This window comes from Pezoporus flaviventris, unplaced genomic scaffold (genome assembly GCF_033815535.1).
Source record: "Pezoporus flaviventris isolate CSIRO_AGI_PZ_B2104156 unplaced genomic scaffold, CSIRO_AGI_Pfla_v1 ptg000071l, whole genome shotgun sequence".
In the NCBI taxonomy this organism is placed as follows: domain Eukaryota; kingdom Metazoa; phylum Chordata; class Aves; order Psittaciformes; family Psittacidae; genus Pezoporus; species Pezoporus flaviventris.
In genome coordinates this window covers 531695-746721 of record NW_026892619.1, presented here as the reverse complement: position 1 = coordinate 746721, position 215027 = coordinate 531695, and the positions used below count along the sequence as shown (strand labels likewise).

At 63.3% G+C, this 215027-nt stretch overlaps 22 protein-coding genes and 2 long non-coding RNA genes across 56 annotated transcripts; 9 read left to right on the top strand and 15 right to left on the bottom strand.

The window, feature by feature from the left end:
* The first annotated feature begins 7533 nt into the window (after nt 1-7533).
* EGR3 (early growth response 3) lies at nt 7534-12135 on the top strand. 5 transcript variants are annotated; one of them, XR_009746762.1, is made up of 3 exons: nt 8369-8509; nt 9127-10484; nt 10579-12135. XR_009746762.1 is itself a non-coding variant. In XM_061472391.1 (2 exons), the coding sequence occupies exons 1-2, from the start codon at nt 8109-8111 to the stop codon at nt 10167-10169; spliced, it is 1197 nt and encodes a 398-aa protein (XP_061328375.1). In that variant the 5' UTR covers nt 7534-8108; the 3' UTR covers nt 10170-12135. The 5 variants fall into 5 exon arrangements, 3 of the variants coding, with proteins under 3 accessions (XP_061328375.1, XP_061328374.1, XP_061328376.1); XR_009746761.1 differs by having other exon boundaries at nt 9127-10531; XM_061472391.1 differs by lacking the exon at nt 8369-8509 and adding an exon at nt 7534-8262 and having other exon boundaries at nt 9127-12135.
* Nucleotides 12136-15681: 3546 nt separating this feature from the next.
* BIN3 (bridging integrator 3) lies at nt 15682-49507 on the top strand. Of its 4 annotated transcripts, none has more exons than XM_061472386.1 (9): nt 15682-15724; nt 24738-24786; nt 30966-31006; nt 31610-31671; nt 34914-35050; nt 35366-35406; nt 43518-43659; nt 45405-45539; nt 49327-49507. In XM_061472386.1, exons 1-9 carry the CDS (start codon nt 15717-15719, stop codon nt 49471-49473), a joined length of 762 nt encoding a protein of 253 aa, XP_061328370.1. In that variant the 5' UTR covers nt 15682-15716; the 3' UTR covers nt 49474-49507. The 4 variants fall into 4 exon arrangements, with proteins under 4 accessions (XP_061328370.1, XP_061328371.1, XP_061328369.1 ...); XM_061472385.1 differs by lacking the exon at nt 15682-15724 and adding an exon at nt 21272-21453; XM_061472387.1 differs by lacking the exon at nt 24738-24786 and having other exon boundaries at nt 15706-15724.
* A 1155-nt stretch (nt 49508-50662) lies between these two features.
* LOC133279140 (uncharacterized) lies at nt 50663-53264 on the bottom strand. 2 transcript variants are annotated; one of them, XR_009746786.1, is made up of 3 exons: nt 53221-53264; nt 52225-52344; nt 50663-51042 (listed from the first exon to the last, which is right to left on the bottom strand). It is a non-coding gene; the product is annotated as an uncharacterized LOC133279140 (long non-coding RNA). The 2 variants fall into 2 exon arrangements; XR_009746787.1 differs by having other exon boundaries at nt 52225-52326.
* A 590-nt stretch (nt 53265-53854) lies between these two features.
* CUNH8orf58 (chromosome unknown C8orf58 homolog) lies at nt 53855-56555 on the bottom strand. 2 transcript variants are annotated; one of them, XM_061472565.1, is made up of 5 exons: nt 56505-56555; nt 54462-54985; nt 54290-54362; nt 54102-54205; nt 53855-54029 (listed from the first exon to the last, which is right to left on the bottom strand). In XM_061472565.1, exons 1-5 carry the CDS (start codon nt 56545-56547, stop codon nt 53946-53948), a joined length of 828 nt encoding a protein of 275 aa, XP_061328549.1. In that variant the 5' UTR covers nt 56548-56555; the 3' UTR covers nt 53855-53945. The 2 variants fall into 2 exon arrangements, with proteins under 2 accessions (XP_061328549.1, XP_061328548.1); XM_061472564.1 differs by lacking the exon at nt 56505-56555 and adding an exon at nt 55491-55653.
* Nucleotides 56556-57308: 753 nt separating this feature from the next.
* PDLIM2 (PDZ and LIM domain 2) lies at nt 57309-63171 on the bottom strand. 2 transcript variants are annotated; one of them, XM_061472384.1, is made up of 9 exons: nt 63072-63171; nt 61763-62197; nt 61241-61392; nt 60863-60932; nt 60697-60782; nt 60581-60623; nt 58540-58685; nt 57955-58266; nt 57309-57857 (listed from the first exon to the last, which is right to left on the bottom strand). In XM_061472384.1, exons 2-9 carry the CDS (start codon nt 61853-61855, stop codon nt 57662-57664), a joined length of 1098 nt encoding a protein of 365 aa, XP_061328368.1. In that variant the 5' UTR covers nt 61856-62197; nt 63072-63171; the 3' UTR covers nt 57309-57661. The 2 variants fall into 2 exon arrangements, with proteins under 2 accessions (XP_061328368.1, XP_061328367.1); XM_061472383.1 differs by lacking the exon at nt 60863-60932 and having other exon boundaries at nt 60581-60782.
* Nucleotides 63172-63774: 603 nt separating this feature from the next.
* Nucleotides 63775-68087, bottom strand: SORBS3 (sorbin and SH3 domain containing 3). Its single transcript, XM_061472558.1, is given in 18 exon segments — nt 63775-63971; nt 64052-64158; nt 64241-64308; nt 64394-64795; nt 64988-65113; nt 65195-65309; nt 65415-65454; nt 65456-65629; nt 65705-65784; nt 66129-66184; nt 66597-66683; nt 66792-66833; nt 66911-66995; nt 67070-67175; nt 67370-67432; nt 67488-67718; nt 67796-67953; nt 68011-68087. Coding segments are annotated over 18 exon segments (2079 nt in total). The 3' UTR covers nt 63775-63909.
* Nucleotides 68088-74092: 6005 nt separating this feature from the next.
* Nucleotides 74093-97149, bottom strand: PPP3CC (protein phosphatase 3 catalytic subunit gamma). Of its 4 annotated transcripts, XM_061472403.1 has the most exons (15): nt 97061-97149; nt 88285-88482; nt 87918-88042; nt 84001-84112; nt 83256-83401; nt 82971-83110; nt 82272-82349; nt 82082-82176; nt 81353-81478; nt 80383-80460; nt 79662-79688; nt 78724-78805; nt 78197-78294; nt 75695-75724; nt 74093-74361 (listed from the first exon to the last, which is right to left on the bottom strand). In XM_061472403.1, exons 1-15 carry the CDS (start codon nt 97116-97118, stop codon nt 74210-74212), a joined length of 1545 nt encoding a protein of 514 aa, XP_061328387.1. In that variant the 5' UTR covers nt 97119-97149; the 3' UTR covers nt 74093-74209. The 4 variants fall into 4 exon arrangements, with proteins under 4 accessions (XP_061328387.1, XP_061328389.1, XP_061328388.1 ...); XM_061472405.1 differs by lacking the exon at nt 75695-75724; XM_061472404.1 differs by lacking the exon at nt 79662-79688.
* Nucleotides 97150-99429: 2280 nt separating this feature from the next.
* SLC39A14 (solute carrier family 39 member 14) lies at nt 99430-104303 on the bottom strand. 3 transcript variants are annotated; one of them, XM_061472615.1, is made up of 8 exons: nt 103974-104303; nt 103702-103894; nt 103114-103283; nt 101161-101283; nt 100895-101080; nt 100481-100532; nt 100006-100190; nt 99430-99743 (listed from the first exon to the last, which is right to left on the bottom strand). In XM_061472615.1, exons 1-8 carry the CDS (start codon nt 104217-104219, stop codon nt 99597-99599), a joined length of 1302 nt encoding a protein of 433 aa, XP_061328599.1. In that variant the 5' UTR covers nt 104220-104303; the 3' UTR covers nt 99430-99596. The 3 variants fall into 3 exon arrangements, with proteins under 3 accessions (XP_061328599.1, XP_061328598.1, XP_061328600.1); XM_061472614.1 differs by having other exon boundaries at nt 100481-100688; nt 103974-104296; XM_061472616.1 differs by lacking the exon at nt 103114-103283 and adding an exon at nt 101718-101887 and having other exon boundaries at nt 100481-100688; nt 103974-104296.
* Nucleotides 104304-108430: 4127 nt separating this feature from the next.
* On the bottom strand, nt 108431-115135 carry PIWIL2 (piwi like RNA-mediated gene silencing 2). Its single transcript, XM_061472557.1, has 20 exons — nt 114846-115135; nt 113952-114107; nt 113757-113867; nt 113473-113590; nt 113246-113370; nt 113093-113173; nt 112852-112965; nt 112454-112642; nt 112261-112345; nt 112040-112126; nt 111744-111884; nt 111556-111669; nt 111057-111245; nt 110860-110961; nt 110657-110776; nt 110371-110459; nt 110054-110159; nt 109102-109355; nt 108734-108841; nt 108431-108615 (listed from the first exon to the last, which is right to left on the bottom strand). Exons 1-20 carry the CDS (start codon nt 115133-115135, stop codon nt 108459-108461), a joined length of 2736 nt encoding a protein of 911 aa, XP_061328541.1. The 3' UTR covers nt 108431-108458.
* Nucleotides 115136-116100: 965 nt separating this feature from the next.
* POLR3D (RNA polymerase III subunit D) lies at nt 116101-119374 on the bottom strand. Of its 2 annotated transcripts, none has more exons than XM_061472612.1 (9): nt 119258-119374; nt 118357-118528; nt 118099-118142; nt 117859-118004; nt 117653-117780; nt 117406-117577; nt 116863-117113; nt 116453-116605; nt 116101-116240 (listed from the first exon to the last, which is right to left on the bottom strand). In XM_061472612.1, exons 1-9 carry the CDS (start codon nt 119341-119343, stop codon nt 116118-116120), a joined length of 1275 nt encoding a protein of 424 aa, XP_061328596.1. In that variant the 5' UTR covers nt 119344-119374; the 3' UTR covers nt 116101-116117. The 2 variants fall into 2 exon arrangements, with proteins under 2 accessions (XP_061328596.1, XP_061328597.1); XM_061472613.1 differs by having other exon boundaries at nt 117653-117777.
* Nucleotides 119375-119991: 617 nt separating this feature from the next.
* PHYHIP (phytanoyl-CoA 2-hydroxylase interacting protein) lies at nt 119992-123182 on the top strand. Its single transcript, XM_061472610.1, has 5 exons — nt 119992-120182; nt 121246-121432; nt 122016-122190; nt 122408-122525; nt 122644-123182. Exons 2-5 carry the CDS (start codon nt 121268-121270, stop codon nt 123176-123178), a joined length of 993 nt encoding a protein of 330 aa, XP_061328594.1. The 5' UTR covers nt 119992-120182; nt 121246-121267; the 3' UTR covers nt 123179-123182.
* Nucleotides 123183-123217: 35 nt separating this feature from the next.
* Nucleotides 123218-123958, top strand: LOC133279130 (uncharacterized). Its single transcript, XM_061472556.1, has one exon. It carries the CDS (start codon nt 123218-123220, stop codon nt 123956-123958), a length of 741 nt encoding a protein of 246 aa, XP_061328540.1.
* A 552-nt stretch (nt 123959-124510) lies between these two features.
* BMP1 (bone morphogenetic protein 1) lies at nt 124511-142845 on the bottom strand. 3 transcript variants are annotated; one of them, XM_061472606.1, is made up of 20 exons: nt 142617-142845; nt 135221-135328; nt 135013-135144; nt 134819-134936; nt 133691-133869; nt 133446-133551; nt 132988-133112; nt 131625-131740; nt 131332-131434; nt 130834-130950; nt 130607-130752; nt 130188-130383; nt 129990-130115; nt 129754-129914; nt 129468-129648; nt 126305-126430; nt 126108-126235; nt 125802-126015; nt 125468-125718; nt 124511-125015 (listed from the first exon to the last, which is right to left on the bottom strand). In XM_061472606.1, exons 1-20 carry the CDS (start codon nt 142756-142758, stop codon nt 124881-124883), a joined length of 2910 nt encoding a protein of 969 aa, XP_061328590.1. In that variant the 5' UTR covers nt 142759-142845; the 3' UTR covers nt 124511-124880. The 3 variants fall into 3 exon arrangements, with proteins under 3 accessions (XP_061328590.1, XP_061328592.1, XP_061328591.1); XM_061472607.1 differs by lacking the exons at nt 124511-125015; nt 125468-125718; nt 125802-126015; nt 126108-126235; nt 126305-126430 and adding an exon at nt 126729-127096; XM_061472608.1 differs by lacking the exons at nt 133691-133869; nt 134819-134936; nt 135013-135144; nt 135221-135328; nt 142617-142845 and having other exon boundaries at nt 132988-133114; nt 133435-133491.
* Nucleotides 142846-147294: 4449 nt separating this feature from the next.
* LOC133279163 (pulmonary surfactant-associated protein C-like) lies at nt 147295-148977 on the bottom strand. Its single transcript, XM_061472604.1, has 5 exons — nt 148791-148977; nt 148232-148567; nt 148050-148160; nt 147866-147976; nt 147295-147734 (listed from the first exon to the last, which is right to left on the bottom strand). Exons 1-5 carry the CDS (start codon nt 148830-148832, stop codon nt 147639-147641), a joined length of 696 nt encoding a protein of 231 aa, XP_061328588.1. The 5' UTR covers nt 148833-148977; the 3' UTR covers nt 147295-147638.
* A 1314-nt stretch (nt 148978-150291) lies between these two features.
* Nucleotides 150292-151633, bottom strand: SFTPC (surfactant protein C). Its single transcript, XM_061472603.1, is given in 6 exon segments — nt 150292-150618; nt 150701-150811; nt 150889-151029; nt 151164-151310; nt 151408-151564; nt 151566-151633. Coding segments are annotated over 6 exon segments (717 nt in total). The 5' UTR covers nt 151619-151633; the 3' UTR covers nt 150292-150510.
* A 258-nt stretch (nt 151634-151891) lies between these two features.
* Nucleotides 151892-155058, top strand: LGI3 (leucine rich repeat LGI family member 3). Its single transcript, XM_061472602.1, has 8 exons — nt 151892-152451; nt 152919-152990; nt 153076-153147; nt 153326-153397; nt 153499-153570; nt 153694-153863; nt 153937-154101; nt 154202-155058. Exons 1-8 carry the CDS (start codon nt 151916-151918, stop codon nt 155017-155019), a joined length of 1977 nt encoding a protein of 658 aa, XP_061328586.1. The 5' UTR covers nt 151892-151915; the 3' UTR covers nt 155020-155058.
* A 62-nt stretch (nt 155059-155120) lies between these two features.
* LOC133279138 (uncharacterized) lies at nt 155121-155801 on the top strand. Its single transcript, XR_009746785.1, has 2 exons — nt 155121-155526; nt 155599-155801. It is a non-coding gene; the product is annotated as an uncharacterized LOC133279138 (long non-coding RNA).
* A 5989-nt stretch (nt 155802-161790) lies between these two features.
* REEP4 (receptor accessory protein 4) lies at nt 161791-164619 on the top strand. Its single transcript, XM_061472605.1, has 8 exons — nt 161791-161860; nt 162093-162165; nt 162239-162315; nt 162502-162622; nt 162700-162813; nt 163477-163609; nt 163717-163874; nt 164026-164619. Exons 1-8 carry the CDS (start codon nt 161829-161831, stop codon nt 164089-164091), a joined length of 774 nt encoding a protein of 257 aa, XP_061328589.1. The 5' UTR covers nt 161791-161828; the 3' UTR covers nt 164092-164619.
* Nucleotides 164620-167178: 2559 nt separating this feature from the next.
* HR (HR lysine demethylase and nuclear receptor corepressor) lies at nt 167179-178713 on the top strand. 6 transcript variants are annotated; one of them, XM_061472596.1, is made up of 19 exons: nt 167179-167394; nt 167501-167725; nt 171944-172732; nt 173514-174324; nt 174764-174929; nt 175125-175555; nt 175629-175715; nt 175791-175915; nt 176048-176123; nt 176270-176433; nt 176542-176775; nt 176869-177040; nt 177179-177254; nt 177439-177569; nt 177642-177752; nt 177822-177955; nt 178023-178190; nt 178311-178430; nt 178515-178713. In XM_061472596.1, exons 3-19 carry the CDS (start codon nt 171986-171988, stop codon nt 178575-178577), a joined length of 3816 nt encoding a protein of 1271 aa, XP_061328580.1. In that variant the 5' UTR covers nt 167179-167394; nt 167501-167725; nt 171944-171985; the 3' UTR covers nt 178578-178713. The 6 variants fall into 6 exon arrangements, with proteins under 6 accessions (XP_061328580.1, XP_061328584.1, XP_061328585.1 ...); XM_061472601.1 differs by lacking the exon at nt 167179-167394 and having other exon boundaries at nt 167413-167725; nt 175125-175339; nt 175406-175555; XM_061472600.1 differs by lacking the exon at nt 167501-167725.
* A 1772-nt stretch (nt 178714-180485) lies between these two features.
* On the top strand, nt 180486-182925 carry NUDT18 (nudix hydrolase 18). The gene is made up of 3 exons (XM_061472594.1): nt 180486-181446; nt 181525-181738; nt 182208-182925. The coding sequence occupies exons 1-3, from the start codon at nt 181036-181038 to the stop codon at nt 182795-182797; spliced, it is 1215 nt and encodes a 404-aa protein (XP_061328578.1). The 5' UTR covers nt 180486-181035; the 3' UTR covers nt 182798-182925.
* A 393-nt stretch (nt 182926-183318) lies between these two features.
* On the bottom strand, nt 183319-189179 carry FHIP2B (FHF complex subunit HOOK interacting protein 2B). Of its 4 annotated transcripts, none has more exons than XM_061472590.1 (17): nt 189010-189179; nt 188851-188929; nt 187906-188075; nt 186987-187091; nt 186727-186849; nt 186412-186576; nt 186135-186331; nt 185949-186051; nt 185793-185869; nt 185445-185634; nt 185200-185369; nt 184996-185118; nt 184831-184921; nt 184610-184753; nt 183844-183984; nt 183668-183768; nt 183319-183565 (listed from the first exon to the last, which is right to left on the bottom strand). In XM_061472590.1, the coding sequence occupies exons 1-17, from the start codon at nt 189052-189054 to the stop codon at nt 183460-183462; spliced, it is 2130 nt and encodes a 709-aa protein (XP_061328574.1). In that variant the 5' UTR covers nt 189055-189179; the 3' UTR covers nt 183319-183459. The 4 variants fall into 4 exon arrangements, with proteins under 4 accessions (XP_061328574.1, XP_061328577.1, XP_061328576.1 ...); XM_061472593.1 differs by having other exon boundaries at nt 187906-188025; nt 189010-189084; XM_061472592.1 differs by having other exon boundaries at nt 187906-188052; nt 189010-189076.
* Nucleotides 189180-189443: 264 nt separating this feature from the next.
* Nucleotides 189444-195762, bottom strand: LOC133279155 (actin filament-associated protein 1-like 2). Of its 6 annotated transcripts, none has more exons than XM_061472584.1 (15): nt 195652-195762; nt 193320-193520; nt 193146-193222; nt 192879-192963; nt 192589-192806; nt 192333-192512; nt 192055-192138; nt 191792-191870; nt 191505-191722; nt 191301-191431; nt 191096-191216; nt 190927-191017; nt 190324-190743; nt 190122-190238; nt 189445-190027 (listed from the first exon to the last, which is right to left on the bottom strand). In XM_061472584.1, exons 1-15 carry the CDS (start codon nt 195665-195667, stop codon nt 189699-189701), a joined length of 2367 nt encoding a protein of 788 aa, XP_061328568.1. In that variant the 5' UTR covers nt 195668-195762; the 3' UTR covers nt 189445-189698. The 6 variants fall into 6 exon arrangements, with proteins under 6 accessions (XP_061328565.1, XP_061328566.1, XP_061328567.1 ...); XM_061472587.1 differs by having other exon boundaries at nt 189867-190027; nt 190122-190235; nt 190324-190484; nt 190594-190743; nt 192589-192963; XM_061472581.1 differs by having other exon boundaries at nt 189444-190027; nt 192589-192963.
* Nucleotides 195763-195867: 105 nt separating this feature from the next.
* Nucleotides 195868-206314, bottom strand: DMTN (dematin actin binding protein). Of its 2 annotated transcripts, XM_061472589.1 has the most exons (17): nt 206110-206314; nt 200735-200781; nt 200529-200585; nt 199928-200002; nt 199644-199799; nt 199492-199536; nt 199295-199403; nt 198735-198791; nt 198509-198661; nt 198287-198396; nt 198092-198197; nt 197923-197987; nt 197791-197839; nt 197630-197637; nt 197349-197408; nt 197163-197243; nt 195868-197075 (listed from the first exon to the last, which is right to left on the bottom strand). In XM_061472589.1, exons 3-17 carry the CDS (start codon nt 200544-200546, stop codon nt 196962-196964), a joined length of 1206 nt encoding a protein of 401 aa, XP_061328573.1. In that variant the 5' UTR covers nt 200547-200585; nt 200735-200781; nt 206110-206314; the 3' UTR covers nt 195868-196961. The 2 variants fall into 2 exon arrangements, with proteins under 2 accessions (XP_061328573.1, XP_061328572.1); XM_061472588.1 differs by lacking the exons at nt 195868-197075; nt 197163-197243; nt 197349-197408; nt 206110-206314 and adding an exon at nt 204388-204897 and having other exon boundaries at nt 197565-197637.
* A 2634-nt stretch (nt 206315-208948) lies between these two features.
* Nucleotides 208949-213683, bottom strand: FGF17 (fibroblast growth factor 17). Its single transcript, XM_061472563.1, has 5 exons — nt 212984-213683; nt 212793-212829; nt 210708-210852; nt 209623-209729; nt 208949-209279 (listed from the first exon to the last, which is right to left on the bottom strand). The coding sequence occupies exons 1-5, from the start codon at nt 213013-213015 to the stop codon at nt 208995-208997; spliced, it is 606 nt and encodes a 201-aa protein (XP_061328547.1). The 5' UTR covers nt 213016-213683; the 3' UTR covers nt 208949-208994.
* Between the last annotated feature and the right edge of the window lie 1344 nt (nt 213684-215027).

Sequence of the window (215027 nt, the reverse complement as noted above, 5' to 3'; positions counted from 1 at the left end):
GTGAGCTCAGGTGTGATGGGTGCAACGTGGTACCCACAGCACCACTGGTACCCACAGCATCACTGGTACCCACAACACCACTGGTACCCACAGCATCACTGGCACACGCAAACCAACCTTCTGGATCCCGGGGGAACTGAGATGCCACAGGCCCAGCATGGGGTTTGGATGCTTCCAGCCCATTCCCAGAACAAAGCCACCCACTGGATGGGATGGCTGAGGAGGAGGAAGGCTTGGGGTTTAAAATACTAACAGTGAGAATCCAATGTTCCTGGTGAGCAGCGGCAGCTCCCAGCAGCACATGGGGGGTGTTTCTTTCCCAAACTGGGCTGGAGGCCAAGAGAAGCCCGCACTAAGCACGATCACTGAATAAAAAGGGTAATAATTATCTATTTTTAATAATTATTGAAGTAATTACTCGAATGAGATTGAGCCTCAGCCCCTGGCTCAAGGAGAGGCAGCCCCGGATCCCATGCATTGATGGAGAGCAGGAGTTGTCTCCCCTCCTGTGGGACCACCATGGGCAAACACAGAGTTGGGAGCAGGGGACATGAAGGAACAGGGACTGGGGGCCACCGCTTGCACCCCCCGGCCATGGTGGCACGTGGGGACAATGTGGGGACAGCCCAGCTCACCGGGAGCCAAGTGATGCCAAGCAGCAGCTCCCCCTCGCCCAGGGACTTGCACAAGAAGGGATTAGCAGGATCAGCTGATGATGATCTAAGCGCATAACTATATCAACCTGTGCATTAATTAATGATATCTCACACTCCATAATGGCTCTATCTGCAGATCTATGTGCTCCTCAAGCAGGCACTGAATTAAGCCTTGCTGCACCCCCCGGGAAATAGGTCAAGATTGTTAATCCCCATGTGCCGGTGGGGACGCGGTGGCTCCACGCTGGGATAAACAACGCTGCCCATTTTGGGTGCCAACGAAGGAGGTTTTCCAGGTGAGCTGAGGAGCATCCGCATCCCCACGGCACTGGGAAGGGGCCAGGCTCTCGAGGTCGGGCACGATCCAGGTGATGGACACCACTGGTGGGATGCTCCAACGCTCCCAGCCCTCTACCTTGCTCCATGGGCACACGAAGCCTCCAGCCCAGGGGTACCCCATGTGCCATGGGGCCGGGGTTGGTGGTGGGGGCCCATGGGTGCTGGTGCAGTGACCCAGCAGCCGGGCGGGCCCTGGGAGAGGCAGCCAGGGCTGTGGCAGGAATTTAGGGCTCCTGAAGTAATAGGGAGGGCGGGCGAGGCGAGGACAGGGCCATGTCCCCACCTCTGAGCACTGTGCCAGCACCCAAGGGGCCCGGCGAGCAGCAAGGGGCAGGTTGGGCTCAGCACGATGGCTTCATTAAGCAGCAATAGTAATTAATTCTTATGAGGCCTCCGAAGTGCTGCACAACTCAGAGGAGCTTTGTGGGGCTGCCTGAGGAGCCCAGCCCCACTCCCTCCCCCATCAGAGTGTGCTGGTTCGGGGGTCCCGGTCCCTCATCCTGCTCCTGGGACCGGCTCTTCCTGCAGCACCCGGGATGCAAATCCCAGCTGCCGGATCCTGGGACACGGCGCTCAAGGGATGCTCCACGGGGAGAAACTGCTGGGGTTTGGTTTCCTCTCTCGGGCTCGGTTTGGGCTGGGTTTGTCCCGGCCTCGCCCGCTCTGCCGGGAGCAGGAGCACGCTCAGATGTGGTTTGCCTGTAGAACACAAAGGAGGCTTTGGTGCTACGGTCCTGAGCCACCGGCTTCGCTCCTGCCCGGCACCAGCCGCCGGGCCCGGGCCGTGCCGCGGTGCCCGGTTTATCCCGGTTTATCCCCTTCTATCCCGGTGGAAGGGGGATGCCGCTTGGGGGTTGTATCCAGAGGTGCGGTGGAAGGGGCTGGGTGCCTCTTCCAGCCTCCCCTGCCCGCACCACGGGCTGAGGACGGTCTCAGCCACAGCCCCCAGCTTGTCCTCACTTGTCAGCGCTTCCCATCCCCTCCCCGCATCCCCGCAGGTCCTGGGCTAACCTCCCATTTCCTCATTGCAAGGAAATGGCTAATTCCCCCCGGGCTGGTTTCAATGGCTCTGCAGATCCTTCTCCCTTGGCCTCTCACCAGTTTCTCCTTCGGTGGTTACAGCGAAGCCCTGCAGCTCTGGGGAGCAGCGCTTTCCCAGGCTGCGCAGCCGTCGGGAGCACATCCCTCCATGGATGCCCTTTCTCCAGCACCACCCTTGGACGCAATGGGTTTGGTTGTGCCATGGGGCAGCCGCTCACGTCGCCGGTGGTGTCATGGCACAGTTCTCAGCATCCATTTCCTCTTCTGTTTCTTGGTTTCAGGTTAAAAAAAGCCTTTGTGGTATCGCCCTGCAAGCCCCTCGCTGGGGTCACAGCGATGCCCAGTCACTGCAGGCTGACACAAGGACACAGCACTGAGGTTTGTGCTGGTCCCATAGCATCAGCTCTGTCCCTGGTCTCTGCTACTGGGAGCCCCATCGTTCCCAGTGGTGCTGCTCCCTGGGGATCACTTTTAGCTCTGGACCTACTCGTTGGTTTTCCTGCTAATCACACTGTCTCCTTATCTCTGGGTCACACTGCACCCGCCGCCACCGCTATTGTTCCCCTCCTGCAGGCTGCATAATAACAGGAAAGACCTTTGGGTTTGCAGACCAAGACCTGTCTCGGACTCAGATGACCCAGAGGTTCCCCGGTGTACGCAGCATCGCGCCCCTTGCTGGAGTCACCCATGGAGCCCAGGCCTCGGAGCACTGGAAAACCGTGGGATGCTCCTTGGGATGGCTGAGCACAGCCAGTGCATCCTCCCTGCAGCATCACGGGTGGTGACGCAGGGAAGGCGATGGCAGCAGGAGGTGATTCAGGGAATGGGGTGCAGCAGAGCCCCCCCACAGGACCCTCTGCACCCAGTGCTGCTGTGGGTGCTTCGCAGGCAGGATGAGGCAGGGCTCATCTCTCTCTCATGCCACAGAGGAAACTGAGGCAGGAAAGGGCTTCCCACAACCACCTATGGCTCCTGCAGCACCCCCTGCCCAGCTCCCCCCTTCCAGCCACCGCAGGCCTTGGTTTATGGGCATCTACCCTTTGAGACTGACCCAGCAAAGCCAATAGCGACCACCAAGTTCAGCCCCCGACACTGGAGGGAGGAGGGATGCGTCCATCTCCTTGTCCATGCATGTTTCAGCGAGGGGGTAGTTTTCACAGGGAAACCAGGAAGGCCGCAGAGCCGGGCGGGCGCTGGGCCGGGATCAGGAAGGCTGCCCAGCAGTTTCTCCTTGGCCGGAGCTCTCCCAGCCAAAGCATGGCCTGAAATGAGGAATTCCCACACCCAACAGCAGTGGAGAAAGTCTCTCCTCCTCCTCCAGGAATTGCCCTGAATCCAACCCTGCGGTGCTGAGCATCTCCCACATCCACGGGATGCTCAGCGGATGAATCGCTGCTGATGCAGCACCGGCCACATCAGGGCAGCTGCTGTTTGCCACCGCAAATGTCTGCATCCCGCCCGTGCAGCCTCACCACCTGCAAACACGACACTGAGGGACGCCGGTGGCTCCATCGGGTACCACTGAGGCACCCACCTCGTGCTCTGGGGGGCTGAAAGACTCCGGGTTTATTGTTCCCCTTCCCCAGGCTGCTCTAGAAGCAGTTTTGTTGTCGACCATCCAAGCAGCCGCCTCCAGGCGCAGCCCGGGTGCAGTCATGCCTGGGGTGGGAGGTGGGTGACCTTTCAGGTCCCCACAGCCACGCTCTGTTTACAGCTCTGTGACCTTCCCAGCCCCAGATCTACATCTAAAGCACATCAAAGGGGCGGGGGGGACGGGACGACACCTCCGTGTTCTGGTAGTGCAAAGAAGCGCCTCAAGCTTTGTATCTGAGCATCCTTTGGAATCCAGGACCAGAGGCAGCACCACGGTGGGTTCCAAATGCCTGAAACCCACAGCCATGCACAGCGCAGAGCCTCCCGGAGCCCCTGAAACATGGAATCACATGGCAGGATGGTGATGCCATCCCGTTTGCCTCAGCACAAGGCACCAGGACCCAGCTCATGATCTCCTCCCCATAAGTGCATTTCTGCTGCCAGTAATTAGGTACAAAATCCTGACCCGTTCCCCTTCTAAAAGCCCCACTGGTCCCTGGAGAGCCACGGCACAGCCTGGTGCACCTGCGGGGCTCACAGCACATGAATCACTCAGTGATGAGCAGCAGGACCCGGTCACAAGACGAGAGGAGCAAGGGAACATCACCCATCAGCTGACAGCACCCAGAGGGACTCGCAGCACACGGGGATCGCATGGCCCCATAGGGAGGAGCGGGGTCGGGGGCAGTGGGAGCTGGGGGTGCTCAGGGATGTATGGGTGGCTGTGGGCGCTCCCTGGATGAGGGGATGCTGCCAGCACTTTATCAGCGGGGATTATGGGGACTTGTTTCAGCTGGGGTACTATTAAACAATATAGAATCACAGATTCATGGGATGGCTTGCATTGGAGGGAGCTTAAAGCTCATCCAGTTCCAATGGCAGGGACCCCTTCCACTGGAGCAGCTTGCTCCAAGCCCCTGTGTCCAACCTGGCCTTGAGCACTGCCAGGGATGGGGCAGCCACAGCTTCTCTGGGCACCCTGTGCCAGCGCCTCAGCACCCTCACAGGGAAGAGCTTCTGCCTCAGAGCTCATCTCAATCTCCCCTCTGGCAGGTTAAAGCCATTCCCCTTGGCCTGTCCCTACAGGCCCTTGTCCCAAGCCCCTCTCCGGGTTTCCTGCAGCCCCTTCAGGCACTGGAGCTGCTCTGAGGGCTCCCCATTATCCCCCCCATTATCCCTGGGGTGAAGGAGGCAGCTGAATCGGGGGCTGAGCTGGAGGCTGGGCCAGCTGTGCCTTATTAACACGATGAGGTTTTGCACTGCAGGGGCAATGGGGGTTTGTGATGCTCTGCCTTGAGGAGGGCACCGCGGCATTCCATGGATGAGGCTCCAGGCTGTGAAACCACTGATGCCAGCAATGATCATTCACCTTCCTGAACCCCGGTCAGGATGGGGTTTGAGACAAGCTTGTGGCGTGGTCAGCACAAGTGAAAGCTCTCAGCTGCAGACTCCATCCACACCGAGCTGTAATTCAAACCCATTCAGAGCATCCCAGGTGATGTTTTGGGGGTGGTGGTTTTTTTTCTTGCTCCCTTTGGGTAAACTACTCTGCTCTTAACACTCCAACCCAGTAACTAAGCCAGTCCAACCCCCACGCGGCCGTTTTCATGCCAGTCTAAGGCTGCCTTCAGTTTATTTTGGCTTAAGGCCGTTCCCCATCAATTGGCATCACACCACTGTTAGTAACCGAGACGGTGGCCGTGCGGGATTGGGTTCTCACAGGCTGGGTTTAAGCTCCCTCCTAACCCAGCTCCTTGTGTAAACCAGATCTTTATGATTAAGGATCTTTGAACCAGGTTGGGGTTGGGGTATTATCCCTGCACCCGCAGCCCGAGGTGGCAGGGCGTGATGCCACGTGGGGATGGGGTAAGGGTCCCCCTCTGCCCATGGCATGGGGGGCAGGTACCCACCGGGCTGGGAATGAGCCGGACGGGGGGCTAGCACGCATGGGGATGCTGGGGTGCCAGCAAGGCCAAGCAAACCCTCACCCCCCCCATAGCGACAGGAGGGACCGGAGGGGAGCCCCGGTGGCGGTGCCGGCCGCGGCCTGCGGGGTGGCTCGGGCTGGTTTGGGGCCGGGGGACCCGCAGCTTCCCCGGCACCGCGGATGCGACCGTGGGAATGCGCTGACGGGGAAAGCGGCGGGGGACGGCGGAAGGGGGGGCCTCGGCGGGGACACCCCCCCCCCCAATGCCGGGGCGGTGCTGCCGGGGGGGGGGGGGGGGTACGGGCTGCGGGTCCCCCCGCTCCGCGCCCCGTTGAGCGCCCGCCCCGCACCTCCCCAGCGCCGGGGGCGCCGGAACCGGGCGCCAAAGAAGGCAACGGGGGCGGGACCGGATCCAGGCCTTGTTTGGTGCTTCCCCTCGGCCGCCCGCCCGCCGCCGCCCCGCTTTCCCCCACCTCGGTCTCCGCCGCCGCCGTTGCGCTCCCCCCGGGCCTCGCCGGGGCACGGGCGGGGCGGGCGGGGGGTGTGGGCTGCGTTTGAGGTGGGGGTAAATGCGTCTGGAGGGATGCAACGGGTGCGAGTAGAGAGGGGGGAAATGAGGGGGTGCCCTGCAAAGGGTGGGGGTGATGAAGGTGCAAAGGATGGAGGGGGGGATGCGAAGGGTGGGGGGCTCTGAGAAAGATGAGGGGGGGGGTTGTGAAAGATGGGGGTGCTCTGAGAAGGATGGGGGTGCACAGGATGGGGGGGTCTGCACAGAATGGGAGTGCTTCTAATGAAAGCGGTGTCCTGCGATGGATGAGCACCTCTGCAGTGGATGGGGGGGCTGCGGTTGATGGGGGCCTTTGGAGAGAATGGGGGGGTTGAAGTAGAGCACACGCACCCCCTCCCCAAGCTCAAAACAGGCCACAATGGGAACTGCAGCCCCCCACTCCCCGTACACCTCCCCACACACACCCCTCCGAGCCCCACATCACCCCCCAGCCACTCCCCAACCCCAAACCCGGAGGCTGCTGGCACCGGTGGCCTCCTCCTCCCCGTGCCCCCCACACACACCCCGCAGCCGGTGCCCGGTGCCTCCAGCCGCAGCTCTCCCGTAGCGCGGATCCCGCTCCCATTGCAAAGCCGGCCCTGCAGGAATTGGGTAAGTGGAGCTATTGCAACACAGCATTTTTCCATACATTTGCTATATAACTCGGAGGGTTTTAAAGATAGCATCAGTTGGCACAGTTAGCACGAAACCACCTAATTACTGACGCCTTGGAAGTGCCAAACTTTTAAAGGGGGGAGGTGAGGTTAAAATCACAGGCGACCAACAAGTGTTACCTGTTCTAAAGTATTCAAAGCACTGATCCCCGCGGGACCCGGGGCACGGGGAGGGGGCAAAGCCGCCTCCTCTGTCACCCAAAGCCACCTCCTCTGTCACCACTGCCTGTTTCCAGGCTGCTGCGGCTCCGACCCCACCGCGTTTCCCCCCTCACACCCGCGGGGCTGCGGGACGCGGTTTGTGGCCGGTTCATCCCCTCGCTGCTGCTCCCCATGGAGCGGAGGAGGACGAGGCGGGGGCTATGAAGTCTCCAGGTCAGAGCCTCGCCCTGAGCATCCCCGGGGCTCACAGCACCCCGCGCCCTCCCGGGACACGGCACCGCACGCCCGGTGGGATGTGAGGGTGCAGGGGGAGACCCGCGGCCGGTGCCTGGTGCCCTGTGCAGGTTGCCCGGTGCAGATTGCCCGGTACCCAGTGCAAGTTGCCCGTTGTCCAGTACCCGGTGCCCGGTGCAGGTTGCCCGGTGCCCACTGCCCCGGTACGAGCTGCCCGGTGTGTCCGGTGCAGTTGCCCGGTACAAGTTGCCCGGTACAAGTTGCCCGGTGTGTCCGGTATCCGGTTCCCGGTGCGGGTTGCCCAGTACTCGGTGCCCGGTGCAGGTTGCCCGGTGTGTCCGGTACCCGCTGCCCGGTGCCCGGTGTGTCCGGTACCCGGTGTGTCCGGTACCGCTCTCCCCGTTGCCCGTCCCCGCGCGCGCCGGCCCCGCTTCCTGCTTTCTAATGTTCCATTGTGCGGAGCTTCCATTGTGACGTCTCGGCCTCGGCTCGGCTTTGTCTGTCCATATATGGGCAGCTACGTCACGGAGCGCTCCCGCCGCCCGGATAAATGGGCTGCGGAGTCCCCGGCGGAGCATTCGGGCGGCAGCGGAGGGAACCTGCGAACGGAGCCGAGGGAGGGAGGGAGGGAGGGAACGGGGGGGGGAGAGGAGAGGAGAGGAGGGGTTAAATCCTCCCACCCGCTTCTACAACCAACATCTGCCAGCCAGACCCCCCCCGTCGAGGAAACACCACCAGGGACCCACGGAGCACCGCACACCACCCCCCCCCCCGCACCCCCTCCTCCTCCGCCCCCCCACCCCCTCCACTCCCCCCCCCCCCCCCCCCAACTTTTTCTCTCGCATGATTCCCCTCGCACGGATTTGCCACTCGGATGTTGTTTCCTCGGGAGCTGAGCTCGGAGCCACGTTGATCCAGCCTTTTCCTCCAGTGCTATGACAGGCAAACTACTGGAGAAGCTGCCGGGGACCATGAACACTTTGATGAACCAATTGCCTGACAATCTGTACCCAGAGGAGATCCCCAACTCTTTGAATATCTTCTCCAGCAGCAGCGACTCGGTGGCTCACTACAACCAGATGGCTGCAGGTAAAAGAAAAAGGGGGGGGGGGGGGGGAAATGGGGAGAAGAAGAAGAAGAAGAAGGGGGGGGAGCGGTGGGGCGAGGAGGAGGACGCTATGGGAAGGGTGTCATGGAGCCTCGGAGGAAAGGGAAGAAGGGAAGAGCTGGGGCTGGGGAGCGTCCCCCCCCCCGCACCCACCCACCCCTTTCCTCGCCGTGGCTCGGCGCGATCGCTGCAGGGCTCCGCCGAGCTGCTGCCGAGCCGCCGCCGCAGGTACGGGGCCGGGTTCCGTGGGGAGGAGGAGGACACGGGGAGCGGGGAGGGGGGTGGAAGGGGGAAAGCCGGAGCCCCGCAGCGCGGAGGGGCTCAGCCGCCCGCACCGGGATCCTCCGGGATGCGGAGGCACCGCGGACACGCGTGGCCGTGCCCGTTCCCCCTCCCCGAGCCCGCAGCAGCGTGGGCTTCGCGGGACGCGGCATCGGCTTTCCCGGGGTGCGGGGTTGGGGCGGGGGGGTCCCTGCTCCCACGCGGAGCCCCACGGGGCTAAACATCCCCCCCCCCAGCTCGTGTTTCTCCGGGGATGGGCGCAGGGAAGGCTGCGAGTCGGTAACGGCGCTGGCGGCCGCAACCGGCTCCGCGGAGCGCCCGGCGCTGCCGGGGCTGGACGGGGAGGAAGCCTACCTGTAGCCGCAGGTACCTCGGGGTCCCACCGGTGGGGACCCCCCCCCCCCCCCTCCCGCCTCGGCAGCCCGGCTCCGGCAGCCAGCGCCGGGGGATGCGGGGAGCGGCGAAGGGAAGGAAGGAGCGGGCCCCGTGCATCCCCGGTGCATCCCCCCGCGGCGTCTCGGCCCTCCCGGCTCACCCTGCCCCGTTTCTCTCGCACTTTGCAGATAATGTTATGGACATTGGTTTAGCGAACGAAAAAGCCGGCCAGGAATTGTCCTCTTATTCGGGCACTTTTCAACCGGCCCCGGGCAACAAGACTGTCACCTACCTGGGGAAATTCGCTTTCGACTCGCCCTCCAACTGGTGCCAGGACAACATCATCAGCCTGATGAGCGCCGGCATCCTGGGGGTGCCGCCGTCCTCGGGCGCGCTCACCAGCACGCAGAGCTCGGCGGGCAGCATGGGGCCTCCGCAGGGCGAGGTGGACCAGATGTACCCCGCGCTGCCGCCCTACTCCTCCTGCAGTGACCTCTACCCGGAGCCCGTCTCCTTCCACGACCCTCAAAGCAACCCCGGCCTCACCTACTCCCCCCAGGATTACCAGGCGGCCAAACCCGCCTTGGACAGCAACCTCTTCCCCATGATCCCAGACTATAACCTCTACCACCACCCCAACGACATGGGCACCATCACGGAGCACAAACCCTTCCAGAGCTTGGACCCCATCCGCGTCAACCCGCCCCCCATCACCCCGCTGGAGACCATCAAGGCCTTCAAGGACAAGCAGATCCACCCGGGTTTCGGGGGGCTACCGCAGCCACCCCTCACCCTCAAGCCCATCCGACCCCGCAAGTATCCCAACCGGCCCAGCAAGACGCCGCTCCACGAGCGGCCCCACGCCTGCCCCGCCGAGGGTTGCGACCGCCGCTTCTCCCGCTCCGACGAGCTCACCCGGCACCTCCGCATCCACACGGGCCACAAACCCTTCCAGTGCCGCATCTGCATGCGGAGCTTCAGCCGCAGCGACCACCTCACCACCCACATCCGCACCCACACCGGCGAGAAGCCCTTCGCCTGCGAGTTCTGCGGGCGCAAGTTCGCCCGCTCCGACGAGCGCAAGCGGCACGCCAAGATCCACCTCAAGCAGAAGGAGAAGAAGACCGACAAGGGCTCGGGCGGGCAGCCCCCCGCCGTGCCCCCCGCCACCGCTGCCGCCACCTCCTCGCCCCCCGTCGCCCTCGCTCCCGCTGTCACCACGTGCGCTTGAAGGGACCGTGGGGAGCAGTTTGGTGGCACCCCCTCTTCTCTCCGCAGCGGCCTCGTCGCCCAGGTTTAGGGTGCCGGGGGGTTGTGCTGTGCGGCTCCACGCCACCCGCACCCGGATTGACCGGGTCCAGGCTGCCCGCACCCGGATCCTGCCTGCACTTGGATCGACAGGACCCTGCACTGCCTAGATCCCGGAATGTCCGCACCCGGATCCCTGCTGCCCGCACCCCGGTGCTCAGATCCCGCACTGCCCGCACCCGGATTACCCACACCCGGATTGCCCAGACCCAGCTCTCCCAGATCCCGCATCTCCCGGGTCCAGTCCATCTGGATCCTGCACCTCCTGGATCCTGCATCTCCTGTGTCCAGTCCATCTGGATCCCGCACCTCCCGGATCCCACACCTCCCAGGTCCAGTCCATCTGGATCCCTCACCTCCCGGATCCCACACCTCCCGGGTCCAGCCTGCCTGGATCCCGCACATCCCGGGTCCAGCCTGCCTGGATCCTGCACCTCCCGGGTCCAGCCTGCCTGGATCCCGCACCTCCCTGGTCCAGTCCATCTGGATCCCGCACCTCCCGGATCCCGCATGTCCCGGGTCCAGCCCACCCACCCTTCGCTCGGCCCTGGTCCGGGCTGCCCGGCTTCCATATCCCGAGGGATCCCGGCTGACCTGGATCCCCGGTTGCCGCATCCCCGGGGCCGGGCTGGGCAGGATCGGGCCCTCCTTGGACCCGAGCCGCAGCTCCCGCGGCCGGGCGGGGATGGATGGACGGAGCCCCCCCGGCTCCCCTCTGCCCCCCGGCCCTCTCCCCGGTCCCCCTCTCCCTGTTCCCAAGCACCGGCTCCCATCGGAGGTAAGCGGGGCTGGCGGGGCGGGGGGGGGCTGCGGGTCCCCCGGCGGGGAGCAACGTCCCGGCAGCAGCTTTTGGGTTTGTTGGTTTATTATTTCCCCTCCCCCTTTTCATTTTGTATTATTATTATTATTATTATTATTTCTTTTTCATCAGAAGGGAAATTCTGTCCAGAAACGCCTCAAAATAACCCCAAAACCCACCCCAGGATTTTACCGCCTACTTTTGATAATGTGAGCTCTGGAAACGTTGCTTTTATTTGGTCACTTTAAAGCCAACCGAGTCCGGAGGAGGCAAAATAATCAATTAGTCCTCTTATTTCCCATTTTTCTTTTCCTTTCTCCTTCTGGTATGTGCATGTCATTGCATGACTGCTCTGATTTTTTTCTTCTTTTGTTTTAATCAATCTGTGCTCAGACATTTAAGCTAAAAGAAGCAAAAATAAGGATTCATTAAGAATTAAGAATAATGACTTTGAAAAAAAGCTATAAAAAATACTACTCTTTGTTGCCAAAAGGTCGTGCTATCCAGGTTTGATGTCTGCATGTGAAAAATAAACCACACACACACACACACACACACACACGCCACATTCTAGAGGTATAGGAAATAAAGCGAAGGGAGAGAACGCAGCCGTGAACGGAGAGGAACTACATTATAAAACCACACCGACCACAATCAGGTTTCGCCACACAAACCTAAAGGGAATGATATTTTTTGAGAGACTTTTGTATAAAGTTGAGTACTCAGAGAAAAAAAAAAAAAACCACAAAAAAACCCACATAAAAAAAAAAAGGAGGAAAAAAAGACAAAAAAAAATCACACCAGATGTAATATATTTTGTGGATGTTTTTATTTCTTGGATTTATAGTACCTTATACTAAGGTTCAAAGGCAAAAAAATGATGCTTGATATCGTGAAAAGGTGATAATTTTCACACACATTTCATTTGCTCCTTTGTCATGTCGTCACGCGAAGATGCTCGTCGATGCACACAGCGTTTTTAAGGGAAACAAAATCCGACTCCGACCCTGGAACTGATGTATTGTTGTACCATTTGCACTGTGAGCAAATGCTAATGCAGTAAATATATTGTGTTTGCTGACAATCAAAAGCCGGAGTCAAGATCTTTATTTTACTTTGCTCAGAAAGGATGGAGATTGGTTTGGAAAGAGCAGGAAGAAGTTTCTCCTCTGGCAGGGGGTCTTAAAGTGACTTGGGACGGGCAGACTGGGGCTGCTGTGCTGCTTTATGGGTGACTTTGGAGCCTGTTTGTGCTTCCCCCCCCCCCTTCAGTGTTGTATTTTCTGGGTTCTTTTTGATATGATTGATTCTGCACCAACCCAACCTTCTCTCAGTCCCCCCTTCTCCTTCAGTTCTATCCGCAGGACGCCGCCGTGACTCCGCCATTCCAGGACACTGGGTGACCCCGAAGGCGACCGGCTCCATCCTCACATCCCCCCCTTGTCCCACGGGACCCCCAAATCCTCCGTGTCCTTGAGTTGCCCTTGACCTTGCGTCTTATTCCTGCCCCTTGTCGCGCCGCCAACGCCACCGCCGCCGCCTCGATCCCGGCACCGTTTTGCCGGCGCGCCGCATCCGTCGGATAACGGTGGGCGAAAGAGGATCGCTCCCGGTACCGCCGCCCCAGCGCCCCGCTGCAGAGCCGCCACGGGAATGGGGCCGGGCCAGGCCGCTCCGGTTATAAATAACCACCGGATAACTCCAGCGCCAGTGCGTGTACGGGCACGAGGGACGGGTGGGAGAAGGAGCAAGGATGAGGCGATGGATATGTGGAGCGGGCGCACGGGTGGTTGAATCCTTCCCCAGGAAGCCCTGGTTCTCCTGGAGTTGGGAATGTGCTGGAGGACGCGGAGGGTCCTTCGGGCCGCACAGGCTCTGTTGTATTGGAAGCACCCCATTCCCTAGGGACTGCTGGCATCCAGCGTCGGCACCGCGGGCTTTCCCGGCATTCCCGGGCTGTGGAGGCACTGGCACCACTGTCCAGCTTCCTGCCTTTGATTCACACCGGCGGGCAGGCCCCAGAGGAGCCGCTGCTCCCGGGGTTTCACTGGGCTTGGAGAAGCTTTAATGTCATGGAGAACCTGGGAGCACGCCTGGCTCATCCAGCAATGGCACCTTGTGGTGCTGGGGCTCATGGGTGCTGCCCTGGGTGGGCTCCTGTGTCCCAGAGTGGGTTCCCGGGTGGTTGAGCCTTTTGTTGACCATTGAGACGAGGCTGGATCAGCCCCGGGACCAGGCGCGGGCTCAGCGTGAGCCAGGGCTGCCCTTCCCTTGGTGCTCTGAGCATCCCTCAGCACCCAGGGGTTGTGTTGGTTTTGGAGCCACCAGTCCCTGCTCTGTCCCCTTGCATGGCTCGGACAAGCCAAGTGGATGTGCAGGAGCTGGAGCCAGGGCGCATGCAGGCGATGGTGTGGGGAGAGCCACCACGGCCTCTAGCATCACCCATGGGTGCTGTGACGGTGGTGGTGGTTGTGCCCATCTCCACTGGTGCCTTGTGCTGGAGGACATTGGAGATGCTGGGCACGGGGCAGGCGGTGGCACAGCAAAGACCACATCACCCCCATCGCTGTGCCACGGCGATGCTTGTTCCAACACTTTGGGCTCCTTCACTGTGATAAGGAGCAGGGAAGGAGCCCACTGGGTGTGAATGGGGTGTCCCGGCCCCGGTGCTACACTGCGGACCAGCTCTGCCACTCGGGTGTCCCTTGCACGGAGCAGGAAGGTGAGGAGCACCCTTGGGTGGCGAAACGCGTGGCGAGAGCGTGCGGCACCTCGCACGAAACCCGCTGGTTGCTACGGAAACACGGCACTCTGCATCCCGGCTGCGGGCTCCCTGCGCTCTGGGGAGGAGGGAAGGGGCTGCAGTGGCACAGCTCCGGACCCCCGCTGCTTCTGCCCCCTCGATGGCAGCACCTCGCTCCTCCCCGCGGATGTGGACACCCAGGAGCGCTCCACGGGATGGGATCTGCTGCAAGGAGGAGCACCGAGAGCTGAGAGCCCGTCCCCAGCGCTGGGAGCAACGAGGACCTGAATCCGGGCGCTCCCGGCACGCACTCGGGAGATGCCGGTGCCACAGACGTTGGTGGGATCCCTCCCTGATCTCCTCAGCTCCTCCCTGGCAGGAGATGGCTTCTGTGGAAGGCCTGGATGGTTTCTGGATTTCCTGCCCCATCCCCCTGCCGTACGGATCCGTCCCCACGTTCCCGGCCAAGGCGGCAGCTCTGACCTCTGCTCGCGGCTGAGTTTTGGAGGAGAATCCCTGGCATCTATGGGATGTGCTCCCTGAGCCCCACAGCCATCGGGACACCCAGGACCCGCCTGTCCCAGCTCTTCCTCACTGCATCCCCTGCACCAACGTGGGCCATCACGGTGGGAACGGCAGCCAGGACCAGCACCGTGTCCACCAGCAAACCCACCCTGGCACCAGCCTCGCTCCATGCCTCCTCTTCCTCCCCACACCTCGGCCGGGATGCGGTGGGGTCCTCCCGGCTGCCTCCCCTCGGGGTTTGCTCCAACCCCCATCCATCAGCACCCCCAAACTGATTCCTTTGTGCCACCTTCAACCTCCTCTCTCCACCACCCTGGCTCCTTCTCCTGTGTGCTGGGGGTCCATGGACACCATCCCCTGGGTGCCCACCCAGCCCTGTCCCCCCTCTCCTGCTCCTTTCCGGCTTATCCCTGTCCTCACCGGTGTCGGTGCCACCTTCCCAGTTTAGCATCATCCTCCCTGGCTGTAATCACTGCTGTTTACCTCCACCTGCTCATGGATAAACCACCCCTGGCACCCATCCCGGGCCTCCTCCCTGGGTCCCGTGCAGCTGCACGTGCTGGCACCGCGCTGTGGGTGGCAATGGGGGGCTCCGAGGGCACCCAGAGCTCTGGGGGTGCTTTCCTTCACCCCAGGGTGGTGGCTGATGGGGCCGGTGCTGAGGACATGGGGGGGGTTTGGTCACAGGTGCCCGGCCTCCTGAGGATGGGGATGGGGGGTTCTCCCCAAACCTGGGTGCTGCTGCCCCTCTGAAAGCACTGCACGTCCCTGCTCCACTGCCTTGGGTCTGCTCAGCTGGGGCACCCCTGTCCCCCCCATCCCGCACCCACCTTGGGGTCCTCCTGAGCACCCCCTTCCCTGCGCCCCTGCCCATCGCAGGGTGCTCCTGGGCACCTCCTGCCCTTTCCCCACCCCGGGGTGCTCCTGAGCACCCCCTTCCCGTGCCCCTGCCTGCATTAGGATGCTCTGGTCCCCTCTTCCCACCCCGGGGTGCTCCTGCCCACCCCGCGCTTCAGGGCGCTCCTCGTCCCGCTGCTTTGATGCCACCCCCGTTCCCAGGGGCTTTGCACCGTTTTCCACCGTTTTTCACCATTTTCCACCGTTTTTCAACGTTTTCCACCGTTTTCACCGTTTTCCACCGTTTTTCAACGTTTTCCACCGTTTTCACCCATTTTCTTTCCGTTTCCCACCGTTTTCCACCGTTTTCACTCATTTTCTCCCTGTTTCCCACCTTTTTTCACCGTTTTCCACCGTTTTCACCCATTTCCTCCCCGTTTCCCCGCTCCCCTCTGCCCCGTGACGTCACGCTCCGTCCCGACATCACCCTCCCGCCCAGTGGCGGCGCTGCCGGAAGGGGCGGGGCGGAGGCGAGCGGCACTTCCGGTCGCTCGGCGAGGGGAGCCATGAGCTGGTGAGTGCGGGCCCCAAGCCCCGGCCCGGCCCGGCCGCCCCCCGCCCCTCCCCGTCCCGCTCCGCTCCGCACCGCACCGGGCCCCCCCCACCTTGCTCCCGGCACCGCTGGGGGGGCCCGGCCCGGCCCTCGCCGTCGCCGCTGCGGTGCTGGGCCCGCTAGGCCGGGGCCTGGCGCCGGCGGGCCCGGTGTTGTCGGGCCGGGCCGCGGTGTGCGGGTGTCCGGTGGGCGCTGAGCCCCGAGCCCCGCTCCGTACCGGCGGGCAGGGAGGCTCGGGCCGGGGCCGTGCTCCGGGGTCTGCAGCGTCGCTTTGAGGAGAGGCTGCGGGAGCTGGGCCCGCACGGGGCAGCCTGAGCGGGGACCCTGCCCGGGCGGAGCAGAGCCGAGCCCCGTGGAGGCGCCGGGAGCACGGGGCAGGCCGAGGAGCCGCGGCCGTGACCCGGACAGAACAAGTGTGCCCTCGCATGAGGGCGGCGGAGCCCTGGCACAGGCTGCCCGGGGTGTGTGTGTGTGTGCATGGGGGGGTGATGGGGTCTCCCCCTCTGGAGCCGTCCCAGACCCACCACGGACGCGTTCCTGTGCGCACTGCCCTGGCGGGGCTGGCGCTGGGGGATCTCCAGAGGGCCCCGCGGCTCCGGAGCGATGTGAACCTGCCCGGGTCCGAGGAAGTAAAGCTTGGTTGTTGTCAATGCAATGGGTCCTGCGTGTGTTTGAAGCAGGCGCGGGCCTTTGGTTGCTGCTCTTGGGCCTCTTCCCCGCTGCTTTCTTAAACGAGTGTTAGAAATGAATCCCAGGAGCCTGATTCCTCATCCCTGGAGAGCCCCATAGAACCAGCACCGGGACGGGACGGGAGGGATGTTGTGGGGTAAGGAGAAAGGGGGCTTCTGCTTCCCTGAAGGTCTCCAGTTGAGTCCACCGGGGCGGGAGTTAAAGGCGATTTGAGGGTTGGGAGCAAGGGGAGCTGTGGTTGGGAATATTTCAGCAAGAGGAACCGGGCTCAAGCTGCACCAGGGCAGGTTCAGATGGAGCTGAGGAACAATTCCTGCCCCATTGGAACAGGCTGCCCAGGGCAGGGCTGCAGTCACCGTCCCTGCAGGTGTTCACACCCCGTGGAGACGAGGCCTCAGTGCCATGGGTTAGGAGTGGCATTGGCAGTGCTGGGGTAAGGGTTGGACTGGATGAGGCCTTTTCCAGCCTGGTTGGTTCTGTGTTTCTGTGACCCCCACACATGGGACTGATAAAATGGGGCCTTTTGGTTAAAAAGAAACCGTTCTCCACCAGGTTCCTGTGGTTCTGCTTTACCCACCCCGGAGCAGCCGTGGCTGGAGGCAGTGTTGGTCAATGAGGGGCTTGGAGCTGCCTTTTGCCCTGGCTCTCCAGTGAGATCCAGGGTGGATGGGATGAGACCGGCTCTGCTCTCCTGGCCCAGGAGCAGCTGCAGGGTCCATACGTGAGAGGGTGACATTGCCTTCCCAGGAGGAATGGGGGTGAGAATTATTCCCCATTCATCAGGTGTTACCCAGAGCATCAACACTTCCCGGTGTCCCTCGGCCACACCAGGCCTGGGGACCGTTGCCTGTGGCTTTTGCTGAGCGTTTGGGTGGCTCTGCCACAGCTGGCGGGGAGGAAGGAAAGGTCAGGGCTGGAGGAGGGGAATTCACTGGGATCTGAGCCCCTTTCTTCTCGGGCAGCGTCAGTCCCTGGGGGTGCCGTGGCTGCGCTGACGCGCGGGGCTGGGACCCCGCAGTGTGGCCCGGACGCAATCCCCCTGCCAGCAGCGCTCTTGGCTGCAGCTCCCGCCCTGCATCAATGGCCCCATTCACCGGGAGAAGCCAGAGTTCAGCGGGAGCAGGCCCGGGGTGACGTGTGCTGGGAGCCTGCACCCATTGTGCCAGGGTGCAAGGGTCAGAGCAGGACGCGGCCACGGGTGAGGAAGGAGCCAGCGTTGCGCAGCACAACGGGAGCGGTCAGGGCACGCGCCTGTGTCTCGTGCGTCCCTCTGCGCCCACGGGCACCCTCGGACCCGGCTCAGCACCCACTGAACCCCCTTTAGGCTCCTGCAGCCCATCAAGAGGCCGGAGGCTCCTCCTCAGCCCTGGCCTGCAGCTCCTGCAGTCCCTGTTTGGCCTCTGAGTGGTTTGCAAAGGCTGGTTTGAGGGGTCCCCGAAGGGCAAGGAGGCTGCTTTGTGCTTGGGATTGTGGGTGCCTTGTGCAATTGTGTGTGGATAATCCTTTGCTTTCCCTTGCCCTTGGTGGGCTGGGGCTCTCTGCGTCAGGACACAGCAACACCCCTTGTACCAGCACAGGAAAGCTTTGCTCCAGAGAGTAAAGCTGGTGGCAGAGACTGGATTAAACCCCCAAATTCCCGACTCCCGCACCTAGGCAACTAGGCAGTGCTGTCTTTCTAGGCTAAGCTTTATTTAGAGCAGGAGGAGGCTTGTTTTGGAAACAGCCTCGCATGGACAGATGAGATGTTTTCTGCATCTCAGCTGAGCTTGGTGCCTTCCCTTCGGCTTCTGCGCTGTGAATTGGGATCTCTTGAACGCATCCTCATCCCCGCTGCCCTCCCCACTGCCCTGTGGCCGTGTGTTTTGGAGGAGAGAGGAAAATATTCCAGTGATTACCTTGGCCATCCCTCCCTTTTAAACAACAAAGAGAAATGAAGTGATGGCTTTACTGCATCCACACCCTCTGTTGCCACAAGTGTCTCATTTGTGACCACCAAAGGGTATTTTAAGCCTCATGGAACCACGTAAACCCAAGTGTTGCAGCAGTTCATCCCCAGGCTCCCAAAGAGCTCCTGTTCTCCCTTCCCCAGCTCCCCCAGGTGATTTCACAAGCAGGAAGGGTTTTTTCCTGGCATGGTCTGGGCACCGCTGCTGTTTACTGCAGGAGGAAGGATGTCAGGCAAATGTTGGTGGTGAGGCAGCGTGAAGCATGGGGGGGTTTGTTGCACCGCAGCATCCTTGCTCTGCATGGGGGGTTGCTGTCTCTGGCCTGCTAAACCATATGCCTCTTGGCAGGGTGCTCTTGCTGAGTGGCCTGAGGAGCTGGCAAGGGTTTAAAGTCAGGGTTTGAACTGGTTGTGCGCTGTTTAACTCCCCGGGTTGGTACCAGACACAACGCAGAGTCAATGGGAGCGTGTTTGCTTGAGATGTTTGGGGGTGGAGGTGAAGAAGAGGAGCTGCCCCTCTCAGGAAGGATGGATTGACACCTTCCCTAGCAAGGGAAGAGTGTGGGGAGGAGCAGGCGTAGCTGCCTGGCAGCGGGAGAGTGGGGTTATTGCTTGTTCATGGTGGTTTCCGTGTTTTGGAGCTGTGCTGTGGCCACGTTGGGCAGGTGGGATGCAAAACACAGCCCAAGGCACTGTTTTCTTTCCAGTGAATCAATATTGATGGGGTTTTTCTTATGGAGCCCAAATCCCAGCCAATCCCAACGTGGTAAATGGCAGCGTCCCCAGTTCCTCCAAGTATCAACGATACCGGGAGCTGGAGATGAGCACCGGGTAAAATGAGGTTGGATGAAGCAAGTGGATACCAGGGCAGTGAGCAAGGTGCACGCCGCTCCCAAACACCTCCCTGCACGCTGCAGCCACGTGCAGCGCCCATGCGATGTGATTGCACATCCCGGGATGAAAGCAGAGGGATGGGAGCTGGGTCCTGGGGCTGCGATCAACACGTTAGCTTGGTTCTCCTGATCCGTTTCCCACCTTCTCTTCTTTGCCCCAGCAGCTAAACCCCGGTGTTCTGGTTGAGCCCCAACTGTGTTTCACAACCAGGCTTCACTTAAAATGGGTATTTTTGTAGCAGAGTCAGGGCCTAAAACAGCCCTGCAGAATTGTGCTCGCCTACGCGCCTGGCGTGAGTAATTTTCTTTTGATGGGTGAGTAAAATATCATTATATTTTTTTTCTCGTGCTCATCTTGGAATGGGTGGGAGAGCGGCTTCTGACTTGATTCCTGGAGTCGCTTTAACGCTGACACCATGCTCGGCTCCCTGTGAGAGGCACGGAGACCGGCGGCCCCTGCGCCAAAGAGCCGGGTACCCCTGCGCTGCCGGCGGCGAGGAGGGTGCCTCCCGTCCCTGCGCTCACCCAGGGCACCACGGCGTGGCTGTTCCCATCCCTTTGCTCCTTCTGCCCCGCTGCAGGGGCTCACCCTGAGATCCCCGCCTGGCCTCACGCCTCAAGTCCCAGGACGGGGTTGAAATGCAGGTGGGAGCGCGCGCTGGGGTTGTTTCTGAGGGACTCCTTGCTCCTCTCGGCACCCTGTGACCTCCCCTCTCGCCTCCCCCAAACACAGAACCCAGAGCAGGCTTTGGCACCGCATCTCCCTCGACAGAAGCTGTTTGTGATCCGTTTGAATAATTTTTTCCCTTCTTTCCCCCCCACCCCTTTGCCTTCGTGCTGTGTTTGGAGCCGTTGCTATGAGGCAGGGTGGGGGGGACGGGGTGGGATGGTGCCTGCAGTTGCCATGGACACCGTGTAGTACAGGGAGGAATTCGGAGCGATGCTCGGGATTCACGGCTAACCCGGGGCTGCCTTCCTGCCTTCCTCACCTGGGCAGGGCTGGGATCCCGCTGCTCCAAGGGCTGGATCCAGGGCAGCCCCTGTGGCCATGGCTTTGCAGCTTTTGATGGCCTTTAGGACATCCGAACTCGTGAGACGCGTGGTGCTGGTGCCCAGGTTTGGGTTTTGTGGCGTGGATGTGCGCAGCACTGCATAGAATCACAGAATCTGCAATGGTCTGGGTTGGAAGGGACCGTAAAGCCCATCCTGCTCCAACCCCTGCCACGGACAGGGACACCTTCCCCTAGAGCAGGGTGCTCCAAGCCCCTTCCAGCCTGGCCTTGAGCACTGCCAGGGATGGGGCAGCCACAGCTGCACAGGGAATGATGGAGAGGAGATGCTCCAGCCATGGAGATGCTCACTCCCATTCACTTGCTAAGGGCAGTGAGAAAGGGAACGTTGAGAGTTCAGGTGGCAATGCAGTGTGTAGAGCTCCGGTGCCTGCTCTGCCTGGGCTTGCTTAAAAAGAGCCCAAAAGTTTCCATGGGAAGTGGGCACTTCTGGCTAACCGTGGACTGAGTTGCTGGTGTGACAGTGGTGGTACCGGTGCCACCAGTTCGTACCACACTGGGGCTTGTGGGTCCCTGTGTGCAGCGGATTGTGATGGTGTCTCGGCATTGTTTTTCCTCTCTAACCAACCTCCAAACCACAGTGTGAGCAAGCACATTCAGTTCTCCCTTCCCCTTCCCTTGCGTGCTCCTTGTCCATCCTTCCTTCCCTCCCTCCCTCCCCAGCCCCTGGATCCGCAGCATCCCCAGGGAATGTGAGGGATCTTCTGGGACTTGATTAGGGGTTGCAAGGTGATGTTCAGATGGAAGGGCCTTCCGGGTAATGGGTGGCATCCACCAAGAGTTTATCCCCAGTGCACATTCCGAGCGCTGTCTGGGGCTGATGCCAGGGTTTGATGTCCTGCATGGTCCAAAGGGACCATCACCTCCCTAAATTAGCAGTGATTTGGTCTGATTCATGCTGGCAATTCCTCTGAGCCTTCCTTTCAGGGGACTGGTGGAGAGTAGGAGTGGGAGCTCAATGTTTGAAACTCCGGCTCCCTGCGGACCTCATTGAGCTGTATTCCCTCCCCTGCCTGCAACTCTCCTGTGCATCCAGAGGAGAATGAGCTGCTTTGGTGTGTGTGGCCCTGGGTTTGCACATGGAAAAGCCAAGTAAATATATGGCATTGCTGGGGAAACTTCAGAGAGAATTGGCCACAGCTTCTCCCACCTTCCCCTCCCTGGGGTTCCTGAACATCCCTCAGTAGAAGCTAGCAGGATTCTCTCCACCCACACTTTTTTCCCTACTTTAAGCTCTTCCCACCCCTTCCCTGCAGTCATTCTCCCTCCTCCTTCCCAGCTGAACCCCACTACCTTCCCAAACTCCCGGTGACCTCGCTGGGATGGGGCTCGGGGCCGGGATGCTCCTGCAGCCCTGCGGTGTGGCGGGGAGGACGGGGTGGGAAGGCTCCGGCTGTGACTCAGCTTGCGCTCTTCAGGAACAGGATTTCAAGGGATTTCACACCCCAAACACAGCCCCAGCTTTCTCTCGCTCAGCAGAAACGAGAGAGCAGGAAAGGAACGCACCAGTTCTGGATCGCTTCGGTGCAGCAGGAGCGGGCGTAACCGGGAGCCCATGGAGAAGGACACCAACCCATCGCTCCCCAGCGTGTTTGCTTTATCCCCATCACATCTCCTAAGCAGAATAAACCCCCCCAGCAGCTGTGTTCAAAGCATGCAGTTGCTGTGTCCCCCCTGTTCTGCAGGCTGGGCCTCATGGAGAGGCAAGAATTCATGGTGGCAACAGTTTGTTGTGGTGTTGTAACGCATGGGCTGCATCCGTTTGTCTTAAAAGCTCGGAGATGATCCATACCTCTCATCTTTTGTTCCTGCTTATGCGTTTAATCCCCCCCCAGCACCATATTAAAAGGCAAAGATTCAGAAATGAGGAAAGATTATCTCAAATTGTGAACTAGAACAGCAAAATATATAATTGCTGAATAGACATCACTTGCACAGGGTTGTTTTGTGGAGGTTTTACCCAGACAGCCATAATTAGCCAACTGGCATCACGATGCTAATAGAGATATTTACTGCTTCAGAGTGGAGTTGCAGCCTTGTGAAGCACTCCGGTGACTCTCTTTTGTTCTGGAAGACAGGAGCTGGGATTGGTTTATTCCTTCCCCTTTGTGGTGCAGTGGAGATTGGGGATGGGATGGGATGGGATAGGATGTGCTCCCCACTGCCTGCCCATTAGCTGCTGCCTGTTCTGCCTATGCAATTCATGGCTTTGCCTTGCCTGTTCCCCGTATCCCTGGTTTAGTGCTGGTATTGCCTTGATTTAATGCATCTAGCCAGTGGATGCTGGCCACCCAAGAGCAAGGGGAAGGTTATGCAGAGGCAATGCTTTAATCACCCTTTTAACTGTGCTTTCTGACTAGGAACCAGCCTAGATCCAACCTGCATCCTGCGCTTGCTGGAGATGCTCAGCAGCTGCTGTGGCTTATCATAGAATCATGGAGTGGTTTGGGTTGGAAGGAACATTAAAGCTCCTTCAGCTCCAATGGCAGGGACCCCTTCCACTGGAGCAGCTTGCTCCAAGCCCCTGTGTCCAACCTGGCCTTGAGCACTGCCAGGGATGGGGCAGCCACAGCTTCTCTGGGCACCCTGGGCCAGCGCCTCAGCACCCTCGCAGTGAACCCCGGGTCATTACTGCCTTGGGTAAAGACCCCATCTGCTCATCCTGCCACCGAGGCAGATCTGTGCCATCACCTCCAAAACGGCGGCGTGCGCCGGGACGGGCTGTGCCGGAGCCGGGCACCGAAGTGCCTCATTGCAGTTTATATTTGAGCCATGCAGGAAAACACAGGGAAAAAACCTTTGTGTTTTCACTTTCTTCCTGTTCGGGGCCGCACCCCCGGCTATTGACAGGGTAATTACACAGCAGCCAAGGGTTTGGCTAGGAGAGGAGTGTGAGTCATGGAGCTGGAAAGGGTTAAAGAGCCCCAAATGACATCGCTCCCACCGGAGCACCATAAACAGGAAGTTCTCCGGAAAAAAACCCTTGCGTTTATTGCTGGTGACTCAGGTTGGCTCCTGCTCCCCGGGCTGCTCTGAGCCCTGCACCGGTCACGGGCCCAGGGCATTACCGGGGCCTAATTACACCCTTGGTTTGGAAGCAGTGGCCAGGTCGGGTGATGCGGGGCTTGTTTTGTCCATGGGGATGTTGTGTCGCTGCTCGCTTTCTCCCATAGAGCCCCAGCCTGGTTTGGGCTGGAAGGGACCTTAAAGTTCCTCCAGCTCCAGCCCCTGCCATGGGCAGGGACCCTTTCGACTGGAGCAGCTTGCTCCAAGCCCCTGTGTCCAACCTGCCCTTGAACATGGCTTTGGGTAGGAGAGTGAGAGTTTGGACTGGTCCAAGCAGGGGCTCGGCACCATCCCAGGAGGGGGCTGGTGTGGATTTGGGGTGCAATGCTGATGCCACTGAGCTGTAGGTGTGCTCTGGGTGAGGCATCTCTGGGAAAAGATGCTTGCGCTCCATTGCGAGCCCCATTTTCTCTTTAGTTAAAGCACTGCGATGCAGAGACCATCAGGAGGTTTTGAGGAGATGCTTTCCCAGAGCAGCACCTCTTTAACTTAAACACGTTGGAAACAGCCACTGAATTCCTGGATCTTGATTATCCTGAGAGCTGAAAGGGATGCGGTTATTTTCCGGAGGGCAGCATGGCCCCAGCCACCCCTGCGTGTGGAGGGGGTTTGTGCTGAGCACGCTTCACCTTAGAGCTCGCTCACGTGGGGAAGCTCGTTCAGGTAACCCAGATTTCCTGGGAAGCATCCTGAAGGGTTTAAGAATGAAGGAGCTGTGCTGCAGGTGAGCTGCTCCTCCGGCTGCTCCGGCACGGCACAGGGGTGCTTGGGCGCAGCTCCCTCTCGGCTCCAGACACTTTATTTGCTTTTGCTTTATTTAATATCCTCTTTCTAGATATTCACAGGGCTTATTTATCTGTTTCCCTTTTGGGTTTGGTTTGAAACGTGTTCAAATAGATGCTGGAGCATCCATTGCATTCCCACCCATTGCATTCCCACCCATTGCATTTCTAACCATTGCATTTCCATCCTTTCAAGGCCAGGTTGGACGGGGCTTGGAGCAGCCTGGTCCCTGCCTGTAGCAAGGGGCTGGAAATGGATGAGCTTTAAGGCCCCTTCATCCCAAGCCATTCCGGGGTTCTGTGGTTTATTTGCCTCATGGGTGGGGAAGGGGGTTTCAGATGCAGGCGTGACCTTAGTGGGGACATTGGCTCCTGGGAGCAGGAGCACACTGCATGGAATGTGGTGTTGCTGCCCCAGGACAAGCCCTGCTCACCCCAAACCCCACCTCAGGGGCTGAGACCCACAGGGCTGGGCTGTTTGCAACCAGCAGCACTTGCTTCATCCCTTCCCTCTCCTCTCTTTTCCAGGATACCGTTCAAGATCGGGCAGCCCAAGAAACAGATTGTACCCAAGACAGTGAGTAAACCAGATCCCCCTTTTTAGCTCCAGCCTTTGATCATGTGGCTGATGAGTCAAGGCAGCACTTTGACTCGTCCCATTTCGCAGCGTGTCGTGGGAGGGAGCTGGGAGCAGCAGAACCTGTTGCTGCGTGTGACCAGCGCTCGGCTCCTCGTGCGGGGAGTGAGGGGGAGCCCGACCAGGGGTGAACGTTTGCCTGGGGGAGCTGTTTCTTGCTGATGTCGTTACTGGGTTTTGGGGAGGGGGGGATGAAGGGGAAGAGCTCCTCTGGTCTGGCACCGTTTTCCTTGGAGATGGCTGAACGGGCTTCCTTCCTTCCTTCCTTCTTGCAGCAATGGCTTGTTTGTTCATCCTTTCTGAGCAGATGGAGGAGGAGGAGTGGTTCAGATCGCTGAATATAACTGTTTCCAAAGAAAGGCTCATAAGCTGAGATGCTCAGTGCTCGGGCGTGAATTAATTTGTGCTGCACAGCATTTGCTTTAAAAGCGACTGAAAACCGCATTTTGTGTTCGGGTGGGTTTGAGGCTCCCAGCCCAGCGCTGTTGCTCGCAGCTGGCTGGGGGTATTTTCCCTTCTGAAGCACATTGCCTTTGCACTTGTCCCATGTGAAATAAAAGCTGTGGGACCTCACGGGAGCTCTCCCTGAAACCGAAGCTGCGTTCGTGCTACGAAAGGAGCGCCCTGACAGGGAGCATCTTGTCTTCGTACCAGGGCTGGTGACCTCATCCCTGAGCAGGCTGATCAGAGCATCCCTGATCCCTCCTGTCCGGGCCACTCATCGCAGCTCACTCATTCCCTGGGGATGCGTGGGCACTCGTGTTTATGGGGCAGTTTCTCCTCAGGACATGACATTTTCCCCTGGAGGCACAGGCCTGATCCTGCTCTCCCTGGACACCTCATTTGTCACGGTGCGTTTCATGGGATGCTGTAGAGCAGCGGCTGTCAGTGCCAGGCAGGCGACGGGGACAGGCACTGGTGACATTCCTCAGTGGTTTTTGCATCCCTTCAGCTGCCCTTTCCCAGGAGCTGCCGATGGTGCTGCTCTGTGTTGTCTCCTGGGCTCACACCCATTCCAGTTCCTCTCAGGAGCCTCCTCAGTGCCTTCCTCCGTGGGATTTTGCCTCTCGCCTTCATTCCAACACCAGTGTCCTTCCAGGCTGTTGCATGAACCAGCGGCTCTGGGTGTCTTGGACATCTCCATCCCACCCATTCTCACATCCAAGCTGACTTTTTCTCTCCCTTGCCAGTGCTGATTTCCCTCTGCCCCTGCTGCATTTGCTGTTGCAAAAGGTTCGTGTGAGGGACTCGGTCTCCCCTGTGCTCTGTTGCTGCTGCAATCAGCGGTCCCTGAGCTGCAGCAGGAGCTTGGGCTCTCTGTAGATGGATGGTGGCACCTTCGAGAGCTGTTGGGATGTGCTGTTCTGAGGCTGTTGGCAGGCACTGCTTACAGATATAGATACATGGGGGGGGGGGGTTAAATAGAACAGCTTGGAATACCCAGGAGGCAGAGGTTCATTCAGCAGCGCGAGTGCTTCCAGGCCTTTTCTCCTTCCTTCTTCCCTGCTTCCCTCCCTCCTTTCTTCCTTCCCTCCCTCTATCCTTCCTTCCTTCCCCCTCTCCCTCTGCTCCCCAGGAGCAAGTGTTTCCCAGCTCCTCGGTAGCTCAGGTTTGATGCTCACTTTCAAGGGGCCCTGCTTGCCGTGTGCTGATGCTCTCCAGGCAGCAGATAATGTGGAAAGCAGAAGGCAGGAAGCCCGGAGCTCCGCAGCCTCGCAGCGAGCGTCAAGTGCAGCTCTTCAAAGAGCAAACATCAGGAAACCACCACTGTCCCCTGGGCGCGAGGCTCAGCCGTGGGGTGGGAGCCGTGGTGGCTGGGGCGAGCTCGAGTTCCCCAGCTTTACCTCCCGGTTGCAGGCTGAGCCGCTCCATCTGTGCGGGCTTTAGGGAGCGGCGGCAGCAGCCAAGGCCTCTGATATTGCAGATGTTGGGCTCGGGAGCCTGCTGCAGGAAGTGGGAAGGTGCAGCATCTCCAGGGCTGCGTCCCAAGCCCATCCGAAGGGAAGTGGTTGCGGGCAGAGGATCTCCCACTCGCCGAGATTGGACCACAAAAGAGAAGGGGGAAGGGGAAAGAAAAGAAGGCGTTTGTTAGGATCGGGCTGATATGGCTCTCCATGGGGCACGGAACTGGAGTGCAGGAGTGGGGCTGTGCTCACCAAGGAGCCTTTTGTCTCTTGTTGATGAAACGATGCTGGGGCTGGTGTCAGCTCCAGACCAGCGCTGGTCCTGAGCAGCAATTTGCCTGGGCTGCAGAGGCGATTAGTCATGACTCCCTGTGCCCACTCGCTTCTGATCCTTTGGAGCAGGGCATGGTGTCAGCCACCGTTCAGCTCTGCAGCCACAAGTGAACCCCCATAGGAAACAGTGGCTGATGAGCTGAAGTGATCCCCCCCCACCCCGCCCCAGCCATGGCTCTGCTTTGTGTCCACCTTAACCTGGGCAAATCCAATTCCAGACAACATAATCTCTCCCCTCCTCATCCCTGAAAAGAGCAGCTGTCATCGGGGCTGGCGGAGAGGCCGGGTGGGAGGATCCAGTGCTCAGAGAGGAGCTGCTGTCAGCACGGCCACGGAGCACCCAGCAGCGCAGCCCAATTAAACTAATGCCCAGTGATAGGAGCTAAACCTGGTGGGGTTCATCTCCCCACATGGTTATTGCTCAGACCCGGCGCAGCGATGGAGCCTCTCACAGCAGAGATGTTCTTCCCCCCGGGATGAGTGCAGTGTGAGCACCGGTTACGTTGGAGCCGGAGCTGTGGTTGTCTTCCCTGCGCTCCCGTAGCTCCGGCTCGCTGAAGTTCATCCGTGTCCCTCGAGGTTGTCCCCTGCTCCTCACCGGCGCTCGGGTTTATCCAGACAGGCAGGGAGAGCAGCCTTGTATCCCTATGGGGCACGGAGCCGTGGTCGGGAGAGACAGCGGCTCCCGGGATGGGGCAGCCCCTTCCCATCAGCCGGGTTCTGCTCCTTCCTCCCTGCCTCTGGCCCGGCTGACTCAGATGGCTCGCCCTCCTCCTCCTCGCTGCCTGACCTGGGCTGAGTCAGCTTGGCAGGGAGCAGGGACCTGAGCTGGGAGCCTGCGCCTGCCAAGCCTCCCTTCCTTGACTCATCCCAGCAGCTCTGCTTTCCCCAGGGATGTCGGATGGAGGAGCTCCGTGAGCAGCAGGATTCCGGCCGTCAGCGCCTTTCCATTGGGCTCCACCAGCGAGCTGGAAGGCTCAGAATAACAGAGGAAATGTGGCAGGAATGGTGGGGTGAGGCCGCTTACAACCAGGTCTGCTCACTTCCACTCTTCCCTCCATCTTCACTGGGACATACCCGGGCTCTGTGGTTCGGAGGTGCATCCTTCTTCCCTTTTATTGCACCTTGCTGGCAAGCCTTGGTGAGGATTTGGATTGCTGGCTGGGCGTTGAAGCCTACGAAGCCCGAGCTTCACCCTCGCTTTGCAGCATTCCTTTGGCTCAGGTCGCTGCTGCTGGATGCAGAGCAAACATTCCCCCCTGTTGCTTGCCTTCAGTCTCCTCTTGCTTGATGGGGTGGCAAAGGTCAGCAGGAGTTCCAGGTTAGAGCAGGATTTCTGGCCTGATTATATGGGTTTCTCTGTTCTGGAGTGGAGGGAGGAGGAATAATGTGCTTCCCTCTTCTTCCCAAGAGCCACAAATAGGCTGGGACCACTGGAACATGTAGAAATCAGCTAGTTCTCCTCCTCCAGGAACAGAAATGAACCTCAGGGGAGTAAGAAGGTTCATCACAGTCCCTTATTTCCATCCCTTTGTAGTATTGGCTTCGGTCTCGCTTCGCTGCCTTGTAACCATGGTGTCGATTATGCTATTGCCCTTAAAGCAGGAGGGATGCTACTGGAGGTGGAAGGCCCGGTGTTTGCAAACAGAAATAACTGGGTGCAAAGGAGGAACGTGGCTTGGTTTCAGTGCTCGAAGAGCTCCTCGTTCTTTATGTCGATGTAAATAAAAACCCGGGGAGCTCCTGCATCACCCAGCCCCAGTGCCTCGGGGCAGAATCCTTCCATCCAGCACCACGGTTTGCTTTGGAGCTTTCAGAAGGAGGCTGCAGAAAGTGGGATTATTTTAATATTACGGGAGCTTCCCTCCAGGATATTGTAATTTTCGTGCCTGTACTTCTTGTTCTCGTTACTTTTAACGTGATAATCTCCTCCATAGCCTTTCGCTGTCAGTGTCGGGGACGTGTGGCTATTGCTGATAGCTGCTGGGAGCGGAATTACTGTGTGCTCTGCAGAATGTACTTGCCTTGCTCTCAGCTTGTCCTCCTTGCACGCCTCGGATGCGCTGGGTGCAGCGTGGTGGGAGCATGGGGTGAGCTGCCTGGTGCATGGGGCCCTGCTCCTCGCTGCCTGGGTGCTGCAGATGGGAGCGGTGATGCATGGGGAGGGCTGCCCCAGCCCGCAGACCGTGGGGACTGGTAACCAGTTGCTGCTGTGGGCGTGAAAGAGGAGAGCAATCCTGGGGCAGCTGTCTCTGCATTGATGGCACTGGAGACGTGAGGCAGCTGAAGCCTCTTCACCTCCGTCGTATGGAGAACGCATGTGGGCAAATGGGGTTGGGTGTTTTGGGGGATGCTTGGAATGGTTTGGGTTAAAGGGACCTTAAAGCTTCTCCAGCTCCCACCCCTGCCATGGGCAGGGACCCCTTCCACTGGAGCAGCTTGCTCCAAGCCCCTATGTCCAACCTGGCCTTGAACACTGCCAGGGATGGGGCATCACTGGGGATCGGAAGCTTTGCCTCCCTTCCATTAGGCAGCTATGCTTTTTGCTCATCCCCACTCATCCCACAGCCATGGGGGAATCTAGCAGCACAGAGGAAGGGGCAGAGGCTCTGAACCTTCACAGGCAGTTTAATTTCGTGGGCAAACCCTTCAGGTCTTGCAGGGACCAATGGCTGGGCCGGCACCAGGAGAGGGCTGGAGCTCCACGGCACCAGGAGAGGGCTGGAGCTCCGCACCACCAGGCTCCAAAGCACGGATCCTTGCTCTGTGGTTTGCAACCAAACCAATTCACACCTCAGGCCTATGAACAGAGCACGATGCTCAAGGAGCCAGGACAGCTGTGGCCGTGCGTGTGGGTTTGCTCCGGGCTGGGTACCGGACCCCCAGGCACCAGCTGCCACGGATGCTGCAGCGGGCACGGGGCTGTGCTCCACCAGCACCGTCTTTAGCAGCACAACGGGGAGCTGAGCCCTGTGGAGGCTTTGCAGCCCCAGGGAAGAGCCAGCGTGCAGCCCACGGATGGTGGGAGCGATGGGGAGAGCTGGCCCTGGGGATGCGGCTGGAGCACCCGCAGCTTCCCATTGCGCTGTCGTGGCCCTGCGGAGCTCAGGGGTGCCGGAGAGCACCAAGGGGTGCTCAGAAAAGGAGGGTGTGAGGGACCTGGGGTTGCTGGGCTCCATCTTAAAGCACTGAGTCTTTTAATAGCAGTTGTGATTGAAAGCAAAGTCCCTTTGCAGCGCTCTGCTTTCACGTGGCTGGGTTTGAAATCCCGAGGACAGCCTGAAGCTCTGGAACAAACCTTTGGATCCTTCCCGTCCTGGCTGCTCGCAGCACGTAGCGTTTCCTTAACAGCACGGGAGCTTGACAACACGAACGATCCCGGGTTTGATCCCATGACAACAAAGGCGCACGTATTTACTCTTGGCTGGTCAATTGAGATCCATTTGCTTATTTGGTTGACGAGGTGTGGAATGAACGTTCAGGCGTGTGTTAAAACAGGCAGCATGGAAGGAAAGCTCCTTAAAATATCTTGTATCACTGGAGATGTGCTGCCAGATAGCAAGTAGGAGGAAGCAGTCATTGATGGAGCATCGGGAGGAGGCTGTTCTTTAGCTCTTTGCCAGCACAGGTTTCTCCTCCCTTTGCAAGGTGTTGCAGACACTTGGGCTGCTCCACCTGAAGTGCTTCATCAGAGGGAGCTATTGCAGGAATGAGGGGCGTGGGGAGAGGGCAAATAATGCAGAGATTCCTGAAGCATAACTCCCATTCTTGCTGCAGCTTCCCGGGGTTCACAGGGGCATTTCCTCCTCCCGGGTTGCCCCGCACAGGTTGTTCCCACTCCCGTGCAGCGTTTGAGCCGGTTTCCATCTCTTCTTTCCACAGGTGGAGAGAGACTTTGAAAGGGAATATGGCAAGCTCCAGCAGTGAGTATCAACAGCACTGGTGGAACAGGACCAGTCGCACACTTCCCTTGTGCCCCCTTATTGCACCTTCCCAGGGGATCTTGGCCTCTTACGCTCTTCCCCACAAATCACTGCCTGTCATTTCGGAGGCTTCAGAGATTCCCCTATGGCTCCCGTGTTCAGTGTCCTAAGCAGCACTTGCATGGGGTTGAGGTTTGCTCATCGTGGCACCTCTAAAGAATTGCCAGAAAACTGGGGGGGGGAGAACCAAACAGCTCCGCACCCCCGAGGACCAGACCCGGTGTCCCCATCCTGGCTGTGTCCCGTAAGCTCGCCCGTATCATCTGGAAGCATTAGCATTTGGCTTCTCCACTTGGGGTAGGTGCGAGGGCTTCACAAAGCAGTGACTTTGAGTAAGAGATCCCCAACTTGGAAAGGTTGCGGAGCATCTGCAAACAAGCGGAAAAGGTTGAGCAGCACTGAAGTGCACAGAGCCTCGCCGGGGTATTTTTAACTCCCAACAGAAGCCAGCATATCCAACCCGTAAATGATTTGTTGCACGTATGATGCACTTGGGTTTCTTTCTTTCCAAGATTCACTTTGCCTTCTTCTCCCATCTTTCAGATTGGAAGATCAGACCAAAAAGCTTCAGAAGGATATGAAGAAAAGCACAGATGCAGACTTGGGTATGTGACTGCAGGATACATAGACTGTGAACTTGGCCACAAGGAGATGAAGTGACTTTCTCAAGATCACATGAGTAATCTGTGACAAGTCTGGAAAACAAATCTAGCTCTCAGTCCCACTCAGTTTGCTTAGTTACAAGGCCATCTGCATGAGCAGCATCTCAACCAAGGGAACAGAAAGTCTGTTACGGGCTTGGTCCCTGTCTCCTGAGCTGCAGCATGCTGGGTGGCCTTGGACCAGCCGCTTTGCTTCTCTTTGCCTCCGTGTCTGCAGCTGCAGGACTCGGAGTTATTGTTCCAGTTCTCAGGTTAGCCCGGCAGGAGCAGCCTCCAGCTGAGCCCCTTGTGTCTGTGCATCACCTGCTTCACTGAGGGCATTTTCTGCTGTCTGAAGCCAAAGAAAGGTGGGCTGAGGTGCTGGGGGTGTGCAGAGCATCCCGTGGGCATCGCTGTGCGTGTTTCACGTGTGAGCTGCTGCCCCAGCCGCTCTGAGTCAGGACTGACCCTGCTCTCCCCTTGCTGGCTGCCTGCTCTGGCTTGAGCCGGTGGCAGTGGGCGATGCAGGAAGCAACAAAGCAGTTATCTGTGCATGTACCACGCCGCAGCAGCCTGCCTAGGAGACTGGTGGGACCGCGCCACGTGGCACTGGCTTTAAAGGGTGATGGCAGAGAGGAGATGGAGCGATGTGGTGCGGGGAGCAGGGGATCTGCTGGGTGCTGGTTGTTGCACCAGGCAGGGCAGCGTGCAGAAACACGCTGCAAAGAGCTGCTTTAAACACAGATGGCTCTTCTCAGCGTGTGCTTTGGAGTAGTCCCTCCTTGCACCAAGCCCCCACAGCTCCAGAGCCAAGGCAGATGCACCAGCGCGAGCAGGGGTGGGCAGCACTGGCCCGGCACTCATCCTGTGGGTTAATGTGGGTAACAGGAATGGGAAGGAGCCCCAGTGAGAGGGATGGCAAATGTGGGGCTTCCCGTGATCCAGGCTCTCACCTGCGTGTGTGTGTGCTCGGGTGTTGCCAGACATCAGCACGGATCCAGGCTCTTGCCCACACTCTTCCCCCCATCCCATCCCAACATCTGTGCTCCCATGGGGAGAGCGGTGGGAAAGGCACTGGGAACGACGCTGCCAGGACTCTTTTCCAGGGTGAAAAGTGCCCTTTCTGGTCATTGTCAGGGCTCCGTGGTAAGTTTTTCCTTGTGCAGGATTCCCCTCCCCTCCCTTGCAGTGGGCGTTGTTTATATGGAGCATTTCAAGTCCCAGAGGAGCTGTGGGAGGACTTTCTTTTTCCGTTCTGCTCCGTGGCAGAGTCACAAACTGAGCCGTGGCCAGATCCTGGGATCTGATTTCTCATTTAAAGGCATGGAATCAGGAGCGTAAAGGGAGGATTTGGAACGGGGGCTGGGGAGGGCTGGGTGAAGGCGAAGGAGGTGGGGGTCTGATGGAGCACTGAGGGCTGCTCTGCTCCCCTGGCAGTGCCCATTCCCAGGAGGTGGCTGTGTCAGCCCAGGCAGCATCCAGCCCCCAGGTCCGACAAGGACAGCAGTGCACCAGTGTCGTGTCCTCAGGAGGGTCTTACTCCTTCCACTGCACCCCTGTGCCGAGGGGCTGATTGGTCACTGCCTGCACCCCCTCCCTCACCTTCCCACCCTCTTTCCAAGCACAGTGGGATCGTGAGGAGCAGGAGGATGTTCTGTACTCGGAGACAAAAGCTCTTCTCTTGGAATGAGAAGCAGGGAGCCCTCCCGAGGGGCAGGCGATGCGATCCGACCCTCCCCTGCCTCCTGTCTCCTCTGGTGGCTGAGGCTCCACTTGGGTTTGAAGAGGGGGTCACCGCTTTACACTTCCAGTCCTCTCCTTGCGAAGGAAACTCATTTTCCTTGCAGCTGAAGCAGTTCTGCCGCTCTTAACCCCATCCCGTTTTGGCACAAATCCTTCCTCAGATGTGGTCACACATATGGATTATATCCCATCTGTTTAAAGGTTTTAATGCCTAAACCCTTAATGTTTGGATAATAGACGGATACGGTAGCTTTGTTATCCCATAGTTAGCATCTCGTTCTGCACTGAGTTTCCCAGCTCTGCAGCTTCTGAGCTCTCTGTATAATTGTGTGTAACCTTTCAGTCGGAATGGTTAACCCCTTGATTTATGATCTTAAGCCCCATTATTGAGAGGACTTTAACTTCCAGTATCTGAGCGAGTGCAGCCGGAGCTTTCCAAAGCTCCTCTGTGGCACGCCTCAAGCATCTGGCTTCCGAGCTGAAGCTGGAATAACTTCCAGCAAAGTGCTGATGGAAAAGAAGGTGGATTTTTAGTGCTCGTGGCTTTTTCTTCATTATTCCCATTCCTATAAATGCCTTGTGGTGAATCTTGTCTTTCCCTCCTGTACCTTCGCTGCTCTATAGCTCTTTTGGAGTGGTCCTGTCAGCGGGATTGAGTTTTCCCGTTGGAGTTGGGATAGGGAGAGATGTGTCTGATGGAAAACAAGCACAAGTGCTCGACAAGGCAGGAGCTGGGGCCTGGTAGAGTGTGACCGGGGTCTTTTGGGTTTCTTGGAGGCCACATCAGGCTCTGCAGAGACTTTGCGTTTCCTCTTGGTCCATGGGGGTGGTCTCAGGGGCACAGGATGCAGTTCAGTGATCAAGATGCTCAGGCAGCTGTGTCAGTGCTGCTCATGTCCAGGCTGTTTCAAGAGTAAAAAGAGAAACCTTGTCTTCCAGTCCTGTCATCCTGGTCCTTTCCCAGCACTACCTCCACTTTAAATACATATATTTCTCTAAAGGCATTTGAAAGACTTAATGGACTGATTTTCCTCGCTGCGGAAGAGCTGTAGTGAGCCTGAGAGTGACAATAGTCTGTTGAGAAAAGATGTATTAAAAAAGCCATCTACGTGTTGCTGAGAGGAGAGGGCTTTCAGGAGCCTGCTGTCATTTTCTGGCCCCATCACAAGCCGTCCCCTGGAGCGGCTCAGGCTTGGTTCTGTACAGGCAGCTCGGGGGTTTATGTGGATGAAGTGGTGGCTCTTCCTTTCCCTTCTCTTCTCTCAACCAGCAGGGAAATCGTGCTGAATCCCGGCTCGGTGGCCCAGGTCCCCAGGTTTGGTCACCCTTTGCAGAGGCAGTGCTGACACACGGCATCCCAGGCGGGTTTGGGTTGGGAAGGACCTTAAAGCTCATCGGGTTCCAACCCCCCTTACAAAGCAGTGACCCTCTCCTCTCTTCTTGGCCTCTCCTGTTGCCCGCAGCCATGTCCAAGTCAGCTGTGAAGATCTCCTCAGACCTGCTCTCCAACCCCCTGTGTGAGCAGGAGCCCAGCTTCCTGGAGATGGTCACCGCCTTCGACACAGCGATGAAGAGGATGGACTCCTTCAACCAGGAGAAGGTGAATGTGGGTTTGGCTGCAGGAGGGGAGAGCAGGGGTGCTGCGGTGCTGTGGGTATGTCCCCCTTCTTTTTGTCATCGTCTCCGAGACGCTTCCCACGGGAGTTCCTCTTTAATCTTACTCCTCCTGGCTCTTTTTGAACTGGGAATTGCAGCTCCTCCCGAGCACATGGGAGAAGTCCTCTGGTTTTTGGTTCAAGGGCACTGTGGTTGCACTCAGAAGCCCACATCATCCTAGGGCAGGCACTGTGCGAACATGCATTGCTGTGCAGACAGGCTGCTTCAACAAGCCTGACATGTAATTTGCTTTCAACAGGTGAATCAGATCCAAAAGACAGTCATAGAGCCTTTGAAAAAGTAAGTACCAACGTTGTCCTATGAGCCACTTCGTGTGTTTGTCATCCCCGTGTTCTGCAGGGATGTGATCATCGAAGGAGGTGTTGGCAGGTTAGAAATGAGCCCTTCCTAAAGATGGAATAGTTCACGGGGCAAAGCGGCATCTCCTTGTCTTGCAGCTGGGGCATGGAGGGCTGTGGTGGGTTGGCTGAGTCCATGCTCCTGCTCTGTAGCAAGGGGAAAGACCTCTTGCATCTGAGCCTTCCAGGTGCCTTCACCTGGACTTGAGAGGACACCTGAACGAGTAATACTGAATGCATTCAAGCGTTCAAGATCTCTCCATTCCTGTGCTGGTTGCTACCAGCACTGCTGCTGCTGAAGGAGAGCCATCAACTGGGGAGCTCCGCTGGGGCCCAAAGCTTCCTTCCTATGGGGGGTTCTTAACTAAAGAAGCAGAAGCTTGTCTTGGTGAGAGCTCTTCCACGTCCATGAACAGTATCTCCGTGCAGGGGAGGGAGGGATGCTAGAGCTGGTGCAGCTGGGCAGGAGAGGTCTGGAGGGGAGCCCCATGAGCCCATCTCAGCCATCACAGGAGTGTGCCAGGGCCAGCCTGGCTCCAAGCTTGGCCATAAACCTCCCCCGGGAGCAGAGCTGGAGCGCTGACAGCATTGCCCTGGTGGCAGGTTCCGTCTGCCCCGCTGTGGTGCTGGAGCAGCGCTCAGCACCGTGCTCTGACCTGGGGCAGTTCCCTTCTGCCTGCACCATTCCCAGTGGCAGGGGCTGCACCCTGGAGCATTTAAGGAGCGCTGCAGTTGCGGTGCCAAACATCTGCTGAAATCCTCAGATTCGCTGTTGTGGTACGAGAAGAGCGAGCGAAAATAAACTCAAATGACTTTAATATGACAGTAAGTGGTGCAAATTGCTGAGTACCAATTTGAGCTCGGCTTTGACACAGCCGGGGTGGCTGGGTTGCTTGTTTGCTTGTTGTTTCTGCCCAAACCTGAAAGGAAGAGCTCATCTAGCGCTCAGTGCAAGAGGTTACGGTGTGCTGCTAGCCGGAGGATGCTTGGGTGACTCAAGCCTTGCCTCGGTCGTCTCTCCACGACCAGAAATGCTTCATTTGGGGGGGGGGGGGGGGGGAAAGAAAGAAAGAAACCAAGAAAAGAAAGAAAAGAAAAAAGGCAGGCTTGTGCTGTGGAATTGTGTTGCTTATTATCGAGATTGTCCTCATGAAAGATACATTAACTGTTTCTTCCAGCATTCTGTTCAAATTGGAAGAAGGGCTTGTGTCTCTGAAATGTTCCTGTTGTTTTTTTCCTCCCCAACTTGTGTTAGTTGATGCAATGAAGGATAATACCTCTCCCTGCAAAGCCTGCCTTCTGCTTTAAACTCAATTCAAGGCAATAAAGCCATTTCCACGTTGCTGATGTCTTACCCTGCCTTTGTGCAGCTTTTGGCTCGTGATGCTCTAGATGGAGATGGTGGAGAAGGGGTTTGAGGCAGCAATGCAAGATCGATGCCAGCCTGGTTTGGGTTGGAAGGGACCTTAAAGCTCACCCAGTTCCAACCCCTGCCACAGTCAGGGACACCTTCCACTAGAGCAGGGCTGGGAGGTTTCACCTCATGAGGTGATGCTCATCTGCCCGCTGCTGTGTTGGTGCTTGATGAAGCATCAGGATGTGCCCCTCAGCACCCGGCCACCTCCCAGTGTCCGCAGTTCTGTCCAGCCTCCTAAACTGGGACTCACTCAGGGTATTTTCTCCCTTCCTGCCCTTTGGCAGTTGCTGTGTGCTCTTAAACAGCTTTGGTTTCATGCTTAGAGGGGCTGCACCTCCACGCCGAGGAAAACTCCCTTCCCTTCCCTTCCCTCTTTCCGCCTCCTTGCGAGTGTGCGTGGAGGAGTTGTGGAGCCAGGACCGTTTCGGAGGAGCCCAAGGGCCCTTTTGAGGCTAATGAGATGCAGGAGAGAAGCGCAGAGCTTGCCCCTCCCCTGTCCTGCTGCAGATAAACCCCAGCAACACTGCTGGGATGGAAGTTCCACATTAGTGAAAGCTGCCTTGAGGAGCTGCTCTTATTCCCACTGAGGTATCGCTTCCCCTCGCCCAGGCTGGCCTCTCCCAAACTGGCTTTGACCTAGAAAAGAGGCTTTTGCTCCAGCAGCTGCACTTTATTACATCTTCACTGGTGGTCTCTTGTAGTTTTATGAGTCAAAGAAACAGATAAGTTTAATGCAGGCAATTATCATCAGTGTAATCAGAGGCACATGTGCCTTTGGATCTCCATTCAGCTGTCCAGGGCTGGTAGGATGCAGACAAACCCAGGCTTGTTTGCTGGGGCATGTAAAGGAAAGCAGCAGTGGAGGGTGGAGGCGTGCATTGTTCCAGGCCTTTTCCTTGTGGGCACCCCGGATTCTTCGGCTCTGAGCCCCAGGAAGCCTTTGTCTGGGAATCACTTGTGTCAGTGCAGGGCAGGAGCAGGGCCCGGGTGAGCCCTTGCCCATAGCAGTGAGGGTTGGGCAAGGAGCTGGGGGGGCCAGGAGGGGTCGATGCTTGCTTGATGGGGAGATGCTTGCTTGAATTCACTCCAGATCAGGGCATTTGGGGCAAAAGAGGGAGAAAAGCAGCTGGGTTTTATGTGACTCTTCCCATTCTTTACTGGGGCTTGGGTGAGCAATGAGGTGTTTTGGATGGGTCAGGGACTAGGGGTAGGCTGCATACTGTCATGGAATCATGGAATGATGAAATGGTTTGGGTCAGAAGGGACCCTAAAGCTCATTCAGTACCAACCCCCTGCCACAGCCAGGGACACCTTGCACTAGAGCAGCTTGCTCCAAGCCTCCTCCATCCTAGCCTTGAACAGGTTAAAGCCATTCCCTTGTCCTGTCCCCATACCCCTTATATCCCAAAGCCCCTCTCCAGGTTTCCTGCAGCCCCTTCAGGCACTGGAGCTGCTCTCAGGCCTCCCCTTCAGGAGCCTTCTCTTCTCCAGGCTGACCCAGCCCAGCTCTCTGAGCCTGGCTGCAGAGCAGAGCTGCTCCAGCCCTCGCAGCAGCTCCATGGCCTCCTCTGGCCTCGCTCCATCAGCTCCAGGTCCCTCTGGTGCTGTTGCCCCAGAGCTGAAGGCAGGGCTACAGCCTTGGTGCTACCCGTGCTGTGTCAGTGCCTAAGGAAGGAAGCAGTTTAACAAACTGGAGCTGTCTGAACCTTCCCGAGTGTTGGGATGTCATGGTGGGGATGTCGTGATTGGGATGTCGTGGTCGGGATGTCTTGGTCGGGATGTCTTGGTCGGGATGTCGTGGTCGGGATGTCGTGATTGGGATGTCGTGGTCGGGATGTCGTGATTGGGATGTCGTGGTCGGGATGTCGTGATTGGGATGTCGTGGTCGGGATGTTGTGGTCGGGATGTCGTGATTGGGATGTCATGGTCGGGATGTCTTGGTCGGGATGTCGTGATTGGGATGTCATGGTCGGGATGTTGTGATTGGGATGTCATGGTCGGGATGCTGTGATCAGGGTGGTGTGGTCGGGATGTTGTGGTTGCCCATCGCCTCGGCTCGGAGCATGGTCCTGCTCCTGCAGCTGAAGCTCCAGGGCTGCTGCAGGACAAGGAGAGGCTTTGGCCAGGGTGGCAGTGGGTGCTGCTGCCTGGGTGCCGTGCCTTGGGGCTGGTGTTAATCCCAGAGGTCCAATCCTGGAGCTGTTCCCATAGACCAGTGTCTACATTCCACTGGAGCCATGTGTCAGGGACAGCAGCCGGTGCTTGGCGTGGGGTGGGATGAGCTTCGAGGTCCCTCCCAACCCATTCCGTGATGCTACGATCCATGGGGCGGGGAAGGGGGGGCAGCATCTTCCTCCCATACCCCTGCTGTTACCGTGCTCCCTCCCTGGCATCCCATTGCCGGCCCGGAGCAGCCGCAGGGGAGCCGGGGCCCGGAAGCAGGAAAAGCTGCTTTCATGTCCTTAAGAAGCCCCTAATGAGGATTTGGTGCTCAAAGCTCCCCACATGGCCGCTGCCCCCTCCCGCCACCGCCTAATCCCAGCTCGCTGCTGTGTCCCGGCCCCTTCGCTCCTGTTCCTCTCCTCCCCAGGAAGGGCTGGTTTCAATTTCCCCCTTCCTGGTGGGTGGACGGGCCCGGGACGGACGTGTGGGCACGGCTGAGGAATGGCAGGAATCCCCCAGCATAGCCCAGATGCTCCGGCCTCGGCCGAGCCGCCCTTGTGCCTCTCCAGGCTTCCTCCTCGTCCCGTTCGCCGTCGCTTTCGTTTGCACCTCATGCTCCCCGGCTCTGTGATTCCTTTTTATCCTTGTCCAAGGCCAGCCATAGATCCTGTCCGCTTCCTTTTGCTTTCATTATCCCAGCCATTATCTGTAAGGAGGAGCGCACTCGTAGACCAGCTTAGTCCAGCTCATGGGGCTGCCAATGGGAGTGCTTGAGACAGTGGGAATGGGGAAATAAAGGGTTTACCCTTACTTTTAGGGCTGGAGCAGCTCTGCTCTGGAGCCAGGCTGAGGGAGCTGGGCTGGTTCTGGTGCCCAGAGGAGCAGTGGCTGCCCCATCCCTGGCAGTGTTCAAGGCCACGTCTGCTCCAGTGGAAGGTGCCCCTGCCCGTGGCAGAGCTGGATGAGCTTTAAGCTCCCTCCCAGCACAACCCATCCCATGACTCCATGCTTTTCCCTTGTGCCAAAGCCCTCGCAGCTCCCTTGCGTTGCCGACACCACAGTGGGGCCTGGAGGCAGCCGTGGGGCGAGCATCAGGGATGGAGAGGAGGCAGTGGGTGCTGGGGGGTGACCGGATGACTCCGGGTGAGTTTTCCAAGGCTGAGCTCCCATCCCGGGACACCCCCCGGCAGCAGGGAGGCTGTGCTCTGTGCTCCGTGCTCTGTGCTCCGTGCTCTGTGCTCCATGCTCTGTGCTCTGTGCTCCATGCTCTGTGCTCCATGCTCTGTGCTCCATGCTCTGTGCTCTGTGCTCCATGCTCTGTGCTCCATGCTCTGTGCTCCATGCTCCGTGCTCCATGCTCTGTGCTCCGTGCTCCATGCTCTGTGCTCCATGCTCTGTGCTCTGTGCTCCATGCTCTGTGCTCCATGCTCCATGCTCCATGCTCTGTGCTCCATGCTCCGTGCTCCATGCTCTGTGCTCCGTGCTCCATGCTCTGTGCTCCATGCTCTGTGCTCTGTGCTCCATGCTCTGTGCTCCATGCTCCGTGCTCCATGCTCCGTGCTCCATGCTCTGTGCTCCGTGCTCCATGCTCTGTGCTCCATGCTCTGTGCTCCGTGCTCTGTGCTCCATGCTCTGTGCTCTGTGCTCCATGCTCCATGCTCTGTGCTCCGTGCTCTGTGCTCCATGCTCCCCTGATCCCCATATCCCTCCCCTCACCTGCTCCTCTTAAGCCGCCTGTGCTGTAATCCCCTTCCCTAAAAAGTGACAGGGAACGATGGCAGCTTATTGAGCAAGCAGCTTTCCTGGCGGGGCAGGGGGCTCTAACGCCCTGCGCTGCTGCCTTGCCTTCCCTGCTCTCTGCTCTCAGCACTGAGCCCACCACGGTGCCTTTAGGTCAGCTTCAGTTTGCTTTGCTTTGCAGTGACGAAGCCTGGAGGAGCGGAGCGGGGGTGCTGGGGTTTTGGGTGCTTCCAGCCTCGCATTCCCTATAAAAGCAGGGGCTGGGGGGGGGGGGTGTATGGAGAGGATGGAGCTGGGTTCATCACTGAATGCAGGGGGGTTCTTGGAGTGATTTGCAACGGGAGGCGTTGTCCCTGCTCCATGTGCAGAGGGAATGGATGGGTGAAACGAGGAGGGGTTTGCTCATGAGGCTTCCCCTGCTCCTTCCCCAGTGCTACAGCCTGGGTTTTGCTGCTCAGACATCGCTTCCAGCGGGGCTGATGCTGTCTGATGATGCTCATGGCGCACTGATGGTCCTTGTCCCTTCTCCGCTGGCACCAAGGCTTCCAGGAGGGTTTGCTGCGCTCAGCCAAGGGCTCTGGAAGACCTTTGGGATCCTCACAAGCGGGGTTTGGAGGGCGAGGGATGTGCCCGTGGATGCAGCAGCTCCTGGAGGCTCTGTGGAGCCTTTGGGGCAGGCGTTGCACGAGGAGCATTCGTAAATAACATGCATGAGATGCTTGTGGAGACACTGGGGCTGCCGTGTGAAATGCAGCTCTTTATTAAGCCATCAGAATAGCTTGGCAGTGGCGGGAGCCAGGCCCTCGCTGTCGCCCTCCACGCGTGTTTGCCACCCCTGGCATTGCCTCGAGCTCCTATTTCTGGACACACAGGGCAAAAAACAAGGGCAGGATTCAGCAGGGGCCGGGAACGCTGCTCCCTGAGCTCCAGGGCAGTTTCAGAGGTGCTGGGGAACTCACAGGGAGGGATTCCGGCCTCAGTCCGGACCAGCGCAGGAAGGAGCATCCTTCCCTGCGTGAGCTGAGCTCATCCGGGGTGCAGATCAAACCGGGGGGCTCGGGGGAGAGCGCGGGCACCATCGGTGGTGCTGAGGAGCTGGGCTGGTCCCGCTGCTGCTGAAGGACCGGGACACCCGCAGCTGCCGTGTGGGGTTGTAATGGAGTCACGGAATGGTTTGGGATGAAGGGAGCTTAAAGCTCACCCAGTTCCAATGGCAGGGACCCCTTCCACTGGAGCAGGGTGCTCCAAGCTCCTGTGTCCAACGTGGCCTTGAACACTGCCAGGGATGGGGCAGCCACAGCTCCTCTGGGCACCCTGTGCCAGCGCCTCAGCACCTACAGAGGAGACCCCTTCCCTTCCCCACAGAGCCCTCGCTGCCCATCCCAGCGTATTTTTGGCCCTTACGTAGAGGCAGGAGGTATTTGACAGCAGCCCCAGGAGCTGGTGAGTCCATGGGAGCCCAGCACAGCCCAGACGTGCATTGGGACATAATGGGAGCTCTGTGTGGATACCATAAAAAGCAATGTCAGGGCAGCAGCGTCTGCTCGCGGGCAGCTGGGCGCGGGGTGACGCTGGGCCAGCACCCTGATGACTTTTCCAGGTTGCTCCTCATGCAACAGCCTCTTGTTGAGAGGGGGAATAGCATCCGGAGAGCGTTGCTTGCCTGGGCAGGGAGCAGCCTGGGTGGCTTTGGGCAGCAGGGTTGCAGGGATGCGTCCCTGCTTCTCTCAGGGAGGGATGCTCGGATGCCGGTGCTTGCACCTGGGCACAAATGCATGGACACAACCATCCCCCCTTCTCCTTCACTCCTCCCATTTGTCCTTTGCATTCCCCACAGCCAGTTCCTGGCCTTGACCCCCCCAAATGACCCCATGATGAGTGGAGGTTAAATGAATGCATCCAGAGGTTGTGCGATCCATTCCGTGCGAACCCAGAGCCCAGCACCACTAGGATCTCATTTACTGAGGTCTGGGAGTCGGGAACGGCGCTCCAGGTCGTGGCTTTCCCTCTTGTGCCCCATTCAGGAGCACCAACATCATCCCCCGACCCAAGGTGCTCTTTATTCTGCGCTTCACATTGACTTCTCCTGCAGTTTGGGTTCAACAACTCTGCCCCTTCATTCCTTTTCTGGACATGGGATCGGGGGAATTCCTCATGGACTCGGCTCGGTCCCTATGGAGGGAACGGTGTTTGTTTCCTCTCTGCGGAGTTAAGTCAGTGCCCCCCTCCCAGCTAGGGCAGCTCCCCATGCTCTTCAATACAGGAGCTGCAGGAGAGGGGGGGGAACTGTGGAAAAGAGGGAATTGATGGTAAATGTGTAAGGTAGAGGCACGAGGAGTGAGCTGCAGGTTGGGACCGTCAGAGTGCTTTTGTCAGGCTTTGCACACTTGGCTTCATTGCTACTACTGTTAATATTACTTTGTTATTAATATTATTAATAATTAATGATAATAATATTATTAAGCACACCCTTGGCCAGGGATTGCCCTTTGGAAAAGCAATCCCAAGCTCCCCTCTCAACCCCTGGCCCCTGGCAAGGTTTCACAGCCGAGTTACCCTTTCTCCCAGCCTCTTGGGAGCGCGCAGTGAAAGCCTCTGTGCTCGGCACAAGCTCTCTTTAAACCTGTTGCTGGTTTGGGTCTCAATCCTGCGTTCTTTGGGGCTTCCCCCCGGGCCCTTGCTGCATCCAACCGGGATATCCCTCCTCAGAGCCCTTCCCGTGCCTTTTCCAGGTTCAGCAGCGTGTTCCCCAGCCTGAACATGGCTGTGAAGCGCCGGGAGCAGACGCTGCAGGACTACAAGCGCCTCCAGTCCAAGGTGGAGAAGTACGAGGAGAAGGAGAGGACCGGCCCCGTCCTGGCCAAGCTGCACCAGGTACCGGGACGCTCCCGGAACCACAACACAGGCAGGGATACTGGGAAAGCCAGGGAATAGCTCTCGGTGCTTGACATCCATGCCATGCCTGCAGGAAGCAAAACGGTCTGGAAGGATGTCTTTTATGGGTGCAAAAATCCCTCTAATAGGGAGCTTGATAAGAGAAACGTGGATTCCAGCACTTCAGGAAGGGAAAAAGCCCGTTTTCCAGACTAAAATGGAATCATGGGAGGCGGGAGGGATGCTTGAAGGAGGTCAATGCACGGGGCGGGGGGGGGTCCCCCTGACCTCCATGTGTGAACGAGCAGCTGGGTGGGAAAAGGGGGAAGATCAGAGAGTTTCCAGCTTTCTGCTTGCCACCTGCTCCAGGGAATTCGCCTTGGCAAACCGCAGGGATTGGTTCCGGGGAGGCTCGGCCGCCTTCCTTTCTCTCCCACATCCTACTGAAATCCTGATGTATTTCTCCTCTCCGTCAAAGCTTCGCCCCATTCAATCTTGTTCCCCAAATCCGCCGCTCCCACAGGATGTTCCCTGACTCCTCGGCAGCAAAGAACGTGGCTTTTCTGATGGATTTCCCCCCAGAAACGGAGTTTTGTGTTAAAGAATAGCCCCTAACAAAAGAAACCTCTGCTTTCACAGTAAGCAGCTTACTCCCCTTAGCCTGGCTCGCTAAAGCTGGCGCTGGAAACCAGGGATGCTTTTGTCCTGCTGATGAAGCAGCTTTGGGTTATTCCCTTCACAAACTTGTGGGAGTTGTAATTCCCCTCCCCCCAAAACCAGATCTTGTCCAACCACTGCATGGGCTTCGATGCCTGCAGGAGCCTTCAGCAATCCTGACCCTGGGGTCAGATCTGATGGGAAATGGGATCATCTCATCCAGGTATCTGCATTGCGCTGCACATCTGCATCTCCGCTTTGCTGCCAGTCTCCGGCCCAGCTGGGCTTCGTGGTGCATTTCCCTCCCAGACCTGCTCACACCTGATGTGCTTGCAGGCTTGGCCAAGCCTGGAGCTCTGTCCCTGCCACCTCCATTGGGCTGTCCCACGGAGCAGGCGCGGTTCCATGGCTCTCCCGCGTCCCCCTCCCGCTGGAATGGCACCGGGATTAAGTGGCAGGCTTGAAACCGCTCTGATATTTCACAGCCCACCCCCTCCTGCCCTTTTCCACACCAGCTCCCAGACATTTCCCTTTCTCCCCACGCTTCTGTTTAAAGAAGGCAGCGCGGAGCTGAAGGTCACGGGCAGGGAAAATGAGGGAGGGGGCAGGATGCTCTGGTGATGCTCCTGGGAATGGCAGGGTGAGGGCACACGGACGTGGCTGGGAATGTTCTGCAGCCTGGTGGAGCTTGGGGCTGGGTTTTGTCCATGACCGGGCTGGCTCCTGATCCCTGCAGAAGCCTCTTTAGGTGTGCCCTGGTTTCCAGGCCTAGAGCTTGGTCCCACCAGGCTCCGTAAGCCTCCATTTGGGTCCCATTGATCTCTGTTGCTGGTCCTTTGGTCCCACCGAGGTGGTGGTTGCGTGGATCCCACCAGTCTGGTGCTGGTTATTTGGTCCCACCAAGGTCGTGGTTGCGTGGATCCCATCAATCTCTGTTGCTGGTCAGTTGGTCCCACCAGGCTCCCTTAGCTGGTTGCTGGTTGTCCCAGGGTCAGAGCAGAGTGCTCTGCTGACGTGGGGTGGCCTTGCTGCAGGTCCCCCCAAAGGAGAGCTGCTTTCCCTGACTCCCCATCCCCTCTCCTGTGCAGGCCCGTGAGGAGCTGAGGCCGGTCAGGGAGGATTTTGAAGCCAAGAACAAGCAGCTCCTGGAGGAGATGCCCAAGTTCTACAGCAGCCGCATCGACTACTTCAAACCCAGCTTCGAGGCGCTGGTCCGGGCGCAGGTGAGACCCTGTCCTGCCCTGGGTGGCCCTGGTGGCACCCGTCCCCCCTGGGGTACCCGCAGTGCCGGCTGCCATTGCAGCAGCCCCGGGGGAGTTTGGGCTGGTTTAGATGGACCTGCCTCTTGCCAGGGACACGACATCCCTGCCCCATGGGATTGCCTCTCAGGACGTTATCTTCTGGCATCCGATGGCTTTATTCAGCTGGGTTTGTCGTCTCGTTGAGATCCTGAGCTCAGGGTTGGAACTTGCTTGAGATGCTGAGGGCCCATCTTCGCGGTCTCTTTTGTCTCTGCCCATGGGTTGGACCTGGATGATCTTCAGGCCCTTTCCAACCTGACTTCTGTGATTCTGGGTAACCAGAGCTGCTGTGTGCTGGCGAATGGAGGAGGCTGCTGTGTAAGCTCTGTGCCGTGGCTTTGCAGGAAGGGGTGGCCTAAATTAACCACAGCTGGCTTTCATTTCCACCCTCCAGCTTTCTGCCCTGCCCTGTTGCTGCCCCTCCACCTTCCTCTTCCTCCTCCTCTCACCCTTTTCCTTAGGCTGGAGAAGAGCGTGGCTGGGATTTAATCCCGCTTCGAAGGTCTGGCACCATGGAATCAGGGTTATCACGGGATGGTTTGTGCTGGAAGGGACCCGAAAGCTCCTCCAGCCCCAGCCCCAGCCCCGGGCAGGGGAACCTTCCACTGGAGCAGGTGCAGGGAGCACGAGTTCCTCCTCAGCCCGCACTGGGGGCCCTCTGAGCCTGATTCACCTTCCAGATGGTGCCTGGGGATGCTGCTCCCACTGCTCCCGGCCCCTGCTCCAGCAGCCCAGGGAACCAGACTCCCTGGAGCCACCACAAAGTCCCTCTGGCTCTTGCCCCCAGCCCTGCAAGCCCTCGCAGCCGCTTGCTGTGGGTGGCTTGTTTGGATGAGCCTTTGAATCCCGACTGCCGCCCGCCCCGTCCGGGTGCTGTGATCCCCTGGCAGCTCCCTTTGCCCCTGTCCTTGGCCGGGATGTCCCCTGTGCTCTGCTTGTGCTGGCTCCTGCCGGGGGGGGGCTCGGGGGAGCAGGGAGCTGTCTGAAAGGCTCCCTGTTCGTACCCTCCTCCTTATTCAGGTGAGGGGATCGGTCAGGAAATCCCATTAGCACCCGACAGGCAGCGCTGTGACAAGGCTGCTGCCTCTCCTGTGGGCCAGACTAAAGCTGGTCCCAGATGGATGCTGCAGCGTCACATCCCGCCCTCCCCGCCACATCCCTCTTCCCCAGCACTGGCTGCACCCTTCCACCCCCGGGCAGGGATGCACCAGCACAGCGGCATTCCCAGTGCTGGGAGGAGAGCTCAGCACTTCCCTAAGGAGCTCTTTGTGCCTAGGCTGGGGTCTGGCCGTGTCCTGCTCCAGCTGAGGAGCCTGGGCACTGCACGGTGTTCCCTTATTGCAGGCGGCTGCAGTAAATAGGAAAAGGGAAGCGACTTGCCCAAGGTACCGGGAGCAGCACCGGGAGCATCCGCAGGGGTGAGGAGGTGATGGGAGGTGACTGGTCCAGCCCAAGGCCAGGCTGGACACAGGGGATGGAGCACCCTGCTCCAGTGGAAGGTGCCCCTGCAATGGGGGCAGCTTTGAGCTGCCTTCATCCCAGCCCGTTCCATGGCTCCGCACTCCGGAGCAGCAGTTTGATGGCTGTGACCCAAGGAGCCCCCGGGCCCGGCGCCGCGGGCGGCCGGGTTCCCATGGCGCAGCGTGGCCGGTGCCGGCTGCCTCCGGGCTCGCAGGGGCTGTAGCATCCATCCAACACCGAATGCTTGTGTCCACCCACGGGCCCGGGCCAGCGGAGGCAAAGAATTCCCTGGCTGAGGGCTTTGAAGTGGCCACATAAAGATGAAAGGGGGAGAGCTGGAGCCTGGTGTGGTGTGAGCGCTGGAACGCTGCTTCCAGCTGGCAAACGATACCCGCCTGGATGCAGTGGAATGGGGGGAGAAGCTGGGGTTTGGGGCAGGCTGGGGTGAGCCTCAGCGGGTGCTGGCAGCAGCCCCGGGCTTTGTTTGGTGCAGGGCTGCTATAAACACAAGCGCTGCCCGGCTGCGGCCGGCGTGGTCCATAGAGAATCAGGAGAACACCGTGTCCTGCAGCGGGATTAGTTCAGGACAGGTGGATCGGGGCTGCTGGCTCCATCTCAAAGGCGAGTTGGAGATGGGATTTGATGGGACGGGGACGGAGCATATGGTATCCACGGCTGGAAAAGTACTGAGCGGCGCGCAGCAGGACCCCGCTGCTGCGGCACCAGTGCCCATCAGTTTGGGGTGCGTCCCCCCAGCCATAGAGGCAGCGATGGGAGAAAGCCTCAGGGGATCAATCCCTGTGGAATGTCGCTGGTGAAGCACAGGAGACCCAATGGCGATGCACCATGAGTGCTGCTGTTAGGCACTGGGGTCTGCTGGGGGAGAAGAGCATCCCCAAGGAGCCTGCAGCACCCTGGGGACCCTGTGTCTCCCACTGGCATGTGGGTGGTGGGGAGGGCAGCACCCAAAACGTGTGCTCAGCTTTGGATACGGGGCGGGCTTGGGGGCAATCCCTGGGGAAGGGGCTCCCGCTGCCACCCCGGGAGCTTCATCTCAGTGCACCTGGAATTCGGTGCCAGAATTGGCAGCACCGGGTGGCCATGTATGACTGAAGGGAGCCCAGCTGAGACCAGGATGGGGCTGAGGGACAGGAGGGCTGCTCCAGAGCTCCGGCACCCAGCTCGGCAGCCCTCCCGCCGGGATCTGTGCCCCCCATGGCGTTGGGAAGGGGTTTTATGGTGGTGATGGGAGTTACCAGGACACTCAGCATCTCCTGCTCGCGTGGGGCTGAGGGTGCTTTGGGGTGACCTGGCTGCAGGGGGGCGGCTGCAGTGGGGCGGGGGGGGCTCTTTCCCACGCCTGCCTGCTCAGGGCTCGTTAGTCACTGTGTAAATGAGCACTGAATCACCCAGCACCCACGGCGTGGGGAGACCCGGCCCTGCAGCAGCCCCTGCTGCGCTGCGGTGCGGATGGACCCAGGGGAAAGGGGGGGGGGTGCAGGAGCTTGGGGTCCCCAGCATCGCCCCTCAGCCCTGCCCAAAACAAGCATCGTTTTGAGCAAGATGAGGGGAGTTGGTCTCCATGGAGACCGCATCTCCAAACTGGGGATGCTGGGGCTGATCCCGGGTGCCCCCCGAGCCTTGGTTGTGAGATGGGGGCCACGCTGGCTCATGCTGGGGAGCACTCCCCTATCCCTCCCTGCCAGTGCTGGGCCAGGCCTCCCCATCACCCTCCTCCTGTGGGGCACAGCACCACGGCTCTGCATTGGCACCCGCCAGCAGCCCGGTGCCATCTGCCTGCGCTGACCCCCTGGCTCCGGCTCCAGCGTTAATTGGTGCTGTTAATTAGCACATGATTAAACCCCCTCCCCCTGCCGCGTGCAGGGGACGGCGCTGCCAGGCCTGATGCTCCGGTGCCCCTGTGCCAGGAGCGGGGACCTGTTGCGGGGCTGCTCCCATCCCGAGGCACCGGTGATGGGCGATGGGGACCCCGGCTTTGGCAGGGGCTGGGGGCAGCCCGGTGCACGCAGCTCCAGATGGGAACGGGCAGGGAAGGGCAGCGCGTTCCTAAACCACACTGAGCTGTGATAACGGGAGGGGGAAGTTTCACACATGGCAGGGAGCTATTTTAGCACCAGCAGCGCCCGAGCGAGGGGCTGGCTCCGTCCACGCTGCACCTCTCGGAGGAGGAGCCCCCCCCAGCCCCGGCCCTGCTCCCCCCCACACCTCTCCCCTTTCCCCCCTCCAGGTTGTCTATTACACCGAGATGCACAAGATCTTTGGGGAGCTGACGGCGCAGATCGACCGGGGCGGCCTCAGCGACGAGCAGCGCGAGCGCGACAACGATGCCAAGCTCAGCGAGCTCAGGGCTCTCTCCATCGTGGCCGACGACTGAGCGGGGGCGAGGCCTCCCCCCTGCTCCCCACAGGGATGGACTCGGGGGGGGTTAACCCCTTTATCCCCCCCCATGGCACCTGGGGAAGGGGGGGGGCACAGCGGGGCTGCCCCTGCCCTCCCCACCCCGCTGGTAGCATCCAGCCCTGCGGGGATTTGTGCCTCCTGTGGGGGTTCAGCGGGGAGCTGGGGGCTGCCGGCCTTGCCCAGGCACCCACCCGCTGCTGCCCCAGCACTGGGCCCTGTTGGCCTGGGCAGGAGCCGGCCCAGCCCCTTCCCGGTCAGGCAGGAGGATGGGGGCTCTCCTGCCCCCAGTTTGTGCCTTAGGGGAGGGGAAAGCTTTTAACCCCCACACTTTGAGGCACGGGGAGGGAGGGACGAAACCTCCACGGCTCCCTGCCAACCACCAGGTGATGCCGCACTCCAGAGGCTCTGGTTTAAGCAGGAATGGGACAAAGCGGCCCTGCCCCATAGCTATGGGGTGCAGGGGGTGCCCGCTGAGGGGTACCCCAGGAGCCAGGGGTGCAGAAGGGAAACGCAGCCCGGGCAGGCGCAGACCCAGGGAGGAGCACGGGGAGGGGGTCCCGGAGCCGCCCCTCGTTGCCGGGGGGCACAGGGGGTCTCCAATAAAGGTCTTGGCAGCGCAGCGGAGCGTGGTTGGGAGCCGGAGCCAGCGCCGCGCCGCTGCTGCCCTCTGCAGCCCCCCAACAGCCACTGCCGGGGGTCCCATGGGCTCCAGCGCTGGGGGTGCGGGGGGAGACGGGGAGGGAGGAGGCAGCGAGCAGCCCCTGGGGAGCAGGGAAGAACCCGAGGAACAGAGACTTACATCAAATACAGGGGAGTGGAGCCCCAGCCGGCACAGGGAGGACTGTTACGGAGATGATGATGCTCTATGGGCACAGCCACATCCAGAGCCTCCCCTTGAGCACCTGCGTGTACCCCTCCATCCTAACCCGGCCAGGCTGCCCCCAAGTGGAGCATCCCACTGGGAGGACTGGGTGCCCAGTGCCTGCCTCCAATACACACCAAATTCCCTGCTTCAGAGGTTTCTATTCAATGCAAACCAGCCAGAGCAAACCCTGCACATCCCTAGGGATGCCCGGCCTGGGATCCCATCTCCCCAGGAAGGTTGGGATGAAACAGGCTTGTGGGGATCGTGCTGCCATCCGCGTCCCTGCTGTGCGACATCTCCTGGTGGAGACCTTGTGGGTGCTGCTCCATTGGTCTAGAAGAGAGGAGAGGGGGTGACGGCAGCTCGTGGTACCCCACGTCCCGGCACATCTCATCCCGCCTTACCCCGTGCCTTGGTCTCCCTGATGAGTTGGGTGCTCCTTGGTGTCTTGCCCAGGCTCAGCACCGCGGTGCTGGGGGAGATGCAGAGCAGGACAGGAGGCAGCAGCATCCCTGGAAGCAGGACTCCTCACCCGCTGCACCATCTGACGGCACCGGCTGCACCGTGCCCATCATCCCTGCACCTACCCGGGAGCTCCTCTTTCCTTCGGTCCCCATGGACACAGGGCTCAGAGAGCATCCAGAGCATCCCAGGGCTTGGGTCCGGAGCCTCGGGCTGCTGCAACACAGACGTGGGTGAGGGACGGAGGAGTCCAAGTGCCCCAAAGCAGCGGCACCGAATGCTCCCAGGACAAGTGCGATTGCGCCAGGGACGCCAGGCTCCCCCTTGGCTCTGTCACCATCACCACCACCAGTACCTGAGACTGGCAAAGCAGACCCTGGGGCATGGCAGGAACAGTGCTCAGGGTGCCCCAGGAATCCCGGCAGGAAGCAGGGAGCTGAACCCCCATAAAGCCTCCCTGCTGCCAGGATTGGATGGGGGGGAATCAGAGCCCATCGGGGCACGGAAAGCCTGGTGAGTGCCCAGGCCACTTGCAGGGACACAGCGAGAGCATCCCGGGGCCGCATTCTGCATCCCATGCGGTCGCTGCTGGGATGGAGCCAAGAGCTCCCTTCCCCTCGGCTGTTCCTTCCCAACCACATCACATGCTGGGCCAGGTCTAAGCCAAATAAACCCGGTTGCCACGGTTACCCGGAGCAGGGATGCTTTATTTAACTGCCACGCAGGAGCCGAGCCCGTGCGAGGACCACGCTGTGCCACGGGGTGCTCTGCAGACCCCTGCGGAGCATCTGCTGGGTTAAACCCACCTGAGCCCTCTGGCGTCCCCCCTGCGTCCTCCCCAGCACCCTGCCTCCTCCATCTCCTGCAGCACCCATCTGTCCCCTGCAGCCACGGAGCCCCGCTCCTCTGTGCCATCAGCTCCTCCTGCTGTCCTTCCAGCTCCAGAGAGGGATTGCGCCGATGGAAGCTCGACCCCAGCGCTGCGAACTCTGCTCCCATCTGGATACCACGGGAATGGCCACTGCAGCAGGACCAGGTCAGCACCGGGATGAGGCCGATGAGCACAGCATCCCCTTTCCGCCCCGGCAGGGACTGAGCAGACACAGGCAGCGAACTCAGTCACATTGCAGCATCCTGACCATGCCTTCCTTCCCAAAGCCCACATTCCCTCCGGGAACGAGGCCCCCGGCCAGGTTTTGCAGATGCCATCCCACAGCCAGTCCAGCACTGAATACAACTGACAGCTTGCACCAAAACCTATGCTCTTTCCCCCAAAACGGGGTGAATGAACTCTTGCCAGGAGCAGCACACGCCTGGATCCACACCTCAGTTGTCCTTGTTGGGTGCTTGGGAGCTTTCCCCTGCTCCCCCATGCCAAGACCCCATCTTCCTCCTCACCTTGATCCCAAAAGCAGAATCGGCATCATCCAGACCATCCTCAGCATCCTCCTATGGGGTCAGGCATCCCATGGGGCAGGCGGGTGCTGCTGGAGCATCTCCCTGGCATCGCAGAGGGGGCTGGAGGCAGAGAGCAGCGCTGAGGGCATCTGAGCTGGTTCTGAGCCGCTCACCCCAAAGCGGTGCCCATGGCCGTGGTGCTGGGGCCTCCCTGACCACAAACACCCACCCCCAGCAATCACTGCATGGCCAGAGCACCACTAGGAAAGGGCCTCGTGTCCCGAGGTCTGGCCCAGGTGAGTTTCAGTGCTCCAAAAGCACAGGGGACAGGGCAGGGGCACCCATCCCCGTCCTGAGCATCTCCCCGAATCCCTCCTGCTCCTCACCCCGGGCTGTTCAGCCTGGAGAGGAGAAGGCTGTGTGGAGACCTCAGAGCAGCCTTCCAGGCTCTGAAGGGGGGCTATAGGGATGCTGGGGAGGGACTCTTCATTAGGGACTGTAGTGACAGGACAAGGGGTAACGGGTTCAAACTTAAACAGGGGAAGTTTAGATTGGATATAAGGAGGAAATTCTTTCCTGTTAGGGTGGTGAGGCACTGGAATGGGTTGCCCAGGGAGGTTGTGAATGCTCCATCCCTGGCGGTGTTCAAGGCCAGGTTGGACGAAGCCTTGGGTGCCATGGTTTAGTGTGAGGCGTCCCTGCCCATGGCAGGGGGTTGGAACTGGATGATCTTAAGGTCCTTTCCAACCCAAACTATTCCATGATTCTATGGTCTCCCCAGGGGAGGATGAGGGAAGGGTCATGGAATCAACATGGAGCTGCTTCTGCCCAAGATCCTGTCCCAGTCTCCCCTCTGGCAGGTTAAATATGCATCCTCTTTTCACCGCTGGGAAGGGGGAAACAGGGATCCAGGAACCCAAACCCCTCCAGCATCCCCCCGTCCTGCTCCCAGAGAACCCCCTCACCCTGCAGTGCTGGGGAAGGATGAGCACTCACCGTTCCCGGGAAGAGCGGTGGGATGCAGGATGCTCCGAGGATGCTCCGAGGATGCCCTGGGGGCTGAGCGCAGCTTCCAGCGGCATCTTGCGGTAACCGGCCCCGCACGGCGCAGCCCCGACGGCACGAAGAGGGGCTCCACCAGCACCAAACCTCAGCGGCGGAGCAGCGTCCCCCGCACCTCAAGTGCGAGAAGCCCTCCCCGTCCCGTCCCCCCCAGCAGCGCCGGTAACAGCGGAGCCCCTCGGGACCCCGTTCTCCACCCTCCGGCGGCGCTCGGTGGGGAGGGACAAGCTTCAGCCCCCCCCCAAGGCAGCGGGACCCCCCCGGAGCCGTCCTGCCCCATGGAGCGGGTCCGGAAGGGGAGGACCCGCGGAGGGGGGGGTTCGGCGCCGCTGGCACCGGGTGATGGGAGTGGGGCCGGGAGGACAAAAGGAGCGGAAAAAAGCGGTCGGAAATGATGCGGTGGTGACGCGTCCTGGAGTGACGTCACGCCGGCGTTGGGAGTGACGTCACCTCCCAACACACATGACGTCACCCGGCCAAAAGCCGTCTCTTTAGCAGTGAAAAGTTTTATTGGGGGGTAAAAGTGAGGGGGGGGGGGGGGAACCGGGCCGGGGGCCGGCCCCGGGCTGGTGTGACGTCATACGGGGGGTGTGACGCAATGGGCGCGGCGCGGCTCCTCCATCCATTGGCAGCAGCAGGACCGGGCCCCCCCCCCGGCCCTACCTGCAGCGGCCCCCTCGCAGCGAGCGCCGGGTCAGGCGGGTGAGCAGCGCCTTCACCCGGCCCCAGTGCGAGCGCCCGTCCTGCGGGAGGACACCGGGGTCAGCGGGGGGGGCACCCATGGGACCCCCGCCCCGTCACCCCACAGCCGTTACCTTGTCCGGTGCTGGTGCAGCCGCCGCGCTGTCGGTGGGGTCCAGCAGGCTGGGGGAGCTGGCCGAGTACCCCCACGTCCTGCGGCACGGGGCAGCATCAGGGGCTGCGAGGGGATGGGGGGCATAAAGCTGGTTGGGGGGGTCCCACGGGGCATGGACCCACAGCCCCCGCATCCCACCCTGCTCACCTGCAGCCTGGCTGTCCGAGCAGGAGCGCGGCCGGAACCTCTCACCCTTCCACACGGCTGCATCCCGGCTGTGCTGGAGGTGAGGATCCGCATGGAAGTGAGCTGCGATACCCCCCTCCCACCGCAGAGCATCACCCGCTCCCTGCGCACCCCGCCTGCTGCCGGCCCTCACCGTGGCGTCCGGGCGGGTGCTCTGGGTGCCCTCGGCCTGCTGCCGCAGGAGCCGGTTGTCCTGCTGCAGCTTGGCCAAGCGTTCCAGCATCTGGCAGACGTGCTCCAGGTACCGCAGCCCCTGCCCCGGCTCAGCCCCGCTGGGTGCAGCATCCCCGGTGTGCTCTGCTGCGGCCTCCTCCGGCTCCCGAGGGGGCTTCGCGGCCCCGCGGTGCCCTCGCCCCAGCACCCGCTGCCTCCGGCTGCGCTGCGCCAGCCTCCTGTGGGGCAGGCGGGGGGGCTCCGTGCCCGGGGTCCGCTCCGGTGCGAGCCCATCGAGGGGGAAGCGGCTCTCGGAGCCCGCGGGGGGGGACGGCGAATGCTCGGTGCTGCCCATCTCCAGCCCGGAGTCCTCCGACTCGCACTTGAGGAGCTGCCCCCCGGGCCGGGGGGTGCTCAGCCCCCCCCGCGGGCTCTCCTGCAGCCGCCGGTACACGCTGGCCGAGGTGTGAACCACGCAGCTCTCTGCCGCCTCCCAGGGACCATCTGCGGGCGAGGGAACGCGGTGGGACTGGGGGGGCCCCGGGCACGGCCCCACCACCGCTCACAGCCCCACAGCGGCTCCAGCCGCGCTCCCCAAGCGAATCAACCCCCACCACCACCCATGGACTCCTGTCCAGAGGGTCCCCACGGACAGGGGTGCTCACAGGAGGGCAGCACGATGCTGCTCCCCAAAACATGGCCCCGTGCCCGTCCTCTGCACCCTGATCCCCCAAACCCTGCTCGTACTCGGCGCCAGACACAGCAGGGCCACGGGCTCCATCCTTCCCCCACCGTGGGATGGCTCCAGGAACCCCCAGCTCCTCACATTCACCCCCACAGCACGGGGGGCACCACCAGGATGCGGCCCCCATCGCATCAACAGGGACCTCGGCTCCAGCCCGGCCCAACCACAGCAGAAAGGGGCTCATGGAGGTGGGGAGCGAAGCTTTGGCACCCCCGGGGCACCCAAACTGAGCTGCCCCCCCCCAGACCCCCCCCGTGCACTCACAGCAGCTGAACCTCCTCTTCCAGACGGCGCGGGAGCCACCCCACATCCCGAGCGCCGGAGCCGAGTGCCGGGCGCGCTTCCCGGCGCTCCCTTTTATAACCACCCCAGCCGGAGACAGGCCCTGGATCCAGAGGCACCTCATTACAGGACTGGTTCCCAACTGGTTCCTTGCAGGCTTTGGGATCGGTGATACTGGCTGAGCCGGTGGTTAAGGGCTCCCTTCCCACCCCACTGGGTTGTTTGGGCACCGGGAAGCCGACAGCCCCGTGCCGGATGCATCGGGGAACCCCGCTCTGGGCTTGGGGGGGATTCGATCCCAAATTCCTACCAAACCGCTTGACCCCGGGGCTGGAGCCTCTCACATGGGGTCGGATCCGGGATGCTGCGAGGGACAATCCCGGCGTTGAGCAGCAACGAATTCCAGCAATGCCGTGGGCCAGCGGCTCCCACACACCCAGCTCCCATGGGCAGTCCCGGGTGGCACCATGTGCTATGGGGCTGCTTCCCACCCCATTGCCACCGGGATGGGGGGCACAGAGGGAGGGAAGGGGCACAAGGGGTTCATATCACTGGCAGGACTGAAAACCACTCAGGGGGTCCCCACACACATCCTCAGACCCAGAGTTAGGTGCTGCGGGGGGCTGTCCCACCATAGCCCAAGCTGAGAGCACACAGGGGTGGGTGGGCCATGGGTTTGTGGGCGCCCCGAAGGGACCCCAGTGCAGGCACAGACCCCTCAGCACAACAGTGGAAGGCAAAACCTGGTTTGAATTCCCAGCACCCTGGGCCCTTCCTAGCAAGGGGACAGGAATCCGGGTCTGGAGACCCCTAAAGACCCCTTTCAGCACAAACACCATCAATCGGGGGTGCCGGGGACACCCAGGCCCCCCTTCCAGCACAGACACCGCAGAGCAGGGACCCCTGAGCATCCCTCCTGCACGAGCATCCCAGGTTGGGGACCCCCCCCCAATAAGCTGCGTGGGGGTCCCCAATGCCCGGGGGCCTCCGACTCACCCCGGAGCGGCTCCACGCTGAAGGCTCCGCGGCGGCGGAGCATCCCGGAGCGGGGGGGTTAAGCCGGGACCGGGCAGGGGGAGCTGGAACCGAGCAGGACGCACCGGGAGGACCGGGCAGGGCGGACGGGGCGGCCCCGCTGCTCCTGCGCCGTTTGTATGGGGCAGGGCTCGGGGCGGGGCGGGGCAGGGGGGTGCGGCCGCCCCCTGCCCGAGCAGCCCCTTTGCCCCCAGCCCCATGCTACCGCATCCGGATAGCGCTGAGCACCCCAGGAGCCTGCTCGGGGCTGGCAGGGGAGGGACCCCCGGGGCAGCCCCCCCATATCTGCCAGCAAAGGGCTGTGGGCATCCCGCGTCTCAATGGTGCGAGCTGGGGGTGCACGGGGGCTGCAGCACACCCCAGGCACAGGTCGGGCAGCAAGGCTGGGCTGTCCCCACCGGGATGTGGGACGTGGGACGTGGGATGTGGACGTGGGAAGGGGTCGGTGCTCTCCTAATCTCGGCCGGGAGCTGCTGATAGCGGCAGAGCCCATCCCCGTGCAAACAGGCACGAAGGGAGGAGAGCAGCGATAAGAGCCCACCTGAGCCCTGCAGGACAAAGGGCCCGGCCAACAGCCCGCAATAAACCCCGACACCTCCCAGGGGCCCCCCAGCCCTGGGGCAGGGGGTTTGCATCAGCTCCCCACTGCTGCTATGGGTGCAGGCAGGAAGGGTTTGGGGTCCTTGCCTGCATTCCCCCCACCCAGCCCTGGGAGGGTGAAGGGTGCTTCTGCCCCCCCCGCCCTGCACAGACCAGACACGGGAGTGGAGCAAATATATATTATCTTTATATAGAGATCTGGTTTAATAGCTCGGAGAAGCCCTTTGCAGTCAGTGCACAAAGCAGTGCCAGCCCCGTCTCCGGTACCTAAGTGCTCAAGCATCCCTCTGCCCCCCCGTTATGTCCCTGCTGCGCCCCGGGGTGCATACAGCTGCTGCAACCCAGGCTGAGAACTAACCCAAGCTCATCACACGCACCCTGACACAGCAAGGGCAAAGGGGGCAGCTGCAGCTCACACCCCCCTACCACCACCAGCCCCAACCCTACCAAAGCAATGGGGCTGTTGGGGTGCCCGAGGGGATGCAGCGGGGAGGTCCCCATCGCCCCCTGCGTGGGGCTCAGGAGTGGGGGGGCACCGTGGGGGCTCTGGTGCCGCCGGGGGGGCCCTGGTAGCGCAGCTTCGCGTGTTTCTCACAGTAGAGCTCGTCCCCGGCCCAGAAGTGCCCCCGCATCTTCAGGTTGAGGCCGCAGTCGGCGCAGGCGTAGCAGGATGGGTGCCGGTACCGCCCGTCCCGGATGCGCACCGCCTGCGTCCTGCGGGGAGACGGGGCCGTCACAGCCCGCCCCAGCCGGGACCCGGCTCCCCGGGGACCCCCTCCCGGTCCCGGTCCCGGTCCCGGTCCCCACTCACGCGATGCCGCTGCCGCACTTCTCACACGGGGGCAGCCTCGGGAGCCCCGGCGCGGGTTTGCGGGCGCTGGGCGAGAGGCGGCTGGGGAAGGGCGCTGCGGGGACACGAGGCCGTGAGGGCCGCACCCGCACCCCGCAGAGCCTCCCGCACCCCGAGCCCCCCTCACCTCCAGCCTCGTCCTCCAGCGCCTCCTGCAGCAGGCGGAAGGTGCTGGACTGCCGCGGCGCCGCCCGCAGCTCCCGGTTCTCCTGCAGCATCTTCAGCACCTCCGAGTCCTCCTCCAAGCGCCTCATGGCCGGCTCCGAGCCCGGGCTGCGGGAGCGGCACCCGGGGGGTGGCTCCCAGCACCCCAACGCTTGGGTCCGTGGGGCTGCGCCCAAACCACCCTCCACCGGCTCCTCCACCCTGGGGAGCTGCCCCAGCCTGCCCCGTCCCTCCCACAGCCCGACCTGCGCCGCAGGTGCCTTAACTCTTTGCATGGGCTCCCTCAGCACCGCAGCACCCATGGGTGCTGAGCCATCGCGTTGTGATGGGTGCGTGGGGCTGGGAGCTTCGCTGTGTCTGCGTCCCGAGCCCGCTCCGTACCTGCTGCAGGGGTTGGGGGAGCATGAAGAGCTGCGCCGCTCCCCGGGGGTGTCCCAGGGGTTTGGGGGGGCCTCGAGCCCCGGTGAGGGTGGGCGGGGGGGTGGAGGCAGCGCAGACCCCGGGGAGCTGTGGAGGCTTCCTCGCTCCTGGCAGGGGGTGAAGAGGAGCTGGGTGAGGTGCTGGGTGCCAGGGGTTGTGCAGGTGCTGCAGCAGCCCCCCAGCATGGGGACACCCAGATGGGGCCCAAGGGCTTCTTCCAAGCCCTGGTCCCCAGAGGGATGGGTGGTCCCAAGGAGGGATGCAGGGATGCTCCATGGCTCGGCATGGGACAGGCCAAGGGGAATGGCTTTAACCTGCCCGAGGGGAGACTGAGATGAGCTCTGAGGCAGAAGCTCTTCCCTGTGAGGGTGCTGAGGCGCTGGCACAGGGTGCCCAGAGAAGCTGTGGCTGCCCCATCCCTGGCAGTGCTCAAGGCCAGGTTGGACACAGGGGCTCGGAGCAAGCTGCTCCAGTGGAAGGGGTCCCTGGCCGTGGCAGGGGTTGGAGCTGGAGGAGCTTTAAGGTCCCTTCAATCCAAACCAGGCTGTGACTCAAAATCCCTCTGCTCCCACCCTGGTAACCCCGCGCCTGCCTCCGTCCCCTCCCTGCATCTGCTCCTGCTCAGGGCAGGAAAGGCGAAACCCGGATAAGTGGAAGCCGATGTTCCCGGGAGCAGCCGCCATCAGATGCAAACCCGGGGTGGGGATGAGGAACGCTGTGCCCGGACCCTGCAGAGGCGGAGAGGGGCAGCCCCAGGGCTCTGTGTGCCACAGGCAAGCGAAGGATGAGCTAAACTTAGGCACGGGTGGAGCTGGGCGCTTTGGCTTCCTCCCCACCAGTACCCGGTGCCAGCCCGCACTGGGATGTGGCACAAAGCATGGTCCAAGGGCAGCCCTTCCCCTCTGTGCCCCTTTGGGCACGGGTCCGGCCACAGCCCCCACCTCAGCCCCATGGAGGGGGGCTCTGGGGCAGGGAGGGACCCTTTTAGGGCCGGCACCAAAGCGAACACTGATGTGGGGAGGAAGGAGGGAGCGTGCGCCCGGAGGAGCCAAGGGGCAGCAGGGCCGTGGCCAAAGGCAGCCGGGATGGGCCGCGGCGCTTCCCAATTTGGGCTTGGAAAACAAGGAGAGGGAAAGCGAGGAAGGAGCGAGAGCAGGGAGAGGCCGAGCCCGGAGCCAGCGGCTGCCCCCGGGGCACCGCAGCCGCCCGAAACCGCGGCAGGGAGGGACGGGGCGACCGCGGGCATCCCGGGACCGGTCCAGGCGGCGAGGGAAGCATCCCGGCCCCCGGGCACCGCGGCCCGGCCCTGCCCTGCGCTCCCCAGACTGGTTCGGGCTCCCCAGGCCGGCGCCGCTGCCGAGAGGGGCCGGGGAGGAGCGAGGAGAGCGCAGGGAGGGAGCCGGTGCCCGTGGGGCGCTGCCAGCGCGGCGGGGAGGCACCGGCGGCACCGCGGCAGGACGCCGGCCCCGGGGCAGAGCGGGCCGGGAGCTGGCGCTGCGGCGGGGATGAGCAGGGCTGCGACCAGCGGTGGTTTCGGGGTGCCAAGGGGATGGGTTTGGGGTGCAAAGGGGATGGGTTTGGGGTGAACAGCGGTGGTTTTGGGGTGCCAAGGGGATGGGTTTGGGGTGAACAGCGGTGGTTTCAGGGTGCCAAGGGGATGGGTTTGGGGTGAACAGCGGTGGCTTCAGGGTGCCAAGGGGATGGGTTTGGGGTGCAAAGGGGATGGGTTTGGGGTGAGAACAGTGGTGGTTTTGGGGTGCCAAGGGGATGGGTTTGGGGTGAACAGCAGTGGTTTTGGGGTGCCAAGGGGATGGGTTTGGGGTGCCAAGGGGATGGGTTTGGGGTGAACAGTGGTGGTTTCGGGGTGCCAAGGGGATGTTTTCGGGGTGCCAAGGGGATGTTTTCGGGGTGCCAAGGGGATGGTTCAGCATCACAAAGTTCACACTGCACAGATCCCCCAGCAGCTCTGCCTGGCCCCACACAGCCCGCAGCTCCTGCTCACCTGGCAGAGGCCGGGACTGGCGATCTCCTCCATGAGCTGTGAGCTGTGGGGAGAGGATGGAGCCATCAGGAGATACCGGAGCCTGCCCGGGCCCTGCCCATCCCGTCCAGCCTTACCCTTCGCTGCCGGGCAGGGGGCTGCAGGACGCGGGGCTGGAGCCTCTCCTGGCGCCCCGGCTCTCCTCCTGCATCCACAGCGCATCCTGGGGACGGGAGGGAGACGCCAGCAGCTGAAACCGGCCCTGGATGAGGGTCCAGGGCACGGGGGCTGCCCGCGGCTCACCTGGAAGCGGGTTCCCAGCCTCTCCGGTGAGGTGTCCCCATTGGTGTGGCTGGGAGGTGGCACCGGGGACCTGGGGACCAAGGGAGAGTGGTGGCTCCGGCATGCAGGAGCCTGCGGCTTGGCCGCTCTGTCCCTGCCCGCTGGCAGGGGTTGGATGAGCTTTAAGGTCTCCCCCAGCATGAACCAGTCTGTGATTCCCCTGCAGCACCCCCAGGCCCCCAACTGGGACCAGTTGGCCGGGTAACGGCTGCCAGCGCTGCCTGATCCTTAATTACAGACCCGGGACGGGCTCCCATGGGAATGGCGGAGCCCCAGGAGCCGCTGGAAGGGAAAACAACCGGCTCGGCCGTGGCTGGGTCCCCGCAGCGCAGCACCCACCTCTCCACCTGCAGCCGGAGCTGCCCAGGGCTCTGCTTGATCTTATTCTGCGCCTCCACGTTGAGCATCTCGGCTGCACTCTCCCCGTTGATGGTGACAATGAGGTCCCCCGGGCGCAGGTCACCCACGGCCGCCTTCCCGTGCTCTGCCACCTCCATGGGACATGGGGATGGGCCCGGTGTTATCCTGGTGGTGCTGGGGGCAGCGAGTCCCGTGTCCCCCCCCCTTCCCCCGCCACCCCTTAGCCCCACACATGTCATGCAATCCTCGTGCATCACCGTGCCCAAGCACATGGATGGGCACAGCCAGCTCCGTGGTGGTCCCCAAATCCAGGATGCTCCCATTGCGGTCCCCAATGGAAACACGGCACAGCCCTGCTGAGCTCAATGAACCCATTCCCACCATCACCCATCCCCATGGAGCAGGATCCCTCAAGGACACCAAACAGGATCCGCTCCTGGACCACCCCCGGAACGGAGCCCACCCCTGCATCCCTCCCCAGGGCCCGTGGGGGGCTCCTACCTTGGAGACGGTGATGGGCTTCCCAAAGTCTCTTCCCCCCGCGATGCGGAAGCCCCATGGGGCAGGACCGGGCAGGGTGACGGTCACGGGCATGGCAGCGGGTCCTGCGCAGGGTGAGGACAGGCCGGGTGCCGAGAGGATGGGGCAGAGCAGGGACCCTGCACCCTGCACGGGGATGATGGAGCCCAAGAGCTCCTTCCTTCCGGGGAGGGGACCCGCGCCCTCGCGCTGTCACAGGGTGCCGGCAGCTTCCTCTTGCTGCCCCGCTGTCCCCAGCCAAGGCTCTTGGTGGCTTCCTCCCCTTCCAGCCCTCCCCTGGGACCGAGGGGTGCGAGGCTGCAGCTGCAGGGGATGGAGCGGCCGCGGTCACCGGGGTCTTGGGCAAGGCAGGAAATCGGTGCTGGTTTGGCCACGGCAAGGCCAAACCAGAGGGATCTGAGGGGAGGATGTAGCTGGCGAGGGGAGGATCCTGCTGCGCATCAGGGCTGCAAGAACCAGCCCCCCCCCCCCCCCCCCAGCCCTTCGTCCTGCAGCAAACCCACACGGGTAAAGGATGCTGAACATCCCCTGGAATAGCACGGGGCCCGCAGCAGCCCTTGGCTTCGATGGGATCGATGGGAAGGGGCAGCACCATCCACTGAATATCAGCTCTGGCACCGCTGGTCCCCTCAGGACCCAGCCCAGCCCAGCCCCACCAACACAGCCCCAGGGTGGCAGCAGGAGTAGGGTACTCATCTGCATCCCAGCACCCCATCCTCATCCCGGCACCCCATCCTCATCCCGGCACCCCATCCTCATCCCAGCACCCCATCCTCATCCCGGCACCCCATCCACATCCACAACCGCCGGGGAAGGCATTTTTAACATCCCAAGTGCACAAAGAGGGGTTTCAGAGGCTGCCACGAAGAATTTCCTGGGCTGGGCTTTGCAGCGCCGGGAGAAAACCCCAAACCCGCTCCCCGTGCCCAGCCCCGCTCAGCATCCCTGGGAACCGAGGTCTGGCTCCCCGGGGACCCCAACAGCCGGGGGCACCCCCGAGAGTTGCGGCACCCTGCTCCCGCACCGCTGCTCCCGCACCCCTGCTCCCGCACCCCCTCATCCCCTGCCCCGTCCATCCCGCATCCGGGGCACGGCGCTGCCTTTGTGGCCGCGGTGCCTGTCACGCTCCGGGGCTGCCGGCGGCTCCAGCCGCTGCCGGGGCCGTGGGGACAGCGCTGCCCGCACCCCCGTCCCTGCCCGTCGGATCAGGGCCCCCGAGCCCCGCATCCCCGCGGGACCGGCCCCGGCCCCCCCCCCGCCCAGCACTCACCGAGCCGGCGGCCCCGTGGGGCGGCGGAACCGAGCCCGGCCCCACGGCAGCGGCGCCTCCCCCTCGGAAGGGGCCGGCGGAGCCCGACGGGGCCGGGCCGCAGCTCGGCAGCGCCGTCTACGGGCACGGCCGCCCCGACGGGGCGCACGGTGTGGGGCGCGGGCCGGCCCAGGGGTCCCACGTGTCCGGATGCAGCCCCACAGGCATCACCGCAGACCCCTACACGAACCGCTGCAGCCCCGCGTGCTCCCCACGCCTCACTGCAGCCCCACACATGCACCCCTGCAGCCCCACGTAGCCCTGCCCACCCCTGTGCGCCCACAGCATCGCTTCCACGCAGCATCACAACCCCACGGGGGACCGCCACACCCCCAACGTGCAGCCCCACCGCCCCATGCAGCGCCCTGTGGGCTCCTGCCCCACATCTCCCATGGGCACTGCCCCATCCTGTCCCCACCAGGCTGAGCCTTGGGTTGAGCTGAGCTTTAATGATGGACAAGAAGCAACCGCGACTCCCAGGTGCGCGGCACGGCCCTGGACCAACACCTCGGGTCAGAGCCGTCATGGTCAGGCCCCGGCACCGGCAAGGATGCCCCCGGCACTGCCCGGAGAGGAGCGGGAGGTACGGTCACCGCCGGCATGGAGGGACACGAGGCGCCGAGGAGGGGTCTGGTTAAGGCACTGGATTGCGAGGACCCCCCTGTGCAGGGATAGGTCCCTGTTAGAGCAGCCCCATAGGGGCAGGCGGAAGCTGGAGGCGCTTTGTCCCCATGGGGGGGACGCGGAGGGGACGCGGCAGGGAGCGGCGTGGCCGGAATCCTCCTCCGCAGGGCCCGGATCACACCGGGGCCACGTAGTTCCCGGGAAAGGTGCCGAACTTCTGCGTCCTCCGGGACACGCCTGGGGGGGGACAGAGGCAAAGGGAGGGGGTGAGGGACCCCGGGGCAACGCGTCCCCGTAGCCACAGCAGTGCCACGCACCCACGAACCAGCCGTCGTCGCACTGCTGCATCACGTCCACGCGGTCCCCCTCCAGCAGCTCCAGCTCGTCCGCGTTCTGCGGCCGGTACTGGTAGAGCGCGCGGTACCTGGGACACAGAGCGAGGCCACCGAGTGCCACCCCCCCACCGGGAACACGGGGACGCGGTGCCCGCTCCCGGCCCCACTCACGGTGTCCATTGGATGTCGGAGCCGTTGTAGGACGGGGCGGGCTCGGGGCGGGCGGCGGGGGCTGCGCGCTGCAGCGGGGACAGGATGGGTGCAGGTCACAACGTGGCACCGCAGCCCCAGCGGTGCTGGGCGCGGTGCTGGGGCATCACTCACCTGCTCGGGGGCACCGGCTGGGCGCCACGGCTGCTGATGGGGGGCTGCGGGGTGCGGGGGGCTGCGGGGGGCCAGGGAGGGGTTTGGGGCGCTGCTATGGGGCAGTTTTGGGGAGGGGGGGAAGGCGGAGCCGAGGTGCCGGGGGGAGGACGATGGGGAGGATGCTCGTGGGGAGCCGGTGGGCAGGGGGGGGCCGGGGGAGCGCTGTGGGGCTGGGGAGGCAGCGGGGGGCCGGGGGCTGGCGCTGGCGCAGGGTGCGACGTCCTCGGAGCTGGATTTGACCCGCGGCTCCTTCAGCACCTGCACGTAGGTGGCGGGGAAGATGCCCTGGCGGCTGGTGCCGGAGATGCGCCCCTCGTACCAGTTGTGGTCCACGCGCCGCGCCAGGCACACGCGCTCGCCCTGGCAACGGGACAGAGCCATGGGATGGGCTGGAAGGAGCTCCTCCAGCTCCAACCCCAACCCCTTCCACTGGAGCAGGGTGCTCCAAGCCCCTGTGTCCAGCCTGGCCTTGAGCACTGCCAGGGATGGGGCAGCCACAGCTGCTCTGGGCGCAGTGCGGCGGGGATGGGTGATGCGGTGATGTTCTGGTACCTTGCGGAACGAAAGCTCCACCGGCAGCTCCCCTCGGAAGTTGTAGAGCGCCAGGGCCTCGCCGTACTCCAGCACTTGGATGGTCGGCGCCTTGATGGGCTTGGGAACCTCCGTGGAAGGCAGGATCTGGGGGGAACAGTGGGGTGAGGGTCAGCGCTGGGTGCCCCGGCACAGCTGACCCCCCCATCTCCATCCTCATGGGCTCACCTCTACGTAGTTGGAGGGGAAGATGCCCACGCGGCCATGGTGCTCGCCCTCCAGCCAGTTCCTGTCCACCTCCTTATGGATGTAGACGATGTCCCCCTTCTGCAGCGTCAGCTCCCTGCGAGCAGCAGCGCTCAGGGACGCCGGCCCGTCCCAGCATCCCCGGTGCCACCCCTGGACCCCACCGCCACCACCCGGGGACTGCAGCAGCACCATCACTTACTTGGGTGACTCAGCTTGGAAGTCGAACTTGAGGCGAGCGGCTTTCATCTGGGGACGGAGAAGTGGGGTCAGAGGAGGGCTCCCCCCTCCCCGCCATTCCCAATCCCATGCGGGATGGGACCAGCCCGGCCTCACCTTCTTCTCCCTCCCTCCTGACGGCCTCTGCGGGGTCCCCCATGTCGGGCAGGCTGGGGAGGGTCGCTGGCCGCAAGGTGTCTGTAAAGGGGGGGTGTCAGCAGCCTGGTCCATGGGGCGCCCCACGGCCCGGATGGGGGGGGGGGGGGGGCTCACCTCTTCCGGGGGCTGCGCGGCTCCGGTCGCTGCCGAGCCCGGGGATGCTCCGCTCCATGGCCGGGGTCTGCAGCCGGGTCCTGCGGGGGGCAGCGGCTCAGGCCCGGGAGCAGCGGGGACCGCGGTGCTCCGCTCCCGGCCCCGCTCCCGCACCGACCCCCGCGGTGTTCGCTTCCCTTCCGCTTCCCCCGCCCTGCTCCGCGGGGCGCAGCGCTGGGGCCCCGCCAAGCCCCGGGACGCTGCGTCCCGGCCCCGGGAAGCGGCTGAGCCCCGCCCGCCCCGTCCCACCCGAGGGCAGCCGGGACGGCGCCGGGACCCCCCCGTGCGGGCCGCGGGCACCCAAGCCCGGCCCCACAGCCCCAGAGCGGAGCCGCGGTCTCTGCCCCCCCCCCCCCTTCCCGTTGCGGTCCCGGGGAGCACTCACGGCGGGGCCGCAGGGGCCGGAGCGGGGCCGCGGGCGGCGGGGGCCGGCGCTGGGCGCTGCGGGAGGGGCGGGAGCGGGAATTGATGATCCGGGAGGCCGGGGCCGGGCGGGAAGCGCAGGAATCCAGCGCCGAGGAGGGACGGGAGGCGCCGGGACAGGGTCCTAGCGCCCCGCGGCCACGGCTCGGACACGGCACGGCCGTGAGGTACCGGCCAGATGTGCCCCATCCGGATGTGCCCGCACCCACCCCTGCCCGCATCCAGCTGTGCACAGACCCAGCCCTGCCCGCACCCACCCTGCCCGTATCCAGCTGTGCACAGACCCAGCCCTGCCCGCATCCATCCCCGCCTGCATCCATCCCTGCCTGCATTCCCGTGCAATGGCTGCGTGCACAGATGGACAGAGACCCCATCCCCATTCCACGTCCCGTCAGGGCCATGGGGCGTGGGAGGGGTGCAGCCGGGATACCTGACAGGGTTCCCATCGTGTCTCCATGGCCCTCATGTCCTTGTCCAGCTCCACGCTGAGCTGCTCCAGCTCCTGCTCCAGCAGCACCTAGGGCAGGATGGGGCTGCACCAGGCGAGGGTGGCTCTGCCCGCACCCCACATCCCCTGGCACAGGCACCAAGACCCCGCTGCCAACCCCCTTGGCCCCCAGCTTACCTCAATGGGACGAGCCCGTGCTGGTGGCACCGCTGCCGGGGGCTGGAAAGGGCGAGGGGCTGGTGAGGTTTGTGCACACCGAGGCCCCCAGCAGCATCCCCGGGGCAGGATGTTCCTACCTGCTTTGGCAGCGAGGGGCTCCCCGGTTCGTAGTCAAAGATGCTGCCGGGCTCCACGGTGGCACCAGTGACAACCCAGGGGAGCCTGTGGGAAGCAGGAGGGGCTCAGCCCCAGAGCCCTGCACCCATGGGCAGCACCAGGCACCTCACTGCACTCACCAGTCCCCGTTGGGCATGGCCGGCTTCATCTGAGGTGCTGGGGGGGACGGAGGCAGCGAGGAGCTGAGCTTATCCGTGGGGCAGGGATGGGGGTCCCAGTCGGGCTCTGTGGGGATGGAGGAGGAGGCAAACGCTGGCACAGGGTGCCCAGAGAAGCTGTGGCTGCCCCATCCCTGGCAGTGCTCAAGGCCAGGTTGGACACAGGGGTCAGAGCACCCTGCTCTATGGAAGGTGTCCCTGTCACTGGAGCTGGATGAGCTTTAAGCTCCCTTCATCCCAGCCCCTTCCGTGGCTCCTCACCTGGCAGCCTGCGGTGCATCTGCCGGAACATGCTGCGGTACCAGTCCCGGGCTGGTCCACGCTCTGTGGGGACACAGCGGGGGGTCAGGGGGTGCCGGGGGGGGATGACCCGCAGCACTGTGCCCCCCGCTCACCGAGCGCGAGGCAATGGGCATCCCGGTCTCATCCACCGGCCCGATGCCGTCGTACTTGACCCAGCGCCGCTCCCGCCTCCTGCTGTCCTTGGTCCACGTTGCCGACCAGCCCGGGGGGGGCCGGGGCCCGGGGGGGGCAGCGCTGGGGCCGGCGGGTGCTGTGGGGCTGCGCGTCCTCCCCTCCTTGGCCGGCCAGGTCTGGTACCAGTCGCTCGCTGGGGGTGAGGGGGATGAGGGGAGCCCTTGCCCTGTGCCGAGCACTGGGGACGCGTGGGGATGCTCGTGGTGGTACCTGAGCTCCTGGGGGGGGCCCGGCCACGTTCAGCAGCACCAGGGGCCTGCGGGGCCTGGAAGTCGAAGTTCAGGGTGTTGGAGCCGTGGTGGTGGATGACGGGGACCTGCAGCACAAGGAAGGGGCTGGAGCAGGGGGAGCGCCCCGGGGGCAAAGGGCTGGGGGTGAAGCAGGTCCCCACTCACCCGCACCGCAGAGCGCAGGGGGGCACGCACGGAGCCGGCCGCGAGCCGGGGGCGTCCTCAACGCCCTGATCCCGGCTGGCAGCGGGGGCCGGGAGCCGGCCTGCCATGGCCCGTGTCCTGTGGGAACGCGGCTGCGCTCACTGTGGGTCCCAGCCCTGCGTCATGGGTGCTCCCAGCCAGCACCCACGGCCACAGCCAGAGCACCGGCTCCGCAGCAGGGACGGACCCAGCCCCACCGAGGAGACAGCCCCTCAGTGTGGGACACAGCGATGGGCAAGCCCCTCATCCCTTCACCCCCTTACCCCATCCCCTTACCTTACCCCATCACCCCCTCATCCCATCACCACTTTATCCCATCACCCCCTTACCCCATCACCCCCTCATCCCTTCACCCCCTTACCCCATCACCCCCTCATCCCATCACCACTTTATCCCATCACCCCCTTACCCCATCACCCCCTCATCCCATCACCACTTTATCCCATCACCCCCTTACCCCATCACCCCGTCATCCCATCACCCCCTTACCCCATCACCCCCTCATCCATCACCCCCTTACCCCATCACCCCCATATCCCATCACCCCCTGACCCCATCACCCCCATATCCCATCACCCCCTTACCCCATCACCCCCTTACCCCATCACCCCCTCATCCCATCACCCCCTGACCCATCACCCCCTTACCCCATCACCCCCTCATCCCTTTACCCCCTTACCCCAACCCCCTGACCCCATCACCCCCATATCCCATCACCCCCTTACCCCATCACCCCCTTACCCCATCACCCCCTCATCCCATCACCCCCTGACCCCATCACCCCCTTACCCCATCACCCCCTCATCCCTTTACCCCCTTACCCCATCACCCCCTCATCCCATCACCACTTTATCCCATCACCCCCTCATCCCTTCACCCCCTTACCCCATCACCCCCATATCCCATCACCCCCTTACGCCATCACCCCCTCATCCCATCACCCCCTTACCCCATCACCCCCATATCCCATCACCCCCTTACCCCATCACCCCGTCATCCCATCACCCCCTTACCCCATCACCCCCCCTCATCCCTTCACCCCCTTACCCCATCACCCCCATATCCCATCACCCCCTTACCCCATCACCCCGTCATCCCATCACCCCCTCATCCCTTCACCCCTTACCCCATCACCCCCATATCCCATCACCCCCTTACCCCATCACCCCCATATCCCATCACCCCCTTACCCCATCACCCCGTCATCCCATCACCCCCTTACGCCATCACCCCCTCATCCCATCACCCCTTACCCCATCACCCCCATATCCCATCACCCCCTTACCCATCACCCCCTCATCCCTTCACCCCCTTACCCCATCACCCCCATATCCCATCACCCCCTTACCCCATCACCCCCTCATCCCTTCACCCCCTTACCCCATCACCCCCATATCCCATCACCCCCTTACCCCATCACCCCCTCATCCCATCACCCCCTTACCCCATCACCCCCATATCCCATCACCCCCTTACCCCATCACCCCCTCATCCCTTCACCCCCTTACCCCATCACCCCCATATCCCATCACCCTCCCCCCTCCCCCCCCCATGCCCTCCCCCCCATCCCCTCCGCACCCCTTGATCCCGGTGCCCCCCCGCCCAGGCACGTGTCGCAGCGCCGGGGCCGGGCTCGCCGCCAGGGCCGCGGCCCGTGGGACCGGTGCCACCTCCCCGCCCTGCAGCGCAAACAGGGCCGGGGGAGCGCGATGGGAACGGCGGCTCCGGGCGGGCCGGGACCCGCGAGCAACGGCCCCGGCACCGCCGCGGGGTGAGCGGCCCCCAGGGACCGCCCGCCCGGGGTCACCCCTGCCCTGCTCCTCCCGCCGCCCCCTCTCGCTGATGCTCTGGGGCCCCGCTGAGGACCCCCACTCGGACAGCGCCCCACTGAGGACCCCTCAGCTCCTCGCTCCTGCCCCGCACCCCCGGGGCTGTAATTAGCGATCATCGGCTCACAATTAACAGCAACGAGCGCCCCGGGCGCAGGCAGCAGGCGCAGAGTCCAACCCCCCCCCCCCCCGCTAAGGGCACCCCAGGCTCTGCCGCCCCATCCCCTGCGCCCTCCCGCAGCCCCGTGGGGCTCAGCCCCATCCTGCGTCCCCCAGAGCCTGGGCCATGGGGGCCCCTCCGGGCCCTGCGCCAGCGCTTACCTGACGGGGGGGGCCCCACCGGGAGCGGGACGGAGCCGAGGGCGCTGCGGAGCGAAACGCAGGGAGCGGAGAAGGGGAAGGAGGAGAAGGGGAAGGGGGGGGGGCTCTCAGCGCATCACGGGCGCGCCCCCCCGCGGCACCCCCGGCGCTGTCCCCGCAGGGGGTCCCGGCCGCGGCGCTCCCCGCTCCGGAGCGGGCCGGGCCCATTCAGAGTTTCCAGGGACATTTCCAGGGCCGGGATCCAGGGCGCGGGGCCAAGAGGCTGAACCCGTCCCACGCCCCGCGCGCGTTCCCGGGCGCGCTCACGGGGCTGGCGGGGGGGACGCGGAGCCACCGGCACCAAACCCCCTCCCGCTCTCCCATGGGGGCTGCATCCCCTCTGCCCCGGAGGATGCGGGCACCGGGACCCCCGTGACCCCCCTCCCGGCACCCACCCGCTTCCTCCTGCGCCCCACAAGTGCTGGCAGCGCCCAGCAGGCCCTCCCCTGCCGCTGTCCCCATCGATGGCGGCCGCCCCTCGGTCCCCTCCGGGCCATGGGGACGGGCAGGACGCAGACCCCCAACGGCCACGGGATGGGGCAGCGGGGCCGGACAGGGACAACCCCGGGGGGGGGGGGGGGGGGTTAAGGGGGCACTCGGGGGGCGAAGCACGAGGGGAGGGGCTCAACCCCGCAGCGCTGCCCCGAGGGGTGCCGGAGCCCCCCGGACCGCTCCAACGGGTCCCCTCCGCCCCACAGCACCGGGGCCACCGCGGGGGGGGCCCGACCCCGCCTCACCTCGCCCGGTCCCGCGGCTGCGGCTCCCTCCCTCCGCCCGCCCCCAGGTCAATGTTTAACGCCGGGGCCAACAAAGGGCGTTTGTGAGCGTTTGCGAGCGTTTCCTGTCGGCGGTGGCAGCGCGGAGCCGGGCCCGGTGGAGCCCCCGCGCTCGGAGGGAACCCGGAGGGGAAGGGAACGGGGGGCTGGAGCATCCCTGCCCCCGGTGCCGAGCTCGGGGACGCGCAGCGCGCACGGAGGAGAGCCAGATGTGGCGGCACAGCTGGGAGCCGGCTCCAGCGGCGGCGGGGCCATGGGCAGGAGCCGGAGCCGCAAGCCGGGAACAGGCCCCAGGTGGGACCTGCGGGGACCGGACACGGGGGGAGATGGAGCTGAGCTCTCAGGCAGAAGCTCAGGGGGGTGCTGGGGCACTGGGACGGGTTGAACAGAGGAGCTGGGGCTGCCCCATCCCTGGCAGTGCTCAAGGCCAGGTCGGACACAGGGCTTGGAGCACCCAGCGCATCCCCGGCGCTCTCCAAGTGCAGCACCGGGAGCGGCTCCGCAAGCGCGGACACGCAGCGGGGCAGGAGCGGCCTCAGCCCCCGTGCCCTCCCCTTCCATCCCATAATAACCACACGGAGCCAAGGCAAGGTTGAACTTTTTTTTTCTCCTTTTCGCCCCGTTTTCCCCTCGGGGACGCCGCGGCCCCTCCCCCCGCGGGCACAGAGCGGGGAATGGGGCGAAACCGCGGCCCATGAGGACAATTCCGCATTTTTGGGTTTTTTTTTTTCCTCTTTTAAACAGAACTAAAAAAAAACCAACCCAAAATCCAAGGAATTTTATAAAACAACCGCAGGAAAAGGAGGCAGCGCCGGGCCCCGACCCCAGCATCGCCATCCGCGTCCAATGGGGGTCCGGGCATCCCCTGCCCCCGAGGGGCTCCAAACGCACCCCAAAACAGGAGACCCCCCCCCCAGTCCGTCCCCCCCCCCCGCCCCATCGCTGCCTCCCTCCCTTACATGCACCTCGCTAGAACATGCAGAAACAACGCCCCAAACCCACCCCAGGCTGCGGGGCCGGGGGTGAGCCGTGCTGCCCCCCATGGGCCCTGCTCCTGGTCCCTGCTGCCGAGCTCCGGGGGGCACTGGGGAGGGATAAAGGGAGGGGAGCCCCGAGGTGAGGGGTTGGGGCGTGCACAGCCCCGAGGGCTGGCACTGGGGGGGGGCAGGAGGGGGAAAGGGGGGGTTTGGGGATTGCTGGGGGGGGGGGGGATGAGGGAAGCAGGGTCTCCATCGCCAGAACCGGCGAGGAGGGGATGGGGGTTCTCAGGTCCTGCTGCCAGCATGGCGGGGGGGGGGGGTTAAAGGGATGCGTTAATCAGTCCTGGGGTGAATTACTGCCTGTGAGCCCCCACTGCTGCTCCGCACCCCCTCAGGAGCTCCAACCAAGGGAAGGCGGGGTCAGGACTGGGAGCCTGTATGGCATCCATGCATCCCGGCTGCTCCATGGCTCCCAGGCCGTTATCCAGCCAGAGCCGCCTGCCCTGACAGCACCTGGAATGGGGCGAAGCCCCAGCCCCATCTCCCTCTCTGGAAGGGGAAAGCGGAGGAGCAGTGGAGGCCTTGGGAGAGCCCAGTGCCTGCTCAGGCACGGCTCCCACCCGCCTGGCACCAGGGCCCAGGTCCAAGGGGTCCGAAAGCTTCCTGCGAAGCCGCTGCTCTCTGGGGCTGGAGCACAAAGGGAAGCAGCGAGGTCCAGGAAGGGGCTGGCAGGGATCCTGAGCCAGGGGCAAGCACAGGGGACAGGGGAGGCGGAGGAGCTGGAAGGGGTTTGCTCTGCAAGCGGCTGCCTGGGCCCTGGCACAGGACGAGGCTCGAGTGTCCCCCGGGAAGGGAAGCGACCGGACAGGAATCCACAGAATCCCTTTTGAACGCTCACCTCAGCTCAGTTTAATGTGAAAGAACGAGGCTTTGCTCAACAGATCCAAGCTTCAAACCCTGAACACTGCACAGAAACCTCCCTTCTCCTGCTCTGCTCCAACGCCCTTCCAGATCCGCTCCGTTCCCTACCTGCAGCCTGCCCTATCCCACCCTCCCTGGATGCACTTCCAACGCCGGGGGCTCTGCAGCAGAGCCCCCTCGAGGCCACATCCCTGCCGGAACCGGCAGCACCATCGCTCATCCTTCCCTCAAAGCTTCATCACAAGCTGGAAAACCCCCTCCATCGCCAGGAAAAGCCCACGTGCCCGTGGCTCCTTTGGATTGCACACGGTAGCCAGCAGCCGGATAAGCCCAAGTTGCCAACAGGAGGTGAAAGATGTCCCCAAAACGCATGTGGGATGCCAAGGGGGGGGGATGCTGGCTTATCCCAGAGCACCCTGGACAGCCAGCACTCAGCTCCTGAGCAACAAGGGCTGATTCCAGAGCTGGGCACAAGGGAACGCACCACGGGCTCTGCAGGACGCGATGCTGGTACGAGGGGGGGCTTGCTACCCACAGGCTCTCAATCGTGCCCTTTTCCTACAGGAAACACCCAGGCCCCGCAGGTTCCCCCAGGATGGGAGGCAATTCCTGTGCTCTGAGTCAGAGCGATTCCCGAGGGCTTCCTGCAGCTGACGGCTGCCTGCCCCCAGCCTCAACCCGGGGAGAGGCTGCACCGAGGGGCAGCGCCTCTCCCACCTCGCTCCCTGCTCTCACTCAGGGGTTACGCATCCTGCCTGGGGCTGTGCCAGGCCAGGCCTGAAGGAAAAGGGGCTGTGAGTGGTGCAAGCCCCGGTGCCCTCCGAGCTGATCCTGGCTATGTGTGTGTCACCTTGGGAGAGGGATGGATCCCAGCCAGCCGCGGGCCTGCGCCCAGGCCGTTGCTAAAGCAGCAGACGCAGGGAGGCGAAGGAGCTGCGGCAAACGGGGAAGAGCGAGCTGGGGAGGGAGGGGAACACCGAAACCAACCCTGTCCTCGGGGGAAGGAGCCGGCTCCCGGCGCTACCCGGGCTGCCTGGGGCCAGGTCCTGTCTGACCCCGCTGCCCCCGGGAGCCCAGCTGCAGAGCACAAGGCCCCCCGGTGCGCAGCAGCAGCGGGCTCGGCTCCGGCCCTGGCCCTGGCCCTCCGCCCGCGATGGATGGGGTTTAACACGGAACATAAATAAAAAAGAAAGGACTTACAAAATGGTCACCTTCGGACAGCACGGATGCGGCCGGGGCGGGGGCGCGCCCCCGGTGAGCGCCTTCCTCCCCCCCAATGACAATAAATAAATAGAATCCATGGAGGCCGGCCGGGGCCCGGCCCTCACTGCCCCTTCCTGCCCTTGTCGGCGGCGTTGGTGCAGGCGGCGGGGCCGTCGTGCTCGCGGCGCGGGGGCATGCGCTCGTTGATGCGGTCCAGCCCGCGCGCCTCCTCGAAGCTGCGGATCTTGTGCTGCGGCGAGAAGCCCCGGATGGCTGCGGGGAGAGGGAGACCCGGCCTCAGCCCCGCCGAGCCCAGCACCGGCGGGACACGGAGCACGGGGCTGGGGACGGGCACCGGCACCGGGGCTGCGATGCCCAGGAGGCAGAGCTCAGCAATGCGCGCTCATGGAATGCTTGGGCTGGGAAGGGCTTTGCCCATGGGCGCCAGCGCTGGCTGCTGAGACAGAGCCCCAGCCTGGTTTGGGTTGGAAGGGAGCTTAAAGCTCCTCCAGCCCCGACCCCTGCCACGGGCAGGGACCCCTTCCACTGGAGCAGCTTGCCCCAAGCCTCTGTGTCCAACCTGGCCTTGAGCACTGCCAGGGATGGGGCAGCCACAGCTGCTCTGGGCACCCTGCTCTGCTCTCTGATGGTTTAACACAGCTCAGCAGGACCTGAGGACCAGACACGTGCTCCATGTCCCCAGACAGTGACACCTCAGGGAACTTTCAAAGCTGAAAAACACGGCACTAGAAAGGCAAAACCAAACGAAGACAAGAGAGACAGCACCACAAGGCTCCAACTCCAACACACACCACACGCTGCAACACCAGGAGAGGGGAACAGCTAGTCCTGGGATCAAACACGGTTCTTGCATGACCAGGAGGCACACAGGCAGGCTCCCGATGGAGGGATAGAACCCAGCACGGGCAGGCAGGTCCCTGCTCATCACTGCACGGCTGAGGACATCACCCCTGCAGTGATGATATGGACCAAATGCTGACCTTTGCATTACAGAAGGAAGGCCTTTGGGCCAAGCCCTTTTACAATGATTTGGCTGCTTTACAAACACACTTCCCCTGGTAATCAAAGCTCTCTACGCCGATGTACGGCCCCATTCATCAGTAGCTGAATGGAGGCATCAAGGAGAAAACCTCCCCAAACCTCATTTCTACATCTACTACAGGGAGGAAACTGCTTCTCCACACCGGGGACCACCTCGTCCCACCCGTGGCAAAGGCAAGGACCACAGCAGAGCCCTGCAATCCCCTATCTCCCAGCTGGTTTTGACCACCTCGAGTCGCCAGGGGATGAACTCAGCCATGAGGCACCTGGGACCAGATCTGCAGGACCCCAGCTCCGAAGCCGAGACCTCAGAGCTCCAAGTGCTCTCCGAATGCAGGGACTGCACTAAGCAACAGCCTCAGGAAGGCTCAAACAGGCTGGAACCAGCCCAGGGTGCACTTTCTGCTGCCCAGCCGGGGCCCGTCCTCCCCCCCTTCTGGTGATGCAAGAGTGAAAAAGCTTCCCTGAGGCTGGGGAACCTCTTTCGGGTGAGCACAGGCACACACAGAGATGATCTGAGCCTCTCGGCGGGTTCTAGCCATACCTTCCCGTGCCTCTACCGCTTCTACTGTGGCTGCAAGACAGAAGAACAGTGGCATGCAAAAATGAAGACCGAAACCCCCAGTGAGAGTGAGTGATCCCCATCGCCACACAGAGCCCGCAGCCCCCCAGCCCCGGGGGCACGACCACGACCAAAACCAACCGGCAAGAGGGGGGAAAGGGGACAGGAGCTGGAGAGGAAGGGGAAAGGGGACTCCCTGGGGTGAGCAGTGGCACAGGGGAGTCTCCTTCCCTCGCTGCACTGGGCACACACAGAACTCCAATGGAGAGGAACAGAAGCAGCAGAGAGAGGGATTGTGGCTGCATGCACTGGAGGGCTCGGGGGAGCAGGGATCCCATGGGAAGGACAGCGGGGCTCCATCTGCATTTACACATCTGCCACAGCTTCTCTGGGCACCCTGTGCCAGCGCCTCAGCACCCTCACAGGGAAGAGCTTCTGCCTAAGAGCTCAGCTCAGTCTCCCCTCGGGCAGGTTAAAGCCATTCCCCTTGGCCTGTCCCTACACCCGTTGCCCAAAGCCCTTCCTTTAGGCACTCTGAGGGATTCTCCTCTTTCATGTGGCAACGAGCCCAGAGCAAAGCCCCAGCCACCAGAGCAACAGAAGGGAAGTGACCCTGAGGGACACGGGGACATCTGGAGCAGTGGGGAAGAGCGGGCAGCCTGCTCTCTGGCAGGGCAGGGAGCAGCATGGACCCTGCTCCCAACGCTGGGGTTAGAGCAGAGAAAGTCGGGCTCCTGCTTCCAATCCAGTCTGGCTTCAGCTCCACCTCCCCAAAGTGTTACCAAGCAACGAGGCACCTAAAGCTGAGCAACATCGCCCTTCCTAAGCCTGCTGCAGCTTAGCCAAGCTCTGCTGGTCCCTGCTCCAGCATCTGGGAGGGGAGAGGCCCTTCCTGCGAGCAGATCCCCCACTTTCAGCCTCCAAACGCCACAGAGCTTGACTCTGGGCACAGCACAAAGAGCACAGTGTCCTCGAGAGGCAGCGGAGGAAGAACGGGGCTGGGGCTGAACGCCTTGGCTCTGCTCAGCCCCTCCTGCCAAGCTGTGCTGTGAAAGGCTGGCAGGAGGTGCAGGGAGGGAAGGGCCCTGCCTCTGCTACCTGCGGGGGCCTCTCCTCTCTACGGGTGCCCTAAGACGGGGCAGCCCCTTCCTCAGGTTCCCAGCACAGGCGCTGATGGAGCACCCATACGGGTGCAGGGGCGCAGGAAGGAGCCACGGCAGGGGCAGAAGCAGGAGGAGGGAGGGCAGGAGCAGCGCGGTGCTACCGGGGCAGGGCGGGGGAAGGCAGCTCAGGGAAGGCAGCAGCACAACTCCAGCTTCTCTGTCCTGTCCTGGAACACGCACGGGGAGGGGGATGCTTAAATGTGGTTCTTTACTGCAGTGAGCCCGAGAGGAGCCCCCCGGAGTGGGAAGGGGCAGGGGAGCATCACGGCAGGACCTGCTCCGGGGCTGACAGGGCAGGGCTGCAGCAGTCAGGCTGCTCCCATCCCTGCAGGGGGGCCACGAAGCCCTGCGGTGGCTGTAACGAAGGAGGAGCCTCACGGTGATTGCAGCAGAGCGAGCCGCGGGCTCGGGAGCGACGCAGCCGCTTGCCCAGGCCGGGAGCAGGCACCACCGGGGCCACTTCCTCACTTGGGAACTATTCACCCCAGGCAAAGGCAGCCCCAGAACAAGCCCTCTCCTGAGCCTGCAGGAACTCCCCGGTGCTGACAGCGGGGAACAGGCTGGGGAGGAGCCAGCACCCAAAGGCTGGGCAGGAAGGGATCAAAGCGCTGGGTTCCAGGATTCCCTCTGGGGACACGTGGTGGGAGAACTCACTTCTGAGCAGCAGCCAATCTCCTGCCCTGGGAGCTGCAAGCACGCAGCTCAGCGCTGCTCTCAGCACCCCAACAGGACAGAGCAGTGGCTGCTGAGGGAAGGGAGCAAGGGTTTGCCAGCAAGCACAGCAAGGGAACCGCCAAACCCAGGGGGCTAAGAGACATCTGAGACATAAAGGCCTGGAAGAAGCTCCCTCCCTCCTTCCTTCCTTCCCTTCACTCGATCTAAGCTTCCCCATTCATGGCTTCATAGGGTCAAAGCAGGAGGGGTTTTGCTGGACGAAGAACAAGCAAGCAGGTGTGGTTACGATGATGTTCGCAGGCGAGCCATCACAGAGCAGCAGAGGGGTGAAGCACAGGATGCTCACCATGCAGCACAGAAGGGAAATAAGGCAGAAAGCTTCTTGCAGACATACGCCAAAGCAGTCCACATGCTTTAGGCAGGGTGCTGTTTGTTGTCTTTCCTTCCCTCGAGGGTACACGGGGACACCTTGGAAGGCTCTCACATCCCCACCTACATCCTGCTATTTCCTGCTTCTGAATCCTTCCTCCCGTGGGCCTGAACCAGCTCGCTTGTCCCCAAAGGATGGCTGGGACCTGACTGAACGGTTCTGGGGGCAGCTGAGGGCCAGCACTGGAGTGCAGAGGGGAGGGGGGCTCATACTCACCGGTCTGTAGGGTCTGCCTGCCCCCCGAGAGCACCCCCAGGGGCAGTGTCCCTGTGGGAGTCAGGCCCTTGAGGGTCAGCACGCTCTCGCTCTCCTCTCTGCAAGGAAGAGGCAATACAAGCAGTTAGAGAGGTCAACACAGGGCTCACCCGGGTCCATGCAGGGCTGCTGATGCTGAGCAGCACAGAAAGTGGAGTCTGCCCTGTGCTGACCATGGGCAGCACGCGTCTGACCCGCTGGGCACCAAGAACAACCCTGGCCTCATAAATATGGGGCCTCTGCTTACTCAGCTGTGAGGCATCAGAGCTACAGCACAGCAAATGCATCCTGAAAGGGTTAAATACACCCAGTTATCACAGAACGGGTTGGGCTGGAAGGGACCTGAAAGCTCACCCAGTGCCAGCCCCCTGCCTCTGAAGCAAAAGGCTCATGAGGCTTGTCCCCGGCAGGACTCTGCCTGCCTGGTGCACCCGGACCAACAGCCCGTTACCCAGAGCCCAGCTGAACCTCAGAAGCTGCCTCCTTACCGAAGAACCGAGAAGACACGTGCCATCTTCCCAATGGCTCTAATCTTGTTCCTGATGATCTCTTTACGGACCGTTGTCCCACCTTAGGGAGAGAAGAGAAACAGACACCAGCACGTGTAAGGGCCTCCTGCTTTCCAGGCACAGCCCACGTCACTATGAAGCACCTGCCTGCCTCCAGGGAAAGAACTCATGGGTTACAGATTCCCAGCTACCCTCTGGAGAGAAGAGTGCTGAGAGGATGGCGGTGAGGAGGGCAACACCAAGAAGATGACACAGGGACCGAGAGGCCTTGAGAGAGAGTAGAACCAGCACAGGGAGAGCATCGGGGAGGCCTGGCCCGAAGCTCCCCAGGCTGCTCCCACTGCACAGGATGGAACACGAATGACTCAGGCACGTGGACACAGCTCTGCCAGGCAGCACACGGAGGAGTCTGGGCGCTGATGGGCACGGGGCTGCGCTCGCCGCGGGCAGCAGCGTCACGCAAGCATCAGCGCGGGCATCCGAGGCGCTCACACAGACACAGGGAGGGTGCGAGCTCCCATGCCCGCCCTGCGCACCAGAGAGGGGAAGCAGCATGGAGGGGAGCTGAAAACACAGGAGCCTGAGTGAAAAAGGGGCAAACGGACACATCTCCTCTCAGCTGAGCTTCCTCACGCGGCCCGAGGACACAGGAGGACAGGACAAGCCGCACTGGAGGCCTCACATGCACCGATGGCTCAGCCATGCACTAAGTGGCTGCATTCAGAAGTCAGGTAGAAAGGTGAGCCCGTTTCTGGAGCTCCTGGAGGAACGCAGAAGGGTTAGAACCACGCGGCACTCATGTTAAAACTGAAAGGGATGAAGAGGCTGCCCAACTAGTCAGCTATTCCAATCCACTCCGAGGAATCTGGTGGCACAGGCAGTGAAAATTAAGCTGGTAGCAAATTCTAGCTGGGTACCTTTCTGATAGCTTGAAATGTAGTGATCTTCAGGGAGAGGAGACACCAAGAAACAAGGAGATGAAGACAGAGATAGAAGAAACAAATTTAATTTGCATGGGAGGGAGAAAGGAAACCAAAACCAAACCAAAACTAAACATGAAATGTGATGGGAGAAGCGGGTTAAAGGCTCGACTGCAGAGCGGGCGCATGCTCCCGGCCCCACTCCTCGCTGCAGGCCCCACGGCTGTGCCAGAGCTGCCTCTAGGCCAGCACCTCCTCTCCTCGAGTCACCCCCCCAACAGAGAAGCTTCTGCTCCACAACTGCTTTTTCCCTTTTCATGCAGAGCTTAAAACCAGCCCCAAACCCACGTTCTGCTTTCTACAGGGGGTGACAGGAGAAGCCACCCTGCAGAGGAGCTCACTGCAACAGAGGAGAGGATCGGGGAGATATTTTGGTGCAGAGAATTTTGGGTCGGGAGGAAAAAGCAAGCGCTTGGGAAGCAGGAAGCACTCTCAGAGGAGCTGCGAGAAGCGTCTGTCGCAGTGAATGTGATTTCATTTCTGGGACTGAACAGCAAAGGAGGGAAAAAATAGAAACGTTCCCTACCCAAAACCACACCAGGGCTGGCCAAGAAGGAACGGGAGAGCCTGGCTGGGCAGCCAGCTCTAAACCGAGTGAGCAGCACCACACACCTTCACCCCCAGCCCGCTACCAGCTCGGGTTAAGAGTGGCTTTTACCTTCCAACGTCTCATCACCATCCGAAATCAACTCGTCGTCGGAGCAGATGTTGAGGATGTTCACCAGCATCTCCGTGACTGCAAGAACACACACGGGGGGGTTAGAGGGGCCTGGCGCACGCCTGGGCAGCAGAGGTGCTCTAGAGCATGAGCTGGACAAGAAATGGTTCCAAGGTCATTTATGCCCTGCAAGTGGAAGCCCAAAGCCCCTTTTCGCTGTGCACTGCTGGTACCCACAGCGGCACCCGGAGCAGACGACAACCTCCACACCTTGTGCCAAGGAGGGGGATGCAGTCCCAGCACATCCCAGCTGACACAGACGTGGGGAGGGAGCGGGGTGCCAAGTGCTGCAGAGCAGGCGGGGCTGGCGCAGGCTCCCTCCTCCCCACCCGGACCCCACAGCCGGGCTCCAGGACATCAGCTCTGAAAGGGGGGATTTCAACCTTCGGTTCCTCAGAGTCAAACCACATCAGAGCTCGGAGGCACCCTCCAAGCACACAGCAATGGGGTGGGATTGAAACCCACTGCCCAAAGCTGAGGCAACGGCTTGGCCTGATTCTGAGCTGCCTCGCCTCCCTCAGGATGAACTAAGCCTTTAAACTGGACGAAGGCTTCCTTTTTGGTGGGCCCCCAGCCAAGAGGAGATTTTCATTCCTCTGGTGCAAACCCAGAGCAAGAGAAGTGCCTTCAAATTCCGAGCTGGGGCCACGCCACCCCCATGCAGCTCCATCACCAATGCAGAAACAGCAAGAAACGGTCATTTTCCTGCTAAAACCTTCCTAAAACATGTCTCAACAATGACTGTCACAAGGGCTTTACCCAGTAACGTGCAGATCTCTTTGAACCCAAAGTGCTTTCCAGTGCTGTCTGGTAATGAAGGAGTTACAACACTCTCCCAGCACAGTTAATAGCCTGTGGGACAGGTTTCTACTGCTATGACCAGCCACTGGGAAATCCAAATCTCTCTTACCCTTTTCCCCTACAAAAGGCAAAGACCATGTGAAGACATCCATGAAGTTTGGAAGCCAGTAGGGGTGAGGGGAGCAGTTGAACTGCCTGATGTTCATGACGTTGTTTTCATACTTCAGTACAGCAGCTAGGAGAGAAGAGAACAACAGCGTCTGTGGGCAGCGCCAGCGCTAAGGAAACTCCATCAGCAACAAGACCCATGCAGAACCAAAGAGCTCTCCAGAATGAGAGGGTTTAAGTTCACCCGTTCTGTTCTTTCACTGAGGCTTGTGATACTGAAGGTCACAATAACAAAGCTGTTAACATGCAGGCAAAGCAGAAGCAATGAACACAAAGCCAAGATCCAAAGTGAGGGGTAAAAATACCCCACAGTTGAGGAAAGCTCCCCATCACGCTCGTCTGGTTTGAAGGGCACGGTTTACAAGTTAAAAGCTTGCCCATAGCAGCAGCTCCTCTTTTCTGGCAGCATCCACCAACAGCACTCCGCTGGCATGGGCTGGGAATGGAAGCATTATTCCAGGCTTGGTAACTCCACAGCAACACACTGAGCCTGGGAGCCGGGGCACCCGGCCACTTCCAGCTCCCCTGCTGCCATCAGGGGAGCACAGAAAGCTCCTTTCCACTTCATGTCATGCATAAGAACGCAGCTAGAGGAGAGGGCAGAGCGGGCAAGGGGAGGGAGCACGGAGTGGGGGCCCTAAGCAGGTCAGGCCAGCCCTGGCAGCCTTACCCTTGTTGTTATAGACATCTAGGTAATTTGGTGCAGAGAAGATTGTGATTAACGACGGAAAGCCCGTTGTCTGGCTCTTCCTGTACATTCGGTACCTGGAAAACAGGTCAGCTGTTAAACACGCAGCTCGGGCTCGGTGTGCAAGCAGGCGCAGCGGGAGCAGGCTCAGGTCCCGGGCCGCAGCACTCACCCCGCATCCTGCGCCTCGTGAGCTCGGATAACGGATAACAAACTATTGTTCTGCAGGAACTCACAGACGGCAGGGTAACTGCAACACAGAAACCAGGCACGCGTGAGCACAGAGCATGGTAATAAACACGCACACTGCATGGCAATGGTCCTGCTTGCGCAGCATCCCCAGGCTGGGGCAGTGGGTGTTACCTCACTGAAAACTGAATTGCAAAGCATTCTGTTAACCAGGCCCCTGGTGCCAAATCCTCCCTTCTCAGCCAGGCTACAAGTGGTCTGTCAGCAGAAACGCTTCTCTTTTAGGCAGGAAAAGATTATTTCCTAGAGCTCCTGGTACCATCCAATGCCTGAAAACCACTCCACAGGCTCCCTGCCAGCTCGAGCAGCGTCTCTGCTGTCCGATAGCACAATTTCATAAAGCAACATTACCCAAAGAGCTCAATATTCCAGGAGGAGAACAAACAAACAGGATTCTGTGCGTGAGAGCCAAGTGAAGGCTGCGTCAGAGCCAAGCACGCTGCAGCGTGCTCCGAGTGGCAATTCATCTCCTCATACACCTCAGTGTAAGGGCAGAAGAAAAGCTCTAGTCCCTCAGAGCACCCTAAAGAGCCCACGGCAGGGGAGTTAGAGCTAAATGACCTCTGAAGTCCCTTCCAACCCAAAGCACCCCCCGATGCTGTGGTTCCAACCCAGCGCTCACCTGTAGAAATAGGAGCAGCCTCGGACAGTGTTGTGGGCAAAGTGCTCCAGCGTCTTCTCGTTGCCGTAATCCTCGGATGGGTCGGACCACAGCAGGTCACACATGGGACCAAAGGCTGGAGGCTCCTTAAACCTGTCTAACTGGAGAACGCACGCAGCGTCAGGACAGCGCTGCCGGCAGCTGCGGCACCGCACACCCCGCTGCGGGCCCGGGGCTCCGGGCAGGCACCAAGGAAGCTGTGAACCACAGTGCTCACCACGGGAAAGGCCCACGGGGATTACTTACTTTCCTAATGTCATCTAGACATGTGATTTCTGGAGACAGACCTCCGTGGACACATAGAAATTGCTGGTTTAAGAGGGCAGCAAGAGGAAGACAGTCAAATGTATCCATACACGCATCATACACTCGCTCCGAGTACTTGATTCGACCTGGAAAGACGGGGAGGAAAAGAGGGAAGGACTGAATTCATTTGCTCATTTACACCTGCACTGGGGTTACTGTAAGAGGCTGGGCAGAGGGCTCATTCCCAGCCTGTCACTATCACTGCTTTCAAGAGCACGTAAATGCTGCAGGAAAATGATCCTTAACCAAAACCATCTCCAAGGAAATGACTCTCCCTCGTGCAGACACTGAGGAAGGAATCCTTCATTCGGATTATTACAATTACATTTGGATTATGATTATTACAATCCCAGTTGTAATCACTGGTCCCAGCTGCACAAGTCACTTGGCAGTAACTGTATGCTGCTGGGGCTGGAAGTCAGGGAGGGGTGCGACCGTCTCAGCACGAGATGTGCTCACACTTCCTCCATCCACACTGGCTCTTGGTAACCAAAAGGCCACCTCAGTACGTGTTTGTCCTTTACAGGACATGCATTAGGGGGGTTTCTTTAGCTGAAACAGGCCTGTATGTGCAGGGGAAAAAGGCATGACAGGTTTCTACAGGTCCAGAGCTCACCAACAGCACTCAGAGCAGGCACAAAAACTAAGCCACAGCTTAGTCCTTCCTCCGTTGCTTCATACTCACATTCCTGCTTAAAGGTGAAGTATTCTGTGAGGTGCCTGCACTCATGGTTCCCTCGGAGGAGGAACAACGTTTTGGGGTGGTTTATCTTTAAACTCCATAAATAGAGCACGCACTGCAAGGGAGACAAGAAGGAGATGGCATGTCACAGCCCCTTCCCAGGGCGCCGCTGGCTGCGCTGAGTGGCTCTGGGAAGACACCCAACAAGCTGAATTCAGAGTAGAGCCCGGAGAGAAACCCAGCTCCATAATCGGCAGCAGATCTTCTCTTGGCCACCCTGGTGCTGGGGGAAAGCCACACCGAGCACTTCTCTATATTAGGCCTGGGCTGGAGAAGTGACAAATGAGATCGAGTTCAATTGAAACCAGCCCTGGGCTGGGGGGGGGCAGCTTCTGCTCCCAGCAGAAACCAAAGCAGGAAGCAGGCGTGTGCAGAGCAGAGCCAGCTGTGCAGCGGGACCTGCGATCCAGATGTTGCACTGCAATGCAGGGCAGGGAAACAGCTCCTCAGTCATCTCAGCAAGGGCGAGAAACACCAGGAAAGCTGAACCTGATCCTCCCCCCTGACCCCCCCTCGTCTCTCTGCTCACGCTACAGTCATGTGAAGCTCAAGTGCAAAACAGGAAGAGCCCAGCCAAGAAACAAGCTCAGTGAAGCCTTGCAGAGGGCTCCCACATCCCCTGTGTGAGCAGGGCACCTGGGAGAAGACCAGATCTGATGAGGCAGAGCCCAAAGTCAACCCAAAACACCCATTTTTATCAGAGCCCCAGGAGCACGCTGCGCTGGCTTCCCAGGATAGGAGGGAAAGGCTGGGAAACGTGTGTGCTCCCCGCTCTGTGCTAAACTTTGTCAAGCTGACAGCTACGTCAGCTGGTACCTAGCATCAGGAAACGTTATCCCACCTCCTGTGTTGATTGTGAGCGCTGGAAGGACAACCCATAATGACAGCAAGCTCGAAGATCTGGATTAAAGTCTCTAAGAAGAGCTTACCCTGTAGGCTGACAGGCTACAGAAAGAGCACATTGCAGAACGGGAGCCATGAAGTCTGTCAACAGCCTCACCCTGAAACCATCGCTGATGGGATGCACGCATCCGGAACCAGCTGCTGGGGCATGAAAAAAGCCCCCATAACCAAAGCAAAGCACTTTCAAGGTATGTTTCTAGTACAGAGACCTTAAATGGGATGTTTAAGCACTGAACCTGCAAGGTAAGCTCTGCATGAGTCATTCCAGCTACGTGCAGGGATCCCTAAATCCCCAAGGAGCTCTAAAGCACCGGTCTGTGCCTAACTCAGAGCCCAACCACACTGACAAAACCTTGACTGCAAACCCTGAATTTCAAAGCAGAGCAACTCAGGGCCAGGGCCAGGTAATTTAAGCTGTGGTTAAAGTCATGTTCTAGTGCATCTGCTCCCAGGAGAAACGTTCCCAACAAACCCATTTGTCATCACTCTGGGATTTAAAAGCTTCAGCCTCCTGTTTGCCACCCGAATGTCGTGTTTCTGGGCCAGCTGAGCACTGCAAGGGGGAAGTCACTGTAAGTGAACTGAACAACTGGGTAAGGCCTGGAGGAAGCAGCCAGCCCCAGTTCAAAGCAAGGCAAGAGAGGAGAGACAAGCACAGAGGAGGGTTTGGGATGTGCGGAGTCACAGAAGGGCAGCAGCTTCCAAAGAGAGATCCAAAACCACACTGCAAGTGTGTGAGAGTGAAATCACAGAATGGGTTGGAAAGGACCTTAAAGATCACCCAGTTCCAACTTCCAAATGGGAGTGAATGGAATCTCTGGGCTACAAGTGACACTGTTTGCCTCAGCACCTCCTTGGTCCCCAGTTCTGCATCTTGTTCCCTGATTGCCTGCATCAGGATGCAATTATACAATTACCTCCTATTTCATTTAGTTAAAAGGTCATGATTAGCAGCAGCTCTGGGCAGGCAGTCCCTAATACCCCCCCAGCACACCAATGCACGAGTGCGTGCAGTGATTTAACCTGCCAGAGCAGAGATGAGACCTTAGGCAGAAGTTCTTCCCTAGGATGGTTCACAAAGGCCTGACCAGGCCGGTGCTCTTCACCTTCCCAGGGAAGCACAGGGAAACCTGGATGCCTTTCCATCAGCTGAGCCTCTGGGATAAAGCAGGCAAAATCCCAACCCCCAAATTCCCATCCGTGAGCCATCTCCGCAGCGCAGCGGCTGCTGCAGCTCTGCATTTTACACAAGTCTTGAAATACCTTCACATCTAAAGCAAATTCACCCATATACACCATTAACTCCCTCCTTGCAGCGACCCAATGCCAGCAGCAAAGCTGTTGTCTCACTCTAGAAACCAGCTTCTGCACATGCAGGTGGGAACCGCTCCCAGCACACGGCTGCACGTTGCAGTAGGTGGGAAGAGGCACACGTCAATAGGAAGAGGAGAATCAAGCCTTGGAGGTTCTGCTTCACCATTGACAGGTGGGGCAGCCCCCACACACGGCTCCTGAGGGATCAATGGCTTTTCCCTCCGCACGTGGATGGTTTATGAGGAAGAGAACAGAGAAATGGAACCTTGGAATGGTTTGGGTCAAAGGGAGCTTAAAGCTCCTCCAGTTCCCACCCCTGCCACGGAGCAGCTTGCTCCAATGGCTCCATGTCCCTCTTGTGTTGCTGCCCCAGAGCTGGACACAGCACTGACTGCAGGGTAAGGGCAGGGAGTGGGAGCAGCACTTCAGCACCCACTGCAGCACAGACACAGGCTCCAGCAACTCCTGTCTGAAGGACTCTCTGTTAACACCAAAGCACATCAGAGCTGCTGGGCTCCGAGCTAACCTCTTTTCCAGGTATGTACACTTGAACTGCACAAGCCAATCCCCTCAAGCAGCAGGCAGATGTCTGTTCTGCCCCTTCCTCCCCAGGGGTTATCTTCAGCACCACCAGAGATCCCCAGAGCACAACCCCACCTCCCGCATCCGGCCCCGCTCCCGGCACTCCATGGCTCACCCTCGGTGTGCGGGAGCACAGGGCTGGGAGCGAGGCAGGAGGCTGCTAAGGCACAAGCTGCCAGCAGCACCTTCCCCTGGAGCCCCTGCAGAACCCTTCAGAGCAGCACTCTGAGACCCAGCAGCTCAGCTGTTCCTGCACTGGAGCGTGCAGCCTCCCTCTTCCAAGAGCAAGCACTTCCTCTGTTATTCCAGGCCACTCTTCCCACCTTAAATGCCCCCGTGACGCCAATCCCACAGGGATCAGACCTCCTCTTGCACCAGGCTCTGGTGAAGCAGAGCCCCTGGGCTGTGCAGCAGCTGCTCGCCCACCCCCTGCTCTGTCCCTCACAGACCTCCAGAGCCAGCAGCAGCTGGGGGAACCCAGCAACTCCTCTGCCCTTTGAGACCACCACCTCCCCAGTGCTTCCCAGTACATGCTTGCTGCATCCCACACTGCTGAGACACCACCAGCTGCTGAGTGCTCCTGGCACACGGGCACAGTGGGGCCAGGCTCACAGCCAAATGCCTCAGCACCACACTGGGGGGTCCAACAGCCCAGGGCATCTCCTGCTCCTGACCCAGCTCTGGCTGCACAAGGCTGCTGCTCTCAGGGGTCGGGGGGAGCAGTGACTCTGAGCTCTGGTGCTTTCTCCTCCCTGCTAAGCTGAATCCTGCAAGGTTTCTGCATTTGCTTCCCATTGCCTAGAGGATCCCCTTGCCTGAACCATACGAACACCTCTGCCTCGCTCCCCTGACTGACAGCTACAAGGGATACTAAAACCAGAGTTTAGAAGGCAGAGGTTAGTCATTAACCCCACCACTGCCATTTGACTCTGTCACTGGGTGAGGATCCAATCTCAGCCATGACAGAATCATATGGAATGGGTTGGAAGGGACCTTGAAGCTCATCAGTTCCCCCCTTCCCTTTAGTTTAGTGCAAGCATCCCCAGGCTCAACTCTGTCACCTCTATACTGAAGTAGCCTCTGTCCACGTAGTCCCCCAGGAAGAGGTAGCGGGTGTTATTGGGTGATCCTCCAACTTCAAACAGCTTCATCAGGTCAAAGAACTGCCCGTGAATGTCGCCGCACACTGGGGAGGAAGAAAGGCACAGCAGGGACACAATTACACACCAAGAGAAGAAAGGGTGCGACAGCAGCGAGGAGCTGCACCCTGCCCCAAGCCAGCCCTGCTCCTGCACACATGGGCTCCATCTACACCAGCGCAACCCTCCCCGGAGAGCCCAGCTTCAAAGCCTTGCTGGTGGAGGGAGCGGAGAGGAGAACCTGCCCCAGTGAGCAGCTCCTGGAGGCCTTTACCCAGCCAGCCCTGACCTGTGATGGGAGCCTCCACCTCGATCATGGTCTTCTCGTGCCTGAGGATGGCGGCGCCGTCGTTGATGATCTTGAGCGCGGCGTCTTCCTCCAGGCGCCCTTCCTTCACCAGGTGGCTCCTGAGGACGTCGAGCCGGGGCTTCCCATCCTCAAACACCTCCTTGAGGGTGAGCCGCTGCGTGGGGGGGAACGGCACCGCTGCGGACGGAAGGGCAGGCGTCAGCGGCACGGCCCCATCTCCTCGCACCAAGCTCCCCGGTTTCTCCTCATCTCCTTGCACCAAACGCACTGGTCCCTCTCGGCCAAAGCACCCCAACCACGGCCGCCCTGATGGGCACTTCCATGCTAGGCAGTGACAATGATAACCCTAACTCTAACCTCTACAAGAGAGGAACCACCTCAACCACAAACCCAAGGGAGAACCATCCAGCTTCCTCCTCCACCTTCTCCTGGCCTGCCTGATGTAAAGAAGAGAAAGGTGTCCCTTAAAGAAGAGGTGTCAGGGGTGGAAGTGGAGGAGCTCCAGGTGCCTCCCCACACAAACCAGGCTGGGATTCCACGCTTGTGAAGCCTGCAGCAGGCACAGTGCCTGCCGTGTGCTGGGCATCCCCAAGGTCTGATCCTCTCACAGCCACCTCAGTGAGTGCCCACCCGCTGCAGAGCACGTGGAACCTCCAGCACACCCCACATGTAACAAACCCACTCACTGGATAATGCACCCGCTCTTCCCCATCCCCTGATGGGATCGTGTCATGCACTGAAAGACAGCTTTGCACTTAGCTCTAAGCCAGCTAGAGCAGAAAAATACGACATGCAAATGAAGCCCGTGTCCTCCCCATCACCCGTTCAGCACAGCAGTGTGTTGAATTGAACAGGAGGCAGTGCTGGTCCAATAACAGTGACTAACAGCAATGCAGCTGATCTCTTTCAGATGCAAATAGAGCAGCTCCTCAGCTTGGGAACCAGGGGCAGAGGCACAAAGCAGAGGCAGCACGAGGCTGGGGCTGAACAGCGACTGTCAATGCCCCAAGTGCACGGGAGGATGGAGGAGGCCACGAGTGGCTGGGATGAAAGGGGGGCTGGTGCCTGCAGTAGGCAGCTTCTCCTCATCCATCCCTCTGGAGCTCTGCTCCGCTGGCTGGGTGCTCACCAAGCACCCTGCGTGCCCTGAACGAGCCAGAGCACACACAGCACCTTCCCCACGGAGCTGCCAACTCAAGAGCTTTCAGCAAGAGCCTGCTTCCATCGGCACAGGAGCACTGCAGCACTGCTTCCATCGGCACAGGAGCACTGCAGCACTGCTTCCATCGGCACAGGAGCACTGCAGCACTGCTTCCATCGGCACAGGAGCACTGCAGCACTGCTTCCATCAGCAGAGGAGCACTGCAGCACTGCTTCCATCAGCAGAGGAGCACTGCAGCACTGCTTCCATCGGCACAGGAGCACTGCAGCACTGTTTCCATTGGCACAGGAGCACTGCAGCACTGCTTCCATCAGCAGAGGAGCACTGCAGCACTGCTTCCATCAGCAGAGGAGCACTGCAGCACTGCTTCCATTGGCACAGGAGCACTGCAGCACTGCTTCCATCGGCACAGGAGCACTGCAGCACTGCTTCCATCAGCAGAGGAGCACTGCAGCACTGCTTCCATCAGCAGAGGAGCACTGCAGCACTGCTTCCATCGGCACAGGAGCACTGCAGCACTGCTTCCATCGGCACAGGAGCACTGCAGCACTGCTTCCATCAGCACAGGAGCACTGCAGCACTGCTTCACTGCATTTACAGCCCCTCTCCAGGTTTCCCGCAGCCCCTTTAGGCCCTGGAAGACTCCTACACGGTCTGTTACAGGACCCATTCAGCTCCATATCCGCCATCATTCCAGGCCCTCAAACACAGCCCCTGGCGCTGGAGCCCCCCTGACAAGGCGAGGCTGCCGGAGCTGGGGCAGAGCAGCTTTGTGCTGCCCGTCACGGTGCAGAGCCCGAGGCTGGGCCAGCGCGAGCAGCCAACAACTTCCATGCCAGTTCCCTCGCTCCCTTTGCACGGCTCCATCCCCACCGCCCGCTGCCTGCAAGCCCACCCCAGCGCTCCGGCCTAGACACAACCTGCTCCAGTGGGAGCTGCCCTGCCCGTGGCAGGGGTTGGAGCTGGGGGAGCTTTAAGCTCCCTTCCAACACAAATCATTCCAGGAGTGTATGGTCCCTGCAGCTCAGGCCTGGGCTCACCCCCTTCCAGAGAGGCCCAGGTTATTCCTGCCATTCCCACCTAACCCACATTCCCCGTTCAGAGCTGAGCCCGGGCTCAGGCAGAGCCAGCTCACAGACAATGACCCGGAGCAGCCCAGCACAGACTGCAGCAGCAGCGATGCCCGCCTCTGCCTGCACAAAGCTGAAGGCTCAGGATGGTGCAGAGCTCTCCCAGGCATTAACAGGGAACAAAGCCCTTGAAGGCAAGTGATGGAAGCTGTTACCTTCAGCAACAGCCAACCTGCTTCAGTGCTGCTTGGGCAGGGGGTCCACACAGAAAGGCAAGGACAGGCTGAGCCTCAGCAGCAGTTAAGCTGTCAACGTCAAACTTGCTGTCAGACCTCATACTTATCAGCAACTGCCCATTTTCCACAGGATAATCTTTATTGTCTTGAAATTATGAACCACACAAACACCTCTGTGCTTTAGGAGGCCCTGTGCTGGGTGGGATTCTCCGGTCCCTGGGGTAGCTGAGGGCAAGTCCGGATCCAGGCCTGCAAACCCACACGGATGCTCAGCACCAAGCCTGCAACGCCTGGACCAAGTCATCTGGGTCGTTTCTCACTGAAGCGGTGCCGGTGCCCTGGCCCTGCTGTGGCAGAGGCCTCTGCTCTGCAAAGACAAAGCCATCCCCCAGCAGCAGCACAGAGGGGTCAGCAGGGAAGCAAACAGCTCCCTTGCAGAGATGCAAGAGCCACTTGGGCTGGAAGGGACCTTAAAGCCCCTCCAGTTCCACCTGGCAGGGGCAGGGACCCCTTCCACCGGAGCGGGGTGCTCCAAGCCCTGTCCAACTTGGCCCTGGGCATGGAGGAGCATTAAATGCAGCTCAAAACGCCCCAGTTTCATCCGAACCTGGTCAGAGCCACGCTGCTGGGGCTGAAGCCTCCCTCTCAGCATGCAACTGGTTCCGAGAGCTCGCTCTGATCCTCACGCTGAGCCACATTCCCCTTTGTAGGACACCCAGAATATCTGCTCACAATAACCCTAAAAATATCCCCATTGTAGGTCGGTGCCATCAGCCTGAATGACGCCTTCAGAGGGGCAGAGGCACAGCCATGGTGACAGGAGAGCCAAGGGAAACAGACGGAGCCAAGCACCCCAGCCCCACCAGTCCCATCCGTCTGTCCCGCCCTTACCAACCACCTCTGCGGCACCCAGGGAGGGACCCCCGAACGCTGAGGCCACCCTGAGCACCCGCAGCCGGTGCAGGAGCAGGCACCGCAGTGCTCCCATGCCAGGTCCATCGGGCACCCAGCACTGCGCCGCAGCGGGAGGTGGCCAGGGATTGCCATTGGGACAACCTGCCCCGAGCCACATCCTGTGCCGGGACGGGGGCTCTGTACCCCCCGGTGCCAGCTCACCCGCACGGCCCAAACCCTCCCTGCAGCCTGGGAACACGCAATTCCTGAGGCATTCCAGCTCTGTTACAGACCTTCCCTGGCAGGGCTCAAACCAGGCTGGCCGGGGCTCGGAGCAACCCGCTCTAGTGCAAGGTGTCCCTGCTGGGGCTGGATGGTCCCTTCCAGCCAAACCGTTCCATGGAATAACCGCCCAGCTGCCCCCAGCCCCACGGCATTCCCGGTGCCTTCCTCTCACCAGGTCTCAGTGGGCTGGGCCCAGCCAGGCTGAGGGTCACTGAGCTCCAATGGACAGAGAAGGGCAGCAAAGGCAGGGAGCAGGGCAAGCTCCCAGCAGGCAGCTGCATCTCCCACCGGGAGAGTGGGATTCCTGGATGGCAGCAGCAGCTCCACCACGGGCTTCCCAAGGCTCGGGAGCTGCACCTCACGGACACGGACCAGGGGGCTCTGTGTCCCGGGTACGTCCCATCCCTGGGCACTGTGCAACCCACCCAGGGCAGCAGAGCCGGTGCCTGCCTGCAACCTGCACGTGAGGATGCTCATGGCAGCAGAGCCGGGCTCAGCACCCTCATCCACCTCTGCTCCCTATGGAATGCTGTGAGACCACAGCAAGGATGGGAGCTGGAGATGCTGCAGCTGCAAACAGCAGCCAGGCTCTGCCCCACGGGCTGGAGGCTCTGCCCCACAGCCTGAAGCATCACCCTGCATCCCCCCATCCCTCCCTGCCCCTGCCCCAAGCCCTGGTGGGGTTTTCCCAGTGCACTCGAGCCAGCTCCCGAGTGTCCCCAGCCTCTTTGGCACCGTGGGCCTGGCAGCCAGGCCTCCAGGAGCCGCTCAGAGCCAAGTCCTGCATTAGAGGATAATGCTGATGTCTTTACGTAGCCTGTTTCCTCGCTCCTGCTGCTTAATGCTGTCTAATTCCATTACCCTCGGAGCCGCTCACACACCCGCCATCCCAAAGCAAGCTGCAGAGGGAACACCTGGAAAAGCAGGGCAGGAAGGATCCTCGACAAATATAGGTCTCCAAGGAGTATCTTTAGCTCCACAGGCGGCTCTGCCCCACTGAGACCCCAGGATTTACCTAAATAGCTGCCTCCATCACAAGCACTGCGCTGCTATTTTAAGGCAGCAGCACCCTGCCCTACTTCCTAGGGAGCAGCCTCCTCCTGCCTGGGCAGGCACCCAGCACCAAGCACCCCGCAGGCAGCGACCCCTTTCCCTCAGCTCTGCCTTGGCATCAGATGGAGACCACTCTTAGCACGGGACATAACAGGGGTTTGTCCTCATTGCTACAGAACCCCCCAGACAACAGGGGAATGGGGTTAATGTGTCCCAGGCAGCAAGGAAACAGAAACCTGCCATGGAACACAGGGGGATGTGACCTTCCTTGCTCAGCACCCCCTCCAGCACCCATCCGGAGCAGCTGGTGTTAACCTTGGAGTAAAGAAGGAGGAAGCCCAATCCGCTCTCCCTGAGGGCTCGGTGTGGGCACCTGAACAGGGATCAGCACCCAAGGCTCAGCACCCAAGGTCCGTGCAGGGTTGAGGCTCTGCCATCAGCGGCTCTGCAGCAGGCACCAGAGCATCCCCGATAGAGGCTCTGGGCAGCCCCACGCAGAGCAGAGCAGCACCGGCTCCAAGGGCCTGGCGCTGGGAGCCTGCGCCTGCCGCAGGGAAGGAGCTGTCCTGCAGGAACCCCCAAGCCCGGGGGGGCTCCCGGTGCCCGCAGCTCCCTGCGCCGGGCCAGGCGAGCGGCTGCACCATGACACAAGTTGCTTTTTAGAGGTGCCACCACCGCATCTTGACCCCATTGGTATTCGCACCTCTCCGGCGCGCCCCGGGCCCCACACCGGGCACCTTGGCCTTTACCTCCATTTTTAGCTCTTCCCCCCCTCCCTGTGCTCCTTTTTAGATGCAAACCAGCCACAGCGAGCAAGAAAAGCCAAGTGAAGGCAGGCACAGAGCGAGCGGTGACGGTGCCACACGGTCCTGTTCAAGAGCCCCGATTTCATGGAACCCCAGCCGGGTTTGGGTTGGGAGGGAGCTTAAAGCTCCTCCAGCTCCAATGGCAGGGACCCCTTCCACTGGCGCAGCTTGCTCCAAGCCCCTGTGTCCAACCTGGCCTTGAGCACTGCCAGGGATGGGGCAGCCACAGCTTCTCTGGGCACCCTCTGCCAGCGCCTCAGCACCCTCACAGGGAAGCTTCTGCCTCAGAGCTCATCTCAGTCTCCCCTCGGCAGGTTAAAGCCATTCCCCTTGGCCTGTCCCTACAGGCCCTTGTGCAAAGCCCCTCTCCAGGTTTCCTGTAGCCCCTTTAGGCACTGGAGCTGCTCTGAGGTCTCCCTGGAGCCAATATGGATATAAATACAACTTCCCCTGTATTTAAGACCTGCCTCAGCCCTCCTTCCCTTTGCAGCTATTACAAAGCCACTTTCAGACCAGTGCCTGCTCCATCATAAAGATTCTCTCCAGCTCCCAACGGGAGGAAGCCCAAGGCTCAAGCATCAGCTGCACTTGAGGAGCATTCCCACTGAACCCCGGGCAGGGAGGAAGCCGGATGCATCTTCCATAGCTGGAGGTGTCTGCAGCCAGCACTGAACCAGCACAGCCCTGACCCCATCCGCTTGGCAGCAGCAAGGAGAGAGCTCTCAGAAGCCTCTGAAGAGGCACCCACTGATGTGAACCTGGGTTCGGGCTCCTGCTGAAGGCACTGGGAACTTGGTGGAGAAAATCCCATGGGATTGGGCCCCCTGTCTGCAGCAGCACCTCCACAAAGGTTCTGTGTGGAGAGAAGGGGAGCAGCTCTGCTTGAGCACACGGGGTGAGCTGTCACTGGGTGCTCAGCTGGCCCCAAGAGACCCGAGGTAGGTGTTGATGAGATGAGCTCAGCATTAAGCAGATGATCTGCACCATCCCTCATGTTCCCAGCACCACACCAGGGTCACATCCACACGCACCGAGCACCTTCCCACTGGGAAAACCCAAAGGAGATGCACAGCAAGGGGCCTGGAGAGGAACCTGCTCACGGGACCCCCCAGCTCTGCTCCCACCTGCACCCCCAAGGCACAAGGCCTCAGTGTGAACCCCTGAGGGGCTCGGGCTGCCTGTGCCCAGTGTCCCGCCGGGATGGAGCAGGATCACTTCCATGCAAGACCAAGCCCTGCTGGGCACATCCCTGCGGTGCCAGGCAGGGAGGCCGAAGCTCTTGCTCCAATGGGCAGCCCAAAGCACTGCACCCACCTGCCTGGGCGCTGAGCATTACCCAGGTACGGATCCATCCCTTGACCCAAGCCTACCTTTGGGCTGATGCATGCACCCAGACCTAACGACCGCTCAGCTCTCCAGCATAACCCCATGAGAGCACAGAGCTGGAATACGCATCCTGGATCCCAGGTTGGGTTGGGTTGGACCACCCAGCTCCAAGCCCTGCCATAGGAAACATTGGCCACCAACTCGCTGCCACAACTGGGCTACTAAAAACCAGCTCTTGATGCATCCCCAAATGAGAGGTTTTCACAATGGACATGGAGTTTTAAGCACAAACCCGAGGCCTCTGGAAGCACTGGGTTTCTCCTGACTAAACCTAATTACAGCAAACACCTCCCCAGGGCTGTAAATATATGGGTTAAACGTAGTTAAAACTCCCATGCTGCTGAGCTGGAGGCACTTCCAATGGAGCAAACCCAGCGCTCATCCTCAGGCTGAACTGATTCATTACCACCCATGTCAGCACCTTCCACCAGCACCCACCGCCACGCTCCTGGCCCCGCGTTTCCAGCGGCACCGGAATCCCGACCGTACCGGGGGAATCCAATGCTCTCCATGCCCAGCTCCCTGGGGAGCACCAGTGCCTGGAGGGAGCTGCTGCAGCCAACACCACCAGCGGCCTCCCAGCCCCGGAGCAGAGCCATTCCCATCAGCAGGATTCCCGGGGGGGGTTCCCAGGCTCTGGAAGTGCGGGCAGCGCGTGGGACCCGAACGGCTGCATTGCCCTTACCTGAGCAAGGCCAAGCCGAGGGCAGGCAGCGGTCATGAGCAGGGGATGCAGGGCTCACAGGGGGGCTGAGCAGGGGATGCAGGGCTCACAGCAGGGGTGAGCAGGGGATGCAGGGCTCACAGCAGGGGATGCAGGGCTCACAGCAGGGGTGAGCAGGGGATGCAGGGCTCACAGGGGGGCTGAGCAGGGGATGCAAGGCTCACAGTGGGGCTGAGCAGGGGATGCAGGGCTCACAGCAGAGGTGAGCAGGGGATGCAGGGCTCACAGCAGAGGTGAGCAGGGGATGCAGGGCTCACAGCAGGGGTGAGCAGGGGATGCAGGGCTCACATCGGGGCTGAGCAGGGCTCACAGCAGGGCTGCTGCAGCCCCAGGCAGCACAGGGCTCCCAGGCCACCTCCGTTCACTGTCCTTCCCTTGGAGGCCACTGTCATTAACACCTAAGCATGTGCCTGGGCACAGGACAGCCTGAACCCGAGCAGAAAGCACTCAGCCCCATGCAGAGAACGGCAACGTGCATCCCTGCACCTCCTTCCAGCCCCCAGCAATCCCCTTGCCTGGGGCAACAGCTTCAGCAAGGGGGAATTGTGTAACCCGGGGCCTTGCCGCAGCCCAGCAGAGCCGGAGCGCTGGGGATGCTCCCCGGGGCGTGGGTACGGGAACGGCACCGGCTCAACGAGGGCAGCAGAACGTGCGTGAGGAGGAGCCGGGAGCGCCCTCCCGTTAACGCTCCGGTGCCTGCTGCTCCGTCCAAAATAGCCCCTGCTATAACGGGTGCCGCGGAGGGGCCAGCTGGCACCGGCCCCGGGCGGGCGGCACAGGCAGGGCTGCAGCGGCGGGCGCAGGGTGGGCTCCCCCCGGCACGGAGCGGCAGAGCCCCCCCCACCTCCCCTCGCACCCAAAGCAGGGGCTCAGCCCCGCGGGTGCAGCCTGCGCTGGAGCCCCTCCTGCAATGGGGATCCCCATCAGCAACCCCCGCTGCCGGGTAACGGCCCCCCCTGCACCCGCAGCGCCGGGGGGTCCCCGGGGTCACTGCACCCCGGACGGGGGGATCCCTCACGCGCACACACGGCAGAGCCGCCCCCATGACCGGAGCCGCCACACGCGGGACCCCCCCCAGCAGCAGGCCCGGGGATGCCCCCTCGGCCGCCCCGCGCCGCAGAGGCCGCGCCGCCGCTCACCCTTGACGATGCGCTCGGTGGTCGGCAGCTTGCTGTGGCCGTGGCCGCGCCCGGACATGGTGGCGGTGGCGGGGCCGGGGCCGGGGTCCCGCTCGCTGCGCTCCGGAGGAGGCCCCGCGGGGCTGCGGGGGGACGGGACGGGACGGGCCGGGCCGGGCCGGGCCGCGCTCGGAGCCTCCGCCCCCGCCGCCGCCGCCGCGCTGCTCCCGCGGCACCCCCCCCCCCCCCGCACTGCGCACGCGCCCCCCCGGACCCTGCGTACTGCGCCTGCGCCGCAGCCCGCGGGGATGGGAGGGGTGCGCGCATGCCCCCCGCGTCACGTGGGCTCGACCGCTGCCGCTTCCTGCCGCCATCTTGGAGGGGAAGGGGGTGTTGCTAGGCGACGGGAGCGGCGACATGGCGGGAGGGCGGGCTGGGACACATCCACGCCATCGCCGTCACCACCACCACCACCACCACCACCACCATCATCATCATCATCATCATCATCATCATCATCATCATCACCATCACCCAGAGCATTAAACACACCCCCTGCTGAAGGCATCACCCCATGCGCACCCCGCCTCACCCCCCGTGACCCCGGCCGCAGCCTCCCGCGCACCGCAGCTGCCTCAGGGGCAGGTAAAGACAAAGCCGCCCCGCACCCGTCCAGAGCAGCTGCGGTGCCTGAAGGGGCTGCAGGAAACCTGGAGAGGGGCCTGGGACAAGGGGTGTAGGGACAGGCCAAGGGGAATGGCTTTAACCTGCCAGAGGGGAGACTGAGATGAGCTCTTAGGCAGAAGCTCTTCCCTGTGAGGGTGCTGAGGCGCTGGCACAGGGTGCCCAGAGAAGCTGTGGCTGCCCCATCCCTGGCAGTGCTCAAGGCCAGGCTGGACACAGGGGCTTGGAGCTCCGTGCTCCGGTGGAACAGAGCGGGGCTCCGGGGGGTCAGAGCCGTTCCCCCTCGGTCGCGCTGCCCCGCTCCCCCCCCCAGCCCTCCCCCAGACCAGCCCCAGGCAGCGGCGCTCCCAGCCCGGCGCAGCCTCCGTCCTCCCCGAGCCGAGTTTATTGCCGGGCTTGTACAAACACCTCCACTCCCCCCCCCGGCGGGGCCGACGGAGCCGCGGCCGAGAGCCAGCACAAAGGGCGCTGGGGGCACTTCCGTCCTCATCCTGCCGCTGCCAGGGCAGGGACCCGAGCCCCCTCCCTTGGAAGGTTCCTCCCCAGGAGCTTCGTGTCTCTGCGTCGTGGAGCTCTCCAAGGTGACCCCGCTCCAAGGGGAATCCTATCCCGTTCCCCTCTCTGGGAACGCTGAGGGCTCCCAGGCGCTCCAATATCTCTCCCCCTTCCCCTCCGTGTGCCTGACCCGCTCCTGCCAGCCCGGGAATGCCACTGCTTCCAGCTGCTTCCCTGGGAGAGCCTGCACTGCCCTTGGAAGGGCTCCCTTTTGCCACACCCGGGGGTGTGGGGGGGAGGACGCGGCTCTCCCGCAGGGAAGGGAGCTCCAGCAGCAACCTGGAGCCTGGGAATGCTGGGGCTGGGGCCCGAGGCAGGCCCCGCGGCCCCAGGGAGCATTCCCGGGGGAGCAGGGATTCAGGATGTGCACCCACAGCAACAGCAGGCACCGCGGGGATGGAGCAGAGCCCGGCCGTCCCTGTGGGCACCCCTGCACTGAAGGGTGCTCCGTGGTGCTGAGCTCCGTAACCAGGACAAAGCCAAGAGCTCCTTGGTGCCGCGAGGACGAAGCCATCGAGAGCTCCTCAAACCTCTCCTCCATCCCTGGCCCAGCTCCTGCTCCTCCGCACAGTCACAGGCACAGCTCCAGATGCAGGATGAGGCCCGGGGCTGAGGGGTGCAGGGACCGCAGGGGACCCGGGCGGCAGCAGCGTTATCAATGTGATAATCGATCCATTCACGCGGTGAATCTGGGAACCAGCCCAGCAGCAGCGCTGGGAAGCGCCTGGGAGCCAGCTCCGGCTGCTCCCGAGGGCAGAGGTTCAGTCTGTGGCACCCCCCCTGCACCCCGGAACGCTGGTGTCTGTGCCATGGAGAGCCTGGGCTGCTGGGGCACAATGGGAGCAGATCCAGATGTGGCTCCAGAGACGCTTCCGAAGGCAGCAGGGATGAGGCTCAAACGCTGCCCCAGCCTCCTCTTCCTCAGCACTGCCTGCACAAGGCTCTGTCCCAAAGGGGTCAAGGGAAGCACCACATCCCATCACACTGCTCCGAGGGGGAGCAGCGCGGCTCTGCTCTGCCAGCTCCATCCTGCCCAGGAGGTGCGAGGAGAGGAGGGACACGACACTGGCAAGAGTCCTCCGGTCAGTTCAGTTCTATGGGAGAGGGGCTGAGGTTCCCCTCAGCCTCAAACCAAATCCGAGTCTATGGAATAGCTTGGACAGTGCTGCCTCTTCCGTAGTGTGATGCCAGTGCTCGCACAGGTACCGCTGAATGCTTGCGGCAGGAAAAAGAAAGGAAAAACCCCCAGAAATACCCCTTCCCCCCCCAGAACAACCCCAAACTGGACTCCGTGGGGCAGGGCTGCGCCAGGCCGGCGCTACCCGATCCGGATTTGGCCGGAGTACATGGTGAGCAGCACCATGATGGTGAAGCCTGTCAGCAGCCCCGCGTTCTGGATGGCAAAGGTGATGAGCGCGCTCCCACTGTGCTCGTCCTCCCGGCTCACCTCGTTCATCTCAGGGAACTGCGGACAGGAGGGAGGGTGGCAGAGATGGGGATATGCTCCAGGAATGCAGAGCCCGGGATGTGCTCCAGGAATGCAGAGCCCGGGATGTGCTCCAGGAATGCAGAGCCCGGGATGTGCTCCAGGAATGCAGAGCCCAGGATGTGCTCTGGGACGACAGAGCGCAGTGCAAGCAGCATCCATGCTGACAGGACACAGCACCCCCCGTGCTCCCGGTGCCCGAGGGCAGCCGGTGCAAGCCCCAGCCGGGCTCAGCACTCACCATGTCAGCCAGCGCGATGTAGAGGAACATCCCCCCCGCCAGAGCGAAGATCCAGTTGGCAGAGAAGTGGCTGCCGGCCACGATGCCAAAGGCCAGCCCCACGTAGCAGCAGCAGGCGGAGAGGAAGTTGAAGAAGAGCGCCTGGCGGATGCTCATGCCCGCGTTGAGCAGGATCACAAAGTCCCCTGCGGGAGCAGAGCGCAGCGGGGTCAGGAGGGAGCACAGCCAGCGCCTGCTTCAGCCCCAGGCCAGGCGCTGCAATGTGGCTGTTGAGCCCCAAAGCAGAGCCCGTGTGCCCCTCCTGGAGCGGGAGCTTTGGGCTGGGTGGGTTTCCTTCCCATGGCTCCATCTGCCTTTTAAATCTCAGCCCTCACCGCGGCGGCTCTATTCCTAGAGACCCATCCCACCCCTTTGTCCCAGTGAACACCCGGGAGGAGCAGATCCGAGGGGACCCTTCCCCTGCGGATGCACGTACCCAGCTCATGCGGGAACTCCTCGCACAGGATGGCCACAGAGGTGCTGATGCCCTGGAAGACGGAGACGGTGAAGGAGGCTCCGATGGCCAGCCCGTCGATGAAGTTGTGGAGCCCGTCGCTGAGGGTGATCATCCAGGCCAGGGTGCCGATGTCGGAGTAGCGCACCTCCTTCAGCCAGTAGCACGCGCTCTGCGAGGCCTGCAGGTCCTGCACAGCACCCGGCGCTCAGCACCCGCAGCCCCCTCTGCACGCTGCACCCGCGCCGCCGCTTGCCACCCCCAGCACTTTGCCATAGGGATGCATACGGCTGGACCGGATGATCCCTCCCCGCCCCATCGGTGCTGTGCGCATCGGGGTCCAAACCTGCTCTCTTCCCATGCTCTGCCCCCCAGCCCCACGCGAGTGGCACGAACCTGGACCGAGAGGGAGCCCACCCCAACCTTCTCGTCGCCGGGGGGGCTCTTGCCGTCCCGCTCGCTGCTCACGGGGGGGATCATGTGGTCCAGGTCCCCATTCTGCAGCTTCTCCGTGACCCCCTCCTCCTGGTCCTTCTTGGAGGGCAGAGCCTCGGGGCCATAGTGGCTGTGCCCGTGGTGGTGCTGTGGGACAAGGGGGGGCAATGGATGTCAGCCACGTCTCCCACCCGAGCCGGACTCCTTTGGGCCCTGCCCAGCCTCACCTGGTCCTTCTGCTTCAGCAGCATCTTCAGCACCTTCTCTGTGAAGAAGAAGAGGTAGAAGCCCCCGAACACCACGGCAGACTTGGACATGTAATAATCCTCCTGCGGGTTGAACCCGAACGCCTGCGGGGACGGGGACAGCTCTGAGCAGCAGCCCCGGCCCCAGCGCCTCGGGGCAGCCCTGCCGGGCCCTGACCTCCCTCAGCAGCAGCTGCCCTGGGGACAAGCTCCCGATGCCTTTGTGCCCCTTCCATCTCCCTTGCTCCCAGCAAACGCTGGGCCCCGTGGGTGCACGCCCTGTGCGCGGCGGGGATGCTAACGCAGGTTAAGGCAGGAGGGACCTGCCTGCAGGGCTGCCAAGGGCAGGAAAGGCCTTGGAGCAGCCCAGAGGCGATTCCCGTCCCCAGAGGGGCACAGCAGCAGCTCCAGTGCCCTCCCAAGGGGCTCCCAGCCTCCGTACCTCGCTGCGGGCTCCCTCCGACGGCAGCGAGCGCCCAGGGAGAGAGAAAGAGCCCCCAAGAGCCAGGAGAGGAGCGAGCCCGCGGCCCTCAGCCTACCTCGGGAATGAGCTGGAAGAGGGCGTTGGAGTAGAGAGTTCCAATCGCCAGAGCTATGAAGTAGAGGAGCAGCCGCTTGTAAAAGGTCTTCTTCATGAAGGGCACGACGCTGGCTCCCACCAGCGAGCAGAGGGAGATGACGGTGACGCAGAGGAACCCGAACCCCCAGACTGCGGCAGGGCCAAACCCCCCCCGGCCAAGCGGAGCACGGGAGCGGTGGGGGCAAGGGCAGGGAGGGGGGGATCCGGGGGAAGGGGAGGAGAGAAGAGGACATTGGTTAGTGATTGCTGCTTCATTGCTGTGGGGGGACCGGGGCCGGCGGCTGCGGAGCAGCGCTTCGGGAAGCAGCCGCGGCACAAGCGGCCGGGAGGGAGCTGAGCTCCGGCGACGCTGCCAAGCCCCTGCGGGACCGGGGCGGCCGCTCCAGCACCAGCGAGCCCCCGGTGCCCCCCGCGCCCCGCACGCTCCATCCTGCTCCCGCAGCGCCGCCAGGCTGGAGCGTGGCCGGGGGCAAATACACGGTGGCAGTTCTGGAGCTGAGCAGGAGCCTGGGAAAACCACACGGATCCGGGGGCTTGGTGCCCAACAGGAGGGCAAAGCCCAGCAGAGCCGAGGGCGCTCTGCTCCTGCACCCTGAGCACAGGGCTCAAGGGAGACTGGATCCATCTCGGAGCCCTGTGAAGCCTCCTGGACCAGGAGGGGCGAGGAAGCCCCCATGATTTGCGGGGCCCAGGGCATTGGTTCAGCTCCAGAAGCACGCAATTACAACACAATTACTCTGCAATGTGTCCATCGGCCCATCGGAGCACCAGGGAACCTCGTGGGAGCCTAAATCCGTGTGGGAACGTCAGCCTCGTAAACAAGAGAGGGGTAAAAGGAAGGCACTGGGAAAGGTGCTGCTTCCCTGGGCTCTCACACCGATGCTTGCGCCCAGCTCAGCCCCCGCAGCAATGGCGCTGAGCACGTCCCTCCAGGGGTTCAGAGCTGCGGAGCAGACCCAGCCCATGGGGCCCTGCAGGGCCGAGGAGCGCAGGGGATGCAGCGTCCCCAGCTCGGGTCCTGCTCCAGCCGCGGGGCAGCAGCACCGGGGGGACCTGGAGCTGCGGGAGTGAGGCCACGGAGCTGCTGCGAGGGCTGGAGCAGCTCTGCTCTGGAGCCAGGCTGAGAGAGCTGGGCTGGGTCAGCCTGGAGAAGAGAAGGCTCCTGAAGGGGAGGCCTGAGAGCAGCTCCAGTGCCTGAAGGGGCTCCCCCAGCACAAAGAGCCCTGGATGCTGAGGGTTTCCTGGTGCTCGGAGGGGCGGGAAGAGCCTGCGGAGCCCCGGAGCAGCCTGAGCCTGAGCGGTTGGAGGGGGCGGGCGGAGCGGGGCAGGCGCCAGGGCCGGGACGTGGAGCGCACCTCTGGGATGAGCTGGAAGAGCGCGTTAGAGAGCAGCGAGCCGATGGAGAGCGCCACGAAAAACGGGAGCACGCGGCCGAAAACGGGCTTCCCGGCACAGGGCACGATGAGGACGCCGAGCAGAGCGGCCACGTTAATCATGGACACGCTGAGGAAACCAAAGCCCCACGCTGCGGAACGACAAGAGACCGGGGCCAGACATTACCGGGGCTCCGGGCGCGGGGCACGGGGACAACCGGCTCCGGCTCCTCCATCCCTGCTCCGGGGGCTCCGGTGCGGACGCGGTCACGGACACTGCTCAGGGCAGGGGGAACGGAGCCACCAGGACACCTGGAAGAGCCTCACGGCACGGGGGCAGGCAGCGCTGAGCCCGATCCCACACCGCGGGCACCGTCAGCGCTTGGCTGCATGGGAGCTCGTGTGGTGGAGGCCAATTCCCCCCTCCCCGCCCCTGAAGGCTCATCCTGCGCCCAGCTCCCCGCTCTCCCTGTGCGACCGGGCCCAAGCCCACGCTGCGCTTCCGTGCCGAGGGAATCCCGTGGGGACACGGAACCGGCGCAGGGGAGCCGTGCCCTGACCCCCCCTTACCCTCGGCCGCGCTGGGCCTGCTCTCCTCCGCCTGCTCGCCCTCATCGCGCTCGGCGGCCCCGGGCCCGGCCCCGCAGGCGCCGCTCTCCAGCTGCTGCAGGATCGCGGGGCAGAGCCCCTGGAGCTCGCGGGGCCCCACGGCCGAGCCCGCGCTCAGGTTGTGCAGGGCGAAGAGCTCCCCGGAGCTGAGGCACTGCGGAGGCAGGGAAGGGGTCGGGATGAGCCCGCGCAGCCCCACGGGAGCGCCGGGCGCTGCTGAGCCCTGCTCTTACCCGGGACAGGTTCCCCCGCGGCGCCGAGGCGTTGCCGGGCCCCAGGCCCACGTCCAGGCGGGTCAGCAGCGCCTTGAGCTGCGCCAGGCTCAGGGTCCCGCTCTCCCCATAGCGCTGGAGCAGGTCCCGCAGGAAGGAGGCTGCCGAGAGCCCCGAGCCCGCGGTGTCAGCGCCCGCCCGCGCCGGGCACCGCAGGAGACAGAGCAGCGTGAGCAGGAGCCGGCACCAGCGCCCGGCGCGGGGCATCGCGGAGCCTCGGGGGGGCTGCAAGAGAAGGCACAAACTGCAGTGAGCGTCGGTGTCCCCACAGCCCCCAGCTCCTCTGCCCCACAGCCCCATAATGATGGGAGATCCCTGCCCCACAGCCCCATAATGATGGGAGATCCCTGCCCCACAGCCCCGTAATGATGGGAGATCCCTGCCCCACAGCCCTGTAATGATGGGAGATCCCTGCCCCACAGCCCCGTAATGATGGGAGATCCCTGCCCCACAGCCCCGTAATGATGGGAGATCCCTGCCCCACAGCCCCGTAATGATGGGAGATCCCTGCCCCACAGCCCCGTAATGATGGGAGATCCCTGCCCCACAGCCCCATAACGATGGGAGATCCCTGCCCCACAGCCCCATAACGATGGGAGATCCCTGCCCCACAGCCCCGTAATGATGGGAGATCCCTGCCCCACAGCCCCGTAATGATGGGAGATCCCTGCCCCACAGCCCCGTAATGATGGGAGATCCCTGCCCCACAGCCCCGTAATGATGGGAGATCCCTGCCCCACAGCCCCGTAATGATGGGAGATCCCTGCCCCACAGCCCCGTAATGATGGTAGATCCCTGTCCCACAGCCCGATTCCCCACAGCCCTATCCGATGGCAGATCCCTGCCCCACAGCCACATAATAATAGCAGGTCCCTGCCCCACAGCCCCATCCGATGGCAGGTCCCTGCCCCACAGCACCATCCGATGGCAGGTCCCTGCCCCACAGCACCATCCGATGGCAGGTCCCTGCCCCACACCAGCCTCATGCAGGGCCGGGAGCACCCAGCCCCGGCACCTTCTCCCCCGTGCTCCTCCGGCACCCGGATCCAATCTCAGCTCTCCACTCCCCGGCGGTGCCGGGGGCTCTGGGGCTCCCGGGGGCTCTCCAGCCCCACAGCACCTCGGGATCCCCGCAGAGCGACCCCACGCAGGGATCCCGCACCCCAGCCCCAGCCCAGCTCCATGGGGTGAGGTCTCACAGGGGTCGCGGCCGCTTCGGCGCCCCGCCAGGTCCCCTCTGTGCCCCCAGGGCCGGGCCGTGCGCGCACGCAGGGCGGCACCTCCATAGGGGTGCACTTTAACCCCGGTAATCGCAAGGAGCCGCGCAGGGATCGATGCAAGGGGACGGAGGCTGCGGGAACCCGGCTGCACCCGCACGCCCCGCACGTCCCCACGGGGCAGCGCCCGGAGCCGGGTGGGACCCGTGAGGGCAGCGGGAACCACGGACCCTGCGCTGGCAGCACCGGGGACACCGAGACCCCAGCGGGGTGTGCGCTGGGGACACCCCTCGGTAACAGCGCAGGGGGGGCCCGGGGCCGTGCCCAGGACACGGCCAAGAACGGAGCCGGGGATTGTTCCCAAACAACCCGGAGCTGCCAGGACCCGGCCGGGCCCCGCTCCCCTTCCAGGACCCCGCATTCCTGCGGGCTCAGCGCCGCTCTGGCACCTTTGGCCGGGGGGGCTCCGGCCGCCTCCTGCCGAGCTTTAAGCGCGGAGGCTTTGGTTTAACCCCTCCCGTCCCGTCCCGTCCCGTCCCGCAGCGCCGGCACCCGCGGGCTCTGCCCCTCCAGCGGCCCCCGACGCCTCCGCCACGGGGAGGGCCCGCATGGGGCACGGAACGGGCCGGGATGAAGGAGCCCAAAGCCCCTTCCACCGGAGCAGGGTGCTCCAAGCCCCGCGTCCAACCGGCCTTGAGCACTGCCAGGGATGGGGCAACTCTTCCCGGGATGGGGCACACGCAGGGGCTGGCGCTCAGCCCACGGTGACAAAGGCCCGTCCTGGAGCCGCCCCATGCCGGGACGGGGTCGGTCCCTGCTCATCCCCATCCCCGCATCCTTCCTCCCGCTGCAGCGCCCCGCTTACCCCAGCCGGGACCCCGCTTCCACCCGGCGGCCTCGCCAAGGGCAGGAAGCGCTTGCGCTGCACGCGCTCCACCGGGAGCATCCCTTGGGAAGGGGCCGGCTCCCAGAGGAGCAGCCCCGGAGCCATCCCCACCCCGCTCCCGCCTCCTGCCCCGCTTCACCCCAGGGCCCTTCCCCTTCCCACATCCCGCGGGGTCACTTCCCAGCACCCATCGATCCTCGCTGCCCCCCCCCACTCCTGCCCCATCCCGTAACAGGCCCCAGAGCGGTGCCAAGCCCCACGGACGGGTCCTGTGCGCACAAACGGGGGCTCCCTCGCAACAAACTGGGTTCACCCCATAAACTGCGCTCCCCACCCCCAAACTGCGCTCCCCACCCCATAACAAGCTCCCACCCGACACAAACTGGGGCCCCCACTCCCCTGCCCCAAACGCGCTCCTAGAGCTTGCACCAGCGGCGCCAGGCCCTGCGCCTGTGTTCCCCTGCCCCACATCCCCCCATTGCCTGCACCTACGCCCTCACCCGGCCCCAGACCCCGTGGGCAGTCCCAAAGCGAGCCCCAGAGCCGCTGCCCATGCGGGTCCCAGACCCCACAGACCGGCCCTAGCGCCCTCAGCGGCTCCCTGCGTCCCTCCCCGCATCCTTCCCCCATCCCCGTCTCCATCCCGGGGCTCCGGGCCCGCTCCCGCTCCGCTCCCCGCCGCCCCCCCCGCGGTCCCCGTCCCCGGGTCCCCGCCGCCCCCCGTTCCCACCCCTCCTGTTCCCCCCCATTACCCGTTCCCGTTCCCATCCCGTTCCGTCCCTACCTCCCTCCGGTCCGTCCCGCTCCGCTCCGCTGGGTCGTGGCGGCGCAGGGCGCACGCTCGGCCGGCGGCACGGGGAGCGCTCCCATTGGCCAGCGCCCGCGCAAGCCACGCCCCCTCCCGCTGCATCGCTGCGCAGCGCCCGGCGCCGGGGGCGCGATTGGGAGGGGGAGCCCCATGGAGCACCCCACAGAACACCCCATGGACCCTATAGAGCACCCCATAGACCCCATACAGCACCCATGGACCCCACAGAGCACCCCATGGACCCTATAGAGCACCCTACAGAACACCCCATGGACCCTATAGAGCACCCCATAGAACACCCCATAGACACCATAGAGCACATCATAGAGAACCCCATAGACTCCATCGAGCACCCTATGGACCCCATAGACCTCATAGAGCACCCCACAGAGAACCCCATAGAGCACCATATGGACCCCATGGAATACCCCATAGAGCACCCTATGGACCATATAGAGCACCCCATGGAGCCCATCCCCAGGGCATGGAGCACCCCATGAAGCCCTCCCCCTGACCCCCCTCCGGGGTACAGGACACCAGCAGCCACCCCCCAGGCATCCTCTGGGGGCACAGAACATCCCTCAGGTCCCTCTGGGGGGGACCAGGGCACCCCACGGACGCCCCTGACACCTCTGGGGGCACCGACTCCCCCCTGCCCCACACTGCACCCCCTGCGCCGGGGCAGGGCGAGCGCTGCCAAAGTCCATGGGGCCGGCAAATAAAGGGCGATGGGCGACGGTCAATGATTAACGTGGGCGCGGGGGCTGCGGTGCCCCAGGCCCTGCAGCGTCCCCTTCCCCGTGCCCTCCAGCCCCGAACAGAGGGGTCCGGGTGTCCCTGGGAGCCCCCAGACCCCGGCACCAGGAGGCACCGGTGCCAGCAACGCCTTTATTGCAGTGAACTGAAACCGTGGGCACAGCAGGGCAAGAACCGGGTCCTGTCCGCTCTGGTCTGCGTTAAAAGGGAGGGGAGAGGCTCCTGCCCCCTCCGACCCTGCCCCTCCTGCACAAGTGGGGGTAAAGGCAAAACCCAAGTGATCCGAGCGGCTGCAACGGCTTCAGACTGAGAGGTCCCAACCGCGGCGCAGCAGCGAACTCCAAGGAGGTTTTTCCCTTGGGAATGGGAGCCGCGCCAGCACAGAGCACATGGGATCAGATCCCTCCTTGGGAAAGCAGCGACTCCTCCAGGACGGCGCCAGCAGGAGCCGGGCTTCCCGAAACGGGAGCTCGGAGAAGCAAAGGAAAACTGGAACCTGGCAGCTGAGCCCAGGGCAGGGCAAGGAACCAGGCGAACCCCCCCCCGAGCCCTTGGATTCGCACCCATGGGGGGTGCGGGGATGAGGTCCCTGCGCCCTCCCAGTGCCGGAGCCTGGGGCTCGGTCTGGTTCCACCCCATGGAGAGGAGCCCCAGGAGCCCGCTGGTGCCAGCCCGGGTCCGAGCATCCCTGAAAGCAACAAAACCCAAGCCCAGGAAGCGGGAGCAGAACGGAACCAGGGACTAAAGCAGGGCCGGGAGGGCAGCGGCGCGGCGCCGGCTCACAGGAAGAAGAGCTTGTCACAGAGCTGGGCGCTGGGCTCGCGGTGCAGGATGTGTCCCGACAGGAACGCCAGCTTGTGCGCGTAGCGGCAGGGCGCGGGGACGCGCACGGTGCCCGGCCAGTTCCAATACAGGTGGCAGAGCTTGAACGTGAGCCTGGGCACGGCGCGGGGTCGTGGTGAAGCCGCAGGGATGCGGGGGCACGACCGGGGTGCCCAAGGAGGGCACCAAGGGGGGCTCAAGGCCGGGGGGGATGCAGGGAGCCAGTCCCTACCTCTGTATGTGCTCGGGGCTGAGGCTGGCCGTGTTGAGCAGGCAGATGTAGCGCGTGGGGATGCTGCAGCCCTGCCGTGAATGATGGGCCAGCAAGAAGAAATCCTGCCTGCGGGAAGGGAAGGGAAGGGAAAGGGGGTGTGCAGGGGAGTGCGGCTGCCCCATCCCCGGCTGTGCTCAAGGCCAGGTTGGATGCACCCTGCCCCAGTGGAAGGGGTCCCTGCCCGTGGCGGAACCGGACGAGCCTTAAGGTCCCTTCCAACACAGCCCATCCCATGCAAGGATTCCTATGGACAGGGTTTCTATGGAGGGGTCTTTGCCCTCCTCAGTGCCTCCTGCACCCCTCTGGTGCCGGCCGCGGCCACTCACCACTGGGAGCTGGTAACCGTGTGGTCAAGGACGGTGCCCGGCGGAGGGGCCGCGAGCTGCTCGGCCACCGGCACGTACAGGTTGGTGCTGTGCTGCTTCTGCACCACCAGCACCGCCAGCCCCGGCTCGTAGCTCTCGAAGGTGTCGAAGCACTTCTGCAGCTGCGGGATCTCGTAGCGGAGCACGGTGTCGAGCTGGCTGTCAGACACCCCGTCCCGGAACACCACGATCTTCCGCGGCAGGCAGTGGTTCATCTGCGAGCAGGGAGCACAGACACCAGGCATGGGATGGGCAGGCTGGGGTGACCAGGCCCTGCTGAGGAGCTGGGACTCATGGCTGTGAATTCATTGCCTCCCAGCTCCATGGACAGCCCCGGATGCGCCCAGAGCCAGGGCCTGGGGACCACAAACCTGCCCCTTCCCATGGAACCCGGCCTGGGTTGGGGTTGAAGGGACCTTAAAGCTCCTCCAGCTCCAAGCCCTGCCACGGGCAGGGACCCCTTCCACTGGAGCAGCTTGCTCCAAGCCCCTGTGTCCAACGTGGCCTTGAGCACTGCCAGGGATGGGGCAGCCACAGCTTCTCTGGGCACCCTGTGCCAGCGCCTCAGCACCCTCACAGGGAAGCTTCTGCCTCAGAGCTCATCTCATCTCCCCTCGGGCAGGTTAAAGCCATTCCCCTTGGCCTGTCCCTGCAGGCCCTTGTCCCAAGCCCCCCTCCAGCTTTTCCAGGCTGTTCCTCCCCCAGCTGCAGTGGGAAGAATCCCCAGGGAAGATCCTGCCCCCCCCACAGCTCAAGGCGCTTTCCTCCCGCTGGGACCTGGCTCTTCCCAGTGCAAGCGGATCCCGGCGGGAAGCTCCCACATTCCCGATAAGGCAGCGGCTCCCTGGGCTCTGCACTGGGCCTGGGCTGCCCGGGGCTCGCAGGGGAGGTTCCAGCCCCGGCTCAGCCTCACCTCATGGAAGTGCTGGAGGGCATCGGCCAGGCAGAGCCGGAGGCTGTCGGCGATCTCCTGGTTCGGCATCTGGAAAACCACCCTGGAATACCACCTGGTGAGGACTCTGCGGGCGGAGCAGGACCAGCGTCAGGCCCTGCCGCTTCCCTCCCCAGCCAAAGTCCTCCGGGACACGGAGCACCCCAGCCACCGCAAACCCTGTGCCGAGCCGGGGACAGCTTCAGCTCTGCCCCGTTCCCGGTTATCCCAGTGCGGGACCCCCCCGTGTTCCCAGGGTGGAGTGGGAGGCAAGCTGCCCCCCGCCAGGCCTCACGCACTGGTTCATGCTGGCCACAAAGCCGATGACGGAGCGCATCCCTTTCCTGTGGTTGTGGTAGACATCCATGCCGATGACCATCAGCTGCTTCTGCCGTGGGGGAACGGAGAAGGAAGGCGGGGATCAGGGCTAAGTCAGGCAATTCCCTGCCCGGACCCCTCCAGCTGCAAGGGGGACGGCACAGCCAGAACAGAGCCCCCAGCTCCTGCTCCGTGCCCTGTCCCCAGCGGGAAGCCCGTGCCCAACACCTCGTGCCAGGGCCCCGTTCCCAGCGGGTTTTGCCTTACCAGGGGGATGTCGACCCCCCAGAGCTCGCCCCCCAGCTTGCAGTTCATCTGCAGCAGCACTTTCTGCACCACGCTGCGCAGCTTCCCCGGCTGCCCGCTCAGCGTCTGCGCGTTGATCACCTGCGGACGGGGGGGAAGCAGGGAAAAGCGAGGCTGGAGGCGCCGGGCGCTTCCCAGCCCCAGCCCCTGAGCCCCCGGCGTACCTGGGAGGGCACGGGGCACTGCACGCAGCACAGCTTCTTGACGGCTGCATAGAGATCCTCCCGGCTGCCCGAGATGATGCACAGCAGGATCTGCACCCTCTCCTGCCGGGAATCGCAGCCGGAGCGGGAATCGGGTGCCCAAGGGATGCGCAACCCCCCCCAGCATCCAGCTGCCTCCCTCCGGGCCCCGTCCCCACCTCACTGCTCAGCATGCTCCGGATGCTCCTGGCGTAGGTCTCGATGCGGTCGTCCTTCAGCTCCACCAGCGCGGGGCGGCCCACGCGCATCCCGATGGGGCCGCACGCGCTCTCCATGGCAGCCACCAGGTCCTTGGCCAGGTTCTGCAGGCGCTTGGGGTACATCAGGAGCCAGTAATTCATGGAGATCTAAGGCGGGAGGCAAGGGCAGAATGGGGCTCGGGGCCGCGGCTGCTGAACCATCGGCTCCCAGGGCAACGTGGGAGAGGGGAAGCATCCCGAGAGGGACCCGGAGGAGCCCCAGCGTCCCACTCCTACAGCCTCCAGCTGCGCCAGGAGGAGGTGGGAAGGCACCCGGCTGCAGCGCAATGCCAGCACTAACAAGGGAAGGGATCTGGCTCCGAGGAGCTCCGGCGGGAGCCGGGATGGCAGCAGGGGGAAGCCATGCCCGGCCTCCAGAGCCGGGGGCGTTGGTGCCGCGGCTGCGGCAGGGGCTCACCGCCGAGATGGAGGCTTCCCTCACGACCACCTTGCTCCAGCTCAGGTCCTCACAGGGGGTGAAGGAGCCGTGGCGCAGGTTGATCCTCTCCATGGGCAGCACCCGGCCCTCGGTCTAAGGGAGGAGGAAGCCGTGGTGCTGCCGTGCCGCTGCCGCGCCGCTGCCGCGGGGCACCCCGGGACCCTCACCCTGTGGATGTCGGGGGCGAGGTACAGCCCCCAGCGGTGCAGCTCCTGCGAGGCCTCGGCGCTGTGGCGGATGCGGTGCAGGAGGCTGCTGAGGCGCAGGTAGTGCTGCTGCGGGCTCTGCAGCATCGCCCCCATCACGTCCTGCAGCAGGAACAGCCCCGGCTGCAGGGGGGGGGGCTCGGTGCACCCCCAGCAGCCCCAGCCCGGGGGTCCCCCTCCACAGAACCAAACCCCACACTGGTCTGGGTTGGAAGCGACCTCATCCAGTTCCAACCCGGCTCCCAGCATGCTCTGACCTTCAGCATCCGACTGTCCTTCCTCATGTCAGGAATCCCGGTCATGAAGGTGAGCTCTGGCACGAGCAGGACCAAGTCCAAGCAGCGCTGCGGGGATGGGGACCGGCACTCAGCACCCCAAGGACGGTGCCAGCCCCTTCTCGCCCAGCCCTGGGCAGGGCAGGGGCTGGAGGAGCCATGGGGCTCCATGTCCACTCCCCAGCTCCGCATCCCTGGCTCACCTTCCCCTCCGGGGTCAGCTTTTCCTTCGGCCGATGGACGAGCAGCGGCTGCTCCAGCTCCTTGATGGTGATCCCATAGGTTTTGCTGGAAAAGCAGCACCAGGCGAGATGCTCCGGCTCCCCCACGCGGGGCTCCCCAGGCCCTCCCTCCAACACAGGCTCTGCTCCCAAGGGACGCCCCGTCCGGCCCTACCTGTAGTAGCTGACGAAGGTGACGTCCTCGCCGCTGGCCAGGGTGAAGGTGTCCTGGGGGGTCTTGCTCCAGTCGATGTCGTCGAGGCGGTAGGTGCGGTTGTTGTAGCGGGTGATGACCACGCTGCCCACCAGCTGCTTCACGCACTCCTCCTGGAAGCTGCCCGGGCTCTGCTTGTAGATGCTGTGCCTGGGGGGCAGGAGGAGCTCGGGGGGATGCTCCAGGGCCACGCGAGCCCCACGTCAAACCGCTGCTGCCCCACAGCCATCGGCGGTGCCACCATCGCTGGTGCCTGCGGCCGGCGGTGCCCTCACCCAGGCCAGCCCCGCGGCTGCAGGAAAACCTCCCTCATCCCTAAGGCCCCCCAGGGCTCCTCTGGGATCCCCCCCTCCTCTCACATGAAGTTCAGGACGGACTCGCTGCGGATCACTTTATGGATGGCATCGACCAAGAGGAAGAGGCCCCCGTCCTTCTTCCGGATGCTGACAGCGTATCCTGGCCAAATCTGCAGCCTGTGCCCGGAGCAGAAGATGCCCAACGGTGCCTGGGTTAAAGCTGGAGCTCTGAGGTCACCCATCCCAGCCCGCTGCTATGGGGCACAGGGATGGCCCCGGCCAGGAGGAGGTGCCCAGCACCCACCTGTAATGCTGTAACATGGTGGCCTGGGTGGGCTCAAAGAAGTTTCTCCCCACAAGCTGCATATCCAACATCCTCATCACCCTGGCGAGGAAAAGCAGGATGGGCCCAGGCTTGGTGGGGAGGAGGAAGAGGAGGGTCTGGGCCATCGCTCACCTCCGGAACACCACGTTGTAAAAGGGGATGCAGAGATCGGAGCTGGGCTCCAGGACCTTGGTGATCTGGATGCTGATGGTGACCTCCTCCCCGTCGCTCCTCCTCTGAACCTTCAGGGTGACGAGCTGCGGGCAGGATGGGTGATGTGGGTGCTCTCCTTCCCCCACATGGGCTGCAGGCCCCAGGCCGCCCCGAGCAAGCCCAGCACGGGTCGCGTGGCCCCTCACCTGCGGGAGCTGGATGGGCAGGAAGAGGATGAAGCCATCGAAGGCCATCACGTCCCCCAGCACGGCCCGGTGCTCCTTCAGCATGGCCAAGCGCACGCTCCTGCACTCCACCTGGGGGCTGCGGGGAGGCAGCGCCTGCTCTCCCTGCACCCCTCGAACCCTGCTCCGGACCCCACAGACCCTCGAGGGGCAAAGCCCGGAGCCCATTGCCGAGCGCTGCCGCGGCCGCTCCACGCAGTGGCTATGGGGATGCAGGGAGCAAGAGGGAGCCCCCGCGCCGGTACCTGAAGGTGACGTGGTACTGGAACACGGCTTCGTTCTGGCACTGGATGCTCACGGAGTTCAGCCCCAGAGCCAGGGCTGTGCCCTTCGGTGCCGCCTTCACCCCTGGTGCCCTTGGCGAGATGGGAAGAGGCAGCGTGAGCCCGGTGCTGCCCAGACCCCCGGCTGCGGCTGGACCTTGCCGATGCTTCACTTACGCTCTGCTGGCGGCGGCGGGGGCCGGAGGGAGGCGCTGGGGCGCCGGTGGGCTCAGGGTGGGTGCAGAAGCGGCGCTGGGCACCCCTTGGGCCGGCGCGGGGGCTCCTCTGCCAGGGGGAGCAGGTGGCGCGTCCCCTCTGCCCCGCCACAGCACCCTGCGTGCGCACAGAGCTCAGCCTGCACCCCGGGACCCCAACCCCCTTGTGCTGACCCCCCCACGCACAGCACCCCCTGCTCTGCCCCACGGCCAGGAGCCTGGAGGGGCTCCAACGCCCGGGTTTGGTGGCCAGCACTGACTGAGCCATGGGGGGTCCCCATCCTGCTGCCCCCGGGGCTGGGCTAAAGCCATCAGAGGGCTCAGAGGTAGAATCCCAAAGAGAATCGAGCAGGGTGGGGAGGAGCTTTCAGCTGCTCCAGTCCAACCCTCACCGCAGCACTGCCAAGGCCACGGCTGGCCCACGGCACTGAGGGGGTGTGAACCCCTGCAGGGACAGTGCCTGCAGCCCTGCCCTGGGCAGCCTGGTCCAATGCCTGAGCACCCTCTGGGGCAGGAATTGATCCTCAGCTCCATCTAAACCTGCCCTGGTGCAGCTTGAGGCCGTTTCCCCTCGTCCCATCCCTTGGGAGCAGGGCCCAGCCCCTCCTGGCTCCATCCTCCTGTCAGGAAGTTGTAGGCAGCCATCAGGTCCCCCCTGAGCCTTCTCTTCTCCATCTGCACCCCCCGGTCCCTCAGCCCCTCCCCACGTCCAGGCCCTGCTCCAGCCCCGTTCCCTTCCCGATGCCTCCCTCGCAGTGAGGGCCCAGAGCCGCGCACAGGCCCCGACCCGCGCCCCCCCCGTGCCCAGCGCAGGGCCCGGGCCCGGTCCCGGCCGCTCGGTGCCGCAGGGACTCACCGCCCGCGGGCCGGCAGCGCCGCCGCCACGTGATCACCGCGGGGCGCGGGGCTGAGAGCGGATGGAGGCCGAGGCCCCGGTCCCGCTCCCGGTCCCGGTCCCCAGCGGGCCCCGCCGCGGGGCTCCATGCTCAGCCCCTGCAGCAGGGAGCAGAGCGAGGGCTCGGCCGGCCCGGGCGGCGGCAGGCGCTGAGCTCGGCCCGCCAGGCCCCGCAGCCTGCCCGGAGCGGAGGGACCGGGACCGGGACCGGGACCGGGACCGGGACCCGGGGGGAACCGCGGCGGCTCCATGGCGCAGCCCTCGAGCCCCGCCGCCCCGACCACGCTGGCGGGAAAGCTCTGCGCAGGCGCGGCCCGCCCACCGCGTGGCTCCGCCCCTTCGCACCGCCCAGCACCGCGGACAGCGCCAGGAGGGGCGGGGCCTAAAGGGGGCGGAGTCAAGGAACGGGGGTGGGGTCAAACGGGATTGAGGGTACAGCGGGATTTGGTGGGGGTACATTGGGATTGGGAATTAATAAATAGGGATTTGGGGGCGTGAATTTGGGGTTAAGAGGGAAATAAACTGGGGTTTGGGAGTATACTGGGATTTGGGGTAAAAAAGGTGAGATTTGGGAGGTACATCGGGATTTGGGGTAAAGACGTGGAGATTTGGGAAGTATACTAGGATTTGGGGCAAAAAAGTTGAGATTTGGGAGGTATATTGGGATTTGGCGTAAGAAAGGTGAGATCTGGGAGTTATATTGGGATTTGGGAGGTATACTGGGATTTGGGGTAAAGAAGTGGAGATTTGGGAGGTATATTGGGATTTGGGGTAAAAAAAGATGAGATCTGGGAGGTATATTGGGATAGGAGGTAAATAAATTGAGATTTGTGATAAGGAAATGAGGACGTGGTGGTACAATAGGATTGGGAAGGGTGAATTGGGATTCGGGGGGGCAACAGCAGGGGCAAAGGGCAGCCGCAGTCCCACTCCCTGCCCACCGGCGCTGCCTGGGGGGCATCCAGGGGGGATTCAGCTCCGCGACATCACCCTTGGGTGATGCTGGACCCCCCCGGCTCTCCCCATGGCGAGGAAGCAGCGCAGGCTGTGACCCCCATGGGCAGGATGAGACGGAACAGCCCGAAATGGGCAAACCCAGGGGTTTATTCCACATTTGTCCCCAGGCGCGGGCAGGGGCACAGCAGGGTCCTGCACCCCCGGAGCTGCGCGGGGGGGGACCAGGGGCTGCAGCGGCCCCAACCAGCCCCATGGGCCCCCCCAGCTCCCTCTGCGCTACCGGTGCCGGTGCTCGAGCAGCGCCTCGAAGTCCGGGGAGCAAACGAGCTTGTGCTTGACGTGGCCCAGGACCATCATCTCCCCGGTGCGGCCGTCCCCGATGCCCACCGACACCAGCTCCTGGGCCCGGCGAGAACCACCCATGAGCATCCCAATGGGAAACCCATCAGGCACTGGGGGGGGGGGGGGGGGGGAAGCATCCCCCTGGAGCCCCCGCACGCTGGTGACAACAGCAGGGTCCTTCCCTGCTGCCCTCACTGGGATGGGCTGCAAAGGGCATCACCAGCACCACCCTGCCAGCTCCCCATGGGGCTCAGCCCCACACCTTGTACCTGCAGGAAGGAGCAGGGGGTGCCCATGGTCACGTCCAGGGTCACTTTGCCCAGCACCAGCTGCACCTTCCCTGACTTGCGGACCAGCAGCTTCCCCACTTGTCCCTCGGGGAGGTCGCTCAGGGTGCACGTGTTCTCTGCCTGCCTCAGCTCCTGCGGGGACACGGGACAGGGACCTCATCCCAGCCTCCCCTCTGCCATGTCAAAGCCTTTCCCCTCGTCCCAAGCCCCTCCCCAGGTTTCCTGCAGCCCCTTCAGGCACTGGAGCTGCTCTGAGGTTCCCCTTCTCTTCCCCAGGCTGACCCAGCCCCGCTCTCTCAGCCTGGCTCCAGGACAGAGCTGTTCCGTGGCCTCCTCTGGCCTCTCTCCACGAGCTCCAGGTCCCTCCCAGCGGTGCCCGCAGCCCCTACCTGGCTCTTGTCCTGCTTGCCCAGCAGCCCTGGTGCGTCCTCGCCGTGCAGGTCGGGGCGCGCGGGTTTGGTGTCGTGGCTGGGGGGCTGCCCCGGCAGCGTGTCCGGGAGCTGCAGGAACAGCAGCTCCTCCTCGGCCGAGAGCCGCAGGCGCTGCAGCAGCTCCGACACCGGCACGTCCCGGGGGAAGCCGGGGGGGGCCCTGCTGGGCGCGGGCCGGGGGGGGGCCTCATCGCAGGGCTCCTCCTTCACTGCACAGGGAGAGGAGGGGTGGGTACAGGGAAAGGAAAGGGGGGCAGCCCCACACCCCCCTCAGTCCATAGAGCCCTGCAACGGGTTGGGTTCAAGCTCCTCCAGCTCCAACGCCTGCCACAGACAGGGACCTTCCACTGGAGCAGGGCGCTCCAAGCCCCATCCAACCTGGCCTTGAGCACTGCCAGGGATGGGGATGCAGCTCAGGCACTCACTGATGGCTCATGGGGAGCTCCTCGGAACCAACACCCCCGAGTTCCCCTTGGTGATTCCCAGCTCCCCCCAACTCACCCTTCACCGCCGATGGGTCCAGCTCCATCTTCTCCTCCTTGGGGCCGGGCACCCAGGGCTCAGCATCCTCCTGCTCGCCCGACTCCTCCTTGAAGAGCCAGCCCGAGTGGGCCAGGGGCAGCTGCACCGGCTTGTTCCGGATGTCGTTCTTCAGCCCTGGGTCATCCAGGAACTGCGGGCACGGCAGCAGGGATGCTCAGCGCTGTCCCACCGGCACCAAACTCCCCCACACCCCGGCCCCACTCACATCATCCTTCTGCAGCATCCGCAGGATCTGTTTTGTCTCCTCGTCCGTCTCCCTCTTCTCCTTCTTGATGTTGATGATGTGGGAAGGACCAAAGTCTGACATATCCACGGTCTTGTCCCAGGAGCCTGCTGGGGACCAGGAACCAGCGCCGGGGTGAGCCCGGAGCAGGGCAGGACCCCCCAGATGAAGAGGAGCAGCTCCTTTACCTTTCTTCTTCATCATTTCAGCAGGGCCCTGCTCGAAGATGGAGTGGGACTGGATGACCGCGGGCCGGCCCCGGCCCCGGCCGTGCCCATCGCGCTGCCGCTCCCGCTCCTTCTTCTCCTTCTTGACCGAGGTTTCCTCCCTGGGCCTGGGGAGCACGGAGGGGGGGGGGAGTCAGCACCCCCACGGCCGCGGGGCCCTGCTCCATCCATCACCGCCATGGATGAAGCCGGGGCACTTACTCCTCCTTGATCTTCCTGCTGATGATGTTGGGGGTGAAGGTTTTCTGCGGCGAGAGCAGGGCTCGGTCACTGCAGGGCCCCGGGCAGGGCAGAAACCACCCCGGCCCCGGGGCTGCGGGAGGCGGCGGCGGGGACCGGGCCGTGCCCCGCACCCAGCGCTCCCCGGCACCGCTCCGCATCCCCCCCATCGCGGTCCCCGTCACCCGCAGGGACCCCAAGGGGCAGGTTTGGGGTTCCCCCTCCCCCCCCGGTTCTCACCTTCTTGACGCCGCCCAGGGTGAGGTCTCGGGAGCGGATGGAGGGCAGGCGGCCGGGGGTGACGGGGGGGGCCCCGGGCCGCCTCCCCAGCAGCCCCCGTGCCCCCGGCAGCCCCGGGCGCAGGCTGGGCCCGGAGCCCGCGTCGCCAGAGCCCCCCTCCGCCATCCTCGGCCTGCGGGGGGACAGGTGGAGAGGGGCACCCCCAAACAGAGCCCATCCCATAGCCCTCACACTGCCCCCCCCAAACACAGCCCATCCCATAGCCCTCACACTGCCCCCCCAAACACAGCCCATCCCATAGCCCTCACACTGCCCCCCCCAAACAGAGCCCATCCCATAGCCCTCACACTGCCCCCCAAAACACAGCCCATCCCATAGCCCTCACACTGCCCCCCCCAAACAGAGCCCATCCCATAGCCCTCACACTGCCCCCCCAAACACAGCCCATCCCATAACCCTCACACTGCCCCCCCAAACACAGCCCATCCCATAGCCCTCACACTGCCCCCCCAAACACAGCCCATCCCATAACCCTCACACTGCCCCCCCAAACAGAGCCCATCCCATAGCCCTCACACTGCCCCCCCAAACACAGCCCATCCCATAGCCCTCACACTGCCCCCCCCAAACACAGCCCATCCCATACCCCTCACACTGCCCCCCCAAACAGAGCCCATCCCATAGCCCTCACACTGCCCCCCCAAACACAGCCCGCTCCTATCCCTCACCCCATGGGGCTCAGCCCCCTCGATCCTCCCGCACCCCTTCCCCACGCTGCTCAGACCCCCAGAGCCCCCCCCAACCCCCCCATGGGGCTCACCCCCGATCAGGGCCCCCTCGCCCCCCCCCCATGGGGCTCACCCCCCCATGCCCCCCGTACCCGCACCACGCCGCCCCTTACCCGGCCCGGGCAGCCACGGGCTCACGTCCGCACCACGCATGCGCGCAGCGCGACGAGCGTGTCCGTTGTGGCGCCGTCTCCGCCATCTTTATTAAGGGCAGCCATGTTCGCCAGTGATCCGCCATCTTTGTGCTGGGCACTACGCTGCCCTGTGTGACAGCGGCGGCGCCATCTTTGTAGCGGGCAGAGCCCCGCCGTGGGGCGCTGTGCAATGGGGACGCGCACACAATGGGGGGCACACACACAGTGGGGACGAGTTTGGGGTCACCTCGCATCATTTGAATCCCATGGGGTGCCGGGCTGCCGACACCCCCTAACCCCCTGCCCCACACACGGGCACCCCACACACCCATGGACCCGGTAGGCAACGAGGTTTTTGGGGTGCTCCCCCCCAGATAAACCTGGTTCTGCAGCACAGGCGGCCCCTGCATCCTCCCCCCCATCAAACCCGGGGGCCGCAGGCCGGGGGGGTGCCGGGGGGCTCCAACACCCCCATAGCCCCTGCACCCCCCATGGGTGCGTTGGGGTGTCCCGGCTGTGCCATGGGCTCAGCCCCCCCCTCCACCCCCAGCCTGCGCCCACAGCGCGGAGCCGCTGCCCCCATCCCTCGCTGACGCCGCTCGCAGCCATTGGCGAACGGGCTCGGTCCTGCCCCCCCCGCCGCTCACAGGCACCGGTTTCGCCTCTCTTTTGGGGTTCGCCCCCCCCCCTCCGCCTCCCCCCCCCCCCCCCATCGGTCTCATTCCCTCTCCCTCCTCTGGAGGGTGCGCGCTGCTCCCGAGCTGCCGGGGAGGATCCCGGGCGCAGCAGCCGCAGGCAGCACCGCGGCACCGCCGGGTACCGCGGCCGCGCTCCCCCCGTGCCTGCCCTGCGCTGCCCCCCCAGCGGCACCGCACCGCGTCCCCGCAGCCCCCGGCACGGACAGGTACGGGCCGGCTCGGGAGCGCGATTCCCAGCGGGAACTGGAGGAGGGGCTGCCTGGGGGCCGCGGGGTGCGTGGATGGGGCCGCGGGGTGCGTGGATGGGGCCGCGGGGTGCGTGGATGGGGCCGCGGGGTGCGTGGATGGGGATGCGGAGGCACGGGCACATCGCGGTGTGCCCGCAGAGAGCCCGCTTGGCCGCTGCCAGGCACCCAAATGGGGCATTGGGGTGGCACCGGTGTCCCCAGAGCGGTGACCTTCTGCTGGTGTGGGGTGACACCAGCCTGGGGGGGTTTGGTGGGTGCCGAGCACTGGGGGAGGCTGGGGGGGGGGGGGCTGTGGGTGGCTGGAGCGTGGGGGGGCTGCGCCCGTGGGTGCTGAGCGGTGTTGGCACCAGTGATGGTGATGATGGTGGTGATGGTGGTGATGCCGTGCAGCGACGCGGGGGGGGCTGCGGACTGTTGGTACTCCGGCTGTGGGTGCCCCTGGACACGGGTGTACATGGGGGGCAGCCCCATGGTGCCAGGCATCGATGGGTGCCCGCCTCAGCGTGGCACGGCTCCTTTGCTGGGGTGCGAAGCGGGGGGCACCCACCCCAGCAACCACCCCATAGCTCGGTGCCACCGCTGGCACCTGCTACACCCACGGACCCCCCACCCTTGGGTGAGAACCCCCCCCATGGCGTAGGGGGGGAAGCGCAGCGCCAGCCAAGGGGAAACTGAGGCAGGGAGCGCCCGCGGGCCGGGGCAGAGGCGGATCCAGGCTCTCCTCCCGCACCGCTCCCCGCTCCCATCCCTCCCTCCGCTCCCCTTGTTTTTCTTTCCCCACCCGGTGTTGAGCAAACCCCGAAACAGGCGCTGGCGTCGAGCCGGGGCCCCGCGGCACCCGGGCGGGCTCGTTCCCGGCTCCCCGCTGCCTATTCCTGGCTGCCGGCTGCCGTTTCCCTCCCCGGTGCCATCTGCTCTGCCGCGGGCCCCCGGCTGCGGGCGGGCGGCAGCTGCCGCCGTGGGCTGCGGTCGCCCCCGGTTGCGTTCGGCACCCCCAGAGCAACCCCCGCGTGTCCCGCAGGAGCCCCGCACCTCCTCCGGCCATGGAGCTGCTTTCCACCCCCAAGAACATCGAGATCAACAACATCACCTGCGACTCCTTCCGCATCTCCTGGGCGATGGAGAAGGGGGACCTGGAGAGGGTCACCCACTACTTCATCGACCTCAACAAGAAGGAGAACAAGAACTCCAACAAGTTCAAGCACCGGGTGAGCCGGGGTGGGGGGGGACTCGGGGGTCCCGTTTAGGTCGAGGAGATGGGGCTGGGGGGGGGGGGAGCAGCGTTTGTGCTCACTCCAGTGCCGAATTGGGGTCAAATCCTCCCTTGGGACACGGTGGAGGAGACCGGGATGGGGACCGAGGTGCCACCAAGCCCCCAAGGCCCCGCGAAGCCGCTCACGCTCCCCTTCCGCATGGCTGCGAGTCACTCACTCGGGCCGGTTTTAGCAGCGCCGTTGCCAGGGTGATGCTATTTAATGTTTAACATTATTTTTTTCCTCCCTCCTCCCCGGTAATAAAGGGGGGGGAATGGGGGGGGGATTATTCCTTTTTTTTCCCCTGTGTCTCCTGACTTCAGCATCCGCCGTTGCCACAGAAACAGCTCTGCACTGCGGTGATGCTCCCTGGCCTCTTGACACCACGAGATGATGCTGGGAGCAGGGGTCCCCAAGACACCCCCTTGGTTGGGAGAAGCTGAGTCCCCATCCCAGCAGCACTCGGGATTGGGAAGGGGTAGGGAGGGAAGAGGGGGGGGTGTGAGATGAAATCCTGACCCTCAGCCCTTTGGCACAGGATGTCCCCACCAAGCTGGTGGCCAAGGCGGTGCCGCTGCCCATGACGGTGCGGGGCCACTGGTTCCTGAGCCCCCGCACCGAGTACAGCGTGGCGGTGCAGACGGCCGTGAAGCAGAGCGATGGCGAGTACCTGGTGTCCGGCTGGAGCGAGACGGTGGAGTTCTGCACCGGGGGTGAGCGGAGGCGTTCCCGGGGCTGGGATCCAGGAGCCGGGAGCACGGGGGCGATGCCAGGAGCTTGCACAAGCCGGGGCCGGTTGGAGCGGCAGCTGATGAGTGGGAAGCAGGAGGTGTGGGGAATGGGAGCTGCGGGGTGGGATGGGATGGGAGGGGCTGGGCTGCCGAAGGAGGGGGGGGGGGGGGGGATTCACCCCGATGTCCCCATCCCCAGACTATGCCAAGGAGCATCTGGCCCAGCTGCAGGAGAAAGCGGAGCTGATCGCCGGGCGCATGCTGCGCTTCTCCGTCTTCTACCGCAACCAGCACAAGGAGTATTTCCAGCACGTCAGGTACCCCCATTCCCAGCTGCTCCCCCCCCCCCCCCCCCCGGACACCCACTCCCCACCGGGGCTGCATCTCTGACCTCTGTGTGTGTCCCCGTGTGCCCCCCCTGCTCCCCGCACGCAGGATGCACTGCGGGAACGTGATGAAGCCGTCGCTGAAGGACAACAGCGGCAGCCACGGCTCCCCCACCAGCGGGATGCTGCACGGCATCTTCTTCAGCTGCAACACCGAGTTCAACACCGGGCAGCCCCCCCAGGACTCGCCCTACGGCCGGTACCGCTTCCAGATCCCAGCCCAGCGCCTCTTCAACCCCAACACCAACCTCTACTTCGCGGACTTCTACTGCATGTACACCGCCTACCACTACGTCGTGCTGGTCCTGGCGCCCAAAGGCTCCTCCGGGGATCTCTTCTGCAGGGAGCGCCTGCCCCAGCTGGACATTTCCTCCAACAAGTTCCTGACGTGCTGCGTGGAGGAGGGCGAGCTGGTGTACCGCCATGCCCAGGACAGCATCCTGGAGCTCATATACACCGAGCCGGTGGACCTCAGCCTCGGCGTGCTGGGGGAGATCAGCGGCCACCAGCTCATGAGCCTCTCCACCGCCAACGCCAAAAAGGACCCCAGCTGCAAGACGTGCAACATCAGCGTGGGGCGCTAAGGGGGGGCCTCGGGCAGGGCCGGCCGGGGGCACGGACCCATGGATGCTGCTGGGGGAAGGACGCGGATGGGCCTGCGGAACCCGGCCCGCGGCAGCAGGGAGCTGGTGGGATGCTCGCCCGGTGCTGAGGCAGAGCCTGGGCCGCTCAGCGGGAGGAAGCCTTCGTCTCCTGGACCGGCCGACCAGCACCATCCTCGCATCGTGAGCCCCGCGCTCTGCCCGCCTCTGCGCATCCTCTGCGGGACCCCCATCCCCTCCAGCATCCCTTTACCCCCCACCCCACGGGGTTCGTCGGAGAGGCTGGAAAACACCCCCCTTCCCAGTCCTGGACTGCGCCCGGGGATGGAGGAGTGCTGGGGCAGGGACCCCCGCTTTGGGGCACCGGTTTGGGGTGCGGGGCGGCACCGCCGCGTCCCCCCTTGGTGTCGTGCTGTGTTCACTCTCCGCTCTACCCGTCCCCATGGCAGCCGGAGGAGCCCGGGTGGGGGAGCAGAGCTGCCCCCCCCTCGCCCTGTGTCCCCCCCCTCTTTCTGCAGCCCCCCGCATGAGCCGTCGGCAGCATGGCCCCCGCGGGCTCCCCTCTCTGTGTACCCCCTGCACGCTGTTCCGGTGGGACACAACCACCTCCCCGTCCCGAGCATCCCTGTGCTGTGCTGGCGCTGTATCAATAAACTGTGCGGTCACCCCGGCCGTGTCCCGCGCCTCTGTCCCTGCTCCAGCCCCGGGGGTGCTCCGGAGGGGAGGGACAGGGTGGGGAGGGGGGACCGGGAGGTGCTGTGATAGCAATGGGCACCCTCCTGCTCTCACCAGCCGCAAGAGCACGGTTTTGACACCGCATCGCCCATCACTGCAAACCCTGCTGGATGAGAGGCCCCGGCGCCCATCACTTCCCATCCGGGCTGCGGGTGAGGAGCAGCCCCGTTCCCCCACCGCAGGCGCCATCACATGAAGGACGAAGGAGGAGATGCGCGAGGGAGCGCGTGCTGCATCCCACCATCCATCTGCGGCAGGCGGCAGCGCACCCACCCGGGAGGGTGGCTTGGGATGGTGCTGGGGATGCGTTCCCAATGGGGAACCAAAGGTGTGGGGTGAGCACCTACCCGCAGAGCTGCCCAAAGGCGGCCGGGGGGAGCACCCAGCACCCACAGAGGGACTCGCTCCGGCTGTGGCTCCAGCTCATCACTGCGGATTGCAATGAACTGATTGCCTTTGGGGAGCCCCGACGTGCGGCTCTGCTGCGGGGAGGGAGGGATGCTCTGCCCTCCCTGGTCCAGCCCTGGTTTGGATGCTTCCCCCTGAAGCGGGGGAAGCAAAAAGGCCGGGGCTGCCCCCTCCAAGTACAAGGGTATTTATTTCATCGGTACAAGAGGGAGACAGCACCTTGTGTGTGTTGGGCTCTTCCCGGTTACTGGTTTGTACATTCAGAGCTGCGGCCGGCTCGGCCGGGGTGAGGAAGGGCAACGGGGCCCTCGTGTGCCCCGCACAGTGCCAGGGGCACGGCTGCTGGCCCAGGGACCCCCCCTCTGCCCTTGTGCCCAGGGGTGCCCGAGCCCCGGGGCCCTGTGCGAGCGTGTCTTGAGTGCTGAGGTTGGCTGTGTGCGCCTCGGGCAGTCTGTGCGGGGTGCGCGCCCGCTGCCTTCCTCCTGCCTCCTCCGTCCTCCTCCTCCCTGCCCGCGGCGGGGGCCGGGACCCCCCCGGGCCCTCATTTCCTCGTGTGCAGCGTGTCCTGGAACTTGGTGCTGGTGTAGCGAAGGTGGAAACCCTTCTTGTTGATGGTGTCGTCCGAGTGGAAGCGGATCATCACCGAATCTCCGGCTGAGTACACCTCCTCCGGGGGCTGCCGGGACGAGGGACAGGGGTCCTCAGCACCGTGAGCATCCCGGGGGTGCACAACTGCCTGCACCCCCATCTACAACCCCAGAGTCCCCCCGAGGGATGCTCTGGCTGGCCTGGCTCAGCTTACAGCAGTTTAGGTCTTTCATAGAATCATAGGATCAACCAAGTTGGGAAAGCCCTTTAAGCTCACCCAGTCCAACCCTTACTCCAGCACTGCCAAGGCCACCACTGACCCACGGCACTGGAGGCCTTGGCTACACGGTGTGCGAACACTTCCAGGCATGAGCCCTTCCTAATACCCTGACCTTTCCCAATATCCACCGCTCTTCCAATCACTGCACTGAGCAGGGACCATCTACATCAGCTTGCACAGAACCACATCCAGCCTGGCCTGGGGATGCTTCCATCCCTTCCTTTTGCCCCCCCCATCCCTCCCCCTCGCCCCATCCTCACCCCGGACCCGCAGAAGCGCCCGAGGCGAGGCGCTGTCCCGTCGTAGCCATCAAAGAGCTCCATGTAGTCATAGCCACAGTCGGCCTCCTCCTCGATCTCGAAGGTCTGGAAGATGAGCTCCACGCCGTAGCCCTCCTCGGCCATGATCACCCACTCGCAGTCCGAGCCCCCAGGGTAGTTGTTGTCCCCAAACTGTGCGTGCGAGTACAGGTCCTTGGTCTTCACCTCAGCGCGGACCTGGCCGCCGCACACTGCGGGACGAGACAGCAGCGAGGGGATGCTGAGGCGGGCCCACAGCCTCCTCCTGCCCCATAACCAGGCTCCGTGCCGGTACCTGTGGCGTGGGTGGCCTCAAAGCCCTTCTTTTGCACAGAGTTATCAGAGACGAACTTGAGGAACATCTTGTTGCCCGAGGAGACGAGGGGCTCGGGCTCTTTGGCCCCACAAAAGCGGCCAAGCGCCGGGGCTTTGGCGTCTTTGCCATCGTAGATCTCCAAGTGGTCGTAGGCACATTCCTGCTGCGCCTCCACGTCCAGCTCCGAGAAGGTCTGTGGAAGTGACAGAGCCACCAGCACTCGGTGGGGCTCAGCGGGGGGAACCCCCCATTACCACCCATCCCCTGGTACCCACAGAGCCCTACCAGCTTGACGCGGTGCCCCGGCGTGGTGCTGATGGCCCAGGTACACTCCTTCTTGCTGGGGTATTTGTCAGGCCAGTTGGGGCTGGTGATGGTCCCCGTGGTGGACGTCACCTTATGGTCACAGCCGGCTGTGGGGACAAGGGGGGGGTCAAGGGTGCAGGGGTTGGGGCTGTGGGGAGTTTGGGGCTCAGACCCACCTTCCTTGCAGTCGTGCTTGTTGTCGTGCAGCACGAAGCCGCTGCGGCACTGGCACTCGTAGCTGCCGAAGGAGTTGAGGCACTCGTGCTGGCAGCCCCCGTTGTTCTTGGAGCACTCGTCCTTGTCTGCCGAGAGAGCAGAGCGGCCGCGGCTGAGCTGGGCGAGGTGGGAGAGCATCCCGGGTCCGGCGTCCATCCCCACATCCCGCTGCCCAGCCCTGCGCCGCTGCCGCCGGCGAGAGAGCAGCCAAGCAAGCGCCTGCACCAGCAACAAGCAGCTCCTCCATCCCTCGGCCAAGCTGGGAGCAGCCCCCGCGGGTGCTGGGATGGGTCCTCCTCTCCCTGGGCTCACACCCCTGGCTACAACCATTACCTGCTTTACGGGGTGGACGGGGAAGGCAGAAAAACACACTGACAACAAAGATGCACAAGAAAGACCAGGACGCGGGAGTCCCTCTTTACTCATCGACAGGGAAATGTCACAGACACGGTAAAAACCAGGGGCAAAACTCCAAACCAGGGTCGGGGGGTCCGCGACCAGCCCCACGGCGGTGCTTAAACCAGGCAGAACACGTAAAAACAAGGACAAAAGCATCCGAAACGAGGCCAACGACCAGTTCTGTCAAGCGAAGGGGCCGCGGGGCGGCCCGGCCCCGGCGTGCTCCCGCACGGCATTCCTGAGAAAGATGGGAGAGGAGGAGGCGGCTCAGGACGGGCCCCGCGGCCGCTTCTGCAGGCGGACCTTGAGGCCGGGCGGGCGCGACTTCGGGGGCTGGAGCTGCTGCTTCTTCTCTGCAAAGAGAGGAGGAGGAGAAACGGGAGCGATGGGGGCGCGGGCGCGGGGGGCAGCGGGGCATGCGGGGGGCAGCGGGGCAAGCGAGGCAGAGCAGGGCACCCGCACCAGCGGCGCACGGGGAGGAGGTGAGGCTGAAGCGGGCTCTGCGGGGGCAGTGGAGGGGTCGGGGCCCCAGGCTGCCTGTACCCACCTACCAGCACCCGCCACCACCTGAGGTCCCTATCACCGGTGTCACGGGGGTGCCCCCCCCCGGCCCGGAGCCCGCTTTGGGGCAGGATGCGCCGCAGCCCATCGCCTCTCCTCGCTCCCTGTCCCCGCGGGGGTTTGGGACGGGGGGAAGCCAGCAGCAAGCAGGCAGCCACCCCGCCAGCATCCCTCTGCCCGCTCGCAGCGATGCCGCAGGGGAGCAGCATCCCCCCGGGAGCCAGCGCCCGCAGCCCCGCGGGGCAGCCCCAAGCCCCGCGGCCACCTCTCAAGCAGAGGCTATAACCTGACGTCTTCCTAGGTCTGAGAGAGGAAGCGAGGCGGAAAGGCTCGTTTGGGAATGGGAAAGGGCTTCGGATGGGCCGGGAGCGGCTCCGAGCGGCTCCGGCCCGGCATCACCCGCCGCCGGCAGGACGGAGGGAGCCTGGGCGGGCGAGACAAGAGCGGAGAGTTGCCGGAGGAAGGGACCCGCCACCGGCTCTGTCTGCGCCCTGCTTTACCCTGCCCCTGCCGCCACCGCTCCCGGGCGCTCCCCGGCATCACAGCGGCATCCGGCGGCTCCCCCGGGCTGCGCCCACCACCCTGCAGCTCCCGCCGGCACCCATGGCCCCGCTACGGACCCCCCCTGCCCCGCAGAGCCGGGGGGACGTACCTGGGAGCTGGCACCGAAGGGTCCTTAAGTGGGAGCCGGCCGGGCCGGCCGCTGCCTCCGGCGAGGAGGAGGAAGAGGAAGGGGCCGCGTCTTCACCGGGGCAAAGCGGGGCTCGGGGAGGAGCACGGGGACCCTCCGCCGCTAAAAAGGGGCCTCACGGGAGATGCTTTGCCCAGGGTCGGATGGGAGCGACCCCAGGGAGGGGAGCGCAGGAAGGACCCTGCTGTGGCCGAGTCCTCCAGCGAGGTCCTGCTGCCGAGACCTGAGTGAGGGCAGGGAGGGGTGAGGTTTGGGTGTCCAGGACGGAGAAGCCCCATGAGGCGGCCGCACACCCCGGCCGGAGGCAGAGGAGGTGAAGGGGAAGGGGGGGCACTCACCCGGCTGCCCCCGGTGCCGCCGCCGCCGAGGTCTGGCTTTGCCGAGGAGCCGCTCGCTGGGTTCCATCGCGAGGGGAAGCGGCAGGAGCTGCCCCGGCTCAGGAGCTGCGCTCGCACCACGGCAGCGCCAGGGGCCGGGCTGGCGTCCAGGCACCGCCGTCCATCGGGGGGGAGCCTCTCTTCCATGAGGGTCCCGCGGCAGCCCCCGGCCCAGGGGCCAGCCCCGGATGATGCTCGGCTGCAGCCGGGGCGTGTTTGGCTCCGTGTCCCCATCCCCACCCGCCCGAGGCATGAAGGTGCCATCAAATGGCTTTAAACTGACAGAGAGGGGAGACTGAGATGAGCTCTGAGGCAGAAGCTCTTCCCTGCGAGGGGGCTGAGGCGCTGGCACAGGGTGCCCAGAGAAGCTGTGGCTGCCCCATCCCTGGCAGTGCTCAAGGCCAGGTTGGACACAGGGGCTTGGAGCAAGCTGCTCCGGTGGAAGCTGCTCCACCCTGCCATTGGAACCAGGTGAGCTTTAAGCTCCCTTCCAAACCCTTCCAGGATTCCATGATCTCCTGGCGGGGTGGCCCGGGAGAGGAGGTCAGACCACAGGACACACAGGGATAAGCAGGTAATGGTTTTGGGGAGGGGGGACCGCTCCAGAGACCTGAGGCATGGCCGGATGCTGACACCCCCGGCACCGGCCCCCCTGCCCGGGAAGCACGGGAAGCCCGTGGCCATGCAGCATAGCGGGATGCAGCAGTGCAGCAGAGCGGAGACATCCCCCCTCCCCATGGCAACACCACCCCAGGGGTGCAGTGCCCGGCCCATGGCAAGGAACCTGCTCCCCACACCAGCACCAGCCCCTCCAGGGCTGAGCACATCCCTGTGCACCCCCCAGCTATTTGGGGAGCCCCCCAGCACCTGCAATAGCATCCGATTGCTCCCTAAAAGAGGGGATCCCCTCGAGGGACAGCAGCGCCGGGCTGGGGGGGCTCGGATCCGGGGTTACCCCCCCCCCCATCGGGCTGGGACCGGGGGCTGCACCCCCGGCAGGGCAGGGGCAGGCGTTAGCGGTGGTTTCGGGGTGCGGGGGGGGGGTGTGGACACGCTCGGTGTGGGGAGGCCCGGTCCGGGCCCGGGCAGCTCTACCTGAGAAGAAATGGGCTTTGAAGCCCTTCTTGGAGACGGTGTTGTCGGACTTGAACTCGATCCTCATGTTGTTGTACTGCGAGGTGATGACATCCGGCTTCTCGGCCCCGCAGAACTTGCCGTGCAGCTTGGAGTCGGCAGTCAGCCCGCTGCGCACCTCCACGAAGTCGTACTTACAGACCTGGGGGTGCGAAGGACAATGGGGACACACACACACGGGGCTGGTGGCACCCAGCATCGGGGGGGGGCGCTTGGGGGGCGAGGGGGCTGCCCCGCATTGACTCACATCATTGCCCTCGGTCTCGAAGAAGTCGAACTGCAGGGAGATGCGGTACTGAGTGGGGGCCACCAGCTGCCAGATGCAGTTCTTGTTAGGGGGGTACTCCTTGGGCCAGCCCGGGCTGGTGATGGAGCCGTTGAGCTTGGTGAGGAAACCTCCGCAGGCGGCTGCAGGAGGGAGCAGCGCCCATCACATCCCTGTGCCCGCGGGGTGCTGCGGGGGGCAGGGAGGGGGGCACTCACCCTCGCAGCGGCGCTTGTCGGAGGCCAGCTCGTAGCCCGGGTCGCAGGCGCACTTGTAGCTGCCCAGGGTGTTGACGCAGCGCTGCTCGCAGCCGCCGTTGTTGGGGCGCGAGCACTCGTCCACCTCTAGGGCAGGCAGGGGGGTGAGCGGGCAGTGGGGCCGCCGCAGCCCCACGGAGCCCCCGGAGCATCACCGACCTTTGAAGAAGTTGACGGCGAACCCGGCCTTGTTGATGGAGCCGTCGGAGACGAACTTCATCCAGAGCCGGTTGGAGGTGCTCTTGATGTCGTCGGGTTTGTCGTAGCCGCAGTAGCGCCCGATGAGGCTGCTGGATTCGCTGCTGCCGTCGCGGATCTCCAGGTAGTCGTAGGCACAGCTGTCGTGGCGCTCGATCTGGGGGGGTCTCGTCCTCAGTATTCCCAAATCCCGCCTCTCCCTTCCTCATCCCCACACATTCACCAGCCACGGGGAAACTGAGGCACGGAGGCAGCAACAGCGCTGCCGCGGCCCCATGGGGTGCACCAGGACAGAGGGATGCTGCCGGGGAAATGTCCTGTTCCTACCGCAGGGAATGGGGTCCAGCACAGCGGAGGGGGGGGAGGATGTTCTCACCCACCTCGAAGGACTGGAAGGTCAATCCCACATGGAAGCCCTCGGAGACGGTGATCTTCCAGACGCACACCTTGCTGGGCCGGTAGTCATCGGGGTAGTTGGGGGACTGGATGTGCCCATTGTCCTTCTTCACATCCCCACCGCAGATGGCTGGGGGGGGGGGAGACACAGCTGCCTGAGCTCCCCCCTGCCCCACCACCAGCCCCATATTCCCTCCCTGCCCTTCCCTACCTTCATAGACAGCAAAGAAGCCTTTGCCCACCCAGTTGCTGCTGCTCCGAAACTCAACCCAGAGGCGGCTGTCGGTGGAGATGATGGGTTCGGGCAGCTTGTTCCCGCAGAACCTGCCTGGGGAGGAAGTCGTGCTGGGCTCCCGACAGCCGGGCGCCCTCCTCTTCCTCACCTCTATGTCCCAGTCCCTCCCCTGTGCCCCTGCAGCATCCTAAAAGAGCTGCTTCTCACCCCGCTCCCCTTGGGCTGTTTGTGGTTGTTTCAGTTTGGGGGCAGCTGGGTCCATGGGCAATAGGGCTGGGATGGAGATGTGCCACCAGCTGGTGGGGTGGGAGCCCCATTCACCCCAAGAACCCTTCCATGGCCGCCCCCCCCCGGGCTCTGGCACATCAGGAGCAGGGATGGAGCGGAGCTGAGCCCCTGGCGCTGCCCGCGCCGGGGAGGGAGGGCAGGAGCAGGAGCAGGAGCCGGCCGGGCTGAGGGCTCCCGGTTGGTTACCTCGCAGCGTGGCCTTTCTCCAGAACCCGTCTCTCACCTCCACGTAGTCGTACCAGCACAGCCGGCTTCGGTACAGATCCAGGGTGGTGAAGTTCAGGATGATCTGGGGATGAAGAGCAGGGGAGGAGGAAGAGCCGGGTCCCCGCGGGGTCTGCGCCTGCCGGTCCCCATTGCCGCCGCAGCAGCCGGGCACCGGCAGTGCTGGCTCAGGAGCACCCCGGGACAAGGGGGAAGGAGGAGGGAAGGAGGATGAGGAGGGGTGGGAGCCTTCGGTGCTGCGCCGGCGCTGGTACCTTCTCTCCAGGGGTGACAGAGATCCTCCAGACGCAGTGCATGTGGGCAGAGTACCCGTTGGGGAACTCGGGGGAGGAGAAGTTGCCTTGGCTGTCTTGGAGCGTCTCCCCGCAGGCTGCAAGGGGGGAAAAGCGGAGTCAAACCCCCGAGACACCCTGCTTTGGGAATGGCCCCGTTCCCGAGCCTTCTTCACCCCCTGAGCGCCCAAATCCCCATCTCCAAGGCGAGCTCTGCAGGGAGCACCCCCAAGAAGCCCCAGACCTCAGCGAGGGGATGCTCCCAGCCCCTTCTCCGGGCAGGGATCCACAGCCGCGCCTGGACCCGGCCCAGCGCTGCCATCTGGAAGCCACATGGGGCCGCGGCATCGACGCGGGGCCACCCCCAGCTCCTGCTCGGGGCGGGGGCACCAGGAGATGAAAGGTGAAGCGCTGAGAGCGCAGCCGAGCCCGGGGCTCGCTGCCTCCTTCCCTCCCTGCTGCACGGTGGGAGCAAAGGGCAGGGGAAGCCGGGCTGCAGAGGGGGGTCTGTGGGGAATCATCTCTTTTTTTGGGGGTTTCCTCCATGTCCTTTCTAAACAAATCACTTCTGCTCGCTCCCATAGCCCCACAGCCCCTGCACACAGCACGGCCGCTGCTGGGGCCCCTCACAGCCCTGTCCCTCCTCCAGGCTGCCAAGGAGTTGCTGGAATGAAGCAGGAGCCAAACTCCTGCAGATGTGGTTGGTCCAATCTCAACCTCGTGCTGGGCCCCGCAGCCCCCGTGGCATGGCCACGCTCATGGGATATGGCCCTCAGCACTATTCCAGGTGCCAGCATGTGTGCTGGTGGTGCTGAGCATCCCTCAGTCTGCACCAGCCCCGGGGAGGACCAAAGTGCATGGTGGGATCGTGTTGTCCCCATCCCACTGGTAACAGCCCAGCCCCTCATCCAAACCCCTCCTGCTGCTGGGATGGGTGGGAGGATGCTCTTGGGGGGTGGTCTCCAAGGGATGCTTTGGTCTCGGAGGATGCTCTGCTGCAGAGGAGGCTCTCTGGGGGATGCTCTTTGGGGGGATGCTCTGTTCCCAGAGGAGAGGGCAGCTGAGGAAGTCTTTGCTCACACGGGCAGGGCCGTGAGGCTCCTCGAGGTCTCCTGCTCACAAACACCGCAGGGAGCACCATGGACGGAGGCACAACTGTGGGGTGTGTGTGTGTGTGTGTGTGTGGTCCTCGCAGGGGCGAGGAGGACCCCAAAGAGCACTTTGCCACTGGCAGGAGGGACCCCCGCTGGGGCGATGCTTTCCTTTGCCAGGTCTCGGGGTGAAAGCAGGACAGGACGCAGGACCCCGGCCGCTCCTGCCGGCACCCGCAGCCGGCGGCACTCACCCGGGCAGCGGTAGAGCTTGCGGGCCTGCGCGATGTCCCCCTTGCTGAGCCGCGTGCGCTGGCCGATGGCCGGGCGGACCCCGTTCACGTCGTACTTGGGCAGGATGGTGTCGAGGAAGATGCCCCTGTGGGGGGAGCAGCAGAGGCTGAGCAGAGCCTGCGGAGCTCCAGGTCTGCGCCTGCGATTGCTGCCAGCGGGGAAGGATGCTAAAAACAGCCTGGTAATGAGAGCCTGCGGGACGTGAGTCAGCGGGGACAGGGACGTGTCCCCAGCGCATCCCCTGCCTTAGGGAAGGATGCGGAGAGGGGCTCTTCATCAGGTATGGCAGCGACAGGACAAGGGGGAATGGTTCAAACTGAAACGGGAAGTTCAGGTTGGATCTCAGGGGGAAGGGCCATATAAGCCCTACATAAGGTGTCCCCCGGGCTGGGACACCTCGTGGGGATGAGCCACGTACCTGGAGAAGGTGTTCCTGGCGTAGTGCATGATGCTGTCAAAATCATACGTCTCACCCAGAGACTCCACTTCCTCTGGTTCCATCTTCAGGAAGTTGTACTCCTGCCCTGCGGAGCCAGGAGGGATGGGGCTGCCCTCAGGGGGACCCAGCACCGGCAGCATCCCATGGCAGGGAGGAAGAGGAGCAGGAGGAAGAGGAGCAGGAGGAAGCGGAGCAAGAGGAAGAGGGCTGCAGCCGGGCCCTACCTGGCTGGATGTTCTCCCTGATGATGGAGACGTGGTCATCCCGGTCAGGCCGCGTGTGCTCGTGCCAGAACCCGATGACGTGGCCCAGCTCATGCACCACGATGCCGAACTTGTCGCAATTCTTGCCGATGGAGATGGCCTGAGGTCCCCCCCCGCGGCGGCCCACATAGGAACAGCACCTGGGGGGGGGGATTGGAGGCACCGGGTCAGCCCTTTGGGGCCAGCTGAGGTGTGGGCGTCCCGGTGCTTCATAGAACCCTGGAATGGTTTGGGTTGGAAGGGAGCTTAAAGCTCCTCCAGCTCCAAGCCCTGCCACAGGCAGGGACCCCTTCCACTGGAGCAGCTTGCTCCGAGCCCCTGTGTCCAACCTGGCCTTGAGCACTGCCAGGGATGGGGATGATGTGAGTCAGGGTTTGAGCATCAGCCCCTCTGGTCCTGGGGTGCTGCTCCCATGGGTGCACATCCTGCGTCACAAGAACTTGGCTGGTCTGTGCCTGTGCTGGGGCATGGATCATCCCCTGCTGTTGTCATGCATTCCCCATTCCAGGGGAAGCCTCCTCCTAACCACCATCTGCTTGGCTGGGGCTGTGTCTTGACGCGTGAAGATGCTGAGCTCTTCCAAACCCCTGTTTCCTTTGGCATCAACCCTGCTGCAAGCCCGGGCTGGTGCTGAGCCACCAACCTCAGCCCCTGGCCCACAGCAACTCGGTGGCTCCGAGACCTCCCTGCTCCCAACCACCTGCAGGGACCAGACCCCAGGGATAGGTCCTCCAAGACCCAAAACTGAGCAGGTCTGGGCCAGATGTGGGGATGGGTTTAAATTGAAATAGGGGAAGATCAGGTTGGATCTTAGGCAGAAGCTCTTCCCTGTGAGGGTGCTGAGGCCCAGGCACAGGGTGCCCAGAGAAGCTGTGGCTGCCCCATCCCTGGCAGTGTTCAAGGCCAGGTTGGACACAGGGGCTTGGAGCACCCTGCTCCAGTGGAAGGGGTCCCTGCCCGTGGCAGGGGTTGGAGCTGGATGAGCTTTAAGGTCCCTTCAACACAAACCAGGCTGGGGTCTGATGATTCCAGTGCCATCATCAGGGCATCCGGAGTGACCCGAGGCTGCTGGTGCTCTCCACCACGTACCCGCAGGGCCTGTAGGTGAAGACGATGTAGCTGTCCTCGTCGTTGCGCTCCAGGAAGGTGACGCACGTGTGCTTCTCCCAGTGCCGCATCGCCTGCCGGAAGATGGCTCTCTGGCTGCCTGCGGGGCGGCGGGGCCGTGAGCGCGGGGCGACCCCGGACGGGGAGGGACGGGGCTGGACGGGGCCCGCACTCACCGCTGAAGTTGCCGCTGATCACGTAGGGGATGACCCCGTCCGGCCACACTCGCTCCGGCCGGGACGTGGCGGCGCGGCGGCCCCGAGCCCGCACCCGGCCCCGGTGCTGGCGGGCGCTGGTGGCGTTGGTGGCTGCGGGGAGCAGTGAGGAGGGGGGTCAGCGGGGGCAGCACCCATTGAGGGGGGGCGCGGGGGGGGCAGCGGGTACCTGTGCTGTTGGTGCGGGTGATGGAGCGGCGCGCCAGGTCCACCACGCGCTCCACGTGGAAGAGCCGCAGGTCCTCCTCATCCAGCGCGATGTCCCCCAGGAAGGCAGCTTGGGGGGGGGGGGGTGGAGATGGGGTTTGAGCCCCCCAAGACTACGCTGGGGGACCCCAAACCCCACTAGGGCTGAGCTCCCTGCGCCTGGCCCCTCCCCAGCACATGAAGAGGAAGGTAAAGCCCTTCCTCCTCCTCCAGGCAGGGGCCTGGCTCCCCCGCTCCCGGCCCGCCACCGTGTCGGCTCTGCAGCGGCTGGAGCCAGCCCCAAGCTCACATCTGGTTCTCATAAGCTCCGGTCCATCACTTTTTCGGGTTTCTGTTATTATTCGTGTTACAAAACTGCGCTTTTTTTTGTTTCTCCTTTAGAAAACGCTGGGCTCGGGACCCCCCCTTCTTGCCCCTCGTCCCTGTGTGAGCTCCGACAGCCCCGGGATGCTCCAACCATCTCCAAGGCATCTGCTCCACCAAAGCGGAGCCATATGGCTCAGGAAGCTCCCGCTGTGCCCAGTGCCTGCAGGAACGGGGCTGGCCGAGGGGTGTCCGTCTGTCTGTCTGTCCACCGGGGCCAGCACCATTCCCATGGGGCTGGGGGTGCGGGGATGCTGCAGCATTGCAGGGCTGGAGGATACAGCCCTGCTCCTCCTCTTCCTCCTCCTCTTCCTCCTGCTCTCGCCATGAGTCAACGCTCCAGGACGCGGCTCCCGGCTCCGGCACAGGGCCAGCGCGGAGCCCTCGGGAGCCCGGCTCTGGCTGAGGTCAGCGCCGGCACAGGGGCTCCGCACGCGGCCACAGTGGGGTGGAGACGGGTTCCTCACCCAGCGTGCGGGTTCCCGGGGTGCCCGCGTGGTCCCGGGCATCCCAATCCCTCGCCGGGATTTGGGGATAGGCAGGGAAGGGGGGGACTGGGGTGGCTGGAGCAGCTCAGGGGCTGCGGGAGAGCGGTGCCAAGTTGGCGCTCAGAGCAATTAGCAAGTGGATCCCAAAAGAGCCACTAATTACGACAGCAAGAGGGACAATTGGGATAACCACGACGGGTCCAAGACAACCGGCACGAGGCGAGAAGAGCAGCGAGAGGTCAGCCCAGCTTGACCAGACGCCGTGTCTTTGTATGGCACCCAGCCCAAGCTGTGCTCTGGTGGTGGCATGAAGCGCTTTGGGGTGAAAAAGCCATGGTTTGGGGTGAGAAAGCCATCTTCCGGAATGAAACAGTCAGCTTTAGGGTTGGAAGGCCACGTTTTGGGGAGAAGAAGACACATTTTTCAGTGAAAAAGAAAGCCAACTTTAGGGGTGAAAAAGCCACTTTTCTGGGGTCAAAAAGCCACTTTTTGAGCTGAAAACACCAGGCATTGGGTCTGTCCCCAGCCCGCGCATCCCAGCAGAGGAAGCTCCGGGGTGGGGAGCAGACCTGCCGCAGAGCCAAGGGAAGAGCAAACAAGCCGGGGCCGGCACCTCCCCTGGCACAAGGCGCCGCTGGCACGGCCGGGCTGCAATTTGTGGGCAGAGCAGAGGCAGGAGCCGGCCCCGGCCTCCCCGCACCCTCCCCGGGCCGGGAGAGACGTGTCCGAACGGGCAGCGAGGGGGAGGCCGGGGCCGCGGAGCAGGACGAGCTCCCGTGCCAAGAGCTGCATGGAAAGACAAGGGAAAGTTAAGCTCGCTTACAGCGCGGCAGAGCCAAGTGATATAGAAACCATATGTGAGGGATTTGGGATACGTGAGAGAGCCGGGCAGGCAGAGCGGGGACGTGGGGCTGCTTTCCCAAGCGGTGCAAAGCAGCTCAGCTCCCCCCAGGGCCCTCATCCCACGGGGAAAGGTGGTCGGGTGCTGCCGGAGGGGGCACTGGAGCAGTGAGGGGTGTCCCTGGAAGGACACGTTGGGAATAAGCCCAAACTGTTGGATTGGGAAACTCCAGCTTCGGTTTGGGCTCTGGTTGTGTCTTCCTGCTTGCTCCCAGTGCACCCGCTGACAAGTGGGGCGGTTTGGGGGGTTCTCTGCTCACCCAAGTGGGGAGGATGCGGTGCCAGGGGGCAAGATGTAGTGCCAACAGAGGATGCGGTGCCAGCAGTGCGCCAGCTTCAAGTGCAGGCACTACAATGGCTCTACCCTCATCCCCATCAGCTGGAAAAGAATGGGGATGGGAGCATCCGGGTTCTGTCCATACACATCCCTCCCGGCCCCCAGAACACAACCAGCTGCTCGGGACCTGCTGACACGGCTCCCACCGAGCTCCTTCTCACCCTGAAGCCAGGAGATAACTCAGCTCTCGCTGTGGTTTGTGCTCTCTGCTGTCTGTCGGTTCTTGGAACACTGACGTAACCCCCGGGGCTGAGGCATCAGACAAACAAGGGCTTCCATCCAACTCCTGCAGCACCCCTGTCCCCATCTCCCTGCATCTCCTGCCTGCACACGGTGCCTGCCTCTTCCGCATCCCCTTGTCCCCATTGCCACTGCGCAGCAGGGATGCAGGAGCCGCTCAGCATCTTTGGTACCCCTGGGCGAGACAAGCAGCGGAGGGGGGTACCCATGGGCCTGACCTCTCTGGCATCACTGGGAGTTTGGGATGAGCCTGACCTCGGGCTCCACCAAGGTTGGGAACCGTGTTGCAAGGAAACAGAGTAACCCGTGGGAAGGGGCCAGGGCGCGAACGCGATGTTCTGGTGAGCAGGGAAAGCAAACAGAGCCTCGGGAAGCCTTGGCAGGGGAGGGCGGCAGATAAACAGGACAGGATCTGTTCCAGGTCAGTCTGGGGCAAACGAGCCTCCATGTGCAGTGTGGATGGGGATGACCCTCATCCCTTGCATCCCCTCTGCTTGGGAGCAAAGGCTCAGCCCAGCCTTCCCTCTGGATGGGAATGATCCCCATCCCTCACATCCCCTCTGCCTGGGAGCTAAGCCTTCCAAGCCTTCCCTTGCTGGTTTAGCAGCTCCATCCCAGCCACAGCGGATCCCTATGGGATGCAGAGCCATGGGCCTTGAGCATCCCTCCCGGGCGCAGCAGGGAGCAGAGAGGAGGGTACAGGGAGGGAAGGGATGGCGGTGGGGTGGCGGTGGGGTGGCAGGAGCAGTTCCATAGGCGCATCCTGCTCTCGGCTGTGTCGGAAAGCCCCGGAGTGGCCGGAGCAGCATCCCAGTGGCTGGGCAGAGCCGTTAACTATGTGAGGAATGCTCCTGGCGCCGCCCCATGCGCCAGCCCAGCTGCGAGCACCGGGGCCACGGCGGGAGGAATGGGACGGGGGTCCACCCCCCGGCCTCGGGGGCTGCCCTGCATAGAGAGCCGTGGGGTGGGTGCAAAGGAGAAGGGATGCGGAGCATCCCACAGGGTGTCGGGGCTGAGGGGTACCAGCTCTACTCATGCACCCACAGAGAGCCCCCGGGACAGGGCAGAGGTGAGCTGGACCCTCTCCTGTCCCCCCCGGTGATGCAGCCCCCCCTCCCGGTGCCCCTCGCCAGCAGCCGGAGCAGGGAGCAGCCAGCCTTGTAAACGCCAGAGTGAGTATTTGCTTTCCCAAAGCACCTTCCAAGCAGCACAGAGGCACAAAGCAAGAATTCAAAGCTCAGCAGCCAGGCTGGGAGCCAGGCCAGGTCACAGCCCCCCTGCACCAGTGGGGAAACTGAGGCACGGGGGGATGGCGCAGGCCAGCACCAAGGGGAACCCACCAAAGAGAGCGTCCCTCTCCCCCTGTGCCGGCACAGGGTGCCCAGAGAAGCTGTGGCTGCCCCATCCCTGGCAGTGCTCAAGGCCAGGTTGGACACGGGCTTGGAGCAAGCTGCTCCAGTGGAAGGGGTCCCTGGCCGTGGCAGGGGTTGGAGCTGGAGGAGCTTTAAGGTCCCTTCCAAACCATTCCAGGATTCCACGAAATGAGCCTCTAATAAACCCACCCCGTGGCAGCAAGCAGCTGATGCGGGGCCGGGAGGTTTCATCCCTCCAGGGGAGGATTTTCCTTCTGCTCCTCTTCCGTGGAGGGGAAAACCTCCTCCAGGGCTCGGGTGGAGGATGCCAAGGCTGAGGCATGGCAGAGCCGCGGGCAGGAGCAGGTGGGGATTGGGCTGGCGCTGCCTCCCCTCTCCAGAGCCGGGTCACCAGAACGGAGCCCGGGGCCAGCGGCACTGAAAGGGAGAGCTGCTGGGAAGGAAAATATTTGCCAATGGCTCTGCCAAGGGGCCGGGGGGGGGGGGGTGGTGGTGCTGAGTTCCCTGCAAGGACAGAGCCAGAGCGGACACTGAGGGATGGGGAAGTGCCCCAGCGCCAGGGCACAGTAACAGGGGGGCCACCAGAACGTGTCCTCAGCCCTTGGTCCCAGCCTTTGCGGGCTCGCAGGCCTCTGTGCTTCTGCCCCAGTGCTCTGGCTGCAACCACATCCCCACTCCCAGTGCTTCCATAGCTCAGTCCTATCCCCACCGGCGCTCCCCAGGCCCTGTTAACTCCTTCCAAAGCTTCCCGGCCTCCTGCAGCTCATGGACACGTGGATGGAGGGGTTTTGCCATGCCAACACCCCCCGGGGAGACGAGAGAGCCGTGACCGACAGCCCTTGGCTAAGCGGGATGCCCTGGGACGCTTTCCTCTCCCCACCACAGTGCTGGAGACCTCCAGGAAGCCTCAGCAAAGCCCCAGGGACCAGGAGGCCGCGATCTCACCCAAAGAATCGCTGCCTGTTGCGCAGCCGAGGGGCGATATCGAGGGAAAGGCGCCCATGAGCCTCCCTCCTGCCTCTCCCTGCATCCCTCCCGGATGCTTTGTTCTCGCAGGTCCGGCCCGGCTCCCCGAGGCCGCCCCATCCCGCCGGCCATGTGTTTCCCAGCCCCATCCCGACGGCGGATAAAGCCTCAGGAAGCGGCGTCTCCCCCCTCGCCGGCGTGAATCAGCAGCCGCAGAGGTTCCCAGGAGCCGGGAAGGGAGGGAAAAGCGGGAGGGAGAGTGACCCCCCCCCCCCTTCCCAGCCCCGGCCTCGCCATCGCCCCCCGGAGCGCGCCCAGCGCCGAACGGGTGATTACACAAAGATAAAGCAGATCCCGGGATCCGGCGCGGATTCCCAGGTCTCTGCCCCATCCCGGAGCGCGGCTCCCGGAGTTTTCACCCCGCGTGAATAAGTGACCTACAACGGCTGGAAAATATTCCTGGGCAGGCTGACAAGTGTGATGCAGCCGGTAGCCCCCGCTTGCCTCCGCCTGGAAAGTGTAACCTAGGTGAAATCCAGGCGGATGCAGCCGGGGCGCTCCAAGCACGGCCGGGAAGCTCATATAACCGGGAATGGGGGCTCCAGCCCCAGCCACGGCTGGGATGGTTTTGCCATCAAGGATGCTGAGCCCCGCATGGGTACCGTGGGCAAAGCAGGTGCCCCCTGAGCCCATGTCCCCCCTTCCACGGGTGACAGCACGTCCACGGCAGAAGCATGCGAGCCCCCCTTTTAACCAGACACCCCCAAACGTGGCTGTGGAGCGAGGTCAGATTCATCCCTCTCTGGCTCAGCAACCCCCCTGGATCCCTTGGGATGAGCCAAGAGCAAACCCTGGGGATGGATGTGTTTGACCAGTGCTGGCTCAGGCTCTGCAAACACAGTGAGCCCCCCAAGAGTTGCTCCCCCCAGCACGCTGGCAACTGGGAGCGATGCCGCCTGCCTTTCCCGACCGGAGACACGACCAGGATCCAACCTGGCATCCGCTGTGCTCACCACTGGGCACCGAGACCTGGATATCCTGCTGACCGGGTGAAGGGAAACCGGGGCCACTGCCGATTCCTCCCTCCCCGCCCGCCCGCCCGGGGTTGCTCCAAGGGCCGGATCTCCCAGCGGTCCCATTTTGGCATCCTTGGAAGAGAGGCGGCGGCACGGGTGCCGCGGTGGGAATGGCATCGGCTGTGGGCAGCCATCCTGCCTGGCCTCAGGATACCTCTGGCATGAGCTGTGCCGAGGAGACAGAATTCCTTTCCTGGTGCTTCCCTCCCTATATCCCGGTGCTTCCCTTCTCTGTATCCACGGTGGTGGCAGGGCCTCGGTGCTCGGCGCTTCCCGAGTCCCAGGGATGGGAGTTGCTGCCCCAAACCCAATCCAACCCCAGCGTGGGTCAGGGGCTGCCCTGGGGGTGTGCGGCTGCTCCTGCTGGATCTCACCATCCCACCCTTTGGAGCCGAGCAGGGACAATCCCAGGCTCTCGCAGTGCGTGGCAAGGCCTGACCCCCCCGCACCCCCCGGGAAGGGCTGCTGTAATTAAATTACTCACATCGGGACCGAGCAAAGGACGGGGGGGGGATGAGAAGCCTCTGCGGCCCCGGGGGGGTGATGAAGGGGTTTCGGGGTGCTTGGGAGCGGGGTGAAGGGGGGCCCCCTCCGGCTGGGGTCGGCAGCGCCGTGTCCCGGCCGCGCCAGGGGAGGGAGCGCAGCGGCGCTGCGGGGCTGCGCCCGGGCGGTTTTGCAAGCTCGGCTGTTTCAGCCCGGCAGGGCAGGAAGGGAAAGGATTTTGGGCCAGAAAAAGCCCTCGTGGAGACAAAGTTCCACCAAGAGGCGCCTTCCCCAGCGCAGACAAAGCCATTGCAGAGAAACGTGATCCTGCGGCCGGACCCGAGCCCCTGCTCTGTGCCTCAGTTTCCCCCCCTCAAAGAGTCCTTCCGTCCTCTTTATCTCGCTTTGGGACACAGGGATAAAACCCCTGCGGCGCCCGGCCTGCTCCCAGCCCTGCTCCAGTCTAAAGGGAGCAGCTCAGCACCCCCCAGGCCCAGCACAGAGGAACCCTGGGCTGTGGTAAAGCCCCCCCCGGGCTGAGCCTGGCTCTGGAGGGACGAGGTTTCCCTGGGCTGGGGGAGAAGGAGAAAGGGGAAAGGGTACGGAGCATGGGATGAGGTGGGATGGGGCACAATGGGGTATGATGGGTGAGATGGGGTGCAGTGGAGTGGAATGGAATGCAATGGGTCCAGCTGTGGGGTACAGTGGAGTGGGACAGGGTGGGATGTGATGGGGTGCAATGGGTCCAGACTTGGGGTGCGATGGGGTGGGATGGGGGGTATCGGGTGTAATGGGGTGCAGTGGGGTGCAGTGGGGTGCGGTGGTTCCAGTCCTGGGGTGGGATGTGGGCTCCCCACCACCTTTGACAGCTGCCGGCGCCGCCAGCGCTGGGGAGGGGGAGCAAGCGGGGCTCCGTCCGCCCCCCCCGTGCCGCTGCTCCCCCTAAGTACAACCGGATGCAGCCGAACCCCCCCAGACGGGCAGCGGGGCCAGCCCCGGGCTCGGGAGCGGACTCGGCCGTGCGGAGCCCCGGGGAGCGGGACGCTCACAACTCACACCAGCACCAGCACCCCCCCCCGCGCTCCCCTTTGTCTGCCCCGGCCGACCCCGCCGCGCATCCCCCCGGCCCTACCGGCTTTGCAGGGGTCCTTGTAGTCCAGGGGCTCCGCGTCCTCCTCCTCCTCCTGCTCCAGCACGTAGGAATAGTCCGGGAAGTGCATGGCCCGGGCCAGGAGCAGGCACAGGAGCAGCCCGCAGCTCCGCAGCCCGGCCATGGCTCCGCGGGAGCGGGCGGGCAGCGCCGGCGCCGGCGGCTTTTGGGGCGTTTTGGGGCTTTTCCTTTTTTCCCCCTCCCTCCCCCTCCGCTCCTTTTTTATTTTTTTCTCTCCGCTCCCTCTTTCCCTTTTTTTTTTTTTTTTTCCTCGTTTTTTCCTGTAGGGAAATGGGATCCGCTGGGGGCGGGGTCAGGAGCCGGGCTCGGCCCCTGCAGCCCCGGGCGCAGGGCTGGGAGCGGGGCCAGCGCCGGGGGGGGTCGGCGGGGCCGAGCTGCTGCCGCGGACACGGCCCGGGGCTCCCGGACCCCGTCCTCAAGCCCCCGGTCCCGGTTGGGTCCCCCCCATCCGGTCCCGCAGTTCCCAGTCCCGGTTCTGTTTCCCCCCCCCCGCTCCCGTCCTGTACCCCCAGGACCGATTCCGCCCCCTCCGGTCTCTTCCCGTGTCCCCCGGCACTGATCCTGCCCCCCCCACCTCATCCCATGTCCCTCACCCTAGGTCCTGCCCCCCCCCCCCCCCCCCCCCGTTCCCCTCCTGTATCCCCTGACCCCGATCCTGCCCCCCCCATCTCATCCGCTATTCCCTTGTCTGGAACCTGCCCCCCCATGTCCCCCAGCCCTTTATCCTGCAACTCCAGGTCCAGCACCCCATGACCCCCAGCCCTGTGCCCCACAACCCCCAGTCCTTCACCCCTTCCCACATCCCTGTATCCCAATCTTGCACCTCACGTTCCCATCCCACATCCCCATTCCTGCATTCCCCACATTCTCCAGACCTGTACCCCCACATCTCCTGGTCCTGGACCCCCGATCCCACATTCTCCCAAGCCTTGCCGGAGAAGGAGAAGGATGCAGCATCCCCAACCCACACACCCTTCCCAAGCAGGGGTGAGCCCCAGGCCCTGGAACAGGCACTCAGAATCACCCTGTACCCCAAAAACCTCCAGTGAAGCATCACAAGAGCCTGGATGTCCCCATCCCTGGGATCCCATGGCAGTGTTTGGCCGGTGCCCTCCCTCCAGGACCCCAAAGGCAGCCCCATGTGGGTCACAGGCCCCCCAGGAGCGGGCAGAGCCCCCCCCCCCGGAACGGGCAGAGGGTGTCTGGATGCCGGAGCACGAGAGGAGCATCCCGCAGCCCCGGCCGAGGGCTGTGGGTGACATCTGCCGTCGGAGCTCTGCCACTTCACCGGGGCCCGTCCCGTCAGGTCCCCATGGACCCCCCCCAGCTCTGCAGGGGGCACCATGGGGTGGGTGGGAGCCGTGGCGCGGCGGTGACGGGCACATGGCAGGATGAGGCCATGGTGCTGCCATTGGGGCCCTCCAACAGCTCCGGGGGGGTCTGTGCCCCCCATGATGAGTCTGTGCCCAGCGGTGGGAAATGGGATCCACCGGATAAAGCCCCGAGTCCAGCCTTGCCTTGCAGGGTCCAGCCTGGGAAGTGCCACAGGATGCCAAGCTCCTGGCTCATTATTCCAGGCCGCTCTTCCCACTCCTTGCACCGCTCTCCCAGCCTGACTGACCCTTAGTGTGGAGGTGATGAAGCATTCAGCTCTGCTGTGCACAGTTGGTGCCTGAGGACACGCTGGATGCTCACAGGGACCCTTCCCACTGACACCCCCCAATCTGCTTTCGCTTCTGCTTCCTGGGACCTCCCGCATGCAGAACCCCACCAGGCACAGGGAAGTCTCCTTCACGCCTCTTCTTGGGCTGTGATTTCCCCCCAGCCAGCAGCGAATCCCCTCGGGATGGGCTTTGCTCCCTGCCCGCAGCCAGGAAAGCTTCCCCCTTCGAGGAGACAACCCCTGGGATCCGGCCTTGCTCCGCTTCCCGGCCCACACTGCAGGGGCAGGCTGGGGATGGGGATGGGAATGTGGGGAGCAGCTGCCTCGTTCATCCCGTGTCTCCCAAGAAAACACAGATCCCCCATGGAAAACACTTTGGAATATTTCTATTTCCATCGGTCAGATTTGCTTATGCTGGGAAGGACGTGAGTCCCTGGGGGATGTAAATCCATTAGGAAGGGATTGGGATGCGGAGAAGCCGGGGCAGAAAACTGCTGCGGGGCATCCCCTACACAGGGTGAGCTCTGCAATGGGTGCCACGGACATGGCGATCCCCCCTCGCTCTGCCACCTAAACCTCCATCCTCATCCTGCTCTGTGCTGAGCGCCCTCGGCTGTCCTGGAATGCGGCTCCCTGGATGCTGGTTTCCACCTTGGAATCGCCCCTTTCTCATGGGCTGATCTGGGGATCCTAGGGGAGGGTTTCCCTGCTTCCTGCATCACCCCAAGGATCCCACCACTCCCTGGGACCAGCTCCCTTTGCCAACGTGGTTTTCCAAGCACCGTGATCTCCCTTAACCACGGATGTTCAGCACCCCACGAGGCGATGGGCGGCCGTGGGGTGCTGCAATCCGTGCCCCACAGCAGGAAGCCGCCTGCTCCAGCAGGAGCAGCCCCACAGATCCCAGGCTCCTGGCTCCCAGGCAGCTCCTGCTGACGTGTTGGACAGATGATGTTTTCTGGAGCCCTGGGATAAACAAGCCTCCAGATGCACACCCCACGCATGAGCCAGCTCCAGCTCCGGCTCTGCTGCATCCCTCATGCGTGGATCCCGCGCGGCAGCCGAGGCAAGGCAGAGGTAAGAGCCGCGGGTTCGGGTCCTATCATGGTCTTTGGTCCCCCACTTTGCTCATTCCCAAAGGGCATCCCCCAAAGCCTTGGAAAAGCTGCATCTCTGTTGTGCGCTGCCCAAGATGCAGCCCCAAAGGCCCATGGGATGTTCTCCGTGCTCTGCCCCTGGATGTCACCCACTACCTGTCATCCTACCCGGACCCCATCCTGCAGGGCCACGCTGGACCACCCCTCCTGCAGCTTGTTCCCCCCAGTGCCAGGACCAGTGAGACCCCCCCAGGGTCCCCTGTGCAGCACTGGGCCCATCCCCTATGTGCAGCCCCCTTGTCCCCTGTGACACGAGCTGGGGATGGGGCTGAGTCCTCCATCTCCCAGCACACACTGGGGGGTTTGCTCTCATTCCCCATCCCTCTTCTGCTCCGGATGGGTGCTGGTGCCTGGGGCTGGGAGCTCAGCCCAGGAGCCCTCCACATCCAGTGTGTGATCACTGGGGCTGTGGGAGGTGGTGGTTTGGGGGCCGCAGGAGGCCTGGATGGACGCCCTGGATGGATGCCCTGGATGGGTGCCCTGGATGGATGCCCTGGACGCACGCCCCACATCCCGGCCAGCCGCAGCTGCGCTCTCCCTGCGGGAGCCGCTTCCCGTCTGCCAGGAGCGGGGCTGCAGCCGGATATCGGTGTCTGCCCCAGCACGGCCGCGGTGACAGCGAGAGGCCACTGCGGGGCTGCACCACGCTCCCGAACTGCACTGGTGCGCGGCCCGGGACAGCATCATAATGATCCTGCTAGCACCGGCATCCCTGTCCTGATAGTGCCTGATCCTAATGCACCAGCATCCCCGTCCTGATAGTGCCTGATCCTAATGCACCAGCATCCCCGTCCTGATAGTGCCTGACCCTAATGCACCAGCATCCCCGTCCTGATAGTGCCTGATCCTAATGCACCAGCATCCCCGTCCTGATAGTGCCTGATCCTGATGGCACCACCATCCCCGTCCTGATAGTGCCTGATCCGGATGGCACCACCATCCCCGTCCTGATAGTGCCTGATCCTGATGGCACCACCATCCCCGTCCTGATAGTGCCTGATCCTAATGCACCAGCATCCCCGTCCTGATAGTGCCTGATCCGGATGGCACCACCATCCCCGTCCTGATAGTGCCTGATCCTGATGGCACCACCATCCCCGTCCTGATAGTGCCTGATCCTGATGGCACCACCATCCCCGTCCTGATAGTGCCTGATCCTGCTGGCACCACCATCCCGGCCCTAACAATCCCAGTCCCCCGGCAGTGCCCGCTCCCACAGCTGCTCCCCAGGCGGGCGGCTGCTGCCAGGAACAGCTCCAAGACCCCATTTTCCCCCTTTCCTTTATTCCGTTCCGCAGGGCGGGACAGCACCGACTCCAGCTCGGCCCCGTGCTCGGGGGGTGCCCCCTGAGCCCCCCAGGCTGTGGCTGAGGCAGAAACTCCCCGAGCCCCGCTCAGAGCCCCTCAGGCGCTGTGGAGGCCGGGAGCTGCGGAGCAGGGGAAGGACAGGACCCGAGCGCTCGCTCCGTGAATGCCACGGGGGTTTTAAGCTCATTTTGCGCTCTGGGCTTGGCGAAGCTGAGATTTAAATGACAAAACAGACGGCCCCGAGCAGGCACCGCCCCCCCGCCTCCAGACCCCGGCGAAGCTCAGCCCCTGCACCCCTCAGACCCACCCCTGCTCAGCCCCTGCACCCCTCAAACCCACCCCTGCTCAGCCCCTGCACCCCTCAGACCCACCCCTGCTCAGCCCCTGCACCCCTCAAACCCACCCCTGCTCAGCCCCTGCACCCCTCAGACCCACCCCTGCTCAGCCCCTGCACCCCTCAAACCCACCCCTGCTCAGCCCCTGCACCCCTCAGACCCACCCCTGCTCAGCCCCTGCACCGTCCAAACCCACCCCATGCCCCCCAAAACCTCCTGCTCAGCCCCCAAAATCAGGGTGTGGTGAGGGGTGCAGCTGTGGAGGTGCTGGGAATGATGGGGATGAATGGAAGGATGGAGGGAGGGAGGGAGGGAGGGAGGGAGGGAGGGAGGGAGGGAGGGATGGAGGGATGGATGGATGGATGGATGGATGGATGGATGGATGGATGGATGGATGGATGGATGGATGGATGGCAGAAGGGATGGAGGGAGGGATGGATGGAGGGAGGGATAGAGGGAGGGATGGATGGATGGATGGTCCCCTGCAGGCATTGGGACCCTTTGCACCCACCCAGCAAGGTTAAGCCCAGTAGATGGGGACAATGCTGCAGAGGATGCTGGTGGTGGTGCCCAGGATGGAGCGGTCAGCTAGGGGCATGGCAAGTCTCTTCTCATCCTGGAGAGGGCAGAGAAGGAAGGCTAAGGCAGCAGCAGCACGATGCTGCACGGAGGGTGTTGCACAACGCATCCTGCCCAGGGCATAGCTGTGTGTCCCCCCCTTGTCCCAGCAGGTCCACCAGCACTCACCTGCCAGCGCTGGAAGGCCTCAGCCATGGTGTCCAGCCCAGGGATGTTGTCCTTGTCCATGTGGGCGATGTAGCAGGCACCGTGGAGCTGGGATCTGTAGCTCACCAGCAGCTATTTGCAGGTAGAGCCACATCAACACGGTCCCGTCTCACCTTCCCCATCCTCCCCATTGCTCCCCACTTACATTCCTGTAGTCATAGATGACCGTGGCCGGGTTTCCATCCCCACCATCCACATAGAACGTGGCTGCATCCTCCTCCCAGGCTGGTTCTCTCCAGAGCCCCATCCTTAGGACCTGTGGGGCACGGTGGGAAGCTCACACCCTGCTGCATCCCCTCATGGGGGCTCCGGGGGTCCCTTACTTACAGCATCAGCGTGGCGCTGGTCCGCGCGCAGCCACATCAGCAAGGCTCCGGCGATGATGACCACCACCAGCACCACCACCAGCACCACCAGGAGGAGGCACTTGAGGCGGTGGCAGCTCAGGAGCTTGCGGGGCAGGTAACAGAGCAGGCGGGGGACGAAGCACAGCGACCGCTTGATGCAGCCGCCGCAGCTGGGGCAGCCGGGACAGCGGCAGCACCGGGGCATGCAGCACCGCGCACACTTGGTGCAGCACACGGCGCAGGGCCAACAGCAGCAGCCCGGCTTGCAGCACCCGTTGGAGCAGCACCCGGTGCCGCAGCAGCCCTTCTCCGGGTCCTGTGGGCATGGGAGAGAAAGGGGGAGAAGTGGGGTGAAGGGGAAGGATACAGGAGCAGGGGGTGCAGGAGGGATGCCCCTGAGTCTCCAGGAGGCAGCGTCCCGTGGGCTCTTCACCACACTGGTGCCTTGCGGGGACAAACGGCAGAGCCCTGTGCTGAGCATCTCTGCTGGGCACAGGGGCAGCACGGTGCTGCCACTCCAGTGCGGGTCACAGACTCACCAGCGGCTCTTCAAGCACCACCTGCTTCATGCTGCCCTCCATGGCTGCTCCCTCCTCCTCCTCCTCCTGCCCCCAGCCCTGCAGTGGCCACACCACAGGGCTTTATACCAGGGTGATGGGGTGGGGAGTGGAGTGGCCCCTGTGAAGGAGGTCGTGGTCCTGGCGCGCAATTGGGCTCTGCCATGCAAACCTCTTCAGTGCTGTTTGCTGACCTCCTTCCCCAGTGCTGCACGCCCCTGGGAACCCACAGCTCAAGAGTTCCTAAGGGCACTTGTCCCCATCACCGGGGGCTCTCTGCCGTCCAGGAGCGAGGGCTTGGTCCAAAGCAAACCCTCCTGAGCGGGTTCAAGCTGCTCTCCAGGGAGGAGCATCCGGCTGCAGCAAGACCTGGGCCGGTGCCTGCAGCCCTTTGCCCTTAGCTCGGGCACATGGAGCTGCTCGGGGTGGGCAAAGTGCAATGGGACATCAGCGCTGCCCCATAACCAGCAAGGCTGGGTGGGAGCAGGGTCACCTCGCCCTGAGGACATGTCCCTGGACCATGCTCTTGAGGATGCTCACAGGGGCTCACATGGATGGTGCTGGGGCTTCGGGGCCGATGTGCTCAGGGTGAGGGGTCCCAGCTCTGCTGTGTGCCTCGCAGTGGTGCAATCGGCAGGGCAGGGTGACCCTTGGGATTGCTCAAGCCTCTCCTGCAGCAGGGTTGGGACCTCTCCAGGCAGGTCTGGGCCTGTTGGGAGCCCAGGCGCGGGGTGCGGGGTGAAGGGTGCACCCCATGCCCTACCCTGGGGTGCTGGGCAGCAGGGAGCCCCTTGAGTGGCTCCTGCTGTTTGCTCTCTGGCCCCATGTGCTCTGTGCATCACCTCCTGTGGCTCTGCTCACCCTGCTCGTCCCGGCGCTGCCGGGGCAATGCGGGCTCAGGGCTGCTGGCCCCATGTCAGTGCATGGCAATGCGCAGGTCCCCTCCCGCTGTGACCCTTGGCAGTGGGGACAAGGCTGAGTTAGTGCCTGTTGCAAGGTTAAACCACTCTGCCCAGCACCACCGCGCTCCTGGGGGGCTGGATCAGGTCCTAGGGGTCTCTTTTCTCCCTCCCATCCCATTGATCCCCCATTCTCTGGTGCAGCACTTGGAGCTGGAGGAGCTGGGGCTGCCATGGACAAGGATGGAGGGAGCAGAGGACTGGGGTGTCTGTGGGTGCCCTGCTCAGCCCTGGTGGCCCAGACCCCGGCTCTGCCTGTGCCCATGGAGCTGTGGAGGTTTCTTTTGCTGCCTCATCCTCCTCCCATGCAAGCTGGGAGGGCACTGGGGGGACACTGGCCCTGGGAGCTTGGTGTGGAATGCTGAGGGGTGCTGCTGACCTGGGAAGGGAGTGCCTGAGCCCTCCTGTATGGGGCTGGACCGAGCACACTGACACGAAGGATGCTTCCATCCCACAGGGAGACATCCCTGGGACACCAGAGGGTCCCTGGCACCCTGGGGCAGGGAAGGATAAGAGCAGCACTTGAGGCAGTGGCACAGGCTTTACTTTGCAGACACAAGCATTAATCCTGAAGCAAATCCCACTGGTTTATTATATGACAAGAGTGGTGGGAAAGCTGTGGTGCCGAGTGGCTGCAGATGGAGCACCCCTATGGTGGGATGGCTGCTGCCAAAGGAGGAGGAGGAGAAGGATGCCTGAGCATTGGTAGACAATGTGGGGAGCACGGGCTGGCCCCATCCACGCTATGCCCAGTACACAGGGACGGTGCTGCAGAGGATGTTGATGCTGGTACCCAGGATGGAGCGGTCGGCCAGGGGCACGGCTTTGTCCCCATCCTCCTTCATCTCAGCCTGCAGGAGAGACAACAGAGGGGTCACTGCCTGCAGCAGCCCACCCTGCAGCCGCTGCTGCCCGGGGGGGACCAGCACTGACCTGGCGCCGCTGGAAGCTCTCCGTGACGGCGTCCAGCCCCGGGATGCTGTCCCGGTCCATGCGGGTGATGCAGCAGGCACGGTGGCGCCAGGACCTGTAGCCGACCAGCAGCTGTTTGAGGCAGACCCGGGTCATGCTCAGCCCCATCCTTGCCCCTGCACCCTCCCCTGCGCCCGCGGCCCTCGCACCTTGCTGTAGTCATAGACCACCACGGCGGAGGCGTTGAGCCCATCCCGCACGGCGAACGTCCCGGTCCATTCTTTCTTGCTCAAGGAGAGGTGCTGGGGGGTCCCTTCGCCGTCCAGCCCATGGATGGTCATCCGCAAGACCTGCCATGCAGGGGGGTCAGGGGAAATTGTGGGGGTCTAAGCCCCATCCCTGCGGAGCACCAGCAGCCGGTGCCATTCCCAACCCTCCCAATCCCATCACCGGAGCCGGCGGCACTGCGGTTCCCTCCCCTCACCGCTTCGGCATGTGTCTCAGTGATGCGCAGCCCCAGCAGGAGGAAGGTGACGATGACCACCATGAGGATGAGCATCACCACTGCTGCCATCATCAGGCTCTTGAGCTGAGGGGAGATGCTGGGCAGGCGCGGGGAGGCCGTGTACCTCTGGGGACACAGGGGACAACCTGGGTGAGGCACCGGCGCAGGTGGATGGTGCTCAGCCCCACAGCAGCTCATGGGGCGAGCGATGGGTGCTCCTTACCGGAGGTGCCTCCTCCATCAGCGCCTCTTTGGAGCTGCCATCCATCTCGCCCTCCTTCTCCATGCGGCTCCTGTCTCTTTGCCAGCTGGAACCGGGGGCATTTATAGGATCCCGGGAGGATGGGAGGAGGTTGGAGCTGCCAAGGTACCACTTGTGCTGTTTGCTGAGGCAGGGAGTGGGGATGAAACCTCCGAGAGCCCTTTCCCGGCATTGGGAAGGGGGGGAAGGCAAACAGTGGGCAGCAGAGCGAGCATGCCAGCGCCCAGCACCCTCAGCACACGCCCCTGTGGGTGCTGCACCCCGGTCCCTGCAGCCTGCTCAGTGCATGGGCAGCTGCGGGCCCCCCCCAGGGTGGGCAGGAAGGAGCTGGCTGGGCTCTTTGTTGGCCGGGAATGCGGTGCCTGGGACGGGATGGACAATGCCCGGCGCTCGCTGCCAGCACTGCAGCACCGGGGCAACGCAACGCTTCGGTGCCTGAGCTCCGGTGGCACCACCCCTGCGACGAGAGATGGGGGCTCCCTCCAGACCCCCCTCGTGGGGCACCCCAGGGGCACCCCGCAGCCCCCTCCCGTGCGCGCCGCCGTCTCTGCGCGCTCACAGCGGTGAGCGCCCGCGGCCGCTCGGCTGTCACTCACCGCATCCCTCCCGCCCTCCTTCCCGCAGCGCCCGAGCATGGTGCGCGCTGCAGCTCCGGGCCGGCAGCCCCCGTCGCGTCCCTTCCCCGCCGAGCTCTGCGGGCATTGAGGAGGAGGAGCGGGCTCTGCCTCCGCTGCCGGGCGCTGCGGGCGCACAGGGACCAGCCCCGGGCAGAGCGCTAGGCCGGGGCGCGATGGAGCTGCGGCGCTGGAGGAGGATGCTGAGGGACCGGCTCCCCGCTCTCCTCCTCCTCCTCCTGGCCTCGGCCTGGCTCTGGCAGCCCGCGGAGGGTCGGCGGCCGCCCCGGCCGCCCCCGTGCCCCCCGAGCTGCTCCTGCACCCAGGACACTGCGTTCTGCGTGGATTCCAAAGCCGTGCCCAGGAACCTGCCCCCCGAGGTCATCTCGCTGTGAGTACTGGGGATGGGGACAGGGAGCGCATCACAGCCCAGGGCTGGCGGGGGTGATGCTGCCCTGGGCATGCAGGGACAGCCCCGCTGTGCTCCAGGGGGAGTAAATGTGTGCTGGTGTGGGGTATGGTGGGTGCTCTGCGGGAGGGAGCGGGCTGGGGACATCCCAGGACTGGTCCCTGTGTCCTGCAGCGGTGGCAGCTCTCCTGCATCAGTGAGGGATGGAGCTGTCCCCACTGTGACCTTGGGGACCAGAGCCCCAGAGGGACACAGCTGGTGGGTGCTTGGGGACACGGTGGGGCAGCAGCCGTGTGTGTGCTGCGTGTACGGTGGATGCGTGTGTGTGCTCATGTGTGGGGCTGCTCTGGCGTGCACCAGCTGGCAGCAGGGACAGTGCAGGGGGGCACTGGGGTGGTGGAACCCCTCCTGCTGCCGTTCCCTCTCCTGAAGCTTCCTCTCCTTGGCAGGACCATGGTGAACGCGGCGTTCACAGAGATCCGGGAGGCAGCGTTCGCTCACATCCCCTCGCTGCAGTTCCTGTACGTGTCCGCCCTGGCATCCCGCTGTGTCCCCATGTTCCCACCCTGCCCGCCCTGTGCTGATGCCTTCCCCTTCTCCTTGCAGCCTGCTCAACTCCAACAAGTTCACACTGATCGGGGACAACGCCTTCGCCGGCCTCTCACACCTCCAGTACCTGTGTGTGGACGGGGACGTGGGGATATGGATGGGGACACAGGGATGGGAGGGGGACATGGGGATGGGGATGTGGGGATGGAGACACAGGGATGGGGATGGAGACATGGGGAGGGCATGGAAAGGGTGTGGGGGGGTCAGAAGAACCTGTCCCTCGTGCCACCATCTCCTCCCACCCCAGGTTCATTGAGAACAATGACATCCAGGCTCTCTCAAAGGCCACTTTCCGTGGGCTCAAGTCCCTGACCCACTTGTGAGTATTGGGAACGGGGATCCTGCATTCCCCAGGGACACCGAATGTCTCTTGTCCCTTCACTGTGTGGTGTCACCTCCACAACCCCTCTGATCCCACAGGTCCTTGGCCAACAACAACCTACAGACGCTGCCTCGGGACCTCTTCAAGCCACTGGACATCCTGAGCGACCTGTAAGGCTGTGCTGGCACTGGGGCGCTGGGATGGGTTGTGGGTGACACCGGGATGGGTTGCGGGTGGCCCTGTGGTGCTTGGAGCTCACTGGGGCTGGGTTAACTCAGTGCCATCCACACCAGGGACCTCCGTGGCAACACGCTGGCCTGCGACTGCCAGATCAAGTGGCTGGTGGAGTGGCTGGAGAGCACCAACACCACGGTCCCCCCCGTGTTCTGCAGCAGCCCCGGGCACTTCGAGGGTCAGCGCATCCAGGACCTGGTGCTCGGGGACTTCCAGTGCATCACCACGGGTGAGGGAACACGTTCACCCATCGCCCCGCGCCCAGGTGATGCTCAGACCCTCACTGCCCCCTCTCCCCACAGACTTTGTGGTGCACCAGGTCCTGCCCTTCCAGTCGGTGTCGGCCGAGCCCTTCACCTACGCCAGTGACCTGTACGTGGCCCTGGCGCAGCCCGGTGCCAGCAGCTGCGCCATCCTCAAGTGGGACTACGTGGAGCGCAAGCTGCGGGACTTTGACCACATCCCGGGTAAGGCGCCCGTGCCGGGGGTCCCTTCCCATGCCATGGCCCCTGTTTGGGGTGCTCTGGGGCAGTCACGGCCCCGGTGTGACGTGGGCCTGCCCGGCAGCTCACTCCGCAGTGCACTGCAAGCCCATCGTGGCGCAGGAGCAGCTCTACGTGGTGGTGGCCCAGCTCTTCGGCGGCTCCTACATCTACCGCTGGGACACGAGCGTGGACAAGTTCATCAAGATCCAGGACATCGACAGCCAGAAGATCCGCAAGCCCAATGACATCGAAGCCTTCCCCATCGAGGGGGAGTGGTACTTTGTGATTGCCGACAGCTCCAAAGCGGGCTCCACCAGCCTCTACCGCCTCAACCAGAACGGCTTCTACTCGCACCAGGCGCTGCACCCCTGGCACCGCGACACCGACGTGGAGTACGTGGAGAACGACGGCAAACCCCGGCTCATCATCGCCAGCAGCTCCCAGGCGCCCATCATCTACCAGTGGAACCGGGCACAGAAGCAGTTTGCGCCGCAGGGGGAGGTGGGCGAGATGCTGGACGTGCAGATGGTGAAGCATTTCAGGGTGAAGCGGGACCAGTTCCTCTGCCTCAGCCGCTACATCGGCGACTCCAAGGTGGTGCGCTGGGAAGGGCAGCGCTTCGTGGAGCTGCAGACGCTGCCGTCCCGTGGCTCCATGGTGATGCAGCCCTTCTCCGTGGGGCAGCGGCAGTACCTGGCCCTGGGCAGTGACTTCTCCTTCACCCACGTCTACCTGTGGGAAGAGGAGAAGCAGAAATTCACCAAGTTCCAGGAGCTGCTGGTGCAGGCGCCCAGGGCTTTCCGCTCCGTGCTGGCTGCTGACGTGCAGCTCCTCCTGGCCCCCAGCTTCAAGGCCAAAACCCTGGTCTACCGGCACGTGGTGGTGGACCTCAGCCTCTAGACACGGCCCCGAGCTGCCAGCGCGGCCCCAGCGCGGCTTCTGCCTGGGGATGCGCATGCACCCGACTGCCCCATGGTCACAACCCCCCGTGTTCACCGCCCCGGCCAATCCTCCCCAGGGCATCACCCAGCCCCACAGCCCCCAGTTCCCCCAGGAGTCCTGGGATCCCTACATGCAGCACCCACAGACATCCCATGGGATGTGGGCAGGATAACGGGACACCCCCTCCCCTGCAGGCCTGTGAGTGCCTGTTTGGGCTGACAGGGATGGGGGGAACCTGGGGCAATGGGGTGGAGGCTGCAGTGGGGAGGGGGGGGGGGTGTGTGTGTGGATGTGATGCTCCCAGGATACTGGGGTGCTCCCATGTAGATGAGATGCTCAAGGTGGGTGGGATGCCCAGAGGAGGACAGGATGCTTGAGGCCAGGGGAATGCTACGATGTGGATGTGGATGGGATGCCTCGAGAAGGACAGGATGCTTGAGGCCATTAAGATGCTCCAATGTGGATGTGGATGAGGTGCCTCAAGGCAGATGGCGCCAGGAGGATGCTCCAGTGTGGATGCAGATGGGATGCCCTGAGGAGGATGGGATGCTCTGAGGCAGATGGGATGCTCCGCGGTAGTGCCACCACCACCAGAAGCAGGGCTGACCTGCTCCCGTCCCCCTCCATGCATGTCCAGGCGGTCCCTGTACCCGCTGCCGGGCAGGACGCGGTGTTCCAGCTGTTCCCGAGCTGTCCGTGCCCACCGAAACGCTCCCAGAATAAACCCGCTGTGAGTGCTGCCTGCGTCTGCCTGCGCTGCTGCGTGCCCAAGCACCACGTCCCGCCCGCCATCACCACACAGCCCCCCTCTTCCCTTGCACAAGCCCCAGCGAGCCCGGGAAGGGGGAACCCCTTGTTTTAGGCTCCCCCAAGCTGGTTTTCCAGGGCAGCAATTCCCTGTCTCCCAGGGATTGAATCTGCATGTGAAAAACCACCAATTAGGCTCACAAATAAAGATCTTCTTAGCGGTAGCAGGCACCCCGAGGCGGGGCTTTGGGAGCAGGGTTTGACCTCTGTGGCTCCATGGGCTCTTCCCCATGTCGGGAATGCCACGGGTGGCACTGCGGGGTGCAAGGCAGGGCACGCAGCACTAACTGGGCAGTGCCACGCTTCTCTGCCTCAGTTTCCCTACTGGGAAAAGGCAGATGTGAAGCGCAGGGAGCAGGCACTGAAGGGTCCCAACAGCACCCATGAGCTGGGGTGCGCTGGGGATGCGCAACCAAGGGGAGGTGCCCGGGGAGGTGATGCCGGGGCTGGCTCCAGGAGGAGAAACCAGCTTCTGCTTCCTGCAGGGTTCAGCACGGCTAAACCCGGGCGAGGCGAGGTGGGTGTAGAGAGCTTAACAGCAGAATGGCTAAGTAACAGAGGTCATGATACTGTGCAGCTGGTGGAAAGATAGGCCTCAGGGCTGCGCCTCAAGGCCGCAATTATCTTGTGGTTGATGCTTATTTTGAGTTGCTCAAGAAACAGGATGTACATCTTGTTGAGATAAGCGCAATGATAATGTTTGAGCAAGCTGGGATATGTCAAAACAAGTTGAAACAAGAAGTGGTTACAGTTACTTAGAGACCCCTGCGTCAATACCGATTAGCCAATGATTTTGCTGTATCCTGGCAGACAATGTACCTAACACCGCGGGCTATAAAAATGAGTGTATCACGCTAAATAAACGAGACTTGCTGACCATGATAGCATGAGGCTTGTCTCCCGCGACTCCCGGGGTCACCAACATATTGGCGCCCGAACAGGGACTTGGGACCAACCGGAACAAGGACCCAAAGGAGTTGCGTTGGGTGCAGGTCTCGACTTAAAGACGGCTTCTGCGGGACAGCAGTGACACATCTGTGTGCTGCTTGCTTTCTGCTTTGGCCCGGAGTGCAGCATCGGCTGGCTCTGCTGCTACGCGCTGCCGACGCCTGGAGGGTGCAACGGAACCGGTAAATATGGACAGGCAAGCGGCGTATGATCTTTTTACTGCCTTCCTCCGTCGTCGGGGGTTAAAAGGCTTAGATTTAGATAAGGACCTCCCTTCCCTTCTTTCCCACGCTCGGTCTCTCGGTATTTTCGATGATCCCCATTCAGTCCACCAGTTATCGGAATGGCGTCGCTACGGTGATAAATTATGGGATCTTACATTAGATGATGATAAAACTGCTAAAAAGTTATCCAAATTATGGCGTTTGATACATAACGAACTCTTAATGGTACAGGCGGAGAAACGTGCGGCCGAAAGTGCCCGTTTGGCACAAGATCTAAATCGTCACTACGATCCCTCTGCCCCTAATCCGCCGACCGTCTCGTCAATCGAGATACCCCCCCCTCCTCCTCCGCCTCCTCCTCTCCCCCCCCCACCCCCCTCTTCCCCGTCTCCCCCGTCTGCCCCCGTTCCTGAAAACGGACCGCCTGAGTCTCCTCAAAACTCCCTTCCCTTGTCTCTCAATGCCACGGAGCCGTTCCCCGGAGCCCTTTCGGACCTCGCGGAGGCTATGGCAGGTCAGAGACGGGAAGCTTGGGCTGCTCTGGCACGCCACGGAGTCGAAAACGGAGATAGGGTCCTTGCCGATGCGGCACAAGACCATGTTGCTACTTCCATGGCTTTTCCTGTTATTTTTCACCCTCGGCCTGGCGGCGGTTATAGGGCAGAGATTACTCAAATTGATTGGAAGTTATTGGCACAACTTCGTGCCACAGTCGCTCAATTCGGTGTCACCAGTGAACCGGCCAAACAGATGCTTGATTACTTATTTAATTCGATGATTCTCTTGCCTGTAGACATCAAGGGTATCGCTCTTTTAATCTATACCCCTCACCAAAAACTTACATTTGATGCCCGATGGGGGGAAGAAGCTGCTGCTTCAGTAGCTTTACCCCGTACTCAAGGAGACCCCCTTTTTGGAGTAACAATGAATGAATTACTAGGAAATGGTGATTATACTCGAACAGATGCCCAGGCTGGCCATGAAAATGGACCGAGAGGTATCCCTGAACTTATTACAGTGCTTTTTATAAAAGCGGGGAATTGAGCCTGAGACTCTAAAGCAGCTAGCAGGTCTAGTGGCTAGGGAAGACTAATATTTTTTGCAGATCCTAATACAATATTTGAGGAGAGTGAGTGGCGAAAGTTTGGTGATGAGTTATTTGACTCAGTGCTTAATGATTATAAAACAGCAAAGAAACTCGGTAAATCACAGAGAGAAGTAATGAACTGTATAAAAAGAGACAAGGCGGAAAAGAAAACTGCCGCAGTAGCAACGGAGAAACTAGGAACAGACGTCCCCGGTCGGTTGAAACCGGGGGAAGATTACAATTCGTCCCCCCCTCCCCCCAACTCGCGGGAGCACAGGGTTTCCCACCCCCCCCACCCCGCACCCCCCCCTTTCCTTTTCTCCCCCTCCATCAGAAGGTGCCGCGGAGGAGGTGTAACCCCCTGCTCCCCCACCACCCCAGTTCCGAAAGTAGGGACTTTGAAAAGGACAGAGAAAGTGTATTAGAAGGTATACGCGTGATAAATGTCGAGGAATCCGAAAGAAAGAGGGCGGTGCCTCGGCGCCGGATCGATTGCGGCGCCACTGTGAAGCACGCAGTAGAAAATAGGGATCATGCGCGAGCGGGAGATTTAAAGGAACCGCGAGCCTCTCCAGCCCACTGTGCCCTAGAGTGAAAAAGTTTTTAACTCAGTCACGGAGGAGCCAGGTCTGCAGATGGCCACATACCGAACGAGATACACCTGATAAGAAAGACACAGCTGCGAGCAACGGAGACCCCGAGTTCGGCGCAGGATCAGCCCCCGAATCCCCTGAATCCGAGCCAGATTTGTATCCTCTGCTTCCAGACCCTGACTCTTCGTCTCCCGGGTGGGTCTGCTCAGATTTACTGGCCCTGGAGACGCTCAGTTGTAACAATGGGTAACCAAATATGTGATCATTACTGGGGAATTTTCTGCAATGGGCATCTTTGCATATCCTATGTTTACTACACAGCAGGGGGCTAAAGAGTGGGAAGCTCTATATGTTATGATTTTTTCTTGCAATTGACAGGGAGAGCTCATACAGTTTCTCTGTGATACTCATGTACTAGAAGTTGGTAAATATAAGTATGTCCAGGTTTCTATCAACCCTTGGAGACCTTTATAGATATTACTGGCCACTTCTTCCAGCACAGGCTGGCCACCTGTGTCGGAATGAGTGTGCATTTTTCTCAGTATAAAAGCCCAAGCCTCATACGATGTGGGGGAGGCAGAGCCTCTGCGGGGACGCCCGCTAAGGTTGAGCCTGCCACCTCGCACTGCAATGATGCTTCTCGGAGCTGGTTTGCTGTTAGTCTCCACAGGGTCCTTGTTCTGTACGTGGGACTGTGTAGTGCGAGTAATAATTGTCTTTTTGTGTTTCAAATATTGAACTTATGTGGAGTGTGCTTGTGGGATCCCACACGTGTGTGTGTGTGTGTGTGTAGAGGGCAATCAGTGTTTTGTGTATTGTTGGGTTTATTGTAAAAGTTTTTAAGGGGTAGCTGTTTAACATTTCAGGCATGAAAGAGTTAATGTAAAAGTGCGGCTGCCGGCAGGTATTTATGATTGCTGCTGAAGCAGGCAGGCCGCTATAGCTGCTGCCGAGCAGGCCGGCTTTTGCAGGGACTAAAAATGAAAAAAAAATAAAAAAAAAAAAAAAAAAGAGAGAGAGAGTAATGATGTTATATTTAACTTTAACTGATAACCTGGGGGAGGGGGTATATTTGTGTCCTCCTGCCTACAGGTCCATGAGTGACTGCCTGCAAAGTTTGTCAAGCCTTGCCATGAGCTGGACAGACGAATGGATAAACCTGATGCCTCAGCTACAGAGGAAGAGAAAGAACAAATAACTGCAAAACATCACTTGGGGGCAACTGAAAAGTAACATCCTGAATATGTGTGCTTGTAAAGTAGCTATTATTAGAGGTTGTGATTTTGTGTATAAAACCACCTGTATTTACTAGCTAGTTGCTAATAAGAAACTGCACCTTGTATTGTATAGATTTGTCACTTGTAAAAGAGATGTCAGAATATGGAAATTTGCAGTAGCCGCTAGAAAATGCTAAGGCAAAAGCTAGAAAAATTTTAATACAATGGTAGTGTTATAAAGCAGGTGACATCGAAGGCAATTCCTGATTTGTTTTAATGTTGACTCTGTAAGACATGCAACACTGCAGAACCTTTTGTTGTTGGAACAGGGACATGGATGTGAAGAGTTTGATGGAATGTGTTGTATGAATCTTTCTGATCACTCTAATTCCATTCATAAACAATTGGCACTGTTAAAAGACAATATGCGAAAATTACAAGAGACAAATGATCCTTTCACAAACTGGTTAGCGTCCCTTGGACTATCTCCCTGGTTAATCAGTTTGATAGAAAAAATTGTTGTGGTGTTGGCCATAATTTTGCTTGCGATTTTGCTTTTACCATGTATTATGCAGTGTTTGCAAAAAATGATATCGAATGCTTTTAATCATAACATGGCTATGCTTGCTACTAAAGAAAACGGGGGAAGTGTAGAGAGCTTAACAGCAGAATGGCTAAGTAACAGAGGTCATGATACTGTGCAGCTGGTGGAAAGATAGGCCTCAGGGCTGCGCCTCAAGGCCGCAATTATCTTGTGGTTGATGCTTATTTTGAGTTGCTCAAGAAACAGGATGTACATCTTGTTGAGATAAGCGCAATGATAATGTTTGAGCAAGCTGGGATATGTCAAAACAAGTTGAAACAAGAAGTGGTTACAGTTACTTAGAGACCCCTGCGTCAATACCGATTAGCCAATGATTTTGCTGTATCCTGGCAGACAATGTACCTAACACCGCGGGCTATAAAAATGAGTGTATCACGCTAAATAAACGAGACTTGCTGACCATGATAGCATGAGGCTTGTCTCCCGCGACTCCCGGGGTCACCAACAGGTGGGGACTGCGCAGGGGCTGAGCTCAGGTCCCGCTGAACCAACGCGTCAGGGCGGTGCTGACACCCTCAGCACCTTGCCCTCGGTTGCCTTGGCAGGACCCAGCGGCGCTCCCCCAGCCCGAACCAGGGCCGGGTGCTCTGTGCGCAGGCACGCACTGCTTGGGGTGGGAGGGGAGCTGAAAGCTCGTCCAGTTCTGCCTCTCTGGGCACCCTGCGGCAGCGCCTCACCGCCCTCACAGGGAAGGGCTTGTTCCCTACGCTGCATCCTCGTTCAGCAACACAAACCCCGCGTCCCCAGGAGATTTCCACGCTTTTCTTTGGGGTTATATGTGTTTAAAAATGACATTGCGGCTGCCCGTCCCTATTATAATGTTAATACTAGTACTCATACTACCAATGGTACTACTACTACTACTATTGCTACTACTAATGTTACTACTACTACTATTAATGCTATTACTAATAGCAGATTAGTATATAGGGTCGAGACCGACTCTACACTCGTGCGCCGTGCCCCTTTGAAGAGCCGCCGTTGCCCCTTTAAGAGCGGCGGGTACCGTTGCGGCGCATGCTCAGAGGCAGCGGCCGCCCCGTTCAAGCGTCTCCGGTGGTCCCGGTGCGGCGGAGCTCGGTCCCGGTCTCGGTCCCGGTCCCGGTCCCGGTCCCGGTCCCGGTCCCGGTCCCGGTCCCGGTCCCGGTCCCGGTCCCGGTCCCGGTCCCGGTCCCGGTCCCGGTCGCCGCCGCCGCCGCCGCCGCCGCCGCCGCCGCCGCCGCCGCCGCCGCCGCCGCCGCCGCAGCAGCAGCAGCAGCCGCAGCAGCAGCAGCCGCAGCAGCAGCCATGGTGTCGTGGGCGCTCAGCCGGCTGATCGAGTGAGTGCGGGCCGGCCGTGCCCCGGGCCGTGTTCACCGGGTCCGTGGGGCGAGGCTCAGGAAGGCAGAGCCGGGTCCTGCAGCGCTCCAGGCTGGGGAGGAGCGGGATTGATGGAGCTGTGCCGGGTGCCTGCGGATGGGGGCTGCCCCCGTGCCGGTGCCGTCCCTTGTGCAGCTCCGGGGCACGCTGCGGTGCTGGGGCAGGCTCTGCTCAGCCCCCGCTCTGTTCCAGGCTGCTCTTCGGGATGCTCTACCCTGCCTACGCTTCCTACAAGGCCGTGAAGACCAAAAACATCCGGGAATACGTGAGTAGGGAGCCTGGGCAGCTCCCCCCGGCCAGTGCCGCAGCCCCGGGGTGACGGGGCTCTGCTCCCGCAGGTCCGCTGGATGATGTACTGGATCGTCTTTGCGCTCTTCATGGCCACAGAGACCTTCACCGACCTGCTCATCTCCTGGTGAGCTGCGCTGTGGGGAGCAGCCTTGGGGTCCCTCTGGCCTGGGGGGGGGGGCAAGGAAGGGGACTCCCCCCTCCTCCTGCGTGCTGTGAGGGGCACACGCTGCTCTGTCTATGGGGGGAGGCACCATTCCCCCTACGAGGGAGCAGCATCTCCTCACTCTCATGTTCCCCCTGTCTCTGGCAGGTTTCCCTTCTACTACGAGGTGAAGATGGCTTTTGTCATCTGGCTGCTGTCCCCGTACACGCGGGGGGCCAGCCTGCTCTACCGCAAGTTCGTGCACCCCACCCTGTCCCGCAAGGAGAAGGTGAGTGAGGGGCTGCCTGGCACTCAGGACCCCCGATGTGGTGCTGTGCCCCCTCCTCAGCTCCGTGCCGTCTGCAGGACATCGATGGGTACATCCTGCGCGCCCGGGAGCGCAGCTATGAGACCGTGGTGCGCTTCGGCAAGAGGGGCCTCAACCTGGCAGCCACGGCCGCGGTGCAGGCGGCAGCCAAGGTACCGGGATGGGGCAGGACCCTGTGGGCCCACGGCCACACCTCGGATCCTGTGCTCAGCTCTGGGCTCCTCACTGCAAGAGAGACATTGAGAAGGGAACAGAGCTGGTGCAGGGCCTGGAGCACAAGGGTGATGGGGAAGGGCTGAGGGACCTGGGGGGTTCAGATGGAGAAGAGAAGGCTCAGGGGGGACCTGATGGCTGCCTACAACTGCCTGACAGGAGGATGGAGCCAGGAGGGGCTGGGCCCTGCTCCCAGGGAACAAGGGATGGGACAAGAGGGAAACGGCCTCAAGCTGCCGCAGGGAAGGTTTAGATGGAGCTGAGGATCAATTCCTGCCCCAGAGGGTGCTCAGGCATTGGAACAGGCTGCCCAGGGCAGGGCTGCAGTCGCTGTTCCTACAAGGGATCACACTCCGTGGAGATCAGGCCTCAGTGCCATGGGTTAGAGGTGGCCTTGGCAGGGCTGGGGTGAGGGTTGAACTGGATGAGCTGAAAGCTCTTTTCCAGCCCAGCTGATCCCATGATCCCATGGCCACTGCAGCAAGGCCTCGGTGCTGTGGGTGTCAGGAGCAGGCTCTGTGTGCAGACTCTGGGCTGATGGTGCCCCAGTGCTTTGGGCCTTGCCCTGTGGGGCTCACATCCATCCTCCCCCTTCCCTCCAGAGCCAGGGCGCGCTGGCCGGGCGGCTCCGCAGCTTCAGCATGCAGGACCTGCGCTCGGGGTCCGAGGACACCCCCGTGCACTGCCAGGACCCACTGTACCTGGAGGAGCCCCAGGGCCGCCGGCAGCTGCTGGGTGAGCCAGGAGCGGGCATCATCGTGCTGGGGGCTCAAGCAGAGCCCATTGCGGGGCTGTGCTGGGAGCTATCGTGTGCCCCCCCCCCCCCCCCCCCTTGTCCCCAGCCTACAGTGTGACCCCCGGCCCCCGGCAGTACGAGAGTGAGACGGAGGAGGAGGAGATCTGGTCAGATTTGGAGGTCGCGTCCTCCCAGCTGGACCCCAGACCCTTGTCTCGCAGCCAGAGCCTGCGTGTGGCCAAGAAGAAGGCACCAGGCAAAGAGGTACCATAGGGAGGGCATGAGGGGCTGGTGCGAGCAGGACCTGACCCGTCCCTCCTGGATGAGGCCCTTGGTGCCATGGCTTAGTAATGGGTTGGACTCGATGATCCTGAAGGTCTTGTCCAGCCCAGCTGATTGTGGTTCTGTGATCCAGGGCTCTTCCCGGCTCTTGCGCAGCAGGATCAGGAAGAAACCGGCCCTGTCGGATCAGGATGACTGATGGAAACCTCCGCCTGGAGTCTTACCATGACTTTGCTGCTGCAGCGTCAGGAGGGAGCTGTGGTTTGTGCAATTCCAGCCCTTGGGAAGGGGCTCCCCCTGCCTTACACTGTAAATCCCTTCTCTGACCTCTGTGCCTCCGGTTGCTGCTCCCACCGTCCCCGTTCCCAGACTCCATCCTATGGACGGGTGCTGGCGCCTCTCCCATGGGATCCAGCCCCCACTTTCCTCCCATCCTATGAACTCCATGGGCTCTGCTGGGATCCCCATTGCTGCCGTGATGCCTTACACCCCACATTCCTTCGGTGGGAGCCAGCAAAGGGATGTGCCTTGTTCCTTTTGTCCTCTGAAGCCAAAGCCACAGCCCTTGGCTGGGGTATCCCCACCAGTTACAGGCTGACACCCCCATACTTGAAACCGGGGCTCCGGTGCTTGACCGAGCCCCGCCGAGCACCACGCAGCTTTTAACGTTCCCACCTCCCAGACAGGGAGTTTTGTACATGGAAAATAAACGCTGTTTCACACTTGACCCCAACGCTGGCCCCTGCGGTGGTAGCGGGCAGAGCAGGGGGAGGGTGGTGGGATGCGGGTGATGGGATGAGCATCGCCGCCTCCTTGCAGTAGCTGCATCCCCCGCGCCGTGGCAGCAGCGCTCGGGCCCGCGGGTCCCGGCACCCGGCCAGGGCTGCAGACGGACGTCCCCATCCTGGCTGCCGGCCCTGGATGTCCTCATAGCCCCGGCCGTGGGCACCCTGCCGGGGCTGCCTGGGCCCAGCCAGGGGCTCTCACCTCCCTTCACTCCTGCCTTACGGACTTATCCCCTTCCCGGGTGCAGGCCATGGCACGAAGCCTCTGTGGGGTGGCCCAAGGTGACAGCGCTGCTCTCTGCCATCAGTCCCTTCGCTTCCCAGCCCCTCCTGCCCTCACCCCCTCAGCCCAGCGTTTTATATTTAGCCCTTGGCTGCCTTCTGCTTTCGGGGGTCTTCCCAGGGCAGGGGAGAGCATCTCCCTGGGGCTGGGCAAGGGGTGCTGGAGCAGATTAGGTGGAGGTGGCTGGATTAGCCCAGTCCAACTGCTGGGAGACGATTACTTAAAGCAGCAGGAAGGGAAAGGCTGGGAGGGGACAGCGTGAAGGGGCTGCCTCTAATCCCACCAAAGCTGCTTAGGGAGAGCGCGGTTCCTCCAAGGATACAGCACGGGGAGGCTGCTGGGGCTGCCGGCAAAGCCTGGCTGTGGTGCTGCAGAGTGGGGTACCCCCGGGTTGGGGTTCCACAGCCCCAGGGCTGGCTGGCAGCGTTCCCAGCTTGTGGAAACTGAGGCACGAGCATCAGTGGCGGCTGGGCTGGAGCGGGGCAGGGACCCAGCAGCGCTGGTGGCTGCTCCTGTGTCCTGGCACTGTCCTGTGCATTCCCCAGGGAGGGGACAGCAGCCGGGGCTGGGACATCCCCGGTGCCAGCGCTGGTCCTGGCTGTGCCAGGCTGTGTTCAGCAGAGCCACAGTCGCCCTGTGCCGGAGCCGGCCCAGCAGGGAAGGGGCTGCCCTGAGCCCGGTGCCAGCTCTGGGGTCCCCCCAGCTCACCCAGGGCAGGGGGGAGTGGGGGGAAGTGACCCCTGAGGCACATGGGGGGTGCTGGGGCCAGGCCCCATAAGCAGCCCAGAGCCCCTCTATTCCTGCCAGGGGAGCAGCAGAGGGGTTAAGGTCAAGGGGGTTGTTTGGAGCACCCTGCTCCAGTGGAAGGTGTCCCTGCCCCTGCAGGGGTTGGAGCTTTAAGGTCCCTTCATCCCAAACCAGTCTGATTCCATCATTCCCCATCCCTGAGAGCTGGCAGGGGACCAAGCGATGACAGGGACATGTCTGATGCTCCAGGGAATCACGATCCTTGTTGCAGAATGTCCTCAGTTTCACTGAATCTTCCTCTGTGTTTGTGGTGCAGTTACCTATGGGAACACCTGGGTTGAGAAGCTGGCCTTTATATTAGCATCATGTTAGCATTTATTAACCGATGATGGATGGGTTGCTGTGCTGCACTGCTTGAAGTCCCTGTTCTCTGGATCATGTTAGCCTTAGTCCTTGCTCTCTAGACCATAACCAGAGCACCCAGAGTCTATTGTATAGATGTTATGTGGCAACCTGGCTAGATGTGTCTAGCAGGCCAACTCGGCAACAGAACTTTTTAAGGTGTGTAAACTGCCTGCATTGTAACACAAACCCACCTGCACAGGCCAGGAAGACCCTTACCCAGATGAAGCCCGTTCTCCCCGCGCAAGCAGAAGAGAATGACACAGCAGACAGTGTAATTATCCACAACCTGATCCTTCCACATCCTCCACACCGGGCTGGGTACCAGCTGAGCCCCCAGGCTCAGCACCCTCCCCCGAACCTCTCCTCCCTCCCTCCCTCCCCCTTTCCCACCTCATTTCACCCCATTGCAGCCAACCTGGGGCACTCGGACGATGCCGGATGCTGCCGGTGCCACCCTGGGGCTGCCCCATCCCCTCCCAGCCACCTGCTCGCGGGGTCCCTGTGGGAGCAGCGTCCTCCCCTTTGCCGTGCTCCTCGCCAGGCTCCCCCGCGGCCGTGCCCGCGCCCTGAGCCGGCTCCCGCGGGCTGAGCCATGTGAGGCCGAGCACACATGGATGGCTCCCGCAGCGCCGCGCTTGTATTTTTAGCAGCCGGTATCAACAGCGCAGCCACGGCTCCCGTTTAACGGCAGCCTCTTCCCCGGCGCGGCCGGGCGGGGGGCTCGGGCGGGCAGGGCTGGGATCCCCCCCTCACAGCCCCACCACGTAGGTGAGAGCTCCCCGCTGCCCGCCCCATCGCACGCCTGCCCCCGGGAATGGCAGCTCCCGCCGCGGCGGGGGGGGAAGCGCGGTGCCTGGGAAAGGGCGTCTGAGGTGATGGAGTGTGGGAGGGCGCGGATGGAGGAATGCTGCATCCCCACCTCCTGCCCCCCCGCAGCCGCTGTGCCCCCCCGGGACCCGGCTGTCCCCAGCCAGCCCCGTGCACAGCCCGCGCTGGCACCGAGGATGGTTCCAGCTCCGTGTCCCCGCGCTGGAGCCGCATCCCTGGGACACCAGAGGCTTGGTCCTTAGGGAGGGTGCGCTGGAGACCCGCTCCTGTGACCGCACAGGGAAACTGAGGCGCTCCCTGCTTTAGGGGGATTCAGTGCTCATCATTCCCGGCTCTCCAACCCGCGCGGCCCCAGTGCCCATCGCCATGGCAGGGCAATGCTGGGGCACCCCAGGAGCATGGCATGGGCAGAAGAGGTGCCCAGGTTGAGGGCAGGAGACCCTGAGCACCCCAGGTAGGTGCTGCCAGGCCCTGGCTGAGCGGGCAGCAGAGGTGCTGCCGTGTCCCTGGCTGCCATCCTAAGCCCTTGGCCCCGCAGGCGAGCTTTTAATTACATCAAGGTATTTGGAGCTGGGCTGCTGGCACTGAGCTGGGGAAACTGGAGTCCCGAGGGGGTGGCACAGGACGGGCGGCTTCCTGGGACAGCTTGTCCTGCCTGTCCTCCCCCGGCATGGGAAGGAGGGAGCAGCAGCATCCTCAGTCGCCGCGTCCTGCATCCCTGCGAGCATCCCTGTGAGCATCCCTCCAAGCATCCCCCTGCCTGGCAATGGGGGACACCAGCAAAGGTGGGTCCCCCACTCCCTTCTGATAGGGACAAGCTGCTTCGCTGCCTCCATCTCCCTTCCCCATCCCATCCCCAGGGTTCAAGTGCTGCTCAGGGAAGGAGTGGCCGCTGCTGCCCTCCCTTCTGCATGGCTTTAGGAAGGCTTTGGGGTGCCGGGGCGCAGCCCCCAGCCTGGAAGAAGCAGCTTGCCTTTCCCCAGCAGCGGAACAAGCGGGATTAGCCATGCTTACTCACCTCCCCTCGGGAAAACCGGGAGATTAAGGCCGGGAGCAGCGCCGGAGCCCGGCCCCGGTGGCCGGGGCTGGAGGGGAGCGCAGGCTGCCAGAGCAGTTGGGTTGTAGCCCTAATTCCCAGCAAGCTGCTCGTGTGGGAGCGCGTGTCCTGCCGTGCCCTCGGCTCCGCCGCAGCTCCGCGCTCGGCAGCCTTCACGTGGGGGTTTTGATGCTTTTAGTGCGTTTTCGGGGTCGTTTCAAGCTCCGGGTGCGCGTCAGGAGCTGCTCCCGCAGGCACCGCCTGGTGCGGGGGGACCCGGGGATGGCGCTGCCTTCCTCCACCGGCGCCCTTGTCCCCTTCACCTGCGGCCCAGGGCAGGCAGGTAGGTGCGTGCTGGGCTGTGCGGGGCTGGGAGGAGGAGGAGGAGGAAGGGCTCTGTGATGCGCAGGGAACTGGAGGGGCTCTGGGTGAGCGGGGGGGGGGGGGGGGGGGTGTGAACACGCGTTGAGGCCATTTTCCTGAGGGAAAAGGCTGGATCTTAGGCTGTTTTGTCTGCGGAGCCCTTCATGGGGGTGCCTGGATCTGGCCCAGGGCAAGTGATGTGGGCAGCAGGGCAGGGCTGGCTCCTCGCTGCCACAGCATCAGCACAGAGATGGGCTTGGGTACCAGTGAGCCTGTTGTGCCGGGACCACCATCCATCCCCCTGCCCAGCGCTGGAGCATCCCAGGACCCCCATGCCCTGCCTCCCCCATGGTCCCAATGGACACAGGAGGGATGCACATCCTTGCAGTGTGTCCCCCCCATCCTCCTGCACCGAGCAGGGCAGGGATGCCAAGGTTTCTAATTCGGGTGCTTCCGCTCTCCAGCACCATCCTTCTGGGCTTGTGGGTGTTTCCGGTCCCTCCGATTTAAGGCAAAAACCAGGAAGATTGGAGCTGTGGGACAGGCTGTGCCAAGCCACCAAGCCTGGAGCTGGCAAAGTCCCAGCCTGGAACCCCCTGCATTGACCTGGGATACTGTCGTGCTGGGATATAGGCAGGGACCAGAGGGACCCCAGCTGGAGCCTGATGCTGGGAATGGGGTGGAATGATGGCCAAGCTCCAGGAGATCCTGCCAGCACGGTGGCTGCCCCTCAGGGTTACACTGTCCCCAGAGAGCCTTTGTGAGGGCCTCAGGCTCCCTGGCACAGGAGGAGCATCCCGGCCATGGCTGCGAGCCGAGGGCATGGGGAGGGCAAGGCCCAGGGATGCTGCCCCGGTGCAGGGTGGGAAATTCCCTCCCATCCCTCCAACATCATCCCCCTTTTCCCTACTCCAAGGGCTGCTCATGGCATCTCCTTGGGGTTTCCCAGCATCAGGGTGCTGTGTCTATCCCCTCTCTTGTCATTCCTATGCTCCCATTGACCCATCCGGCCATGCCAGGCTGCTCCAGGCCCTTCTGGCTGCATCAGCCCATCTGGAGCCATGATCCCCATGGAGCGGAGGGAGGGAATGGGAAGGGTTTGTCTTTCAGCACCTTCTCATTGCAGGTAGGCTCGGGCTCACCCTCGCCCTGGGCCCTGTCTGGGTCCCCTCCCTGTTCCCTGGCACCCAGTGGGTGCAGTGAGGAGGAGCCGGGCACCACAGCCCCCCAGACCCTCCCCTTGGTGTCGAGTGGGCCCCGAGGGGATCCCACTGTGGGTTCCCCATTCTGGAGGTGCAATAGGAGCTGGTGGCACCCAGTGCCCTGTGCCATGGCCAGCAAGGGTTAAGCACGGTGCCCGCAGGAGGAAGCCCGTGGTTCATCAGCTGCTTGGGGAGCTGTGGTTGCTGTAAAGGCGTTGGAGCTCGGCACAGAGTGTCCCTGGGACACACGTTACATAAACCTGCGTCAGCACCAACCTGGTTCCATGCCAGGAGCCCAGGAATGGGGGTTCCCACCTTGGGAGCCCCATTGGGCTGCTGTCCCATGCACCTGGCTGCAGCGGGATGTGGGTGCTGGTGGGTAAGGGGTTGGTGCTGGGTGATACTGGTGCTTTGGGGGGGGGGGGGGGTGTGACACCCACCAGCTGATGGGTCCTGGTTCTCACCCTATGGGCTGTAGGCGAAGGATGTAAGTGTCCCAAGTTCTTCTCAGTAGGATGAAAGCAGTGGGATGTTATCACAGCAGCTTTGTGCTCTGCCCTCAGCCCCTTGCATCTCACCCTGCCCCTTCCTGACTGTCATGGGCTCTGCAACTGTGAGGGGAGAAGAGGAGCTCTGCCTTCATCCCAGGCAGCCGGAGGAGGGATGGCGGTGGAGGGATGGAGCTCAGCTACAACGCAGTGACCGTGGGCTGCTGCATGGCCAAAATGGCACCATGGATTGGGGCCAGATCCTTAATACTTGGGCAAAATCGAAGGGGTTACGAGCCCCCCAGGACTCCCACCCCACGGGATGGCCGCACGCTCTGTGCCGGCCGTGCCACCCCCATCCATCGGCCCCATCCCCAGGGCTGCAGCGCCGGGCCCGTCCCAGTGTCTCTCCCATCCCGGTGTCTCTCATCGGCACCGGGGCGGCTCGACCGCGCTGCTGAACAAAAGGCGCTTTCATTGCCGGGGCAGGACCCAGAGCACCCAGCGCAGCGCACACCTCCCCTTGGCACGGCCACCGCTGCCCCCGGGGCTGGGTGGCACCAGCGGCACCGCGCCGGCTCCGGCGCCAGCAGCCGGCACTGCCTGCGGAGGCTGCGGCACATCCACGTCCTGCCCCGCGCCGCTGCACCCCAGCATGCTCAGAGCCGCCTGAGCCCATCGACGGCCGCGTTCGCCTCTGCCCGTGCCCTCTCCTGGGATCCCAGCACAGCCGGAGCTCGCAGGGCGGCAGCGGGAGGAGCACGGGGAACCCAAGGCCAATGGAGCACAAAGTCCAGCGCTCGGAGAAGAACACCCCCAGGGCAGCGCGGGCGGCCTTCTGCCTCCTCCAGATCCCGGAGCCGGACCCCTTCAGCCTGTGGGTTTAGGTGCTCCTGCCTGGCTGCGCCTCTCCGGGAGCCCGTGCTGCTGGGGGAGGTCCCTTCGCGTCCTCGGGGTCCCTGATGGACCCTCCAGGTAGCCGCTGTGCTGGGGGATGCTCATGGAGCTGTTTGTGGTGCTCTAGAGGGGGTGAAGGGCAGGGGACAGCGGCACCCCGGTGAGCCCGATGGAGCGGGCATGGCACGCGGTGGGGCAGGTTGGGGATCCGATGTGCTGGAGCATCCTCCCATGTGGGGTGGGATGGGAGAGTGCGGCTGGGCGCAGAGCTCCGCGGCGCGGGGGGGTTGTCCAGGTGTTTCTAGATGCTCCTGAGCAGGAGCTTGGGTCGCAGCATGGGAATGGGGACCTTGAGGTCCCCTGGCAGGGGATGTGATGGGGATGGGAGGCTCTGGGGACGCACGCTCCTGTCCCTGTCCCTGCCCGGCCATTGGGGTGGCTCTGTCCTACCCCAGCAGGGCTGCGGGTTCGGCTTGGAGCCCAGTGATTCCCATGCCTGTCCCCTGTGGTTTCTTCAGCCGCTGGGACAATGGGGAGGGATGCGACCGGCGTCTCCAGCGAGGGCTGGCTCCGTGTCCCACGTCTGCGTGTGGGATTCCCGGGTGGCGCAGCCGTGTTAATCCATCGGATCTCCGCAGGCATTTCTACCAGGAGGGGCCGCTGGGAGCTTCCCCCTTGCTCCAAACCCTCCTGGGAAGCACAACCCAGCCCTGCCCGGAGGCAAATACCTGCGCGGGGCAAGGCCTCCCCACGCTGCGTGCCAGCAGGCGCGGGGCCAGGCTGGGCACAGGAGGACGGAATGGGACTGGATGGGATGGGGTCGGGACCCTCACTCCAGCAACTGGATCATGGGAAACTGGGATTCCCTTGCTGTGGTGGGGATCAGCATTAGAGGATGGAGCTTGCTGGGGTTGAAAGCAGCCCCCCAACACCAACCCCACCATCCTTGTGCCTCAGTTTCCCCATATTGCAGCTGTGCACGGCATCATTTATCCATGTCTCTTTCCCTGCCCATAGGGTCCATCCAGCCTGGGAGCACCACATGAGTGGCGGAGCAGCATGGCCAGCGACACGAGGATGGGGGAGACCCCCCCACTATGGAGGAGAGCCCGGGACATAGCGCAGGACGGGATGGAAAGCAGCGGGATGCTCTTCCCAAGCCGCAGCGCTGCTGAGCTGGGACTCACGGGCTACCCGGAGCCCGGCAAGCTGAGCTATGGGACGGAGAAGGGGTGCCCCTGGAGGGGCCCCGAGGGATGCCTGGGACCATGTGGCCGCTTGGGCTGCCCCTGCCCTCCTGCCCCACCGTGCCTGCGGGATGCCCTGTGCCAGCCTGAGGACGGAGCCGAGCTCCCCACGCTGCTGCCCCCCAGCAACGGGCAGCCCTGCAAGGAGCACCCAGGGCCGCGGTGGGCAGAGGCCGTGCTGGGCCCCCTGGCTCTCTACAGCCACCGGTACCCCCTGCCCCTGCCGGGGATGGGGACCCCGCGCCCCGGCAAGCCCCGGGCCGCTGCGGGGGACAGGGACGGTGTCGCCCCGGCTCTGCACCACTGCCCCTTCGTCACCGAGAGCAAGCACAGCCCCTTCCTCCTGTCCTCGCTGCTGCCCCCCGCGGCCCCGGCTGAGCCCCCGCTCGGCGGCGGCACGGAGGGATGCAGGGCGATGAGCGACGAGGGCTTCGCTGGCCTGGAATGGTGCCTGCGCTCCTACCCCCCCGCCTGGGGACAGCCCCTCTACCTGGGGGTCCCTCCCAGGGACAAAGAGGCTCCGGCGCCCTTCGGTGGCTGCTCCAGCTCAGGGAATAAGGTAGGGAAAGCCGGAAGGCGGCACCGGTGGCGGTCCCTGCTCCCAGGTAGTGATGGGACAGGAGGAAACGGCCTCAAGCTGCACCAGGGCAGGTTTAGATGGAGCTGGGGAACAATTCCTTCCCCAGAGGGTACTCAGGCATTGGAACAGGCTGCCCAGGGCAGGGCTGCAGGCACCGTCCCTGCGTGTTCACACCCCATGGAGACGAGGCCTCAGTGCCATGGGGCAGTGGTGGCCGTGGCAGTGCTGGGAACGGTTGGACTTTTCCAGCCTGGCTGATCCCGGGGTTCCCAGGGCTGGCTCCGGAGCGGGCTCTCGGGTGATGGCAGCTCCAGCCTCGTCTGAACCAGGCTGGGAGTGGTGGGGTTGCGAAAGGCGATGCTGGCACCAGTGCCGGGGCTTGGGCTGCACCCAGCATCCGCAGCCCTGGAGCAGGGTGCAGCCCCCGGCTCCTCCTGCAGCGTGGCAGAGGGGTCTCAGGCCCCCAGGGTGCGGTGATGCAAACCCTGGGCTGAGGGATGGCATGCGGAGCTGCCAGCCCATGGGTGCGGCAGTGCCTCTGCAGCTCCCCATTCCTATCCCACACAGCAGGGGTGACTCCAGCACCCCACAGGCTCGGTTAACTGGGGCTGGGAGGCAGCTGCCCAGCTTGGGAGGGTGGTGTGGGGAAACTGAGGCAGGACCATGGGATGCTCCCGATCGCCGTCTCCCAGTGCTGCGGGTGATGGATCGGGGATGAGGCCCCTCACGGGGGTGACACAACCCCTCTGCTCCCCTCCAGGAGCTGTGCCTGAAGAAAGAACCCAGCTTCCACCCTCCGGCCAAGGACCAGGCACCGCTGCATCTGCTGGGCAAGGGGCAAGCAGGGCAGGAGGGAGACAGGGATGGGGACAGGGATGGGGACACAGTGGTACCCGGCGCCCTGTGGAGGGGTGGCCTTGCTCCCCATGCCCGCACTCCTCCTCCCAGCACCAGCCACCCCCTTTTCCTCCTGCACCCCAGTGTGGTGGGGAACAGGGGTGGCCCCTGGGTGGGTACCCGGGCCCACGCCACCCATTTTCCCATGGATCCAGGGCCAGGACGGCCCTCTGAGCCCAAAGACCTGGTGTACCAAAGCCTCCAGCCTGGAGCAGGGGAGTTCAACCCATCACCTCCACTCACGGATGGGCATCACCCACCGGTCCACACCAAGCCAGAGCATCCCCCAGCTTGTCTGTGCAGCACGCCGGGCTGTGATGGGTGCCCGAGGATGGGTTGTGGCGTGCTCGATCCCTTCGAGCCCCCCCTGGCCATGCCTCCCCCCAGCAACCACACCAAGCTGAAGAAGACGTGGCTGACGCGGCACTCGGAGCAATCGCTGCCACACTCCAAGTCGCCCCATGGGGACGGTGCCTCCGAGACACCCGCAGAGGGCAAGCGCTCGGCCAAGCGCCCGCACGGCACCACCGATGGAGCCCACGGTGCTGGTGATGGTTCTGGGGCAGCCAAAAGGGGCACTAAGGCCACCGAGCCTGTGGCTGCGGCATGCCGGGGTGATGGCACAGAGAGCGGAGGGGATCCGGAGGAGAGGAGGATGGAGCTGGGAGAGGGAGGTAAGGCAGAGGGGTGTGCAGTGGGACTGGGGAGAGCATGGTGGCAGCACCCCATCCATGGGGGGGAGTTTTGCATCCTGGTTCCCAGTGTCCACAACACAGCGTGAGGGCTGGGAAACCCGCTGTGCCCAGGGTTTTCCTGCTAGGGCTGGGTCTGGCAGTGATCCCTGGGATTGGGATTCAGGTAGAAACGCCCCTTTGGAGCAGCGCAGCATCTCCCATGTGTTGCCCTGGGGAGGCGGCAAGTGCCCCCGCCGGGTTGGAGCCCTCCTTGGGGCGGTGCTGGCGGCTCAGCCTGACCTCTGCAGCTCTCCAGCCCTACTTTCCAGCCCTACTTTCTGCCCCAGTTTCCAGCCCCCGCCGTGCCGTGGGGACACACCAGTCCCGTGTCCCCCGTCCCCCCCCGCCGGTGTGTCCCCATGCGCCGTGTCCCCCCCAGGCCCGCGGGAGCCGTGGTGGCTGCAGAGCGAGCCCTGCACCGCGCTGCCCCGGAGCATCCCGCGCTGCTGCACCTGCACCGGCCGCGCCTTGCGGGGCCCCGGCCGGGAGCAAGAGGAGGAGGAGGAGGAGCCCGAGAGCTCCTGCAGGCTGCTGCGCTTCCGCAGGTGAGCCCCAGGGCTCACCGCCCCGCCGGGGTGAGGGGCTCGTGTTGGGGTGCACGGAGCAGCCTCCCCAGTCACCCCCCTGTGGAGCATCCTCTCCATCACCCCAGTCATAAGCATCCTGTCTCACCACCGCACTCCGGAGCATCCTCTCCATGACCCCACTTCAAGCCTTCCCCTCCTGTCCCTCTCCCGCAGGTTTGCCCTCGGGGCCGATGGGGAGCTGAGCCCCGATGGCTTCTGCACCCTGGAGGAGGCCGAGGGGGAGCTGCTGGAAGCGGCCAGCCCGGAGCGAGGGATCGGGAGCACCGGCAGCAGCCTCTGCCTGGCCAAGTACCTGCTGCGGGTGCTGGGGGACCCCTTCTGCGAGGCCGTCCGCAGGGACAGGGACGTGTGGGCAGGAGCCCCCGAGGGTAAGCGGGCGCCGGGGTCTGGGGTGACCCCGGGGGCCGGGGGGCTGAGGGCTGTGTTTCCCATAGGGGTAAGAGCCTGGAGGCGAGGGGCAGGAGCCCCCCAGCTCTGCGACTCCTGCCAGCGCGGCTTCTTTAACTCGCACTGGAGCTGCCCCAGATGTGGCTTCCAGCTGTGCCCCGAGTGCCACCGCAACGGTCGCGGGGCTGACGGACACGGTATGGCCGCAGAAGGGGGGCTGCAAAGGGGGGTGTCAGCTCGGCGGGGATGAACACCCCGTTTCTGATGCAGAGGGTCCAGCGTGGCCGCCTGAGTGCATCCCTGGGCAAGCCCACCCCATCGCACCCCTCATCCCCACACAGTTCATCCCCACACGTGGTGAGTGTGCCCCCCACCCCAGGACCCCCCTCAGCCCATTGCCCAGCTCTGACCACCCTGTGCCCCTGTCCCCAGTCCTGACCCGGCTCTGGAAGCTGCTGCACAGGGTCCGAGCCCAGTTTGGCATCGACTCTCATTGCCCCTGTGGGGAAGGGGCCGCGGAGCAGAGCCCAGCAGAGCCCCCCCCGGGGAGCAGGCAGGTACGGGGGAGCTGTGGGTATGGGGGAAAAAGGGGGTGCAAATGCACCCCTACAATAGGGTGCATGTGGGGGTTCTGCATGGTGCCAGGGAGGGGATGGGGGATGATGCCTGCATGGACCGGGCTATTTCAGGAGCTGCCGGGAGCCACGGTGCCGACCCCCCCCCACAGTGGTGGCCACACCGACACCTCCCGACCCACCAAGGAAGGTAGGGCTGGCTGTGCCCTCCCTGCCTGGGGACAGCCCTGCCCCGGGGGGGCTGCGGATGCTCCATTGCATCCCAGCAGGGCTCTGGTTGGGATGAGCATTGGAGGGGATGTGGGCGGCCTTGACCCCTTTTACCCCCATAACCAGAGACCACGGAGGAGGGGACCCGGTCGCCAGGACAGAGACCCCCCCGCGGGGCCGTGCACCCCGGCACCCTCTGTGACCTCCTGGCCTCCACCGCTGTCAAGCTGTGCTTGGGGCAGGACGGGGTGCGGATGGCGTTTGCCCCCGTCTCTCCCGCTTTGCCCAGCGTGAGTCCTGGTGCCCCAACCCCGTGCTAACCCCCAGCCCTCCACAGGGCTTGAGGGGGGTCAGAATGGGCTGAGGGGGGGACCCACTTGAAATGCTCCCCACCCCAGGACAACCACTTGACCAGCATCCTGGACAGCATCATCGCTCGCGTGGTGGAGAGGAAGATTCAGCAGCAGCAGGCGGGGGGCGAGATGAGTCCCCCAAGTGCTTCCGAGCCCCCCAGCCCACCCAGTCCCCCCGTTTCCCACTGCATCCTGGCTCCCAGTGGGCTGCTCTGGCTGCAGGACCCCGGCCATGCTGCCAAATACGAGCTCTTCCAGGAGCACTGGCGGCAGGGAGAGGTGAGCCCCCTGCTCCCTGGGGTTGTATGGGGGCACCATGCATCCCCGCAGCCCCATCCTGGCCCTCCTGAGCCCCCCCTGCTGCCCCGGCAGCCTGTCCTAGTTTCAGGGTTGCAGAAGTGGCTGGAGGAGCGGCTGTGGGGGCCTGAATCCTTCAGCTCCTGCGGGATGGAGCAGATGCTGGAGGTGGTGAACCTGCGGGCACCGGCCACCCGCCTCCTGGTGAGCAGCCAGGAATTCTGGGGTGGCTTCACCGCCAGCGCAGGTAAGTGGTGAATGGGTCTTTGGGCCTCAAGCGCTATTCCAGAGGGGGGGAGCCAGCCCGCACATCCCCCCCTCCCTGCGATGTGCCCAGCATCGCGACTCCTGCATCTCCGTGTGATGCTGTGCTCCCTGCCCGCAGCATCCCCGGAGCTGGACCAGGGCAGTGGGGACTTGCTGAAGCTGGAAAGTGGCTTTGGGGACATGGAGCCGTGTCGGTAGGTGATGACAGAGGCTTCACCAGCGTGGGTGCCCCTTTCCCCTTCCCACTTGGGTACCAACCCCTGCAGCAGCAGGACGCATCCCAGTGTGGGATGCAGGAGGCAGAGCTGCAGCAGCATGGTGCCTCTCCCAGTGCTGGTACCCGCTACCCCGGCATTCAGCAACATTCCTGTGTCACAGGGCCACCAATCTGAGTGCCAGCTTGCCACTGCCTGAGTACTGCGGGTCCAGTGGCCACCTCAACCTGGGCACGTACCTGCAGGGACACTGGGCCCAGCGCTGCCTGCGCCCGCGTGTCTGTGCAGCCTATGGTGAGTGCTGGAGGCCTGGGGGAGAATTGGGGTCCCCCCCACCCATGCCAATGATGGGTGATCACATTCCAGGTGTGATGCCTCAAGACCGGACCATTGGTACCAAAACCCTGACGGTGGAGGTGACCGACTCCATCAGCATCCTGGTGCATGCTGCAGCTGGGCAGCCGGCGGCTCAGCAGGGTAAGGAGGGAGCACTGGGGAGGGGTCCCCCCATCCTGGTCCTACCCCTGAGCACCCCCTTTCCCGCAGCCATGCTCTTGCAAGCTGAGGATGTGGACGCTGCCCTGAAGGAGCGGCTCCAGGATGCTGGCAGCCGCCCCGGTGCCTTGTGGCACATCTTCCGTGCCGAGGATGCCAGCCGCATCCAGGGGTTCTTGCAGAAGGTGGGTGCCATCTCCCCTGGGCACAACCCCGCTGCCCCCGGCTCCTCTCACCCCACATCCCCTACAGGCACGTGAGGATCAAGGGCAGGAAAGGGCGGCCATGGAGGAGCAGCCTGGTCCCTACCTGGACCTCTCGCTGCGGACGCGGCTGCGCCAGGAGTGCGGGGTGAGCTGCTGGACCCTCCTGCAGTGCCTGGGGGACGCGGTGCTGGTCCCTGCGGGGGCTCCACATCAGGTAGGCAGCTCTGACCCCCCCTAAATGGTGTCAGTGGTGGGGGGGAAGCTTTGCCAAAGCCCCTTGGGGAAACTGAGGCAGGGCTGAACCCTGGTTGCTGATGCCAATGTCCCCGGGCAGGTTCAGACCCTCACCAGCACCATCAGTGTGGAGCAGCGGTTCCTCTCACCGGAGCACATCGTGCAGCTCCGGGACCACAGCATGGACCCCACCAGGACCACACGGCAGCTCTGTGCCCAGGTGGGTGGGTGATGGTGGGGGGCTGTGGAGGAGAGGTCCTGGTGTGGGGGGAAGCGGTGCTGACCCCTCTTTGCATCCTTGCAGCTCGACAGCATGATCTTCTCTGCTGTGCGGGAGGCTGTGGGAGTGCTGCAGGGATGTAAGTGAGGAGGATGAGGATGCTCGGACACGGCCATGGTGCTGCAGGGAGATGGGGACGGGCACCTCTTGTTTGGTGCTTTGCCCCAGGAAGCTCAGGAGCAGGGAATAAAAGTGCAGCAAGCCGGGACCACCAGCACCACCAGCACTCTCCTTGAGATCTCCTGTGCAGCATTGGTCCCTCCATCCCCATCCGCGGTGGCCCAGGGCCAGGGGGGCAGAGCCGGGGGCACCGGTGTGATGCGTTTAGAGCAGGCTCTGCGCTGGCAGCCTCACACAGAACTGGGTCTCACTGCACAGAGGTTCAGACCCCGGGGGCAGCTCCGTCCTGCCGTGCTGCGGGAGGGAAACCGGCTCAAAGGGCCCTCGGGATGGCAGGAGCAGCGCGTCCATGGAGGAAGGTGCCCCCAGCACCAGGAGCACAGCGGGGCCTCGCACTAGTGATAACAGTTATCACAGTGCAGTCATCACTGTGTGATGGGCACTGTGCGATGGGTACAGTGCGATGGGCACTGTGTGATGGGCACTGTGTGACGGGCACAGTGCGATGGGCACAGTGAGATGGTCATAATGCGATGGGCACAGTGAGATGGGCACGGTGTGATGGGCACGGTGCGATGTGCACAGTGAGATATGCACAGCGTGATGTGCACAGTGAGATGGGCACGGTGCGATGTGCACTGTGTGATGGGCACGGTGTGATGGGCACGGTGAGATGGGCACTGTGTGATGTGCACTGCGTGATGGGCGCGGTGTGATGGGCACGGTGAGATGTGCACTGTGTGATGGGCACGGTGAGATGTGCACTGTGTGATGGGCACGGTGAGATGTGCACTGTGTGATGGGCACGCTGTGATGTGCACTGTGTGATGTGCACTGTGTGATGGGCACGGTGAGATGGGCACGGTGAGATGTGCACTGTGTGATGTGCACTGCGTGATGGGCGCAGTGTGATGGGCACGGTGAGATGTGCACTGTGTGATGGGCGCGGTGTGATGTGCACTGTGTGATGTGCACTGTGTGATGTGCACTGTGTGATGGGCACGGTGAGATGTGCACTGTGTGATGTGCACTGCGTGATGTGCACTGTGTGATGTGCACTGTGTGATGGGCACGGTGAGATGGGCACGCTGTGATGTGCACTGTGCGGCGCTGATAACCACGCACGGAGTCACCGCTGCACGACGGGCACCCGGCAACGGGCACAACGCGATGGGAACCGCGCCACGGGCCCCGCCCTCGCCACGCCCTTTCGCACGCCCCTTCCCGGCCCCTTTAAGACCAAACCCTTTCCCGCGGCCGCGCGAGAAGTGGCGCCACAACCAGCCAATCGGGAGTGAGCTGGCGTTAAGGCGTAACCAATGAGCGGCGAGCGGGATGGGCGGGGCCGGTGACGCGGTGAGTGTCCCGGTGCATGCGCGGGAACAGGGGCTCACCGGGAGGGGGGGGCTGCGGCGCGCCAGGGGCACCTCTCCCCCCCCATTGCACCCCAAACCTGCCCCATTACACCCCTAACCCCCCCCAGACCTGCCCCATTGCACCCCTGACCCCCCCAACCTGCCCCATTGCACCTTAACCCCCCCAAACCCTTCCCTTCTGCGTCCTGCACTCCAAATCCTTCCTCTGTTGAACTCCGCAGCCCGGGTCCTTCCCTGTTGCACGCTGCAGCACCCCAAACGCTGCCCCATTGCACCCTGAACCCCCCCAAACCTTGCCCCATTGCACCGCGCGCCCCAAACCCTTCCCTTCCTGCACCCTGCAAACTGTCCCTGGCACGCCCCCCCTTTGAGCCCATCTCCCATCACCCTGCAGCCCACCTCGCCCCCCTGCACCCCCCAGCTCCCCCTGTTCACCCCATCCTTTCCCTGCAGCCCCCTGCAGTCCAGCACGCCCTGGCCCCCGCAGCCCTGGCCCAGTCCCCCCAGCTCCCCGCCGGGCATCCCGCAGTCCAGCCGCCCCGTACCCCCCAGCATCCCCCAGTCCAGCCGCCCCTTGCCCCTCAGCATCCCGCAGTCCAGCCGCCCGCTGCCCCTCAGCATCCCGCAGTCCAGCCGCCCGCTGCCCCCCTGCTTCCTGCAGTCCAGCCAGCCCTTCACGTACTTCAGGTTCCCGGCCACGCCGCAGTCCAGCCAGCCCGTCCCGTACCGCAGCGCCCCCGCCATCCCCCGGTCCAGCCAGCTCTTCCCTTACAGCCCGCTCCAGCCCAGCCAGCCCTTCCCGTCCCTTGCCCCCCCATGCCTCCCCCAGTCCAGCAAACCCTTCCCGTACCGCAGCCCCCCCCGCCTCCTCCCCAGGCACAGCGACCCCTTCCCCTACTATTTCCCCCCATACAGCCCCTGCTGCGCCCCTCTGGGGGTCCTCCAGTCCAGCCGGCCCTTTCCCTTCTGCCCCCATCCCCACATCGCCAAAGCCACTGAGCCCTTCCCCTGCCCCGTGACCCCCCAGCCCAGCAGATCCTTCCCCTCTTATGCCCCCCTCCACATCCTTCAGTCCAGCAAGCCCTTCCCCAGCAGCACCCCCCAGCCGGGGGACCCCTTCCTGCATTACACATCCCCGTGCCCCCCGCAGTCACCGGAGCCCCTTCCTCACCATCCCCTCCAGCGCCAGGGCTCCCCACCCCCTCGCTTGCACGTCTGGGGGGTGCCCTCCCCACCTCAGCACCCTGCTACCCCCTAAGGGGGGGTCCTGTGCTCCCCACCTGCCCAGCCGGCCTGCGGTGCTCATGGGGGAGGCTCCGGTGGCGGAGCTGGATGCGGTGCTGGATGGCGGCGGGTGGGAGGTGGGGAGCAGCTTTGAGGGTCCCCCCGAGCCCACCAGCCCCATCTGCCTGGGGAAGAACATCTGCTACGTCGTCCTGGCAGTGCTCTTCAATGAAGAGGTGAGGCCCGCCCCCCCTGCCCTGTAGGACCCCCATCCATGGGTGCTGGAGCCCACTGACCCCTCTCAATCCCTGCAGGACCGGGTGCTGCTGGTGCAGGAGGCCAAGCCTGAGTGCCGCGGGAAGTGGTACCTGCCTGCGGGCAGGATGGAGCCCGGTGAGAGCATCGTGGCTGCCATGAGGAGGGAGGTGAAGGAGGAAACGGGGCTGGAGTGTGAACCCCTCACCCTGCTGGCGCTGGAGGAGCGGGGGCCGGCCTGGATTCGCTTTGCCTTCCTTGCGCGCCCCACCGGTGCGTGACGGTGCCTTGGGGATGGGGGGAAGGACGTGGCTCTTCTGCCAGCCCTGTGCTGGGGCAGTGGGGTCCCCCAGCCAGCCCTGTGATGGATATCGGCATCCCCAGCCAGTCCTGTGCCGGGCATCGGCATCCCCAGCCAGTCCTGTGCCAGGTCACCGGTGTCCTCCGGCACCTTCGTGCCAGGGCATCATCATCAGCCCCTGCCACCCCAGTGATGGGCACCAGTGTCCCCTGCCAGTGTTGTGCCAGGGCATCGCTGTCCATTGCCAGCACCATCACCAGGACAGGCACACCCCGGAAAGCTCCGTGCTGGGGTCCCAGTGCCCCCCATCATCCCCATGACGATGCCTGGCTGCCCCCACCACCCTGTACCCGGGCTCTGAGACCCCACAGCCCGGTGCTGGGGTCCCGCTGTGTCCCCCCCCCCATCGCCACCCCAGGACATCGCTGTCTCTTCCTGCAGGCGGGACCCTGAAGACCCTGGCGGAGGCCGATGCTGAGTCCCTGCAGGCCGCGTGGTGCGCAGGGGACCCCCGCGCGCTGCCGCTGCGCGCCCCCGACATCCTGCCCCTGCTGGACCTCGCTGCGCGCTTCCGCCGCTGCCCCGCGCACCCGCCGACGCTGCCGCAGGAGCTGCCCTGCGCCCGGCTCTGCCTGCGCCTGCTCCTCGCCTGCACCGGCGCCGCCGGGGACCTCTGGGTGCTGCTGGGCACGGCCGGGCCCCCGCGCCTGCCCCTGGTTGGCTGCGGCGCGTCCCCGGCCGAGCTGCGCGGGGGCCTGCGGGTGCCCGTGCTGCGGCTGCTGCGGAGCTGCCTGAGCCCCGCGCCCCCCCCGGGCCCCATGGGGCTGCTGGGGCTGCAGCACCGCGCTGGGGGCGCCGGGGGGGCCGATGGCGTCTGCTTCAACGTGGTGCTGAGCATCGCGCCCGGCAGCCCCGGCGCTGAGCCCCCCGCGCCGCGCAGCGCCGCGTTCCGCTGGTGGCACGTGGAGGAGCAGGGCTTGAGGGGTCGCATCCTGCAGCGGCTCCGCGCCGCGGTGCCCGTGCGCAGCTGAGCCCCGGCAGCGGGGGTCCTGATTGCGGAGAGCCCCAGGGGGTGGTTTGGGGCAGGACGTGGTTCTGCGTCCTGGGCTTGGGGTGCTGAGCGCCAGCCACAGCAGAAATAAACCCGGCTGCTGCTGCTGCTGCTTGCACCCTTGGCTGGATCTGGTTGGGGATGGCGAGCGCGGAGCTGGGTTTTGGGGGTTCTTGGGAAGGGGGACAGCGCTGTATTGATCAAAGGGACGCAGCGTGTGACGCTCACAGCTTTATTACAGCAGAGTCCCATCACCCAGGGGACCCTGAGCAGGGGTTGGGGTGCACCAACCCTGCCAGGCAGGAGCCACAAACACACAGCACCACACACCCCATGGGGACACGATTGAGTTATTGCAGCCGAGGCATCGCCCCGTGCAGAGAGAACAGCACCGAGCCCGCACAGCCCATCCTCCTGCTTGAGGCTGGGGGAGCAGGACCCCACCACCCAGGAGGGAGCGCAGTGCAGGGGCACCCTGCACCCCAAGGGGTGAGCCCGGTGCTGGGGATCAGCACCTCCGTGTTGGCCAAGGACTCAGAGCCTCCTCTTCCTCCTCCCCAGTGCCCTTCCCGCGGTGCCACGTAGGGCCAGCGCAGCCTGGCCAGAAAGGGGGTGCTTGATGGGGGTCCGGGGAGCTGCAGCTCAGGGGGGCCCTTCTGGTGGCCCCTTGACCAGGGCGATGGCAGCCAACTCCTTGCAGAACTCCTCCAGCACCACCACCCCCTTGAAGAGCATCGTGTGGTCCATCCTGGGGGGGGGATGGACACAAGCGATGGGGAGGGATGTGGGGTAAAACACCCCCAAAACATCCCCAAGGGGCATTTCCCCCCGTGGTGCCCCCAGCACTCACTGCTCTCCTGTCACCTGCCCCAGGAGCTGCCGCCGCACCAGCAGCAGCTTAGCCCTGAACTGGGGCACACGCTGCAGCCGCTGCATCAGGTCCCCGATCACCTGCAGGGAGGGTGGGAGAAGACTCAGTTCCCGTCTTGGGGGGGTCCCCGTGTCCCCAAACCCCAGAGGCGTTACCCGGACGAGGATGGAGAAGAGCGAGCGGCAGCCAGGGGCCAGGCTGAGGTAGGGGTCCAGGAGGTACTCGTGCAGGTGGGGATGAGGGAAGGCGGCCAAGCGAGACAGCACCGAGGTCACCTGCAGGTTCAGGCTGTAGGGCTGGGGATAGGGGGGTGCTCAGCAGGGGCTGGTTGTCATCAAACCCCCCACAGGGACCTGAGCCCATCCCCACCAATGGAACCACGGAATCCTGGAATGGGTTGGGTTGAAGGGACCTGAAAGCTCCTCCAGCTCCAACCCCTGCCACGGGCAGGGACCCCTTCCACTGGAGCAGCTTGCTCCAAGCCCCTGTGTCCAACCTGGCCTTGAGCACTGCCAGGGATGGGGCAGCCACAGCTTCTCTGGGCACCCTGTGCCAGCGCCTCAGCACCCTCACAGGGAAGAGCTTCTGCCTTATCTCCAGCCTGAACTTGCCCTGTTTGTTTGAACCCATCACCCCTTTTCCTATCGCTACAGTCCCTGATGAAGACCACGGTGGCTGTGGACACCACTGATGCTCTTGGTGACTTTACTCCCACTGTGGAGGTCCTGAATGCTGGGAAAGAGGGCTGCCCCATCCAACGTGGTTTCCATGGCAACAGCCAAAGCATCTTCTCTTCAACCCCCAACCCCAGCCAAGACAGAGGCTCCATCAGCCTGGAGAGCCCTTTGGAGAACCCCCACAGGACACGCAGGGCATGGTGGGGACCAGATCCACCCCCAGCATCCTGCTGGCACCCTCTACCTGGTCCAGGATCCGCGCCATCCGGTCAAACAGCACCTTGAGGAAGTGACCTTCATAAAACACCACTTCGGGGTGGCAGGAGTCGAGGGGACTGGGGGCCCCGGGCCACCCCCACGGGGCTACGCTGTCTCGGCACGCCTGGACCTGGTGGGGGGGGTGATGCTGGGTGGGATCCAGAGTGGGGACAGCACTTCCAGGCATGGGCCCCCCCAGACACTCACCATTGCCAGCGCATCGTGCACGTAGGTGTCGTAGCCGCCTTCCTCCATGCACGAGGAGGTCTTTGCCTCCTCGGGAACCAGGCAGAGGAAGCTGGAAGTGATGGGAGAGGGATGGGGAGAAGGATGCAGGCCCCCCATGCTGGGAGAACCCCTGGGAATCCCTACCTGCTCACCACCTCGCTCACTTGCCCCTTCCCTGATGGGGCTGATCCTGAGGGAAGCTTTTTCACCATCCCAAAGCTGGAACCTGGGAATCCATCGGTGAAGTACGGATCCTCCTCCAGGTCGCTGCGGGGCCAGCACAGGGGTGTCAGCAGGGTGGGCGGAGCGGGGCTCGCACCTTACCCTGCCCCGCTCCCCTTCACTCACAGCCCATCCTCCTCGTGCTCCAGCTCGGGGGCTCCGCGCTCCTCGGGCACAAGGGGGGTTCGCTGCAGGTACCCCCTGGCCTCCAGGTTCCGCAGCACCAGGTTGTGTGTGATGTGCTCGTGGGGCTTCTGCAGGAGCTGCTCGAAGAGCCGCAGGCTGGCCAGGCTGATCTGGGGCGTGAGGAGCAAAGGGGACGTCGGCACAGCCCCACGGCACCGCCCGCGCCCCAGCAGGATGGGGCTCACCTCGTCGCAGAGGTGGTTGCAGCGGTCGATGAGGTGGGTGCGCAGGGAGTGGGGGGCATCCCCCGGGGTCTCTGGGTGCTGGTCTGGCCCCAGCAGGAAGAGCACGAGGTGCCGGAGCAGGGCGGGAGCTCGGACCTGCCGCACGGTGCACACCAGCATGGCCGTGGCGCTGAGCACCGCGACCTCGGACCTGCGGGACGGGAGGGATGCGGGAGGGTGCCCTGGGGGGGCACCGCAGCAGGGACCCCGCGGTCCCAGCCCCACAGGGGTCACAGAAACACAGCCTGGTTTGCTCTGGACAGGACCTCGGAGCTCACCCGGCTCCAGCCCCTGCACCCGGACACTCACATCTGCAGGAGCTGCGGCCGCAGGGTGCCCTGAAAGAACGTCTCCTCCACGGCCTCGGCGACAGCCTCTGCCACAACCTGCAGCGAGGGCAGGGGCTGAGCCTGGCACCGGCACGGCGCTGCCCCGGCTCAGAGCGAGCAGCCGGGTGCTCCTTACCGGGTGTGCGCACAGCACCAGCTCGTCGAGGTAATCCAGCCAGCCGAGGAAGGCAGCCAGGCTCTCCTTCCCCGGGAACGCGGCATCCCCAGCACCCTGCGACCTGCGCGGGGCACAGCACGCGGGGCTGCAGCAGCGCCCTGAGGGTGCCAGGGGACACCCCCCCCAACCCAGCACCCGCCTCACCTCCAGCTCATCCTCTCCATGGTGAGGACGTCGGCGGGGTCGGTGCCCGCGGGCACGGCGCTGTGCAGGTCACAGAGGTGCTGGGTCAGCAGCGGGCACAGGGCACTGCTCCGCACCAGGCAGGTGGCAGCTGCCTCCTGAGCCAGCCCTGCCAGCAGCAGCAGGTTCTCCCGAGCCTTCATCGCCACCCGGCTCTTCTGTGAGGAGGAGGAGGAGGAGAGGCAGCATCACGCGGTCACAGGCACCACGGCCCCTCCTTGCAGCCCTTTCTCTGTACCTTGCTCTTGCACAGCCCCACCAGGGATGTGATGAGGTTGTGGTCCCTCCGTGGTGGGGAGGGCTCGGCACAGGGGGAGCCCGTGGCAGGGCCAGAGGGATGCTCCGTACCCTCTTCCATGGCTGGCAGCTCCCGGGCTGTCGTCCCATTCGGGATGCTCTTGCCCTGGAGAGGAACAGCATCACAGCCACCGCATGCATCCCCCTCACCCCGAGGAGCTGTGCAGCGGGGACGGAGCTGCAAAGCGTGTGGAAAAGCTTCATAAACCCCACAGATGACCCCCTACACGGCCCCACACGCCCAGGGGCTGCTCACCTCCAGGATGTACATCAGCAGTGTGGGATCCTGCTTGATCTTCACGCAGAGGACGGCCGCAAACTGCACCTCCTCCTTCTCCAAGCCAGAGCCCAGGCGGTCACCGCTGAGCTGGAGCAGCTTCTGCGGGGCACGGAGCGGGTGCTGGGTGCTGGGTGCTCTCCCACCCTGCCCCGTTACCGTGAGCAGCATCGGGCAGGGATCTGGGCGGCCCCAGCACTGCCACCGCCGGTGCCACCGCTGCTTCGTCCAGGGCTCACCTTCACCGGCCTGTGCACGTTGAGGTAGTGCAGGAGCGGGTGCTGCACTTGCCCCAGCACCCGGCTGAAGAAGAGGAGGACTTGCTGCCTCATCCCGGGCGGGTACTGAGGGGGAGATGGGGACAAGCATCAGCAAGGGCCCCATTACCTGCCTGCATACCCCAATTCCCCTGTCATCACCCCCACTCGTCCGCAGAGTCACCCAACAGCCAGCACAGGGGGCTTGCACCAACACCCTCAGCACAGACCCTGCTTTTGCTCCCCCAGAATGATGTAAAAGGACCCATTCCCCCCCCCCCCCGGCCCTTCCCCTGACTCCCTTCAGCAATTGGGAACTGAACTCCTCTACACTGAGCTATCCCAAGGGGATTATTTCCCTTTTCCTACAATGTTAAAGCCCAGCACCCCAAAAACCCAAACCCTCCCAGCCACGGAAGGAGCAGCACGTTCCTGAAGCTCAGCAGCTGCTATTGTATGAATAAAAAGCTATTTATACGGAGCCAACTTATTATTAGCAACAGAAGAAGATCGGAGTTGCTGTATTTGACTAAACGACCTTCGGGGGCCCCTTCCAACCCAGACTGTTCTGTAATCCTGATGTTTTGGGCAGTGTTTACTTGGAGAGGTGTCCAGAAGCAAACACGTTGCTGGTGTGAAAAACACCCTTCTTGTGCAGGCAGGAATGGGATGGGGAGCAAGAGCCATTTGGAGGAGCAGCAGAAAGGATTCCAATGGGGATCTTACACTGAGCAATGCCCCTAGGAAAGCCAAGCATCCCAAGGTCCCACTCCACAAACCCCTTGTGCAGCTGGAAGAGCTACAAAACCAAAGGGCCAGAGCAGCACCATGCAAAGCAGCCGGGAAGGGCAGTGGGTGCTGCTGTGCAGGGGGCTCAGCCCCCCCGTGCTGGTGCACCCACCTCTGCCTTGCCCAGCGTGCTGAGGGTCTCCAGCACCTTGTGCTGCAGCAGGTACTCGAGGCACGGCCCGGCCTCTCCCGCTGGGAACTGCTTCTCCTCATGGACCAGGATGTCCAGCATCTGCCTGAGGCGCCAGGGGATGTCCGTCTGCCTGGCCGGGATGCTCTCGTCTGCGGGCGCAGGAACTGGGCGCTGTGGTGTGTGTGTGTCCCCCAAGGCAACGGGAGCCATGCACTGGGGGGGGCCCAGATCCCAACCCGGGGCAGTATTCCCAACCCGTGCCGGCCCAGACTCCCGCTCCATGGCGGGAGCGACGCTAGATGGCAATGTGTGGATGGGCTCCCGGCTTCCCCTTCCGCTCCTGGCCTACGGAGCGGCCGGTCCCGGTGCGAGCTGCACACTGCCAGCCCCGGACCCCCACCGGGAGGAGGGGGGGATGTGGGCGCCGAGCGGGGACGACTGAGACCCTGCTGTGGAAAGGGACGGAGCTCCCCAGGCCCTGCTTTTGGTGCCCCCCAAAGCAGCGTGTTCCCAAAGGGATGTGTTCCCAGGAGCACAGTATCCCTCATGCTGACCCCAATGGTGTGCGGGGGGGGGGTCAGGGCCGCACAAGGCCAAGCACCCGGCTGGATAAATCCTCCTGGGTGTCCCATGCCAAAGCCCCCCCCGCCAGGTCAGCTGCACTGTACTAGGATCAGCACGGTGCCCTGCTGCTGCACAGGGTGCCAACCAGGGCATGCGTCCCAGTCCAACGGGTCCCATTCCAGGGCACCAGGACCCCCTCCTGGGCACAGGGACCTTATTCCTAGGCTATGGAACCCTCTTAGGGCATGGGGACCCCCTTCCAGGGCACAAAGACCCCGTTCCCACGCCACAGGACTTTATTCCCACGCCACACAGACCCCATCCCAGGGCACAGGGACCCTCTCCCCCCACCCCACTCACCCGTGGCCTCCAGGTAGTAGCCGGTGATGCCCTTCCAGTGCTCGGTGAAGGCTTCCAGCAGGTCCACGCTGGGCTCCCGCTGCGCACAACCGGGGCCGGGGTCAGGGACGCTCAGAACCCCCCGTTCCCGTTCCCGTTCCCGTTCCCGTTCCCACTCACCGTCTCCACCGCCTGCTGCAGCAGCGCTCCCAGCCGGCTCAGCATGGCTGTGCCCCCGGTACCGGCACCGGCACCGGAACGGGCACCGGAACCGAGCCCGGCCCCGCCGCCCTCCACAGCGCCCCGCCGCGGTGGCTCCGGGCAGGACAGCGGAGGGCGGCCTGGACGGGACCTCCCCCGGCGGCGCCGGAGCCGGAGGGATGGGGATGGGGCGGGGTTTGGGGAGGGAGGGGTTTGAAAGGTCCCACAGCGCTGAAAGTGCAGCGGGGGCGGCCCTGGGCCCCCGTAGGACGGGCACAGCGCCCCCGAACAGCTCGCACCGGGATAGGGGTATCCCCCTAGGAGCACCTCGCCCTGGGACGGTGACCCACCCTGCCCCCCCATACACTTCCCCAGCTCCTCTCTCCCCAGCACAGCCCGGAACAAGCCAACTTTTAGGACTAATTATTATTATTGTCATTTTAATCCTTAAACCCCGCATTATCCGCAATGGACCCCGAGCCGTGACGAGCACAGCGCTGGGGAGCAGCCCAGGGCCCAGCCTGGGTCCTGCCGGCTCCAGGAAGGTGCAGTTAAGTGCCTCAAGCACCCCCCATCACTCTGTGTGTGTCCCCTGGATGCTTGGACCGGGGTGTATCCACATCCCGCCTCGTGACCAGGGTCTCTGCTGCTGATGCTCTGGACCCACATTAGGGACAGAACCAGCAGCTCGTGAGGTTGCAATGGGGAAATTTGTGCCCTAAAACCAAGGTTTTGGGATGGGTGAGAAGGGGGTGACGCTGTGAGGGGCTCACCCCCCTCCAGCCATTCCAGGGATACTCAGACCCACGGATGGACAATTTATATGTGTATATATATATATATAAAAAATAGATGTGCGTAGTTGTAGCGTTGATATTGATGGTTAAAACCAGGCACCAGGCGGGTCCTGCACGGTCCACGTGCAGCCTCCGTTCAGTTGAGGGGTGCCCCGAAGCTGCTGCGGTGCCGATCACATCACAGACTTCATCTCCCACTCCTGGAGGGCACCCGAGAGGGGCGGTTATCCCCCGGTGTCACGGGTGGTACCCGGCTCACCCCAGCTCTGCCCTCCCATAGGGCCCCGCCGGTACCTTTCTCTTCTGCAGCACATTTCCCCTCTCCACCATGAGCGGGGAGGGTGGTGACGGCCTCAGGGCGCTCCTGGCCGATGCCGTGCGCTTCAGCAGCGGCGTGAGGAACGAGCCCTGCTGCAAAAGTGGAGCGGAGAGAGGGCAACGCCTGCCCCCGGCCCCCCCTGCTCCCTGCATCCCCTGCCCTCCCCAGCGTCCCCACCTCGGAGCCAGCCGAGCCGCTGGTGGCAGCGATGCGGCCCTTCAGGGACGTGCCGATGGCCAGCAGGTTCATCTCGGAGCCAGCCTTCAGCCTGCCCTTCATGCGGCAGGCTCTCTCCAGCTGCCCCACCTTCTCCTCCAGCTTCGGGAAGGCTCTTTTCCCTGCAAGGACACGGTGGCACTGCCAAGCCCGGGCACCTCTCGACCCCATCAGCCTTGGGGAAGGACAAGGCCCACCCTGCACAGGAGCAGAGACCCTCTGCGGCCCTACCGATGAGGATATCCAGCCCATCCCGAGTTCCTTTCCTCTCAGGCAGCGTCAGGGTGCGCTGGGACTGGGAGAGATCCTTGCTCCAGAGATCGGAGCTCACCTTCACCCACTGCGGGCTGGCAGCCCTGCTCCGGAGAGCTGCTGCTGGTGCTGGGGAGGAAGGATGCCCAGGAGCAAGGATGCCCAGGAGCAAGGATGCCCAGAAGGAAAGGCAGAGGAATCATGGCACAACACCGTGCTTGGGGGCACCTCAGCCTCCATCCCAGCACACGGGTCTGGGGTTCATGGGGGGGGCCCCTTGCGCCTGGCATGGAGCACCCAGGCCCTGCTCACCTGCATGCAGAGTGCTGCTGCAGGCACCCATGGGCAGCGCAGATACAGGTCTCCTGCGCTGCCCTTGCACTGCTCGGTCCAAGTTCTGCTGCTGTGGAAGGAAGCCGATGGGTGGTGGGAGCCCATCCCCTTCACCCTGGGGCCTGCTGCAGGGGCAAACGGTGGTTACCAGCTGCTGCAGCCGCTCCATGTTGGAGTAGAGATACTTGGGAGCCTCAGCTGGTGGGAGCTGCCCGAAGGGATCATCCATGTAGGCGTTGGGTGTCGGGACACGGCGCTGGAGCAGCCCGCTGCAAGCAGGACAGGGGTCCCATTGTCACCTGCATCCCCATAACGGAGCAGGAGGGCTGGGATCCTGGCCGGTGCCCCCTTACCCTGCAGCAGGGCAGCTGCTGGCATTGCCCAGCCTGGGCTTCTCATCGTGGGGACTGTTGCTGGCTGGTTCAGCTCCTCCCCTGGCCTGCAGGGTCTTCAACCAGGCTTCCCTCTCCTCATCCGAACGCGTCTGGCGCGGGGCAGAGGGGCCGGGGTCAGCGGGGGCCGGGTGCGGGATGCGGGATGCGGCAGCGGCTGCTCACCTGCAGCAGGGCGAGCTCCCGGCCGCGCTGGGCGATGCGGATGCGGAGGCGCTGAGGGGAGCCGGTGGCGGTGCCGGGGGTCACCTCGCATCCCTCCAGGCGCAGGGCGCAGCCGGGGTGCTGGGCGCTGCCGGGCTCCGGGACCATGCGCAGGACTCCCTGCCGCACCGCACACCACAGCCGCTGCCAGCGCCCGCGTAGCCGCACCGACAGGAACCCTGCGGGGGCATCCCCCCGTCAGCACCGAGCCAGAGACACCCCCGGCCCGCTGCCCTTCAGCATCGCACCTCCTTTGGCGTCTTCTCCAGCCCGCGGGCTGCGGGCATGGCTCTGCCGCGAGCAATCCTCCTCTTCCTCCTTGCCAGCCTGAGGATGATGATCCAAGGAGCCCCAATCCCTGCAGGCCTTAAGCACTCTCACCCCCACCCCATGGCAGTGAACCCCCCCCCTCCAGCATCAGACAGTGGGGATGGCGGGATGGGATTTGGGGTGAATTCTCTGCATCCCCCTTCCCATGCCTGGGTTTCCCATGGGAGAACAGGCAGCTCACCCTGCTGAGCCTGGAGGATGGTGGTGATGGGGTGCTGATAGATGCCAGCCCTCCCGGGGCATTGCTGCTGACCTCTTCAATCACCTACCAAAGGAGAAGGGGAGCACTGCACCCCCAAATGCCTGATCTCCATTGAACCATGCTCCAGGCAGCGTGGGGATGGATGGGGACATCCCCAGCCACCTCGGCAGCACCCCATGAGGCTGTGCCTCATTTCTCCCTGCCCACCCCTCCCTCCTGCCCATGCAGAGCTCTGCCAGGCTGCAACACCTCCAAACCTTCCTCCAGTCCTCAGCCTGCTGCCGGCTCTGGAAGCCGATGACGAGCACCTCTCCCGCTGTCCCCGTCACCTTCAGGGTGTGTGGCATCTTCCTGCCTTGCTTGGCCTTACAGGTGACGTGGCAGCCCCGCAGGTCCAGCTCCAGCACCGGCTGCGGGTCGGCGGCGTACCTGAAGCACTGCAGGGGCAGAGCGGAGCTCAGGGACCCGCCGGGCCCCATTCCCAGCCTTCACCCAGCCTCGCCGGCCGCTCACCAGCAGCACATGCTCGCGGACGATGAAGAGCTGCTTCGCCCACTGCCCCAGCCAGCGCTTCCTCCAGAGGAAGCCGCAGAGCTGCGCCTCGGGGCGCCCGCTGGGCTCAGCATCGCGGCCGGTGCCCGGCGGCCGTCGCAGGTAGTGGGCACGGTCCTTCACACCCTCCTCATCCTCCTCGTACGACTCGTAGTGGCTGCTGTCGGTGTCGGCACCGCCTGAGAGCCGGGCTGGCACCAGGGTGCTGGGTGTGTGCGGGTGACGGGGAGGGGATGCGTTGTGGTGCTCACCGGAGCAGCGGCTGGGACCGAGGGGTTCAGCATCTTCATAGGAGTCATCGGCTGGTGGGGACTGTGAGACACCAGGGACCTTGCTCTGGGGAAAAAAGGGGTGCTCCAAAGGTGGTGTCCCTGGGGGGAGCCACACGTCCCCAAAGGAGATGGCAGCAGCACTGGAGCCTTCCCAGCGTGACCAGACCCCCGTGTGAGCAAGGTTGCAATGTGGGGTTGGTCACTGGGTGCCCATCTCCCATCACCATGCAGCCCCTCCACGCTTACCCCTCCGTGCGGGCTCAGGGTCCCGGTTGTGTGGCACTCACAGGTTCTTCCTCCTGTTGCATCCATCCTCCTGGCTCCTGGGGGGAAAGCAGCGTTGTGCGCGAGTTGAGGAGCCCGGAATCCTGGGAATGAGGGTCTGGAGGAGATGGGGTGTGGGTCAGAGCGTGGACTCACCAGGGCTGGGCTGGCCCTGTGGGGACGGTGAGAGGCAGCGCATGATCATGTACTCTGCATCTCCACGCTCACTCGAGGGGCTCTGCAGCCGCGACAGGAGCTCAGCCACCGACTTCTTCTTATCCCGAGCCACGGAGCTGAGGCTTTCCCGGTCCAGGATGAGCAGGAAGGACCGCAGGTCCGACAGCAGCTTGTCCAGGTCTGCAGGACACAGGGATGTGCCATCGACAGCCCACCGCAGCAGGGTGCAGGCAGGATGCTCATCAACGACAGGCGCTCTCCAGTGTGGGGCTGCGTGCTCTTGCTTCACACAATCCCACTATTGACCAGCCCAGGGTGCCGGGGGAGGATGAGGAAGGGGAACAGTGACCCATGGTGATGAAGGATGCTCTGTTTGTGCTCACAGAGCGGGTTTGTTCCCGGCTGGGCGAGGGGAACCGGGGCCAGGGGCTGCGCTGGGAAGCCCAATGTGCTGCTCCTCCATGTGGAGGAGGAGGAAGAGGGGGAGGAATAGCCTATGGGAGCAGCTGATGAAGGCCAGAAACGCTGAGCATTCCCAAGGGCAGGGAGCAGGGCTGGGACTCAGCGCTGGCTGGAGACCCCGACCCTGCTGTGCCAGGAAGGAGGGATGGAGTGGCACAAGGAGCTGCTTTGTGCTCCCTCACCCTGGGTGGGGAATATGGGATTCCCATGGGATGGGACAGCGCTGCCTCAGCCCCATGAGCCCCGAAGTAGGGAGAGCCAGAGGGCGATGGGTTGAGGGCCCAGCCCCAATCAGTGCTAGCTCTGGGTCCCTTCAGGCGTGGGGAAATGTGGGGCAGAGCAGGACCTCGCACACCCATAGCCCTGGGCTGCTGCCCCAGGAGCAGGCAGATGCCCCCAGGGTCTCTGCCTGACCCCCAGCTCCTTCCTGCGAGCCTCCGGAAGCGGTTTGCATCACTGCACAGACCCGCTGCAAGCCCACTGCTCTCCCTGCTCCCGGCCTCCCCCTGCCAATTCCCAGCGGGAACAGGGACAGCCCCTCCGTGCGGGATGCGGGAGAAGCCCCTGTGGAGGTGCTGGCTTGGGGGAGCGCTGTCCCCCTCCCGGTGTCCCCAGCGAGGAGCACACACCCCTGCCCGGAGGGAGAGGAAACATCTGGCAGGAGGCTGAGCAATGCCGGAGCTGGGCCCAAACATCTGGATTTCCCTGGAAACGGGGGAAGGGGAGGGGGGAAACGGCTCCTTGGGGGGGTTGGGGGGGGGGGGGCAGCTGGGCAGGGGTTGCCCCCCCCATGGGCAGGGACCGATGAGCACGGGGGGGGGGGGGGCACAGGCGCTGTCCCCCATGCCCGATGTGCCTGGTTCTTCCTCTCCCTCCCTTTCTCCTCTCCTCCACCCAGGCTGAATTCCTGGGCAATGACATCTGTGTCCACTCACCCCTCAGCCCTCCCTCCATCCTCTCCCCCAGCAGTGGGGCAGGGGCGCTGTGCCGGGCCCCCAGCCCGCTGTGGGGCAGGCAGGGGCTGCCCTCACCCCGGTATGACCCAGGGTGCCAAGGGAAGGCAGCCCCAACGAAAACCATCTGCAGGGAGGAAGGAAAACACCCCCCGAACACACAACCACCTCCTGGCAAAGCACCCGCTCCCATGGGAAGGGCCCAACCCCCTGGCATCCTCATCATCTGCGGAGGAAGAGGAGGAAGGCTGTCCAAAGGGATGCCATGCGAGCAGGGATGCCTGGGTGATGCCAGCACCCACGGGAGTCAGGGCTGGCATCTCTACCCTATGGCCAAGTACATTTTGCTCTGTGCAGTGAGGCTCAGCCCCACTCCCGTGGGGTGCAGCAGCTCAGGGGCACCCCAAGGCCCCGCTCCAGCACTCGGGGTGGCTCTGGCTCAACGTGGGATGAGTCAGAGGAGGAGGTTGGAGGCCCCAACTCCGGAGCTGCTCCTGGCCGCAGCGTGACCCATCATGTGGGGAGGCTCCAGGCCATGGCTGCTGCGCCCCCAGATCACCCCATGGAGGCTGCTGGCCCCCACTCCCCTGCCCTATGTTTGGGGGTCCCCAGCCCTGTCACCCACACCCTACCCCCTCCACCCCTTCCCTCCCCACAGCTCCACGCATATCCCCATCACCCTAACTCCCCCCTTTTCCTCCTTCCCGTGCACCCCCTTTCACCCCCCATTTACACACATTCACCCCCCATTTACACACATTCACCCCCCATTTACACACATTCACCCCCCATTTACACAACTCCCCCCCAGGACACCCTACCCAGCTTCACCTCTGCCTTCTCCTTCACCCCTTTGCAGGCTTTAAAGCCCCCCCGGCTCTTTGTGCCCCCCGTACCTCTCTGCCGGGCCATGGTGCTCACATCGCGCACCGGGACCGGGACCGGGGCAGCGGGGACCCGGCTCGGCTCGCACACACCCTCCGGGCCCCCAGCACAGCCCGGGCAGGGCGGGGGGAAGGCGGGGAAGGGCTCCGCATCCTTCCCGGAGCACCATCGCCATCTGCAGGGAGCAGGGAAGGGGGAGAAGGCGAAAGCAAAGCACCGGAGCCGGATAAAGCCATTTCACCTTTAATTGTCAGCAAAAACTCACGCGGATTCTCCGACACCAGCGAAATCAAATTCTAACAGAACAGAAAGTGAATCACTGTAAGTCAGTCAGAAAACAACCCATATTTATATATATATTTATAGATATGTCGTTTGTAGCAGTGAAAGGCAAGTATGGGCGAGTGGTTCCCCGATAAATTACATTCTTTACATCCCAACAAGGTCTAGCGGCTGGAAAAGTGGCTGGAAACAGAAAACAGGGAGCGTGGGGGGATAGAGGGTGCAGGGGGCAGAGGGGTCCTGCCCAAAACGTGTGCCCAAAGGGGATGGGAGAGGTGTGAGAAGGGACGGTGCTGCCCGGTGCCATGGGGGGACCAGGCAGAGCTGCATCACCCCCTTGTCCTGCTGCATCCCCAGTGCGTCTCCTGCAGGTGGAGATGCAGCAGGAGATTCCGTACCAGGACCCCAGCTCTGCCACCCCCTGCCCCATCCCACCGTGCTCCACATCACCAGCACCCACCGGTGCGGTGCTGGGCAGGGTCTGGCAGCGTGTGTGTCCCGGCACAGGAGGAGTGATGGTAAAGAGGGTCTGGAGCGGGGCAGGGTGGGATGCCAGCCTGGCATTGCCGGGAGCACATGGGTCTGGCAGTGAGTCGCCCCCCCCAGGCTCTTCCCAAGTCTTGGGGTGAAAGTGTGGGGGGCAAAGGGGCTGGAGGCACTGGGGGGGGGGGAGCCCAATGGAGCTGACACATCCTGGGCAAAACCAGAGCCAGGCACTGCCCTGCCAGCGTGCCCGGGGGCAGAAATAGGGGGCACAAAGCACAGAGAGCCCCCCAGACCTCCCCTCCGGGCTGAACCGTGCCTGCTCCAGGACAGCCCCCAGCCCCATCGCCCCGCAGGGAGCCCCCCGAGCCCTTATCCCGCTATCCCGCGGGGGGGTGTGGGTGTGGGGAAGGGGTTGATGGAGACGGGAAGTGGGGGGGGGGTCCTAATAAAAACCGGCTGAGAGCCCTAAAGCGGTCACAGGGCACGACACGGGCTGAGCGCTGGGCCAGGCGGGCTCCGGAGGGGAAGGAGGGCTCAGAAGAGGAGGCAGGGCTCAGAAGAGGAAGGCTTTCTTCTTGAGCTCGTTGCGCTTCCACAGGGCCAGTTTGCTGAACTCCTCGGGGGGCATCTCGAAGACCCGCAGGAAATCCTCAGGGGAGAGGTGACGCTGTGCAGGGGGAGAGGAGGAGGATGATGGGGTGAAGGGTCCCCCCCTCCTGTGGGTGCCCCCCCCAGAGGCCAGCTCAGCCCCTACCTCCAGCCTGGTCCTGTCCACGCCGGGGGGCAGCTTCACACGGCCTCTGTTTGTCACCATCAGCATCTCATAGGGGTAGATCTGCAGGATGGGGGGGATGTCAGACTCCTTCCACAGTCCACCTCCCCCAAACCCAAGGCTCTAAGACCCCCCCCGTACCCCCTCATGTCCCCAAGCCCCACTCACCTTTTGCTCCAGCATGCTGGGCAGGGAATTGCCTCTATCCATGCGTCCACGCTGGCCATTCTGGGGGGGGGGACAAACCTGGTGTCAGACCTCCCCAAAGGGCTGGACTTTCCCACCTGAACTGAAGCCAAGGTGATGGGCTCCAGCCTGGGGACTGGAAACCCAACCTTTCCCCTCCCAGCTCTCCCCTTTCCCCTGGGACACACCCTGGGGTGTCCATGTCCCCCCTGTGTACATCACCCTCTCACTGGGTCTCCATCAGCATCCGGATGAGCGCTTACCTGCAGGCCTGGAAAACAGAGGAGAAGGACTCAGCCCCGGCCCTCCCCCGCTGTGTCCCCCCCCCGGGTGATGCCGAGCCCCAAGCAGTGGTTTTCCACCCTCCGCAGAGCCCCAGCATCCCTCATCCCGTGGGACATCTCCCACACCCCCTGATGCTCACCAGGGCTGCTCTTCTCGCTGCCTGCTGAGCTGAACTCTGCCGACTGCAGCTGGAAGGGGACAAGACGGGATCAGGGTGATGCCACCCAGAGCCCATCCGTGGAGGTGCAGCACGGGAGCTGCGCGCACTCACCCGGGTGAGGGTGCTCCTGCCAGAGGCGGGCAGCGAGGAGCTCTTGCAGCCCCCCGTGTGCAGAGCTGCAAGAGAACAGGAGATCGCAGAGGTGCAGGCAGGGCTGTGGGGCCTGGCAGGGTGCAGGCAGCCCCAGGGGGGGCTGTGGGAAGAGCATCATCCCACTTACATGTGTGGAAAGGCGTCCGGTCCGGCAGCGAGCGGGTTTTCCTCCGGATGGGAAGCGATTTCTCCATCTCCTCCTTCAGGATCAGCTTCCCGAGGTTGGAGGTGATCTAGGGGCAAAGGGGCACGGGCGGGGGGGCAATGTCAGCACAGCCCCAGCCTCTCACAGGGCACCCACCCGGTTGTCCTTGCCTCTCACCTTGCTCAGCTCCTGCCTCTGGAGCTCCCGCAGGTTCTTCATCTCCTCTGTCAGGTCCTCCTCTTCCTCCTCCCCTCTCTTGGAGGCCATCCTCCTCCTCCACTCTGTCTCTGCGGGGAGATGGGATGTTATACCCATCCTCAGCATCCCCATGGAGACTTTGGGGGGGGATACAGGCCCAGGTGCAGCCCATTCCCTTCCCTATCCCTGCTCCCCACCTACCCACTACAGCCAGGGATGGGGGGCATGGCCAGTAGTCGGTCTCGATCTTGGCAGGCTGGTTGGGATCCGGGGGCTGCGCCGCAGGGAACTTGGAGGATTCAATGATCAGATCCTCTATGAGATGCTTCCCATGGTGGGCGCTGGAGTGGTGCTCTGCGGGGCACAGGGAGGGTCAGGCAGCGCCCATGGGTGCTCCATCCCGTGGCACAGACCCCCCCCAGCTCACCTTTCTGCCTGTAGATTGGAGGCTTCTTGTATATGTTGAGCTCTGTTGTGTCGGTCTCTGCAAGGAAAAAGGGGGTTTGGGGCCAGGAATAGAATCATGGAATCCCAGCCTGGTTTGGGTTGGAAGGGACCTCGGAGCTCCTCCAGCTCCAACCCCTGCCACGGGCAGGGACCCCTTCCACTGGAGCAGGGTGCTCCAAGCCCCTGTGTCCAACCTGGCCTTGAGCACTGCCAGGGATGGGGCAGCCACAGCTTCTCTGGGCACCCTGTGCCAGCGCCTCAGCACCCTCCCAGGGAAGAGCTTCTGCCTGAGAGCTCATCTCAGTCTCCCCTCGGGCAGGTTAAAGCCATTCCCCTTGGCCTGTCCCTATATTCCTTACATCCCAAAGCCCCTCTCCAGGTTTCCTGCAGCCCCTTCAGGCACCGGAGCTGCTCTCAGGTCTCCCCTTCAGGAGCCTTCTCTTCCCCAGGCTGCCCCAGCCCATCTCTCTCAGCCTGGCCCCGAGGGGCTCACCAGGACCCCCTGGGTCTCTCTGTGTGTCCCGGTGCCGGGGCTCGTACCGGGTCTGTGGAAGTGCTGCACGCTGCTGCGGGCCGAGCTGCCGCCCTGGCGCGAGGGGGGCTGTGGGGTGCTGCTGGGGGTCCGGCTCTCCAGCCATTCCCGGATGACCTGCGGGCGGGGGGTGGGGGGGTGGGTGGTAATTCAGCATCACCCCCTCCTTGGAGCCCCCCGTCCACCCCAACGTGTCAGTACTCACCTCCGGAGACGGAGGAGGAGAGATGGATTTGGGAGACAGGGAGCGCTGCGGAGAGCAAGCAGTGATTTATTCCAGCCATCTGCCCTATGGGACCCCACTATCGGGGGGGGGTCCATACCCTGACCCCCCAGAACAACCTGGGACCCCCTCACCTCTCGGCTCCGGGGCAGCTCCACGTGCTCCATGAGCGAATAGGTGAAATGGGGTTCATAGATCATCAGGTCGGGGCGCTCAATGTCCAGGATCGCTTTATCCTTAGGGATGGCAGCCAGGTCCTTGTAGCCCAGAACCTCGTTGTCCATTTTGGCCTGGAAAAAGAAAAGCGCCTTTGTTTTTTGGGTGCAGAAAGGGAATATCGGGATTAGCGTCCTCTGGGGATGAGGAGGAGGGTTTGGGGACGACCCCGACCCACGGATGGAGGTGGGTTTCCTCTTACCACGATGCTGGAGGGTGATCCGGGAACGCTGGACCCACGGGAGGAGCAGACACTCCCAGGGGAGGTCAGTGGTTGCTGGAAGGAGAAGGGGAGATGCTGGCAAACCTCATCTTTGGCAAGGCCAGCCCAGGAAGGGGCTCAGGGTCATGGTCAGGACCCTGGGGCATGGCAGAGGGGGCCCGGGGACGCCCCTGTGCCCCATGGACCTCAGTGCTCCGGGGCAAAACGTCCTTGGGGATGGGCGCTGGGGTCTCCTTTGCTCCAGCGTTGTGGTTCAGGGCAGGGGACACCCGAGAGGTGACAGTGGCTCGGGCCAGGACACGTTGCCACTAGATGGTGCTGCCAGGCTGGGCTGGGAGGAGGAGGAGGAGGAGGAAGGCAGGGCCCTGCTAACAGCACCCCATGGTGATGCTGCTGCTGTCCTTGGCCACCAGCCCCTGTGTGCCTTCCTTAAATGAAGGGCTTCCCATTGCCTGCATGCACCCAGCACTCTGCCCATGGTCCCCAGCACCCTGCACATGGTCCCCAGCACTCTGCCCATGGTCCCCAGCACCCTGCCCATGGTCCCCAAGCCCCTTTCCCGTGCCCCCCCCCCCTTTACCTTCTGCTGTCTTTCCATTCAGCTGTGGGCTGGAGGGGTTGTGTCAGTCACAGGGTCCTGCAAGACAAGAGCCGAGATTCTGGGGTGCTCCCAGGGTGCACAAGGAGCACCCCAGGGTGAGGTGGCCCAGGGCAGTGGGGCTGGGCAGAGAACACCAAACCCAAACGTGTACCCAGGGCCGGCTGACAAAGGATGCCAGCACTCACCGCTGCCTCTGTGGCTCCACATAGCTCTGGGTGCTCGGGTGCTGCCTCTGCAGGGGAGACAAGAGAGAGGTGACACCGGCTTTAGAGGATGACAGCGGTGGGAAGCCCAACCTTGTCCCTGCCACCCCGGTGGCTGCTGACGAGGGCTGGCAAGCGGAGCAGGGGGAATGAAGCCCTTTGTCCATTAGCAGCGAGTGGCCTCCAGAAGGCTCCAGCGGCGGCCGCGGGACGTTGTGCTGAGCCCTCGCTGTGCTCTGGGCCCACAATGCCCCACACAAAGGGGAAAATTCCCCATTCTCCTCCACGCTTCTCCTCTGGGAGGGGAACAACCTCGTGCAATCCAGGCGACAACAACAACAGCAGCGTGGAGCCCAGGGTGCAGCACTGGGGAGATGCCACCACCCCTGGGGACCCCAAGCCACTGTCCCCCTGGTCTACAGCTCCCAGCAGGGGCACAGAGCCCATCCAGTGGGATGCAGCAATGGAGAAGCATCAGGCGTGACCACGCCTGGAGCATCCTCCAGCGCAGCACAAGGTACCACCATCACTCTCTCCTCTGAGGGCTGAGCCGGGATGGGGAGGCTCTGTTGGCAGCTGGAGCTGCTCTGGGCTGGCATCGTGGAATCAACTCAGGTGGAAAAGACCTTTAAGCTCATCAAGTCCAACCACTTCCCAGCACGGCCAAGGCCACCACTAACCCATGGCACCGAGGGTTACACTGTGAACACTTGCAGGGATGGTGACTCCAGCACTGCCCTCACCCATCCTTTGAGACCACCCTGACACAAACACCCCCCTGCTCACACCCATTCCCAGCACCTGCCGAGGCTCCCCGGGACCTGACAGGGACAGGCACCGAGGCAGCACCGTACCAGGAGCTCACACTCCCGGCAGCAGCGCCAGGGCAGCCCCTTGCTTCCAGCTCACACCCCATGGAGCGCGCTGGCGGTGGGGACACCGTGGTGGTGCCGAGCGGATGGATGAGACAGCAAAGAGCGGGAGCAGAGGAAGCGGCTGGAGGGCGGGCGCGGGGACGGGTGGATGCGGATGCTGGTGGGGAGGAAAACAAGCGGAGCGAGGGACACCTGCCACGACCCAGCCAGGAGCGCTGTCTGAGGGGTGCCAGGGCTGCACGGAGCGCGGACACTGCCCCCCCCCCGCCTGGGGACACGGGGACCCGTTATCTGTCACCCGCAGGGAGCCCCCGCCCCGATGGCAGCCGCCCTCCCCATGGCAACCTCTCCAATCTCGCTGGCAGGGTCCCCACACGCTCTCCTGCTCGCCAAGATAAGGCCGGCGCGGAGCGTGTTTGGGATTTTCCTGGTCGGGAGGGTGGTGGGGCGGGGGGTGGGAACACCGTGCTCCCGCCCCCCCCCCCCCGGGTGATGCTGAGGGTACCCACGGAGCTTGGCTGGCTGGAGTGAGGAGAGGAAGGAGATGCAGGGAGAGAGGAAGAGCGCTGGAGGAAGGATGGATGGAGGGACAGACGTGCCGGGGGGGGGCTCTCTGGGCTCCAGCACAGCCCGTGGTGACGCTGCAGCGGGAAGAGGCCAGTTCCCTCCTCCCCACCCCGAGGAAATCCGGATTTGACTTTCCACAGCAGCCAAAGCCATCAGCGCCGGGCTCCGGGGCCAGGCTGCACGCCCCCCCCTCGCTGGGGGGGCACTGAGCAGGGACCCCCGGCCTTCCTCCCCGCTCCTCCTCCTCCCCGCTGCCCGCCTTGCCCCCCTGTGCTCCCGCAGCTTCCCCGGCTCCCTGCCAGCAGTGGGGGGGGAGGACACTGTGGGGTCACAAGTGCCTTGAACAGACGGTTCCCGACAGCGCTGGGAGCAGCGTCCAGTGCCTTCAGCCCAGCCCCGGCCTCCTCCTCCTCCTCCTCCACCACCTCCCAACGCAACCCCGAACCAGACACACGGAGCATCCTCCCCACGCCGGGGAAACCGAGGCACGGCCGCACACGGGGCCCCGCCGGGAGCTCGGGGGCGCTGGTGGGAGCCCGCGTGTCCCCGCTCCGCGTGTCCCCGGTGGCCGCTCCTCCTTTGTCCTGTTTCTCGTCCTTTCCCTCCCCATCGGAGCAGCACCCGGCTATTGACAGCCCATTGCTTCCGTGCCACTGCGCGAGGGATGCAGCAGTGGCCTTAAAAGCCACCAGCTGCCAGCTCCAGGGCCCTGGGATTTTTCCATCCCGCAGGGAATAACGTGCACCCTGCCCCTGTCCCCTCCCAGGGACACAGGGATGCTCCATGCCTCAGCTTCCCTGGGTAGAGGGGGGGATAGGAGCAACCCGCCCACCCCATCCTGCAGGTGCTGGAGATGATGGGGGCATTACCACCTCCTTCAGCTACTCCACTCCTCCCATCCTGGGCTAACTCAGCCACTCTCCTTGCTCCCATCCCTATAGGAGCCTATGAATCCCCCCCAGAAGTGGCCCTACAGATCCTGGGTGATGGGGTCCCTCCCCAGCCCCCCTGCCCCGATGGCCACACCGCAGCCTGCTCTGGGCAGTGGCTCACGTGGCACATAATCTGGGATTAAAGCGGGATTAGCCTGCTCATCCCACATGCAGAGGGGCCAGAGGGACCCACTGGGGGCTCCCAGTGTGGGGCTGATGATGCCGACAGCCACAGAGGGGCTCCTGCACCGACCAGTTTGGGGTGCGGGGTCCCTCAGTACCCCAATGCTGTGTGTGGGGCCCAGCAGTTGGGCACCCGCCTGGCAGGATGTGGGGCAGTGGGATGTGGTTATGGGGCTACCTGCAGCCGAGGTGGCAGCTGGTGGCCCAGGTCTACCTGGGTCAGGCTGGTTTAACCCTGCCTACCCACAGCCGGAGCTGACCCCCATGGCTCCATCCATGGCCAAGAGCTGGGGGCCAGGCACTGACCCCCATTTCTCCCCCAGGTAACCCCCCGATGCTCCATGGCAATGGAGCGATGGGAATTTGGCTTCTGCCTTTGCTGTGTGTCTGGATTTGGGCAGAGGAGCGAGGGCAGGGAGGGTGTCCAAAACCCTGTGGCCATGGTGAGACCTCAAAGGCCACAGCCCCAGCATAGGGAGAATCAAACCCTTTCACAGCCTGAGCTTGGGGAGAGCGGGATGCGGGTGTCCCCCTCCTAGAACCAGCACTGAGACCCCACAAACTCACTCCACAAGTGGGGCTGGGAACGGCTGCCCTCCTCCCTTGGGATACCCGGTGCCGATGGCAATGCCCCCAAGGAAGGAAGACAGGAGGATGTCCCTGCTCTGCCGGGGGGTGTCTCGCCATGCAGTGGGGTGCTGCTGAGGAGGGGACACGGGTGGGAGCCTTGGGAGGGTACCTGCGGGTCACCCGTGTCCCCATGTCACCGCCCTTCCCATTCCTACCGTGCCTTGTCCCCCCCCGGCAAGGGAATCTGGCTGTGCAGGGCCGGTGTGGGGAGGGGGCACGGAGGAAAAGGGAGAGGAGGAAAAAGGGGTGGGGGAGAAAAGGGAGAAACAAGGCCTGGGGCTGTCCCCACCCCCCGGGAACGAGCAGCAAAGGACGGGAGAGCAAACGGACGGGACAGCAAAGGTCGGCCGATGCCATCCCCGATAAACAGCCCCCCCCAGGTGTCCCCTCTCCATGTCCCCCTCCTGCCCCTCTCCTCATGGAGCCGCGCAAAGGCCACGCCACTCACCTAGCGCCGGGGACGCCGCGTACCTCCAGCCATGGGGAGCGGCGGGGGGGCCGCCCTTGGCTTCCTGTACTCGTTTGGCCACCAAATTCCACCGTAGGTCGCCCTGGCCCCGGCCCAGGCACCGCTGCGGCATCCGGGAGCGGGAGCCGCAGTTGAGCCTATCTCCTGCCGCCAGCGCCCTCCCGCAGCCCCGATAACGGCGCTGGGTGCCAGGGCGGGTGGATGCGCAGGGCTGGGTGGGTGCTGCCGCCGCTCCCCACCTCTGCTGCTGGCTCAGTCCCTTTCCCAACAAGGAGAGAATTAGCCGGCATCATGACGAAGCAGTATTCGCTCCCGCCGCCGCTCGCTCCCGCGGCACAAAGGGAGGAAAACAGACACCGACCCTGATTGCCCAGCGCTGACCGCTGTCAGGAAGAGCCTGGATGGTGCTGGGGGGGGGCCAGCTCCCCCTTCTCCATCCCCTGCTGCAGTCTGGGGATGGTGTCCCCTGTTCCCCACACACTGATTGGGGTTTCGGCACCCACAATGCTGAGCAACCCATGGTACATGGGAGCGGGGGGGTGAGGGTGGCCCCATCCCCATCTGCCTTTGGGGTGATGCTAGGGTGGCACCCACCCCTGGAGGGGGGACACGGCAGGGATTTCAGCCCAGGGGTGTGGAGCATCAGCTAAAAATCAAGTCCTGACCTCTGCAGATGCTGAACTGGCCCTGGGTGCTGCCAGGGAGAGCCTGGAGCTGGGTAGGGGGGAGAGATGCTGCCTGCACATCCCGAGCCCCCCACGTCCCCGGGGGTGGCGGCCCTGCGTTGGTGCTGCAGCACCGGGAGCTGGTGTCTATTCCCGGCTCTGTGTGGGAGAGATGCCTGGTGACAGCAGCTCTGCTTCTGGGTCCTCTCCCTGCTGCAGTGATTGATGCTATTTGCTGCCTCAGTTTCCTTTCTGGTTCAAGCAAGGGCTGCTGGAACCCCTGGACCCACATCTGGGGGATGCACATCTGGCGGATGTATGACTGGCAATGCACATCTGGAGGGATACCCGCCCAGGGATGCACATTTGGGGGAGGGGGGATGCACACCCAGGAAAGCGTGGGGAGGGGACGTGGAGAAAAAAGGGGGATACTGGAGGGATACACACACAGGGTGAACATCCTGGGGGGGATGAACACTCCGGCGGATGCACATCTTGGTGGGGGATTGCCCTGTAGTGCCAGGGCCAGCCTGGCTCGCTGGACCAAGAGCATCATGGCCTCAGCTCTGAGATGCTGCTGCACCCCCCAACTGAAGGGGCTCCTCCAGCCCCAGCCCCACCAGCTACCCCCTGGGGCCATGTTCATGAATAACCACGGCTGCGGCTGCCTCCCCGCTGTAACCCAGTTTCTCAAGCATGAAGACGACCGCGGCGGCTGCTACATGCACCCGGAGCTGCTCCTGAACCAGCCACGGCACCCACCGTGGGCTCAGCCCCCTGCACCGTGATCCCAGCACCCAGGGGTGCCCAGAGGGAAGGAGGAGTTTGGGAACACACTCATCCTGTGCTAGCCGGGCCCCACACACCCTCGTGTGCACCCACCGAAAGCCAAGCCCAGGCATGCTCACCAATCCCCTCCCAGTGCTCACCAGCCCCACAGGGTCACCCCTCATCCCAGTGATGCCCTTCAAAGGCAGCTGCCAGAGGGGCTGCTGGGGGCCCAGGACGTGGGGACAAGAGGGTCGCAGGGCCCTACCTTCAAGGAAGCCCATGGCCCGCTGCAGGCAGGGCTGCCTGTCCGCCGGGAGCCATGCCTGCGCCGAGCATCCCCTCCCCTGCGCCGCACCGCACGTTGCTACAGCGACCGCCTCCCGCCGCAACCGGCTGGAGCCGAGCGAAGGAGGATGTGCAGGAGCCTCCTTCGGCCTCAGCGAGAGATGGAGGAGGTGTAGGGGCATCCTTCAGCCTCACCGAGCAATGGAGGGTGCGCAGGAGCACCCTTCAGCCTCACTGAGCAATAGAGGAGGTGTTAGGAGCATCCTTCATCCTCATTGAGCAAAGGAGGATGTGCAGGAGCAGTCTTTGGTCTCAGTGAGTGATGGAGGAGGAGTAAAGGCATCCTTCACCCTTATTAAGTGATGGAGATGTAGGAGCATCCTTCACCCTTAAGTGATGGAGGAGGTGTGGGACCATCCTTCATCCCCATTAAGCAAAGGAAGAGGTGTAGGAGCATCCTTTGGCCTCCCCACCCTGAGGGATAAGGCTGATAAGACCCTCTACAAGGCAGCTGCCTGACCCAAAATTGCCCCTGCTGCTGCACTACGGGACCACTGGGCTTCATCCCAGAGAACCCTGGTGACAGCAGCCCATGTCCCAGGGGACCCTAGGCCCTGCCACCCCTGTGATGCCCCCCAGGAGCCCTGAGCCAGTGAGGACCATGGGGCTGGGGATGGCAGCAGGCTGGTCCCCATCCCCGCTGCAGTGGGGTGACTGCTCTGGGGAGCTGCCCCTGAGCATCCCAGCCCCCCGCAGCATCCCACGGGAGAGCAAAGCCTTGGGAAAGGCGGGACACCCTCCAGTGCACTTTCTGCACAGACATTGCTGTCCCCACCTCCGCCCCCTGCCCCGGGTCTCACCTCAGAAAACAAGAAAGCAGCAGCGTGAGGGGTTGGTTTTCTTCTTCCTCCCCGGCCATAATTAAAAAGGAGTCACCCTTCCGAGCCCTTTCTATCCCGGGAGGTCGAGAAGAAAGAGAGGGGAGGAAGGGGAAAAACCTGAAAGAAAAGAGAGGAAGGGCTCGGGAAGGAGAAGAGGAGAGGGGGGAGAGAAAGGGACGGGGAAAAATTAAAGCGGAGATCACACAAAGGGCCCTCCTCTACCTTTGAAGCTTTGGCTAAACCGGGGAGGGGGCGGCGGGGGCAGGGAGGGTCCGGACCCTGTCGGCTCCTTTCTCAAAGCTTTCTCCTTTCAAGAATGTCTCGAATTCCTGCAGGAACAAGGAGCGGGGGCTGCGGGGCCGAAGGAAATGGGGGGGGGGTGGAATTACCCCGGCTCCTGGGCTAATTCCCGCCCGCAACACCTGGGCAGCAGCGCCGGGCATTGTTCGGCTCTAATTGCCGGCTCTCGCGTTTCTCGCTGCTTTAAAGCTCCATTGAACTCAAACTGTTATAATTTTCTCCCTGCTTTACCCCCCCCCCCCCCAGCTGTGTCCCGTCACCCCCGTCCCCCGTCCCCCCCGCTTTGTGCTGCCGGCGCTTTGAGGGGCTGGGTGAGCCCCGGTTAAGGGATTACATCCTCCCCGCGGCCCGGCCGCCGCCTCCCGGGGCATTGTCAGACGGGAAGGTAATTACAGGGGGCGGGTGGGACGGGGCGGGCTGGGGGGGGGCAGTCTGAGCAGTGGGCCGTGTGGGGTGGGCAAGCTGCTGGCCCCGGGACAAGGGAGCAGCGGGTACCACATTGGGTACCATTCTGAGGGTGATGCTCTAGGGGGGGACCAGTGGGTACCATGCCAGGAGTGATGCTCTGCTCACCAGGATGCAGTGGGTACCACACTGGATATCAGGTCAAGGGTGATGCTCTGGGGAGAGCAGTAGGTACCGCGCTGACTGCAGCAGGTACTGTGCTGAGGGTGATACTCTGAGGGGGAACAGCAGGTGCCACACTAGGAACCACACTGAGGGCGATGCCCTGCTCACCAGGATGCAGCAGACACCCCAAAGACCCAACTGAGGGAGGTCACAGAGAAGGATGGGGACACAGGGAGACCCCTCCAGCAGCCACCTTCATTTTTTGCCATGCAGCCCCTGGCCCTGAGCACTGGGGAGCTGCACAAAGCCTGTGACAAAACTTCGGCATGGGAAGGAAAATGCCCCCAGGCCTCATCAGTCTAAACAGTCTTTTATTCACCTCAGGGTTTCCTCCTTTGCACAAATCACCTCCAAAGTCTAACGGTTTAGGCCTAAAACTGACTTGTAAAAGGAAAGAGCAGAACTTAGGAACACACAAAACCCATCAAAATTAGAAATAACCTAAAAGTTGTTTCTCTTTGGCCAGTAGAGCCTGCTGGGCACCATGCACAGCCCCACACCGCCATCATCCCAGTGCCTCTGGAGAGGGCACAGACCCCTCCGATAAATAACACAGAGACCCCATGGCCATGGCAAGACAAGTGCTGGCCTCAGGCTCTTCATGAAGCACCTCTTGCCTCCCCTCCAGAGCTGCACAGACAGACAGAGAGACCATCACCTCCCCAGCACCAGGCCCTGCCACCTCTCACGGCGACGGCCACAACATCCTGCTGACCCAAGGGATAAAGATGGGATTTCCATCGCTGTCGTCTTGTGACCCTGTCCATCCGTGGCACAGAAACGCTGGGTCCATGGCGGACAGGAACATGTCCATTGGTCCTAATCCTTGGTGGCCTGGGGATGAGTTTCTGAGGGGGTGCCAAGGGATGTGGGCAAAGGCACTGGGTGGTGAACGCGGGTACCACAGGATGCTCCAGGGATGGGGGGACCCCAGCGCAGGGCTACAGCCACCAATGGCCCATTCCAAGAGGAGTGTAAAAATAGAGCATCTTTGGGGGAGCGGGGGGGGGACCGGGGTCTGTGAGGGCGAGGAGGGGGATGCGGGACTGGGGCTTCACGTGCGGGCGCGGGGGGCGCGGGTGCGGTGCGTGGGGGAGGACGAGCCCACGAACTCGAACTGCTTCTGGCGCTCGGCGTTGGGGAAGGGCAGCTGCCCCCGGTAGAGGCGCTTGATGAAGTGAGCCTCGCGCTGGTTCTGCCGGCTGCGGGAGGCCTTGCGGGGCCGGCCCCGGCGCGTGAAGGCCATGAACCAGCCCTCGTAGCGCGCGTTCTGGAAGGCCGTGTAGTTGTTCTCCAGCACGATCTCCGTGAAGATGCAGTCCTTGCTCTTGCCGTTAGGCTGTGGGGAGGAGGAGGAGGGTGTTTAGTGCCTGCAGGGGTGAGGGCGGGGGCTTGGGGTTGGGATGCAGAAGCCTGGGCCCCACCTCTGCCACCACACAGCCCACCCCATCCATGCACCAGGACCAGCACCCCGGGGCTTCTCCTTACAGGAGCCAGGCTGAGCTGCATGGTGCTGAGCGAGAAGGGGGACTGGAAGCATCCAGAGCCGTGCTCCTGCTCCGGCTCAGCCCCCGTGACTGGGGACACTGGCCGAGCATCCCCCTCCAGCCCCTCAGTGGGTGTCCGGGCTGAGCCATGGGGATGGAGGCATGCAGAGGGTGAGCAGGGGGGGCAGGACTCACTTTCCCAATGAGCTTGCCCCGCTTGCTCATGCAGATGTACTTCTCACTCTCGGCCCCCTTGATGCGGACGCGGCTCCCGAAGGTGTCCGTCTCCACGATGAGCTTGGCTGTGAGCAAGGGGAGCAACAGGGATTGTGTCCCATGGGGGCTGTGGTACACCCCTTGAGCTACCACTCCCCACCCCCTCCATGCCCCTGCCTTTATCTCACCCCCAGCATCCCTCCCAGCCCATCGGCTGTGGGGCCAAAAGGATGCTGAGCCCCTGCAGCCCGGGATGCTCCCCAGCCATGATGCTGAAGAGCCTTTTGTTAAAACCCAACAGACTCAAACCAGGCGTTTGATGAAGGCGCCGGTGACAGCATCAGCCCCTTCATCCCCCCCAGCACATCCACATTGTCACCATTCAATGGGCTCTCCAGGGCCAGACTGAGTCCAGCGCCTAGTGGGTTAATGATCCTCATCCTCATTGTTTGTCTACAACACACAAGTGGCTGCAAAGGCTGGGACCTGACACTGAAACCAATGACCCGGTGGGTCCTGCATTCTTGAGCTGGCAGGGAAGGACCTGGGAAGGTGGGAATGGTCCTCACTGGTCACCAGGCTTAAAAACACCTTTCCCAAAGCTTTCAGATGCCTCTGGGGGGCTGTGATGCCCATCAATGAGGTGTCAGGGCTGGAGGTGCCCAGAAAACCCTATGGGGAAAGGTGGTGGGCTTTGAGAGATGGCTATGGCTGGACTTGATGAACTTAAAGGTCTTTTCCAACTTAGTTGATTTTATGGTTCTGGGTGGGCTCTGCCCATGCTGCCCTCCACGTGTGGATATTTAGGAGGCTGATGCCAGGATCGGGTGATTCTCCACCAGGAAAAATCCACCCCATGCTGGGGAGAGATTAGAAAGCAAAAGTGCTGAATACGGAGCTTATAAACACTGTGTGGGACCGGAGAGACGCCTCAGTTGGGAGGCTTCAGGGCCAGGGCTGGCTGGTTGGGAGCTGTGCTCACACCGGGGTTCTCGGGGGGGGTATGAAAGCAGCAGGAGCAACCAAACCTCCCCCCTGTTCCCCAGCCCTTCTCTGGTCCTCACCAAACTTGTTGCCGTCCTCGGCGGTGGCGGTGATGCGCTTGCCGGTGACCTGGACGTGCTTGCCGCTGGTCCGGCTGTAGAGCTGGTACTCCCTGACCTGGCGGCGGCTCAGCTGGTCGCTCACGGCGCCCTGGTCCCTCACGTACTGGTTAAAATTAGGAGACGGTTGATTCTGCCCCTTTGTTTACAAAGGGAAAAACAAAATCAATTTGCTTTGGAGAGCGGATGCGAGGGGCGGGAGAACCGGGACACGGGGCTGCACCCACCGCTACGGGTGAGGGACAGCCCCCGGCCACCGCCGGCCTTGGAGCAGTGAGCAGGGCACTGGGGAGATGCTTTGGACCCCAGGGTGATGGGCACGGAGCACAGGGAGAGGCAGAGAACTCGCATTGCATCCCCTGGATGAGGAGGATGCAGAGGCTCACGGGGAAGGATGCACTCCTGGTGTGCTCCCTCGGGAGCGGGGCTGAGCTGCTGCCCGGCCATATCAGGAGAGCTGGGAATGGTTTGGCTTGGGCGGGATCTTAAAGCTCATCCAGTCCCTAACCCCTGCCATGGGCACTCAGCAGCACCTCCTGCTCCGGCAGCACCCTCTGCTCGCAGGCAGGCACTGAGGACAGGCTGGGATGCAAGAGCTTGTGGATCCCTCATTGGGATTGAGGCCCACCTAAAGCCAGGCAGGGTACCCAAGGGATGGAGCCGTCCCCTCCCAGCCCACCCTGGGCATGCACCCGCAGAACAGAGTAAACCACCTCAAGGACCTGGCATCACTTACGCCAACCGGGCAGCACAAGCACATGAGGGCAATTATGATAAGCAGCAGATGATTGCTGCAGATGAGCTGGGGGGGGGGGGGGTGTTAGTGCTGGTGCTCAGCCCCCAGCCCCACTTCAGACCCCAACCATGCATATTTCAAGAGAAAACCTGGTTTAATCCTATGGGAATTGGGACTTGGGGCAGCCAAGCCAAGGAACATCAACCCCAGCCTGAAAACCAGCTCCCAAAGGAGCTCTGGGCAGGCAATGGACTCCAGTGGTGAACATCTCCTGCTGCTTCCCTGGAGCTCATCCCATGGGGAGTATTTGGGGTCTGGCTGCCTGGTTTGGGGGGCACAACATCCCTCGGGTGCGTGGACCCGGTGCCCTGCATCCCAGTGCTGCAGCATCCCCGTGCTGGGCAGGGGGATCCAGCCCTGGCTCCTCTCACAAATAGGGAGCAGAGGGATGGGGGGCACTGCCTGACACACCACAGCCCCCCACACCCCCCACCTTTGTGTGTGCCTGGGGACTCATTTCCTGCCAGGATCTACTTTAAAGCCTTTGGGGCTGGCCAAGGAGGGGGCTGGGGGGAGCTCTCCATCAAAGGCGGTTCCTTCCCCTCTTGTTTCCAAAGGAATAGGAGTGTTCACCTCGGGAAAAAGAAGGCAAACAGCAAAGAAAGAGGGTCCCGAGGCTCTTAGGGCTGCTGGGGGGGTTGTTCGGGCACTGGAGCAGAGGGTGCTCGTATGGAACAGTGCATTTTAATAGCCGCTGCCTTTCTAAAGCACACAAAAAGGGATGAAGCAGCCTAAGGGGGGGGGGAAGGAGGGGGGTGTCAAACCTCACAACACCCACTGCTGGGGGGACCAATCCCTGCTCTGCCCCATTAACCCCCTCGGCAGCAGCTCAGCATCAGCCAGGGCAGAGCCGGGTCCTGGAGGCTCGAGGCTGATGGACTTGGCATGTCCTGCCCTGAGCAAGGATCCGCCCTGGGAAAGCTTCCCCATTGACCTCATCCCAGCCTCTGGAGGATGGGAAACGGGACAGCTCCAGGCTCTGGATACCCCTGTGTCAACCCGCTGCAGCCCAGAGGCCAGGCTGATGGGCACAGCGAACCCCACTGGGGATACAACAGCATCCCTCCCCTGGCTGGAAGCTGAGACCCACTTGAGGTGGGCATGCAGTGGGAAAGCCACCCACTAAAGCCAAGGCCATCCCAAAGGAATGTCCCCATTCCCCAAGGGTTAGCTCAGGGGATGGCAGAGCTGGTGCCTTCACCCGGCCCGGCGCTGCGGTGTGCCACGGGGTTAGTAAAACATCCACCTACCTGCGTCTGACAGGAGAACATGAGGAGCTGGAAACATCTGAGACAAAGAGAGAGGGAGAGAACAGGGCGCTTGGCTCGGGTCAGTTGTTTTCTTTCTCCCCCCTTCCCACCACAAGGAATTGCTGTGGTCAAGGACAAATTCCCGCTAGACCCGGGTCTGAGGGGACTGCGACCGGCAGCGCGGGGCTTACATGGAGAGGTTCTGCAGGCTGATGGGCTGCATGGTGCTCCTCGAAGCCCCCCGGGCACGGCATGAAACGGTGTCCGCAAGCCTCAGAGCCTCCCTCCCCACCGGCGCATCCCCAGGGTGCAGCCGGTCCCCTCCTTCCTCCGGCGGCCGAGGACAGAGCCGGGTGAGAGCCAGGCACCAGTAGAGCAGCAGCGGGGATGGAGCATGGGGCAGGAGCTAAAGCCGGGTCCTCTCCTCCTCCAGCCCCGGGGCTTCCTACACCTCGGGGGCATCCAGATCCGTCCTGTCCCCTTCGTCCCAGCCCCATCAGCGGCCCGGCCCCGGCTTAGTCCCTGGTTCGCATCTCCCTGCGGCAGCGCTAACGGGAGAAGCGGCTGCGGGCAGGGCAGGGCTGCCCACGGTCAAGGGTGGGCTCCATGGAGCTGCCAGCGCCCTCCTGCTCCCAGCCTGGTGCTGGGAGCTGCACCAAGGGGCAGCCTTTAAAGGTGGGGAGAGCCCGGGCGAAGAGGGGCCGGGCCTGCCCCGGGAGGCAGCAGCAGCTCCGGAGCAGAAAGGAGGATCAGGAGGATCCCACCTCGCAGGGGTCAGGCGGGAGGAGGGGACAGGGTAGGAGTGTCCCCATGGCCGGGGGTGGCAAAGCCCCCGTCTCACCCCACAGACGGGGAGATGCCGGGTTTGGGATGCGCTGGGGCCCGGTGATGGTGCCATCCCCTGATGCAGGGAGAGATGCCCTGGCACCGAGGACGCCTCTTGTCAACTTCCTCGCCCCGAGGTGCCAAGCATTTAACCAGCTGGTTCAGTGCGGGGGCTCTGGGGACCCCACTGCCTCCCACAGCTCCCCCCTTCCTGCTCTCACCCCACCGGGTATCTTCTCCCCACCGGGAGCAGGGGCTGAGCATGCTCCACACTCCGTTTGCTGGGTCAGGGAGGTGCAAAGTGCATTATAAATACCCCAGCAGGGAGCTGGGGTGGTGCCTTGGGGGGTAAAACACGTCCGTGGGGTGGCCCTTAGGGGGTACATGAGGAGTTTAGTGTGGACACCGCTTGCCCCCATGCTTGTAGCCTCAGTTTCCCCATCAGTGCAAAGCAGGGCATTGGGGCCCATGAGGAAGGACGGTGAGGATCAGCAAGACACCCATCCGCAGGAGGGCAGCGGCCTGATTCAGTGCTAACGACCCCAATTAGACCTCCCCTGCTGCCTTCTCACCTCCAGGGCCAGGAGTTCAGCCCAAAGCACAGCTTAGGCTCCAGACCCACAACCGTGGCACCCCCAAACTCAGGGGCCCCCTTCCACCCGCATGGGGACATGCAAACATCCCAGTCCCAGGGCTCAGCATCCCCTGGTGGGGCACGGGGCAGGGCCGGGGCTCAGCGCCTCCAGCCATGGGGATGATGGATGGCCACGGAGCCGTCATCACCCCTGACGTGCCCCCCCCCGGGCTGGGGCAGGGGTCCTGTGGAGCTGTCAGCGCAGCAGCAGGGAGGGGGGCCTGTGCAAGCAGCCCCTGCAGGGCGAGGGGAGGCTGAAGGGATGAAGGGACAGGGCCAGCGGTGCCTGTCACAGCCTCCTGTCCTGCGTGTGGCCTCAAAGGCCAGAGCCCATGGGGAACAGGCCCTCGCCCCCCTCCCCATCCCAGCAGCCCAAAGGGGGCAGGCCCAGCCCCACATTCCCCCCCCCCCCCTCCTGCCCCACACCTGGAGCAGACCAAAGCCTTTGTGGTGGCTCAGCTTCTCTCTCAGAGCCAATCTGGGACCCAGCAGCCCCCCCAGACCCTCCACCAATACCTGCTGCCTCCGGCCCACGCCAGGTCAATGGGTTATAATCATCTCCCTGCTGCTCTGTAATCCCCTTTTGTCTCCTATTCACAAGCACCTCTTGTTGCCCTGCACAGGACAGGGGTAGGGGGGCTGCTGCCGGCCCCCCAGCCCCAGGGGAAGGATGCTCCAGGGTGGGCAGCAGGCACAGAGCTCCTTGAAGGCCCTGGCAGGGATGGAGGATGCTCCCATGGCCCCCACAGCCCCTCCGTCCCCAGAACGGAGCCAGC

Excerpts from the sequence above, each read along its gene's own strand:
- LOC133279163 (XM_061472604.1), bottom strand. The coding sequence starts at position 148,832 with ATGGAGGGCAGCATGAAGCAGGTGGTGCTTGAAGAGCCGCTG. Across the intron at positions 148,161-148,231 it reads ACCAGCGCCACGCTGATGCT|GTCCTAAGGATGGGGCTCTG; the intron begins GTAAGTAAGGGA and ends CGTGCCCCACAG. Across the intron at positions 147,735-147,865 it reads AGGCCTTCCAGCGCTGGCAG|GATGAGAAGAGACTTGCCAT; the intron begins GTGAGTGCTGGT and ends TGCCCTCTCCAG.
- NUDT18 (XM_061472594.1), top strand. The coding sequence starts at position 181,036 with ATGCCCCCCTCCACATCCTTCAGTCCAGCAAGCCCTTCCCCAGCAGCA. Across the intron at positions 181,447-181,524 it reads CAGTGCTCTTCAATGAAGAG|GACCGGGTGCTGCTGGTGCA; the intron begins GTGAGGCCCGCC and ends CAATCCCTGCAG. Across the intron at positions 181,739-182,207 it reads CTTCCTTGCGCGCCCCACCG|GCGGGACCCTGAAGACCCTG; the intron begins GTGCGTGACGGT and ends CTCTTCCTGCAG.
- PHYHIP (XM_061472610.1), top strand. The coding sequence starts at position 121,268 with ATGGAGCTGCTTTCCACCCCCAAGAACATCGAGATCAACAACATCACC. Across the intron at positions 122,191-122,407 it reads GGTGGAGTTCTGCACCGGGG|ACTATGCCAAGGAGCATCTG; the intron begins GTGAGCGGAGGC and ends CCCCATCCCCAG. Across the intron at positions 122,526-122,643 it reads GAGTATTTCCAGCACGTCAG|GATGCACTGCGGGAACGTGA; the intron begins GTACCCCCATTC and ends CCCCGCACGCAG.
- SLC39A14 (XM_061472614.1), bottom strand. The coding sequence starts at position 104,219 with ATGCCCCGCGCCGGGCGCTGGTGCCGGCTCCTGCTCACGCTGCTCTGT. Across the intron at positions 100,689-100,894 it reads TGGGCTCCCTCTCGGTCCAG|GACCTGCAGGCCTCGCAGAG; the intron begins GTTCGTGCCACT and ends GGTGCTGTGCAG. Across the intron at positions 99,744-100,005 it reads ACATCGCGCTGGCTGACATG|TTCCCTGAGATGAACGAGGT; the intron begins GTGAGTGCTGAG and ends TCCTGTCCGCAG.
- EGR3 (XM_061472391.1), top strand. The coding sequence starts at position 8,109 with ATGACAGGCAAACTACTGGAGAAGCTGCCGGGGACCATGAACACTTTG. Across the intron at positions 8,263-9,126 it reads CTACAACCAGATGGCTGCAG|ATAATGTTATGGACATTGGT; the intron begins GTAAAAGAAAAA and ends CGCACTTTGCAG.
- BMP1 (XM_061472606.1), bottom strand. The coding sequence starts at position 142,758 with ATGGCCGGGCTGCGGAGCTGCGGGCTGCTCCTGTGCCTGCTCCTGGCC. Across the intron at positions 135,145-135,220 it reads CACCCGCACCAACAGCACAG|CCACCAACGCCACCAGCGCC; the intron begins GTACCCGCTGCC and ends TGCTCCCCGCAG. Across the intron at positions 133,113-133,445 it reads GCCAGGAACACCTTCTCCAG|GGGCATCTTCCTCGACACCA; the intron begins GTACGTGGCTCA and ends CTCCCCCCACAG.
- REEP4 (XM_061472605.1), top strand. The coding sequence starts at position 161,829 with ATGGTGTCGTGGGCGCTCAGCCGGCTGATCGA. Across the intron at positions 162,623-162,699 it reads CCCTGTCCCGCAAGGAGAAG|GACATCGATGGGTACATCCT; the intron begins GTGAGTGAGGGG and ends TGCCGTCTGCAG. Across the intron at positions 163,875-164,025 it reads AGAAGGCACCAGGCAAAGAG|GGCTCTTCCCGGCTCTTGCG; the intron begins GTACCATAGGGA and ends TCTGTGATCCAG.
- FHIP2B (XM_061472590.1), bottom strand. The coding sequence starts at position 189,054 with ATGCTGAGCCGGCTGGGAGCGCTGCTGCAGCAGGCGGTGGAGACG. Across the intron at positions 188,076-188,850 it reads CTACTACCTGGAGGCCACGG|ACGAGAGCATCCCGGCCAGG; the intron begins GTGAGTGGGGTG and ends CTGCGCCCGCAG. Across the intron at positions 185,119-185,199 it reads GAGCACGAGGAGGATGGGCT|CGACCTGGAGGAGGATCCGT; the intron begins GTGAGTGAAGGG and ends CTGGCCCCGCAG.
- LGI3 (XM_061472602.1), top strand. The coding sequence starts at position 151,916 with ATGGGGGCTCCCTCCAGACCCCCCTCGTGGGGCACCCCAGGGGCACCC. Across the intron at positions 153,148-153,325 it reads CTCTCACACCTCCAGTACCT|GTTCATTGAGAACAATGACA; the intron begins GTGTGTGGACGG and ends CTCCCACCCCAG. Across the intron at positions 153,398-153,498 it reads CTCAAGTCCCTGACCCACTT|GTCCTTGGCCAACAACAACC; the intron begins GTGAGTATTGGG and ends CTGATCCCACAG.
- CUNH8orf58 (XM_061472564.1), bottom strand. The coding sequence starts at position 55,632 with ATGAGGTGCCTCTGGATCCAGGGCCTGTCTCCGGCTGGGGTGGTTATA. Across the intron at positions 54,986-55,490 it reads GAAGAGGAGGTTCAGCTGCT|ATGGTCCCTGGGAGGCGGCA; the intron begins GTGAGTGCACGG and ends CCTCGCCCGCAG. Across the intron at positions 54,030-54,101 it reads CTGCACCAGCACCGGACAAG|GACGGGCGCTCGCACTGGGG; the intron begins GTAACGGCTGTG and ends GTCCTCCCGCAG.
- PIWIL2 (XM_061472557.1), bottom strand. The coding sequence starts at position 115,135 with ATGGAGCCGCCGCGGTTCCCCCCGGGTCCCGGTCCCGGTCCCGGTCCC. Across the intron at positions 113,591-113,756 it reads CAGTACCACGTCACCTTCAG|CCCCCAGGTGGAGTGCAGGA; the intron begins GTACCGGCGCGG and ends GCCTCCCCGCAG. Across the intron at positions 110,777-110,859 it reads AGTGCCCCGTGCCCTCCCAG|GTGATCAACGCGCAGACGCT; the intron begins GTACGCCGGGGG and ends CCCCGTCCGCAG.
- BIN3 (XM_061472385.1), top strand. The coding sequence starts at position 21,404 with ATGAGCTGCTTTGGTGTGTGTGGCCCTGGGTTTGCACATGGAAAAGCC. Across the intron at positions 21,454-24,737 it reads TTTGCACATGGAAAAGCCAA|GATACCGTTCAAGATCGGGC; the intron begins GTAAATATATGG and ends TCTCTTTTCCAG. Across the intron at positions 43,660-45,404 it reads TCCTGGCCAAGCTGCACCAG|GCCCGTGAGGAGCTGAGGCC; the intron begins GTACCGGGACGC and ends TCTCCTGTGCAG.
- PDLIM2 (XM_061472383.1), bottom strand. The coding sequence starts at position 61,855 with ATGCCCGTGACCGTCACCCTGCCCGGTCCTGCCCCATGGGGCTTCCGC. Across the intron at positions 58,686-60,580 it reads CCAGTCCCGGCCTCTGCCAG|GAGCGAGGAAGCCTCCACAG; the intron begins GTGAGCAGGAGC and ends ACCCCCTGCCAG. Across the intron at positions 58,267-58,539 it reads TCCCCCAACCCCTGCAGCAG|CCCGGGCTCGGAGCCGGCCA; the intron begins GTACGGAGCGGG and ends CCGCTCCCGCAG.
- FGF17 (XM_061472563.1), bottom strand. The coding sequence starts at position 213,015 with ATGCAGCCCATCAGCCTGCAGAACCTCTCCAT. Across the intron at positions 210,853-212,792 it reads TGTTCTCCTGTCAGACGCAG|TACGTGAGGGACCAGGGCGC; the intron begins GTAGGTGGATGT and ends AATTTTAACCAG. Across the intron at positions 209,280-209,622 it reads GGGGCAAGCTCATTGGGAAA|CCTAACGGCAAGAGCAAGGA; the intron begins GTGAGTCCTGCC and ends TCCTCCCCACAG.
- PPP3CC (XM_061472403.1), bottom strand. The coding sequence starts at position 97,118 with ATGTCCGGGCGCGGCCACGGCCACAGCAAGCTGCCGACCACCGAGCGC. Across the intron at positions 84,113-87,917 it reads GAGGCTACTTCAGTATAGAG|TGCGTGCTCTATTTATGGAG; the intron begins GTGACAGAGTTG and ends TCTCCCTTGCAG. Across the intron at positions 80,461-81,352 it reads GCCTTTTGTAGGGGAAAAGG|TCACGGAGATGCTGGTGAAC; the intron begins GTAAGAGAGATT and ends GTGTTCTTGCAG.
- POLR3D (XM_061472612.1), bottom strand. The coding sequence starts at position 119,343 with ATGGCGGAGACGGCGCCACAACGGACACGCTCGTCGCGCTGCGCGCAT. Across the intron at positions 118,529-119,257 it reads CCCGTGGCTGCCCGGGCCGG|GCCGAGGATGGCGGAGGGGG; the intron begins GTAAGGGGCGGC and ends GTCCCCCCGCAG. Across the intron at positions 118,143-118,356 it reads CCCTGGGCGGCGTCAAGAAG|AAAACCTTCACCCCCAACAT; the intron begins GTGAGAACCGGG and ends CTCTCGCCGCAG.
- HR (XM_061472600.1), top strand. The coding sequence starts at position 171,986 with ATGGCCAGCGACACGAGGATGGGGGAGACCCCCCCACTATGGAGGAGA. Across the intron at positions 176,124-176,269 it reads CTCCCGACCCACCAAGGAAG|AGACCACGGAGGAGGGGACC; the intron begins GTAGGGCTGGCT and ends CCCCATAACCAG. Across the intron at positions 176,434-176,541 it reads TCTCTCCCGCTTTGCCCAGC|GACAACCACTTGACCAGCAT; the intron begins GTGAGTCCTGGT and ends TCCCCACCCCAG.
- DMTN (XM_061472589.1), bottom strand. Across the intron at positions 197,840-197,922 it reads GCAGGAGCACCCTCACCCGG|CTGCAGTCGGCAGAGTTCAG; the intron begins GTGAGTGCGCGC and ends GTCCCCTTCCAG. Across the intron at positions 197,076-197,162 it reads TGGACAGGACCAGGCTGGAG|CGTCACCTCTCCCCTGAGGA; the intron begins GTAGGGGCTGAG and ends CCCCCTGCACAG.
- LOC133279130 (XM_061472556.1), top strand. The coding sequence starts at position 123,218 with ATGGATGCTGCTGGGGGAAGGACGCGGATGGGCCTGCGGAACCCGGCC.
- LOC133279155 (XM_061472581.1), bottom strand. Across the intron at positions 193,223-193,319 it reads ACAGGGCCAGCCCAGCCCTG|GAGCCAGGAGGATGGATGCA; the intron begins GTGAGTCCACGC and ends CTTTCCCCCCAG. Across the intron at positions 191,723-191,791 it reads TGGAGAAGACGCCAAAGGAG|GGTTCCTGTCGGTGCGGCTA; the intron begins GTGCGATGCTGA and ends ATGCCCCCGCAG.